A 284,924-nucleotide genomic window follows, 5' to 3' on the forward strand; every position below is an offset into this window, starting at 1 on the left:
CCAACCAACGGTATTTTCAACCTAGGATCCTGCTCAGGTCTCCTACCGACTGCCGTCACCAGACACGGGTGACCCTCAGCAGCAAATGGCAGTGGGAAACACAGGAGGAGAAGGGCAAGTCTGGGAGGTAGCTTGACAGGTGGAGGGGAAATGTGAAAATTGCAACAAGCTGCCTGAAAATCTCATTGTGATAATTTTTGTTAAGTATTCACACATGCACACATGCACATGCACAACAGTATTTCACAGTGTCAATGTTAGCAAGTGCCTTTTCCCTTGTTACATGTTCTCCCCGTGAAGCTGAATTTCGCCATTAAGACTCATATATCATAGCAGTACATCTGATACCCATGAAATAAATATGTTAAAGTCACTTCAGTGACTCTGCCCTCCACTGGAGCATGCTCCAGTGGCATTTACAACCAAAGTACTTTACAGGAACTTGGTTCCTCGTGCTCCCAGGAGAGCCTGAGGGATGCAGAAAATCGCAGTGTTTTATGGGTTATTTCTATTTTAGGTCCAGTCTTCCATTAGTCTTACACAGCCAAATACAGACAGATGTCACAGCGATGCCTGGTATAAACAGATGGGAATGTGTTACTTTTAGTACCAACACCATGTAATTTTTGGTCAGAAGAAGAGACAAGGATGTGCTTTCTCTGTCCTGCAGACAGCTGCCGCGGCTTTGGCGAGTTGTGGCACTGAGCTTGGTATGGTCCCATCCTTCACAGTGGGTTGGGTCTGGTAGGTAGATGTGTATAATGCTAGCCAGCAAGGAGATTCAGTGCATTAAGACAAAATGTCTCCAAATGAAGAAGACCTGAAGTGCCCTTCCAAGCCCTGTCTAATAATGACTGGCTCTGAAGGGATGCTGCCTGTCGATTGCTCCTCCTTAGTGTCTGCAGGAAGGTAAGGGATGGCAAAGAACAGTCAAGAATTGTCTGGGAAAGACAACTGAAGGGCATCATGTGCCACTTCCACATGGCTGCCCCACAGGAATTTGCTGGTGAATTTTCTAGAGAGACAGCTCTCCTTGCAAAGCTCCCTTGTCCATAAAGTAGCCGGTTGGCTGTGGCTAGACAACTTGGCACAGCACTGTGCTTGCCTCACCCTGGACTGCCACCAAACAGCTTCAGACATGCCTTTGGGAAAGACTGACAACCGTTCCTTGTTAAAATACAGCAGCTACAGTGTGAGATGGAGACACACCACGGGAGCAGTTCTCACTACTGCTCCGCGCTTCTACAGGACAGAGTTCACGGAGAAGCTTCGTTCCCCTGTGTGCCCTGTGCAAGCACTTCGTGTGGTTTAGTCGACACCATCGATTTCTGCATGCTGCTCTTTAAAAGTTGAGTCCATTTTCAGGAGCAGTGCTTTTTAAATGCAAGGGCGTTAAGAGCATCCCATTGCTAGATACACAGGTTACAACAGGCTGGATATAGGACAGAAAGCTGATTACGTCCAGGCAGTACCTGCATGCAACAAGCCTATAGTCCACTCACCCCTCACTCTCTCTACATCATATTTGAAAGAGATGCGGGGCAATGGCATCACTGTCAGAGAGGATGCAGTGGGGACAACGAGTGCAGAATATGTCCCTGTTTACCCAGCACACACCTGCTACTGATGTTCACACAACTACAGATGCACTTTCGGATGCAAGAACAGGGAAGTACTATATGCAAATGAAAATACAATCCTGCATTAGAGATTTCAGATGAATAGGGGCTGGAGGGAAAATTCCTCCAGTTAAGGCCCCTGCTGCTGAAGCTGTGCACCAAACACTGGGACAGTGCAAGAGCTAAGCAGAGAAGTAACTCTCACTTGTGGGGAACGGTCTGCTGCCACTCTTAAGTGCTTCGTTGCTGGATCTGGCCTACAAGTGGAAAATGCTAGGTATTTGATAAATGACCTCACATTTTACAAGCAGTATTGGGAGATGATGTCTGGCCACAAGAGGTCTAGACAGCTTGCGAGTTTTACCCACAGCAGACACACTTCCTCTTGGATTCAGCTCCTGCGAAATGCAGCAAACCGGGTCCCAATGAACACGCCTTCAACACTGCATGCTGCTGAAAACGAGTGGAGGACCCTACGAATGACATGGCGATGTCAGACAAGGGCGTATAAACACAAGTTATGCTAGCCATGGCCAGGAGATGTGTGGAGATATGCCACACGTGGCCAGAGGTGGGTGGTGGTAGGCATGTTTAAAAGGTGGTGCTGAACAGGGAGAACAAGCCCAATTCTCATTTGTACCCCCCTGCGCTTGGTTGGTGGTATTTACACATACCGAAGACCTGGTCAGTAACTAAAGTATTTATTTGAGTTATTTATAAATCCACTGATTGACCATTCAACTTCAACCACAGCATTCTGCCCCCGGAGACCCGGGCTACCAGATCAGAGTTTTTGCCTTTGCTGTCCCAGGCTCTCCTTGAGGCGACTGGCTGAGACTGAAGCTGGCTCAGAGCCCCCACGTGTCGTCTAACGAAGGGACTGGGTCCCCAAAGTGCACGGAGCACATCTGCGGAGTTTGGTTACTGTAGTGAACCATCCACAACCTGGCAGCTAACACAATTCAGACTCCAAGAAACCACGTGCTGCAAGCTCCTCTTAGAGGACCAGGCTTACGCTGCCTTTCAGTGGTACATGCACCAATCTGACACCTTCCTAAGCAGTCAGGTATTTCCAAAGGGCTCTGACAGCCAGCTGTGGAGTCATCATCCCCCACCACAACCCATCTGCCCCACCGTCTTTCCCTCCCCCCTGCAACCCTCCCCTCCCTGGCAAACCCTCTGTGATGCTGCTCACCCTTGCACCAGCAACCCTGAATTGAGCAGGTGGTCCTTTCATCTCGGAGAACAACTAGAAACCCAACAGTTAGGAACATCTGTCAGGCCATGACAAATTGCAAAATAACAACCAACCAAAAGGGAGGAAATGTGCATATAAAAAAATTTTTCTCCTGGCACATTGTCAATAAGCTGCAATTTTTCCTTCCACAGGGAAGGGATTTAAGTTCTTGAGTGATATGATGCTTGGAGATGTCATTTCTTTTTCATTATAAAAAAAAAACAACCAACCAAAAATTTCCAACCCCAAACTCACAAACTGGTGTTAACAAAACAAGGCAAAAGGACAAATCTCCCAACAATGACAACCGAAAAATAAAGGTACACGTCAGCATTTGTAATCAAAAACTACTACATACTGTACTTGGGAAGTCTTCTGGGAAAAGATCATTGGCATCTAGTGTGGCCATCACTAAAAGTCTTGTGCATATGATATGTATGAGACAATGATGCCATTGGAGGGTGGATGGACGGACCCTTGGGAAACTGTCACTCACAAAACTGTTCCATGACAAAAGAAAATAAGAGATGTAAAAAGGATTGTTTTTCCCCATCCCCACCCCCCCCCAAGCGTTACAGATTCCTTCTCATTTGTCGGAAACAGCCTCTTCTAGTCTCAGTTTATTTATTTAAAAAAAAAAAGAGTCTTCAGTTTTTGAAGAAGTCCATCAATTTCTGAGATGCACTTGGTTCCACAGCACCAAAGAGCTTCAGCTCTCTCTCCCCCTTGATTTGCTAACAGAGGCTTTCAGGAAGGACTGCTGGCTGCAGGACATTCCCAGAGCCACCATCCCACGTGAGAAAGAGAAGTGCTTTTTGTGACCTTTCTTTGCATTCATCTTCTTGAAAAAGTCTCATTGCTCCAGCGGTGTCTGGGCCCATCTGCAGCATCCTTGTGCAAGAGGAAATAGATTAAGCTGCTCTTTTCTCTTCCTTTGGAGACTCCCATTGGTCTTGGAGCCCTTTTCAAGAATGCAATTGCTTTATTATTATTTAAAAATATTTCATAGTTGTTTATTTTAAAATAGTTGTCTTTTTTTTGTTCCCTTTTTCCATTGCTTAAATTCTAGAAGCTCTTGGCGACTTCTCATTATTGATGACAGGGCATTTCTTCCTGTTGCCATGATCCTCAGAGCAGCTGCCGGTCTCTGGTCCATGCAGAACACTCAAGACCTAGAGCTCGGACATACAGGGCAAAGGGGAGCAGGGCCTCAAGGAAGAGGAGTAGGAGGACATGTAGCTATCAAACCTCCACAGACTGAATTTGGTTCATCTGTGCTCTCATCACCTGGATACTGTTCAGAATTTTCTTCTGATGTCCTGCTAAAGTGACCCCAACTCGCAGAATGTCCCTTTGGGAGGAAAAGAAACAAACATTGCATAAATATCAGAAGACATTTTCTGACAAGCCCATGTATGAGGGTGGTGTGTAGGGAGCTGAAGTTTCCATAGATTTATTCCATGAATGCAACAAATGCATGCAAACCTGGTGAAACCTCTGTTCTTTCTCTTTGACTCTTCCTTGTTTATCCTCCCAGCCTTTGCATTTGTTACCTACCTGCAGCACCCCCAGAGTACAGGAAGCCTCAACAGAGAGCGTGAAACCAATTACCACAGGCTCTGCTCACTGCTTGTAAGTGAATTTTTTTTGTAAAGCCTTAGGTTTTCTCCTCTTGTATCATTTTGTTTCTTTCTTCACACGTTTGGATTCTCTCTCTCATTCTGTGACACAGTAACCCATTTTTTCCATCCCTGGAGACATATGAACAGGATGTGCTGCACCCTCATCAGTGTGAATATCATTCCCCCTGTGCAGATGATGGCTGTTCTTGCTACTTCTGCTTTGATCTGATGAGGCCATGAAGTGATAAACTTATGCTACTTAGAAACATCGAATCATAGGATCAATAGTTTGGGTCAGAAGGGACCTTTAAAGGCTATCTAATCTACCCTCCCCTGCTATAAGCAGGGACATTTTCAACTAGATCAGGTTGCCCAGAGACCCATCCAACCTGACCTTGAATGTTTCCAGGGATGGCACATCATAGAATCATAGAATTAGTGAGGTTGGAAGGGACCTTTAAGATCATCAAGTCCAACCGTTAACCTACCCTGATAAAAACACCACCACTTCTATCTAAACCATGTCCCTAAGCACCTCATCTACCCTTTTCTTAAACACCTCCAGGGATGGTGAATCCACCACCTCTCTGGGCAGCCTATTCCAATGTTTAATAACCCTTTCAGTGAAAAAATGCTTCCTAATATCCAATCTAAACCTGCCCTGACATAACTTGAACCCATTTCCTCTTGTCCTATCACTTGTCACCAGGGAAAAGAGGTCAGCTCCCATCTCTCTAAAACCTCCTTTCAGGTAGTTGTAGAGGGTGATAAGGTCTCCCCTCAGCCTCCTATTCTCCAGGCTAAACAACCCCAGATCCCTCAGTCGTTCCTCATAAGGTTTGTCTTCCAGACCCTTCACCAGCTTTGTAGCCCTTCTCTGGACACGCTCCAACACCTCAATGTCCTTCTTGCAGTGAGGGGCCCAAAACTGAACACAGTACTCGAGGTGAGGCCTCACCAGTGCTGAGTACAGGGGGATGATTACTTCCCTAGTCCGGCTCACCACACTATTCCTGATGCAGGCCAGGATGGTGTTGGCCTTCTTGGCTGCCTGGGCACACTGCTGGCTTGTGTTTCACCACCGTCATCGTAAACAATTTCTTCTTTATATCTAGTCTAAAATTTTAGTTTAAAACCATTGCTCCTTGTGCTATTGCTACAGGCCCCGCTAAAAAGTCCTTCCCCAGCTCTCCTGTAGACCCCCTTTAATACTGAAAGGCCACAATAAGGTGTCCCCGGAGCCTTCTCTTCTCCAGGCTGAACAACCCCAACTCTCTCAGCCTGTACTCAGAGGAGAGGTGCTCCATCCCTCGGAGCATCTCCGTGGCCTCCTCTGGCCCCACTCCAACAGGTCCATGTCCTTCTTATGTTGGGGGCCCCAGAGCTGAATGCAGTACTCCAGGTGGGGTCTCACGAGAGCGGAGTACAGGGGCAGAATCACCTCCCTTGACCTGCTGGCCATGATGTTTTTGATGCAGCCCAGGATACCATTGGCTTTCTGGGCTGCAAGTGTGTATTGCTGGCTCATGTCCAGCTTTTTATCCACCAGTACCCCCAAGTCCTTCTCCCCAGGGTTGCTCTCAATACCTTCATTCCCCAGCCTGTACTGATACTGGGGATTGCCCCAGTCCATGTGCGTGACCTTGCACTTGGCCTTATTGAACCTTGTAAGGTTCACACAGGCCCACTTCTTGAGCTTGTCCAGGTCCCTCTGGATGGCATCCCATCCCTCGGGTGTGTTAACTGCACCACTCAGCTTGCTGTTGCTGACGGTGCCCTTGATCTCACTGTCTATGTCATTGATGAAGATATTGAACAGTACTGGTCCAAATACAGACACCACTTATCACCGATCTTCATCTGGACATTGAGCCATTGACCACTATCCTCTGGATGGGAACATCCAATTGATTCCTCATCCACCTAACAGTCCACCCATCAAATCCATATCTCTCCAATTTAGAGAGAAAGGTGTTGTGGGGGACCGTGTCAAAGGCCTTACAGAAGTCCAGACAGACAACATTCATAGCTCTTCCCTTGTCCACTGATGGAGTCACTCCATCACAGAAGGCCACTAGGTTGGTCAGTCCCATAGACTTCTGTATGTTCAGGTTCCTCAGGTGGTTATGAACCTGATCTTCTCTCACGGTGGTACTTTGCTCACCCAGTCCCTGTCTTGTGGCCCATCCACTTAAGAGGTGTGGGGAGAGAGGCTGCCAGTGAAGGGTGAGGCAAAAAAGTTGTTGGGTACCTCAGCCTTCTCCTAGTCCGTTGTTACCAGTTTGCCAGTCTTGCTCTTTAGGCAGGGTACGCTTTCTTTGACCTTCCTTTTCTGGCTGACATACCTGAAACCCTTCTTATTATTCTTTGGGCCCGTGTCAAGTTCAGGTCCAGCCGCACCTTGGCCTTCCTGACCCCATCATTATAGAACCGGACAGTGTACCTATACTCTTCCCAGGATACCTGTCCCTGCTTCCACTGCCTGTGCATCTCCTGCTTGCCCTTTAGTTTGACCAGCAGGTCTCGACTCAGCCACGCTGGTCTCTTGCCTTTCTTTCCTGATTTCTTACACCCGGGGATTGAGAGCTCTTGTGCTCTATGGAAAGCATCCTTTAAGATCTGCCAGCTCTGTTCTGCTCCCTTGTCCCTAAGGGCAGTTTCCCTTTGCTAAATTATGGGAATCTAATTTTTGCACTGCTGCTATTTTTTATAGATATTAGGCATCTGGGAAAAATAAGGTCATGCCAAAAGCATGACTGTGACTCTGCGTTGGTCCTATCTGCGGTCACTCCAGCTGAGTTTGCCACTCATCTCCCTCTTGGTGGACACATCTCAGTCATGAATTCTTCTGATCAGGGAATGGCATTCATGAGATGTGTCCCGTACCTGACTCTAAGGATTTTCAGTTGCCTTTTCTACTTAGGCAATAGAAATGTTAGGAATAGACTTTTAAGGGGAAGAGTGGCAAAACCCTTGCCTGTTTTGGAGTAAAAGTCAATGGGCAAAGAAGGGTGAACAGCAGCTCCAAGGAAAGGTGGAAGAAAATCCTCTAGCGTGAAAGGCACTTAAGCTTGTATGTTTGCTTTACAGTTTGCTTAAACCTTCGTCTCTTTGGTCAAACAAAAGGAGGATGAAGAAAGAAAGCTGGGAGTGGGCGTGCCACAGATTTACACATTCTGGCTGGTGGTAACCAATTGGAGACCACCACTGGAGCATGCTTCAGCCCATGCCCTCTGAGATCAGTGTGACAGTGAACATCCAAGGCACAGCTTTGCTGCCACCCACGCTCCTTCTCAGCAAAGCAACTGGAAACCTGCTAGCACACGACACATCTCTGGCACTCAGGATAGTGCCCTTCACAGTGACTCCTTTTCCTGCCTCAGAGGCTTTCCACTCCCTCCTCTGCCCCAGCCAGATATGCCGAGCCAGGGAATTTTCATCCTTGGACGAGTTTGGCACTTTGACTTTTGCTTTTGTTCTGATTGGTAACAAACCCCAAAGTCTTCACTCATGTCTGTAAACCAGAATAATACTGTGGCTCTGCACAGCCCTATGCTTTCTAAGCTTTCCACCCTGGGCATAGATCTTTTGGTGGCCCAAGTGTCCCAGCCTGCAGACAATACAGTGAGAAACCTTTCAAGTAGGTCAGTGTTGAAAACATGTGGATTTGGTGAACTGAAGCAGTCTTCAGCGAACATTTATACTTTGCTGGCTATCCGAATTTGAAGAAAACAGTGTCTTGTGGCAATTCAGCTCCGCTTACATGATTATCTACTTCTGCAAAGACCAGGGGACATTAGAAGGTGGTTTCAAGTAACGTTGCAGCATGATTTCCCAAGGAAAAAGGACTTGGAGTCTCCTTCTTTCACTTATTATGTCCAACCAAACAGGTGAGAAACGTGGAAGGGAGCTTTGTGAAAACTGGTGGGGACATGAGCTGAGGATACCCTTGTGGCTGTGATGAAGGCACTCGGAGAGGACTTAGCAGATATTGTGAGGGACGTAGTGGGGAGCTGGGAAAAGTGGCATTTAAGAGACACTGAGCACATCTGTGAAAAAACAGACTGCTGGGGGGAACTGCCTGCAGAACTGTTTGCTGTTACAGATACTGCAAATAGCACAGCCTAGGAAGGGTTGGGTTGTGGTGCGGGTGTGATGTCCCAGTTTGGTCAAAGCTATTCTTCCTATCCTTCTGATTTTATGGACCCTCTGTTTCTTGTATGAACACAGCCTATAGTGTGCCAAAATCATCCCCAGGGCCTTGGGGTTGTACCGCAGATGTACTGAAACAGCCAGAATTGCCGTGTGAATTTCCTGGCAGCAAATAGCAACAAAAAGCCAGAAAAGGTCAGTTGGGCTGTTTGCGTGAATGGATTCTGATTCATCGGTAGATTTAAAGTGTGGAATTAGGCATCAAATCCAAAAATCTTCCTGGTTACCAGGCACTGAGACATCGTAGTACTTACAGATGGCTTTAACGCTTGGTGCTTTCTTAGGCAGGGTTTCTAAAGCTAACTGCAACCAACCACAAATCTTTCACCAGAGGCATCAAAGCCCCAGCTAGCCCCAAGGGCTTTCAAAAACGACCACGAATGGGTTTCAGCTGCCTGCTTTCTCTGAAGAACTTGCTAAAATTTTGCCACTGAGGGATGTTTTTAGTGGATGCGGGACAATTCAGAACAAATCTGAAACCATCTGGACTTTCAGAGGCCTTTCTTAGGCAGAAATTTGTTTGCAGCAAGCTTGTCTCCATCGTCAATAAACCATACATCCAAGAGGACTGTGGAGTCTACAGGTGCTCTTGAGTGGCTTGAGAATTGCCTGATGCTGGCCTGAAACCTTCATTTGTTCCATGCTGGGGTTTTGGAGACCCTCATGGGGGGTTTTCATTTTCACAGTGAGGGCATGCAGCCTGATAGCGTGGAAATGAATTCTGCAGATACAGAGTGACAGACAGACACAGTCTGGAGACAAGATAGAGCCTGCAGGACAGAGTAGTTCTGCAGGAACTGAACAGACTAGAAGCGGGTCCACAAAGCGACAAATTCTATAAAATTAAAACTACATCACGTGAAAATAAAAACTAATTCAATAACAACCAATTGCTGTTAAACTACTGAGACTTTTCCTTGTGCTTTGGGACTAGAAGCCTGGGCACTTACTCTACAGTCATCTGAGATACTACGTCAAAGGTGGTGAACCCAGCACTGGCAAAACTCTCCTTGTACTGGCTCATCTTGATGGCATCCAGCCACTCATCCACAGTGTTGAAGCTGGTATAATCTGGGATTGTGCGGTCAAGTAAGGGGAGGTTCATCCTGAAACACAGAAATGGGGAATGAGCAGAACAAGCAGCGGCAAGCATGTGCATTTCTGCAACCTGCATCAGCTGGAGGTACCTGGACCAGCATCATTCACAGTGCCTGCACCACACCCTATTAAGAAGTACCACCCAGAAAGCACTCTATTCAACTGAGTGTAGAGCATCAGAGAAGTCTTTCTGGATCAGTTTGTACAGAAGAGGTAGGAGCCATCAAAGATGATGGGATGCAGCTCAAATTCTGGCTGCACAAGGGGAGAAAGTACATTCTCATAATGAGGCCAGTGCTTCCCACAAGTTGGTGTATCCCCACCCAGTCCAGGGAAACACCATTCTGCCTGATGAGGCTTTATCTGCCTCCACTGAGTGTGTGATTGGACTACCAAAGCAACCACACCCATCCAGCAATCATGTGTACATGAAACCAAGATGCTCTTCCAACTGTGCAGGACACACTGTCCAACCCAATGTACTGTCTGTGTTCACCAGATCTAACTTGTCCAAGGAGAAGGACCAGAGTGACCATGGCATCTTTTAATGCGCTTCCTATAAAGGACCAAACAACACAGGCCAAGCTGCCTTTAAAATAGCTAGCCTAGAGAGATGCAAGGATGGTGCCCACCAGGAGGCAAAGGACAGCAGATCCGCAAATAGAAGCCAGAGGACAAGAGGAAGACCAAGATACATACCCAGAGGAAAGAGGTGCCATGGCTTTCAGGCTGTTAGGATTTCGGATCATTTTATCCAAGGTGTTGACAATTTGCCCAAATTTGGGTCTGTGGTTTCGATCCTTCTGCCAACAGTCAAGCATTAGCTGGTGCAGGGCATTTGGACAATCCATAGGCGGTGGCAACCGATAGTCCTGCTCGATAGCATTTATCACCTGCAAGAGGAGAAAAAGAGATCGATACAGTGGCAATAAAACCTATTTAATTCATAGTGTTCCTTTTCTTGGATCCTGAGGGTGACTGGGTCAACCATACTGCAGTGGGGCTGCTCTGCCCACACTTAACTGCTGCCCTTCATCTCAGCCACCTATTCTTGCAGCAACGCACTGCTCTCTAACCCCCAGCCCTCTGCACGTCATGTCATCCTGTAAGGTGATGCCAGCCTGGCTCAGCCCACACGCAGCCTTGCTGACTCCTTGTGATGAGCTACGCCCATCAGTCTCCTAATCTGGGAAAAGAGAGCATCCCGGCTACCTTGACAAGGATGTGTGAGCTCCAGACATGAGAAAGGTGAGTCAGAGAGAAGGGTTCATATTTTCAGATGGGTACACAGTGCAGAGCAACAGCTTACTGGGAGGAGAACATCCCCACACAGTGAAGGGTCTGCTCACGAGTTACAGACAGGGGAAGCTTCCCCTGTGTTTTCCTTCCTCCAGTAGTCCTTTCGACTCCTGCCAACAACCCAGCCCTTCCAGGCGACAGCGTCATGGCACGGGACGGGGCTGGGTGCGCCGAGCCAGCAGTCAGAGCTGCATATCCCCTCAGTCCGGTGTACGCGCAAACTGAAGCACACAGTGGGGAGCACCAAGACCTTGGTCAGCAGAGCCAGGCACAGGAGAACTTTGCTACAGCATGCAGAGAAGGGTTGCATCACGCCTTGCCTAAACCACGCTGCGGCTCTGTGGGCCAATGCGAGAAGGCTTTGGCTGCTGCCTGTTTGATCTCTCCTTACTGCGCCACACGACCTAGGAAAATGCCCGGTCTTGCAATGTTCAGTGGCAACAGCACATGCACAAGGGCTAGAAGATCTTCTTCAAGGGGAACCCCAACTGCCTGTCACTCTGCACCTGTAGCCCTCCGTCCTCTCCTGGGTAATCAAGGAGGATGGAGCTGCACAGCTTCTTCGGGGGGTATATTTTCCTCTGACAGAGGCATGTGACAGGCAGGCTTCTCCTACCTTCTCAGCCTTATGCATCCTATGGTCATACACACAGCACGGGCAATGAAAGGCGAGCAGGAGGAGCCATGCACACTAGAAACAGGCTTGTGCATGGCAATGAATAACAGAAGTGAGGATAAGAGCGGAACTGAGGATACTGTAGTAACCGAAATCATAGAATCATAGAATGGTTTAGGTTGGAAAGGACCTTGAAGATCATCCAGTTCCAACCCCCCTGCCGTAGGCAGGGACACCTCCCACTAGACCAGGTTGCCCAAGACCACATCCAGCCTGGCCTTGAACACCTCCAGGGATGGGGCCTCAACAACTTCTCTGGGCAACCTGTTCCAGTGCCTCACCACCCTCAAATCAGGAGTGGCATTTTGAAATAACCAACTCTCCACAGTGATCATAAAAAAGGGGAGGGAGATTGACAGAACCTCCTTCAGGGATCCAGAGGAAGGACCTCGATGCCTCTGGTTACTCTCACCATGTGATTAAGGCTGCCGTGGTTTTGTCCAGCATGTCTTGCATACTTTCAAGGACAGAAATCTGTCTGATGAGCAACCCCATGGCTGTACCACCCTCTGGGGAAGGACTAGCCATACCCATACAGCAGCATGATGAATACATTGTTGAGCAGGAAGGCTTCAGAGAGAAAATCAAGGGCAGTTGGGACTATGACAGCAGCAGGGAAGAGTTGTTAGAGGTGACACTGGAGGCGCTGCGGCAGTAGAAGGCTGCTGCTCCAAGAGAGGGTAGGTGGCAGATCCATGACAAGCAATCCAGGGTGTGAGGTGGGGCATCTGCCAGGGTTTAAGACAGACTGTGGCTTCAGGCAGAGAATGGATTGGGAGAGTGGTCCAGACACTGATGTGTGTGGCCAAGGTGCTGGGCAGGCTGACCCGAGACAGATGGGGGCTGGTACCGCTGCTGCCAAAATGTGCCAGATGGAGAGTCCTCCCTCCCCTCTACCCCCCTGGATGGACAAGACCATGGCCCACTGGGCCTGTGAAGGTCCGACCTGAGGCATCGCTGGTGTGCTTTGTGCAGCTCTCGGCTCCCGTTCAGGGCTTCTCCCAAGAGGTGCAAGCTCTAGCCTCTCCCAGCTCTCCGGAGGGCAGACCTACCCGAGACGGAGGGGAAGCACGGGGGGAGCAGGGCTGGGGAGGATCATCACGCAAGCATCAAGCGCTTGTCTCTGGCATGGACCGAATGATTTCCCACCAAGCCGCCCGCCTTGCTGCCAGCAGATGCATCCAATGAGGGGGCAGAGGCTGCACTCTCCATCTCCTCTCCCTCCCAGCCTCCCCAGGCGCTCACACCCCGGGGTCAGGAGGCTAATCTGCAGCGAATATCCACCACGCGCTCATTCGCAAGGAGGACCAGCTGCAATTAAGTGGTGACAGCTTCTGGGGCGCAATGTCCTACGGCAAAAGGAGAGGGAGAAGAGGCTGGGGCCAGGTGCCACGCAGCAGGCTGCGCCGAGGAGACCGGCACGGGCTCTGCCATCCCTGTCGGCTGAAACAGCGCTGCCACAGCACAGGGGTTGCGGCAGGAGAAACCATTGAGGGAAGAGGTCCAGAGGAGAACAAGGGAGGGGGACAGCAGAGGGCTGTGTGTGCAGAGGGATGATGAGGCAGGGAGAAGGGCAGTGACGCCTGGCTGCAGGAAATGCTTGAAACTGCAGGGGATAATGAAGCCTTAACGGGAAGGGAATTGTCCTTTCTGAGAAGGGCATACTCCTAACTCCTTTCCCTTTGGCTCAAACAATTAATGCAAAGACTTTTCTGGTAGGCCAGGAGGTGGGGGAAGGCCATGAGCCGCCAAACGTGCTAAGATATCGTTCTTCTGCTCCAGGTGTTGGGGACTCACTTAAATTTATAAATTCCTCACCAGGCACTATGGAGGAAATTGTCCCACTCTGGAGAATCCTGAAATGGCACAGATGGAGTTATATTGACTTGAAAAGGGTCTGATTTGCCATTGGGGCATGAGGAGTTGCAGGAGACAGGTGGGAGCTTGGCTCTCACTCTCCTCTTGTAAAATGGATGTGGCAGTCTGAAGGCTTCCAATGGTCTGTCCAGAGGCAGCTCTGAAACAAGCTGGAAGCCAGGCAGATGCAGTTAACATGCAGGTTTGCAAGACCCAGGCCTGCAGCAGAGGGGGAGGACAAGCTTTCTGAGCACCTGCTGCCCTGGACCTTTGTGTTAGATCCTGTGGGTTCATGAGGTGAAGACCGCATGAAGAAGGGCAGCTCTTCAGACAGACAATGTTACAAGAGACCTGGGAGCCCCACACCACAGGGGTCTTCTGGACACACATGTGCAGTTGTAGCACTCTGCATGGCACTCACTGCCACTGGACGGATGGGCTTTGACCACCCAGGTATCAGGTCAAGAAAAATAAGCAGAATGGCATTGTTATGGTAAAGGTGTGGACTGCAGACACAGGTGATCCTTGCATGGAGACAAGGGCTCATGGAAACTGCCTGGGTCCCAGGGAGCAAGGAGTGGACACAACAGTTCCACCTGAATTAGAGTAATAAAGTATTTCAAATTAAGCACATTCTGAAATACCTTGTGGTTTTGGCTTCTAGCTGTGTACAAGCTGCTTGGCTTCTTACACATCACAGTCCAAGCTAGCCATGGGAGATTTAATGACCGTCTAGTGGAAGATGTCCTTGACCATGGCAGGGGGTTTGGACTAGATGATCTTTAAAGGTCCCTTCCAACCTAAACCATTCTATGACTTTATAACAGACTTTCACCAAATGCCTGTGATCTGCCTGCTGCTCCAGGAGCTTTCAGGTCAGTGGCAGCATTTCATTTTCCACCTGCCTGCTCCCTTTCCTCCTGGGCATCTCTCTACCACTACTGAGGGCACTCACATTAACCCTGTCCTACTGCAGTGGGTGTTGGACAGTCCCTATGTTCACACAATGAAGCAGACCAGAACAAAAGCCAAAGTTATGCCCATTACTTCTCCCAAAGGTGTTGACCTTGGAGACGTCACCCACAAGAGAGAAGGCTCCAGACATGCCACAGGCCAGGTCTAGCTGTAGCCATGCTTTGGCCTTGCAATGCTCCAAATTTCAGTGTTTCTGCTCCTTGTTTCTTAAAAACTCACATCTTGATTGGTCATATCCCAGTAAGGCCGCTCGCCATACGACATCACCTCCCACATGACTATTCCATAGCTCCACACATCACTGGCAGAAGTGAATTTTCGGTACTGAATTGCCTCAGGTGCTGTCCACCGTATTGGGATCTTCCCACCCTGCAGGAAAAAAAAGCGCAAAGTAACAGAAAGAGCAAGAGTAACTGAAAAAGATGAGTGTCCCAAATCTTTGCCTCCAATATGCTGGTAAAATCCTAGAAGGAAAGGACCACGGGACTATCAGGCTTGTCTAGCCAAGTCTGGGAAACCTTCAAGGATGATGATTCCCCCCATTTGTCTGGTGAATTGTCCCAGGGCTGCACCACCCTCTTGGAGAAGAAGCTTTTCCTTTTATTCACCTTGAACGTCCCAAGCCATGGTTTTGTCTATTGCCCCTTATTATATCATCTGGTACCACTGCAAAGAGCTTGGTTCTGTCTTCTTTGTAACTGCCCTTCAAGTACTGCAGGTCACTTGCAGGTGTCCCCTCAGGCTCCTCTTCATCATATTAAACAAGCCCGCTCTTCCACCTGCCTACTGCTATAGCCATTTCGGCAAGACAAAATGCCCTTTGTGCTAGTAAGGCCTTTTGTAGAAAAATGAATGGCTATGAATGTAAAAAAATCCAAACTGATCCCCTTTGAATCTCCCTCCATCCTTTTGCTGTCACCTAGCTATTTCCAGAGCTGAATAAAAGGAATTAGAACACCATCCTCTTCGGCTTTCTACATCTGTAGACTCTTTGAAGTCATCATCCTCTTGAGCTGACGTCCTCCTGTGTCAGTCTGTATGTTGATATATACATGATCCAGCAGTTTTTGAACCTGCCTGTTTCTGGAGACAGGCAGGGTGAACATCTTATTTAGAATGGCATGCTTGGTCACTGGTGGAAAATGGGATGGACTGAGTGGGCACTAGGGTCTTCCGTGACCCTGCTGGGCAACAGCAGCTCGGTAAAAATCAGGACTCACCGCTCCCATAGAAGAGTTATGCACAAAAGTGCTCAAGAGTGGCATACGCAGCATGGGACCACAGGGATTGCAATGCTCTGCTTAAGCCTTTGCAGCCTCCTGATTTTCCACCAGGGTCTTTGGACTTGAGCCATGCACAACTCAAGGGACCTTCTGAAGGGAAAATCTTCCCCTGTGCTGAAAAATAAGCAAAATTGTCTGTGTTTTGTGGCTGTGAGAAGATTAAGGAACATTATATTTTGTCAATGAATAGCTACCATGTCTTATTAAGGGTCTCCTAGGACTTAATGGGACTCAGGCACTATACATGCTAGAATAATGAAAAAAAGATAAAGTTCCTTAATCTTCTCACAGCCACAAACCTCAGACAAAGTATTTTGTTTTCCACAAGAGGGGGAGACCAAGCATTCCATACCAAACATGATGACTTCTCCATCAGGCATACTCTTAACAGACCTCCTGACAAGCAGGGGATTTAAAAAATGGCTAAAAAAGTAGAAATTAGACTGGGTATATTTGAGGGATCCCTGTGGGAACTCACTTCAGTGAGAGATCCCACCTCTCTGGTGATCTGACCTAGAGCTTCACCACCCTGTCGGAGAAGGAGAGTTTCCTAAGGTCCAGCATGAACCTCCCAAGCCAAAGTTTGTGACTGTTGCCCATCCATGGACACAGGTCTCTGGGATAATCATAGTAAGAAAGCCAGTCACGCATCTTGCGATGTTTGAGGACGGTGCATTTTGAAGAGGAAGATACTATTACTTCTGGTACTCTGTTACAGTGAGTGCACATTCTATCATTATAGATAATATATGTCCTGCTACAGTGCCCACAGTTCAAGAAGAAGAAATTAGAGATGACAGGGAGAAAAGCTACAGGCACAATAACAGGAATAGAAAACAGCAGTAAACATCAGAGGCTCCCAAGTGTTTAGCTTAACAACGGGAGAATTAATTGGATGTGAGGATCATGTTGTGAGAAATAAAAGTTGCTAATGTTTCTAAAAGACATAGGATGACCGTATAAGATCGAATGGTTGATGTTTGAAGCTAGAGAACTTCAGATTAGAATAAAAGTGCACATTTTTAAGTGTTTGTTAGGTATTCAACTACTGTTACAATTCACTAAGAGCTATGCCAGACATCTCATCACTGGCAGCTTCAAAAGATCTGGGAGAGATGATTTCCTACAGTTCATGCCCCAGCTCTATCAACACTTATTTCTAAGTCCTGTCATAGGCATTGTATTTAGGCATTGATCCTGGAGCATCATTGTGGAGCGACACTACGCCGTTGCAAACAATGGTATTTATGAGCACTCCTGGTTGTAATTGTACTGAACAACAACCAAGTCTTCAAATTATCCTTTGGTCCCGATGCACGTTCTGTAGCCTGAGACAGGCCATGAGTCCTTGGTGGCACTTGTGTCACTGGCACCGTGGTATTCCTGGGAAGCTGTTACATCATCAGGAAGCCATTTCTGGGAATGTTTCTCCATCTAATTCAGAAAGACTCTGGAAGATCAGTATGTAGTACCACAGGGCTTCACCCAGCACGCATCCACACTTCAGTCTGTCATTCCTGGGACTGAGCCAGTGACATGAGATCAAAAAGGATCACGGCCTCCCAGACAGCAGGGCAACACAACTGGACAGGGACGGTTAAAAAAAAAAAAAGATCGAGACTTGCTGCTCTGGTAACAAATCTGCTGAGGAAGCGTCCCTTGGCCAGTCCATGCTGGACGGATATAATGCGTCATCCCAACTAAGGGGACATGTATATGTTTGCAGACATGTTTGGAAGAGGCTCAGCTATCCACAGCAATGACCATAGGGCCTATCAACAGCTGCTGGACAACTGGACCAGACCTTGCAAGAGAAAATCTTCCTTGGTTCATTCCACTGGTCTTTCCCATCAGGCTCCTTATTTCCATTGTTGGCACCCTGATATAGTGCTCCCCACGTCAAGGGAGGATCTCCCCCTCTCCCTCTTTCTTTCCTTCACCACCCATTCCTCCCCCTCTGGAAGAGCAGCTTTACCAATGCGCTGGTGTAGGTGGGATCAGAGGTGTCGTCCTCCAGAAAACGGGAGAGGCCGAAGTCGGACACTTTGCAGACCAGGTTGCTGTTCACCAGGATGTTGCGGGCAGCCAGGTCCCGGTGCACGTAGTTCATATCGGCCAGGTACTTCATGCCTGCCGCGATGCCCCGCAACATGCCCACCAGCTGGATCACTGTGAACTGCCCGTCGTTTTGCTTAGGGGAAGAGAGGGGAAAAGTCCACATGAGAGGAGCAAATTCACAGCCCGCCATGGTCCAACAAACAGCCAGTAGCCTCTTTCTACACCGCATGTCAAGACACAGCTATGCCACGAGTAAGTTCCCTCTCAAAGGAAGAGGATGGAGAGTGGAGAGCTCACAGGGGCTAGAAGTCACCCTCAAACACCCTATGGGCATCACTACCAATGGCTGCTGTCATCCAAAAGTAGCAGATCTGCCACGTCTTGCACAGGAGGGTTCAGAAGGGGCAATCTATCCCTATTAAGCAGGCTATTTCCCACAGTCAATTAACCATTTCAAACTCAGACCTATAAATATTTAGACAGAGCAGCTGGAGGTGAAGTCTTGCTGTGTTAAAGCTACGTCAGACTGTTCCTCCATCTCCACAGAGACAGAGGTTGTAAATGCATCTGTGTGCAGGCGTACCAGTAGGCACAGCCTTTTGCTAGCATGAGCGGACAGACACACGTAAGAGATGACAGCTTTGGTGCCACCTCCACCTTTGTTCCTGAGACACAGACCTCCGGATTATGCAGCAGCTACCCCAGTGGCAGGGGACACTGAGCAGTGGAGGGCACTGTTACACTGGCACAGTCCTCCTCTGGCCCAAAACAATGTCTGGGTCTGCATGCTCCTGGGATCTCATACCCGCAAGAAGGAGTCCAGTGAGCCATTCTCCATGAACTCAGTAATGATCATGACCGGTGAACTCTTGGTCACCACTCCCTCCAGGTGGATGACGTTGGGGTGATCGAACTGCCCCATGATGCTGGCTTCGCTCAGGAAGTCCCTTCTCTGCTTCTCCGTGTAACCAGACTTCAAGGTCTTGATGGCCACAAAGATCTCTCTTTTGCCAGGAAGCTTGAGATGCCCACTGCACACCTCACCAAACTCCCCTGTGAAGAGAGGGAGGGAACCAGTCAGGGCTTGTCAGCCTCCCAGACCTCTGTCTTTCTCCCCAAGGGACCCTGCTCCCATAGGCTCCAGCCGTGCCCTCCCTGCATGCCCCTGAGCAGACCACCCACCGCCTATCTGCTCTGTGCTTCCTCCCTCACTCCACACCAAAGACCTCCTTTCAGGTAGACTCATCATTGGCGAGGAGCACTGGACGCTGGACACAATGGGGCACATGGGAATTCCTTGTCTCCAGCATTGGATGCGCTTGCTCCTCCAGCACTGGACCAGCTTGCTCCTGCTAGTCTAGGCTGGGGCTAAGTGTAAGACCTTACTGACACTATTCTTCCCCATACGTGTAAGGCTAAATCGTCACCAAAACCTGAAACCGCAAAGGAGACTGCGGCTGAGGGTCAGCCAGGTATTCACGATTCACCTACCTGCCCCAATCACCTGCTCGATTTTGACACAAGAGATATCAATTTCTTTTGCAAATTCTCTGACAGCCTCATTGGGATCTTCGTAGGTGAACGGATCGATATAAATCTTCATCCCTGGAGTCACTGCATAAAGGTGAGGGAGAGAGTCAGACAGACAGATGTAAATGGAACACCTGATGGCCGGCACCGAGGAAAAGAGAAGCCAATTTGTGTGAGGGTCTTTTTGACCTCAGCAAGTCGCATAATCAAGGGCATGAGGCAGACACAGCAAAGCAGTTTGAGAAAGAACATGCAGACCCATGTTTGCACAGGAATATTAAAGCTGGATTATAATGAATATTGGCCCATAAGTCATTGCTGGGGCAGTGGAGGGCTACATCATTAGCTAGGACTGCAAACAGTGACCACAGAGAACCACACATCCTCTGCAGCAGGATTCAGCTTTAGCAGATCCAGAGGACAAGAAAGAGAAGCATTTGCTTTTGTGAGATGGGGCATAGGCACGTCAATGTCACACCACGCTCTCCATGCTGCAATACTGCAAGAGGACCATCTGCTCCATGGGCCTCCTCTGCGTGCTGCTTCCTCAACACACCATCCCACCAGAGGCATGGTGGAGGAGGAGACCTGGGCTCAGCGCTCAAGACAGGAGGTGGTGAAGGTCTGCCTTGGGATGTAAACTGAGGCACATGCTGCTTTTGGTTGTCTACATAGAGATCTGTAGGGGAGGCAGCTCTAGGTGCTCGGCACTACTGACACACCAACCAAGCCAGATTGACTCCTCCACGGGGGTGCCTGTCCCTCTGCCAGGGGCAGTGCAAGCAGGACGGACAGGCCACTCTGCCCCCCCGTTCTCCTGACAGATAACCCTTGTGTGAGGATGGGTTCCCTCATGGTAGCTTCAACACGGCCAAGACAAGCTGTAGGGCACACTGGGGAAATTGCAAAAGCCAAGCTCTTCCTGCGAGGCGGACCAGAAGACACGGTGATATGCTTACGTGAAAGGCAGTGGCCATGAGACCTGGTGAGGTGGGACTGCTGATGCCACATCACACGCTACCTACACCGCGGGACAGCTCTTACCTGCAGTCCTGCAGTTCTCCCCTTTCTATACTCGTTTTGCTGGCCTCCAGCTTGCTCCAAAATTGGGGATATTTGGAGAGCAGAGCTCCCAGCTCACTAAATAAGGAGCCCAACACAGAACCAGAGGCACAACTCCCAGCTCCACCTGCAGGACGCTGGTAGGATTCAGGGGAGACGCTGCAATGCCTTCAGGCTCCCTGAGCCTTGGCAATTTGCTAACCATAAGCTGTAGCCTCTCCACAGCAAGCACTGCTGGGGAGCTGAGCAGGGACTGTGCCTTGGACCGGTGTCCTGAGTGACGGCGTGGCTAAAAGGCACCCCAGGCCCGTTATCAGTTCATCTGCACCCGGTGGCATCGAGCCTGTTCCAACAGTTGTGAAGGCACAGCTATTAATGCCATCCCAGCCTGAAGCTGTCATGTTCTGCACCAGACCCCAGGAGAAAGTGTGAATGTATGTTTACACATGCAGCACGGACTGACAAACAACCGAGAGCTGCATTTACATAATCTTTCTTGAAGAGTGTCATTTTTTCCTGGGAAGTTAAAGCAACGCAGCCGACACGCTGCTGCTCCGGCACAGGGCTGTAGCTGAGTGCCCTGCCTTTTGGGAAATGTTCTCCAGGTAAATGCAAAAGCAACAGTGAGTCCTGTGCTGAAACCCTACCAATGTCCAGTTCTGGACCCCCCAGTTGAAGAAAGACAAGGAACTACTGGAGAGTCCAGCGGAGGCTGTGGAGATGCTCAGGGCACTGGAGCATCTCCCTGATGAGGGAAGGCTGAGAGCCCCGGGGCTGTTCAGCCTGGAGAGGAGAAGGCTGAGAGGGGATCTCATCAACGCTTATCAATATCTAAAGGGCGGGTGTCAAGAGGATGGGGCCACTCTTTTCTGTGGCGCCCAGCGACAGGACATGGGGCAATGGGCACAAACTGGAACATGGGAGATTCCATCTCAACAAGAGGAAAAACTTCTTTCCTGTGAGGGTGGCAGAGCACTGGCATGGGCTGCCCAGAGAGGTGGTGGAGTCTCCTTCTCTGGAGATATTCCAAACCTGCCTCGATGCATTCCTGCTCTGGGTGACCCTGCTCTGGCAGGGGGTTGGACAGGGTGAGCTCCAGAGGTCCCTTCCAACCCCCGCCATTCTGTGATTATGTGATTCTATGATGTTTTCCATTTTCTGAGCAAGAACCAGGTCTGTACAGGAGCAAGGTAGAAAAAGGACGGAAATCCTGAAGCTGCAAGTGTAACACGAGGTAAATAACAACTGAGATTCGAACAAAGCAGGATTATAGCGACAGGTCTCTGGTGAGGGAGGAGAAAGGCGTTGCAGAGGGCACGCGGCCAGGGGTTAAGGAGGGGAAGGAGGATGCACTGGGCTGAGGCAGGGTGTGCAGGGAGGTCTTGAGCAGGAATGCTGGATGTGAGGGAGTGCCTTGCAGTACACAAGGATGTTGGAAGAAGGGAGGCTGCAAGAGAGGGCATGTTATGTATTGTATTATACACCTATATATAGATATATATCATATCTACTAGGATAACTGGGAGCACTGGGATGGGCTCCAGCCAAGGCACCATGAGGCATGTGGGTTCCTGCAGAAGGACAGCACTCCGGCTGGGCAGAGCTCAGGAATCGGAGCAGCGAGACAAGGTGTGGTGGCAGGGGCTGCACGGCAGAAGAGGGTGAGGCTTCGGGGTCAGGTGGAGGGATGTGTGTTGGATGTCGCAGGGGTCTGTAGGGCACGCACAGGTGGTCACCGCATGGTTTGCACCCAGGGTCTGGAGAGCATGGACTCTACGAGGCAGGGCAGGGGTCTGGATCATAGGGGACTGGTGGGGGATCTAGACAGCATGGAGGTCCTCCTGTCTACACATGCACACGTCTGCCCGGCTAGGTGGACTGAGCCCTCCCCGCACACCACAAGGAATGAGTGAACAGGAACACAAACCGAAGAGCGAGCGGACCCCCAGGCCTGGTGGGGGGCCGCGGTACGTACTGTGGCCACTGGTATAATGCTGCAGCTTGTCGGTGTACTCAGAGTCAGCACGCTCAAAGCCCCGTCTTCTGGAAAGAAAGGGAGTCCTGAGCACCAGCACGGGTCCACTGGGGCTGAGAGACACACTGCAGGGGCATCTCCTTCCCCCTTCACCTTCCCGTCCCCATCCTCCCTGGCCCTCCCCTACCCCTGCCACCCTCCGCCTCCAGTCGCCATCCCCTTGCATGGCCCCAGCCCTGGGTCCTGCACTCAGACCTACCTGTTGCACACAATAACGATGACGACTACAGCAATGAGGAACACCAGTCCTGCCGCGGAGGAGCCGATGATGAGTGGCAACTTCTCCTGGACACTGGTCTGGTACTCAGCTGGCACACAAGGAAGAGGGAACAAGTTACTGAGGCACAGGATGGGTCTACACTAAGTGCATCGAGGTCAGAGCATGGCCCTGAGCACTGCCCACATCTGCATGGCCATTGCTAACGGGCTTCCTGGCAGGGTTTAGGTTCAGGACAGCTAGTGCTGTCCCAGGAATGGCTCATGTTGGCTATGACAGGGGATCTGCCCCAGCAGGAAGGTTGGATGTGGCTACCCCTTTTTGGGTGGGAAAGTTTAGTCCCATGGATGCAAGCTGTGCCTTGCTGCTTGGCCTCAGGGCCAGAAAACTGGCTTGGCCTGTTTCATCTAGCAGCACAAATTTTGAAAATAGACACCCAGGTCTGCATTTGTCATCCACAGCTGTGCACGTGCAAATCCTAAATTTCACTTGCTCTAAATCCAACTGAGTGGACACATCCCCGTGCCAGAAAAGCTTGGTAGAAATTGGCCTGGATTATGTGATTCCCTGCGTGGACCACCAAGTGTCCACGTCTCTCTCCAGGTCTTGCCAGGTTGAATAACGTGTGTGACTTGTCAATGCACCCTTGAAGGGACTAACAGCAAGGGGACCAGCACTGCTGCCAGCGCGTCTCCATCTTGTTCAAATCTCTCTAGACCCTGTGTCACCTTTATACAGAGGCAGCTGAAGACTCACCTTCAGTCATGGTCTGGAAATACATCTTGCCACTATACCGGCCATACCCGGCCACAGTACGTGCTCGCACCTGGAAGACGTAGATGGTGCCAGCTTTGAGGTTTTGCACTGCCACAGTGTTGGTGGGGCTCTTCACTGTTGTCGAATTTAACTCGCTCAGATCCTGCCAAGAAAATACAAATCTGTCATCAGAAAAATGAGTCCACAATCAGGTGCTGCATTTCCAGAAGAAGGAAGTGCAGGAGACCAAGGTAGCATGGATGGAGAGACCATCATGGGGTGACCATGGGCCCGAACAAACAGGTCATTCCTCCGAGCCTGCCTCCCAGCAGGGAGACACAGGAGAAGGAATGGGAGTACAGATATCCCCGGGCTACCCACCACCTCTCAGGAAAGGCTCTGATGAAGGTGTTTGCTAGAAATCTCAGATTGATTCTCCAAGCCTTGAGCTCAATGGGGATGTGAACTGCTTCCCTCTTCTGTGCCCACTTTCTCTCAGCACTATCCTTCTTCCTCACTTCCTTCTCCTGTGCCTGGTCCAGCCTCAGCACCCTCTCCATTTGCTATTCCCCATCTCCCTTTGTGCTGGAGGTACAGCCCACCTGAACACAGGGTTTTGCACCTCGGGAGAAGTACTGCTACCATCTCCCCGCCCAGGGCCTGCTTCACCAGGGACCATGGCTAGGTTTCCAAAGCTGGGGAACCGAAGACAATATTTAAAAGTGACAATGAGACTACTTCCAAATTTCTGTCCCACCCCTTGTGTGCAGTTTTTCTAGCTGAGGACTTGAGCAGCCATATCATAACAGTATAGAGGGTATTGCACTTGCGTAGGTAATGGATCCATCATTGCCCTTAGTAATTATGCCCTTAGCTGAGCATCCAGAAGCACTAGTGGATGGGCCAGGGTCTCCTTGTGCCAGCCACTGTTCAAGAGACCAGACAGTCCCTGTCGCCCCCCAGGGACATGGAGAAAATAGGTCAACAGAGGAGGATGGAAGATCGTACTGCATGTAGTGCTTCCTATGATCAAGGCAAGGTGGCCAGGTGCCAGGCAGCCATGAAGTCCTGAAAGTCAGTGCAAAAGAGCAATATATGCAAATAGCACGATGCTTCTGGAAAACGGAAGAATCTTAGGAAAGCCAAGCTGGGAGTATGAGCCCCCATAAAAGGAGGCACAGGCACTGATTTTTTAATCAAATTTCTGTAGTTACATTGAAGGTGCTCATCTTTTCTGGTAACACCTCCGATCTGGCAGGTCAGGCTGCCTTGGCAGGATCACTGGTTGGAACAGATCAGCTGACAGCTCAAAATCTGAGCTGGCAAGTTTACAAGCAAGTCCCTGAGATCTGCTAACTTCAACTCACTACAAAGGGCTCAGCAAGCCCAAGAACTCCCACCCCACACAGACTCACCAGAGAGGTGAGATAACCTCACAAGAAGTAGGCAGGGACTGTCAGAAGGAAGAAGTGAGTTTGTGCAATACCATCAAGTGGGACTGAAGGTGTCATCAAGGGACTGGGCTTTTGTCTCAGCTGTGAAACTCCACTGGGTGGGCATGGAGGGATTTCTTGTCCATGCTACCATTAGATCAGAGTTGAAACTCCCAGCGAGGAGTAAAGCATCCACTCCTCCTCACCAACTTCTTTTCACTATGAGGGTGGTGAGGCACTGTAACAAGTTGCCCAAGGAAGTTGGGGAGGCACCATCTCTGGAAGTGTCAAGGCCAGGTTGGATGGGGCTTTGAGCAACCTGGTGTAGTGGAAGGTGTCCCTGCCCATGGCAGGGCAGTTGGAACTAGATGATCTTTAAGGTCCCTTCCAACCTACAACATTCTATGAGTCTATGATTCTGTGATTCTGCAGTGGACTCCTGAAGGACAGAGAGTATCAAAGAGGCAATCAGGCAGAAGGTTCCATCTTCTGATGAACCAAGGTTTCCTCACACTAAGGTGTGAGTTTTCCAGGCTGTTGCTCTCTTGTGCTGCTTTGGCTGCCTGCAGGCAACACTGAAGTAGAAGTCAACGGAGAGTCTTGCACCCAACTTTGCACACCCTTTGCCCAGAGGGGGCTGTGTCCTCAGCCTCCTCAGCTGCTGGACCACAGGTTGAGTCAGAGGTTGTCTTGCCCACCAATAAATGATGGAGTTTGCCTTTGGGGTCTGCTGGTCTCCTTTCTTTTCCACTCTGCACGTTGCTAGCCATCCTGTGACTTTGTTTTCATGTTCATTCACGTCTGAGAACAGCACTGGTGCCTTCACTCAGAGGATCTTCTGCGCAGCCAGAAGCTGTGGTATCAGCAACATTAGAGGTCCATGAAGAACAGTCATTCACTGTGGGGCTCCATACAGCAGACCACGTTGAACCAATGTTCTCCTCATGTCCCTGGGACAGCCCGGTGCTTTCTCAATTAGTCATCACGCTGGAGCAGAACTGCAAGTGCACTGGCATTTGCAAGATGGATTTTACTCATGACCCGGGTTTGTGCAGACCGCATTACAGCTGCAAAACAGCTGAAAGACAACATCCATGGAGTTCATTTCTTCTGGTATTAAGCTTTTGATTGAGCAGTGCTCTGGTGTGGACAGCTGGTAAGAGAGTGGTCTGGCAGGAATGTGTTTCTCCAAGAGTGTAGTCAAACTCAGAGGCTCGGAAATGCCAATGGCACATCATTCTGCAGGGTAATGCAGAGCAGCTCCACAAACGTCTGGGAGACCTTCACTATTAACAGTGTTCAGGAACAGTTTTCTCTTCTAAAAACTACAGCATTGGTTTTATCCATCTGGACCTGGCGCTGAAGGTGCCTGGGTATCCCCGGGGTGTTTGGGAATTAGACTAATGACAGTGAAAAGCCCTAGTATGGAAACACAGACAATAAAGATCAAGAAAAGATGAGCACGCAGAAAACTGATTGCCTTGTTTGCCTGATCAGGCCTCAGCACTCCCTTGGACCTTTCCCAGGCAGGCTAGGAGAGAAATAGGTCAGGAAAAGTTTACAGTTTTAGTACTCAAGGGCTCGGATGAGTCCTCCCAGGCCCTTGGATGGCACTAACACCGCAGTTGTTTTAAAATCATTGGTCCAACTGTTTGAGGGAACTTCATCTCTGCTCCTGGAGGACTTTAAATTGTATGCAGTGGGCATGCTTACAAGACAGGTTATAGCCTGGGAAATTGATGTCTGTCTGTCTCAGAAAGGTGTGCTGGTGCGGGTGCTCTCCTTTAATCCCAGACCGCAAGGAAAGAGCATTTACACCTCTCCACCCTCCCTTATCAGACCTATTCTTTCCCCTTGGCACATTGCTCAGCCATCACCTCTCCAGCAATTCACTTCAAACACTTCTCCCCTTTCACCCCTCTGGACTTCTCCAGCAGGTCCAGGGCATCCCAGGTGATCTGAAGTCCAAACCCCTTTGCTGTTTTCCCCAGCTTGATTTTTTGCAGAGGTTTGGTGGTTGATTTGAGTTTGGAAATCCTAATTCAAAATAACACACTTCTTATTTCCTCATAGGTTTGAGTTTGAGTCCTCATCTGGTTCCTCTTCCCCGAGCCAAATTTACACTGAAACTGAAGTCTGATCAACAAAGAGTTTCTTGAAACATGGATAGTCTGTGAAATGCTTGAAGGATTCACAAAAATTGTTTCTAAAAAATCATGTTTTATCAGCCAAAAAAAAAAAAAAAAGCCAAAGAAAAATGTGAACTGACTTAACTTGGCAGACAGCTTCCCCATGTGTCTGCACAGCGGCAATCTGCTGTGGCTCCTGAAGCAGAGCCACACATACAAGCTAGTCCAAGGCTGTGGGCCAAATCATCACACGCACCTGAGGTGATTAAGTACGTTAGGAGGGATGATCAGATGTGGTAACAGGGTCCTGCCAGCCACTCTGTGGGTGGATCCGTGGGGTCCACAGCTCCCAGACTCTCAGGGGATCACCACTTATGAGGACACCTCCAGAACATGTGCCCTCCCAGCCAGGTATCTGATCAAGTGCATTGTGGTAAGAGTGTCTGGATGCCTCTCACAAGAAAACTGAGCCCTGGACAGAAGCAGCATGGACCCTGGGCAGGGACTGGGACTGCAGGGAAGCTAACACAGGGCTCCCTGGCAAGGTTTCCTCTTAATCTTCTTGATCTCTCAGTTTCCCACAGACAGAGCCCCCTGCAAGGGTTTGGGAAGCACTGGGAGAAGGGGCATCCCAGCTCTTGCTCCATCCCGGGGACTGGTGGGAAACACCAGGCAGCAGCCGTGGCCCCACGCTCAGGGATGCTGGTGTCCGACACTGCAGGCTGGAGACCAGGGAAGTCTTCTGAGCAGGAGACCGGGAGCAGTGCTTCCAGCCGTCCTTGGTACGAGCCCTGGTGACACCCAGTTCTGGGGATGCTGGGCTCCTGCCAGAAGCTCCTGGGCACCACGAAGGCTACAGCCAGCTCTACTCCCATCTCCACCTCCACCATCAGCTGCCTCTCCCCCAGTCTTCAGGCCCCCAGCCAACCCATGCCCTTTCACCAGCATTGGTTGGAGACATCAAAGGGCTCCTGAGCCTCCTAAACATTTGCATTGGTGACCAAACTGGGCACAAGGAATGGGCTGAATGTCTTCAAACAATTACAAAATGGGTGACTTAAGGTATACCCTAAGACCAATAATTTTGCATAGCAAGGAGAGCTAATTATTCTTTGCAGTGCTTGACACTGCAGTGGGTCTCCAGTTCCCACACTCAGGGATGAATTTGGCAACTTTGGACAAAAACTACTACACCCTTTCCAAATGAAGACAACACTCACTTTTTTTAATAAGACAAACATTGCCTGGTGCCTCTTGGAGGTTGAAAAAAAATACATTAAGGAGAGGACCATAGAAAGCAGACATGTCCTTCAGTGTTTGCGTAACAATCGGCATTGATTTGCTCTAACTACGTGTGAAAGAAAACCATCACGTTGCCTCTGTACAGGCATTTTTAATAGCATCTAATAATAGAAATGTTATAAATAATCTGTGAAATGGAAACAAAAATATACCTTTGTTTCAGGCATTGCGAACAGCTCTTCTGTTAACGCTAAAACACTTATTGCAATTTTTTTTTTAATTTGTGTCTTTAGATAGAAGAGAATCAATTCAAAATGAAGGGCCAAAACACTTTTTATACAAGATGCATATGCTGCTATTCTTATATTTGAACTGTTTTCACGCTAATAAAATATAATTTTCTACTGAGGAAAAAAAAAAATCCACTAGAAACAACTTAACTAGCTCCCAAAGATATTTTCTGAACATTCAGGAGCACACGGCACAGGTTGCAATGAAACACTTTGGAAGAGCATCACCTCTGTACAGACTGGCAGTCGCGTGAGAACACACCCGGGATGTGTCACACACCCCATCCAAATTGCAGTACTGGTGGGAAGCAGGGGAAGAGCACGGGGAAGAGTCCCAAAGCTGTGCATTTTGGGATTGTTCCCAAGGATTGAGTAAATGGTTTCCCATTGCAAAACTCAGCACTGCAGTGGCTAGACCAACACGAGATTCAGCTTTGCCAAACAGGCAGAAAAGGACATGGTGGCACTCCACTGTTGAAAATGCAGAGGGCTCTTAACTGACCAGTGGAATAATATGAAGACCTTGGCTTGACTACTGATGGATCAGACCTTGAGTGTGCAGCTGGGACATTGGAGTAATGGCTAACACACGCAGAGGAGTTTGGGGACGGACAAATCCACTGTCATTGGCCAGGCCCTGCCTGTAGCTCTTGGTTGTTCAACTTCTGTTTTAACCTGTTTCCAAATCTCTGAGGTTTGCTTGCTGTGGGACTAAGCTTTGACCCAATGATCGCTTTCTGAGAATGACATACATCTTCATTGGGGAGGAGATAAAGACATGCCTTTCTTCTTCAACCAAAGGACCAACAAAAAAATATACCCAGAGGTTCAAATGATTCTGCCCCTCTCTTCTGCTCTGGTGAGACCCCATCCGGAGTACTGCATCCAGCTCTGGAGTCCTCAGCACAGGAAAGACACGGACCTGTTGGAGCATGTCCAGGGGAGGCCACTGAAATGATCAGAGGGCTGGAGCACCTCTGCTGTGAAGAGCTGGGATTGTTCAGCCTGGAGAAGAGAAGGTTCCTGGGAGATCTTACTGCAGCCTTTCAGTACTTAAAGGGGGCTTATAAGAAAGATGGGGACAGACATTTTAGCAGGGCCTGTCGCAATAGGACAACAGGTAATGGCTTTAAATTAAAGGAGGGTAGATTTAGACTAGATATAAGGAAGAAATTTTTCACACTGAGGGTGGTGAAACACTGGCCCAGGTTGCCCAAAGAGGTGGTGGATGCCCCATTCCTGGAAACATTCCAGGTCAGGTTGGACGAGGCTCTGAGCAACCTGATCTAGTTGAAGATGCCCCTGCTTATTGCAAGGGGGTGGACTAGATGGCTTTCCAACCTAAACCATTCTATGATCCCTTTCTGAGAATGACATACATCTTGGTTGAAAAGGAGATCAAGACTTGCCTTTCTTCTTCAACCAAAGCACCAGCAAAAAAATATACCAAGACTTTCAAATACTAGGACAGAGAGCACCTCAGCACCAGCACGTGGGGCCTCTTGCGTTGTCCTCCCTGCTGGGGCTAGTCCTCCACCTCAGAGCTTGCTACCATTAAAAGCATTGCCTAAGCGTGGCTTGGGCCACTTGTCCCCATGATCAGGGATACACTGTGCCCTAAGCTCTGATGATGGGGCAAGCAGATGCTCACCTTGTGGTTGGCCATGAAGACTGGCCACGAACAGAAGCTTCCCCTTGAGACAAAAATTCCCTTTATTTACAGGCTCCCCCAGAAACCGGAGGGGAGGGGGAAGAAATGAAGAGGGGGAGAGATTAAGAGAAAGTAAGAGGAGGAGAATGAACTCCCTGAGATCTTCTGTCTCTACTTCAAGGGTCCCCGGGGAAAGGACCCCTCTTGCTTTCCAGATCTGTCTTGTTACCTACTCATCCATCTTGCCACATATTCTGGGATCATTTCCAAGGGTCAAATAAATGGCTGTGATTTATGCAATATAGGTCAGGACCTATTTAACAGCTTACAAAGAAGCTCCCCCCGTCCCCGTTCTCCCTCTGGCTCTTGGTGATGAGAAAATAGGTCACAGGCAGGCAGTGGGGGGGATTAATCATTTCTTCCGGCAGCTGCTGGGAAAAATATTTTCAGTTCCATTTAATCATAAAGCTTTTTAATTAGTTAGTTTGCAATTTTTAATGTATAGTTTATAAGCTCTTGTGTAAGGGGGCAGATTTCTGGAAGGAGAAATCTCCTGCTCGCCACCTCCCCCGGGTGGCACAGATGAAGTTCACCAGCCAGGCAGAGCTTGGCAGGTCCTGGGACCAACATCAACATGGTGTTCAGGTCTCTCAGCAGCCACACAGCTCCAGCCCCATGGGATGGACACCCTGGCACAGCCCTGCCTGGCTTGCAGTCCCTCTGCTTGCCTGGGCAGGGGGGAGGTGGAAGGGGCACGTTCCTCAGGGATGAGGTACCCCTTCACATCAGCCTCCTCCGAGTCCACAGTGCAGTATGTACCCTCCATGGGAGTATGGGACAGCTTCCCCCTGGTACAACAGCCAGGCAAAGGTGTTCAGGCTGCTGCACACAGACACCAAACTCACCTTCGGTGTAAATGCACTGACGGACAGCACTACACAAAATCTCAGCGACTGGACACTCAGCTAATGTGGTCCAGCCTGGGACTAGATGCACTGTGACATCCCTACCATCCCCACTCCCCACTAATGCCCCCACAGGGGAAAGGGAAAAATTATACTCTGGGCCCTGGCTACCCATCTCTCCCGGCAGTGGGTCCACCTGTCACAAGTGCTGGAGAGGTGAAGGGAGGAGAAGCTCCTCCTGAAAGACCAGCAGATTTTACACAATTGCCGTGTCTACGCAGGGTCACTGGGCTCCAACGGGCTGACAGCCATTGCCATTGCCACCCATATGGCCAACTGCAGCAAGAGGAGTAACCTACTGATCAACCAACTGCTGTAGCTGGTGTTATGCCCTTACATGAAGCTCTGCACCACCTCCTCTCCCAAAAACCTGCGGCTGAACCCTGCCAAGGTCCCGCGGTACCTTCTCGTAATATTGCAGCTCATAATCCAGGATGACTCCATTGGGTTGGTCGGGCTGAGACCATGAGAGGGTAATGCTGTCCACGGTGCGGCTGACCTGGTGCATGATGGACACAGCTGAAGGAGCTGGAAGAGAGAGCAAGAGAGAGGCCTCAGTCAGATGCCTGCAGGGGCAGGACCCACGTCCCCCGGCTGGAGGCAGGCAGGTGTATTATTGCTATTTGGAGCTACTGAATTCGCTCCCAGCAGCGGCAGGGCTGCCCAGGGGTCAGGAGATCCTGGCTTTTGCTGTTCGTAGAGAGCGGTAAGGGGAGAAAAAAAAATGCTTCCACTGCTCACTAAGAGTTTGTAATTAGAAGCCACGTAGGGCAGCATCTCAGGCAGGGAAACAGATCATTCCCAGGCAAAACGAGCCCAGGGTTGGAGCAAACACAGCCTGGAAAAAGCACTGCCAGCCCAGCAACATGCGATCCTCCCTGCTCGCCATGGGGAAATAGGGGGTTTTGTACTTTGATATTTGCATAGAGAAGCTTTATAAGGCATAGGCAGACGCAGGAAGCAAGCGGCTCCTCTCTGCCTTGGTGTGCTGGGTCTGCAAGTTGCAAATGCCAATCAAGGGAGGTGCATACAGCAGCCTGAGCATGCAACGCAAACCTGACCTGACATGCTGACAATGGTGAGTCGCCCGCCTCGTCAGAGTGCCCTGGAAATAGCACACCCACAGACGCCACTTGTCCCACTGAGCACAATAGGACCTTCCAGCAGCTCCTCAGACAACCCAGCCAGCTGTCCACCCCTTGCACTTGCCTGCGTTGCCTACGTGGCTTGACACATGGCCAGGTAGGAACAGTGCAGTCTCGGATGGTGCCACGCCGTGGGAAAACTGTCCTCCAGGGACCTGTGCTAACAAGTCCACGGGGCAGGGACCACAGCGGGGAGCTGCCACCTCCCTGGGAAACTCTGACCAGCTCTGATCCCGCTTGCTGTGGAGCGGGGCAGGTGAGCAAGCAGCCTGGACTGCTTTCAACCAACCCCGTTGGCTCAGGTATTGATAGCAGAGATGCCACAGCATCGCAGGTATCAGCCTACAGCCCCCCACCCTTGCTGGAGGGGCTGACACACACAGACGCCCCTGCTGCCTCCTCTTCACTGCCTCCGAAGAGCAGTGAGCAGAGCGTGTCCCCTTGCCCAGCCTGCGCCCAGCCTGCTGACAGCACTGCCAACACTGCCTCCGCGGACGTCAGTCCGGAGGCCATCCCAGACCTCACCCAGTGCCAGCCCAGCCTTGGAGAGTGCTAACCCCAGCATTAGCCCTGGCGCTCCTGCCAGCGCAGACTCACTGCTTCAGCAGCTTCAGGGCAGAGGGGAAGCCTCAGGGGTGGGAGAGGACTGGAAAGCGGTAGCGAGAAAGCTTCTCCATCACTTGCATGCCAGGCCTGGATGCAGAGAAGCTTGCACTCAGAAGGGCTTTTACCAGGTCCAACCCTTTCAATATTTCATGCAAGAACAACTCATGTGACAGCTCTGAGAAACAGGTTGGAGGAGCGGCACACAAAGCAAAGCACCTCTCGCCCATCTCCAGTCTGGTTTCCCTTGGCATCACAAGCAGCGACAGAAACCGTGCCAGCTGAGGACTGCAGACACAGCAGTGGTAGGACTGCGCGACTTGGACCAGCATGGCTGCAGCGCGTTCCTGCACATCACTGTAATGAATTACAGCTGAGCAACTCCTCTCAAAACATACCAGCAAAAGCCATTTTTCTAATGCTTCTTCACTACCGGCTTTCTGGATGCAAAGCACTGTAGCTCCTGGCACGTTCAATGCCTCTGTGCCAAGAACAGTAGAGGTCGGGCACGGGTAAAGCAAAATCTGCCATCACAGTGCCGCACCATTTCCCTTCATCTCCCTGGGTTTCCCCACCCTTGAAGGAAGGTGCAATGAGGGTTAGCCTCAGCAAAGTGTTGGCAATCTCTGGTTTTGCCCAACAGTTACTAAAACTGAACAAGGGCAGAGAACTCCCGTCATTGAAGTGTTCAAGGTCAGTCTGGATGGGGCTGTGAGCAACCTGATCTAGTGAAAGATGTCCCTGTTCACAATGGTGGGTTGGACTAGATGATCTTTAAAGGTATCTTCTGACCCAAACCATTCTATGATTCTAACAGATTCTGAGACCAAAGCCTCACCTCCTCCCAAATGCCAATCCCTCCATCCATTTCTGGTTAAGCCAAACCTCATTACCACCAGTCTGAAACTCTCTTCTTCATCATCTCAGACTTTCCCTTGCTCCATGGCATACAGCACTGACTCCCTCCTGCCTCAGTGTCCCAGTCCCACTGCTTCAGGGCCCGTATTTACAAACTCCTGGGGTTAATTTCTCATGCTGGTGTTAAGATAAAACACAAGTAACATTTCTGGAGCCTGTCAGCTCTTGCCAGAGCTTGTTGCTTCCTCCTCGACAGAGTTTTCATAGGACACCAGCAATCTCCAAGACAAATAGAAAGGCCTTGGAAGGAAGATATGACCAAGCTACAGACGGCCCTGCAACAAGGATTCGGACTAGACTGAGATGAGTACACAGCCCATGGTGTCTGTGGAACGTCTGAGCTGCACACACTCTGGTAACTGACCCCACACTCATATAGGCTATTCCAGGACAGGGGCTGCATACACCCAGTCCAATCCCACCACAAAACCAGGAGGTGGCAACGTCCCATGATTTATACACAGGTTCAATGGCCGACCTTGCAGCTGGAGAAGCTCCTCAGCTCCAGGTCCCTCCAGGTAGGAGTGAGGTCCCTGGGATGCTCTTCTCCCACTTCCATGCACATGTGAATCATTTCTCACTAGCCATGGCCCAGGCAGCTGTGTACCTGGTGAACCTGCTCTCGTCTGGCTCAGAAAAAAGAACCAAATGGATGAGGCGGGGCTCATCTAATGAGACTTAATGATGCAAATACGCTGCATGTTGGGGAGGAGGCAGGTGAGATGAATGACTATAGCAACTTCAGCGCTTTTTCTTACACCTGGAGCAAAGGAGTGTCTCTGGATAGGCAGGAACCTCCACCATTGCATCTTCTCAGTAACTGCTCTTGTTATCACAGACATCAGGGAAATGTACAATAATACAATTGCAGAAAGCTTTAGGTTAGAAGTGACCTCTGGAGGTTTCCGGTCCAACTGGCTTGCAGAGTAATTTCAAAGTCAGATCACTTTGCTCAGGACAACATCCAGTTGAGATCTCAATATGTCCAGGGATGGGGATCCCACAGGCTCTCAGAGCACGAGTCCCCAGCTGCCTCGCCCTTGTGGGGAAGAAGCTTTTCCTCACATCCCATCGGAACTTGCCTCATTGCACCTTGTGGTCATTACTACTGTCCTCTCACTGTGCACCTCTGGGAAGAATTTGGCTCTGCCTTCTCTTTAAACTCCCTTTTGAAGTGGAAGACTGCAGCTAGATGCCCCTCAGCTTCCTCCTCTCCAGGCTGTACAAATTCAGCTCTGTCAGATATCCTCATATGTCCTGTGCTCCAGCCCCTGGCCCATCCTAATGATCCTCCTGCCAGGCCTGCTCCAGTTCGTTGATGTCTCTGTAGCACTGGGGAGCCCCAAAGTGGACAGAGGAGCCCTGATGTGATCTCATGAGTGCCAAGCAGATGGGAACAATCACTCCCCTCAGTTTTTTGCCTGTACTGTTGCTAACAGAGCGCAGCACACTGCAGTGCTACAAAACACGGTCCTCACCACACATCTTCACCACAGGTGAGGGCAACAGCTTGTGCAGAGAGAGGCTCCCAACTCAGTGAATAAGGGATGGGCTGGGAGTGAATGTCTGAGTTTGAAAGCAGCTTAGCGGAGTCAGCCAGACCTCAGAGTGACTTTCTGAAACCTAGTCAGAAGGAAAAGCTTCTAGCCAGATAGCGCCACAAACGCTCAGGCAGCTGGTATCTGACAGCTCTTGTACGCCGGAGCAAACGGTTCCTTCAGTCAGCTGCAAAGTTAGAGGACATCCATGAATTTCTGACTCTTCACCACTTCCAAGGCTGGAAGGTCCTGGTTACAGTTCTCTGCTCTGCCCCTAAGCCCACATGGGAGACCTTGTACCTCCACATTATCCCCCTGAGCTGTCATTTTCTACCTGGAAAATGAGGCAAGCCATCCTGTCTCTTTTTAACTCCCTGCCTGTCTTATCTAATTTTACTGAGCATTTTCAGAGGCAGAGGCTGTGCTTAGGACCTTGGTCCCCCAGCTGTATTTAATGCATGTGATATAATAGCTAAAAAGGAAGGAGATGAAAACAGTTAAAGTGAACACAAAGAGCATCCAATCTGGGATAGTGCTACTTGGTGATACTCTCATCACAAGGTACGCTCCAGCTCTGACAGAAGCATCAAGCACTTTGTGACCAGCCTGAACTATGATATAGAAAGAGCTTTTCCACCACGGGACATGGTGAAGTGACAAACACAACAGAAAAGACTGTGAAAGATATACACTTTCTGACAAGTGATGAACTCAGCTGAGAAAAGATGGTAAAAGTCTCGAAATATCTAAGCTGACTTTCCTGAACTGTTGTTTCTGAACAATCTATGCATAGGTACCCTCCACTGGGTTTCTGAGTATTTCAAAGGAAAGATTTAACAAACTGCAAAAATGACCAAAATGGGGAAAAGAAAAAGAAAAAAAAAAAAGAGAGAGAGAAAAAAAAAAAAGGTCTTTGTTCTTTCAGCCTGCTTTGTGCCAAGCCCTTTCCTGGACTGCCCAGAGTACACCTGGGCCGCTAATGCCAAAGATTTGTCAGCAGCATTTAACCCGGCCCTGTGGGATTGGTCACCTTTATTCACAAACTGTGGCTCCTCTTTGTTCCTTTGTGACAAAAGAAATAGACCATTATGAACCATTTCCAGGTTGGAAAATTGGTCTTTTTTTCATTCCCAGGTTGGAAACGGACACTAAACCGGTGACAATTGCCCAATGGCACAAATTGCCCAGTGCCAAAGACACTCCCTCACCCGTTGGCTCACCTGGTTGTCTCTTACTCATGGAAGGTGTTCGAATTACTGTGCACAGGGAAAACAGATGCTGGAAAAGGGACCTGCCCCGTGACACATGTAAGGGATCAGATTTGGAGCATCCCAGCTTTCAGAGCCACTATCGCTTTGAGATGTCACCCCCATCAATGTGTAAGCAGAGGCAGATTTATCCTCATGGTGTCTCCAGGTGCATGTGTGCGGCAACGATGCAAAAAAATAAACAGAACTTCATTTCTACAGCAGACAGAAACTTACTTTTCATGACGGAGACCCTTGAGCCCCACGTCATTTGGAGGAGAAATGAATCATTTGAGTCCCTGAAAAGCACTTTTCTACATCCTCTTTATCTGGGATGGCCTCAGATTCTTCAGATTCCTCTTAGTGGAGCCCTGTGGCTTCTCCAAATTGCTGGAGAAATAAACCCAGCCAAAACCACCACTGGAGTGTAAAACAAGCTTAATGAAAATCCACTGATGTAAAAAGGCAGATGACTTGTCCCCTGCTGCAACAAAATCTGCAGTGCACGGGGAGGGGAGGCAGCCGACATCTCTCACGTGATGACCCCTCTGGGGCAGAAGCACCGGGGGTATGCAAAGGATGCTTCCATGGTCATCACCCCAATCCTCCACATGGCCACACAACACTGATCACAGCCAGAGCCTTGTCTAGGCCGGCACTTGGGCCTTCAGCAGTTTACCTTAATCCACCAGGAGCTTAAGCAGACTTCCCTGGCTTGGGGGCAGCTCTGCAGGATAAATCTCTGGGGATGTCGACAGCTCATCTTGTCCAGCTTTTCTGCAGCCCACACAGGGTGCAAGAAGCTGCCCGAGCTCAGCTACTGGAGACACATGGGAAGGACGGGGCTCAAGATGTACCCCATCCTCAGGTCTTGCCAGCAGAGACGCATACCCATAAGCTCCCCAAAGGACACACAGGTATAACCACTGAGTTTTGCCAAGGCTGTGATGACAGCTAAAACAGCAGTGTCATAGAATCATAGAATTGCTGAGGTTGGAAGGGATCTTTAAGGTCATCAAGTCCAACCATTAACCTAACCTAACAAAACCCACTTCTAAACCGTGCCCCCAAGTACCACATCTACCCTTTTTTTAAACACCTTCAGGGATGGTGAATCCACCCCCTCCCTGGGCAGCCTATTCCGATGTTTAATAACGCTTTTAGTGAAAAAATGTTTCCTAATATCCAAGCTACACCTCCCCTGATGTAACTTGAACCCATTTCCTCTCGTCCTATCACTTGTCACCAGGGAGAAGAGATCAGCCCCCACCTCTCTACAGCCTCCTTTCAAGTAGTTGTAGAGGGTGATAAGGTCTCCCCTCAGCCTCCTCTTCTCCAGGCTAAACAACTCCAGTTCCCTCAGTCATTCCTCATAAGATTTTTCCTCCAGACCCCTCACACCAGCTTTGTAGCCCTTTTCTGGACACGCTCCAACACCTCAATGTCCTTCTTGTAGCGAGGGGCCCAAAACTGAACACAGTACTCAAGGTGGGGCCTCACCAGTGCTGAGTACAGGGGGATGTTCACTCCCCTAGTCCTGCTCACCACACCATTCCTGATGCAGGCCAGGATGCCATTGGCCTTCTTGGCCACCTGGGCACACTGCCCGGCTCATATTCAGCCGGGCATCCACCAACACCCCCAGGTCCTTTTCTGCCGCGCATCTTTCCAGCCACTCCGCCCCAAGCCTGTAGCGCTGCATGGGGTTGTTGTGACCCAAGTGCAGGACCCGGCACTTGGCCTGGTTGAACCTCATACCATTGGCCTCGGCCCATCGGTCCAGCCTGTCCAGATCACTCTGCAGAGCCATCCTACCCTCAACCAGGTCAACACGCCCACCTAGCTTAGTGTCACCCGCGAACTTACTGAGGGTGTATTAGATCCCCTCATCCATATCATTGATAAAGATATTAAAGAGAACAGGCCCCATCACCGAGCCCTGGGGGACACCACATGTGTCCTCACAAACCATGCTGGCTCAATGCCACAGGGTGGGCATGTCCAGGCAAGTAGGTCTCAAATCCCACCGCACAGCATATTCAGATGAATTCATGGAAAGATCGGGATCTAACATCCTGCTTAATTGATTGTCACCCAGGAAAACTCAAACATCTACTGGGGCAGAAACATAAAGTTACAACCAGGTTTGGTAAGAGAGGAACCAGAGCCACAAGGCTTTTCAGCCCATTGAGTATTTAACCTTCCCAAAAACAGTGCAGCATCTTCAACAGCATAGAGAACAATGCTTCACACATACCCCGAGGTTGATCTTGCCAGTGTCGAGGCGGCAAGATAGACATCCTGAACGAATGCTCTAATCTAGCAAAAGGGTAATGGGCAAGAAAAGGCATCCTGTCTTCTTCTGGCTGTGCATTGTACCAGAGCCATGTTGTGGACTAAGTCTACCAGTGAGACAGACATAACCTAGGTCAGACATAACCATGGTGCTCTGGACTCTCCCAAGTCAGTGTTTCTGGCCTAGTAACTAGCCTCGACGCCTCATTCATGTCTAGCTGAAGCTCAAGGGCCCGTGCTGGGGAAAGGGATGAACCAAGAGGCTCCGGTGCCTCCACACTGAGCACAGAGTGGAGCCATGAAGGCTGACAGGGGAGACATTCACCTGCTGATTGATCCCTTTTCTCCCACTGCACACTTCAGTTCCAATAGCAGCAAATCCCAGAAGTGCTGGTGGGATGGGACCCTTGGAGTCTCTGGTCCAATCCATCTGCCCCACGATGATCCCCAACACCAGACTAGGGAAGGTGGAGCTTTGTTAGCCGAATCTTTAAACCTCCAAGGACAAAGCTTTCCTAGTTATCAGCCTCTCTGTATTAGAACCCTTTAGTCCTTTTTTGATTAGCTCCAGAAATAAAATGACAATTTTTGGCCATAAAGCATAATCTTTCTCTGCCACATTACCGTAAAGGACCCCACCATGTCCTGTCTCCCAGACACTCTAGCTGAGGCACATTCAGCATTTTAAAAAGCACACCTTCTAAAGAAAAACAAACAAACAAACAAACAAACAAACAAAAACAAACAAAAAAAAAAAAAAAAAAAAAAACAAAAAGAGACCAAATCTTTCGGTCTGGGTTCTGATTACGAAACTGAAGTCACCCCAGCTTTTGCTAATGAACCCTAACACGCACACCAGCAGAGCCCCCCTGTCTTACAGAACAGCATATGGAGTGCGTTGGCTCTGGAGCGCGTTGGTTCTGTTTACCGACCTGCAGCTACTGCTGATGGACGTGTGAACTGGGGAAAAATCTCCGTGCCACCCCCTGAGGACGGTGAGCGGTGCAGAGCATCTCTCACAGCTCTGCACCAAGTGCACAGCCGGGTGGATGGAGGCAGGGCAGCTACTCCCAAGGACAAGAGGGGACAGCTTCTCATAGCTCAGCGTGTACTTCCAGATAATTAAGAAATGATGATTTGTTCAGGAAAGAGATCCTATTTTAACCTACTTGTGACTGTGAATCTCTCTTTACAGGCTTAGATCCTTGTCTGAAAGCATGTCCAGGTTTCCCTCTGACAGAGCTGCCCCGTGAGGATGCTGTGATGTGCAGGCTGATACCTCTGTGGGCAAGGAACCAGAGAGCTCCATGCCCACCAGCCTCAAGGGCTACTTAAGCAGTCTCCACTAAGAGAAACTGAAACCCCAGGTGGCATAGATCCATCACAGCAGAGGCAGCTTAACCATTACTGATCCCTCCACAAGAGGCTTTGGATTCTTTAACTAAAGATTTCATTGATGTCAGGTATGGACAAAGGGACACGTTGGTAGCATTCCTAAGCTTCAGGCTTGCCATAGACAGTATTTTACTTCCATACCAAATAGTTACCTCTTTTTTAGCTTGCCTGCTTAAAATGATAAAAAAGATTAAGGGAAAGAAGGAAAGGGAAAAACACAAGAAGGATAGAAATCTGAGTTTTCCAAGAGAAATAGGCACTTTCTAATTGCAGCAATATCTGAAAAAAAGGTCATACCGACCGCAAATCTGGGGCAGCTTGATGAGACAGCGCAAGAACATGTCGATTTTGCAGAAAATTGGGAAAAGCTACTGTAACAACCAGGTCTGAACATCTGCATGAGACTGGCAACAGAACCCAGGCAGTGAGTTAAATATAGCTGACACGCTTGTGGTTGACCCTGTGCATATGTTATAGACAGACATCCACTTTTCTTTGAGGACTGCAAATTATGACGAGCCCACTGTGCCTCTTGGGAGGTTTTCCTCATGGTTACTTACTCTGTTCTAAAATGCACATACTATTTTCAGGTTGAAATTTACGGACTTCAGCTTCCAACTCCTGGAACTTTTCTGGTTTTGCTAGCTAAATTAAGGAGGAGTCTAGAAGCAGAATTTTGTCCTCGTGGAAGAACTGAAAGATGATGAAAACATTTTCTTTTCATCTTCTTTTCTATTATCTAAGTAGACTGAGTTTCTTGAGCACTTCACAGATTTATCAGCCCACATATCAATCCAATGACTCTCTTCTGAACCTTTTCCAATTTTTTGTTAACCTCCTTTTCAAGTATAAACCTCAAAACCGATCTCACTAAGCCAGTCACCGTCTCTCTTAACTACAGAGACAGCAACCACCTCCTCGCTCAAGTTTGATATTCCTCCAAGTGTGTCCAACATGACACTTTTCTGACTCAGCCCAGTCCTCAGACAGCTTCTGCAGAGCTCCTGTTCCCTCTCCCTTGTGCACCTTCACTGTTTTTTTTAAACTGTGCTCCCCAGCTCAGGGAAGGGAGGAGGTAACTCCTGCTTCCTTCACTCCTTGCACCTCCCTGCTGATGCAGGGTCGGACCAAACGCCTCGGGACCCAGGCTGTTTCTGCATTTCCTATAGCCCCTGTGTCCTGCTGGGAGCAGGGTGGGAGATCCTAGATGCCTCCAAAATTAGTGTAATCGGTGAAACTGCTATGTAAAGCTTAGGGCAATTAATTACGATAAAACCAACAAAAAGCAGCAGGGGGGCATCACAGAATGAAGAACTGGATTGGGTGAATGAGAAATAAATAGGCCCATTTTCCTCCTTGGTTTTATGTCTCTGAGTTGTACCATTTAGAGGCAGTCTAAGGAAGCTCATGTGTTTCCCTCCCCAACCTATCTTGACGACACCAAGTTTTCTCAATCTGGCCGAACAAGACCAGGAGTCCTCAGGACATCTGCTGGGGCACCCTCCTCTTTTATTCAGACAGCAAAAGCTTTCGCCTGAGAGCCGTTACCTTTCTCCCAGCCCTGCTTTTTCAATATCCTAAGGTGATGTCCCTCCTATCCCACCTCTACCTTTTCAGTACACAGAGACCAGGAATGAGAGTGTATCAGGACGCGCTTAACAGAAGAACAAGCAGGCACCTTCCTCGCAGACATTGAGCACGATAACCTGACACCCCGTGACACTGTCTGGTCCCTCATGCGCGTTGGCTCATCCCGTCCCAAGGGACCCATCAGGGCCACAAGCATCCCATTTCTAATAGGCTGTGATAGCAGAGGGCAATTTTCTGTGTCAGGTCCTGACTCCTGGGCCACCACAACTGCCAGGGGTGGCTGCTACCAGTTTTCAGTAGGTCTGACCCCCAGTGATGTTATGCTGTGAAACAAGCCCGCCTCCCGCTGCACACCCGATAATGTCCCCAGCACTTCAGGGCCACTTCAGAGACTCGAGAGCCTCCGTGCTGCTGTGAAGCCAGGGAAGGTCTCACGGCGCAGGCTGGGAAGTGCTGGACTGCTGATGTAAAGGGAATAAAATTGGACAAGACCACCAGCCAGAGCAACACTGCAGCGTTGCCAACTACGCCCGGGGTCTCGGACTCCCCCAGCAGCATCTTCTGCATTGCTCCCCAGCCATGGGATGGGAGCGTTTGGTAGGACTCTGTGGCTCCAGCCTCTGGACCGCCTGCCGGGGGACACCAGGATCTTTCCGCAGCTTCTCTTTCATGAACTTTATACCCATTTGAAACGCTACCGATTGCAATCGGGCCCCATTTTGCAGCTAGCCCCGCCGCCTCCTTCACCGGCCAGTCCTGCAAGGCCTTTCGCTCCTTGCCTGTCTGTGGGTCAGTGCTATTGAGATCCCGGTATAATCAAAGCATCCCCATTCCTCTGCCGGCTTAGCTGGAAGGGTCAGGTTACAGGCTGCAAACCCCCTATCTCTGATCACTTTAATACCCCTAACCCACGTCATGTCAGACAGAGTCAACATTTGCTCTGGAAAACACTCACGACACAGAGAGAGCAAAGTCAACCCAGCCCTGTGGCCTCTCCCCAGCAACGCTTTGAAATTACCCAGGGGGGAAAAAAAAGAAAAAAAAGAAAAAAAAAAAAAGTGGTGAACAGCTGGGAGTTTTCCAGCATCTCCTCGGAGCCCTCCTGACAGATTTTGGTCCCTGGAGCGTCAGGTTACCAGACAGGGGGGAAACTGCTTTTATTATAGGAGGGTCAGCAGGGAATTCTGGCATTTTCAATTACCCGCATGCAGAAGCGGCTGTGATCCGGGGTCAGGATTAACTGTGTGACCCCCGGCTGAAGACAGAGTGGCAGGGAAATGCACCATGATGCTGCAAGGCACCAGCTAGTCCAGAGGCCAGGGGACAGGGTAGTAAATAGGGAGATGTGAAGGAAAAAGTTGCTGACAGAGCATCTGGCAGTGGATGCCTGCGACTGCCCTGCAAACGTGGCAAAGAGAAAGACTTGGAAAACCTTGGGGTAAGCGGGCAAACTTTTCTCCCACTGCCTTCACCCAGAGACTCAGCTTCAGTGGGTGACCCAGGTAGCTCCAACACGTGGGAATTATGTGGGCAACAGGATCCCCCGCAACACCAGAGCGGGGCATTCCTCAGTACAGGGCTCCCAGGAGGCTCCAGAGCTCCTTCCGCACTTCAAGCCCTGCACACCACCAGCAGCTCGCTCTGGCAAGACTAAAGGGGGATGCTGTGCAGCGGCAAGGACAGTGCTGTAATCAGTCATAGAGCAAGGGCTTCCCCAACCTTGAAGCCACAGGACCTGGAGACATCTAGGCTGGGATCCAGGCTCCAGCAGCGCCCGAGAAACAGTGTTTGAAATGGCAGGAGCACGGAGTGCCTCCGTGCAAGGCTGCGGGCAGGCGGAATAGGCACGCAGGGCTTAGGGGACCTCTCTTTCTTAAGCGTGGGCAGAGTGCAAAGCCAGGACAACTCACTCTGCATTTCCCCACAGACCTGGATGTCTCACACCAGTATCTCACCCAAGCGGTGCCTAATCCAAACCAGCCCTCCCTTCTAGCTCCACGGCATCCCAGTCCCACACGGTGTCCAGCTGGTGACTGTCATTGTGCAACGGTCCAGCTGTTCCCAGTCCAGCTCCCATCACTGACCTCAAGGTCCCAGTTCTTCATGCTCTTACTCAGCCCAGAGTCCAAATGCATCTAGGTATCTAACTGAAAATTGGATTCTTTGGTTAAAACCGTCTCCATTTTTTGCTTCTCCAGGTAAAGCTCTCTCTTGCCATTTAAGCATCGCAGGCTTTCACACCACGGGCTCTCCTGGAGAATCGATTTGAATTTAGAATGCCATCTTCCAACACAAGCACTGAAAGCACCACAGTAAGGAATACTTGGATGAGGAAAGGAAGCTTTTCCTGACCTGCTCTCAGTGGTGACCCTGGTGACCCTGCTCTGCATGGGAGGTTGGGCTGGAGATCTCCAGCAGCCCCTCCACCAGCACCTCTGTGCGTGAGACTCTCCTGCTAAAAGGGTTCACTATTGCTTGGACTATTCAAGCATTTGTCCACCCAATTTCTTTCCCAATGTCTTCCCCTGTGATGGCATGTTCAGGAGCCACATAGTTTTGAAACCAATTACCTCCAGCAGAAGCTGAGGAAAACAACGCGATGTCACAGGGATGACAAGCACTCTTTAATAAACAATGTCCACTCTCAAACCAGCAAAAGCCACCGGTCTGGGATGTTCACCAGACCTGCTAGAGCTCTGGAAGGCTGGTATTTCACAGCCTGTGAGGTTTTTGTTTCCGAGGTTGCTGGCAAGGTAGCCCGATCAGGCTGGTACCCACACTGTTTGTGTGTGTCGAGTGTCTGGAAAACTTCCCAGTGGGCCCAGCCTCCAGCCCCTTGAGTTCGTAACTACAAACGCTGGAAAACCTTAAAAACACGGCAATGCAGTGCAAAGCTGGTCCTGGCTCCGGCCCCATTTGAATCAACGAAGGCTTTGGTGTAGATTACAGCCTTTAAAACAGTTCCTAATGCCACAAGCCCAGTGACTTGGCCCGGGCAGACGAAGGCTTTTGGCTGTCTTTATGCTCTTTGTTTAACTGAGTTTGCAGCCTTCATTTGCATGCTGCCATCCTGCCCGCAGAGGAGGGTAGGACTTTGTTCTCAGCGCTGAGAGGAGGTGCTCCAGAGGATCCCGGCATCCCGTCACGCAGCCCGCTGGAGCGGGTTTGGGGTTGCTCAGTGCCAAGGTCATCCCCACCTCCTAGCCTCCTCTCCGCCATGGAAACTTCATCTGCTCCAGATCAAGGCAATGTCATCAGTAAACGGCTGGAGGAAAGCAGGAACGCCGGCAGCAGCCAGCCTTCCGTCCCTCCAAATTGCCCCCAGATTTTCAATAAAATGGTACTTTCCCAGAAAGTGCCAATTAATTGCAACCAAAACTGTTCTCAGGAACATACTGATTTTGAAATTTCAGATGCAGAAAACTTAGACCAGAGAAATACTTCTTGAAAGAACGATGCCCGCTGAAGGGCATCGCCTTGGACCCACTGAGTCTTGCTAATTTGAGGCTGAACTTGTTCCCTTGCTCTCTTTCACGGTGGACTCCACCAGGCTGGCCTCCCGCTGCGTGGGGGGAATTTTTGGAAATAGTTTTTTTTTTTCTTGGAAAGAGCATCTCCCGCCCAGCCCTATCAGTGCGGCAGCCACCTGCACGCTGGCCCGTGGCAGTGATGAACATGGACTGGGCTGCGGTGAGACAGGCACGGTGAAGATCTTCCTGCCTGAACCGAGTCAGACAGATTTATCATTTTACACACGGATAGAGGGGACTACTAAATCACAGGGACTCCAAGATGGACTAAGGAACCACTGGCCAGCCGGCTGTATTAACCCGATTTGCTTACGACCATCTATTACGGTCCACATAAACGCACCGCTGAGCAGCACTGTCCCCCCCCAGTGTATGCTCAGCTGTTCAAGCACTGTGACCCTGAAACTGGCCTCCCGCGTGTCTGAAGCCTTGCCTACCTGCCTCCAGCATCTCCACCTGCCCGAGCGCTGGCACTCAGCGCCCCGTGCGCCAGCAAGGCAATTAGCACCGTGGGTTGTGTTTGCCAAGTGCAGCCATAAAGATAAATCACCCCTCCTGAACACGTAAGCAAAAGGTGAGCTCCCGAGCCGCTCCGTCGGCTCCCAGCACTCACAGGCAGCGGGGATGGCGGCACGTTGTGGGGAGAGGGGGAGGCGCTGGTTCACCAGAGGGGACTTTCCACCCCATCCATCACGGATGGGCCTTTGTTTTCTGCCCAAAGTCAGCTCCAGATGCTTTGGAACAGGTTTCTGAAGCCCCAGGCAGGTGTGGGAAAAATGATCCTCAAACTCAGGGAGTAATTTATGCAACAGGGAAGCCTGGGAGTCAGCAGGTGGAGGAGCCCGCAGAGCTGGTCGTGGGCGGAGAAGAGCATCTGCTAGGAAAGCTCCAGCAGTGCAGCCCATACCCTGCTCTGCCAACATCCCCCCAACTGCCCACCACAGGAGCGGGAAGAGGCGTCCTGAAGAGCCAGCAGCTGGCAAAGCTCCTACCATCTGGGAGCCCCGGCTGTGGATGGTCTCCAGTGGGCAGAGGAGAAGGGACCTGGGCATGGCGGGCACTCACTGCCGGCTGCTGCAACCCAGGGCGATGCAACGAGGGCAACAGGCTGGGCCACCGAGTGAGAGGAGGAGGGCAGCAAATGTCAAGCCACATCAGGTTTTGGTGGCAACGGCCCTGTGTATGAGGCAGCCAGGGTGAAGGTGGGAGCTGGGGATGACTGAAAGAGAAGAAGGGATGAAGAGAAGAGCCAGGATGGTTACATGGGTTACTACTGATGGTTACGTGGGTCCATGCGGAGGGTAAGCTCTGGCTGTTGATGCTGCGTAAGAGAGGCAGCCATGGGGATGTCAAGGTCTCAGGAGGTTCTGGAGCCTGGGAGCAGGCCAAATTCTCACAGAAACACATCCAGTGAAGTCTCCAAAAGAAGAAACATGGTATTTAAGGGACCTGAGGAATAGTGGCTCAGCAGACACGCTCCTGCTTGCTCTGTCACAAAGGCAAACAGGCTTTGCCCCGGCTCCTCCACATGGGAGATGGCTCCACAGCGCAGAAAATTTCTGCTTTTCCACCTAAATGCTATCACCAGCCTCTCTGTACCATTTGTTCTTCTCCTTCTGCTTTAATAACTCGTCTCCCTTTCTGGTGCCTCTCCAGCCCAGCCCATCATTACAAGCAGCAACTGAATCCCCTTCACCAAGGCTGACCTTTCTGGTCTCCCGTCTGCAACGCGGGCTCTCCTGGTTCTGCCTTATCAGCCTTTCTCTCTACCTGCTACAGTTCAGCTCTCTTGAATGTAGGTAACTAGGTGTACATGCAATGACCATACAAAGCTCCACTCAAGGTTTGTGCAATGGTAGTGAGACTTTGCTGCAGCTAATGAACATACTTTCCTTCATACAGTGCAGTCTTGCACGTGTTGTTTTTCCACACAGTTTTATACTGGAGAGTTGTCCCCTTCCCATGGTCTGCCACCAGGTCCTCCTCAGCTGCCTTCCATTGTTGAATTTCACCCTGATTCTGCTATTCCACCTCTCAGTGTCTTCCTGGAGATATCAGAGTCCTCCTCTGTCCTAACAATGTTTGTTTTAGTTTTCTGCCCAAGAAATACCCTAATAGATTTTGAAACATCAAAAAGTATGAGACTACTTCTCATGAACCTCCGTGAGTCACCTCATCCTTCCCCAGTCAGGTGGTAGTGGTCTCCCGTTTAGGCAGTTCCTGGACAGACTTCCAGCTTTACTAGTAGTTTTGCAAATCAAATGTTTTACTGGTGTCCAGACAGGCAGAATCTACTGCACTTCCTTAGAAAAGCAGTAATCTCATTGGAAAAAAAAAAGCAACAACAAGTTACACAGACTTGTGTACAAGGACTTGATGGGCCCTCTGTCTCTTGAAGTCTCAAGTCAAGACTGGTTGCCCTTCTGAAAGATGCTTTAGCCAAAGACAGGACTGAATGTGAGGAAAATTGATATGCAGGCTGATCCAAAAACATCTGTTGGCTTGAACCTTTGAAAGTTAGTGTAACGAAGAGCAATGGCCATAAATCATAGCGTGGGAGGTTCAGGTTAGACATTGGGAAAAGTTCCCTCACCGGAGGGGTGGTGCAGCTCTGGGACAAGTCACTGGAAATGTGGGGACATCTCTGACTTTGGGGATTACCAGTAATTGTCTACCCAAAGCCACGGCTGCTCTGATGTACTGCTGGCAGCAGTCCTGCGGTAGACAGGAGGTTGGATGAGAGATCCGAGATGTTGGGATGCTACAGTCTCCTGCCTTTTACTTTTATACTGGAAGGCAACAAGAAATAGACATTCGTAGCTTTTAAGGTCTGGAAAGCTCATTCCAGCTCTTCAAGGTGATTTCTGCATATCCTTTCCCAGGTCGTTGTTTCACAGACAAGTAATTCCTGACTGCAGCCAGCTCGGGGCAAGGCTGAGAGCAGCATGAGAGAGGACAAGAGATGCCGTGACTCCCTGCTTGTGTCCAGAGCAGTGCAGGTCACTGCTGCGCATCCCTCTGAAAGAAGAAGCCACCCAGATCTCCTTGATGCAAAATGAAAGTGAGAAGATAAAAGCAAGACTCCATGTGCCCCAGGCCACACAGTTCTCCTCTCCCTGTCTAGCCTGCAGCATAACTAATGTGACAAGCGAACAGCAACCTGGATGGGCAGTAAGGAGTGATAGTTCCTACCAACCTTATACCTTCACCGAGTCTCCCACCCTGCCTCCACCCCTCTCTCTCCTCACCCTTCCTCCCCTGCCCCCTCTGTGCTCCCTTTTGCATTTGGCAGTAAAGCTCATGGACCACGGCTGCAAGGGATTTTTTTCTTTGGTTGAAGATGAGGGAGAAATCCTCCCTTCTGGTGCTTTGCCATTCCCAGATCTGTCTCACCTGTGCTTCGTTACTCACGGCTGAAGTCCCCAGCCTAAGGAGCAAACCGGACCCAGTCCAGTCACAGGACATTCACACCAGAGCAGAGCCATGGCCCACGTGCTTGCTTTCACAACCTTGAGTTCACAGGCACCTCTGAGTCTTGCCAGGACAGCCCCGTCCAAAAGACACTGCCTGGCTGGGATGTAAGCGCCAGGGCTGCGATAGCCACCGCGACGCAGAAATTCAAATCCTAACGATGTCTGGCATGAACCTGGTGCACAGGCGTGAGCTGCACATCTCCCCAGCCAAAGGACCCACATCATGACATGCTGCTCTAAAACCGCCACCCAGAATAATAATGCAAATAATCATAACAAGTTATCTGGAGCCATAGAGAGGGAGAAATTGTGACAGTAAACCGCCGCTGCGGATTCTGCTCTCGGTGGGTTTATCAGGACAGTGTATCGGTTTCCTCTGTCACACACTAGCTGGTATTCACACTGTATTAGCTATTTATGGCTCTTTTTGGCTCTGCTTGCAGCCAAAAGCCTCTGACATCAGAGTTAATCCCCCTTCTTATGCCGTGTGACACGAGAGTCGCTCACAAAAGGGACACGCTCCCAAAAATGTGGACGTTCTCTTTCCCCCACCACTGGGAGGTCTTGCATTTGTCTCTGGGTACTCAGGGCTTTTCCCTCCCTTCTCAGATCATAGAACCCACTCCGTTATCAAGAGCTGCCTCTCCCATGGGCTATTTCAGTCATCCTTGCCAAGGAGCCCTTTCCCTCAGTGGCTTTCCCAGGGCACTCAGCCTGCCCACGGCGCAGACGAAGCCTGCAAATCCTCGCAGCACCAACACTCCTCATCCTCCCCGTTCCTCCCCAGAGAATGGCCACAAATCAGCAAGCACGGGCGGCGTGTTGTCACCAGCAAGGGGGTTGATGTCTGGCATGGCTCTCAATTAGTCAAGTGTCATTATCCCGAGCGCTGGGCCATGCTCAGCTCCTCGACCCCTGGCTTCCCTCCTGCGCCTTCCCTCTTGGGATGCTGGCATGGCTCTCAACCACCCTCTTGGCACAGATCTTTTGTTCTGGCATGGCTGAGAAAAGGCTTTTGGTGGCATCCGGTCTCTGCGCGGTGGGCTTGTTCGCTTTGGCCACCTCACAGTCCCTTAAGACAGGACTGGTTGTGTCAGATGGCAAGTCCTGGATCTCCCTCCTTGGAGAGCTGCTGAGCTTTGGGGGAGAGGTGCCACTGAGCTGCAGGGTGCGCTAGGCAGGCAAGCGGAGGGAGAGTTGGGATATGCACAGCATGGATCTGGAGGTCAAGAAGAAGCCCGCCGAGAAGAGCAGAGACAAAACAACCTGGCCTCAAAAGGGAAAGAAGATATTTCCTAGGAAGGCAGTGGGAATCACGCAGAGTTTGCTGGAAGGGGTAAATTCAAGTTGGCTGAAGACTGACCGAGGACCAAGGAGGTGGTGGGAAGGGGATGTTTACTTCAAGGGTTTTTTTATTTTTATTTTGCAGCTCCTGGTCCTTTCTAATTTTATGTACTTTGAAAAGGGAAGCATCACCTCTCCCGTTCTAACAAAACCTGCCTTTCTGGAGGTTGAACTCTTTTGGTCTTTTCAGGACACTCACTGCAAGAGAAAGGTCCAGGACACCACCTCCGAGCATGGGCTGGTGCTGGCCTTCTCACACACTCCCTTTCAACCAACCTTCTCCTAAGAAGAGAGGTGGCCTGTCCCTCGGGGCCCCGCTCTGCACCGCGGTGTCTAGACTGCTGGTCGCTTTGCTGGTGGGACTGAAAAGGTGACAACGTTACAGTGAAATGCAAAGGGTGAACCTGAGCAGTCTAAGGTCAGCTAACACAACCTCAACCTGGTCAATGAAGGACATGGGGCCATGGGTCCAGGAGAAACTGCAGAGGATCCAGCCACGGGTGACCGAGGCAGCCTGGGCACAGGGCTTATGAGACATGGACAGAGTTGGACTGGCTGAGCCTGATAATGAAGACATTAAGGGCGAATTCAATCGCAGCTATAACTGCTCGGATCACAGTTTTAAAAGGGTGGAAACTCACTCTTCCCAGCAGGGGTAGGTGATGCAACAAAGGGCCCTAGCCACAAATCAGGCTGAAAATTATGAAAACCACCTTCCCCAGGAGGGTGATGTAGTCCTGGGATGGGTTAGCAGAGAGGCGGAGTTTTCCAGGACTGAGCTAGAAAAAAACACAGCCTCCCAATTTGCTCTTGGTGATAGTCCTGCTGCAAATAGGAGGGTGAATCAGAGACACGAGATGTCCCTTTCGCAAGCCCTGATGGGATCTTATTGCCCAAATCAGGCATGGCAGCATGACTTTGTGGAAGTAGCTCTCGTCAAACTGTCTTGATTTTTTTCCTGAACTCAGGAGTTTAGCAGAGTGCACAGACTTAGTGTATGAGGCACTGGGCTCAGCATCAGCATCACCTGCAACACATGAAATTTGTTTCAAACAAAACTGGAACTCAATGGAGACTCACACTGTGTCCAGCACAGCGGAAGCAGCACCTGTCCTTAAAACTAGAAGAGATTTGGGAGATATAAAAACATTACTGGGAAACCATTCATAAAGCGTCGAAAATGGCAATGTTGGGAATGACAACTTCTCTGCAGAGCAATGATCATGGCTTGATGGCTGAGGCCATGAAAATGATTATAAGGTTATGCTTGGGTCTGGAAACCTAAATGCAGGTCTTGTTTGCAGAATGGGAGACTGCATCCAGGGAAGCAGCATCTGAAGGGACCAAGACAAGAAGCCACTGGGGAGGTAAGACCTGCCCCCACAGCTGAGTGAGGCAGCGCTGCACACTTGGATGTGTAAAGAGAACAGCGAGACCAGCAAGGAAAGTAGTTAATGTGCCGCAGTAAAGCTGCTACTGGGTACAGTATCTACTTTTAAAAATTATGATGAAGAATATAGAAGGTTTCCACATTCTGGAAAGCCACTTTATAGCAAGAAAGGATGATTCCGCTTGGTCTAACTACCTCTTATTTGTCCTTTTCCTACTGCCTGTGTCTACATGAGGAGGAATGTCCTACTACCACAGCACAACTGATGTAAAGGCGAATGTTAGTGAAATCCAGACCTTGGTGGAGAGGGGTACAACAGTAATGACCACAGCCGTCTTTCTCTGGGAGAACAAGAAGGTGGATGGTGTAACACCTTCTTCGATCTCGTGGTTCCCTTTTGTGATGATCGACACTATACCATGACACCCACCAGTGCCACTCCACCGGCCACGCTGAGTACCTGCCCTCTGGCTGCTCTACAGGGATTGTTTTTGCACAGCAGCTTTTGCCTGGGATGTTAAAGAATTTATGATACCTGAAGGTTAAAGATGCTGCTGGTGATGTGGCGGCTCTCCTCAGTCCCGAAAGCACCAAGCACAGGTGGTTCCCCCACCAACAGTGGTCCACTAATCCCTGGGTGAACCAAGGTGATTTTCCCTCGCTTTCTTTGGGGCTGGGAGGTCGCCGAAGGCCAGCGTAGAGGGTGCTTTGGAGGGAGGCCATTGTCCAACTGCGTCAGGAGCACAGCTCCACTCCGTCCCCTGCTCTGCCTGAGAAGGAGCCCCAGCTGGTTACTCAACCCAGAGTGAAGGCAGAGGGAGGCTGTAACCATCGGTTCCCGGGGCTTGTCTCTCTCCTCCCACTGCACACTCTCCTCTCTCTACACCACCCTCTTTTCTCCTGTCCCAGCTCTGCCTTTGTGTCTGCAGCTTCTGTTATCAACTGCTAATGATCTACATCAAGGCTGCCAGGCAGTGTGAGTGCAAGCAGAAGAATTCAGAGCCTCTAATTACAGAGGAATTAGCAAGCAGACAGTTACTGTTTAGTGCTAATGAATAGATACATTAAGAGAGACATCACACAGGCTGAGAAGTGTGAGCCCTGAAAATAAAGGAGCGTCAAATAAGGAAAACACAAGGAGGAGGATCCAGGGGACTGAAAAGGATTCGCCCGCACCTCAGCTCTCTGGTTGTGCTAAGGTGTAAGTAGCCACGGGCAGTACATGAAGGTAACAAACGCACCATATAACTGCAAAGTGCAAAATCCGAGTGTTAAATAACTCATCTATAGTGCAGGATGATGCTGGGGGCGTGCAGAGCCCCTCCCAGCCCCAGGTAGCATCGCACCCACCTCGTCTCCATCAGCCATCTCTGTAAAAGAAGCTGCAACAGGTCACCATCCCAGACCAGTTCCTCTCCTCATCATGTGCAGACACGTTCCTGCTCACGTTCAAACCACAGTTCAAGGCTATGCTGAATCTGCCTTCAAGGCTTCTGGTATGGCACTGAAAACACGGTGACCCTGCGGCTCCTGAGCCAACTGAAGACCAGAGGTCACTCTGCTGGTTCACGTGCGACCAAGACATTTTTGCAGGTTACCTCTGCCTCGGCGCTATGGCTGCCCCAACCAAGTGATGCCCATCTGTACCACCGCTGCTTTAGCCCAGACCAAACACCTCCTGTCCCTGGCAGCCACCACGTGCCATGGTCTCCAGGCAATCCAGTGGAAATGCAATCATCCACAACTGCCAAATTCAGTCTTGAAGGTCACGTAGTGTCCAGGGCAGCCTGGGGCACGTTCACACAACCCCACACATTTGCTGCAGCGCTCAGGGGGGCCCACAGACACTCGCTTGCTCCCACGCATGCTTGTACCTTATTGGCACGCTTCCACCGTGCAATAGGATTAAGCAAAGCCCCAGCCTGTGCTCCGGCTCCAGATGGCTTCCAGGTGGGCTGGGGAGCGCAGCCCCCGACCAGCGGCTCTGCGGGGCATCCTGCCACCAGCACGGCTGCTGCCTGGGGGCTGCCGGTGAACCTCCCCGGAGCAGCACTACCTGACACATCCCTTCAGCAGAACCACCCCGCACAGGGGCAGCGTAGCAAACCCCCCCAGGCCAGCACAGAGCTGCAGACCCCGAATGAAACCCTTCCAGCTCTGCTGCTTGGTCTTCTTCACCAAGGTGACTCTGCAGTGGCACACGACCTGCAGAAGATTTCCAGATGGTCATCCCATGTATCCATCTCCCAGCCCCTCTTCTGAGCAGCTTCCCTTTGTTTTCACGGCCCGTCCTGGCTTTCTCTGCAGTCAGAGCAGAGATTGCAGCTTGTGTCAAAATGCTGGAGATAATCTTACCTTCCCTCCTCAGGAAGCAGGAGCAGCAGCAGGGCAGTGAGCACTGATGCTGTGTCTGCAGCACACCGACAGTGTGTGCAACTGATGCTCTGAGGCAACAACCTCAGAAACAGTCACACACCCAGCACCGGAGAGGGATGCTGAGCCATCAGGGGACCATGACATGAACTGTTCTGCTGTGGTGACGGGGAGGGCAGCTCTGCCTTGGGGCACACTCCAGCTTTTACACTGAAATGAGGGACATTTTTCACACGCAAGGCTTGGGATTCATCCGGGAATTGCCAGGCCCATGCGCTTGGGTCATCACCAGCGTTACGGAGCAAATGACACCATGCCACATCTCACCCCACCTCCTCTCCCCTCCCCTTCAAGCCCTGCTCACCCCACGGGGTTTCACCCAACACCTCTTGACCAGGAGATCTCTGCCCACCACCTCCCCTTCCTGGAGAGGTTGGCTGGGGGACACAGGTCCACATCTTACCAGCCTGGTTGGTGGTGATGTTCACTGATGCAAACTGCGGGGAGAAGGGGCTCTGGTCGGTGACGCCGTTCACCGCCTGGATCTCGAAGGTGTACTGGGTGTGGGCCAGCAGATCGCTGATGTAGATGCGGGGCTCTGTCAGGCCCAGCTGGCGGGGGGCAAACTGCACGTTGTCCCCACAGCGTGTGCATGCCCCGCGGCCAGAGCCACAGCTCTTGCAGATGATGTTGTAAACCAGGTCCTCCCGGCCACCCGTGTCCCTTGGCGGGGTCCACTCCAGCATCAGTGAGGTCTCGTTTACGCTGGAGATGACGGCCTGGGGGGCAGACGGGATGGCTGTAAAGGGAAGAGACAGAAAGGTGTAAGAGCCAGAGCCCTGCTCATCGCTACAGGACCAGCTGCACCCCATCCTTTTCCCCAACCCTGGACAGGACTCCGCAGCAGTCACGCACTGAGCCAGGTGCTTCTCTTGGTGTCAGGGATGTGCGGAGCAAGCTGGACAGCCAAAGGCAGGAGCGCGAAAAGAAAACTGTCCTCTTAACCCAGGCTTGTTGGATTACATAGCACCCCTGGCAAAATTCACCAGTTATTTTTCGTAGCGTTTCTGATTCCTGCCCTTTGCGCTAATCTCCCGCATGTCAACACACAGGTCTTCTCGCGCAGGTACAGCCCCAGAGTGAAGTCATCCCGCTGCCTGGAACAGCACAGAGCAAACCGAATTTCTGTCCTCTTTGCACATGCAACGCTTGCAAGCACAGGCTGGCCCGGGTAAGAAAGACCCACGCCTGCAAGGATGAGGTGCTCTGATCCCGCTGGCTTCCTCCAAAATCCCACTGAGACAGATGCCTTTGTTAAGCATCCCTCCGTGCTTTGACTGACGCGCGTCTCCCTTCCCAGCCGCACGCGGTCCCTCCCCAGTGGCCCAGAGCCCACATACTGGTGCACGGCATGTCGACAGGATCGGCATCTGCCCGGTAATATCCGTTTCGGCACACGCAGTTAGTGGCCCCTTCCGAAGTCGTCCGGCTGTTAATCGGGCAGTGGACGCATCCTTCATCCCCTTGGCTGGCTTTGAACGTCCCCGACGGGCAGCCTGGAAGAGAACCAAGAGCAGCGGTAAGTGGTGAGGACGGGGGCTGGCGGGGACGCCCGGAGCCTGGCAGAGCCGCCAGAAAACACCCTTCGGGGCTTTGCGGCATCTGAAGCCAAAACCTGACAATTTGAAGTAAACAAAGTGGAGAAGGAGCAGCTGGTTTGAAGGCTCTGAGGAGGCAGGCGCTGCCGCTCACGCTGCCTGTAGAGATGGGGTCCCCATGCAGACGTCTCTCTCCCCTGGTCCCCAACCATGAGTGCAGAACGGCATCCACTCAGGGAGTCTTACAGCTGCAAAGACGAATTTTAGCCACTGTCATGTAAGAAGCGGCTGTACCAACTCAGACCTAAGGTCCACCATCACCTGAATCCTCCCCGCAAACGGCAGCCGCCCAAGGAGCAGGGCACGAGCCAGGCAGAAGCATTGGCCCCAGCACCTTCCCACCCCCCAACGATTCACAGCTCAGGGAGTTTCTAAGAGGCAGGCTCTTTGCACTTAACATCCCCTGTGGGATGTTTCTTCCACTAAGTTGCCCAGTCATTTTTTTTTATTCCGTGCAAACGTTTTGCAGCCGTTTTATCCTGCAGCACAGAGCCCCACGGCGTAATTGCGTGCTGCATGAAGAAACTGCTGTCCTCTGCCTTGAAACTGCTGGCTGACATTTCGTCTGAGGCAATCTCACACTTGCATTGGCGATGGACACTCAATCGCCATCCTCCTTCTCCGTGACCTCTAGGGTTGCACAAAGCTCTGTCATGCCCCAAGCGAGTTGCATAACAACATTCATTATTTTATTCTCAACTCTTTTCCCATAATTAGCAATGTCCAAATTATTTTTTAGCCACCAACGTACCAAAAGGACTACCTGTCGTAGCCCCAAGGTAGCGTTCCTGAGACATCGGGCCAACTCGCAGCCTCTCTCTGGGCATGTCTGTGTGAAGTTGGGGTTGTTTTCTCCCATTTGCATCACCTCATGTCTATTGAATTCCAATTGACTTCTCATTCCCTGGTCATGCCATCTCATAAGGTCCTTTTGCAACCCTCCACAGCCAGGCCTTGTCTCCCCTACGCAGCATCATTACACAGAATCACAGGATGGTCAGGGTGGCATGGGCCCTCTGGAGCTCCCCCAGTCCCAACCCCCGCCAGAGCAGGGCCACCTCCAGCAGTTGCACAGGACACGTCCAGGCGGGTTTGGAATGGCTCCAGAGGGGGAGACTCCCCCCACCTCTCTGGGCAACCTGTGCCAGTGCAAATTTCATTAGCAAATTGTCGCTTCTGCCACAACCAGCAGCAGCTTGCTGGGGTCTACCTCCACTGGGGCTCGGACCTCTAAGCCACTCGCAGATGAAGAAAGTGCTCTGCTAGCAACAGCCACTCAAAAACAACGTGTGTTCAGCCAGGAACTGTGGGCGAGGGTGGCACGGGGGGTACACGGTGCTACAGCAGATGGGTAGTGAAGGCTGGACCACGGTGTGAAATACAGCATTAACAGATACGGCACAGGTGGCTAAAAATATCACTGCAAAGCTTTAAACACCAGAAAGCCCCTTCCGAGTCAGGGGATCACCAACGCCAAAGCAAAAGCTCGTCTATAAGCATTCAACGGCACGGCTCTCAGTGATTACTTTTGGTTGCGACTTTCCGCCGCTGCTAATTTCTTGTGCAGCACGAAGAGCCTGGGGGGTGGCAGGTGGTTTCTGCACTGAAACGAGTTAAACAAACTTCTACTTCAGTACGCTGCCAAGGCTTTCAGGAATGAGGTAGATCAGAAAAACAGCCTGGGAAAAACATACGCTCGGGGTTGCTGTAAGCAAGAGCTATTACGGAGAAGTATTTATTTTTTTCTTTTTTTTTTTTTTAAAAAGCACTCTTTTTTTCAGTTTTCACCTCCCTTCCTTCAAAATTATCTTGAGTTTCCAATGGGAAAGGCTCTGTAGAAAAATACCATCAGCCTTCCTGCTTGCAAGGTCCCTCCTGCCTCCTACAGTCAAAGGATCTGTTGAAAAACTGGCTTCTTCTCATGTTCCTGGATCTTTCCACCCTTGCTCTCCCCTATCCCCCACGTGTTTGACTCCACTTCTGACCCTATTTCCAGCGTGTCCCTCGGTACAACCCCCCTCAAAGGGTGTTAAGCTGTTGGGAGAGGTGATGGCTGTGTAGTTCTCCGTTACAGAGAAGTGATGGTGCTCTGTAGCTGAAACGATAACAGGGTCCCCGTATTAATGCCAATTTTTGAAACACAATAAGACCAACACACAAAATCGCTTTAGTCTGACATCCAGGGTGAAATATAGGGTCATTTGCTCAAAGACGTTTTAAGACATGGGCCTCTTTCACCTTCCCAAGGCTTATTTTAAAAATAACAACTTGCCTGTAAGGCTTCTTCTGCATCAAGATAGAGATACGTCAAAAAAAAAACCAAAAAAAAGCCTGTGCTGCTGAGATTTAGCGCCCGGCACCACGAGACAAAAAGCATTCCACAGGTTTGGCCTCGCACAGGCTGATGGCTGCAATTAATACTTCTGCGTGAGCTGCTGTTAGGGCAGGGCAAAAACTGGGGGCTGAATGGTTGTTCACCAAAAACGCTGAGCTGGGATGCTAAAACTCGTTGCATGTGCCATCAAAACGCGCCAGAAGTTTTGGCAACTTTCTTCCTCCGCAGGAGGTCCCGCACACCGACATGGGATAAAATAAACCTGGAAAATCAGAACGTCTCCAAAGATAAATGTTCTGAAATCATGCTGAAAGACAGGAAAATCACTGAAATTTGATGCAGAGTCCTTTTTTTTTTTTTTTTTTTCTCGAGTAATGACAACCTCCAGAAGCAAAATAAACGAACGCAGTGTTCAAAACTGTTTTGTTCCCTCCAGGTCTTCCTCTGGGTGAGAAAACAGCTTTTAATTTGGAAGCCACCCAATTTCTTGTTTCCAGAGTAAACAGCAAATCAAAACTGAAATCTTCACACAGGGGCTCAACCCCCTCCTGTTCGAACAGCGTGGATGTTCTCACCACTCGCTAGAAGACATGAGGACACCCCACTTTTCTGCCCTAGGTGGTGACAGCAGCTTTGGGACGTGCTGCTTCCCCTTAGGCTTGCAATGAGGGCAGGGGCAGAGCATCCCTAGAAACTCCTGCTTGGAAAGAGGGAATTGAAACAGTCAAAGCACAGAAATTTCGACTTTATCGGAGCGTACTTCACCCCGGGAGGGCGATTACTGTGACAGCAGCTCTGGCCCCACCACTGAAGCAGGGGTGGTTTGCAGCTTCCCACGTGGTGGGTTCCCGCATCTCCAGCACCAATCAGAGGATGCTAATAGTGGTTCACGGGGAACATATGGACCTTTAATTGCCTCACTGCTGCATGTAGGCATAGATGGCTGCCTCGCTAGGGTACGGCTCAGAGACAGCAGCGGCTTTGCTAACAGTACTGGCTGCAGCTCTCTTAAACAAGCTTGGGAAAGCCTGAGCAGCACAGGGTGTCCTCGTTTCCCATCCACTCATTCCCAGGGCACGGAAAGGTGGTTGTGCCTGGGAAGGCATGTGTTTTGGGAAGGGAATACCATGGAGAAGAGTATGATGGGTCCTGCCCTCCCCTGCTGGAGGAGCTGGGAGGGATCTGGGATCTAGGAGGGAAGGCCACTTCTGCAGCATCCTCTGCTCCAGCATCCTCTGCTGGAGGCAGAGCTGGCACGAGGCTTCCAGCCCTCCTGCCCCGGGCAGCTCAGCGGAGAAAGGCATGCCGTGGAAAGGAAAAGCCTTTGGGCAAAGGGCAGGAGGGGCTGCAGAGGGGTTCCCTGTATGCTGGCCCCGTGTCCCACTGCCTCTCTCTAACCAACTTTTTAATTAATCCAGTGTGATCTGAGCAAGCTCCAAAAAGGCTCCTCTGCATCAAAAACTGCCCTGGCCTTCAGAGCCCGCCCCAGACCACTTCTGCAAACAGCTCAGAGCCACCAGCTCTCTCTTGCAATAAAAGTTTCCAAAATGGCACCTTCGGTCTGTGCTAATGGCTCTGAGGACAGGTCCGCCTCGGCTCCCTTTGCCTGGCTTTGTTTCTCCTGGCAGCAAGGCTCCTTCCACTCGAGCAAGGCGTTTTTAACGGCTGATGGAAAACAGGCAGCCCTGGCTCTGTCAGTTAGGATCCGCCAAGAGTCTTAAATCCCTGGCCTTATCTCCCAGCTGCCTCTCTTCTCCCTCCGGGGCCAGAGACAGGGAGCAGGCAGGCTGGCTCTGCATCCCGATGTCGTCAGCATCCCTGGTGCTGTGGGACCCCAGAGCTGGTCGCCATGGCTGCATCCTACCTCTCGCCCTGCCCCGTGCTTTTGGGAGCCCTCTCCCACAGCTCTCCACGCTCCCGCTGGCATGCTAAATCGCCCCCAAAACCCTACACAAGCCTCTGACTCCCTCGGCCACACACCGTGGGACTGCCCCGACACCGACCCAGTGCCGAACGGGTGCCAGCAATTTGCTCTTACGGAGAATAAAGAAAACAATGTCCTCGGTCATGCCAGGAGGAGCGTGGCCAACACAATTGAGGGAGGTGGTTTTCCCTGCCGGGCACCGGGGACGCTGACGTGGACAGTTTGGGGTTGCCCAGTTCAAGGGCAACATGGAGAAACAGGAGAGTCCAGTGGAGGGACACCAAGATGGCCAGCCCCGGGACACAGGGCACACAAGGAGAGGTGGAAAGAGCTGGGATAGGTTAACTGGGGCAAGGGAGCAATCCAACTGCAGCTGCAGCTATTTGGGGGCAGCTGCAAAGAAGACAGACCCAAACACTTCTCAGGGTGCCAGGCTATGTAACAAGGGACAAGGACCACAAGTTCAGACTGGACATTACGAAAAACTCCTCCAAAGGATGGTACAGTCCTGGGACAGGTAACAGAGGGGTGGTGGATCTCCTTCCCTGGGGGAGATTCAGCTAAACACCGTGGCTGCCTTGAGCTAGCTGGTGGCAGTCCTGCTGCAAGTGGGAGGCTGGACGCCAGACCCAAGAGCCTCCTGCACCAGCACTTCTAGGTCTTTACTGCTCATGGTGTGTGTGGGGGGATATTTATGAAGTTGTCCCATGCAGAAGACCATTATGTCCAACGAGCTCTGAATTTACCCCTTTTTCCTTTCATCAACCATGCCCTTCTTGCAAGATGGGGTGGGTGTTGTAATGACCTTGTGACTTTTCCCATATTTTTCCCCGTTCTGCTCCTTGCACCTTGACCCTTGTTTTTAGCTCTGCATGCGAATGGGTCTCACATTGTTTCCCCTGCAAAAGTTGCCCATTCCCTGCTTGTTCCTGTCCCCAGGCCCTCACATGATGGTGCTTGTCACCTTAGCGAAAGGCTGGTCTTTGGACAACCCAAAGGAGCAACGCTGCCCATTGCCTTTGGATCTGCTTGCACTTCTGCTGTGGGCTCTCCAGCCCGAACATTTTAGTGCTGGAGGGAAGAGGACTCAATCCTGCCTTGCAGGAGGCAGGTGGTAATACCCAAGCCCCTTAGACTTGGCATTGGAGTTGGCTGCTAGCTCTGAAAGAGAGAGGATCTTGAACCTCTAGGTGCCAGCTTTCTGCACTCATCCTTCCTGCGGCTGCACAGGTCCTCCAGTTTCCCTCCTGATAAATTTAATTAGCAGCCTACACTGTTACCTCATACTTGAGATAAGCAATTAATCCCATTGCCAGGTGCTGTCACTGCCAATGACTCTGACAGCATTTGGAGAGCAGAAGATAGAAATACAGAAGGGAAAACAGGGTTAAATGGGATTAACTGAAGGGGAACGTGATGCTCAGCTGACTTCTGCGATGTGGATTAAAAAGTTGTCAATAAAGGAAGAAGTCACAATGCAAATGTTCCTGTTTAACCCCATCATTCTCCACAGGACAGAAATGGAAGCAGACAGCACAGTCTTGCAAAAGCATCCTCCCATTGATAGTGGCTTTTGAATAGGTCCCCATGACATTGACTGGACCAGCATCCTGCACCTCACCAGCAACTCAAGGAGGTCAACTGGGTCACATCATCTCCCCAGCACACAGGCACCGCTGCTCTAGACTCATAACTGGAGGTGCCAGGACTCCAAAATCCATGTCCCCTACACTATGGCTCCCCAGAGGTGCCCCCCAAGCCACCTCATCTGCCTCCCAGCTTCAGCCCAGGGCTCCTTCAGACACAACCCACCCTTGGAATTGCTCCTGGTGAGGATTTCCACACTGCACCATGCCTGTCTGCAGCTCAACACCGGCTGCTTGGTTTAAGAGGTTACTTCTTATTCTCACCACCATCCACCCTTTCACTTGGTCCACAAGCAGGCGCAGAGGGGCAGCAGTGGCTCAGCATGGGGTTGCGACAGCACCTTTGTACTGGGGTGTCACAGAGGTTTGGAGAGGACCAAGCAGGACAGAGTGATGCCCTGTTTCAGCAGCTTTCCAAAAGAGCACGCTGGAAAGTCTGGCAAGGGACAAAAAGTCCCTGACCTTCTAGCAAGGCTGTCCTCAGGCCAGCCCAACCAAGTTCCAAAAACCAGGAAAGCTGCATGGGCCTTTCGGACACCATGGGACAAACCAGTGCTGGTCATAGAATGGAATCATAGAATCATAGAATCATAGAATGGTTCAGGTTGGAAAGGACCTTGAAGATCATCCAGTTCCAACCCCCCTGCCATAGGCAGGGACACCTCCCACCAGACCAGGTTGCCCAAGGGACACCTCCCACCAGACCACGTGGCGTCCAGCCTGGCCTTGAACACCTCCAGGGATGGGGCCTCAACAACCTCTCTGGGCAACCTGTGCCAGTGCCTCACCACCCTCACAGTGAAAAATTTCTTCCTAATCTTCAATCTGAACCTGCCCTCTTCCAGTTTAAAGCCATTCCCCCTCGTCCTATCACTACATGCCCCAGTAAAAAGTCCTTCCCCAGCTCTCTTGTAGCCCTTTTAGGGACTGGAAGGCCGCAATAAGATCTCCCCGGAGCCTTCTCTTCTCAGGCTGAACAGCCCCAACTCTTTCAGCCTCTCCTCATAGGAGAGGGGCTCCAGCCCTCGGATCATCCTCATGGCTCTCCTCTGGACCCACTCCAGCAGGTCCATGTCCTTCTGATGTTGGGGGCTCCAGAGCTGGAGGCAGTACTCCAGGTGGGGTCTCATGAGAGTGGAGTAGAGGGGCAGAATCCTCTCCTTTGACCCGCTGGCCACACTCCTGATGCAGCCCAGGATATGACTGGCATCATACACCAACTCTGCAGCGCAGCCTGGGCCAAAGTCCCCTGCTCTCCTGCAAGAGCATCACCAGCCTGCTAGCCAGGATAACTTTAGGCAGGGAGCACCCTCATCCAAAACCTTGCAGCACTCTCCCAGTGCCCACGCACCAGCAGCTCTCGCCTGGGAGAGGCTTCGTGCCGGGGGCTTGCCAGCAAATCCCTCCTGCAGCTTCCATGGGGTTCGCGAGGTCATCTCCCCGCTAGCACCGCTCAGAAGTTCAAGCATCTGGCGAGACCGCCGCACCTGTGGGCACGCACACCTGCAAGCCCCCCCCCGCCGACCTGCTCTGGGCGGCACATCCATCAGCGGTGACGGGATTCGGCTGTCAGGGAGAAACGCCTGGAATTTCTTACCTGCCCGGTCAGCCTGGTTCAGCCTCCCCGAGCCGTCACGGGGCTCTTAAAGCGAAACGGAAAGCTTTCTGTCCCTGCCGGAGCATGTGGAGGCTCCCAGCATCCTTAGATTATGGACGGCGAGTACCATAATGCAGCACTTCTGCTAGAGCTGTTCGGTGGACACCTGAGGGGAGAGGGACTTCCCTATCCAAAGGCGACACGGAGCTGTATGTTCACCATGCTGCTGTGGACCACAGGCGACTGTAGCCTCAAAGGCATGGGTCACAGCACACTTCCAGAGGCCAGCGTCCCTGGGTGAAGCTGAAACCAGATGGCGAGTTTACAGGTCAGGAGCATAGCTCTGGTGGCAGCACGTGCTTTGGACCTCCTCAGTCCTGCAGACACCCAAAGAGCACTCCAGAATGTAGCTCCAAGTCAAGACCAAGCTCAGCAGCCAGCAGTGCTCTCCTGAAGCATGACATCCGCCACACTCGGGATGTTGGGCGCCGCGGGTCTAGGAGCAATCCCAGTCCCAGCACTTGGGGTGATGAGGACTCTGCCAGCACCTGCGCAGTTTCAACCCCAAAACCTTGTCTCAGCATCTCGGCACGCACGTAAGGGCCTAGAGCTTCAGGAGCTGGAAAAGAGCATTGCCCCGGGAGTGCTGGGGCGACTCACCTGCGGCGATGCCAGCCCGCGCCAGACGTGGTGCCGAGCCACGAGGCTGTTTCTGTGCAGTTACGTGCTAGCAGATACACCAAATGTCACGTTCTCTTTATTCAGCCTCTTGTTTTCTGCTGTTGCAGAGGATGGACTGGTGTGTATTCCAGCCTCTGACCGAAACACTGTAGGGTTCTTTTTGTTTCTGCTTTAGATTCCTTACAATATAATACTTTATTTTATTTTGATATTTTAAAAAATGCTTTTCAGGCAAGCAGCATGTCCTTTTTCAATAGATGTAAACACTGCAGCGCTTCATACTGAAAGAGCAGTTGTTTAAACGGTAAGCCAGCTTTCTCCAAGTGGTCTCCAGAAGAATTTAGGACTTTCACATTTTGTTACTTTGTTTGGTCTTGTTTAAATGTTTCCCAAAGCTTCTGCCTGGGAGAGCTCTGCCTCCGGAGCGTGGTATGTTAACCATTAGGGGAACGGCTCCCAACCTTTTAATGCAAGGAAAAAAGCAAACCAAGCAGGCGAGTGGTGACATCAAAGTTGCACTGATGGAAAACCCCTAATCCTATAAACCCTTCCTGCTTTAATTGGTGTTAAAACAAAGATAATCTTATCTCAGCCCTATAAAAAAAGGGATACGTTGTACTCTCTAAAAGCCTCTCTGAAAGCCCTCATAAACTTGACAAACATTCCATGTTTCGAGCCTGAAGAGAAAGGCTTTAATCCTAAAGGAAACACGAAAGTAAAAAGGAAGCTTTTCCTGGACAAGAGCCCTTCAAGTGGACAGTCTCCCCAGCCCTCTTGGTCCCGGTGCAAATCCGGAGTCATTCCTCCAGCACTGTGGGACTGCTGGGGACAGGCATGCACGTCCACCAACACCAGAGCCATGAGGGACCGGAGCAGCCAAGGACCATCCGACGCCTGCACGTCTGCAAGCGCGAGCAGAGCCAGGATCAGGCCCCCGAGCGGACTTGTGCCTCCACCTCCAGGGACTCCAAGTGCATCTGTGGCTGCTCAATGCTTTTATCTGTGAATCGCCTGCCTCTGCCCAACACCCTTACCCCAGATGTTGGAGGAGCAACTTTCAGGGTCAGGGGTACAGAGTGTGAGACCGGGTCTCTGAAGGACATCCCTACCTGACCTAGAGACCCCAACCCCTACACCCAGCCTGCAAAAGTGTTGATGGCAGTATTCCCAAATTGCCCTGCCTTGACTTCCCATAGCATGAGGACCAGTGCCCTCCCACCCCAGGCTCTCCTCTCCATCTCCAGCAGGCACTCTGCAGACCCCCTCTAGGTGCAGCTCCCAAGGGAGCCTTTCCGGGGCACAAGCAGCTTTTCCAGGTGGAGGAGGAGGTAGCCAGGAAAACTTGGAGTGGGCATGTTTAATCATTACATTTTAATGCTGCTTAGCACCCAGTTTAGACAAGTTTAAAACACGCCAGCTGGTTAAGTGCCAGCAGCCGCTTTCCAGATGACAACATTGTTCTTTGTCAGCACTAGGTGCTGAGTGGAGCTGGCATAAGGGCTGATTAAAAATGGTTAGTTATGGTGGTTTAAATCACTGGGGGTGTCGTTGCACAGTAACTTTCCTTCCCAGCCTGCAGTGAGTGGAGAAGCTGTAGGCAGGCAGCACGACATGGGAAGGGAGGTCACACAGCGCCCAGGGCAGTTGCACGCTGTCCACCTCCACTTTCCAAAACGCCCTTAAGTCTGCTTACATACTTACGAAGGGCAAAACCCAAGGAAAATCTGCCTTCCTCCAAAACAAGCTCCCAAGTGGAGCACTGTTCCAATTTGGGGTTCTCCAGTGCAAGGAAGACACTGGAGCTACTCCAGGGGAGGCCACCAGGATGGCTGGGGGCTGGAGCACACGGTGGGAGAGGAGAGGCAGAGGGTTGGACGTGAGTGTGGAGGAGAGTAGGCAAAGGAGAGACCTTACCGCTGCCTTCAGCGACCCAACAGGAGGGTATAAGGAAGATGGGGCCAGAGCCTCAGAGGTAGGCCGAGGCTCAAGGTGGCACATGGAAAATTCCAGCTTGACACAAGCAGAATGTTTTTCAACATGAGGGAGGTCAAGTATTGGAAGGAGGGCACAAGAAAGGTGCAGGGATCTACATCCTCGGAGACAGTCAAAGCCTCTCCCAAGGGATTGGCATGCATTCTGGTCACTTTAGCTGCCCATCACCAACAGAGCTTCCACCTCGAAATCTTTTGTAAGCCTAGCCGGCCCCCTGCTCAATGGACCGTCGCTTCCCGGCTGCGGGGATACACGCACAGCGAACGCAGTTACGCAAACACGCTGCTGGCCTGAAGGCAAAGAAGAGCCACTTACACCAGGAGCATAAAGTCAAGCAGTTGTTTCTAGGAGCAGCCCGGGGAAAAAAAAAAACCTCACTTTTTTTTACTTTGCTTAAATTCACCAACTTTGCTAAATCAATCACACTTGAAAGTGACAGCCCCCTTCCCCAAAGCAGAGTCACCATGCATGCCTCAAGGACCACAGTGCCAGCTTGCGACTCCAGCTCCGCTTTGGAAGCCCATCTGTCCCTGCCACCTCCGATTCACTCATGCCACTTCTGGCCTTTGAACATCTTCCTGAATGACCTGAGCTGAAGCAGCTTTGCCCGGCAACGAGCTGCCACAGCAACGTGAAGCGATGGACTTTGGAGCATCTTTCCTATGAGGAGAGGCAGAGAGAGTTGGGGCTGTTCAGCCTGGGGAAGAGAAGGCTCTGCGGAGACCTTATTGCGGCCTTCCAGTCCCTAAAGGGGCTCCAGGAGAGCTGGGGAAGGACTTTTTACTAGGGCACGTAGTGATAGGACGAGGGGGAATGGCTTTAAACTGGAAGAGGGCAGGTTCAGATTAAACATTAGGAAGAAGTTTGTCACTTTCAGGGTGGTAAGTCACTGGCACAGGTTGCCCAGAGAGGTTGTTGAGGCCCCATCCCTGGAGGTGTTCAAGGCCAGGCTGGACATGGCCTTGGGCAACCTGGTCTGGTGGGAGGTGTCCCTGCCTATGGCAGGGGGGTTGGAACTGGATGATCTTCAAAGTCCCTTCCAACCTAAACCATTCTATGATTCTATGACTTTGAACCGCCGGGTTTTGAGCCTGCAACGGAACTGCAAGAAGAAACCAAAATCGCTGCACCTCCAGCCAGCTGATCTGCTAAAAAGCTGGCGCTCCTTTGAAAGCCCCGGCTCCTGAGGAGAGGAGGACGTACAGCCAGCCTCTGAGACATCCATCCCTGGAGGAGTAACGTCAGCTTTAAGCCAGGGCTGGAGAACGCATGTCGGGAGAGCAAGGCTGACCATGAGCCACATCTCCTACTCTAGAGAGGCCGTAGCTAGAGCATTGGTGTCTGTCACCGCACCCATCCTCATTTATGTGGTCTGTCTGTCTGCAGCATTATTTAGGAGCAGTCAGCTTGCTACCTCAGCACTGCTGATAAAAGGAAACACAACGTATTGTAATCGGAAGGAATCGTGATGGGGAGAGAAGTTTTTTTTAAGCACATTGACCAGAGCACTAGAAATTTTGGAAATGGCAGCACTAAAGGCATTTGAGCAGCCCCCTCCCAACCCTCCCCAGCCCCCAAGCTTTCGTGCATGTGCGTGTGATCGCGGCGTTTGCAGTACGCAACCACGTGCCATTTTTTGCCCCCGCACATAGGCCAGATGGGACTTGGGAGCACGATGGCTTCTGCAGTCCCAGTACCCCCTGTACACACAGGGGCTACCACTGAGCGCACCATGAGCGGGACAGAGGCAAGAAGGAAGAAAGATAACAGCAAGGCAAACAAAACCTCTCTAGAAGAGCTCATCTTTCCCCTTATTTGACAAGATTTTTCTGGGTAATGTGGATGGCTGTGTGGTAGGGTCATCCCCTGCTGGCATTGCCGCCATGTTCAGGGTCCCTGGATGTCCAGGAACAGATCTGGACATCCAGACTGATGTACATTCACCACTTCATCTGGGGTCAACCTGTCCCATGGCATCACCAACTCAGGGGACAGTACGATCTTAACCCGACTCTGCTACGGCTTCACCCCAGACATGTTCAACCTTTCTTCCTACTGACACCAGCCAGGCGCTCAGAGGCTGGGCAGAGAGCACAGAAGTCCAAGGAAGGAAGCCACGGCTCTGTAATCAACACACGTACTTTTGATAAAGAGCAGAAAATATGAGGCAGGGGTGCACAATGAACTATGAGGACAGAAAACTACCAAAACCACCAACTCCTTCCAAACGGCAGGTCTGACTGTGCCGCACACTGAGATAAAGCCGTGTGGCTGTGCCGAGATCACCATGTGCCGGGGATGTCCACATAAGGAGAGTTAAAGTAGGGATTTTGCATATTATTTTCTAGGAAATCTGTTATAAAGCCTCCCTGTTTTGCAGAATTGTAACGACTTCTGCAATTTGTGGCTGAACAAATACCCAGGAGCAATTTCCACCGTCGGCATTCCCGCTACACTCAATGCGTCAATTTGGTAGTGGTGTTTGTGCAGTGTCGAGGGTTGCGAGGGATCAACATCAGAAGGAGAAAGTTGAACCCAAGGTCCCCTGGCTCTCATTTCACTGATAACTTTCTCCGAAAGGATGCTCTGCTAAGGGGAAAGCAGCAGCAAATAATTATCTGCCTATATCCATCCCGAGCAGTGTTGCATGGCAGGACCTGAGAGCGAAGCATGCACTGTCAGAAAACACAGATGGGAAAAGGCAATTTTCAACAGCTCGTAATTCTCCTTATTTGGGCGGGTTTTGCCTGCATCCATCAAAATGCACCTTCCACACCTGAAATCTTTCTTCCAGCAGATTTCATACTTCCATACTCCCAGGTTTTCATAGTCCCACTGGAAAGTAGAGAGGCCTTGGAAAGGTGTCGCAAGCAACTTGAGACGGAAAAAACGTGAGGTTGCTCAAACACAAGGTTGGGAGTACGCTAGCTGGTTTCAGCTGCATGAAAGTTGAACTTGGGTCCCGCCTCTGCACATTTAAAAGTAACTCTCAGTAAATCAGGGGTCTTCCCCAGCTTCCCAGATTGCCGGGGCTCTCCCACTGCGCTCCAGGGCTCGCTGCCAGTGCCGGGCATGCAGCATGAGCACTGAACAGGTTCCAAGAGATGCCAGCAAAGCCACCAAGGACAGAAAGTACAAATAAACCACCGTGAATAATAATCAAGATTGCCTCAAAAAAGTTGCTGTTGCCCCCGGGAAAATGCGATTCTTATTTTTTAATTAATTCTGGCCAAGAAATCACAGTGAAGGGGTAAAAATGCATCTTAAAAAGTCACAAACTGGCAGCAGTGGCTTTAAGTTAGTAAGCACAAAATACAAGCGGTTGAAAAGGGCAGCTAAACCGGGCAGTGGAAAAAACAGGGCCCATATGATTAACAGCAACAGGATGGAAATCAAGAATGCAAGAAAAATAAAACCATAGTAAAGATACGCGCCTGCCCCCAAAATATGGCAAAATTGCCCACTGTGACACAGAAAGAAAGGGATATATAATGATATAGTGTATGCATAGAGAAGGATTGTTTCATAACTGATACCTCCTTAAAATTTTCCATTCCCCCTGAAAGTCGGAAGAATATCAGCGATCGGTTCCCAACACCAGGCAGGATTAGATAACTTGTACCCAAGAGCTTTAAGAGTCGGCCAAAGAAAACTCTGCGATGTGAGTGCTGGTGTTTATGAAATCCGCCGTAGTGAGACTGTTCCAGGGGACCAGACACGCTGATAACACTGCGGCATATGATTTTCAAGGGTAAGAGATGCTTAGCTCTCTTGGCCAAGATGATGGCACCACTGCCGGGGCAAACAGTGGAACAAGTGACATCATATAAAGTCCCCTGATCCGTTTTCTTTGTGTTGTCGGGATTCATCTGGAGGAGGCTCAGTTTACTGGTCACTTTGCAGAGCGGGATTGGAGACACTCGGTGCGCTGCTGAGGTTGACCATCCTCCCAGCCCCATTCTGCAAAAAGTGTCCCTCAGCACCAGGTGCTGCATTGAAGAAAACAGGCTGGAAAGCAGAGAGGTCACTGCAGAGAATGGGCTGAGTGTTACAGCCCGGCATGAAGCTGCAGGAATGGATCCGTGGGATCCTCAGAGGAAGGAGGTAGAAAGTACCCAACACATTGGGTGAGGCTTGGAGTTGATGTGAAAACTATGCATGGGCAGCGTGGTACAACGAACAATTTCCTAGTCCCTTGGCAGCCGTATGATTTTTATAGATAGATTTGGACCTCTTAAACCACAGGCTGCCCAAGCACCGAGGTCATTTGGCTGCAAGGAGTCCCAAAAGTCCTTCTCCAGGGACCTTCAGCGCATTTTCCCCAAGGTTAGCCACTCCCGAAGCCCACAGCAAGGCCGTGGCTGATACAAGGATTTCCTCCGCCTGCAGAGGAGAGAGGGAAGGCAACCACACTTGCCTAGGTGGGAAGCAGCTGGGTTATTCGGAGCAGGGGCTGCAGTTGGAGAAGGGTTTTCTTCAAAGCACGAGGGGCCTGGAGCAGTTCCAGCCAGGGCTGGGAGCAGGACAGATGGCAGAGCCCCGCTAATCCAGACGGGCAAGCCAAGCCCGGGACTGCGCAGCTCCCTGGGACGCTGCCAAGCACGAACTCCCACTTTGAAGGCCCCACTTGCTCTTACAGATTAACACGGCCCCCTGAGAAGGTCCCGCGGGGAGATGCTCGTGTTTGAGAAGATTCGTAGCCTGTCTGATGAAGGATGCCGTACTGGAGCAGAGAGGGGAGAGCAGAGCCGGGATGGAGCACGGGGTGCATGTCCCAGCCTGCTCCTGCTGCAGTCTTCACTAATGGAGTGCAAAACCCCAAACTTCCCCACCCAGACAAATCTGCATCCTTCATCCTAGCAGGGTGCATGCTGCAGCGTAGGGATTTTAACAAGGAATTGCTGTATTATTAGGGCCGCATGAACAAAATTCAAGCTGCCATGCTCCCTGAGGTGACGTCTACGCCTTCTCCTCTCTCCGGCTCCTTTTGGCTCCATCTGCAATACAGAGCCTGGTTTTCCGCAGAAAGGCAATGTTGGGCGCAAGGACGTGCAGACTGACTGCAGTCGACATGCAAGGCAGAGCTCTGCTTGGCAGGACAAGGGCCGATAGGACAAGCTGCAAACAGCAACTCTGTCGGGACTAACTACAAACTCCTCATAGCATCTCTAGGATGCTAAGGGTCTTTCTGCCTGGTGACTCCTCCTCCTCCTCTCTCTCTGGGGTACCTCTCCCCGCTGCTTTTGTTCCTGTGATTTCATCTGCTCCCATGGGAAACCATCGTTAAGCGTCCCCCCGGCTTGTTCTCTGCCCATTCTCCCACACAAGGATCTCAGGAAGCCTCACACTCATCACAGTGGGACATGGAGCCTGCTCTCCTCCCATGCTGGTCCCCAGCGCTCTCCTGCTGGCCCTGCTGCCCAGCTCTCGGGTCTCCAGCTAATCTAATGCAAGGTGCAAGGGATGTTCCCTGCAGGAAGGAGGTACCAAAAAAATGCTCAGTTGCTGCTCTGCACCAGGAGCTCCTGGTACGGAAATGCCTGAAGCCAAATGAAGAGGTACTCAGTAGCATGAGGGCCATGGGCCCTCCAAACCTGTTGGCCAAGCAAGCAGCAGCGACCAGCTTCTTGTGTCCCTGTCTCAAGGAGACCTCACACAATGCAAGTGTGTGGACTCCCACAGGCAACAAACGGTAAACCCGAGCAGGCACAGACATCACGGGCAACTCCACGCTCTCCTGCTTCACCAAAACAGGGAAGGGAGGGCAGCTCGCTACGCCATAAAATATGGTTGATGCAGGCAAAGCAGCAGTAAGAAAGAGCATGGGGGCCGCTAATGACGTGACCCTCAGCTTGTCTGCGGTCCCCTGTCCAGCCAACACAGCCTGTCTTGGTGGTGACAACATGCCTGGGGACCAGTAGTGTTGGGGCCGTGCAGCCGTGGTTACACATCCCCAAGAAAGCACAAGCAGACAGTGCACAGCGGCCTTGCTTCTCCCCGTGCCAGGATGCCTGGCTGGCCACCACTGCCCTGCCAGTCCGTCCCAGTACAGACAGTGCCATAGTACTGGAACCCAGATGCTCACAGGACTGCTCTCTCTGGTCTAGAGCTGAAAATTAAATTAAAACCGCGACAGGGACAGTTAATTAAAGCAGATTAGTGCGAGACTAATTAGGGACGCTGACACTGCAACCATCAAGCCCTGCAATGTTAATTAGCTGTTCATTAATGTCAGCTCCCTGTTCACTACAGAAATATGAACTGCCTATCTCCTGGGCTTCGTGCATAGCAGAGCACACAGCACCACTCGGTCACCTCCTCCGAGGGTACACCCAGCCTCCCGTCACCTCCCAGCAGAGACACCATCACCACCAACAGTGAGATCCTCACCACCACCACCAGCAAGACCTTCACTACCACCAACAGCGAGATCCTCACCACCACCAACAGTGAGACCCTCACCACCACCAACAGTGAGATCTTCACTACAACCCAGCACAGAGACACAGCCACCACTGACAGCAAAATGCTGTCACTATCCTGAACTACTACAGCCACCAACAGCCCGGAGGTCCCCATCCCCACCCAGCAGTAAGACCATCATGAATAGCATGACACCCCAGCACCACCTGTGAGCATCTGCCATGTCCCTCATTACTGGACACTATCCTCTGTGACACCGTCAGAAAGCTGAGTGTTGTCCAGGACCCACCCCTAGAACTCCCTAAAACTGGAACCCACTGTCTTCCACATCCATAACGTGCCAAGGGACACGCAGGACCATCCTTGGTTTCTCTCACTCTTGGCCTTGAAAAGGTAGTAGGATGATGCTGCCTCATCCCACCGTCACGCCCATAGTTGGGTCACAAAAAAGAACTCTGGAGAACTCTGGAGAGACAAAAGCAAAAGAAAGGAAATCCACCAAGCTCCTTGGTTTGACTTTCCATCACCACGAGGACCTCCGTCCTGCCTGGTCTGGGAAATGCAAAGGAAAACCAAACAGCTGTTCCGCAGGAGGGTGAGCACACAGGGGTGTGTAGGGAGCACCCAGGGGTTGTAGGAAGCACACAGGGCTGTAGAGAGGACACACTGGCTGTTGGGACCACAAAAGGGCTGTAGGGAGAAGCACATGGGTGGTGGAAGCAGACATGAGGTTATATAGAGCACACACGGAGCTACATGGAGCACAAACAAAGGTTGCGGGGAGCACACACAGGGGCTGCAGGGTGCACACACCAGTTTAGGGAGCACACAGAGGGACGTTAGGGTGTACGCCACAGGGCTGCTGAGAGAATGGGAACGCACACGTGGGGCAGTTGGGAGAACACACAGGCTGTAGGACGCACACACCAGCTGTACGGACCACGCGTGGGGCTGAAGGCATCACAAGTGGTGCTCTAGGGAGCACAGACGGGCTGTGGGGAGCACAGACGGGCTGTGGGGAGTAAGTACAGGCTGCAGGGAGTACGCACCGGTTGTAAGGAGCACACACGGACTGTAGGGAGCACACGTGGGTGTTCCCATCACACGCCGTTGGGAGCAGAGGTAGGCTGTAGGGAACACTCACAGGGGCACAGGGAGACCACACTGGGCTGCAGCAGCGTACGTGGGGCTGTAGGCAGCACGCAGAAGCACAGGGAGCGCACACAGACTGTAGGGAGTAAATCCAGGCCGTAGGGAGCACAGAGGGGGCTGGAGGGAGCCCATCAGTGGCTCTGGGGCTGGTCCCACTCAGGACGGTGGCCTGAGCTGCGGGGACCGTGCCCGAGCCCCAGCTCCGTCCTCGGACAACGCTCACCCCAGCTCACATGCAGCTCTCCTGCAAGCCCTGCCGCCACCCGGGTTCAGCGCAGCCACAGGACCCACTTGCCCCGCACATCCCCCAGTGGGGCCCTGGGGACACCACAGTCCTCCCGTGTTTGGTGACAAGTCACAGCAGTGAGCACTGAGCCGTCACCCAGAGGAAAGGCTCCTGCAATGGAACATCTCCCAAACGCATCGCAGCTGCTAGGCTGAACCAGCCCCCCAAAAAACATGCATGCTCCTCAAACACGCCACATTTTCCACCACACAAGCCTGCACTGATTCCCTCCAGGACCAATCTATGTTTTCACATCCCACTTTGGAAAACCAGCAAGGATGCTCACACCTTCTCTTCTTTTTCGGGATCTTCTTTAAAAAAGAGTTTGGCCATTTCAGGATCCTTCCGTATCCTGCTCCAGCACTGCAAAAGCCTCTTTGTATGATGTATCCATCGCCTTCAGCCAGCTCTGGAGAAAGCAAGAGTCTCGTGTGTCTGGTGTAAACTGGTGATGGGGTGGGAGCTAAGTGAGGATGTCCTAATGGGAAGCAATCAGACTCCACTGCTTCTCCTCCTCCAGAGCATATTTAGAGCTTTCAGAAGGAAACAAAACTTGTTTATCTTAACGCTAATCAATTTATAGCAATCAAAATAAAACCCATTAGGAGCCATTCCCCATTTGAGTTTCAAAGAGGCTTCTGACCCCAGGAGGCTCTGAGCTGATTGATTAGAAATTTCTGACACTAATGTGTGTCTTCGAAGGGTCCAGTGTGGCTTTAATTCCTCTCTCCTGAGACACTGATCGTGTATTAACATCTGTCAGCCCCTTCCTGCACTTAGGGGAGGGGAAATTCATGAGCATACTGAGTTGCATGGCACAGCTGGGGAGAAGGCAGCATTTGCTGGCTTAAACAGCTTCCAGAAATCCCTTGGGGCAAATCATTTGCATGATCCTTTTCTCCTTGGGCAAAAGCTGGAGTGCACCAAGAAATCAAAAGCACTGATGCAGAGCGGAGGCAGCAGGTGGAGCGGTCAGAGCTCAGGGCTGGGGTTTTGGCTTTTCCGTCCCAATTTTGCCCCTGACTCCTCGTCTCGCTGGGCAAGCGCACTCGCCCCGCCAGGCAAGGGTAACAGCAAAGCACAAACGGCAAAGAAACATATAGGAAAGACAATTTTAAGTTGCAGTTGGAGACGGGTGTAGGGAGGAGCCTTCGTCCTTCAAGATGGAGCAAGTTTGGTCCATCAGTTTTGTATCACGGTGAAGACTACATCTGCCTCCAGTCGAGGTCAGAGTTAAAGCACAGGAACCACCGGTCCTGGCATGGGGTCCTGCAGGGTGGGGGGACAGGAGCTGCGTGGACAGGCACAGACCATGCCCTGTCAGACCTGCTGCCTCAAGGCCACCACCCCAGGTGACCACAGACCCATTTGCTGGAGCTGGACAGACAGCCGGGCAGGGAAGATGAAATAATTGACCCAGCAAGGGAGGGATTCTACCCATTTGCTGCCACATTTCTTTGTCTGATGCAAAAAAAGCTGAGGGGGGGCCATACATGTACGTAAAGGCTTAAAGGTACACATGCGGTCACATGCACCTTCACGGGGGCAATCGATGAGGGACCCATGTAATCCCTCGCACACTCTTCCATCTGTACAAAGAAATGGGGTGGAGAAGGGGTGGAAGGAGAGGCGTAAATCTGTCCGTGCAAAGGGGACACTGCAAAGACTGGCAGGCCACGGGCTCCCTGCAGCCTCCACCTCTCCCCCCGCAGCTTGCCCTCCCCAGTCACAGTCCCCTCTGCGACGTTCCCAAGCGGGACCAACTGCATCTCACTTTCGGCAGATTAAAGCAACCAATCTAGTTAATGAAAGCAAATCAGCCCAAATGAGTCGCTCTCCCCTGCAGCAGGGCGGTGGGTCACCGGGAGCGAAGCTCTCCATCCCTGCCCGCTGCCTGGAGCATCCTGGCGAGGATGCTGAGCTGCTGTTGCTGCAGGAACCTGGTGTGCAAGTCCAGGCCTTTCACCTCCCGGCGGGCGTGCAAGGTGAGCAGGCGCATAAGGGTGCGCCTGGGACTCAGCAGGAGCCTTCGGCCTCTGTCCCTACCTTCATCTCGGAGGCAATCAGCCAGGTTCACAGTATCACAGTATCACAGTATCACAGTATGCTAGGGATTGGAAGGGACCTCAAAAGATCATCTAGTCCAATCCCCCTGTCGGAGCAGGAACACCTAGATGAGGTTGCACAGGAAGGCGTCCAGGCGAGTTTTGAATGTCTCCAGAGAAGGAGACTCCACAGCCTCCCTGGGCAGCCTGTTCCAGTGCTCTGTTCGTCACGCCTGCCCTGGGTGCAGGATGGTGAACCTGCAGGATGTGGAAAATTGGTGCAGGGGGCAGCAGGGTCAGCTGGTGCGAAGCTCCCCGAAAGAGAGCGGGATGCAGCAGCAGGGATCGGTGGGGACAGTGACAGGTGTCTTGGGGTGCCCTTGTGGATGGTGTGGGCTTGGCTCGGGGCAATGCATTACAGACAGCACATCCAAAGGATGCTGAGCTGGAGATTTCATAGAATCATAGAAACATAGAATGGTTTGGGTTGGAAGGGACCTTAAAGATCATGTTCCAACCCCCCTGCCCTGGGCAGGGACACCTCCCACTAGACTAGGTTTTTCAGAGCCCCATCCAACCTGGCCTTGAACACCCCCAGGGATGGGGCAGCCACAGCTTCTCTGGGCAACCTGCGCCAGGGGCTTCTCTGGGCAACCTGCGCCAGGGGCTCACCACCCTCACAGGGAAAAATTTCTTCCTCATATCTACTCTAAATGTCCCCTCTTCCAGTTTGAAGCCATTGTCCCTCGTCCTATCCCTACATGCCCTTGTAAAAAGTCCCTCTCCAGCTTTCTTGTAGGCGCCCTTCAGATACTGGAAGAGGCTCTAAGGTCTCCCTGGAGCCTTCTCTTCTCCAGGCTGAACACCCCCAACTCTCTCAGCCTGTCGTCACAGCAGAGGGGCTCCAGTCCTCAGATCATCTTTGTGGGCCTCCTCTGGACTCACTCCAAAAGGCCCATGTCCTTGTGCCAAGGACTCCAAAGCTGGACACAATACGCCAGTACTGTTATCTTTCAGGTACTTCTGCAACCCAGGAGGCAGGGTAAGAGGAGTATCTCTGCTGCCGACACCGGAGAGAGGAACCGCTGCCTGCCAATCTGCTGGACTCAGTCATTGCACAGGTTTCAAGCCTCTTTGAACATATCCCTCTTTCCCTACCAGTATCTCCTGATGGGCAGCCCAGTGCCCACAGCTTTGGCATCCAATGCCCGTGACAATGACACGGGACGGGAGGCAGAGGAAGGGCTGCTGGCAATGCCTGCATGACGGTCCCCGCGGTGGGTGCTGCCTGTCGGGACTGGGGTCCAGCCGCTGAGCTGACACTGCCCACCGCTCTCATGGGCACTGCTGGGTCTTCTCAGCCCCCGGGGCTGGCTGGTCCCTCCACAGCCTTGTACAGATTTGGGGGCTCTGCACCTTGGCGTCCTGCACTTTATCCAGGTGTCCTTTGCTGAGCCCAATGGCTGGTCCTCAGCTAAAGCCCAAGGCCCAGCAACAAACCGTCTTGTTTTACATATTCCCAAACGTGAAGAAGTCCCTCTTTTCTCATTAGCTTGCTCTAGTGGTTAATCTCTTAGAAACACATGCCTAATTTTTTCATTTGTCTAGCTTCAGTTTAACCCTACCACTTCTTGTTATCCCTTTCTCTGCCAGATTAAAAAGCCCTTTAGAGGCTGGTGTTTCCTCTTGGTAATCATCTCACCTCTTAATCTTCTTTTGGAGAAGATAAGCGTATGGAGCTCTTTTAGTCCCTCGTGGAAGGGCATTTTCCATGGCCCTTGGCACCATGTTTGTGTTTCTCTGCAGCACCCTCCAGATTTATTTCTCATATCCATTTTGAACTGTGGAGAGCAGGGCAGCTGCCACAGCCTGCAGCAGCCAGGTGTCCCCACACTGGATGCCACCCCCCTTTCCTAGGTCTGCTCACATGGAGGCATTTTTCTGACCTCAGTCCACAGGACATGCAAATTTTGCATTTAACTTCTTCACATGAGATGTGACTTAGCACAACACCCCAGACCTCCTCACTTACCGCTTGTGTTTTCACAGGTTTTCTCAGCAGACATTTTCAGCTCCCTGCTAGATGCAGTTACAGCAGGTCTGGCTCTGAGCGCCGCTGACCCATGGTGGCGTCTCCTGTCCCCCCATGCCACACCACTACCTGAGGCATGTATTTAGACCTCCAGCACTGAACCAAGTTTTCTCTGTCCACCTCCAGTGCACAGGTGGTGCTCAGGTCAAGCTGGCTCCATGGTCCTGGCACATGATTTTTCATGGCATCCCAGGAGGACTGATAGGAAGAGACCTCTGGGATCTCCAGGCCTGTCTCAAGCTCATAGAAGGGCTGAGTCCAGCCCAGCCCAACGACTGAGTCCAGCACTAAATCAGGGGAGCTGTGGCTGCGTGCAGCCAAGCCTTGGAAACCCCTGAGGATGGTGATGCTCAACCTCTCTCAGGAACTGTCTCAGCTTTTCCAAAGCCCATCCTGGGCTTGTGGTGTGGTGTCCCTTCCTATGCGACATGGCACCACAGATGGGGGCTTGGCTCCATCCTCTTTTAGTTGACCTGCAGAGACCTGTAGCTGTGCTTAAATCCCTTCTCGGGTTCTTCACCAGGTTCCCTCCACATCACTGAAATCTCCTTGTGCCAAGCTCCAGCCAAGGGCTGAGCAACCCAGCTAGTCCAAGCTGCATTCCTCCACCATTCTGCACAGTACGTGCTGCAACCTTCCTCTGACGGCTGCTCAGACTTTTGGAAAGAGCCTCCTGAGACAAAAGATAGAGTAGCTTTGCTAGCCTAATAATGGTTGAAGAAACCAGACTGAGATCTGGAAAAGAGCTCGACGTGTCCAAAAAACCACCACGCAGAAAGAAAACCCCAGCAACATGACGTGTTTCCCAGTGTTATCTAGAGTTCAGGCCCACCAAGGATGATCAGCCTCTGCCTAACGCATAAATAGCATTCCCACGAATGCACACATCCATGAAGATGCAGAGGATGTCGATCATCGTGGTGCCGGAACAAGGATCCAACCGGAGCACCCACCTGCAGGCTGGAGCAGGGGGTGACGAGTGACATGGCGTAGCCTCCTGACGTCCCCAAATTAGCTGGGTTTACCAGAGCTAAGGCCACTCAAGTGACAGCAAGATCTCAGGGTGCTGAGTGACTGGGCAATAACACAGCAAATGAAATTCAGTGGTGACAAAAGGAAACTAATGCACTTGGGGAAAAGAGCCCTAATTATACAAACACAATGATAGGCACTAAATTAGCTATTAACATGCAGGGAGGAGATCTCAGCAGCACTAGAGATAATGCTCTGAAAACATCAGTTCAAAGCTCATCCATCATCAAAAAAAATGAGAAAATGTAAGGAATTATTAAGAAAGGAACCCAGTGCGAAACAGGAATGTTATTAAGCCAATGCATGGAGCCGCATGGAGCCACATTTTGAATAGTGTTTGCAGTGGTGGTCAACCTTATACAAGGTCATGAGGTAGATGATAAAAATGATTAGGGATATAGAGCAGCTTCCATATGGAGAGTCAATCAACTCAGGACCTTCCATTTGAAAAGAGACCACTCAGGAAGGTGTATAAAAGCCATGAGGAATATAGCAGACATGAATGGGAATAGATTGCTTGCAATTTCTTACGGCATGCAAGGACATAATTTTTAACGTGGTGCATAATTAAACTGCATAACTTACTGCCACAAGGCACTGCGGGCACCAAAAATATGAACAGCATGCCAGAAGACAGGAGGAATCAGCACTCTATCCATCCCTTATTTCTCCTACTGCCTAGCCAGTACAGACATTTGCAAACCATTAAGCACCAAGGTGTTTCCAGAGAGGTCATTTTTTCCATCACCCACGCGGTCATGCTTAACACGTGGGAAACTCTCTCTCGGACACCTCCTGAAAGTGTTTCTGGGTCTGCCCAGACCAACTGGTCAGCACCCACGGGACTTCCAGCTACTGAGAGCTGCAGCCAACAGCTTCCTAAGGGACATGCCCTGGAGGATGTCCATTTCTAAAGCATGCTCCAGCCCCAGATACGTACCTTTCGGTAAGTTAACAACACCAACACCTGGAACAGAAGCTAGAGGGGCTGACAAAAGGAAGGTACCTTCTCCACCGAGCTGTCTGTGAGCAGAGTGCCCTAATCGATGGGCTAAGGACAGTCACAGTCTCCCATGAGAGCAGTAGGAACTGCAGCATGATGTTGCATGACGGACCATGGACTGTGTCCAAAGAGCCCCAGCATCCCATGATGTTGCACTGAGGACCATGGACTGTGTTCCCGAAGCCCCACCGTCTCACAGACATGAGCACTGCAGCCACAGGGTCTCTGCATTCCTGATTTTGCCCTCGCAGTGGGTGTCCAACCCTGCCCATCTGCCACCCATGCTAAATCCACAGCACAGCGCCTGCGTGTGCATTCAAACCTGTTCTAGGAGACTGCTCCAACTCTTCTGCTGGCCTCCAAGAGCCTTCTGTGGAATAAGAAACCACCCTAAACCAGATCAAAGATGTCCACAGAGAGGCTGTTTAAGGGGAAAGAGCTTCTGGGCTTCCCATTTGAGGGGTATGTTTCCCTTCATGCTCAGCCCAGTGATTAGTGCTCGCCAGGGAATCGGAGCTGCAAAATGAATTTGAGAAGACAGAGCAGTGTCAGGCTGTTAGTAGCTCAAAAAGGATCTTGGCTCCCCTGAGCCTGAAGTCTGAGCACTTACCATTCAGATTTAACAACCAAACGCTTCCAAGGCAGGCGGTGGCCTGCCTGCTAGCCTCCTCTGCCCCAACTCCTCCCCGAGGAGACCATTAGCACCTGAAAACGGAGAAGCCACGGCCTTGGCCGCAGCATCTGGGGTTGGCCGCAGCATTGCAGAGCGAGGCTGGATCCGCACGAGAGCCAGGGCTACGAGACAGCTTCACGCACCGCCGCTGCGCCGGGGCTCGTATTTTTGGAAACAGCATCCCAGAGGGCTGCATTGGATGCTGCTTGTTCTTGCGCCAGCCCTGACTGTTTTGGAAAGTTTGGTTAGGCTCCATTTGGCTGCCTCCGAGTTATTCAAGCACAGAAAGGGGGGGGTGTTATTGGTTACAGGAGGTTTCAGATTTTTTTCTGAGCATGGTTCGGTCGAGAAAGCACAGATTTGGCCTGCCTGGTGCAGCTCCTGCAGTGAGGTGAAGCGGCCTCTTCACACCAGGACGCAAAGTCACCACTCTTGGTGGGCATTGTTTAAAAGGATGTATCCAGAGTCTGCAGCCCGGGCCTTCTCGGTCCCGTCTCTGCAGCCGGGGCAAAGAGCTACCTTCTCTGCAGCCCAAGTGCCTCCACCACCATTCGCTCCCCTTCGTTCCTCTTTACACCCACGGCAAAAGCCACTCTCCCCGGGCACCGTGCGCTGCCGCACCGCACAGAAGGTTCTTCAGGAAAGGCTGGAGATGGGCAGGCAGGGTTGCTCCGGGCTGCCCTGCAGAGTCTGCGCTGCACCTCGGAACACCCCGGGAGCCCGGGATGCCCCCTCCTCCTCCTCAGCTGCTCGCTAGCCGTAATGCTGGCAATAAAGAAACCTCTGTGCGTCTCCAGGGAAGCGGGACTCGGAGAGGGGCACAAAGACTCCCGCAGCTGTGTGTTTGCAAACAACCCAGCTGAGCTGTGAAGAGGGGCTGAAAGCAGTAATTGTCTTTAATTAAAGGAGGTTGGAGGCATCTCAAGCTTTGACAAAAGACATTTCCAGTCTGCTAGCAGCTCCAGCACTCATCGCTGCTGCAGCCGCAACCCGGCCCGCAGGTTCGAAGGCGGCGTGTGACAGCGGGGACGCGGGCACGCCAGCCCAAGGATGCGGATGCAGCGGTGCCAGAGCAATGCCACGCGCCCGCAGGGCACGAGAGACATACATGGCTGCACCTCAAGAAGGATCCAGCAGCTCAGCTCACAGCAGGACGAATACCCGGGACCCCTGCAAGCCTCGCACTTCGCACCGGGTCTGAGCCAGATGTGCCTATGGCAGGACCCAGCAGATGTCCGAAGGCGTCCCACCGTCCTGCTCAACACGTCCACATGTGTTTCTGCCCAGGGATGTCACCTCCACCCTGGCTGGTGTCTCGTCCCTGTGCCCATCTGCCCTCGTCACCCTCCCGCAGTGGTACCCGCACCGCAGAGCCGTGGTGCACACAGAGGTGATGCACAAAGGCAGAGCCTACAGGCCGAACACCAAGAGCGCTATTGCTGCAGCTCCTCCTGGGCTAAATTAATTAATCCTGCTCGTTAGTGAGCTACCCGGGCTGGCGTGGAGCTCTGTCATGACGCAGCATCCTTGCAAGCTCACCTTGGGCTAAGCAGCCCTCGCCAGAGCAGGAGCACGGACCTCACCGAACACCCGTACATATGGACGCTGCCCCTTCGGAGGCCTCTGCCTGGGCCCCTGTTTCCAGCCACACTCTGAGCTGCACGGAGGCAGCAAGCAAGCTCCGGGTACCGAAATGTCCCCCTTCCCTCCTCTCCTCCACACTCAGGGATTAAGGGCTCCAGGGAGGTCTTATTTGCCCACTGTACACTGCTTCTTCCCTCCCACCCACGTTTGCTTTTGGCCTTCCAGCACATCAGTGTTGCAGGAAATCACGGCTCTGGTTTCCATGGAAACCCCATCCCGAGGGCCCCCTCCCAGGCGTATGCAACACGGTCAGGCTGGTGCAGCAGCAGTGGTCCCACGTGTCCTGCTACCCCATACCCAGATCGGGAACCTCCTCCTGGTTTCCACCAAGGCCTTTCTGACCCCCTCTCATGGCAGTGGCCAAGGCAGTGCTGGTGTCAGGCAGCCTGGGGCAGAGGGAGGTACTGGGGCCAGTTCTCTTTCATATCTTTATCAACCACCTGGATGAGGGGATCGAGCGCACCCTCAGTAAGTTCGCAGATGACCCCAAATTGGGTGGGAGTGTTGACCTGGTTGAGGGTAGGATGGCTCTACAGAGGGATCTGGACAGGCTGGACCGATGGGCTGAGGCCAATGGTGTGAGGTTCAACCAGGCCAAGTGCCGGGTCCTGCACTTGGGTCACAACAACCCCATGCAGCACTACAGGATTGGGAAAGAGTGGCTGGAAAGATGCCCAGCAGAAAAGGACCTGGGGGTGCTGGTCGAAAGACGGCTGAATATGAGCCAGCAGTGTGCCCAGGTGGCCAAGAAGGCCAACGGCATCCTGGCCTGTATCAGGAATAGTGGTGTGGCGAGCAGGACTAGGGGAGTGGTCATCCCCCTGTACTCGGCACTGGTGAGGCCCCACCTCGAGTACTGCTTTCAGTTTTGGGCCCCTCACTACAAGAAGGACATTGAGGTGTTGGAGCGTGTCCAGAGAAGGGCAATGAAGTTGGTGAGGGGTCTGGAGAACAAATCTTATGAGGAGTGGCTGAGGGAACTGGGGGTGTTCACCTGGAGAAAAGGAGGCTGAGGGGACACCTCGCTCTCTACAGCTCCCTGAAAGAAGGGTGTAGCAAGGGGTGGTCGGTCTCTGCTCCCAGGTAACATGCAATAGGACAAGAGGAAACGGCCTCAAGTTGCACCACGGGAGGTTTAGATTGGATATTAGGAAAAATTTCTTCACCAAAAGGGTTATCAAACATTGGAAGAGGCTGCCCAGGGCAGTGGTGGAGTCGCCGTCCCTGGAGGTATTTAAAAGCCGGGCAGACGTGGTGCTGAGTGACATGGGTTAGTGGTGGTTTTTGGCAGCGTTAGGTTGATGGTTGGACTTGATGACCTTAAAGGTCCCTTCCAACCTAGTCGATTCTGTGATTCTGCTGCCAGAGAGATGTGTCATGCTAACCACTCTTCTTTAGGCAGGACTGAGCAGCAAAACAGCACTTGCATCCAGTCCCTCTGCTCAGCTTTCCATGTTATGCTCTGACTGCTTTCCTACGCGTAACCCCCTCTTCCCACACTCCGCTCAGTATCTGCCTTGCAGCTGGAAGCACCAGAAAACCGTCCCTCGCGCACGGGCAAATCCCTGCCATGGCCCCTGCAAAGGTGCAGAGAGCCAAACGCAGCCAAAATCGTTAAAGCTGTTGAGCACGCACAGGCTGCATGTGACGCACGTGCACTGGGCTCAGCATGTCCTAGAGGAACCACCGTGTATGTTGGGCAGGTCCCCATGCGCATATTTTTGCCTGGGAAATCCTGGAAAGAGCAGCCGCGCTCTAATTCAAGAGAAACAAAAACAAACTGGGATCGCTTCCATCTGAGCCAGACAGCGAAAACCTTTCCAGAAGCAAAAAAAAAAAGACCAGTTCTAATTATAGGGTATCCTGAAGATACACATGCTTAGATTTGTCACTCTATTTGCAAATTAACGATACTCAGGGTGGCAACGCAAGTAAGCAGTGGGCACGATGAAGCTCCTCTTCTGGCCTCCCAATCCTCTTTAGAAAGCAGAACAACCAGCAGCGCAAACAGTAACCGGGGGTGAACCGGTGCACCCCACCATTTCCAGCACCGCAGACCTTTTGCAGGTCCTAAGGCGAGGATTTGCTCGGCCGCAGCTGGAAGACGGAGCTCGAGAAAGCCTGGAGATTATTTTTCCTGTAACAGCTACCCCATCTCTTATTCTTCAGTCGGTGCCACAGGTCCACTCCTAGGGTGAAAATTGAGAGTAAAACACCAACATTATTGCTTGGATCAATGTCCGAGCTGACGTCGGTGATGGTGATGGCATAACCACTGTACTTGTGAAGGTGACTGAAAATTACAGCATCGCTCGCCTCCTCCAAACGAGAGGAAGGCTGGTGAGGCACCGCGCGCTGGGAAGCGCGCTGTGGACTGCAGGTAGCAATGCAATGGCAAATACAGGCAATTTTTAATCCATCACCGGGGTGCACAGCAGGGAAAGGTGAACAAGAAGCTTCTCTGGGTGTGAGTCATTCCCCGAGTGTTTCTTCTAATCCTGTTTTCCCCGCTCTTACTCTTTCTGTTTTATTAACGAGGGCCGCGCACATACACTGAAAGGCTCGGAATTAATTTTGCGTGCCATGTTGCAAGGAAAGGCCGGCAGCAGTAGCATTTCCGCTGCGGTAAACCCTCCTGAGCTTCACCCCTTCAGCTACAGGAATCCTCCGGGCGATGGCTGGCATGAGAGAGCAGCTCCAGCATCCGCTGCCTGGGCAGCCCGAGGCATCGCCTCCTCCTCCTGCCTCGTCACAGCTCACTGCAAGCCAAACACGGTGCTGTAGGACCCTGAGCCACCCAGGCAGGGATGAATGGGGAGGTTATCTGCCAAAAGAATGCTCTTGATCATGGTTCCAGCAATACGGTCATCTGGAGAATTGACACCAGCACACGAGACTGGAAGGATAAGGATAAAGGGAGGGGAGAGAAAGGGGCAGCAGAAGGCTCATGGAAAAACAGTTGGTTTCCACTGAAATGCCTCAAGAGCGAGAACAGCACCTTAGAAATCCCCAGTTAAGGGTCTGATGCCCAGCAACGTCCCGCATCCCGCCTGGCCCTTGATTCTCCATGCGTGTGGGCACCTCGGGCCGCTGCACGGGGCATCCGTCTGCTCTGCACGCCCCAGGAGGACGCAGACATTGTGCTCGGGAATGGCTTTCGCGAAGGGCAGGGAGAATCGTGGAACAGTGTGATGGAAACCACCTGCTGATGTCTGAGAGCAAACATGCCCCTGACGCTGCACAGACCCTTCCCGCGTCTCCGCAGAAACCCTCCTGGAGAGCCGATGCCGTAAAAAGGCAGATACTGTGCATTTAATGGAGTGTGCTGTTTGCCGTTTGACAAATATTATCTGTTACTACAGCCGCTTCAGAAGTCACTACGATCTTTTCAAAAGCCATCCAGGCTGGGAGAAATGCCATTTGGAGCAAAGCATCCGCGTTACTCTACTTTATGGGTTACACTTCAGGCTGCACTTTAATTCTTACTAATCTTGAGGGTTTGGGCATTTTGATAGTTGGAGATGAATAAAGCCTTTATCACGTGTCCGTTTATTGTTCACGCTGCTCCTGTCTGCTGTCACAGCTGCAGGTGTAACCGTGGTACTCCTGGGATCATAATGTTTCGAAAGGAAATTCCTAGCTTTGGTTTCAGACTTAAAAATTGTCTTCTCGAACACAGGGTCTCCGTGAGCTCTGAATGTGACAACAGTCTGAAAGTGCAAAAAAGACTTTGCAAGTAGGAGCTTGTCATCCCTGAAAATTGTCAGCACCCAAATACTGAAGAAGCAGATATTCCCTCAAAACACATTTTGAACTTGCCCCATTAGCCACAGGAGTTATTTCAAGCCATTGCTCACCAAACCCTGTGGACCTCCGATGGGACCCTCACCTCGTGATCCAGGCATGCCCATCACCCTCCCGGCTGCCTCTGCAGCATCACTGCGGTACCCACAGCCCACTGCAGAGGGGTGAGCCAGCCCAATGGCTTGGCATGTGCTTGAGTGCAGGACCATACACTCAAGCGTCAAGAGCCCCATTGGCCAACAGAACCCATGAGAGGGGTTTTTGCAAAGGTGTCACAAGAAGCAAAGCCACTATCTCCAGTATACCTCCAAGGACTCCAGGAAGATGCTGACACCTTAGCAGGTGACATTTCAACATCGAAGAGAAGAAGCGCTCTCTGTCTTTGAAGACCTTGCTTCAGAGACCTGGAAAGGCTTCACAGGAGTCACCTGCCTGCAGAACACATTGTGTTCACACAGGTTCCCCTTTCAGGTGCCTTTCATAAAAAAGGATGCAGGAAGAGTAATGCACTGAGTTGGCAGCTCCAGGTCTCAGAAGGACTTTTTTCTGTCTCCCCTTTACAGGGTGCTTTCCAAGATCCAGTGACTTATAGTTTCCTGCTCATGCTACACCTTGTTCCTCATTTTCCAGCCTGTAAGACCTTCCATTCCGCAAATTACTAGTTTCTCATGTACTACAACCAGTTTCCCCACTTCTTGGGCAGATGCTGGACTCCAGCAAAGGCATCCGAGCTCAGCGGGCACGGGGCTGCCGCTCACTTGGAGGAAGACTCCTGCTGAAGCTCGCTGGTAGGAAGTCAAGGATGCTGGTTCAGAGCCTCTTCTGTTTGTAAAAGTATTTCCAGTGCGGTCACAGCCCACCCAAACCACGGCAGCGCTCTCCAGCCCTGCCTGAAACCAGCTGCTGGCCAAATCCCACAGCCTGCTGGGCCGTGCCCCTTATTCCATGTCTCTTCTCTTTTTAATATTTAACAACGTTTTGGGGTTGTTTTTTTATTTTCTTTTCTTAGACACCAGTTCCCCAAGTACCGAGAACTGAAGGTGATGAGGGGATGCTGTGGTACTCACCGTGCTTCTGCCTGGTTTTGCTCCACACCCTTCAGGCAACTCCTCCCTTACGGTGTTGAAGTTACAACACCCGCCCACACAAGCACCGGGTATTGCGGATCGGTGTCGCCGAACTTAAGGCCTCCTTCAAAATGTGAAAATGTTGTGTATTTTACTTGGCCAAACCTAATTTAACATTGTTTGAAGTTTGGGCTATGTAAACACAGCCATTGTGTGAGCTATGAAACACTTTGATTCCATTTCCTAACCTTTATGGGGACTTTTATGTATACTTTCCAGTGATATACTATGTTTCTAAGGCATATGGTGAACAATAAAGAGTTTCCCTGGAGCTAATTAAGCTAATCATGGCTTCTAGATTAATTTTTCTGTAAGCTTTTTACCTTGTATTGCTAAAATAAAATAACTGTGCTCTTATAGAGTGATCATCTGACATCAGACTAACTTTAAATTGGCGTCTCTCTCTGCAGAGAATTGTCTGAGGGTATTTCCCAAAATTAAACGTTCAAAATAATACCTCGGGTTTGGCCCCATTCACAGAAAGATCTCAAATGAAAAAAAAAAAAAAAAATCCTCAAAAGCAGCATTTTCGCCAATTTTCCTCAAGTTACATACGATGAAGAATATTCTCCTCTTGCCCCGCAAAGATTCAGCACTATGCTGGATTCAGGGAAAAACCCTCCTCGCCCCCCAGATCTCTGAGCACTTTGATTCAAAGGAAAAACTAATGGTAAAAAACACATTCCCTTCATTTTATGGCAATAATGAGTTAAAATCCTGGAAGCCTGGGCCTGGATCCGAGCTATTCATTCCAGTTCCTATTAATGTTTACCACTTTTCTCAGGAACAAAAAAAAAAAAAAGGAAAAAAAAAAAACAGGGAGGCCTATGAAGGAGAGAGAGGAAAAGCAGGAATAAATGCTGCTCTCCTGCCGGCGTCAGCACGGGATGCTGCCAGAGCCTCTATTCCCCGCTCACATGGGCGTAGCAAGACCAGGAATGTGGTATTTGATCCAAAATGCTGTTTCATCTGTAAAAATAAGTCAGGGGGAGCTTTTCTTATCGGTACGGATGTCAGCTCCACAAAAGCACCCGTGTTACAACGGGGCTCCCGTCGTCGCAGCCCAGGCACAGTCAGTGCTCCTGAAGGGTCAGAGGGGACATCGCTCTTTCTCTGGCGGAGACCCTCCGGCTCTGCTCTCACCCACCTCCTCGCTGATCCCAGCACAATGAAACGCCTGTTGGGTAAGGATGCGGGGAGCGACCTGTCCCAAAGGGCTTCTTCCTGCAGCTCAGCGGGGGAAGAGCTTGAGCAGAGAGAAGAAAGGGCTCCTGCAAAGGGACTGGGAAGCACCAGCTATGGCAATGCAAAACCTCACCGTGTCTCTCTGAGAAATCCTGGGGATGGCCATCATTTCCCTCGGGAAACTCCCAATGGGTTTTGCTGGACCTGAGATCTCCATCCCTTCCTCCAGCCTAAGGGACTCATGACCTGCCCATACTAATAAATGAGAATATGCTGTTCCCCTTTCAGTGGTCTGCTCTCAAGTGATCTTCTGGAGCCCGCTGGGGTCTTTCCTACACCTTCACAACAGGGCTGGGAGCCCTCTGCAACGCTCCTGCTGTTCAAAAATCACACTCCTGTCCTGGAAAACCTCATCTCCTCCCTTTCTCTATAGAGAAAAGACTTTAGTGAAAGGTCTCAGCCCAACCCTTGTCCTGAAAGCAGTTCTCATTTCCTTCGCTTGCTTTTGGCCGCAAAGGTCTAGTCCCTCAGAAGCAGCACTTCCTATTCTGAGGTGAGTCGTCCATCTCCCCCCTTCAGAAGCAGATGTCTTACCCCATTCCTGGACCACCTCTGAGCCTCCTTGCGAGGTCAGCATCTCTTAGGGCTTCGGACTGCCAGGAAATAAATGCTTCAACCCCCACATCTGACACCCCCTTGCTCTGCTAGGCTCCCCCTGCTCCTACTCCAACCTTCTGAAGCCCAAACACTACCCAGCAACGTGCAGAGGACAAGCTGGCATCTCCTCTGACTCCAGGGTGCACCAAGCAGGCTTGGAGCAGTTAATACCCAGCAGCTGCAATCCCCACCACAGCCCTAATTGGATTCGCAACATGGAGAGGTCAGCAAGAAGCAGGAGGGAGAAGAATCAAAGCAATGGAAAGAAAGACACTGTATTCTTGCTTCCCAGACGGAGAGGGAGGAGAGGGAGAAGCCCAAAGAGCAGTATCCACAATGACATGGAGCTACGGCCGGCTGGGAGCATTCAAATTGTCAACAACCCTGTAGAAAAGGCAGACAAATTCCTGTTTTGTACTTGGGAAGAAGCCAGGTGATGTAATCATGGTATAGGATGATGGTGAAATACTTTCCATTCCAGCAGTAACTCAAGATGTTAAATAGCAGCTACTAAAGTTAAACATAGTTAAATCAGTATGTCAGGATAGCATCTACTGAAGAGGTTTTAAAGAGATGGCTGATGAACCAGTGGACAGTTAATGTTCACTTTCCACACGCCGTGAAGTGGTAGGATGTTTCAGAGATGTAGGAAAAAGCTATTTGTTAAATGAGGCAGTCTTGGCTATTTTAGGACTGCCACTGCAACGTCAGTACCAGTCAAATAAGGATGTGCCAGCTACAGGATTTAGTCGGCGAAGGATTAAGGGAAGGTAGTAATAGTAGTGCCAACCTATGTACATTTATGGAAAACAGAGAAAGGCAAATTAGCCTCGTACGGGTTTTTGATGCAATTAGAAGATTGGCTGGGAGAGGTAACAGCGTTAATGCAATGCACCCGAACTTCTGCAGAGCGTTTCCCTCAGTAACACATGATATTTTGATTCAGAAATTAGAGGGTCCACCGACACTGCGGGACATATTCAATGCATTAAAACTTGGCGAGCTGATGCTGCTATGGTCTGAGATCTAAGCAGGGAATGTGCAGAGAGCAGGTCTGTTTCTACTAGAGCCAACAAATTTGGTTCATGCCTCTGGGCTATTTAACATTTTTATCACTGACCCAGGAGAAAGCCCAAAGCGTTCCCAATAAAGTTAGCTGATGACATGGAAGTTGTAGCGTGGTAAATACTGGAGATGATGGGTACCTGATACGCAGCAATCCCGTTGCCTCAGCTAGCTGGGCACAAGCAAGGAATGTGCAAACACGCGTCCGATCACACCCCCAGGGACAAGGACGCAGGCCACAGCGGTTATCTGCTCCCAGCCCCACCAGGAAGGACAAGGATCCTCCAAAAGCACCCAGAGAAATGCCATTGCCAAAATGGTTAAAGCAAAGGGGGGATGTAGGAAAAGGGAAATCTCAGCATCTCTTCTGGCACTCAGCTACGAGCGTCCTGCACGTGGGACAGTGGATCTGCCAACAGAAAGGCTAAAGCAGCGCCAAGGGCCGGGAAGAGCCAAAAAATCTGGCCGAAAACCTTACCAGCGGACCTGGGGCCAAGGATTACTCTTAAACAGGCACACAGAGAGCTGAAGTGTGGTGCTGGACAAAGATCACCAAGGTCCGAGTGCCAGGCGCAGCCAGGGGTAAGAAGGCAGGAGCGACCGCTGGAAGTGGTTAACGGGCAATTCTCCATCTCTGGAAACGTTTACATCATGATTGGCTGTATCTGCTCCAGCTCAACCAGGAATGCTTCCTGTAAGAACTTAATTACCCCTAGGGCCTTACAATTTATTGGCTGGGTCCAGCATTATCAGTGGAGGCCCAGACCCGAAACAGGCAGGGAGCCACAAATAGCCTCTTATCTTCAAAACATCATGTACTTATGGGACGTGACTGTAAGACAGCTAGGACATACCCTTCTCCAGCACATCAGAAAGCTGCAGGCCCCTCCAAGCCCTTAGCACATACTTGCTCCCCTCCGAAACCCAAGCACAGCACAGCCGGGACAGACCCCCACTGCTTCCCATGCCCGCGTGATGGAGGAACAGCTCTGGGTCCTCAACACGCGTGTACGTGCGCATCACTGCCCCTGCAGCCGCCGTCCCCAGCACACAGTGGGGTGGCGGCGGATCTGCTGCGTTGGACCTCAGAATAAGGCAATCGTAGGCAGGGAAGCCCATCATGAAGCCCACCTGCAGGATACACATCTTCAAGGGCACAACCCTACCGAGACCAACCAGCCAGCCCCAAACTGGGATACCGCAGGTACCAGCCCGCTACAGCAATGACCCCGCCGGCCACGCTCCTCCCTTTAGAGCTGGACTTGGGCTGGGTCAGTGCTGGAGCTCACCTGGGAGTACCCAGCTGGGTCAGCGGTGGAACCAGGCTGTGGTGTTTGGTGGGGCTGGACAGGTATGGCACCAGGCTGGATGCTGGAGCCGGGTCAGGACCCTCACAACCTCCCTGCTGGCTCTGCCCCCCAGGGAAGGAGCAGAAGGAAGGCAGTGCAGGCTCCGAAGGGGACGTACCATTGATCCCTCAGGCTCCCCGCAGGGGTGGCCCAGCTCCACTTTGAGCTGGAGAAGACAGGTGGCAGCCCGGATCTTCTACAGACCACCTAGGCAACCAGGTTTCTCCTCTTACCAGCATGTCACCAGCTCCTCTCCTCCTCAGAAACGCCTGTGACCCCAAGGGATGACGCCGCGTGTCTGTGGTAGCAAGAGAGTGTCACCACCAGCTTCTGCAGGGCAAAACCATCCCTTGTTACCACGGCAAGACCGGGACTCCCCATGCTCGGCGCTGTACGAGTGCAACAGAGAGGAGGCCACCCGCTGTGATCAGACACATGGGCAGATGTCCTCCAAAGACGGAGAGGAGCTGGGGATGGATGCAGGGTTCAAGAGCTAGGACCACCAGCCAGCGGCTGCCGTCCCTGAGCAGGCAGAGACCCTTGCAGGCAGCGTTCGCCTACTGTCCAGTCCAAACAGGGAGAGCAGGCAGCACAATAGCTCTGCCTCCGCCGTTGCAGAGGGGAGCCAATGAATAAGGGAGGCAGAGAGAGAAATGCGCTTAATATGCTGCATGGGAGGGACAGGCGGGGGAGAAGGGGGGAGGCGGCAGACAAAGAACAGGGAGATGGAGAAAAAAGACGCAGGCAGGGAGCAGGAGAAGGTGAAGCGGGGAGGACGGGGCTGGGCGTACGGGGCTGGGAGGTGGGGGGGGGAAGGCGGCGCGGGGAGGCGCGTGCGGGGAGACGCCGGCCGGCGCGGCGGAAAGGAGCCGGGAAGCGAGCGGAGGAGAAGAGCGAAGAGGAGCGGGCAGCCAGCCCCTCGCCGGGCCCTGCGGGATTGGCGAGCAAGGCCCAGCAAAATGAAAATCTCTTAACCACACAGAATTGTTAACTGCCCCCAAATCCTTTTGTGCTGGGGCTGCAAGCTTAGAAGGGCTTAAGCTGTTAGATGCGTGAACTTCCTCCATAAATATCCCTCGTGTACGCTGCCGTGAGCAGGCTTGCGCTGTATTAGCCAGCTGAAAAGCCCAGCGGAGAAAATGAGCAACTCTTTCCAGCGCCTTGCAGCTGCGGCGGGGAGGGGGGCGTCCACTGCTTGGGATGCCCTTTGCCACCAGGACCCCTTGGTTGGGGCCATGTCCCCCACGCTTCTCCGCCACGTCCCGCTTGGGCGACCGAGCCGTGTGTGAGAGCGGTTCGCCCCGAACGCCAGCTCGGATTTGCTTTTGTTTTGCTTCTGGAAAGGGGCCCAGATTCCCTCCCACCCCTCGAAACGCGAGAAAACCTGCCGGCCACATGTACGAGCGAGTCCCCCAAACAAGGCGGCTCGTACGCTGCCTCTGCGGGGACCAGGAGCGAGGACGTGATGGGAGATGGGCAGGGATGCAACCTGCAGATCCTCCCCGAGCTGAACTGGGGAGGAGAGCCCTTTCTCTGCCCGACCGAGTCGGGGTGACCAGCCCCTTCCCCAGTCCTCTGTGGGGCTCACTTGGGGGGGGGGGGGGGGCTGGGAGAGGATGGGGATGCCATGGCTGTCCTGCCAACTCCATGGCTGACTCTCCTGAGTCCCCACTCTTCTTCTGGGGGCTGCTGGGGGAAAAATGGGGGGTGTATCCCAGTCTGGCACAACCCTGGGGTCCATCCAGCCCTGACTGCACAGCCCCACATGGGAAGGGGAAGGGAAAAGGGGAAGGGGAAGGGGAAAGGAAGGGGAAAGGGAAGGGGAAGGGGAAGGGGAAGGGGAAGGGGAAGGGGAAGGGGAAGGGGAAGGGGAAGGGGAAGGGGAAGGGGGAAGGGAAGGGGAAGGGGAAGGGGAAGGGGAAGGGGAAGGGGAAGGGGAAGGGGAAGGGGAAGGGGAAGGGGAAGGGAAAAGGGGAAGGGGAAGGGGAAGGGGAAGGGGAAGGGGAAGGGGAAGGGGAAGGGGAAGGGGAAGGGGAAGGGGAAGGGGAGGGGGAAGAGGAAGGGGAAGGGGAAGGGGGAAGGGAAAAGGGGAAGGGGAAGGGGAAGGGAAAAGGGGAAGGGGAAGGGGAAGGGGAAGGGGAAGGGGGAAGGGAAGGGGAAGGGGAAGGGGAAGGGGAAGGGGAAGGGGAAGGGAAAAGGGGAAGGGGAAGGGGAAGGGGAAGGGGAAGGGGAAGGGGAAGGGGAAGGGGAAGGGGAAGGGGAAGGGAAAGGGGAAGGGGAAGGGGAAGGGGGAAGGGAAAAGGGGAAGGGGAAGGGGAAGGGGAAGGGGAAGGGGAAGGGGAAGGGGAAGGGGAAGGGAAAGGGGAAGGGGAAGGGGAAGGGGGAAGGGAAAAGGGGAAGGGGAAGGGGAAGGGGAAGGGGAAGGGGAAGGGGAAGGGGAAGGGGAAGGGGAAGGGGAAGGGGAAGGGGAAGGGGAAGGGGAAGGGGAAGGCAGCCCCAGAGCCAGCTGCCCCACAGAGACGGCGGGCTGCTGGCCACCGCATGATTAATGACGGTGGGGAGCGCGGGGCCGGGCGCACGCCAGCACCGGCTGGAGAAACAGCTGCTGAGGTACCGGACCTCCCAAAATCTTGCTGCTGCGCAGACAAAGAGGAGACTCGGCCTCTCCCTCCCGCCTTCTCTGCCTCCCCTCCCAGCCCCACTGGGCCAGGCTGCAGGCACAGGGCTCTGCATAAGGAGTCCTGGGAGCCGCAGGGCATGTAAAGGGACCGTCCCTTGGCCAGGCAGCAGGACTGGGAGCCCCAAGACACCGTCCCGTAAAGCGCTGGGCAGGGCTGGGTCTGCTCGGGGAAAACAAACGAACAAAAAAAAAAAAAAACAAAAAAAAAAAGAAAAGGCTGAGATGGAAAAGCTGACATGAATCATTCTGGCTTTCTGGTGTTGCTAAGAATGCTTCACTTGGGCGTCGTAAAACACCCGTCTTCCCTTCGAGGCTGGGATTAGCCAGGCTCCCTTTCCGTACCGCGTTGCAGCAGTACTTCAATGCTGTCCCCGTCCCCAGCACCGTCCCTGCTACAGCTGGAGGAGACTTGATCACCCCGAGCTCAGTGGGAAGAGATGTTCCGTGGTTCAGGGAGGAGCAGCTCAAAGCACAGACATTAAATAACACCCTCAGCACATCAGGATGTTTGACACGTGAGCAGCCCAGCCCCCAGCAAAAGACGCGGTGCCCTCTCCAAGGGGACTATCCAACCTGCAGTCCCAACTAAACACGGTCAGAGACTGGCCATCCCCCTCTCTGGTGTGTCCCTCTCCCCACATACCAGCACCTTCCCCGTGCTTGCTCAGTCCTACCCGGCCACTCCTTCCCACAGCAAGAAGAGAGGAGACCTCTCCTTCCGTCTGCTCTTTGACACCCACCAACATATCTATAATTGATCTCAAGAGAAACCCCAGCTCTGCTCGGAGTGCGTCGATGCTATCGAAACTGTAATGGGATTTTGACGTCCAGCCAGGACACGGGGGACAACAGTCCATTTGCCAAATGCCATGGTTTGCTCTGTGCATGATACAGCCGCAGGTGCCCATTAAACATGCAGTTCTCAAGTCCCCATCTCTCTCCCGATAAGCCCAGCAGCTCCTTTCTCTCCCTCCCCAAGCCCACGTGTGACTGGAGAGGGCATGGAGATGGGTTTGGGCATGGTGCTTCCAGCAAGGGTGGTGCAGAGCCTCTCGCTTATCCGGGACCACGCTGGCTCCATGGTGCTCAGCTGAGGTGAGCAGGGGTTCCTGGAGTTTGTTCTGAACATCTACAGGGGCAGGAGAACATCTACAGGGCAGGAGAACCCTGGCTGCTGAGGAAGCTCAGGGGCCAGGCTCAGAGGTGCCCAGGCTGGAGATGTCGGCCTGGCCCTGAACAGCCCGTGACCATGTCCCACCCTGGGCCATTTGCACCTCACCAGGAAAATGCTGCAGACAACTTGCTCATTCCCACCACATCGCCTTTGGGTTCCCACACTCCTGCTCCCCTCACCCCAGAAGTGTTTCAGCCCATGTCCAGGCACAGGACGCAAACCAAAGTGAAAACAGCCCCAGTATTTTGGGAGATGACTGCAGATTGGTGGCATGCAGCATGGCTACGCACACGTGCCCCTCCAAGACCTGGAGAACATGAAGGGCATCAACAACAGGACGCAACCCCTAGACCCAGTGGTCTGAGGTAACGCAGAGCCTCTGCAATGGATGGACGAGCCCAGGGCAGGAGTTGAGGAGGTGGTGAAGGCATCAGCGTCGACACACATACCCCTCTCCCAGGTCCCCATGTTCTCCTCTTCCAGCTCCCTGTGTGCTCCTCTCCCACCCCCACCCGAGGAGGTCTCTCCCAGGCGACTCATGCTGCAAATCCCGACTGCCACCACCGGCACAGCCCACCGGCAGTGAGGCAAGTGTGTGGAGCAAGACCGAAGGCAAGCAGTTACCTCTGCAGACGGTCCCGTTTTCCACCGACTCGTAGCCCGCCCTGCACATGCAGCGGCCGATAGGCACCAGCCACTCGCCATCCCCGTTGCAGTACAGCTTGATCGGCACATCCACCTCCTCCGCGTTGGTGATGCACGTCCCCCGGGCTGCCACCAGAGAGGTGCTCTCCGCTCCCGAGAGGGTTTCTTGGAAGACAGCGCCATTCTGGATCACGCGGGGACACTTGCGGTAGAAGACACGGACGGCAATCAAGGACATGCAGCCTCCATAGTCCTGGAAGGCCAGGTAGAAACCATTCTTGGACACAGGCCCAAAACTGCGCACCTCAGTGTTTATCTTCATCACCCGTCCACCTAGGTCCACCTGCGAGAAACTCTCATCAGCAGCAATCGTGTCCACCTTCATCCAAGGATTCTCCATCCAGTTAGGAAAAGTCTTGGTGGCCGAGTCAAAGTCTGACTCGAAATAGTAGAGGTTAAAAGTCTCCTTACAGGAGCCTGGTACATTAGGGATGCTGCTGCAGTCCCGGACAGAAAATTTCATCTCCACATGGATGCGGTGCGCTCCTCGCCTCCGTATGTACTTGGTCCGGAGCCAGTTGTTTTGGCTGGATTCAAAGACGTTGCACACCTGGTAGGTGCGAATCGTGTTCATGTTCTCGTCGTACCCGCTCACCTCTTCCCACTGCAGACAGGACATGGAAAGTGAACCAATGTTCCCCACCCATGTTGCCTCTTCCCAACCCCACCACGTGCCAAGAGGGCAAGCCGTCCCAGTACCAGCCGCCCCACGCCGTGCCCACCCCATCACACAGGCAGCCCCATCGGTGCCCAGCACCTCTCCCCAGCACAGCTCCAGCATCCCCCTGCAACCACCCCATACCTACACGCCTCCATCCTGCTTCAGCAGGGTTTGACCCACCCGGCACGCCAGGCAGGCTCCGCTCCGTGGGGACAAGGTGGCCCAAGCCCTCAGCAGAGCTCGAGGCCAGCTCGCTGCCAGCAGCACCGTGCTCTGTGCCCGAATTTATGGTAAAGCATCTTTGCCGGGTGGCAGGGCATGGTGGGGCCGTGCACCTCCTCTGCAGGCGGTAATGTCTTTAGCAGGGGCTCCTGCCCGTGGGCTGCGCTCTACGGCAGAGCCTCCCGGCAAAGTAACACGATGCCTTTAGCAGATGTGTTCCCACCAGTGCCGCTACGGTTACAGACATGGCAGACAGGACCCGCTTCCTCAGGAGTGCGTAACGCGGCCGTAAAACCTCCTCGCCGGCTGCAGCCCCAGCACCGGTGCGGGCGGCTGGCTGTGCGATGGGCCAGTAGCCAGCAGCCTCTCCCCAGAGTCAGGAGAGAAGGTTTATAGGGGCCTGGCTGACCCCGCTGTGTACCCAGAAAGGGAGATGCTGGGCTAGATCCTGCTGGTAGCCCTCATCCCTGCCCCTTCCAGGGCCAACACGCTTTGGGGTCCCTCCTGCAGGTGTGTGCAGGTCCCAGCCCTAGATGTCCTAAACTGGATGTATGGGACGTCCTGTGAGCCGTGGCACAGCAGTAACATCCTTCTTAGCAAGACAGCTTGGAGCTGACGTATTTCCCCATGGGAAGCTCAGCCCAGCTCCCCCCCAGCTGACTAACAGCTGACTGCCAACTCTGGAGGAGCCTCTGCCGAGCTGGGGGCTGCTGTGACACCTCCTGGCCCTGTCCAGCTCCCTGCCCTTTCCCCAGGCTATTTTTTTTTTTTCCAAATCCGTCAATGCTTGTTGTCTCCATCCTTTGTAGGACGGGGAGACTTCAGGGTGGGTGATGCACCAGGCAAGGGCAGAGCTGCAGCCTATAACCAGCCACTACTCCTCTGCAGTAAGCACAGACGGGGAAGGGTCCTTGTGGGAGGAGAACCTTTCACCCAGCTCATGAGAGCATCTCCCCCAGCCCAGAACTTTCTGGAAGGCAGAGCATCTCCCCATGCTGCCCCCTCCCCACCCGCAGCACCCTCGTGATGCTGGCAGTAGGGACCGGGGTCCAGCTAGCGCATGACGCAGCCCCAGCCAGCTGGAACGGCTTCTCATGAACTTGTTCATAAACCTGCTCAAGTGGAAGCCGAGCTGTTTCCCATGGACGCGAAACCCTGAGCACAACCCTGCCCTGGATGTGGGACAGCACAGTCCGGATCCAGCACCAGTGCCAGGACCGAGGTCCGCAGGGAAAACGCTGCGGGAGCAGAGCACCCTCAGCCTGCGGACGGCCTCACAGGGGCATCCAGGACTGCAGAGGGAGGCTCACAAGATGGGAGACAGCTTGCTCCTCACACACCAAGGCTAACAACCCAACAGAAGGCTGTCAGGGAAGATCCCCCAACAGCTCCGATCACTTCTGATTGGCAGTGGCTGCAAATCTGCTGCCATCGCTGGGGGAGGAGGAGAGCATCCTTGCAAAATGCAGGGGGAGCATTTGCTTTATTTTCCAGAAATAAATTTGCCCTGGTAGTGGAAGATTGCAGGACCTTCCCATTTTTTAGGTCATCAGTTGGGAGGGGGGTGAAGGAATCAAGGAACAAGCCACAGGGAAGCAGTTCCTTCCCCTGCCCTGCCTCTGACGTGGCTCTCCCTCTCCTGGAGCACTCCTGACCCCGACTCCACAACAACGTGTCAGCCACCGAGACCCAGGGGTGCCCAGTACGTCCCCATCCACACCTGCATGGCGCCCAGGGAGGGCTCAGGACACAAACCTGAAGAGCTCAGCCTGGCCAGGCAGGAGCAACACGTGGTGCAAGGAGATTCTCTCCAGCTTGGGGATGAACGGTAGACAGTGGAGGCAGGACAGGGGGACACCTAGGAGTGACGTGGGATCTCCCCAGCCAGGGGAAAAGCAACTGTTTGGGCTTTCAGCTCCCCAAAGAGGCAACAAACAGGAGAAGCACCCAGTAGCTTTTGTCTTCCAGGTGATGCTGGTTGCACCCAACCTTGCCAGTCACCCACGGGCAGGATGCCCTGCCTTGTCCTGCCAGTGGGCACCAGGCTGCACTGGGAGAGGCCATGAAGGTGCCACAGCGTCACCACCCACCATGTGCACGGTGCAGGGCACGACATGCCCCACACGCCCCCCAGGGACCTGCCCGGAGGTGGGGACAGGAGGTGATCCCACCAGCAACACCCGAACTGCGCTGGACTTCCCAGATGGGCATCTCCATCCCACCGGGGACGGGGGACCTGGGAGCACGCCGGGGGCCAGGCTGAGGACCCCCAGCATCCTCCTACATCCCTACAGCAGCGAGCGGGGGGCTCTTGAGCTCCCTTTTCTCAGCTGGGAGAGAAAGTCACCCCCGCGCACCAGCCCCTGAGCTTCCTCAATGCTTAATTAGAAGCCTCTCCCTTTCTCCTCGCTCTCTAATTAACATGCCGGGAGCTCAAAAGAAGAAGGCAGCACAATAATACGGGGAGACGGCTTCCAGCAGGCCCAGGCCTCATTACCGCGGGGCTGGGGAGCCGGGAGCAAGGCGTGCTTTACATATGGAAACACCGCAAACAAGAAAGGCTGGGCGAGGAGAGAAAAAGACTTGACCTCTGCTCCCGCCTATTGTGCGCCCGTCATCCCCCTTCGGCGGCCGGGCCGGCGCTGGCGAGGCGGCCGGGCTCGCGGGCGGGCGCGAGGCTTTATCATGGTGATGGGGCACCGGTGCCGGCAGCACCCGCACCCCAGCGCGGCAGGGCAGCCGTGCTGCTCGGGAGCCGGGTTTAATCTCCCCGACGGCGGCTTTTCTTGGCCGTTTCTTTTCTTCTGCCAAGTCGGCTCGGGGAGGGGGCTTGCTGTCAGCCCCAGGGTACGGTCCACCGAAACGTCTTCATCCAGCCCCGGCGGAGGGTGGGTGGAGGGCAGGATGGAGCCTCTCTGCGCATGGGGGTGGGAAGCATCTCCAGGCTTTGGCCGGGCTGGACTGGGACACCCAAGCTGAAGGGAGCCAGGTTGGGGGTGTCGGGCACTGGGGCTCCACATCGGCCACCGCAGCCAGAGCAGGGCGGGATGGTTTGAAGCACCTGAATACCCCACACAAACCCTGCGGGACACGGAGGCGGCTGGGGCCACTCCGGTTTTGTGTCCTGAGTGGAAGAGTGCAGAGATGCATTGCCTTGTCCAGGCTCTTCTTTAAAGCAGTTTGTTCTGGGTGGTCTTGGGATGTGGCTCAGGGGACGCTTGGCACCAGTAAAGCGGAGAGACAGGAACTGCTGAGCCAGCAAATGTCCCTCCATGAGATGTCAGGGATGATGGACAGTCATTTCAGGACTTTATCAAATGGCTGTTGTGGGTGCAACCTCACAGGCCAATGCCCTCATCCTTTTCTGCTACAAGTGCCAGGCCATGGGATAACAAGTGAGCTACTGGGGACAAATGACAGCGGCCTTGGCATTTCATCTCTCTCTCTCTCTGTGATTTTTAACTGGCTGCAGGCCAGCTTTACAAAACGTATGATTCCTCCAACCTCATGTTGGCCTGATGCTGTAGGGTAAGAATTGCACTCCTCCAGCACTGGGGTAGTTTTTTGAACCATCACCTCCTAGAAAACTACTGGAAACCTCAACTGCCAACCTCTTTAGTGCTCTTCCCACTAGATCTTTTGCACTTTGCTTCAGCAGGTGGCTTTTATTGAGCCATCCCACCCACGTCCACGTGCAGCAGGTGACCCCAGACTGGGCTCCGGGCTCCCACAAAGTGACCGGATAACTTACCCCCGAAGGAGGATGCACCGTCCAGCCCAGCTCTGCCGTTGCCGTTGTGGAGTCCATCAGCGTCTCTGCAGGAGGAAGGTGAAACAAGGAGTCAGTGGCCGTCTGGTGAATGGCCTGAGGCTGGCAAAGGGCAAAGAGGTGGAGAGGAGCCAGCCCAGGACTGCAGCCATCGAGCCCAGCCTGTGCCAAGCGCTCTGGCCAGCTCTCAGCTGGGGAGGAGCCCAGCATCGGTCCCTCCACCCATTTGCTTCCCCATCCGTGGCCCATTGCTCCTTTGCCCCTCATCTCCTGCAACACATGGGGGGGATGTGCTCTTCCACCCACCAGCCCAGCTGGACTTTACTCCTCAAAATCCAGGATGAGGGTACCACAGCCCCAGAGCAGCTCTGCTGTGGCAGACGAGGAGCTCAGCCTGAATGAGTTTCCTCCATCAACTTGCAGTTTCTCTTGCAAAAGTGGGATATTTTTTCCTCAGCGTTCTGCATGGTAGGCAGAATCCTGTGGCGATGTGGTAGCACACGGGAAGGAACAGCACTTTTAGGACTTAAAAGTACTAAAAAATTAAACCAATGTTAAAGCTGGTTTTCCAGGCGATTTGGATTGAAATAGGTCAGGCGATGCTACCGCTGATCAGCACAGAGGAGAAGTCTCCCTAAGCCATGTGGGCAGCAAAGCCTCCTCATCCTCTCTACAGCTCATCACGCTTTCAGCACTGAAGTCTTTTTCCACCCCAAATAGTTATGGGTTGGCCTAACCACACCACACTAATGGCATGAGAAGGGATGCTCGGCTTATGGTCCCCCAATAGTTGGGCTAATGTGTGTAGGTGTTCCCCATCCAGCACAGGAACAGGCCAGACGGCCCCATCAGAAATACACTGGACAACTGCTCAACCAATATAGTCAAGATCTCTGGCCACCATCCTATAACCCAACAAATGGTGCCAGTTCCCATGGCCACAACAGGGATGGAGAGTGTCCTGTTGTTGCTCCTCACCACCAAAAAAACAAGCATCCTGCCACGAATCATAAAATCATGGAATTGCTGAGGTTGAAAGGGACCTTTTAAGGTCATCAAGTCCAACCATTAATCTCTCCTGACAAAACCACTTCTAAACAATGTCCCCAAGTACCACATCTACCCGCTTTTTAAACACCTCCAGGGATGGTGAATCCACCTCCTCCTTGGGCAGCCTATTCCAATGTTTAATAACAATTTCAGTGAAAAAGTGTTTCCTAATATTCAGTCTAAACCTCTCCTGAAATAAATTAAACCCATTTCCTCTCGTCCTATCACTTGTCACCAGGGAGAAGAGGTCAGCCCCCACCTCTCTACAACCTCCTTTCAAGTAGTTGTAGAGGGTGACAAGGTCTCCCCTCAGCCTCCTCTTCTCCAGGCTAAACACCCCCAGTTCCCTCAGTCGTTCCTCATAAGATTTGTCATCCAGATCCCTCACCATCATCATCTCCACCTTCTCCACTTTCACTGTGTTGAACAAAAACGAATGAAGAAAAGCTCAACCTTGAGCAGACCCATCATTTAAGAGATGAGCCTGGATGCAGAAATGGCTGTTTGCAGCCTGCCCAGCAGTGCACGTGAACTCCCCTTTTCCCATCGGCAAGCCAAAAAGCGCCTCGGCACAGATATGCTCCTTGCACCTACTTCTGGCAGTAAATCATTTTCAGACTGTGGGTTGTTCGTTACTCCTGGTTAGAGCCAGCGGTTTCCAGTTCACAGGAAACCAGGATTCCAAAATTTGGTTTTATTCCAAGAGTAAAAAGCAAAAATAGTTCTTTTTCAAATTTTCCCACTAGGAAGAGTTCTGGAAAACAGCTAGTCCAGAAATGTTGTCATTCAGATTTATGAAATTTCTTTTTAAACTTAATATTTGTTTATACAGTTCAATAATAGTGTTTATTTTATCAGAGTATCTGGCTTTTTCATTAAAACACCAGTGGCACTTTGATCTAAAAGGAAAACAACATTTTTCACCCAGTGCTAGCTAGAAGCTGCATTACTTTAAAAAACACTTAAATGTTATTTTATCTTAACTATCAATGACAGTGGTGCATAGTAAGTACATTAATAGCAGTGACTATAATGTAAAAGAAGATATGCTCTAAACCAGTATAAGTCATTCCCCAAATAAAAACAATATTTTGGAGCATTTTGCATTTTTAAAAGCCTTTTATTTAAGGAAAACTCAGTGCAAGGGAAACGTTGTGCCGGGTGCATTACTGCAGAGCACCGCTGCCCACAGCCCTCGCCGCTGCCCCTTATCCTCAGCTGCAGAATTGCCCATCTCCTTGGAGCTCTGCATCTACCTCAGCTGGCCCAAGGAGGCAAGTGACCCTGCTCTGGCAGGGAGGGGGTTGGATGAGATGACCTCGGGAGGTCCCTTCCAACCCTGACTGTTCTGTGCTTCTGTGAAGGACATCTTGGGAGGAGTAGAAATTCGCAGGTTTTAAGCAGGTTTTTTCCAATGGTCAATTATCTTCTCATAAAAAAAAAAAAAAAAAAAGATCTTCCGTTAATTTTAGTCTGAATTTACACTGTTCGGCTGCCAGCTATTAGATTAACTTGTGCAAAGACTCTGCTATCCAAAACCTCCTTTCCCTCTTGTGGTGCTTAAAGGTGGCAAATGAATCATCTCCAAGATAACTAAATTAGCTGAGCTTCCTTATTCTTCCACCCTAAAACAGGTTCCTTTCTTTGAGGCTCCTGTTTATCAACCTTCTTTGTGTGGGGTGGGCCCCAAGACTGTGATCCCCATTGCACACAGCTGTGACATCCCTTTTCGCACAGCTTTTCTACCGATTTGCTGCCCTGTCTGAAGTCCATTTGGAGATGGGTTGGCACGTTAGCGCTGCACAGTAGTTGCCTAAATGAGAGAAAATTGTGAATAGGTGCTCCCCATGAATGAGAGCGAACCTGGTTAGACACACTGACTGCGCAAGTGGATGTGAAGCCAGGACAGGTTTCAATGGTGGTGGTGGGTTTGCTCCATCATCCAATTGATGGTTGACTTCAAAATAACTTATTGCCCAAATAACGGCCTGCCACAGTTATCTTGCCTGTATACCTCGCCAGGAGCGCCCCTCACCATCCACCTGAGATCAAGGAGGCCATGTGGTCCTGCAGGGAAGTTCACTGTCTCATCCCTGAGAAGTTTCTTACTTCCAAAGGAAGCACATTAATTCATTTCTCCAGAAGAAGTTGAGGGGGGACCTGATCCATGCTTATAAATACTTAAAGGGTGGGTGCCAGGAGGATGGGGCCAGGCTCTTTTCGGTGGTGCCCAGTGACAGGACAAGAGGTAACGGGCACAAACTTGAGTATAGGAAGTTCCACCTAAACATGAGGAGGAACTTCTTTACCTTGAGGGTGGTAGAACACTGGAACAGGCTGCCCAGGGAGGTGGTGGAGTCTCCATCTCTGGAGACATTCAAAACCCACCTGGTCCTGTGCAACCTGCTCTAAGGTGTCCCTGCTCTGGCAGGGGGGTTGGACTAGATGATCTCCAGAGGTCCCTTCCAACCCTATGATTCTATGATTCTATAAGCAATGTCCGATGAATCAACATATTCCTCATCTACAGGGGTGTCTCTCTGCATCTTTCCCAGGCTCAGACCTGCTCAGATCTCCACAGCAAGAGGCGGTGGTGGGCAGGCTGCGGTGGGAGGAAGGCCCCACGAACACGCAGCCAAGCCCTGTTGCACCTCCCATCCTGAAGGTGCTGGCACACAGTCCTAAGTAGCAACCAATAAACCAGGAAGGTTTAAGAAAGCAAGACAAGGCCTTACCACCCACCTCAGCCGTGCAAGAGAAAAGCTGAAATTCCCCCGGGTTCTATTCGTCCTTCAACTGGATGGGTTTTTATCGCAGTAGGGGGACTGCATAAGCTCATGAAAGAGTTTGCAAGATGATTGATTGTGGTCCACAAGGATCTACATAGGGAGAAAGTAGCAGCAAACAGCTCCGTAGCCCATGAGGGAAATTTCAGCTACAGCTTTGCCTGGGAGCTGACCCCAGTAAGACACAAGAGAAAACAAGATTCAATTTTACCAGGGAAGGTAATCACCCCTGGAGAGTAACTGCAAAGAGATGTAGATCTTGCACTGTTTGCATCCTCCCCCATCCCAGGTGAGCCAGGAGCTGGAGGAACACATGTTGCAGGAGCACACACTGGGCAGAAGGTCACCTTGATCCCTTCTGGCCGTCAAGGTATGATAACCAAGGAGATGCATCTGCTTGGAGATGGACATGTCTGAGCGAATGGGTGACTCTACGCACCAAGACATCAGTCATAGAGAGTTCTGCTACAGGTCAAGCCCCACATGAGGTGTGATAAGCCCCAAGGTATGGGAACTGACCATCATCCAGAGGCAGCTCCTCCACCCACAGAAGTCCCAAGGGGGCTGCTCTTCTGTGTTGACAGGGACCCATGGTGGGCTGCCATGGCCACGTCTCACCCAGCAGGCCTCCTGATCCTACCTGTGGGCTGCCCCATGCTCATACCCTGCTGCAGGCACCCAAAAGGACCAACTCCTGGGCTGGGGACAACAAAGACGAACCAATTTCTGGATGGGCAACCCCAAGCCCAACTGTTAGCTCCCTGCCAACCATGGAGAGAAGGTGCCTGCTTCAACCAGCAAACTCGGCAGCTTCACTCGCTGTCACAGCCAACTCTTGCACGGTGCCATCCTGCCAGTTTGGCAGCACCAAATAACAGGGTGAGGGGCCGGTGCCTCGGCAGCCCCATAAAGACCCCCCTGGCATCCAGGACAGAGCAGCTCCCCAGCAATGACGGTGACAACACGGAGCAAAGCCGCGTGGGAGCAGCAGGGGTGGGTGTCTGGCCCCTGGCCCATCTCTGGTGGCTGGCGATAGCTGCAGCTCAGTGAAATGCTCTCTCTGGAGCAGCATTTTCTCAATATTGTTGTTTGTGTTCTTCCCTCCCGCGTGTTTATCTGCAGATTCACATGCTACCCACGGCATTATAAATAAATCTGCAGCTGCTCGAAACCAGCAGACGCAACTCTGGCCCGCTTCCCACCAGAAACCGCGCTGCTCCCCACGGGACAGTTAGGAGATAAGTGCCTGTCCTTTTCACTTTGAAGATGCTTTCAATAAGCAACTTTCTGCCAGCGCTGGGGCCCGTCACCAGCACGGCTGCTTGCTACGAGGGCACGCCAGGGCTCCAGCTCGAGCACTCTGCATCTAAAGATGCGTCATCACCACCATACCACCACCTCCAGATGCTCAACAGTTACGCTAAGATGCTGTCAAGCTGATGATCCACTATGCCAGTGGCCTGGGTGGTGGGCTCCTGTGCTTCTGCATGGTCTTCTTGCTGCTCAGCCACAAGTGAGATGAGTGTGGGCATCTCAGCTACATCAGCTTTTCCTTCTGGCCAGGTCAGGACTGACTGAGAGGGGAGGCCAAGACTGGGGTGACGCTGGGTGCTGGCGGTGACCGAGGACACCAGCACGGGATGGCCAGGACTGGGGATGGAGAGTGACAGGACCAAGGGACAGTGGCAGAGAGGCTGGAGGGGCAAGGGATTAACAGAGGAGCTGTGCACATTGCAGACACACTTCTCTGTGTCCGGAAAAATAACTTCCATGGAGTTCTGCCAATTTAGACCAATTTAGAGCATCTGGCCCCAAGGTTCTCAGAAGTCCTGGCAAATCCTTCACATTCACAGGCTCCAAACTCATCCAGATAAAGAAACAGCTGGACAAATAAATAGCCCCACAGATAGCCGGAGCCTCCACCCTAATTTTTCCACCCACAACGTTTTTCCCTTCCCCTTCCACTTCTCACGCCAGCTCCTCCCTCAGGGTAGGAAAGCTGCCAGCATTTTAATCCTGGTACAATATTATTAACACGGGGAGCGAGCTTTCAGGTTGACCCAGGATGGCACGAGCTGTGGCCAGTGCTGGCCGTGCAAAGCAGGCAAGAAGTTGCCCAGACCTCTCCGATGGGCTGGGAGCAAAGTCATCCCAAGGCAGGCACGGGAGGGGAGACCGTGCCTCCTCACCATCTCCCAGACGTTGCCCTGGAAGCCCACCTAACGCACCTCGTCAGATCAGTGCAGGCCGGAGGGATGCTGCAGAGAAGGCTGAGTGCCGGGGTCCGGCTGGGTGGAGCAAGACCAGGATCCGCACTGGAGATGCCGTAGCTCAGGACAAACTCCTCCACGCAGGCACACATGCTCCCGAAACCGCGTTTCCAGCCCGGCCTCAGGCACAGCCACCTCATCCCCACACAGGGCGGGGGGGGGGGGGGGGGTGGCTAATGAGAAACCCGTCTGTCCCCCGCCCCGAGGAGCCCTTGCCGCAGATCCGTTTACCCTTCCAGAAGTTGAAAGGCCCCTCTCTGCCTCCTGTGCTTTACTGGAACCTTATTATAATATTTTTGCCAGCGAGAGCTGAGAGGGGCTGAGCAAACCCAGTGGCCCTTCTCTGCAGCCCCGAGCTTTGCTTTGCCTGGCCGATGGCCAGCGGAACAAACTGAAACCCAATCCCCCCCCGGCCGACCCGCTGGCGCGGGAACAGCACGCTGCATTGTGAGCCGGCGGCTACAGGATATTTTGGATACTTCACTCGGGGATCCACTTAAACTCCAAGAGGGAGAGTGATTGATAGGGAGCGAGAAGAAGCAGTTGACTGAGCTGGGATGGGGACCGCAGGCATCCCGCCCCGTGCCCCAAGGGCAGCTGTACCCGGTCACACCAGTGGTCCTGGTGCTGCAAGAAACCCAGCAGACAGCTACCTGGTTGTTCAACCCCTTTTCACGGAAAATTAGGTCCAGCCAGACTCAGAGACCTAAGAATAAGGGTGATGTCCAGCATCTCCATCATCCTCAGTGCCTCTGACCTGCTGATGGTCCTGGGGGCTAGCAAGGCATGGAGCAGGGAGGCCTGACCCCAGCGATACTGCACAGAGCTGGCAAGGGAAAGATGTCACCACTTTTGGGGAGCCATGGAGCCTTCCTGGCCCCTCAGTTCACCAGGACATTCATGCACGCCTGCCTGCAAGCCTTGTGAAACAGGAGCCAGCCCCAGAGCAGGCAGGGGAGCAGGGAACCGTGCTGGGACGCACCGGGTGGTCATCTACTGGGTGATGCTCAGCTGCTTGTGACACTCAGGAGACAGGACCAGCGTCAAACGAGACGTCCCCCAGACACCCTGCCCTTAGCACAGCGGTTCTGCAGCCCCACTGGAAACTCCCCCTGCATTTTTCCGCACCTTGCCAAGGGGGCTGCCATCAGCTGGGCTATGCTTTCCCCATCCCCACCTTGATCCCTCCTTTCCCCTGATCCCCCATGCCTCATCTGACCGTATGCAGCACTGGACCCATCCTCAGGGGACCAAACCGGGAGGTGATGCTGATGTGCAGAAAGGAGGGGGACACCGAGGCTCCCAGCCCTTGCTAGACTGGGAAATAAGGAAAGCAGGGCTGGGAGCAGAGCGGCACGCAGCCAGCGGGCATACGGCACGCCATGGGGTGAAGCAGGAGCCGGGGCCAAGCGTTGCCGTGAGCCAAAGCCAGCAGCTTCACAACTCCTCTTCCCAGCCCCTCTTCTCCCTCCTCTCAAGCCATCGGCCACCACAGGCGTTGCCCAGTACGGTGCTGTCTGCTCCACCGCTGGAAAGCTCAAAACCAAGGGGAAAGCCTAACTCAACAGCCCCAGGGGTCCCGCGAGTCATGCAAGCACGTGTCCTGCTTTCTAAGCACCCAGCTGACCATCAGCCCGTCCAGACACCATCACTGCCAGGCAGACAACCGCTAAGGATTGTCCCTCTCGTCTGCCCGGCTGGGAGGAGTATGGCCCAGTTCTGGCTCTCGGCTGAGAGGAACCAGGTCTGAGAACTCAGATTCTGTGATCTTTCAGCCTCTGCCGAAGAAGCAGGTTAGGCTGGACGCAAGGGAGGACCACGCTCCGTCCAGCTGCCACATCGCCCCCAGCCATCACGGCGGACGCATCCTCTCCGGCCCCAGTCTCCCGATGCCGTTTGCCCCAGAGGTCAGCAGAAACCTGATAACCCCACCAGAGACCCCCAAAAGCTGCTCCAGCAGCACCAGGGACCCGCGGTCCTTGCTGGCAGCATCTGCCCCAAAAAGGAGCTGGGACTTGTAGGTGGTCCGAGTTCAGCCGAGGGCAGGCTGCCGGGAAGAGACAATGCAGATGCTAAATGCCAGCGAGCAGGGGCCCTCCTGCTGCTGCCGGGAATGCGGTAGCCACACAGAGGAGACACAGATGCAGACGTTTAACAGCCACTGCTACTGTCAGCGCTAATGACTCGGTCCCTGCAGTGGCACCGACCCCACCGTCTGCGAGACACCTTACGGGACACAATGCCAGTGTTAAGCGAGCGCGGTCCTCCCCCGCACCCCGCCTCATCCATCCCACCAGGACAGCCCAGCAAAGACTAAATTCCCCGCTGAGCCATCTCCCAGGGGGATGGAGTGGGGCCATGGCCCTCCCGACTGCCTCTGGGTCACTCTTCCTCTCTAGGGGGGCCACAGGGGCACTCCGGGAGGTTGGAGACCCTATGTCCATGAGCTCCTTCTCAGATGCTCCAGCCCCAAAGGAGCCAGCAGCCTCTGCCACACGCTGCTCCAGTCCAGCTGTTAGCATGGCACAGCCACCATACGGGGCTGACCCCGCAGCACCGACGGACATATGGTTGTCACTGCTGGAGCCCAGACATGGATCCACTACCACTGGTGTGCAGCAGCGGATGGCCCGAATGGCATCTGGCTGCAGCATCCGGAGGAAAGTTGATTTATAATATAATAACCCGCTCCCACCATCATGCCCCAGGGCCAACTGGTACAAGGTGCTGCACCACCTAGTCCCCTTCAGCACCCCAGACCCACCCTCCTGTATCCCGGATACAGCGTCTTGTAACCCCAGACCCACTCTCCTGTATCCCCGGGCACAAGGGCGAGGCGACTGCAGGAGATTTGGGATGCAGCAGGAAGCCCGGAGGCTGCAGAGCATCACCGGGTAAGGAGCAAGTGCTTGGCTTGGATCATCCATCCCTTGTCCCCACTAACCCCTGCCCGTCATCCGATGCGATGAGCGCTGAGGGGACCAGGAGGAGCAATGTGAGCCCAGGGCATGGGGGTTTCGGCCAGCTCTGTCTCCCTTTCCCCCTGGGGCCAGCGCCACTGGCCACCCCCCCCAGAGCTGGGACGGTGTGCGCCGTGATCCCCCGTCGCACCTCCCAGCACCGCTGGCACTAAATGAGGTTTTGTCACCCTGCTTGGTGGCGCGGGCTGCAAGCAAGTTGTTCCCAGCAGGCTCCGGAGCCCTGCTCAGCATCCCAATTGAGCTATCCTTAATGGGCTTCAATTTTAATTTGCTTTTATTGGAAAACACAGATGGTGACCTCCCTCCCCCCCCTCCTCCTTCCCCCCACCCGAACATATACAGGGTAATAACATTTACGGGGGAAAGATATTATCTCCAAACACAGCCAAAGCTCCAGCAAAAGCCCCACCACCACGCGGCGACGCGCAGCTGCGCCGCACAGCCCTGAGCCTGGCTCGTAAAGGCAGGGCCACACAGAGCCGCCGGCGCGGCGGGAGCGAGGGGAGGCAGGACCAGGGTCCAGCAAAGGAGAACTGGAGAACAGGACAAGTCCCTGGCGCGGCCAAGCAAACCCGGCAGATTAACCTGGTTAACTTCTCCCGCGACCGGTTCTTTGCAAAGCAACGTGGGGAGCAGCCCGGAGAGGAGGGATGCCCAAAGCTGCTGCCGCGGGGTTAAGGGCTGCGCTGGTGGATGCCCCCCAACCACAGCCAGCCCTTACCCACAGCCCGGATGGCTGCCCTGAGCATCCCTGCCTCCAGCCGGTCCCCTGCAACAAGTTCATGTCAGAGATCGGGGCGGCTTCAGGAAAGTGACGGCAGCGCAGGGACAGGCAGGGACAGGCAGGCAGGCAGCTTACACCGGCCCCAGCGAGCTGGGCTGGGGAGTCCCCCAGCAAACAACGAGCACCGAGCAGCCCTTGACTTGCGCCGCATGCACCCGGGGACCCAAACGCCAGTGCCGGCGGATGCTCCCGCTCCGTCGGCACTGCCTCTGCCTCCTCTCACACTCCTCTGCCGCCAATCAGGCAGGGGATGCCACACGCGTCTGGCTCTGCGCATCTACCTGACAGCCAAGTATTCCTGCTTTTCACTGTTTTTACTGACAGGCTGTAAATTTGCTTCTGGTTGGCAGCTCCAAGTGGGAACGGCTTGGGAGGAACCACAGGGCCAGCTGCAGGCTTATTTTTGCCAAGCCGCGGAGGGATGCCCCATGCCCTGGGCTGGCCGTGGCAGCGGGGGGGCTCCGGATCAGACTCCCGGCCACAGGAAGCCTCTCCCCAGGACAGATGCAGGAAACCCCCCAAATCCCTACAAGGAGCTTAGCATCCTTCTAGCAGTTCCCGAGGCCAGAGCATCTCTCTGCCGCCATCCGTTCGGTATCTCCGGGGCTTTGCTCGCAGCCACGCCAGGAACGCAAACCCTGCATCTCCTCCAGCCCCGCTGCTGCAGATAAAACCACAGCAGAGCTGGCAGGTGTGGGCAGTGGGTATTTTTAGCGAGCTGCAAACATTTCCTTCCTTGGGAAAACCCCATCTTCAATGCCACACCACGGAGAGGGCTTCCTCTTTCACGCCCAGGTAATTCATTACACACTAATACAACCTCCCCAGGCAGCGGGTTGAACCAAGGGGATGCTCCACCGGTGGATGCTCCTGGTGGCCCTGCCCCGGAGAGGGATGTGCTCCATCCATCCACCATAGCGATTCCCATCAAGCAGGGGCCACCCAGATGCCCTCCATCGGTAAAGAGCATCCCCAAAGCAGGCAGGAGATGGGCTGTGGGACCACTAGGAGAGAGAAGCCCCTCCAGGGCTGAAATCTCAGGTACGACTTGCATCTGTGCCACAGCAACAGCTGCCATCACCCGCAAGAGCTGCATCGAGGAACTGGGAGACCAGGGACCAGCACGGGAGTGGGGAACGTCCACGCCAGGATGTGTCTGCAGGTCTGCAGACCAGCCTGGGAAAGGTGGCAGAAGCTTATGAATCAGCCCTGCTGCTCGCAGGGCTGGAGGAGAACACCCGCTGGGGTCCAGGCTGCCACTGGGATGGGGTCCTGGAGACCCCAACGCTTGCGGGGAGGCGTTTACATCGCAAAACTAACACGATCGATGTGGGTAATGGCAGAGCAAAGCTTGTTTTGTCAGCTGAAGGCGAGGGCATCAATGAAGCAAGGATGAGCAGTTGCGTAGGTACAGCCAACCATAACCCGGCTATACGCATGTGGGAAGAGATTTTTGCACCCACCAAAAAGAAACACACCCGGAGGTGGAAAAGGGGCAATTTCCAAAAGTTGAAAGGGATTATTAGCAAAAATTGATTAGGAGGGAAATGTAAACAAAAACAATGAAGAGTAATTACAGCTAGCTTAAGAAGGCTTTGCCAAAATCTCATAAATCTGCGATCATAAAAGAAGGCGTCTTTAGCTAAAAATTATCTTGGCTTTCAATAAAAGAAAAAAATTGCAGTAAAAATAAACATATTGTATAAATTAAAACCGGGGGAAGCTGGCAGCAGTAAATTAGCAGTTATAAGATGCAGACAGTTGCGAAAGGATGTATCAATGAAAAAACTGACTGCCAGCAAACATAAAGGAGAGAAAGAGCAGAATTTTTAAATACACCAAAAGCAAACGCAAGCAGAGCTGTGGAAAGGCGAGTCCATGGGGACGCTCAAGTGTGAAGGCAGGCGGCAAAGGCAGATGCCCCAATGCACCGAGTGAAAACAAGAGCAAAGCCAGGAGGGACGAGCAGACGTGGCGGCTCCAGGCTGGGGACCAGCAGTGACCAGGGGATGCTGAGAGCCACGGACCCCCCCGGAGACCCCTCGCTGGCAGCATCGCACCACCCCGGGGCAGCTGCTCACCCTGTCCCATCCAGGAGCGAGGAATGTGTGGTGTCGGGGCCACGTTAACAACTTTAGAGTTGTTTCCTGAGAGCTGCAGCATCCCCAAGACAACTATTTGCTCTCAAGCAGCTCCTTGGTGCAGTCAGCAGAGCCCCTACAGACCTGCGGGGCGACGGCAGCCCCAGGACCGACAGCTCTCCTCTCCCCTTCCAATACTTTTTACCCAGCACCAAGCAGGGACGGTGCAGCCTGAGGACGGGGAATGACTTCGTAGCATCCCACAGGGCTCGGGTGGAAAGGAGCTCAGGGATCTCGGTCCAGCCCCATCCTCACCACGAGACCGGGGCAGGCAGGGCTTTGCCTAGCTGGGCCTGGGGGAGTTCCAGGGATGGAGATGTCCCAGCGCCCTGGGGAACCCGCTGCAAAGTGATGCAGAGATTTCCAGCTGCTCAGCAAACCCTTCCCAGACCAGCAGGATGCCTAAAGCACATGGTCCAGGTGATGTTTGCAGAGAGGCCACAGTGGCTTTACAAGTACTGCTGCAGGATCCGTCCCAGCTCCCCCCCGCCCCGGCATGATCACCAAACCCCAGCAGAAGAAACAATCCGTCAGCTCTGCAAAAGCCACGGCAGTCGCCCAGACGACTCAGCCAACATCTTGGCAGGAGTCAAACCAGAGAGATGCCCGGGGCGTTAGCTGCGCAGCCGGGATGTAGGACAACACGGCGAGAGCATCGGGGAGGGCGGATCCTGCGCCGAGAGCTTTCCAGGCCAAAACCCAGGCAGTTCTGCCCCACGCTGCGCTGTTACGTCCTTGCTCTGCACCTCGGGTGCATCTTGCATCCTTCCATCCTTCCTCTGCATCCCTCTGCAGGGCCGCTGCCAGCCCCGGCCAGCGCAGACGCTGCACCGCGGGACGGTCGAGCACAAGCCATCAGAAGTGCCCTACAGGCAGAAGCAGAGGTGGGGAAGGACAGACAGCTGCCACCGTGCTTCTGCAGCGTGGAAGGTCCCTGTTTCACTGTCTTTTCTCACTGTGGGTAAAAGCCTCTTGCACATCTAGGAGCAACGCCCAGCTCGTCCGTGCAAGGAGGAGGTAACGCTCTCCTCCGGTGGCTGGCAGGGAAACTGAGGCAGGGAGCCCTCCCCACCATCTGCCCCAGGAGAGGCCGGGGAAATCAGTGAGGATGGAGCGCCTTGTCCCCTCGCAGTGCACAGTTTTGGCTTGGCACCGACCAGCACCCCCGGACCCCTCCAGCACGTGACACCGAAGTGACACCACGGCGCTTGGCACTGCCCGTGCAAAGCCAGAGACACGCAGCCGGCAGCAAACTCGCCCACAGGCACCCGTGGACCCTGCGGGGATGATGCGCCCTCGGGACCTGCGGCGCCCACACCCTCGCCCCAGCACCCCAGACCTCTGGCGCTCTTCGCGTGGGCACACGTCGGGGACCGTGGAAGGACCCACCGGCTGCATCCCTGCTGCAAAACCACCCGGCCACGAAGAGAGCCGCCCTGCGTCCCCCCAGCACCAAAGGATACGCAGACAAACACCTACAGCTTTGCGGCATTTTAGGGCTTGCTGCCTGAACCTCATAAAAGTACCACGCTTCCAAAATTTAGTGTCCAGGGTGACCGAGGCGCTACCTGACAGCCTCCTCAGCCTTGACATGGGAAATCGGGCGAAAAGCCTTTTGCAGGGAATGCACCATCCCCCAAATTCCCTACTCAGCATGAAGCAGCCTTTATAAATCAATGTCTGCAGGAGGAAAACACGTGAGGGAGCAGCGAGTTCATCCTCCTCTCGCTGCTGCACTCCTGATGATCCCTGAATCCCACAAGTGTGATGAGAAGGGATCTCTGGAGGGCTCAAGTCCCACCGCCTGCTCAGGGAGGGACTCTGACCTACGGGATGCGCTTGAGCACCCGGGGATGCGCCCCAGGGCACTAAAAGAAGAGGGCTCTGCTCTTCTCCCCCATCCCAACACTGTGCTCGGTCCTCTGCCATCGCAGCACCCCTCTCCTCACCCACCTGGAAAGCTCTTTCAGGAGACACAGCCCCCTGGGAGCATCCCGGCAGGTCTTGTTGCCACCACACAAGACTCTGGACCAGCCAGCAGCCACCGCGGCCGAGCCATGGCAAACCACCGGTACCACCACCACCACTGTCGGTGACGCTGGAGCAGATGGGCTGCTGGCTCTGGGATGCACAGGGCGTTTATGGTGGGCAACACATCTCAGCGGGCACGTGTGTAGCTTGGGCTGAGGGTGGTCACACAGATGTCCTCAGGACCAGACTCATCTTGCCAGGCAGAGCGCGAGCCTGCACGCACAGCTTTGCATGTGGCCAGTGCGTCTCCTCCAGAGCACCTGGGACCACCGCGCGCTTAACGAGTAGCTTAACGAGCTACTGGGGCCGTGAAGATTGCCCAGAGGTTGAGATGCCACCGCAGCCCAGAGGTGACCCTCCGGACGCCTCTCCCCAGGGTAGGATGCTTTCAAGCAGGGGGTGAGCACTGCCCAGGGCTCAGCAGCCTCACCGCTCCTCTGAATGGGGAAGCCGGAGCAAATCTAGCTGATTTGATCTCGGTGGATGCAGAGCCTGCCTGCGGGAGAGGTGTCCGACGTCTCTCCCCATCCACAGGGCAGCGAGGCTGATGCAGCAGGAGCAACAGTCCCATGGGCGACAGGGCTGCCACCACAGGCAGCCTCACAGGGCACCAGGGCTCTTCCCATCCCGCTGGAAACCCTCCCCTGCAAACACCGCCGGGCTTTGCTGGCTTCAGTAAGTCCCTCTTGCCATAACACATAACCTGGCTGCTCACCGAGAGCGCCTGGAGCACGAACGCTGCCCTCCGAGCTGCTCATCCCAAATGCACGAGGCAAGTCTCCCCAAAACCCGCATCCCGATGGGCAGCGAAGGGGGAGACGGGCCACACTGCACCCCAGCCGCCCAGGCAGTGGAAAACATCTCCTTGGAGTGAAAAATACCTCCTTGATTTACAGGAGGTACCTCTCCCGCCCGCGGAGGATGCAGCACTCCTCCGCGTCTCCTGATTTATCCAGCCCGGAGAGCAGAGGCGCCGGGGCCGGCTGCCTCGGCACAGCCGCCCCCGGCAGAGACGCCGGTGGGATGCACAGGGCTGCCGGCCCCATCTATCCGCTCCCACTGCCGGGGATTTATAGGTAAATAAAAACCCGTTGGCTGAACCTTTGTTTACACCACCTCGGAGAAAATAATTAACTCTTGACGCAGTTCTGACTCACGGGACGCGGATTTAAAGAACTTGGTCAAAACATCCCTAAAGCTGCCCCGCTCCAAGAACGGGCAAAAATAAATGATAATATTCCCTGTATCACGCCAGGGCAGCGCTGAGCCTGATCTTGCTGGCTCCGCACACCCCTTTGTCCCCCTGCCATGATGTCCCCAGGCTGGGAGTGATCCCCAGCGAGAGTCCACAAGGAGCAAAGGGAGCACCGGGGAGACCGGGAAAGAAGTCCCGGAGGGATGGGAGAGACAGGGGACAGGAGGGAGCATCCCTGCAGGGACCAGCCGCGCCAGCCGGGGAGGTGGCAGCTGCTGATACCCAGCTGGTTTCCACCACAGAGGAGCTGGGCAAGTGTGAAACAAGACGATCGGACCTTCAGTGCCTTTTATCTCTGATAACTTTTCTTCCTTCAGACACCACGCATTTGTCGGTGGGGTCACTCATGTGTCAGCACCCACAAACCAAATGCACGAACTAAATGGCTTCGACCCCTTTTTGCTGCAGGAGAGGGGGCAGCGAAGCTCCCTGGGTGCTGACACCCTCCCCCAGCCTGGGGGCAGAGGGGACACCCCCCCCTCCGCCCCGAGCCCTGCGGCCGCCGCTGTCTGCCACGGGGCGGGTTGTCGAGGCCGTGGCAGCGGGTGTCCAACCGCAAGGACAGGCGAACAAAGGCCAGTTCACGGCTCCATCGATCCAGAGGTCAGACGGGTGAAGCGCGAACACCTGGTCCAACACTCTGCCCAGCACCAGCCGAAGGGCTTCCCCGGGTTTATTTAGACAAGGGCGAACCTTTCAGAAGGAAGCACCCAATATTCCTTTTAAATTTCCCAAGACGAAAAGACCTCCCCAGCCCCGTGTCTGCCCGTGGGGAGGGACCTTGAGCAGCACAGGGTAAGCGCCCGTCGATGCCACAGCGGCCACGTGCAAGCAGGGTAACCCGGATCAGCAGCTTGTGTTCAGGCACCTTTGCATTTATTAGCATATTCCTTGAAACCGAGGCTTGCACACGATGTGTGTTAGAATCATAGAATCATAGAATGGTTTAGGTTGGAAAGGACCTTGAAGATCATCTCGTTCCAACCCCCCTGCCATAGGAAGGGATACCTCCCACCAGACCAGGTTGCCCAAGGCCACGTCCAGCCTGGCCTTGAACACCTCCAGGGATGGGGCCTCAACAGCCTCTCTGGGCAACCTGTGCCAGTGCCTCACCACCCTCACAGTGACAAACTTCTTCCTAATGTTCAATCTGAACCTGCCCTCTTCCAGTTTAAAGCCATTCCCCCTCGTCCTATTCGCTACGTGCCCCAGTAAAAAGCCCTTCCCCAGCTCTCCTGTAGGCCCCCTGTAGGTACTGGAAAGCCGCAATAATACGCGGATACGGTTGGCCGCCTGGGCTGTGATAACACACTGCTGCCTCTTGTTGAGCTTTTCATCAATCAGCACCCCCAGGTCCTTCTCCTCAGGGCTGCTCTCCAGCCATTCCCCGCCCAGCCTGGAGTTTTGTTTGGGATTGCCCCGACCCAGATGTAAGACCTTGCACTTGGCCTTGTTGAACTGCATGAGGTTGGCTTGGGCCCACCTCTCCAGCCTGTCCAGGTCCCTCTGGATGGGAACCCTCTCCTCCAGCGTGTCTACCTCGCCAAAGAGCTTGGTGTCATCGGCAAACTTACTGAGGGTGCACTCGACCCCACTGTCCATGTCACCAACAAAGATGTTCAACAGCACGGGTCCCAGTACTGACCCCTGAGGAACGTATTATCAGGGAGATGTTCGCTCTGTGGTACCCAGGGAGGATGGGGTGAGCAGAGCCAGCCCAGCGCGCTCCCGCATCCGGCAGTGGGAGCGGGGCTTTAGCAGGAGGCATTGGCATCCGAACGGGAGTTCACACATTTCTAAGCCAGCAAACAGCCTGGCCGGGCTGGCTGGCCATCCCTCCAGCCCTGCATGTGCCCGAGGATGGCTGGAGACAGAGAGGTATTAGCTGGAGGGAAGAGCCCCAGGGGTCAAAACCGGTTTATGAGAAATCAGTCACCTTTGATCTACAGATTACAAGCAATAGCGAATCGACTACATCCCTGGGTGAGCTGCTGTACAGTTAATTAGACACGTTATTAAAAACATGCTCCTCTACCAGTCTGAATTAGTCCAGCTTCCAAGCCACAGAGTCCTGCCCTGCTAAATTAAACAGACCTTCCCGATTAACAAACCTTCCTCCAGGCCGGCACGAGCAGACGAGGCAGAAGACACTCCTTAGACTGCTGGATAAAGTGAACACCAGCCAGGTTCTCCACACCTTGAGTCATGACTGGAGCTGGTTTATTTTTATTTTGATTCTCCTTGGGCTGCGGACACCAGAAACGGACCCGGCATCCAGGACCCATCATCACAAGGAAAGGATAAACTGGTACATCCTGGCTCACCAAGCAAAGACCCGATTAGCTCTTTCTCTCCAGGGAGATGCATTTCAAAGGTGGTTTTCAGGGCCAGAGATTTCCCGGTTAGCATCTCCTGTCCCATAGCCGTGGATGGCACTTTCTGCTCCCAGATACACCGTGGCCATACTCAGACCCACTTTCGGTCCCGTGATGCACCAAATCGTGTCCGCTATAACCAGCCCACCCTCTCCAGTCTTTATTACTCTCCCAACACTGGCACTTGCTGCAGACGGGGATCTCGTTAGCAATGCTGCCCCAAAAGTGGCGACCACCCACTTAGAGTATTTTTCTATTACCAGCCAATTTTAAGTCCCTTCAGCACACGCCTGTAAATCCACTTCTTGCTGGAGCGCCGTGCGAACCCCCCCATACTCCTAATGCTGCTGAATTGCACATAAATGGCTGGAAACCCCTGGTTACCTCTGCAACAACTTTTAGGGTGACTCATCCATTCCCTAGTTTGAAAGCACCAAGTGCTGCCCACGTGCTTTTCTCCATGCTAAAGCACTGCGTAGCACACACCCCCATGATCTGCCCATCGCTCCAGCCAGCCTAAGCAAGAGGGTACGTCCTCAGGGGTAGCTTTGTGCCCCACGGTAATGCAAAGCAACTCCTGCTGCTGCCCTGTTCCCCCGAACCCCACACCTCCACCCCACATCTCCACTGGCAGAGCAGAGAATGGACAACCCCCGTTGAAGAGTACCCATCGCTGTGAGCTCATGTTTTTCCTCGCTGCGCATCCTCCCTGGAGGATGCCATCTCTTACAAGAGCCATCCCGGCTGCCCATGAGCCTTGTGGGGACCACGCACGCCGGCTGCGGGACCCAGCCCTCCCCACCAGCCTGATCCCCGCCAGCAGGCAAGCCTTCGCCTCACTCCCGGAGGCTTTTATTAGAAACACACAGTCACGAAACGTTGCAAGTGGAATCCATTACACAGCATTTAATACGTATCATTTGTATTTCACAGCTGGCAATCTTTCTGATTTCACAGGGAAACGGCTATTAAAAACCCCCACTGCGGCCGACGGGAAGGGACCGGTGCGCCAGGCGGGAGCGGGGATGGAGGGAGCATTTCCAGGTCCGGGATGGACACGCTCCCACGTCTGGACATCCGTCACAGCCACAGCCTCTCCTGCCTCACCCTCCACTTGCGAGGTGCTTCTGGCGCGCAGGAGAAGGCAGCTCTGCTGTCCGCAAATAATTCACCCCCGTCTGACTCAGGTGCTTTTTCAAGCTGGGATACGATTGCAAATTATTACTGCAAGGAAAAAGAAACTCTGAAGCACTCCAGTGTTGAGTTTAGCGTGTTCCTGCAAGGTATTGTGGATGTCCGCAGACATTTCTAGTTTGTGCACAGCAGAAATGTTACGAGCCATGCCTTAGAGATAAATCGACTCATGGATTAGCTCCTCTCCCACCTTCTCCTAGGTGCTTTGACCCCCAAACCCCCGGGACAGGGTCTCTGGGGCAGTAGGGATCCATGGCCAAATGGGTTCATCACCACTGGGGCAATGCTATTCATGTAGTACCAACATTTGGGGCAGAGTAAGAAGAGAACAAAAAACAAAGACACAGTTTAAACCCTGAATCTGGCCATTCCCAGAAAGATGCAATTTGCTCAAGAAAAGGCGGAAAGGAATGAAGGGAAAACACAGCTTTCACCCATGCCCAGGTAAGCAAAAAGGATCTCATCCAAAACAAGGACAGTGACTGAACTCATCCCATAAGACGAGAACAGCGAGTGACTTCAGAATGGGCAGCTCAACCCAGAAGAGACCTTTTCAAAATAAAAATTGTGACTTTGGGAGGTTCAAGTCAGATATTAAAAGATCAGTTAGGATATCGCTTCCTCAGGAGGGCCACACAGCCTTGAGGCAGGCCACCAGGGAGGTAGGGGATCTCCAGCGCTGGGGGTTTCCAGTACTTGACTGGGCAAATCCACAGCCACCCCGATCACTGCTATGACTGGGGCAGGGGGACCTCAGGGACAGGGACAGCAGAGCTAGACATCTACTCTGCTCAAAGATGGAGATGTCTTGTTTTACTGATGCAGTTGAAAAATCTTATTCTCCCAGAAGGTGAACAAACATGGGCAGGATCCCAATTCACTTCCCCAGTACAACTTCTCCTACGTAATGACTCAAGTCGCTGTCTCACCCAGACCTCCGTTTGCCACCCCAAAGTTCCCTTCTTCTGGCAAGTGGAGCTACAACACGCAGCTCTGAATTTTGCCCACAGGAAGACTGGCTGGAAACAGTCATCCAGACCCACCTCCACATTAACCATCCAGGGAAGTAGGAGCTCCCTGACAGCACAACCCCTTCTGCCCACTCCAGGATGCCCATCTGTTTAGCATTATAACTTATTTGGTGGGGGAGAAAAGCAGCATTGCTTTCTCTTTATTGTGTTTTGGAGCAAAAATCCAGCAGATGCACAAAGACAGCGAGGCGTGAGTAAGGCAGGGTCTCCCTGCTCTAACAGCAGGTGATATGGGTGAGTCTCTGCTCTTTGGCATCCATCCTGCAAATTCAGAGGCTCATCCACCCTCCAACGGATGCCAAAAGGACTCTTCTTCCTTAACCAGCAGTAATGCATCAAGTTAGCCGAACTTGCACAGCCCCAAACCAACAGAGATGTCTAGAAGGAGCCACCTTCTCAAGTGAAAGCTGGTTTTGTCAGGGCAGCAGGTCCTTCTCCATCAGCAAAGCAGGGCACGTCTACTCACAAAGGCTATTGCCGTTGCATGTCCTCTCAAATCCAGCCGTCAATGGTCTTTCTTCAGTCCTAAAACATCCCATTCAACTCACTTGACACTATGCCTAACCAGAGGCTGAGGGAGTCTTGGACTCCCATCTCCATTTCAGCAGGAAATCTGCCCAGGGGTCCAGAGGAGGAAGACAGTGAGGACCACGGAGAGGCGAGTGCAAGGTGTCCAGCATGCCCGAACCGAGCTGACACAGCAGACTCCACTGTCAACTCCCCAAACCATGTCTCCTCTAGCTCCTGGCTTGTCTACAAAGGAGGGGGTCCAACCAAGCCATCATTGGTGTGTCGATCCACCAGAGCTGGGACTAGGACGAGTCTACGCCGTAAACTCATCACAGGGCAGTTAGGCTAAAGAGGATGCAGAAGAAGAGACTGCAGTTTGCACCAGTTCTGCTGAGCCATCACTGCACTGATATAAATCAGAAACCTGCTCGGGATACAAAATGGTGCAACGACACATGTGATGGAAAGCCACCATGCGATGGACACAGAGCCAACGACCCAGCTCTCACCACCAGATTTCTGCTTCTCACACTGTCTGGAAACACTGGTGCCTTGTACCTGTCAATATCTGTCATCGTTACACTATGTCATACCCTGCGATCGGTGAGAACAGGCTCGTTACATAATTTTAATGCACAAAGTGCATTAAAGACCCCGAGGTCTACAATTTTGGACCTCATAATGACACAGAAAGAGGGCTGAACCACTGGACTGGAAACATGTAATTGCCCCGGCACTGATGATCACAGCCTGTGTAGGCCAAAGGGAGGACTGGCCAAATCTGAAATGGCTTTGCCCGTTGCTCCAAGCGCATTAATTTCCCAAATCTCAGAAAATTCTCAAGCAGAGTCAAGCAGGAAACAGGAGCGAAAAGTACAAATGAAAACCAGAGGCATTTTGGACTAGATGATGGACCCTTGGAAGGTTGGTCCCTTCCAACCCAAACCATTCTATAATTCTATGACACAAAGAAAAGTTTAAACAACTTCTTTTTTTTTTTTTAAAGGCTACAGTTTGACTATCTAGGAAGACAACAATTTCCACCAAAACCAACCTCAGCGTAACACAGTGCTTGTGAGGACTGCACATACAAAGGCATTAAATTAGAAATGGAATGAGCCTAAGTGGGCAACTCATATTTTGTTGTGACTGGCATGAAGTGAAGCCAATTAATAAGGGAACCTACGGAAAAGCCATCTCTGGCATGGCTGAAGGCAGGAAAGAGTTATGGAGGTGGCGTTCTTTTAAGCACATAGACAAAATGCTAAGTAAAAATGTTAAATTCACAGAAACATAAAAAAAAAAAAGCACTGACAACACGAAGGAATGGAGCTATGGAGATCCTGTCACCTTTCTGAGTCCTGCTTCACTGCTGCACCACTTTCAGGGCAATTCTGATTTGTTTGGGGTTTTTTTTTATTATTTTTTTTTTTGCCCTACCTGCAATCAGAGCCTCCCTTGCGGCAGTTCTTTGTAACCGTTTGTGAAGGATGGCCGCGGTCAGCCAGTCTGTGTCTCTATTAGGGAAGTAGGATGTTATTTCCATAGCCCTCAGGAGGACAGGGCTGCTTCCTCCCCTTAGTAATGCAGGATTCCTTAGCTCATACATAACTAACGACCCAGGGACTGTCTGGCTGTAATTCTCTTAAAAATCACACACACCGTCTGCAGGCGCCTAGCAAATAACGAAGACTTTGGCCACAGCTGGAACGGATGCGTCAAGACCACACGGTGACCAAACAACTCAACTCTTTTCTGCACGGGCAATGGCCTCGTGGAGGTGGGAGAAGTCACGGCCATCGTTTGTCTTCATTTCCGGGCTTTTCAGTTATGACACTTTCATAAGCAAGCCCAAGGAACCATGGCCACATGAAATTCCTGTACAACACCTCCACAATAGGTTGAAAGATCAAATCCTGGGACTAGCCATTAACAACAGATTGGAAGAAAACCACAAGAAAGCTCCACAGGCCGGTTCCAGTACTGGGCAATGTTTGTACGAATAACTGGGCAGTGGAGCAAACCTATGCAGCTCTTTCCAGCACTGTGTCGCCAGAGAGCATCCCCATCCCCTTTGCCAAGAGAGGGGAGAGATGAGGGCAGAAGCACTTCGGAAGTCAGGAACAGACTTCAGAAAGATCTTTACCACTTGCAACAGCAGCCTGAGGAAAAGATGGTGCAGGTCCATGAGCCCCACCAGCCAGCAGGGACCACGAGGCAGGGGACAACTCCTGACTGAGAAGTATCAGAGCTCATAATGCTTCTGGGACTGGGATGGGGAGAGGGAGAACTAAGAAAATCAAACACGTTTCACAGCGACAGACTCAACAGACTTCAAGAATTAGCAAGCAAGAGCCCGCACGGGGACGCCTGGGAGAAGAAGAAAGATGGTAAGTCCTTGAAGACACTCGTGCAGAAGCATCTCAGTGCAGAAGAAGGATCAAGTTTAGTAGATGCACTAGGATCATAATGCGATGAAATGGTAGGCGCTCAAGGTCTCACTCAGTCTGAAATCACTTTTGGGAAAATAAAGAAAATGCTGATGTAATTCAAATCATAAAGAATTAAAGAACAGGAGCATAATTAGCACCAGTCAACATACTTCTACAGGAAACAGGTCTTGTCAAACAAATCTGATTTCATTCTTCACTGAGATTACAAGTTTGATTGGGGAGAGTAACCGCGTACAAGGCAGGAGGCTTCTGCCTACCGAAACCAAGAGGCGTGACGGCAGCATGGGGGAGCAGAGCCAGCCGTGCCAGCAACGGCCGAGCCGTTGCCCGGGTGTACAACTCCCTATCGCCAAAAACATGCTGAAGGGATTAAGGGCTGATTAGCGGGCAGGTTCCAAGTAATAGTTCCCAGCGCTGGACCTCAGTGGGCTCTGCAGGAAGCAGCCCCACATTCATTTTTGTCCTACATGATGGAGAGGGACGGTGAGAAGTCCGGAGAACAAGTCTTATGAGGAGCAGCTGAGGGAACTGGGGGTCTTCACCTGGAGAAAAGGAGGCTGAGGGGAGACCTTATCACTCTCTACAACTACCTGAAAGGAAGTTGTAGAGAGGTGGGGGCTGACCTCTTCTCCCTGGTGACAAGTGATAGGACGAGAGGAAATGGGTTTAAGTTACATCAGGGGAGGTTTAGATTGGATATTAGGAAAAATTTCTTCACCAAAAGGGTTATCAAACATTGGAACAGGCTGCCCAGGGAAGTGGTGGAGTCGCCATCCCTGGAGGTATTTAAAAAATGGGTAGACGTGGTGCTGAGGGACATGGGTTAGCAGTGGTTTTGGCAGCGTTAGGTTGATAGTTGGATGCGATGATCTTAAAGGTCCCTTCCAACCTAAACAATTCTATGATTCTATGAAGGAAAACGATGAAGGAAACCTAAAGCTCTTCCAGGCTCACAAACCATCCTCAGGTAAAGGATGTGGGATTCACCGCCCTTGGCATTTGCCATATGAAAAAATAATGCTTCCACTTTAATGCAGTTGTTAATTTTCTACAGATAGTAATGACAGAGAGAAAAGGGCCTCCAAGGACAAACCAGATGATCTAAAACAGCCATCGCAGGCAGGTGGACTGAATTGCCCTCTGCAGGCTACTAAGGGAGGGGGGTTATGCCAACAGCTTCTGTTAGAACCCCCACTTCTGTGCTGGTGATTAAACTGACGAAACCACCTTCATAGGAAAATTGCGGGGGGGAGGGCCACAATCCTTAAAATGAACTAAACTCTGTTGGGAAAAGCACTGGAAAGTGTGGTGTCCTTCAGCAAACGTCCCTCGAGCTGGTGTTGCTCAGCAGATGTAAGCATCAGCCAGCAAAAACTCCAGATGGTCCCAGTGCCACGGTGGCACTGATCGGGGACAGCCCCCTGCACCGCAGCACGGACGCTGTTCCCACCCGACAGACGTTCGCTGTGTGTGAAACAACAGGACGGCTTCAGTCCTTTTCCAAGCAGGCAGGTGTCACCAACAGGACTGCCGTCACAGCTGGGGACCTCCGCGGGGGCCAGGAGGATTAGCGCTAAGTCTGGGCGTGCAGATGAATGTCAATTTTGCTCTTCCTTCCCCTCCATTGCTAGGAGAGCAGGAGCGTAACCATGGTTTTAAGGTTTCCAGGAGAGATAACGTGCTTGTCCCAGGCAGGAACATCTACAAGGTCCCATAGATGAGCTGCCACAAGACACAACCGAGGTGTGCACAGACCTGCCTCAAGGGTGCAGCAGCCGAGACAGGGAACATCCTCAGCACCACCCGCATCCATCCGTCCATTCCCTGGCTCAACAACAAAGGGTGAATGACAAAACTCAAAGCACCCCGAGAAAGTTCTACAGATAGTATTAAACCAGGGGCTCTTCCACAGCAGGCATCACATGGAGGCGAAGGTGAAGGTGAGGGTGAGGGTGAAGGTGGAGGTGAAAGTGAAGGTGGGAGCACACTCACAGCTAGAAAAAGACCACTTGGTGCCCAGCCCGAGCTTTAGGATTTTCAACAGCTTTTGGGAACTTGCTCAAGCTGCAGCAGAGACAAGAGAGGCGTGAGATGTGCTGGGAGATGGAAGAGGCAGATTCCCAGGTCCTTGCCCGTCCCAAGGTTAGAGAAAACTCTCCAATGCGGCAGCAAACGGCAAATCCATACGGAAAAAGCCCTCCGCAATGGGGAGGGAGCAGCTGCTGTTGTCAGTGCCTTCTGGGCTTGTCACGGCTGCCTCTTACCCCCTGCCTCCCCAGCCAGATCCTCTGACATCCAACACCGCCTCTGCCAAGTCAGCCCAGTTGGGTTCCCCCACTAATGCAAGCAGAAAAGCCATCCTTTGGGGGCTCCTTTAAAGTGGTGTCGCCCCCCTCCCCCCCCCAAAAAAGACTTAGTCAAAGCAAATGCCAGACCCATTAAGAGCAAAGGACCTCACAGCCAACAGAGGAATGCTTGGGCTTGATGGACTGTTTATAGAGTCTTTTATAGGAAGGATGGGTAACCTAATCCCAACTACAACATTTTTTATGCTGCTCTATGAGGGTTCAGCTGTGATTAAACCGTTGGCACCGTCCCATGGCACATAAAACCATGGAGACCAGCAAGTCTCATCCCCGTCGGAGCCCTGCAAATGCAAGCGGCAAAACTATTCCAAGCATTAAAGGCCGGTGAGCCCCACGGCGGGTCGTCCCCGCTCGCACCTCCAACGGGCCTCGCTGTCTTAAGAGACCAAAATAAAAGGGCCTGGGTAGTCGCTGTGCTGATCTCTGGTGAATATTTACCCCTGCTGCCATCCAGAGCAGGGCAAAGGAGGGCCACCCCTGCAGGACTTGTTTTGGGTCCCAGAAGGTGGGTGCGGGAGATGCAACTGCTCCTGCAAAAATGTGCTCTCAGCAGTGGGCTTCAACGTCCTTTTCTCCCAGGACCAGCACGGGGCCCTCCACCACCCTCCCAAGACGCCGGATAAAATCCCATAGCAACATTTTCTGAGCAGTTAAAACACTTGATTTTGAGCCAACCTCACTAAACCGAGATGATCAGAGCTGTGTGTCCCAACTGTCTCCACCAGGCTGCCACTCCACGGCTGAAGCAGAGACCATAGCCCCCAGCATGGGCAAAGTCCTCCCAGGAGCCAGCTCCTGGGGAGAGGACATCTGAACACCTCCACTCAGCTCAGGCAGACGTTGACCCAGCAAACCATACCCACCTGGGACAAACCACCCCCAGGGTGCTCTCATTTGACTGAGAAGGAGATAAAGATTTGGAAGGGGAGAGGTTGGAAGAGCGGGTACCTCCAAGCCCATGCTTGGCACAGGGTCCACCAAACCCATGCTGGAGGACAGGCTGGTGCAGCGAAGCAAAGCCCCATCCTCCAGACCCTCAGCTTGGCTGGAAAGGGAAAAAGAGTGGGGGGACACTCGGGGCAGAAACCCCCTCTGCTGCAATGCATCGACGGGGACTGTACATGGGATGTGCATCCTCGGAGCAGGACTGCTCAACGTCAGACCGACAGGGTCTCCCTCGGCGCGGCTGGTGGGTGGGATTTCTTCAGGCAATTTGAACACGATGTTTGTTTCATTTTATTGTTATAGAATTGGAACAGAACCAAGGCTTTTTTTTTTTTTTTTTTTTGCTTTTTTTTTGGCTTTGTTGACTCATCCATCAATTTGTCTGGTCGCTCTCAGGATACTCCCTAGCATGATGGGGCCACCATTCCAGGTGGGCTCTCAACACTCACATTAGCCCACGGCCACATGAGGTGACCTCTCTGAGAGGACGCTCTGGAGCACGCTGAGCACAAGAGGCTACCATCAATTTCGAACCCTTCTTCTGCATCAAACAAAAGACACCACCACCTCAGACACCCTGCCTTGAGCACCCTCAGCTGGGGTAGCCAGAAGCAGGAGTAGCCAGGAGCGGGACATGTCCATCAGTGCACAGCCAAGCCGTTTATTTGGGGTGGGACGGGACCTTGCCAGGAGTGTTATTTTACCCCTGCACAGGAGTACAGCACATTCCGCAGCAATTTCGGATGCTACCACCTGAGCCTGGGTACCCATGGAGTTTCTGCCCCTCTACTCCACTCTTGTGAGACGCCACCTGGACTACTGCCTCCAGCTCTGGAGCCCCCAACATCAGAAAGACATTGACCTGCTGGAGCGTGTCCAGAGGAGAGCCACGAGGATGATCCGAGGGTGGAGCACCTCTCCTATGAGGAGAGGCTGAAAGAGTTGGGGCTGTTCAGCCTGCAGAACGGAGATCTTATTGCAGCCTTCCAGTCCCTGAAGGGGGCCTACAGGAGAGCTGGGGAAGGGCTTTTTACTGGGGCATGTAGCAATAGGACGAGGGGGAATGGCTTTAAACTGGAAGAGGGCAGGTTCAGATTGAACATTAGGAAGAAATTTTTCACTGTGAGGGTGATGAGGCACTGGCACAGGTTGCCCAGAGAGGTTGTTGAGGCCCCATCCCTGGAGGTGTTCAAGGCCAGGCTGGACGCGGCCTTGGGCAACCTGGTCTGGTGGGAGGTGTCCCTGACATAGGCTTGGAACTGGATGATCTTCAAGGTCCTTTCCAACCTAAACCATTCTATGATTCTATGATTCTCCTTCCAGCACACATGGCACAGACCCCGATGCACCATGCGCAAGGTGATGGGCACCTCAATGGAAACACAATGGGGTGGGCTCGCCACCATGGCTCGATGAGCCGCCGGCATCCCCAGGAGACCCACAACGGGGGCCAAGCCCTTCTCCACCCCTCTGGCCACCGAGCAATTCGCAGCTGATGGATGACACACCCAGGGCTGACCTCACAAATCCTTTTTTTTTTTTTTTTCCCTTTTCCCTCTGTAGCCCACACACCGAGGACCTCCCAAACGCATGGTAAAACGCTGGGTCAGCTTTCCAGGGGCTCAGCACCCACAAGTGGGATCTCAGGTCATATTTAGGCCACCCAAATTACAGGGCAAAACTCCTCCTTGAGGGTGACCTGCCTGGCTTGCCCCAGCACGAGGCCACGTGGGCAGCCCCTGCCACCCCATCCGGCACACCACGGGGACGCGCGTGGGTTCCTCCTGTTGGTCCCCAACCAAACGTACCACTCCCAAACCTACCGCAGCCCCTGGCAGTGTCCCCTACCCACCCTTTACTTTCCAGTCCAAAATTCAAGCCCCCCTTCCCTGTGCAGTCCTTACGCAGAGACACATGGAAACATGGAGCAGCAAAGCAGCGCCACGGGACCCAGCCTGGAGAGGTTGTACTTCGCCCTCAGCCCCGCAGATAAGCAGGGCTGGGTTCCTGCAAGGCCGGGGGATGAAAGCAAACGCCGGGGATGAGCTGGCTCCCTCAGCTGTTGGCACATGCCCTTGAGCCGTGTCCCACCAGGATGGGGACAGCCACTTGCTCAACCCCAGTGCTCGGCCCAGAGGGACCAGCCTGGATGTGCTCACCAGCAAAGCCGTACTCGCCTGGCTCTGCACCCCCTGCCTGCCCCATGGCTCGCCAAGAGCCCGGGAGACCTCCCCAGCCACCCCTCAACCCAAGGAGGAGCATCAGCAACCTCCCGGAGCAGTGCAAGGTTTAGCTAAACCCAGGGAACAAAGACCAGACGACAAATGGGAGCAGCTGCCAGTAAATTCAGCGTTTCCAGAGGATCTGTGTTCATCAAAAGCTGTCGCTCTCCAGCCAGAACAGGTGTCAGTCACAGCAAAATCTCGTGGCAGCTATTCAATCTGAAGGCACAAGAGTTTGACATCAGACGCCCCCCTCCCCAAAAAAAAAGTTCATCATTAGCAACTTCTCCGCTCGTCATCTCACCTACAGCCGTAGAAAAAGAAAGGTGAAAAGCCAAAAGGAGGGGAAAACCAGGTGTATCAGGCACTGGCTCTGTGCGGCAGCGGCGCAGCCACCCCAAGCAGACATCTCCCCATCACTAGGGGATGCTCAGAGCAGATCCGTCCCCTACACCCCGTGACACAGCCACATCACCTACCACCGCCCGGCTGCCACGGGCGGACCCAAAGCAGCACCCACCTACCCCGGGGCGGCTCCATCGCACACCCGAGCTGGCCTCATCCCTCCCGCAGACCCGCTAGCTGCCCGCTGCCTGTAGATGTACACCGAGCACGACACAGAGCCAGACCCTGCGCTGCCTGTTCGACACTTCCCCCTCGCCAGGCACCAACCCCTACTAATGCTGCCAACCGCCTAATTAGCACCTTCGCCGTGCCTGCCCTGCTGCCGACTGCTCTGCATCTGTCCGAGGGCTCTCTCTGAGGTTCCCCGATGGTAGAGCAGACGAAGCAGGAGAAGTCCCAGCGGCGCTCGGCACCCCTTCCCCTCCCCAGCAGCTGGCACAGCCGGGGCCCTCGCCGGCGCCCCGCTGCTCTGCTGTGTGTCTGCTGTCGAGGGATTTCCACACCGCATCATGCACACCTCTGTGTTTATCCTCGCCGAGGCTCCCGAGCGGGGCTAACATGCGCCAAGGACGGGAGAAGCCCAGGAGGGTCCTCGTGGCACGGGGACTATCCAGCCCTCTGCGTTGGTGGGTGAGAGGAGTGAGGCTTTGTCCCAGTTTCGGCACGGACAGGGCGGCTCCAGGCTCTGCCCGGGGAATGCATTTGCCCAGTCTGGCTGGAAACTGTCCCTCAGTGGGGCTGCTCTGCTCTGCCTGCCTCCATCCATCCACCCCCTCGCTGCCACAGCATCGTGCCCCGCGCCAGGCAGCGGCAAGCTCAGAGGGGCAGACATCTCCATCCCACCACACTCCAGCACCGGGCAATGAAGACCCTGACGCCAGCCATTCCCCACGTCCCCGCCGGCCACTCTCTGCTCCTTAGGGAAAAAGAACAAAACCTTGTGGGGTCGAGTGCACCCTCAGTAAGTTTGCCAATGACACCAAGCTCTTTGGCGAGGTAGACATGCTGGAGGAGAGGGATCCCATCCAGAGGGACCTGGACAGGCTGGAGAGGTGGGCCCAAGCCAACCTCATGCAGTTCAACAAGGCCAAGTGCAAGGTCTTACATCTGGGTCGGGGCAATCCCAAGCACAACTCCAGGCTGGGCGGGGAATGGCTGAAGAGCAGCCCTGAGGAGAAGGACCTGGGGGTGCTGACTGACGAGAAGCTCAACATGAGCCAGCAGTGTGTGATCACAGCCCAGGCGGCCAACCGTATCCTGGGCTGCATCAGGAGTGTGGCCAGCAGGTCAAGGGAGGGGATTCTGCCCCTCTACTCCACTCTTGTGAGACCCCACCTGGACTACTGCCTCCAGCTCTGGAGCTCCCAACATCAGAAGGACATGGACCTGCTGGAGCGTGTCCAGAGGAGGACCACGAGGATGATCCAAGGGTGGAGCACCTCTCCTATGAGGAGAGGCTGAAAGAGTTGGGGCTGTTCAGTCTGGAGAAGAGAAGGCTCCGGGGAGATCTTATTGTGGCCTTCCAGTACCTAAAGGAGGCCTACAGGAGAGCTGGGGAAGGGCTTTTTACTGGGGCATGTAGCGATAGGACGAGGGGGAATGGCTTTAAACTGGAAGAGGGCAGGTTCAGATTGAACATTAGGAAGAAGTTTTTCACTGTGAGGGTGATGAGGCACTGGCACAGGTCGCCCAGAGAGGCTGTTGAGGCTCCATCCCTGGAGGTGTTCAAGGCCAGGCTGGACGTGGCCTTGGGCAACCTGGTCTGGTGGGAGGTGTCCCTGCCTATGGCAGAGGGGTAGAAACTGGATGATCTTCAAGGTCCTTTCCAACTCTAAACCATTCTATAATTCTCCGATTCTATCAACCGGCTTGCGTTCCCTCCCGGAGCCGTGCCCGTTTCTAGGCCAGCGCAGCGAGGGAGCCACGTGCCTGCCCGCGTTTAACGCGCAAGTGCTCTCCGGGCGCGCAGGCAGGCAGCGCGTGTGCCGGAGTGCGCGTGCGTGCATACGACGGCCGGGGGACGAGCACACCCACCAGCGCCCAGCCACCTGCGAGGGCGCTCCGCAAGCAACCTTGGAGGTGCCGGGGATCCTGCAGGACAGATCCGCGGGAAATGCTTTTCCCCAAATCCGGCATGCCGCGATGAACTCCCTGCAGCCTGGCCAACCCCTCTCTGCAAGCACAGCACTCCAGCCCGCTCATACACCTTGTTTTATTTCATCCTCGCTGCCCCCGGTTCATGCCTTTCTCCCGCTGGCTTTGTCCCCTGATACCAGCCAGGCTTAAAAGTAAAACAAGGCAAAGATTTATTAAGTGAGGCTCACCGTAAAGGTTTCCGAGTTGCAGCCGTGGAGCCTGGAAACAGGATTACAAGCAAAGCAAATCATGAAACGCGACCGTAACCTCTGCACGGCGAGACGTGACCCCTCACGTGCTCCAGCCCATCTCACACCCAAGCATGTGGCGTGCACCGGCCGGGACGGCTGCCTGGCCAGCTCGCGGCCACTCAGCCACCACTCGAACCTCTCTCCGTGATGGTCCGGGGCTTCTTCAACCTCCCCTATGCTGCACCCACCCCGTTTAACTGGCCTAAACCTGACCTTCAGCAGACTTTATACAATCACAAAATAGTTCAGGTTGGACGGGACCTTTAAAGGCCATCTAGTCCAACCCTCTGCCATGGTCAGGGACATCTTCAACTAGATCAGGTTGCTTACAGCCCCATCCAACCTGACCTGGAATGCTTCCAGGGATGGGGCATCCACCACCTCTCTGGGCAACCTGGGCCAGGGGCTCACCACCCTCAGCGTAAAACATTTCTTCCTTATTTCTAGTCTAAATGTCCCCTCTTTCAGTTTAAAACTATTCTCATTCGTCCCATCGCTCCCCTCCCTGATCCAGAGTCCCTCCCCAGTTCTCCTGGAGCCTCTTTAGGCACTGGAAGGGGCTCTGAGGTCTCCCCGGAGCCTTCTCTTCTCCAGGCTGACCCCCCCCACCTCTCCCAGCCCGTCCTCCCAGCAGAGGGGCTCCAGCCCTCCCAGCACCTCTGAGGCCCCCTCTGGCCCCGCTCCAACAGCTCCGTGTCCTTCTGCTGTGGGACCCCCCGAGCCGGAGGCAGCACTGTGGGGGGGTCTCCCCAGAGCAGAGCGCAGCAGAGGGGCACAATCTCCCCCTGGCCCTGCTGGCCACGCTGCGGGGGATGCAGCCCGGGGTGCCAGGGGCTTTCTGGGCTATGAGCGCATGTTGCCGGCTCATGTCCAGCTTTTCATCCACTAGTGCCCCCAAGTCCTTCTCAGCAGAGCTGCTCTCGATCCCTCCATCCTCCAGCCTGTATTGATACCGAGGGTTGCCCCAACTTTCTGCCCTACCTTGCCTCAAACTCGCTGTACATGTATTTGTCAGACCAGAGCACTCCTAGCTCTTATTCAAGATCACAAACAGCTTCTTCAGACACATCCTCAGAATAGGTGGCAGATAAAGGCATCGTCCCCATGCATGTCCTGGGACCAAGCCTTCCTCCTTGGTCAGAGTGATGAGTCCCATCATCCCTATACAACAGGTCAAGCGCTGGCCGTACAAAAAGCTGAGCTTGCAAGAAGGAGATGCATCTCATGAGAGAAAGGCTTGAAGCCAAACTCCAGGAGACAGCACCTTGTCCATACTTGGGAAGAACAAGCTGCAGAGTCATGGGAGCCAGCGGCAGAGAAGGATGCTGCCAGCCCCCTCCAGGAGTACCAGCCATGGCCACTGGGCCTGTGCCTGCAGGGAGTGGAGAAGCATGGATGCATGCAGATACGGATCCTGGTAGGACACCCACACCAGCCTCTTGGGTGAAAGCAACCACACACCTGGAGACTTCTGTACAGCCTGTTCCTGCCCAGTTTGTCCTCAGACAAACCTGCCCAGCCCTGTAGTCTCAGCAAGCAACCCAAGAATCACTTGGGTTCTGTGGCCACCCCATATAAATAAGCAGCCTCCTGGGAGGCTCAAAAAAGCAGGATCTCCTCTGGAGACCAAACAGCATCCAAGGACTCCCCTGGCCCCTACTCCAAGACAGACTGCTCCAATCGTTCCTCCCTTGCCCTGAGAGACTCTGGGATAGGAAGAACCTGCACTGCCACACCACGGTGCATGTGATGCTTCTCATCGACAGCCTCCCACAACCCCCGTGCCCCAGGGCTGTGGAGGATGGAGATGCCTTCTCTCTCCTGCATCCTTCTGCTGAAGTTCTCTGCTGAAGTTCTCCAGGCTCACAGAGGGTCTGGATGGTCCAGCCCCTGTTTGACCCTCCTCACCTTCCCTGGCTCTCCCCATCCCCTGCCTCGCAGCAGCAGAGCAGCGCTGCACCAGCCCTCCAACAAGGGGAGGGAGCCATGGCGAGAACGCGCAACCAGAGCTCACCATACCCCGGCCAGGGCCCACTGCAATTTGGGGACATGTTTTGAGAGTTGGGATGACACTTCCCACCGAGCAGGACTCATTTCAGCCCACTGCCAGGCAGAAGGACCCCAAAGAAGCCCAGCCCGGCTGGGCACCAGCAGCAAGCTGCTTGGCGCGGGACAACCCTCACCTGGGATACGGTTTGTCCTTCGGTCCGCTGCGGACCAGGTGTCCCCATCACCCCCAAAGCCTGGGTGGGAGCAGAGGGGAACCAAGCCCTTTCGCGGCCAGCCCGACCGCCTCCCCCTCCTCTCCCATGCCGGGGGCTCCAGGAGCCCAGCCGCGGAGCCCATTGTTCCCTTTGTCTGGCCTTTTGAGCACCAGCCCGCGCGGCTCAAGGCGTCCCCTCCACAGCGGGGACGTTCACACGCTCGGCCGCCCTCGCCACCCCCCGACCCGCACCTCCCCTAAACCCAGCCGTCACCCCCCCGCCAGATGAAGCCGGGGCTGAGGGCAGCTCCTCTCCTCCCCCCCGGCTCCAGCCAGATGCTCTCACCCTCCGAAACGCCAAAGAGGGCAAAGGTGAGCACCGACGGGCATTTCCCAGGGAACCTTACCCTGGCCCCGCCACCCTGCCAAAATCAAGAGCCGGCGTAAGGCTGGAAGGCGTTCCCGCACCTGCAGGGTCCACCATCACGGCCAAGGTGATGAGCACCCGCAGCGCCAGGGACCCCTCCCGGTACTTTGCCTCGGAAGCTGCAGATGGTCTTGAAAGCCAAGCTGGGAGCTGGGGGGCGATGGGGTCCCCACCAACCACGGGCATCCAGCATTCGAGCCTGGAGAAGACACCTTTCCCATTGGGACAGACCTCAAATACCGCAACCGCCACGGCAGGCTGAGCCAAAGGGATTCCTGGTTTCCCTCCCACCTCCGGCAGTGCACCTGGGGGGGGGGGGGGGGAGGGATGCTTAGGGAGGAGGTGCAGAAAGCACCCCCACTTTTCAGCATCAAGGGCTTCCTGATGCCCCTGGGACCCAGGACAGGCAGGGGTGGGCTTCACCCTGCCCGACGCACTCCTGCCTCCACCGCTCCTGGTTTTAAACCCGCTGCTTGAGAGCTCAAGAGCGAGCGAAAAAAAAAAATATAAAAGAACGAATCACCACCCCTTCGTCACCCTCTTCTTCACACCTCCCACGGCCCAGCACACCTCGGTGTTCCCCCCAAGCTGCATCTTTCCTGACCCCCACCCCCCTGTCCCTGTACCTCTCCTGTACAAGCATCTTCACCCTCCTTTCCCAGCCTTTCCCGGTTCTGAGTTGATGCTTTCAAAGAGCCATCCACAATGACTTTAAGATCTCTTTCTTAAAATGCTAATAAGTAATTTAAAGACTGCCACTGTGCATGCATGGGTTTAGGGTAATTTTTTCCATGTGAATCCCTTTTCATTCATCACCGACTACATTTAATCTGCCACTTTATAGCCTGGTTATCCAGTGTCATGAGATCCTTTTACAATATTTTAAAGACAACTGTTGTTTTTATCGTCCTGAATAATTTTGTATAATCTGCAAACTTTCTCGCCTTCGAGTTCCCACCCCCTTCTAGTGCGTTTATAAATACGTCGCACAGCACAAGCCTCACGCTGACCCCCATCCAGTGGGAAAACTGACTCTTTGTTTCCCCCTCTTTAAGTAGATTTTAATCCATAAGAGAGCCCTTCCTCTAAAATTACTGGTCCAGAGTCTTCTGGATCACCCAGGGAGATCTTCTTAAAGCACGCTTGTCCCATTTGCTCTGGCCCCAATATTCATTTTACCAATTTATTCTAAAATATAAGCTCTTCTGCCATCACTCCGTGGCAGTCTCTCAGCCCTGCTCGGGGAAGGAAGGCTCCTTGGCAGGACTCCCCTTGGCCACAGCCGTTTGGGGGGACACTGAAACTGTTCCTCATCTCCCCAAGTGCTCCATCCTGGTCGGTTTTAACCTCCTGATTCTCATGAGTTTGGTGGAGTGGGGGGGATCTAGGGAGGGGGCTAATTCATTACTTCTCACAAGTTATTTTTCAAACTCCTCTCAGGCTGCCATATATGGTTTTGCGTTCACCACGCCACCATTTCTGATTTTTTTTTTTTTTTTCCCTATTTTCCCCTTTTAGACACCACTTCCACTTTCTGAAGAACAACTTTTTACCTCCGGTGACCTCCTTCAATTTATCATTTAATCAAGACTTATTTTCTTTTTTAAAAACTCGTACATTAAATGGCTGCATGCATTTATCCTGAGCTTTAACATCATTTGCCACGTCATGTGCAAGTACTTTTCCTACTTTAGCTGCTCCCTTCGGCTAGCTCCTTCATTTTCCCCAGACTTACAAAATGTTATTGCGTAGTATTTTTAAGTGCTGGTCATTTTACGGATGGTCCACCTCCAAGAGAGGTAAGGTAGAAAGAACATCATTTATTAGACCAAGTGATAAAGCTTCACCAACTTCTGGAGCTCATCAGCCCCTTCTCGTGCCCGCCGGGAGACTGGACCTGCTCCCCCAGAGCCGGCCCCATGCCTTGCACGGCATCTCGCGTGATGCTCATGTCTAAATCAAGAGATCCTCCTCTCGTGGGCTCTCCGAAGAGCCGCGATTATCCACATTCACTAACACTGTAATATCTGAATAACGCCCCTTTGTGACATTTACGGCGGCAAGGACCATCCGCATTTATACGTGTGTTTTCTGCCCTCGTGGCCCATTTCATCCCCCTTCACGTTTGGCAATCGGTGCCGCGGGTCAGGGCAGAGGGGGAGCAGAGACCTAACGCTGCTCCCTTCGCCCCCGAGCATGGAAATTCAGAGCGGGGCGGATGCCACGGCATGATCCTCACTTACCCCATCGCCTCCATCCTGCTTTGCTCGGGGATGGGGGGGGGGGGAGGGGAGGGAAAGGAGCAGCGCACCCCCATGCCGCACCCTGGCACAACCTGCCATCAACCCAGCACGTTCCTGAGACACCCTATTACTGATGTAAAGTCAGTATCAATATATCCCTGCACACCACCTTTTGCAGCACCTCTCCTTCCTCGCACCCTCCGAGCTGCCACCTCCAGCATCCCCAGCGATACCCCGCCATGCTGCCTGCATCCCTGGGTACCAGCCAGGGCAGAGCCCTCTCCTGCCCCCCCCCCCCCGCCCCGGAGCACAGCCTCTCCCTCCCGCCCGCTCAGTGCCTTATCGCAGGAGGCCCCGTCCTTACCCCCTTATCTAACGGCTGAACTTTTGCCTCCGAGGATCTCCCCGCCACCCCCATCCCGACGCGCTCCAACGGGCAGACGGGCTTCGCTCCGGCGGCTCTGCAAACCCGCAGCCAGGTTTCGGGAGGGATTGCAAACCAGGGTGGGAGGCAACGGAGGAGGGGGGCTTTCTCGGTAAAATAGGACTTTCTGCAGGATCCGCTCCCGGAGAGACCCGCGCGCGCCCGAGCACCCATCTCAGAAGGGTCGGGCTGGTGGGAGCGGGTGCGTGTTGGGGCAGGAGCGGTGGGCTCAGACTCTCGTTTATGGCTCGCACGAAAGCACTGGGGGCCTCGGGAGGTCTCTCGGCATCCAGTATTTACCCACCTCCCCAGGCAGGTTTCCAGCCCCGCTGGTGCCAAGCCCTCTGCACAGCACACAAACGGCCACCGACCAGCGCAGGCAGATGCTCAGCCCATCTGCAAAGGGGACCGCTGCTCCCATCCTCGGGGAAAAAAGCCCCAAAACTCCTTGGCAGCATCCACAAGGCACAGCCACGTCCCCTTCGCGCACCCAGATCCCTCTGTAGGGTGTCCCGAGGAGCTGAGGGACATCGGTGGCCACTCCAGCCCCCAGCCCTCGTCCCCAACAGCCCTGTCCCCTCGGCATCTCCCTCCAGCATCCGCTCCCTCGGCTTTTCTCACCCAGAAAAGCTGGAAATACAGCAGGGATTGGGAGCAAGTGCTGCTCCCGCCCGGGAAAAGCGGAGGAGCGGAGCTGCAATGGCAGCTACATGTTTAAATCGGGCACCTATTTGGTCTCCAAAAGGAGATTTCTCCCTCGGTTGCTGCCCCGGTAATGCAAAGGGCAGGTGGGTGCAAGGAATGCACCTCGTCAAAAATTAACCCAGGAAACAGGGCCGGGGAGGGGAGGCAGCGGCAGGGAGACGGGCAGCACAGGACCAACCCGAAACCATGGTCTCCGCTCCGCGCCTCGGTCCCATTTGACAAAAATTTGCTTCCAGCCTGGGTTCAGGACAGCGTTTGCAGATCTGGAGTTCAAACATGCAGGATGGATCGGCTTCTTGACAGATCCTGTGTTCTTCCCTGGACCTGCCGCATCCCTCCGGAGCATGCTGGGCTCACCGGGATGCTCCTGTGGTCCTGGTACACCCCACGCACACGCCACCTCCCTGGAGCACTGAGGTCAAAGCAACCGCCCTGGTGTGACCCGTAACTCAAAGAGATGGCTAAAGCCTTCCTCCACCGAGACCACAAAGCCAGACACGACTCGGCACTGACCGAGCCCTGTGTTCGCCGGCATCCCCCCCCGCATCGCCCTGGGCCTGGAGGAGGCTGCGGAGGCGCTCAGCAGTGTCACGATCACGTGTACAAGAGAAATGACCATATTTTAACAAGAAAATATGTTCTAGCACACATAAAGTACTACATACTGGATATATACGTGACATAATAAATGCATAATGTATATTATTAACATTAATATTATTAATGTAAGACCACAAAGGTCCTGCCTCCAGCTTGCTCGGAGGATGGGCATGGGTGTTGGTGTCCAGCACCTCAGCCACGGCATGCCCCAGGGTTGTCCACCCCGGGAAAGGATACAGCCCTCCCGCTCCAGCATCACTCTCCGAGCCCAAGGGCAGGCTGGGGATCACGACCGCCCAGCAGAGAAGGATGCTCAACCTCGAGTCCCCTCGCCCGCCCGCGATGCTGTTTGCTGCCCAGCAAAATTCGCGCCAGGCGCTTCTCCCTCGCCCCTCGGAGCCCGCCGCTGCCTCCCCGCCGCCCGCTCCCCGCCTGCCTGCACCCTCGCAGATATTAGGGCCATCTCGTTTCTCCTTTCGCATTTTTTGGCACACGGCTGGCTTCTCTCCAGCCCTCGGGAAACTTGCCAGCGCCGCAAGGTTTATGAAAAGTTAACTCCAACGGGGTGAAGAGCGCCTTCGGGTTTTTTTTTTTTTTCCCTCCCCCTCCCCTCACACACGAGTTGGCCGGGCTGTTGATTTTAAAATACCTAAGTGCCCTTCCCAGCTCCCCCCAAAAATACCTCGGAAGTATCAGTACTCCAGATACGCGTGCAGCATACGCCAGCAGGAATACAAAGAGGAGCCGTTAGTGATAGCGGCACTGTTACCAACCGGTGTGGGATCCAGACCCTTCCAGGACTCCTTTGTTCTTGACTTTCTGGTTGGGTTTTTTTTTAAAAAAAAAAAAAACAAACAAAAAACGCACCAAAAAAACTTTCCTTTTACAAGCCTCAACTTTCTCAGCTGCAGATATGTTACCTTGCAACTGCCTTTACAACTGTACGCAATTCTTAACCCTCTGCTTTATGTACATTGTCATCCACCTCCCTGTTTTCCGTATTGATTTATGTTTTACGTTCTTTTCACATTTCCTTTTAAGAGAGCCGGTTTTAACCAAACAGCCTTTCCTCCCGAGCCCGAGACACGCATTCTGCTGGCCAGTGAGTAATCAACTTCCAATTTTCATGCACACTCCTGTTTATATTTCCTTCCCTATCGGCTTTGTTTCTAATTAAGGTTTGTTAAACGCAAGTGAATATATAGCGTACGGAGAAATATAAAGCATGTAGATAAATAAACACCCCACACACGCGCGCACTGACTAAGACTGCGCTTTCAACCACGGATCCCAAAGCACTTTGTCATGTTCATTAACAAAACCTCGCGGCTCCCTTGGGAAAGACGCTTGCATTATTTTACGCCTTGTAATTAGGAAAACTGAGGCACAGAGGAGACAAGTGAAATTACCAGCATTACAGCAAAGCTCTGTAGCAGAGCTGAAAACAGGACTCAAGAGGCAGGATCCCCGGGCAAATAACCAGAATGCGTTTTTCCCTTAAACGAGCCTTTTTTTGCCCCCAGTTTTGGCCCTGGGAATTTGCCGGAGCCAGGAATTTAATGGCGGCACGGAGGGTATCGCCACGGTGGAGTTGCCCCGTGGCTGGGGGGGGGGGGATGCGGTGGGCTCCAGCCACCGCCTGCTGTTGGGTCAGTCTGTCCGCACCAAGGGGGCCCAGAGCACCCAGAGATGCAGACAGACACTGTGTCCCGACACCCCGGGGAATCCTGGGAAGATGCAGCTCCCAAAGAGGAGGAAGGAGCAGAGGTGCGCCCGGGGAGCTGCGTCCCACACGCTTTCGCCTCGCCAGCTCTCCAGAAGCCTTTGCAAGGAGGGAAAGGCTGGGACACGGTAGCTGGTTGCCACCCACTGCGAGCCACCATCGCAAGCCCACAACGCGCGCGCACAAGGCAGGAGGCAACAGCGGGGCTGTGGAGGAGACCCCGCCGAACCCAAATCAGTGTGTTCAGCCCCAGACGGGCACAGTCGCTGGAAGCACGGTGCAGGGCCCTGTTGACCATCTCCCCAGGAACATCTCCATCCCTGGAGGAGCACACCTTAGGGCGATCATCTCAGGCGGGTGAAGCTCCCTGCCAGCACCAGCCGCCGCCTCGTCCCCAGAGCCGTATTCCCCATCCCTTGGGATGAGCCCAGGCGCTCGTGCGTCCAGTCCCCGCTACTCCTGCCACGGCGGAGGGAAGGTCACCCGCGTCTTCAAGCAACCACACAAGACCCTCGGGAGCTGGTCACCGACCCCACGGCATCGCCCAGCAGATCCTCTGGGCCTGCAGGAAGGGCAGGGCAGGGTGGAGGTGTCACCCCGTCCCTGCACAAGGCGCCTGGCTCCCTCCCCTGCCGCAGTCAGCAGCGTCGGCTCCGCACGGCCAAGCCCGCTCGGGCCCCGCCGGCCAAGCACAAACCCCGCTGGAAGTGTCAGCGCCGCCGGCTGCTCGGGCCAGACATCCCACGTGGACACGTATGCTCCCACAAACACGCTCATCACCCCAACCCTCTCTCTTCCCCCCCCCCCTAATTAAAACCATACTGGGCTCATTTGAATAGCATAGCTGGCTAGCGCTCTCCACTGCAACGTAAATAGTCCTATTTATGCCAAGCTCCCATATTGTAAATATCACGATGTATAGCTGGCCAACCCATGAGTCATCTCCCAAAACTCCAACTTAATAAATGGTGCCTCATCCACGTTCCAGACAAACACCGTCCGTGCAGCTCCCACCGCCCGGCGCCTCCACGCCCAAGGCCAGCGTTGGCCGCCCGGCCAACGCGGCGACGACGCTGGGGGGACAGCGGAGCCACCCAGCCCCTGGCCACTGGGCCACGGCCCTCCCGTGATGGGCAGATACCCCGTGGACGGTGCTGCAGCGGGATGACGAGCCGGTGTGCGGCCCGACACCTTGCTCTCACCCCATCCAGCCCGGTTCTCCGGCGCTTCCCGGGGCGCCCATGCAGCGGGCGGGCTGGAAGCAGGCAGGCAGTGCTGCGGAGGGCGCGGGAGCGGGAAGACGAGTCCCCCCCTCGCCCCAGACCCCATCACCGGGCTCCCGCCCAGCCCCTTCCCCGAACACCCACCCCACCGGAGCTCGCTGCTTTGTCTGAGCACCGGGGCGGGGGTGGGGTGGGGGGGACTCGGCGGGGAGCCCAGCTCCTCCCGGGCCCGCCGGGAAAGCCACACCGCCAACGGGGAGCCGGCCATGAGCTGGGGGATGCCGGCAAGGCCTTGTTGAGGTGCGCTCCGTGAGCCTCTCCCGGGCGGCAGCAGCGGGCGCGGCGCGGCGCAGCCCGGGCATCCCTTGGAGAGAGGCGGCGGTGGTACCCAACCGGTACCCGGGACCCGCGGCGGGGGATGCCCACCGCGGCGAAGGGATGACGAAGGGCGCCGGGATCGGAGGGAGGGTCTGGGGACGGACGGGGTGTGGGACACCCACAAACACACACACACACACACACGAGGCTCCCCCGCCCCAGCTCCACACCGCGCTCCGCCGGCAACACCTCCAGGTAGGGGCAGCACTTCCCCAAAACTTCGCCTCCCCTCCAGCGCTGCGGAAGGGGGGTGCGGCGGGGAAGGGGTGGGGGTGGCACTTCGTCTCCTGCCTCCCACCCCCCCCCCAAAAAAAAAAAAAAAAAAAAAAAAGAAACAAACCAAATTTAACAGGGACAAAACCCCCAAGGGGAGGCTCGCCCTGCCCCCGCCGCCCCCCCCTTCCACGCTTACCTTCCACGGCGGCGAGCAGGGGCAGGAGGGCGAGGGGCAGGCAGCAGAGCCACAGCCGCCCCATGGTGCGCGCCGGGCCGGGCATCAGAGGCGGCGCGGCCGGCGCTCCATGGAGGCGGCGGCGGCGGCGGCGGCGGCGGCGCGGGAGGGGGGAACGGCGGGGGAGCGGCGGAGCGCAGAGCCGAGCCCCCCTCGCTGGGGCCGCCGCCGGCGCGGGCACGGCCGCGGGCAGGGAGCGCACCGCCGGCCCCGCCGCCGCCGCCGGGCCGAGCCACCGCCGCCGCCGCGCGGGGGAGAGCCCCGCGCCGCCCGCCCCGCCCCGGGGCGCCGCGCTGCCGGCGGGGGCGGCGGCGGAGGGGAGAGGGGGGGGAGACCGGCGGGGCGGTGGGGCGGGCGGGGCGGGAGGGGGGGGCGCGGGGTGGGGGGGGGGCCGGCGGGGCGGCGAGCGGGCGGTGGGGAGGGCGGCTCTCCCTCCACCCCCCTCCACCCCCCCCGCCGATGGTTTCTCCCGGAGCTGTCGATCACTCGGAGAAAAGCCGTGATTTCAGCCCAAATCTGCCTCGCCGGGGTTGACGGCGCGCCGCAAAAAAAAAAAAAAAAAAAAAAAAGAAAAGAAAAAAACAACAAAAAAAAAGAAAAGCCGGGGAGGGCGGGGGGGTTCCCGGAGGGATGCCCCCGCCTCCGTCTTCCCCCCCCGCCCGCAGCCCCGCTCCCGGCTGAGCATCCCCCGCCGTCCGGCCCTCGTCCCCCGCCGCTGCCCACCGGGCGTCCCCGGGTGGGGTGGGGGGGTGAAGGCTGGGGCCGGCCGGCAGGAGGAAGGGATGTGTTCAGCGGGGCCAAAAAAAAAAAACTAAATAAAAAATAATAATAAAAAAAAAAGGAGTTGTCAAAATAGGTGGGTTGTTGCTGGCAGGTTCTGGGCAGCCCTGACACACACACACACACACCCGCCCCCCCCCCCCCCCCCCCCGGATCCCCGGGAGTCAACCCACGGGGAGAGCAGGAGTTTCCTCCTTTCCCGTGTGGAGCAATTGTGAGTTCACACCAGACGGGGTCAAGCGGGACTTTCCCGAGAAGGTGCAAGCGGAGACCGAGCTCCACCTCTGCCTCACACCACCCAACAGCCCCGGCTTTCCCACAGACCTGCCCTTCGGGCACCTCATGAGCGTCTTCAGGACATGTGTGACTGTCACCGGGACTGTTTGCCCTCAAGACGTCCCCTCTGCCGCTACCCTGACATCTCCTCCTCACCCCTTCCAGCCTGCTTTGTACCCGCAGAGCGCCTCTGCTCACCTCCCACAGCAGTGCCCGTGTTCCTTCTGCCCAGGAGCGGGGTCAAACGCATCCCACAGCAAGCACGCATGTGTCCCGGAGGATCTTCCCAGGGAAGGTCACACCCTGCACATGGAGCTCTATAGGAGCTGTGCAAGGTTCATAGGCCAAGGGCTGAAGAGCCACTGGACCGCTGGGATGGATCCCTGCCCCTCAACTCACCAAAGTGTCTAAAGACACTGAAAAAACAGTCTGGGCTCACTGAGCTCTTCCTTGTCCCACTGCTGCACCAGCAGCTCGAACATCTTGGGTTCCCTGCCTTGACCCATTGCAAGTGACTCATCTCTTGCCAGCCGCAGGTGTGTTTGGAGGAGGTCAAGGCTCCTTGATGGTGTTGGCCATCCACATGAGCCAAATTGGCTTCCCCAACTCAGTGTGGCCAACTGCATGCTCTGACCCAGCTTTGGGAGCTCCTGTCTCTGCAGATGTTACAGGATAGCCCCACGCTCAGTGCAGCAGCCTCCGGAGGATCCTGGGGCCCAGCTCCATAGTGCGTGGAGAAGCTTTCATCTTTAGTGCCTCGTTAGGCACTCAAGTGAAGTTAGGCGCTAAAGTTCACTCTTGCATGGAGACCGCTCAATTCATTACAGAAGGAGGCAGAAGGGCCAGGGACAGCCCGTGGTCTTGCTGCCCCTGACTCCAGACATGTTCCTCTGCAGGGCGAGGAGCATCCCCTGCGGTTACCCACGATCCCAGCACTCTCCCAGGGCTCCCCCATTTCCCAGGCTCTGCGATGGTCCCCTCACTCCCTGTTGCTCTGGAGCACCCAGCATTTCCCATCAGATGTTAGAAAGCACTCATCATTTCCAAACTCCTCAAAGTGTAATTTCAGTCCTTCCGGATGCCAGGTCTGTTGTCGAGTCCTGCAATTCCCTAGGCAGATGTGTCCCAGAGGATCCACCCAGTTTTCCAAAGCAAGAACATAGAGTCCAAGAGTAAGCAGCAGCCCTCTCTGTTTGCCAGAGTCCACCCAGATCCTCAGGATTGTCTTGCATCTCTCCAGGACTGTGCTGCCAGACGCGGTGGGAATTTTGTCCCAAGGGAACAGTCACTGGAGACCTTCTCTCTTCTTCAGATCCTTTGAGGTCTATCCCTTCAGATCCTCCTTTGAGGTCTATCCCTTAGGTCTATCCTAGCCTATCCCTTAGGCTATAGCTGCTGAAGATGGCACCTTGGACTGCACAGACTTATTGCCTGACTGCTGCAGTGTCTTTGAAGAACTTACATACTCCTTGGTGTCCAGTTTGTCCCTGAAGATGCTCGTCAGAGTCAGTCATGAAATGTGAGCTCCGGTCCCACCTCACACTTTCACTCTGCTCCCTGGAAGGGCTTTCGATGACTTTCACATCCCTTCAGCATCCACGGGAAGGTCTGCCGAGGCCCCACGGCTACCCTCACAAGCTTGCTGTTGTCAGTGTAGGGGGTGCCACCAGCCTCCACCTTCTGTCCTGAAGCTCACAAGCTTCTCTGGTCACCAAGCCAGCAGCTCCGAGCAGATTAGCACGTGCCGCAAACCACCACACCATGGTGAGGGATGCCAGGCCTCCTCCAATGGCCTTCTCTGCACCTTCCTCTCATTCTGCACCAGAATTAGTGGCCTCCGTGGAGGACGGTGGTGGACCAGGGAGCGCTGCACATCCTCATTGCTGTCCTCAGCCAGCCACGACAGCGTGAGCTGATGCTCTCCTTGCTGCCATCTGGTGACAAGTGACCGCAGCACTATGTCACATGGACCTGACCACCATCGGGCAGCTGGTCCCACCTTGGGAGGCAAGGTATATTGGTTATACTGGTAGTTGCTGCCCATATCTAACTCTTGGGCAGCACCGTCGTAGGATGACTTAAATCCTGCTGCAAGGAACATTAGACAAAGCCTTGTGTGGGAAAAGTGGCAGCGCTGGGGTTACGAAAACGGGACAGCCCCCACTTCAGTTGCACCTACGTGGTAGTTTACATCAAAAGATGGTTCCCAGGCAGACAGAGCCAAGAGAGATGACATCTAGGGGACATTAAAATGGGTTTGATGGTGACACATTTAATGTAGCATTTTCAGTGCCCGGTGCAGGAAGAACAGGTTTCATTTGCACATGAAGCCCTTTTCTCATCATGCCTGGAGGAGGTGGCTTCCTCTCCCTCCCTGCGAGGTTAAAGAGATGCAGCGGGCGACAGCCAGGAGTCAAGGGAGACACAACGGCAAGCAGCATGAATGAAGCAGCATTCGTGCGATCGGGGATACAAGAGCTGTCCTGCGCAGACTCAAGGCTCAGTGCAGCCATCCCCGGGGCCAGGACCAAGAGGGAACATCACCCAGGGAGCCCCCGGCTACCAGGAGGATTCAGGAGAGGCTGCTGCTTCTTAGGGTCCAGGGAAGCTCCATACCCTGGAGCTACTTGATCAACCTCAGTCCCCCAGTTGAGGGAGAGGGCGGTTAATTTGGGATGGGAGGGATGGGGAGTGAGTCCCATGGGGGTACCTAGAGCAGTAAATCTGCCTGTAAAGACCCACGGAGAGCCAGCAGGCAGCTGGCCGGGGGCTGCGGAGAGGCGCCCGGTGGGAAATGGGCACCCTTGCTCACGGCTCTGCATGCAAAAGGAAAAGCTTTTCAGCTCCTGGCTGAATCCCTCAGGCTCCGAGGAGCCTCGAGCTTCCAGGGGCAGGTTGGGAGGAGGAAAGCACGAGCATATTTTTACAGAAATCGGAGTCTCCCTGCAGCAGCAAATCCCGTAAAAGCAAAACCCAAGCGAAAAGCAGCTTCAGCTGTTCTGGCTCTGGCGGTGACGGGCTTGGCCCCAGGCCAGTGAGTTAATTCTGCCTATTAACTAATAGTATAGTATTGTCGGCAAAGATTCATTGCTAAACTTATGTTTTTAAGATATCACTTATCATTTAAACACTTAACTCTTGATCCCCGAACATGTACAGGCACCATGTAGCCCTGCAGCCATGCTGCAGATAACCAAAGCCACTGCTGGTTGGGGAGGCCGGGCAGCGTTTAACCCTTTTCCCCCTCTTTGTCTGAATGATAGATTGTCTTGAGCAGCACTTTCCAAAGGAGAGCAGACCCTCCTGCTCAGGGACCGCTTATTATCACCTACTTAATGTTCCTGAGCTCAGCAGGGATGGAGGAACTGGTCCCAATAGTGGGTTTTTCTAACCTCGGCGAAGGGTGTGTGAACAGCAAGAGACCCCGTGGATATATGTGATTGCAGCCTGTCACCAGGAACAGCCTCCCTCTGTCCTTCCTTGCCTGTCCCCATCACCGCAAATGCTCTGCAGTCGGGTGGGGAAGCAGGTCTGGTCCTTCCGCGAGAAGGGTGGGAGCAGCAGGGGCTCCCCACGCGCCAGGGCTGAGCCCTGGGTGCTGCCCAGTGCCTCGCAGCTCAAGAACCCCAGTCCCCCACCTGTAGAGTAAAGAGACATTTTGGGGGGGACCTCAGACCTCTCCCCCCATCCCATCCCCCTTCCCAGAGCGGACCAGCATCTTTACCGGTTGCACCGGTCTCTCGCACCACCATCCAAGCAGGCGTTGGCTGCAACCCACTGCCCTCCCCACCCCACTGCGGACATGGCGGTGAGGTTTTTCTGTGCAGTTAAACCAAGATAAGGCTTTTACATCCCTTTGTGAGGGTACCTGGCCCTTGGATGGCTTGTGCTGAAACGTGACACTGGAGAGCCGTCCTCACTCAACCTGTTTAGCTTGTTGCAGGGTCCTGCCCCGGGAGGGGGGGGAGCTAACGGAGGAACCAGCAGCTCCCTCTCCCCTTCAGTTCTTTCCTCCAGCTTTTCTGAGCTCATCTATTCCTGGGTGAAAGATTCACGCACCTTATGAACTCTGACGTTACCTGGTACCAGAAGCGGGGGTGAGACAGAGAGGAGAGGAGGAGAGGAGGAAGGTACGAAGGTGGCAGGGGTCAACCGAGCATTGTCCTGTGCTGGGAGCCCCGGGAACGCAGCAGAGCCCCAGAGAAGCTTCAGGTGAGGATTTAGTCTCCTTGAGGAGACAAGGGTCGCTGCAGAGGAGATCAAGGAGTTGAAGGTCTTGCTATTGCAATGTCGGAAATCTTAGATTTTAGAGCCTTCAGCTAAATTAGGAAGCAGAAGTCAACTCGTAGATCGCATTAAAGATTTGAAGAGTATCGCCCTCCCAAAATGAATGAAACTTTTGAATGGTAGCCATGGGAACAAATTAAAGAGAAGAGGCACTTTTGAAGCATTTAAAATAGATTTAGAACTGGAAAATTGAGCAGAAAATTTTGGATGTTTTCTTCAACAGCTAATTTGAGCCCAGCTTATGATGACAGTCAGAAACAAACTCAGGCAGGTAAAACTTAGATTAGATACTGCGGAATTTATCTGCTCATGGCTGTATGTTAACTGGCTGTGGAGCTAAAAGAGACTTTTGGAAAAGTAAAGTTTATAAATGTGTCTCCTTCTGGACTGCAAACATGTCGGGTCTTCTTGAAAAAGTTTATATAATTACACAGGACCTTATAGAGGTAGAGAGAAAAAAAAAATAGATAAAGAGGAGGCAAATTTAAATAAAAGCATGTAAGTAACAAGGAACTCCCAATTTCCCAGAACGTGGAGAAATGCAGCAATCAAGAATGTAAGTTATTACTCTATATTTTAAAAAATACATAAAGAAAAAAAAAGGGGGTTAAATATGCAGCAAAGAATAGGTGGAACCATCATCAGAATATCATGTTATGCATGTAAGTCTACTCCAGAAGACTTTACAACCATGAGACATGACAGGCAGAAGGTAGGTTTTGTATTCTGGAAAATATTTTCATTTTAGTCCTTGCGTATTTTACATTTAGCCAGAAAGAGCAATGTTAGAGAATAAAACTGCCTAGTAGGTAACCTCTGATGAAAAACTGCCAGGCATTACATACTGACAGAGGTAATGACATAAAAGGATGCACAATTTAATTGCTGCCATTTGTAAAGATTTGTAAAAGAAAAGGATGTAACACAAGCTATTTTGTGGCGGGGCATCCACAGTCCAGAATTCTTCTGGAAAATAGTTTTAAAATTGTTCAAAGGAAACTAGAAAAGCTGAAAAGTCAAACTCAGGTCTCTATTTAATACTACAAAATTACAAGGTGGCATCCTTGAAATCGAGAATGCCAAAATGGCATTTAAGAGGGAACTGGGGAGAAACCTACCTGTTTTTTGTCATGGGTCATGTTAAAAATAGTTTTGCAAATGCTTATGAACACTGAAAAAAATGCAATATTATTTGTTACGTTCAAAGCACTCATGAGAAAAATCCTCCAGCGCCCCGAGATGGCACAGCTTTACGAGAAGGCAAATACAGGATCAAAGGCAACGCCATGATGTGAAATTGCTCTTTTCTTCTAAGAGGTGATTACTATAAAAAGGCCGACCTGAAGGAGGCAACTGCATCTCCTTCCACAGCAGAAGGATGGAAAAGAGACAGGTTGTCTGGGTCTTTCCAAAGAGGAACAAGCTCAGGGAAATGTGGTGGCGGGGAGAAAGCGGAGTGGGTGTGCAGACAAAAACCCTCCAAGGTCTGGAGATAAAAGGTCAGGAGTCAGCGGGAACAGTGCCGCACGTTGTATGATCGGCATTTCACATTTTCTCTTTGGGTGTGGGGATATGCGCTCCGTTAAGGTTTTGGCTAAAATGTGACTGAGCTGGAACAAGTCCCGCCAAGTGAGAGCGCTGCTGGATGATGGCAAGTGCCTGCACGAGCTCTTCATGCGAGTATTTACTTACTTACTCTTTTTTTTTTTTTTTTTTTTTAATTGAAGATTCATCAAAGTAATAAGCTCTAGCACTGAGTTATCCCCACCTGCCTGGGGACGGCTGGGTGACGAACAGGGGGTGTGCGCCCGGGGAAGCGCACAGAGTGCAGAGGCAGGAGAGCGGCGGGATGGGACGGGGCAGCATTAACGACGCACAGGGACCGTGGAGGTGGTGGGCAGACAGAGCACATCTTTGAGGAAGGAGCTCGCACAGAAAACGTGAGCAGGGATGGATGATGTGGGGAGGGGGGGGTCATTTTGGGGGCTGGGCAGAGGGAGAGGAGGCTTGAGGAGTGCTGGCCACGGTGCAGGAGCAGAGACCTGCTCTGTGTTTGTCTGCCAGCGGGACGTGGGTCTGGCAGGGAGCGGGAGGAAACGCTGCCCAATTAGCCAAGACGGACAGAGTGCGGCTGCCCCTGCAACAGCATGTCCATCTGCTCTTTGGGTTGCTGCCCCGGCGACACGAGGGACCTGCCAGCAAAAAAGCGCTCAGGTGATGCCCGTCCCCTTGATACGCTGCCACGGCACGGCCGGGGCGAAGCAGAGCTGGTAGAGAGGCTGTTGCACAGGTCCCCGCCACGCACACCAAGCACAGCGGGGCGCAGTGGTCAGAAAGGTCATGGTTTCAACCTTCCATCAAGACCTTCAGCATAGCCGATGGAGGCATCTTGGCATCTTTGCATTTTTCCGTGCAAGACTTGGTCCTTGCAGCTACGGGGACACTCTCAGCCCATTGACATCAACATCCTGGCTGGTCTCCGAGGAACTTCTTCTCCAGTGCTTCTTCAGGGGACTCTCATGAGGGCCTGGGACTGCTGATTCCTCCTGCACCCACAGGAGGTGTCCGTGTTCCTGCACTGCCACAGTGTGAGGGCTAAGCCCCTTGCCACCCTTTCCTGGCGCCAGGAGGGGACCGTGTAGACACATGGGTACTGTGGTGGCCAACGGGACACCAGGCTGTATGAATAGTCCCAGGAAGACACAGAGAATCAGAGAATCATAGAATTGCTGAGGTTGGAAGGGACCTTTAAGATCATCAAGTCCAACCATTAACCTACCCTGACAAAAACCACTTCTAAACCATGTCCCCAAGTACCACATCTACCCTCTTTTTAAACACCTCCAGGGATGGTGAATCCACCTCCTCCTCGGGCAGCCTATTCCGATGTTTAATAACAATTTCAGTGAAAAAGTGTTTCCTAATATCCAATCTAAACCTCCCCTGACATAACTTAAACCCATTTCCTCTCATCCTATCACTTGTCACCAGGGAGAAGAGGTCAGCCCCCACCTCTCTACAACCTCCTTTCAGGTAGTTGTAAAGGGTGATAAGGTCTCCCCTCAGCCTCCTCTTCTCCAGGCTAAACACCCCCAGTTCCCTCAGTCGTTCCTCATAAGGTTTGTCCTCCAGACCCCTCACCAGCTCTGTAACCCTTCTCTGGACACGCTCCAACACCTCAATGTCCTTCTTGCAGTGAGGGGCCCAAAACTGAACGCAGTACTCGAGGTGGGGAGAACTGTGGGGCTGCAGCCTGATGCTGTTTCTACAAGGCAGAGGGTGTATTAGCGGACGGAGTTAAAGACTCCTGGGTAAGTGCTGTCTGCTAGGGGAGAGTCCATGGGGCTTCTGCAAAAGGGGAGTTCTGCTCCGCAACCCCTTGGAGCCCTTCAGAGCGGCCAAACACACGCGGATCAGCGCAATCTGTTCGTGTCATCTGCTGGGTTTTCCAAAGGATTTCCATTAAATCCCTTGCCAAAAGATTTTTAAGGAGTGCAAGCAGCCAGGGAGTGCAAGAGAATTTCCTTGTCTTTCTAATTGCTTAAGAGATGGTAGCAGAGAAGAGTAAGCAGCAGGCACTGTGTGCAGAGGGAGGTCACCAGTCAGTCCTGCAGAGTCTCTCCAACAGACCCAGAAGTGGCAGGAATAGGGACAAGCAGGAAGGCGACAGAGGATGAGAAACGCACGTGGGGAAAACAACCATAACTTCACATGCCCAGCAACAAACCGGCTGCTCTCTGTCCTTTCCCATAAACGAGTTGAGGCCGTCGAATGAAACTTGTGTGAGGTTCAGGGCCAGGTTCAAAAAGATTGGAGTTCAGGTGTAAAGGACATGATTCTTCACAGGGATGGGAGATGAACTGTGGAGCTCCTCAGCAGAGCTGTGGATACACAAAACTCAGGGGGATTCAAGTGGAGACTGGACAAGTTCTTGGAAGAGATATCCAGGAATATATAACACATGGGGAAACCCATGAAAATGAACTTAGTTGGGAAGTCTTCAACACAGATCTTTCTGGGCTCATGCAGCCCCCAGCCTGTCTCCTTTCTGCCATTAAAACCCTTCCTGGGCGCACAGGAGCAGTTGTGGATGATGGAGGTTTGCCCCACAGGCTACCTCTGGGTACTGCAGATGCTCCTTGGCACTGGTGCATGGATGAGGACCTCTGGCACATCCTGGCTGACCAGCTGCCAGCCCTATTCACACCAAGCTCAGCTCCTGAGACAAAGGCTGCCATATCCCCTTTACTCATCTCCAGGCTGCTATCACAGTGGTCTTTAATTTGGCTTTAATTAAAACAACTCTTTGCTTTTTCCTCTCTCGAGATGCCCATTGTTCTGTCTGGAACGCTGGGAGTGCCAAGAGCCAAAGGTGCTGCATCAGTGCTGGGCTGGGGACTTTGGCAGGAGACTTAGTACAGGGCACTGGAGCAAGGGAGCTGAAGGAGGGGAGCAGCAGACAGCCCTAAGGGGACCATGGGTGCTCCATCCCCTGGAGGTACAGCAATCAGAGGCCTCCAGCATCGGGATATGGGAGGCAGGGATGTGTCAGTCTGGCTCTGTGCTGAATACACTGCTCAGTAGGCATACTGGAGAGGAAATAAATCAGCCCCTGATTTACCTGGAAGGACAGATTCTTCTTCACCACTGTTTTTTAATTCAGAGTCAATTTCCAGGACCAATTTTCAGATGTCTCTGAATTAAGTGATCTGTGTTGCTGGAGTCAAACAGGATTTTCCTTCTTTTCAGAACAGCAAAACTGTGCTCTGTAAGTGGATGTTCCAGCTAATGAGGTGTTAAGTGTAGAGAGAATCACAAGTACTTGAGGGCAGATCCAGCTGCTAGTAAAACCAACAGCCAACACCAAGATTGCCCTCAACTTCGAGGAACAACTTCAGACAAAGAAACTATCCTAGGGGCAGGATCAATAAAACCCGGGGAAATACAACCACAAAAATATGGCCGTATGTCATGCCACAGCTGCATTATGTGGCTACACATGTTCCCTTTCCTCAGGCCAACAGAGGAGTCTGATGACAAGGGGCAATCTTGGAACAAACATAAACAGTGGCTTTTAGCTTGCAGAGCACGAGGGACCTACTGGGAACAGCCTCCAGAGACCTGAAATACCATAACTTGCTGAAGAAATGACCACAGAAGATATAGTGGGTTATGCCAGGGAGGTTTAGCACAGGGATCTGCTCCCCAGGGAGAAGAGACGCTGCTTGGGCTTGAGCTATGTACCTCGCTTGGTCATCAACCAGTGTCTGCAATGCTGCAGAGGAACAGCTTCAGGGCTAGCCTTGAAGCCAAATCTATCATCTGCCCACTTTGTTTGCCTTTGGAGCTACCCAAAAGCCCAGCTGAGCCTGCGTTCGATAGCGCGGCACTCTGTCCCTCAGTAGCGGAGCGCCCAGCAACCTCCATCTGTCCTCTCCACGTGGCAGCAGCGCTGCCTGTTTGCCTCTGTGCAGAGCAGGCAGCCCAGGAGCGGCAGGACCTGGCACCACCAGGCACAAGGACAGAGGGGATGCACAGGCAAGGGGAATGCAAATGCGACATGCTGGACTTTGCGGTGACCTGATTGTCAGGACACTTCCAGATCACAGAATCAAAAAAGCACAAGGGTATTTTCTGAAAGGGACTTCCTTAGTCTTACACCGTGGACACAGGCTCAGCTGGCACATCAGCTGGACATTAAGGTTAGGAAGAAAACCCCATGAGGAGGCTGAAGAAGACCAGATGGGGCAAAGCAGTGTGGATGTCCTACAAATGCGCTATCGGGACACAGGCATGTCTTAGCATGGGACCCAAGCACGGCTGATGGAGGATCAGAAACATGTAGGAAAAACACAGCTGGTGCCCTCAAAACAACAACCTTTGGCAGATATCCTGCTGGCTGGACATCACCAAGTGATGCTTAGAGCACCGCAGTCCTCAGGGCAGATGTTAGGACACCATCAGCTCCAAGACTCACACAAGGGCTGCAGCAATATAAGGAAACCTAGGGTTGCAGGAAATCCCCCGGAGGGCTTCCAGGACTTGGCCACACACCACCATGTCAGCGCTGATCTAGTGTTGATGACAGTCCTGCTGCAAGCGGGAGGCTGGACCAGAGGCCCCGCGTGGGTTCCCACCACCACCTCAAGGATTTAAGTGTATCTGATAAGCTGACCTTCTCTGGGACCCAGAAGTTGGGTTTGCAGCAGGAAAGGGAACAGTTACTCTCACGGCACCTGAAGCTATTGCTGTCCCACTGCTGCAGGTGAATAAGGACGTTTACCTCCAGCGGGGCATCGCCCCAGGCAGCAGCGATACCACAGCTGGGAGAAGGGCTCCAGCAGCCGGACCCTCTGTGCCATCGCAGCATGGGAGAGCACTTGGCATCGGCTGAGAGAGGTCAGTGGCGGACGGAGCCCTGGAAGTAACACAACACTGGCAGAAAGCCAGTCTCTTGCAGCACCGGGCTTTATCTTTAAAAATAATGACAGCAGCCCAACTTTGCTAGAAAATACCTGCCCAGTGCTGGCATCCTGCACCCTTAGGTGCCTAACCGACAGAACCGGGCACCCTTCAGGAGCTGAGGTGTGTTATCTAACGAAGGGGGATTATGCTGTGAAAACTGCTTGTTGGGGATTGTATATTAACAGGATACGCTCGGCTAGTTGACAGGAAGCAATAAAGTAATTTGAAGGAGACTGGGAGAGAGTGTGTGAGTTCCTGCGTCTGTGTTAAATCACGGCACTAGATAAGCAAACAGCGCAGCCCCGGAGCGGGGAGGAACGCTGCCAAGAGGGAGTTGGCTGGTGCCAGAAGTCTCCAGGAGCTGCCGCGAGTCCAGCTTGAACGTAGTGTGGAAACCAGTGGGATTGCAACTGCAACCCTCCCAGCCCCTGCTCGGGGCTCCGGTCTGGCATCAGGCAGGTTGGTGGGTCCTTGTCGCTCGTCACCCCAGCTCTGCACCCGTGCCTGAGTGGAAAGAGAGCATCACTCAGCAGCCGAAAGACCCCAGGGCTTGCTTGCAGGAGCGCAGCCCACCGGCCGTTCAGGGGCTCGGGGAAGGAGCTGCTCCTCCCAGCAGATCCCAGCCTGGAGGAGGAAGGGGAGGAGAGCCAGGACAAGAAATACGTGCGACTGCAAGAAACGAGGCTGCGAGAGCTGCCGAGCGAAGGGCGAGCCAGAGACTGCCTGCAACAACCAGGGGAGCAAGGGGGGCTGTCGGAAAACATCAGGCACTTCACGGTCAGCAGCTGGCGCAGCGTTCAGCGCCCTGCTCGGGTCCTGCCCGGGGGAAGCGGTGCCTGCCGCCCATGTGTCAGCCAGCACAGCACCTGGCACGCCGTCCCTTGCTCAGCCTCCCACGTCCTGCTGGAATCAAACCCAGCAAAAAATCAGCAGCATTTTTTCACTCTCCTAGAGGCTTTGCTGGCCTCCAGGAGGGAACATTTGGAGGCCTTCTGATGCGATCTCTGATCCTTTTCGTCAGGGATGTACTTTTGCACCCTGCGTGATCGCCCAGAGAGCTTGTTGTCACGGGATATGAGCTTCGCAGGATCTACAGAAGCGTGTCTGTGTTTGGTGGAGGCTGAAGATACTCAAAGTGCTCTCTTCAGAATAACGCAAGTAAAAAACCCCCATGTGCTGCCTTCCACCATAGGCAAAAAAAAGCCAACCCTGACTCTTGATGATTGTTGAACCTTTTCTCCCATGTGTTCAGGGCTCCTACCTCAGCTGATGGTCAGGAAACTTCCCTTGACAACAGATTGTGCCAAAAACTGTATCTCGCTCTAAAGCATCTAACTCTGCCCTTCTCAAAAGGGGCCTCCTGGTGCATAGAGCACCAGTCCACTGTGCCTCAGGCACTCCTGCATCTCATCAACATGTTCTTCAGGAGTCGAGCTCCAGTGAAGTACTCAGTCCTGCAGCTCAGCTATGGAAGCTGAGGGCATGATGCAGGTGGACACCTACACGCACTGGAACATGTCCCTGACAGCACTTTTCATGAGCATGTTGGCTGCATTTCATGAGGCATCACAAGTCCTCCCTGCTGAGGAGGCAGTGGTGAAGGGAAGAAGGGTGGTAGATCACCGGAGGCATAAATGGGCAGACACAGTGAGGTAGGGCCATGTCCACACATTCCTCTTCTGCTTTTTTCAACATTCCCTCCCTGATCAATGCTTGTCCCCATCTGGTCCAGTAGACAGTCAGCACCTTCACGTGAACCTGGCCCTGGGCAGTGGTCACAAGTGTTGGCATTTGTGAGCTCCCAGGACGGTGCAGCTGCTGCCTGTGGAGCTGGCTTCCTCATTTTGAGCCTAAATCTTGAGGAAATGCAAATTGTCTCTTGTGTTCAGTGATCTCCAGCAGCTCTGGACCTCAAAGGAGAGCTCCTGCCTGAGAGTGAGGCTAAGCGCCATGCAAATCAGCAGGTCAAGGTGGTCTGGAGATGTTACTGCCTAAATGTTCTTGAATTTAGTCAAGTGCAGGCTCAGTAGGTGGGTGGAGAAAATGTCTCCAGTACTGGCCAGGGGATCAGGAGAAGTGGTTGTAAGTACAGAGGAAAGCCCAGGGGCTGGATGGCAGCAGTGGGGCAGGCGAAGGAGTGGAGAGCTGTGGGGTGGTCAATGCTGACCTGTCTTGAACTCTGATGAGCTCTCTGTCTGACCATCAAGGGTGTCAGTGCAGCCCAGCAGCTCATTAACATCAGAGCTGGGTGCTCTGGTGTGTGTACACAGAGGGCTCTAAAGCCACTTGTTGGCACTTAAATGGCAGCTGTGTGATATCCAGAGCTCAGTCCTCCTCAGTCCACCAGTACGGTTCTCCACTCACATAACCCACCCGAGCTTCAGCAGAGCGATGGTCATGCAAAAGACTCGGAGGGCAGCAGAGGTGGTGGAGTCTTTCCCTCCCTGCTCATCCCCCAGGACTCCTCGTTCAACGGACATTTATCTGCTAGGTCTCTCTCATCTTTGCTGAGGACTGGAAAAGAGAAAACACTTCTTCTCTCTGTCTCCAGCTCTTAGTGACCTTGTTATGGTTGAACACATCGGTCGTAGCACCCCCCTGTCTGCACATCTCTCCATGGGAGAGAGCAGAACGGGGTGTCTGCATGGCAGGGGGAGGAACGCAGCAAAGCCGCCTCTCGGCGAGGAGGTGCTGTGCTGTATGACTGGGGGAGCACTCTTCCACTGCCAGAAGACAAGCTCCTCTGCAGGAGGAATGAAATGCACGGGAAGTTAAGCGAGTGGAGCTGAAGTGAAACAGCTTATGTGTCTCTCAGCTTTACAGGCTTTTGGGCCACCTGTAGGGAGAAAGGAGGTCTGGGACCATAGGTACAGCCCTCGCTGGCTTGCAAAGTGCAGGTTTAGCTGGGGCAAGAGGAACTGCCTAGGGCTAAGTCAGCTCCTTTCTCTGAGAGCAATGGTGGGGGAGCAAGACCGGTGGCTCTAGCCTCTTCCTTCAGATGAGGGGTGTTGTCGCTCATTCAGACAGCACCCCCAGCCCTGAAGTGGAAAGCAGGGCTGACACCTCCTCCTGTGATGGGTACTGGCATAGAAGAGCTCTCAGGGTTGATAGACAGCAAAGAGACAGGCGGACATCTTCCACAGGTCGTGTTCGGTGCGTGGGGAGGAGGCACTGCGCACAAGCTGAGGGTTTTGCTCTCTGACTTCACTCACCTCACTTCACTGGTCCCATTGCACTGACGCTGGATTCCCAGTAGACAGAGTCACCAATGATGTTCTTGTACCCCTCCTTACTCCCACGCGCCTCACACAATTTTTGGAATAGCCAAGCGGGACAAACACAACTTGTTCTCCTGCCTGTGGAAGAACTGCTCCAGCTGGCTCTTCAAAACGCATCCAGGCCAGCCACAGCTCAAAGTTATCTGATGGTCATGTTCAGCAGCTAAATTGAGCCTACCTGTGAGTCTTTCTCACAGACCTTTCCTTCCACAAATTGAATGGACCAGCCTGGGCTGGTGAATGAGCTGGCTAGTTGGATGGATACAAGGGTAGTCCCCAGAGTCTGAGAAATCACACTACAAGCTCAGGGTATGCATTGTGCAGCCCTTTGTGTCAGCATCACTCATCAGACCGGTGTGGGTGGCATGTGGTGCCCTCCAGAGAGGCTGTTTATCCTTCATCTTCCTTATCTCCTTCAGTCCGTCGCTGTTTGTGTCTCGCACTGTCTCACCCCGGAAAGCCATGCACAGACTGTCTGACCTTCATCACCAGCTTGGCACTAGGAGTTACCCAACCTGCTCATGAGTCATTTCTGCATGCAGTAGAGAACAGCATCCTCCAGATAATGGACGTACCTATTGCTATCCACCTCTGAGCACAGGGCTTTGGAACTCCCCAGGTGGGAAGGAGCTGCCACCTCTTCACCCCCTGCACGCTTTCCTCAGTCACATGCTTGAAAGCCTCAGGGACCTTGACAGGACTTCCCAAAGCAGCCACATCCCAACCTCAACCCCACTCCTGCTCATGTCTTTCTGCTCCAATACCTCCCAAAGAGACCTAACACAGCCTGGGTCACCCTAATCCTCTTTGCTTCTCCAACATTTTGTCCTTCTCTGACATCCCCACCCAGCTGCAGGAAAGAGATGTTCTCCCAGTGCATGACCCAACCACATCACAGCAGAATTGGAAGGGCTCCTGGAGCACTGGCTCCAGGCCACCAGAGAGGAAGGACCACTCCCTGGACTGGATTGGCGCCAGGCTAGAAAGAGACACAAGCTGCCTTAGCTGCAGTAATTAAATCCTCAGCCCATACGAGGGAGAACATCACGTCTTCCCCACTCTCTCCATACTGCTGCAGTATGTGCAAGTCACTGCCATCACTAGACAAGCTCATTAGTCCTCTGCAAGAGAGGCTGAAGACTTAGACTGGGCTGAGATCACTTGGGCTGCGTTCCCTGCTGTATCCAAACCTAGGCAGGGCTCCCAGCTCCTTTGGGTGGGCTTTCCAAAAGCACTCACATTGGCCTAACCTTCCTGATGTGCTCACCCATGTCTGAGTACTGCGGAGTGGCTGCTCTGAGCCTGGGGAAGCAGAGAGCAAACCCCTGATGTAGACTGACTCAGCTTAGACACATTCCTGTACTCACCAATGCACAATGCAACGGGAGTAGTGGCTGCAGGATGGGCAGGAAACAGAAGAGGTCCAATAAGTGCAAACCCATAGAAGATAGGACGTTTGCTGTCCTGCAGCACCTAGAAGTGGTATCAATGTGTGTTATTTATTGTCACCTTCATCGTCTGCTTCTAGGGAAGGACAGATGGTTTTTCCAGACCAGACTAAAAGTATCCCTGGTTTTCCCTTGTTTTGGGAAGAAAGTCAAGTCCTGTTAGCTTTGCTTGGTCTCCGTAGGAGATGAAAGCCCCAGTGAACTAAAACACTTCCTTGATAGACACAGGGATCTCCTTCCCCTGCCTCAGTGCCTGGCTCCAGGCTCTGGGAAGCTGTGGTGGCCCCGCACACGGTTCCTCTGGTCCTGGCAAGTGCTGGCTTCGAAGAAGTGACAGGCAGCTGCTCTCACTCTGATGGTAGGATGGCGGATAGGAAACTCTTCTTCTGGCCTCATCCACATGAAACGTGCCATTACTCTGGCTTCTGAGGGCTCTGTGGTGCTGGATGCCCGTGAGCCTGCCCAAAGCCCCACAAGGCTCCCTAATCTCCCAGGAGTTGTGCGGCAGGGCTACGACGACCCAGCATGGCTCAGCTCATGTGGGATCCAGCACCATCATGAGCACACTGGCTTCCCAGAGGGCCAGGTCACCTCCAGCCTCCTGCACACCCACCAGTTCCCTTCAGGTCCCCACCAGTCAAAGTGCCATGGATGGTGTTGCTCTATGCCTGGGGAGCCAACATCACTCATGCCCCGAGGCACCAGACTCTCCCCCCCCCCCCCCCCCCATCCACCTCGCTCCCTGGGGAAGGCTCCCTCCCCATTCCTGTCTCATCCCTGGGGGCCAAGGAGGGGGCCAGCACTCACACAGCCCCCGCCAAAGCTGCCTCTCCCTTCCCCCCATAAGCGAGACCCCCTCCCCACAGCGTCGGCAGCGCTGCATTTACCGCCAGGCTCTGCACCGGCGTGGCACGGCCTTTCTTCCTTTTCATCCCTTTCTCACTCCCTGAATGCGCTTTGCTTGCTTTGGCGGCGCGGGGCAGGGAGAGCCCCTCTCCCCCTCCCCGCTCCCGGGGATCCCCCCCGGCAGATGGGGCCGGGATATGAATGTGCACACAGCGAAGCCCCTAAGAGGATTTGCTGGCGCCCCTTTCATTGCAAGCCTTTGTGTGCTGCTCTGCTGCGGTGGGACGCCCCCGAGTTCTCCCCCGGCTTCTCTCCTTTCCACTCCAGAAGAAAAGAAAGTGCCTATAAAGGCCTTGTTTGTCCGACTTGTTTGAGGGGACCATATTGCTGTAGGTGCCGCGGGTCCCGGCGTGACAGCGTCGCCCCTTTGAGAAAGGGTGACGTGCGGCTCCCTCCTGGGAGGGTCCGAGCGGGCGGCTTAGCCAGGCGCTGGGAAAAAAGGTTTCAGTTGCATTTCAATGTCCATTGAACCCTGAATCCCCGGCAATGGTTTTTCCAGGGGCTCTGCAGACAGACAAAGCCCTGCAAGGGCCACCGAGGCGGAGGCTGGGAAGATGCTGCGTGTCCGGCGGCGGGAGGAGGACCTGCTAGCCCCCCAAAATCCCATTCCGGAGAGCCGAACAGGGCTGGCAATGTTGCTTTTCCTATGACATCTAGTGGTAAAGCCAGGGAAGGAGGAAAATGTCGGCTGGGTTTTCCTGGCTGGAGCACGGCCGTCTCCTGCTGTGGCATTTTGCCCTTTGTATTGCAGCAGACAGTCCTCAGTTGAGAGGGAAGCAAAAACAAGCGGCACAATAGCCTCAGCAGCTCCGAGATGTCAAACAGTCCACCCCGAAACGTGCGCTTGCCCCTGCGCCTTGTCTTGGATTTTCAGGGCAAACAACAGGGCCCCGAAGCATACGCCTGGGCTGGAAATGGAGGAACGCACAAGCATACCTATCGCCCTTCTCACTCTGGCCCGTGTTCCAACACGTCCCCTTCTTTGCTTGCCAGCTGCTCAAAGGCAGTTGTATGACATATATGTCAGGCCCGGGAAAATTTCCAGTACAAAAGTGTAGCGCATGCACTGTGTCTCACAGGCAAACGTTTGAGGCAGCCAGAGGTGAAGTGACCGCGCACCTCGAAACGTGGCTCTAAGGATGCTTGCAGGGCGTCTCGCCCCAGCTAAGGTGTCCTCCGAGCTTGCGCGGTCCCGTCAGGGGGGCGACGGGCTGGCTGGGGCTCAGTAACAGCCTGGGTTGCTCACCGTTTAACCAAATTGTATAAAGGTGTCGGCAAGAGCTTCAATACCTTACCAGACACTGGAAAATCCACTTTGGAAAGCACATACTGAAGAGGTTAATCATTAATGTCTCCACTACAGGGTTTCAGTGCAATTTCAGACTGCTTACTACACACCAGAGCATCCACATTGCTGGACCGTGAGCTGCCAATAGGTGATGGATATTCTACCAGGACAAAAGGGACCACTGACCACCCCTTTTTGCACAGCCTATCTCCCGCCGCAGCTCACCTTGACTCGGCTAACAGGGCATGCAGGAGGGATGCGCCTGCAGATGCATCAGAGTGTGAGAGCTTGAGGACCACACTGAGGGTGAGACTTTGAGACCAGAAGTAAGGATGAAGAAGGGCGCTTTGGTGGTCCGGTACAGAGGCAGAGCAGCTGTAACCTCCCCTGAAGCTCACAGGCTGCGCCGAGAAGCTGTGCCAAGTGTCTGTGCCACACTGCGAGCAGCCAAACATGCAGCTGAACCTGGCTCGTTGGGCTGAAGGTTGATCTTCCAGAGCTGAAAATCACTAGAGGAAACCTGGTGGGACACTGCCTGTCTCCTGCGACATTTATTTCAGTCCCTCTGAGCACTCCTAGACATAAGCGATGTTGCAGCAAAACCATGGTCAAGGAAAAAACTTGGACACTAAATTAGAAATGCAACTTAGGGAAACGGTGGTTATTTGACAGCAGCCACATTTTAATGCTGGTAGGAAAAAAATGAGCAAAGCCCAGAACAACACAAGCTGCCTTTAAAAATTAAATACATAATTGAATCCAGAATTGGAAACCAAAATGTGTTAAAAAGAAATGGGTGATGCTTCTGTCTGCCTGGGCTCAGGGTGCTCAGATGCTCTAGCAGAGCTCCTTGGGGTCATGAAGGCACAATATTCGGCCACATCTGATGTTCCTGTAATATGTTTTACTAGGGGGAAAAATAAGGGGGGGAAAGACCGAAAATGGAGAATGAACCACAGAAAACCCTGATGGGAGCCACAGGATGAAGAGGAAGACTGTCTGAAGGAGGAGGACAAGCCCCCTGGATAACTCCCAACCCACCTTTCCATTCTCAGTCTTGGTCTGCATCTTCCCCTGAGGTCCTAGCCTGGCAAATGACAGGAGCATCTGCCTCCATTGCCTTTTGAGACAATCGTTGGTGGCTGTATGTTGGGGCTGTGAAGGCAGAAGGGTGCTACACCGTTTCACAAACTCCCCCGGCATTCGTTTCTCCTTAAAAAGGCCTTTCTTTCCCCTCTTTCTCTGCACAGTGAGGATGCAGGCCCTCCTCTGAATCAAAACAAAATAGGCATGAAATGCTGTTAGCAAAACACTGTTTGGCCTATAACTTGAGCTCCTAGGACTTGCTTTTCAGCAAGCCTGAGGGACAAAGCATGGTGGAGGTGGAGACTAAAGGACCAAAGCACTCATACGGAGCCTGGGGACAGAGTTGGAGCGGTTGTGGTGGATCCACATGAAGTTAGAAAGAGAGAACCAGAAGGAGACCATCTTGAGCTGGGAAGGGACAGCTGATCCGTGCCTTTCTCCAGGGAGGCTCTTCTATGTGCAGGACCGGCACCCAGAGTGGGGAGGGAGCACCCAGCACTGCACCCAGAGGGGACCACCCTCTCCCCCTGCATCTGGAGGGACCATGCTCCACCGCAGGCAGCTGGTGGCACCGGCGGCACCACCCAGAGCCAGGCAGAGCTCAAGTATCAAGCAGAGTCCAGGTCTCAGTGGATGCTGGAGGCTTCTCACTGCTGGTGTTTGGTACTGTTAGCTCGGGGGGGTCTCCAGGACCCAAAACTCTGCGCAAAACACGCTTATTTCTGGGGCATCCTGAGCCTGTTCCCCCATGGGCATCCCTGGGCTGCCGGGTTGGATCCATGACACAGGGTCACCTTGCACGGTGGAGGACACCAGGCTGTGCAGCCCACGGTGGGTGTACATCTCCAGCCCAGCACTGCTGGCAGGACCTGCTGGCTTGGGGATGTGCAGGGCTGTCCGGCTCCCTCCCAGCTTGTCTGGAAGTGCCGCTGATGACCCGCTGCTGTTCCCGTCTCCTTGGTGACCGCACATGCCAGCATCCCCAGACAAAAGCTCTCCTGGCACATAATGGGAACAGAAGGGAGCACTGGGCAGCAGCATTCAGCCTTTGGGGGCTGCTTTCCGAGCCCTCACCCTAGGGCTCCAGCCCCGGCTCTCTCCCGAGTCAGCCAGGACTGCAGACTCACAGATAATCCCCATTCAAAAACCAGATGGGTATTTCAGGTATGTGTGTCCGTGCGTGTTGCACGCATTTCCCCGGGAACCCTTCTGCGGCGCAGCAGCCCTCGCGAGGCTGCACATGGCCGCGTCTCGCTGCGCTGTGGGCTCCTAGCTGTCTTACTTACCTTTTTTTTTTTTTTCTCCTTTGCGAGATTTAGGGCAGCGAGAGGCTGTCAAGAGGAATCCGGGACTCTTCCACGCCGTGCTGACTGCCCAGCCTGCTCGCACATTGCTCTCGTGCTGCACGCTGAAAGTGTGTTGTGTTTTGCATGGTGTTTGTGTGGTTTGCATTTGGTGCGTATGCCTGCTACGTGCCCTGTGTATTAATTCACACGAGCCCCTGACTCGTGTCATGTGAGGCACATGGCTACATATGTGACAAGGATGGGGCTTGGGGCTTGTCTCACAGCCTCACATAGGCTGAGATCACGGCTCATCTTCCTGGCGTGTGCTGCAAAGCGAGGGCTGAAACCCACATGCCTCTCCAGCGAGGCTGGTAGGACAGGGTATGGACACAGCAGGGTCTGTTCCTTCCTGTGGGGAAACTGAGGCATTTGGGGGGGATCACCTATTTGTCCCCAGATGCTCCCAGGAGCCAGTATTGGAAGAAAAAAAATAACAAAAGGTCTGCCTTTCCTTTTTCTTGTGAAACGCAGAAAACCTCCGCAGAGGAGAGCAGGGCTATGTGGGGCTCTCCCAGACCCACGTTGTCACATCGCCAATGCTGGTTTGGGGATTTCACCAACAGCCATGGCAGAGACGGCCGCCAGCATGGCACCCCGTCTCACCGCTCCGGGACCACGGGGCGAGCCTGCGTGTACAGGGTGAGGGGGCCAAACCCGAGCTCATTGAGATGCATCCCCCAAGGGGTTAAGGACATGCCCTGGGACAAGGAGCACCAAGTCACGCTCCCACCAGGCTCTCCTGCATCCCCTTCTGCTGCTGCTCTGAGCACGGGCGGAGGACGGGGGGAGATGCTGCTCGGCTGCAGACAGGCGCTGGGCAGCAGGAGGGCGGGAGGCAGTGGGAAGCGGAGCGGAAAGAGCTGAGCCCGACGTCGAGGCGAGCTGCGCCTGGAGCTGAACGCTGGCCAGGCTCCCCATCCCCGCACATCCCCATGGAAACCTCGGCCCTGCCACCCTGCCTTGCACCCGCGCTGGATTATAGGTCAGCAATGGCCGCCCTGGTCCAAGCGGCCTCCCATGGAGGTGAAACGGCTCTCTGCCACCCAGGACCATGAGCCGGGGCTGCAAAAGCTGCAAAGGGGTGAGGCATTGAGCCTTTCCCACCCCCCTGCCCGCACGCACCTCACGCCGCAGGATTAGGGATGCCCGAGCATCCTCTCCCCTGGCAGCATCCCTACCTCCTCCACCCAGCCCCAGGGTTGCGTGGGGTGCCCCGACACGGGGTGCTGCCACAGCAGGATCACACCACCCCACAACCCGGCTCTGCTGGTCCTTCCCCTCCTGCACTCCCTTCCCAGCACGAGTCCCCTGAATGCTCCATTTGAAGCTAATTCCGGCTGAAATCTGGTTTGCTTTCCAACGTTGCTGCTTTAAATTGGAGAGATTGACCTTGTAGCAGGAGGTGACATGCAGATGCACATCAGCAGCCCGTCAGAGCGGGCGGCGGGGGCTGGGGGGGTTGCGGAGCCGCCTCGGGGACAGGCCAACTATTTTATGAGTAATTTAATATCTGGAACACAGACTTTTCATTCCCAGAGATCTGCTGGGGAAAGAAAGAGCCTTTCTGCAGCCCCGCAAAGGCTGTTCCTCATAAGGAGGCAGAGCAGAAAAAAAAAAAAAGGGCTGGGACTTAACCCCTTGGTGCCCAGCCCAGAGCAGAGCCTCCGCAGCTCCCAGTCCCTGCAGAGGGGCCAGGAGGAGCAAGAATTCCCTGTGCAGCTCACAGTGGGAGACAAGCCAGCCTGTGTTGCTCCAGGCAAAAGAAGCAATTGCTCCTTCCCATTCAAATTCAAATCCAAGCCTGAGCGAGGATGGGGGGAACAGGCTTAGCAGAAGCCCTGAGGTTAGATTTGGGACAGGAGGTGTTGTCTGAACTCCCTTCCCTGTCTCAGACTGGTTCCGGCTGTATCAAACTCTACATGAGTCCCACTGAGGTTGCAACCAGTCCCACCCTCCAGTGGAGCCGGTAGGCCCGGGGGGATCCATGTGGGGAGCTCCTGCCCTGCCGACAACGAAGTGATGCAGGTGGCCTCAGTCTCCACCTAAGCTGAGTTGGTTCTGCTGTGTCCCATCGGTGTCTGCAACCCTCAGAGCAAGCACAGTCCGGTGCAGTGCCCCAATAACACCTCCACCCGGAACACACCAGCATCGTGGCGCAGCACTGAACCCATGCAGGGGTTTCCATACACCTTCTGCTTACAGTTTGGGGAAGAGAAGGGAAGGAAGGACACCAAAAAAATGCAACATCTCACTACGCAGCCCTGCCCAAGGGCAGAGGAGAAGGTGGAGAGCAGCCACCATCTTGGCAGCAGCGACTGTGCCTTGGTGCTGGGAGGCTGAAGGGAAGGAAATGCTGGCGAGCTGTTCAGGAGGGAGCTGCTGGCAGGGGAAAAGCATCCCTGCATCTAGGAGCAACGTCATGAGCTACATGGGAGACTGGCTGTTAGGCTTGCGTGGGAGGCTGCACTAAGTGGCCTCTAGAAGATGTGCCAGGCAGTGTGGCTGTGGCTGTACCATGTTGGCAGCGAGCACTGAGTCCAGCCAAGGATGGTTTAGGAAGGTCTCTTCCTTGGGTAGCAGGTACTGACCAGGCTCAGAGCAAACTGACCAACACCTTTGCAAGTGTCAAGGTGTTTGCTAGTGATGTTAGACCCAACCATGGGACCAACACCCCTGGCTTAATCTTACTGACAAACTGCATGACCCACCTTTGGTCTCTCCAGATCAGCTTCACTTTCCATGAATATTGATAGGCACCCAGCATGCTCCACCACATCAGATCCTGCCAGAGTCCTGCTTATGGCTGGACTGTAGCTTCAGCCCAGAGAACCCCCCCACAAACTCCAACTAGATGATGCAGGGGAAACCTCCATGTGATATTCTTGCTGACCCCTGTTGCTACATGGCTTGAAATAGGAAGATTTTATTTTAAAATCCTGACAGGTCTCTACCAGTGTCTTTGCACATGAGTGGATTTGCTCCAATTAAGCTTTGGACCAATCCAGTGCCTGGTTCGGGGAGTCCCGAGAAAGTGACCTTAACACATGCTGCTTTCTGGTGTCACTGGACATCTCCATCTCATACGTGATGGAACAGGTGACTGGGTGACATGGCTGTACTCCGGGTTAGCTCTCTGTCCCGCTCAGCTCACCGAGCCTGTGCGACCTCCAGCACCGGGAGATGAAAGCTGGTTAGAGACCACGGCTGCTTAGCTGCAGCTTGGCAAAACGCTGACAGCCCTAAGGCTCCTCATCTGAAGTCACCTCGAAACACCACCCGCCTCAACTTCAACCAGAGCATCTGCTGAGCATCTGGTGGCCTCTGTCTGGTCACATCCCAGACCTTGGCGGAGGCTCAACTCCGCAGCCGAGAGTCACAGCACCACCTGGTGAAGCCCTACGGCTTCTCTGGGTTGACCACGAGGAGGTGCTGCTGCTCCAGTTTCACCTGTGGGGCCGTTAAAATGAAAAAAAGAAAAATCAGAAGGGAGAGAAGAGGAGCAGAACACGCGTGTCACAGCGTGGGCTGAGCGTGGGGCGAGAGTGCACCCAGAGCGGCGAGTGCACACGCGGAGCGGGGTGAGCTCGCGCGTGTGCGGAGCGTGAGCGTGCACAGGCTGGTGTGGGTGAGCACAAGGGCAGCGCACGCAGGGCAGAGCGAGCACGCACAGAGCACTGGGACACTGGTAAAGCATTAATTAATGATGCAAATTGGTCCTTTCCCTGAGAGACAGTGAATACGGAGCTTCTCCTATCTGGTGTCCTCACCACCAGGCTGCACCTGATCCTGCAATAGGTTTCTCTCCAACTCTCCTGTTAATGGTTGTGTTGTTCCAAGGTTGCTTTGTTTTGCCTGGAATAATTAATTACGCAGCGCTGTGTGGGGTGAGGGAGGTTTGAGAGCAGGGTTGTAACAGTCCTACACCAAGCAGGCAACGTGTGACAGGCAGCACTGCACCTAGCTATCCTTTCTTGCTGCGGTCCTGAGCACCACTGAGGACCTTGCAGAGGGTTTCTCCCACAGGGCAGCAGTCCAGGCTCCTGCTGTGGATGGTCCCATGGGAGGGGGCACCTGCATTTCAGTTCCAGCCCCAATGAGCACAGTAATAACTTGGGAGGAGGAGGTCCTCTCCAGCTGCCCTGGGGTGGTGCCTCTTTCTTTGAGGGCTTGGGGCTTTAGGGCTTCCTTCAGGCTCAGAAACCCACCACCCACACTGAGCGGCCCTGGAAGAACTGAACGGTGACGTTGCATGGACCACCACCCACCCCAGCCACTCATGGCCCCCTGGACCCCTTTTCTCATCCATTTTGGATACCTGAGGGGTGTGCTGCTCCATGGCCTGTGCAGTGGCAGCTTCAAGGGAGCAGACAGCTGCTGTCCCATGGAGCTAATGTCTGAGGTGGCATTGCTGGGCCATTGCTGGCTGAGACCCACAGGAGGAAGCAATGCCCTGTGCACCTCTGTTTTCTGGCTGCGTAAGCACAGTGAGCTGCACTTTAGAGGCAGTTGGTACCTGCACTGCCCTCTGGCCCTCTCCAGGTACAGCCAAGGCCCTAGAAACCCTTTGGCTGGTGCTGGTGTTAGGTCAGACATTAGCTTTAAAAATAAAAACAGCTCCACTCCAAAAGAGGTCCTGACAAAGAGCTTTTATAAAGTTCAAAATGATTACATCAGTTACTCAGAAAGGCAGAAAGCTTCAACTCGCTGTCCTGTCCACCAGCATCCCAGATCCCATCCTGCAAAGCTTCCTCCTGCCCCCCATCTGTCCTACTGCGTGGGGTTATCCCATGCCGGAGGAAGGACTTTGCATTTGTCTCTGTTAAATGTCAGTGGGTTCCTTCCAGCTCATTCCTCCAGCTTGTCAAGGCTCTTTGAACAGCAGCCCTGTCCTCCAGCGTATTGACTGCTCATTTTTTTGGTGTCTCTTGCAGACCCACTGAGGGTTCAGGAGAATTAGCTGGTGTATGGTGACCAGCCTCTGTTTTGGGGGTCAAATACTTACTCTTTCCTCCACCTGCCCTGCTGACCCAGTTTTATTTGGGATGCTGCATCTCCAGCTGCAAAATGGCATGAAAGTTGCAGCTGCATTTTCAAAGCAGCTCAGTGGTCCTGCACAGGGAGAGCTTTGGGATGCAACATCGAATATCTCCGCCCCGACTTTCTGACAGGAGGTAGAGGTCTGGGGACATCAAGTGGCTGCACTCCTGTGGACAAGAGCCACAGATTTTGTAGGGTGAAGGACCAAGTGGCGAGGTGGCAAGGACAAAACATCAGCACAGGACTGCAAAAGGCGGCACTAATCCTGCCCGGTGCCTCCTCCCAGACGTTTTGGGCAAGGCAGAGTTGAGCCTCACACTTCTGCCCGGTCCCTGCAAGCTTTGCCCTCCCCGCCTGTGGGATGGGGACGGTGAGGAGAGAGCTGATCCGGTCTCCAGTGCCACCTGCCGGCAAATCATACCGGACAGATGCTGGAGCCTTCAAGCTGGCCGCACCAGTGCCAGGCACTGTCGTGCTGGGGCAGGGAGATACCTGTGCAGCCCAGAGCTGTGGGGCCCTGGACCACTAAGGAGGCCCCGAGAGCTCAGTAATGATGCTTCATTAATGCCAGCCCATATCCTACTCCCCCCTTTTATCACGGCCTCCTTCAGCCAGCCCCTTTCAAATCCCAGATCCCCACAAAAACCTCCTGCTCCTACAACCTGAACACCCCGTGTACACTCTCACAGCTTCACACCCCACAGCTCTTGGTACCGCCTGCCACGGCTGGCCTGGGGGCTGTAGGCAAACCCCCACCCAGGTGCAATGCTTGATTGTCACCTGCCCCAGGGATGGGGACATCCTTGGGGTCCTCAGTTTTTACTCATCTGGAGGTCCTTGGATCTCCAAGGGGGCTTGGCTGTGCTGTAGGACTTGCACGTCGGTCCTCTGCTGGGGTTACGGGGCTGCTCTGGACCCTGCCCACCTGCACCAGGGGATAGCCACGTGCCCCACACCTCTTCCATCATGGCATCAAGCTGTGGCTTCCCCACGTACATCTGGCTCATGTTTTCACAAGCTTTGTCAAGCTTCTGTGGATATTATTGTCATCACCACTCCAAAAAAAAAAAAAAAGAAAGTCTGAGAGGTTGGCTTCCACCAGCCCCAGGGTTCTCCAGTAGAGCACCTTCTCCAGCATCTCTTCATCTACCACCAGTACCCAGTGGCCCCAATTTCCCATTATATTGTGTGTCCCGCCCCCCCAACTAGAGACCAGGCTCTGCATTTTCCTAACCCTGGGCTGGGACCTTCTGTGGGTGGCTCTGCAAGGAGATACTCAGCGTGGGCTGCAGCAGGAACTGCATGAATTGCTGGGCTCTGCTTGGTGGTAATGAGATACTAATGAGCCCAGACTGCACCCAGGGGTGCGGGAGTCAATGCCCTGGGTATCTGAGCATTATTTGGGGGGAAAGAGGCAAATCCTAGGCAGGAAGGAACCAGCAGCACAAGGAGCTGTCATTTAATGTGCAAGATAAGCAGCAACAGGCTTAGGGCACCGAATCTGGAGGAAAGAGTCATTTCCAGGGGAGTCCCCAGCCCTACAGGGGCCAGCCAGCAGCAGGGGAAGGGCTGCAGAGAGACACCATCAGCAGATTAAGCCTCAGGGAAGATCAGGAAGCCAGAGAAGATGCTGTCAGACCCTTCAATCCCCACCAGAGAGTTCTTCTCTGTTGGCTCCAACCAGACAGACTCATTCACTTCCATCTTGAGGACCACACCACCCGTGGTGACCTGGTAGCTGCTGTGCACATAGTCACAGAAGGTCACCACCTTCTCGCCCTTGCTGCCACCCCGGCCCTTTTTCACACTGAGGCACAGGTTGCTCCTGGAGGTGACGTGGTAGGTGAAGTAGTAGATGCCTGGGACTCGGCAGTTGAAGCGGCCATACCGGTTCTCATAGTGGCCCTTCTCATTGGTGATGATGCGGTCAAAGCGGACAGGGTGGTCCCGGCGTGGGTAGGAGCCGATGGTCCTGGCAGCAGAAAAGGCAGACTTGAGGGTGGCCTTGTAGTCACCAGAGTCTCCCTGAGGGCCGGGGAGTCCCATGGGACCTGGTAATCCCTTTGAACCTGGGGGGCCCCTGGGGCCAATCTTCCCAGGGTGCCCCGGCTCTCCTGGGTCTCCCGTCTCCCCCACGTCTCCTTCGTGCTCCACCTGGCCAGGGGGACCTAGAAAGTAGGATGAAGTCATTGTGATTGCAATCGAGCACCACAGATCTGCAGAGGGGGCACTGGGAAGGAAACTGCTGTGCTGGGGTGCGGATCAATGAAGACCCCTGCCCACCCAGCAGTTGTGACACCCTTTTCTCTTGTGCACCCTCCATCCCCAAGTTCCTTGAGGTTCTTCAGTCTGTCCAGCCCCTTCTGTCTCCAAGCATCATCCCCACCTGATAATACCCAAAGGGACTGGTGGAAAACAGATTGCTTTCCCAGGACCATGTGCCTGGCATTGCCTTTTCCTGCTCTTGGTACTCACAAAATTACAATTTACACACCTGCAGCCTCCTCCTTACCTCGTGCGCCCTTTTGGCCATTCTCCCCGTCTCTGCCATTGCTGCCAGGCTGTCCTGGTGACCCTGGGATGCCTGGGATGGATCCATAGGTCTTGCAGAGTGTGGCACTTGAAAGCTGCCCACCAGCCAGGCAGATCAGCATCACCCACGTGGTCTGCATCTGCTGGAGCACAGAAGATTGTTGAGGGGCTTGTCTTGGGCAGTGGGAGGGATGGGGAAGGCACTCTGTGCTGCTCTGGAAGACGATGACTAGAAGCACTTCTGGGTAATACCATCAGGGAAGGAAAACATCCTACTGCCAAAATCTGAGCCAAATCTGATCTCCTGATGGCCTCGGAGGGACCAGCTCCATTTGGGCACAAGAGGGCTTGTCACTCTCTTGTCACTCTTAAATTACTAGTTTACAAATGCCCACAGCCACATGAATATCTGGGAACAGGTTAACCTGTCCCAGAGGTATGATGTCCAGCCTGGCTGTGCTGTTGCCACGGGCATGCTCTGCAGGTCCCTACTGCTCTGAGTTCCCACTGCTGCCTCAGAGGAGAAATTCTCCATCCCACCTTAGGACCACACCTGCAGGGTAAAATCCTTCCCCAGGCCAGAGCAGTTTCATCATCTGCAAGAAGATAGCTCTTGCTTTCCACCAGCACACCCGAGGGACAGCTTTGGTCCTTGAGGACGGCAATGAAATCTCCAAATCTGCCTTCCTAACCGCTGCGGGATCCCATTGTGCCCTGCCACACGCCTGCTTCATCCTAGAAGCATTTCTGCATCTAACTAGCCTTATTGGGACAGTTGTCTGGGCTTCCAGTCCCTGGGGTCCCATCTTCCATCTGCCCTCCCTGCATCCCACAGCTCAGCTCCTCCTCCCAGCTCCTGGTGCAGGTGCATGTGTGGTAAGCACTGGGCATTTGGGGGCTGCATCTGCACATCGCATCACCCCATCCACACTCTCTGGCCTCAGGTGGACTTTCCCAGCACTGAAACTCTGGTGCCAGCAGGAAAATAAGACAATAAGTTGGATCCTTCAGCCACAGAAGCTCTGATTTGGATGCAGGACCAATCACAGGCTCCCAGCCAGGGCCCAGGCAGACGACAAGAGTATCTCAGCACAGGAGAGCACTCCCAGGGAACCTTTCAGACTGATGCTCAGTCCCTGATCACCCCTCTGGTCCTTTGCCATCTCCCCTTTCCATCTCCGTCTTCCCCCAGGTGGAGCAGGAGGGGTCAGGGTTCCATCAGAGATCTCCACCATCCCCAGACAAGCAGCCCCCTTTCTCTTCTGCCCCAAGCCACAGTGAAGTGCCAGTCAGGCAGGGGGTGACTGTCACCCTGGTGCTCCCAGGTTCCCTGTGTGCTTCTACCTAGAGGGGAGAACTGGGGCTTAGGCTTGCTGATGTCGTGCTCTTACCTTGAGCTTCTTGTTGCACGGGCGGAGAGACGGACCAGGACACACCAGCGTCCTGCTTGGAAATGACCATGAGGAGAAGCAGAAGTTTGCTGCAAGGGTTATTGTGAAAGGATCTGGGCCACATCCCTTTTTTATCTTTAGCTTTTGCCCTTTCTTCAGTGGCACTTTCATATCCGCCACCAATGCTGTCCGTCAGCTCAGCAGGACATGCTGTCCCCAAACAGCATCCTGGGGCCCCTCAGGCATACAGCTCTGGCCCTGGGGAGCAGAGGTGTGTTTGCTTTGCCCTGCATGGTCCCTGGGTCCTGCTCAGGTGTGCTTGCTCTGGGGAATGCTGCCGGGAACTCCAGACAAGTTTGGGGTAACCCATCAGGACTGCAGAAATGTGCATGTGCTTACATAGCATCCCTCAGGCTTCTCCACACATGCTCAGCTCTGCTGGGTGGTACCAGCAGGCCCAAAAGATGCTACAAGGTCTCAGCATCCATCATCTTGAATCTGTACCCCAGGATCTCCTAAATGTTGCGGATGGGAAGTGATTTCACCCTGTGGTAAAAGCATTTCCAGTCCTGCTTTCTGCTGATACCTTGTGGAATTGAAGCACAGGATGTTCAGGGGAGATGACCTCCTTTTCTACTGTATGATGTGTGCCACCAGGAGGAATCTCCATTGGGTTTTGATGGGTTCTGTAGCCTCCACAGCCATGAGCTCCTTTAGTCTGGCTCAGGGAAGCCAGTGCTTCCCCTGCCGTGTCCCTGGTGAGACTGGGACCCTGAGAGTCCCAGCAACCAGAGGCATGGCTATGGGGTTTGTTGTGTGGTCTGTGGCCCTCTGCAACTGAATTGCATCCACTTGGAGGAGAAGGGAAGTACCAGGACCCTCGCCTGGGGTAGTCTTGGTCCTCCCTTGTGGGGGGGCTGTGTGCACAGGCATAGGAACTGTCCCCTCCCTGCAGCCAGTGCACCTGGGGGTCCTACCCTTCTGAGCAAAGCCAGGGTGGAGAATGGTGTGTAATGAGCATGGGTGCTGAGCACGGCCAAGCCAGCGAGGGCTCAGAGATGTTCTGATGCCGCCCGGACATCCAGGCGTCATGCACACACGCACACCACATCTGTCCGGCCACACGTGGGGTCCACCTGCAAGGTACTAAGTCACAGAGGAAAAAAGATGCTGGGCCAGGAGCACTGGGGAAGGATTTATTGAGACTTTCCACAGCCAGATCACAGCAAAGGTGCTGTTGCAAGCCTGTTCCAGGACACCTGGCTGTCCCTGGTGCAAACTAGGTGGGAAGGGGAAAGGCACAGAGAGACCTCTGGCTCCAGCAGAAGGTAATGTGGGGTTATCAGGGTGGATGCACATGGCAGTGCCAACAGGACCCCAGGGGCTTGGCATGGTCACTCTGGGTGCAGATGCATCCAGACGTGCCTGTTGCCCCCGTTCAGCAACTGCCTGTCCTTAGTCCCCAGGCAAGGGCTTTGCGGCTGGAAGCTAGGGCCGATCCCCTCACTGGGGCTTCCCACCCAGCAGAGAAACCTGGAGCATTGGCAACAGCCTGGAGGTAAGCAGCAGCATTTGCAGGACAGGGAGAAGAGGCTGGTGTGCTGGGGTGGGCTCTGGTGGTCCTCTAGTCTGGGAAGAGCAGGAACCCCGAGAAGATGCTGTCAGAGTTGCTGATGCCCACCATGCCACTGTAGTCATTCACCGCCAGCCAGACCTGGTTCCCAGCACCCAGGTGGAGGAGGATTCCACCAGAGCTGACTTGCATGGTGTTGGTCTTGTGGTCACAAAAGCTGGCCATCTTGATCTCATTCTTGTACAGGATGACGCAGAGGTTGGCTGTCTGTGAGGCATGGAAGACAAAGTAGTAGAGACCAGGGATCTTGCAGGTGAACTTGCCCGTGGTGGTGTTGTAGTCGTGGTTGGTGTTGGTGATAACGTGGTTGAACACCACAGGGACATTCTTCAAGGGGTGCTCGCTGGTCTGCCTTGTCACTGAAAATGCTGATTGGTGCTTCTGCTTGTAGCTACCCGGCATACCTGGCTCTCCAGCCATGCCCATCATCCCAGGGTCTCCAGGAGGACCAGGGGGACCCATGGGGCCAGTCTTGCCTGGCAAGCCAGGGCTGCCTGGTTCCCCTTTCTTGCCCTTGGGCCCTTGTGTTGCAGGAGAAGCCGGGATGCCTGTGGGGTGGTGGGGAGTGAAAGAGAGTCAGTGTCAATGCCAGGGTGCAGGAAGAGATTCCTCCAGCCTCTTCCTTTGGGCAGGAGAGGCTTGTTGCCTCTCTCCAGCCTCCTCTCCTCCTGCCCTGTCCACAGAGGTTTCTCTCCACGGTCTGCAAACCCAGGCAGACCAGCCATGGAGGACTCAATGGCCCCCCTTTAACAGCCTGCGTGGTTCCCCGCCTTGCTCACTCACCTGGCTCGCCTTTGGCTCCCTTCAGCCCATCCCGGCCATCCTTGCCTGGTACACCTGGCATGCCTGGCAAGCCTGGAATCCCATAGCAGCTGTGAGGGGCATCTCCAGTCACAGACCCCAGATTCAGGAGCAGGAGGATGAGGGCCAGATGGAGCTGCACCCAGAAGCTCTGCCCCATTTTGGTGCTCTGGAGTATGGAAAGGGAAAGAAGGTACTGGGGTGAGGGATCACAGCGGGATGGTTTCCAGGCCATGGTGGCAAAGTAGGTACTGTGCTATGAGGCTGACTGCACCAGGAGCATCTGGCTGTTATAGCTGTGCCCTCAGTGTCCCACCCCATACCAATTGCCAGGCGGTGGGGAGATGGATATGTGGAGAAGGACCCTGGGCTCATTACCACCCCCAGGGCAGCCCCTGATGGCACAAGGAGGGGTTGGACTTTCAGTCTGGTTGGAGTCATGGGTGTTGCAATACCCATAGCCAGCTCCAGGTGATCCTGGTCCAGTGTCCCAAACCGCCTGCAGATGCATGTGCCCCTGAAGATCGTTGCACCATGCTGCACTGAGGCTGGAGCTCCCTGGGCCCAGCCGATCTCACCCCTCCCCCAGCAACAGCCTGACCTTCCCGGCTCTGCCCATCAGGATCAAGGCTGTAAAACTCCTGGGACAGTGCCTGGCCCAGGGGACTGGGCCTTCCCCCAGCAAGGACGAGCGTGCATCCCCCGCCACGGCATGTGTGCAGCCTGGCAGTCTCTCTGTCACCTTCTCCTCCTCTCACACAGCCCAGCACTCTGCCATGCTGCTGGACCACCAGTCCCCATGCAGACCGCCCCAAAGAGATGGACCCTACAGCACCTCTTACCTCTGGAGAGGGAAGCAGGGCACGGGATCCTGCGCTGCTGAGCCCTCTGGCTGTTGTGAGCACTGCCTGCCGGCACAGCACGGCGTGGGTGACTCTCCGTGACACCCTCCTGGAGGAAGTCACAGAGTTAGGAAAGAGCCCTTGGGGACCCAGGATGCCCAGCTGCCCCCCAGCTGAGTTTCACATCCTTCTGCCTGATTGTTTCCTCTGAGCAAGCACTTTCCTGGCTGTCCAGCGAGACCCGCGCTTGTGCCACTGCAGCAGCAGGGGCTGGAAGGACAGAGGTGGGATGAGCCTCTGCCAAGGGATGTGCCACAATCCCCCCAGAGCCACCGCGGGGACTAGCCCTCCACAAATCACCTGCCTTTCACCCATCCTTAACTCATTTCTGAGCAGAAGGGCAGTGCACGGATGGGGAGCAGAGTCTCATGTCAGGTCCGTGGAGCCAGAGCTGCCTGTGCAAGGAAGGGCTGGTGCAAAGTCATTGCCTGGCTCTGATGGGAGAAGATGCACCCCTAGGCAATGGGACTGAAGGATATTTCTCCTGTAGGTTTTCTCCTGTAGGTTTCTGACCTACAGGTTGGTTGTCCTCTCTGCACCTTGCCCTAGGCTCCACCAGCTCTGCTGGGTGCTGCATTCACCAGGGCCCCAGCATCCCTGGTCAGGGTGTTGATCCTCGCAGGTGACCTTGCCTCCTCCTCAGTGCTGCAGGAACGGAGACATTTGGCTGCCTGGTGTGTATGGAGCAGCTCCTCTGAGCAGCAGCCCCAGGGTACGGCACCTGTGTGACTTCCCTGATGCTTTCTGCCTGCCCAATGCCTGCCCTACTTCCCACTAGTCTTACCTCAAGCCAAAGAAAGAAGAGCATCACCCCACAACCCCATCAGTCCCCCTCATGTCCGTGTCCCTCCTGGCCGTGAGGCTGGAGGACTACAGCTGCCTTTCCCCTTCCTGGGAGAGTTTGGGTACCAAGAGAGGACCGTGCAGGTGAGGTGCATGATCTGCTGCCTGTACTTATCCTTGTACAGGACAGCTAGCGTGGACTCGTCAGAGAAAGGACACACATAGGCTGATCCCAGAGATTTCCCATTCCTCCCTGTAAGTGCCAGCTCTGTTTGTACACTAAGTTCCCTCCTGTCCTTCTGCCTTTGCAGTTGGGGTCTGTGCTTGGCCCGGGGCAAGCTGGGATCGCTTATTTGCCTGGGCAGCTTGGGAATGGGCCCAGGACATTTGGGGAAGACACATGAATAGGAACGAAAACCCAAGTGACTGTCATGAAAGAAAGGTTTATTTATACTGATAGGAAAGATGTTAGAGGCAGTAGTGGCCCAGTGCCAGATAGGCGTTTGCAATGGTTAGTGTAGCAGCAGTGGCACGCAGTTGATTTCCCACTCGGGAGCAAAGAGCCAAAGCTGGTGAATGGCCCCAGTGACAATGGGACACCTCCGGTGTGGGATCCCAGGAGGAGACAGGGCTGCTGGAACCAGGAGTCCTCTGCCTCCAGGATGGAGCATGCAGGCTCAATGCCTGGCCACTTTGTGACACTGGTGTAAGCACAGGATCCAGCTGGTGGCTCCTGCGTTGTCCCCATTTGCTGCGATATAAGACCACCCTAGGGTGAAAACACATGCAGACATGCACACCGCGTTGCTCTGGTGCTAAGCAGGTCTGGACTGGTGGTCCATCAGCCCGTCTGCGGGAAGAGCATGAAGCCGCTGAAGACGCTGTCTGCCTCGGAGCCGCTGTAAATCATGCTGCCCCTGGCAGGGTCAGTGCTTATGGAGACCTGGTCGCCCACAGCCAGGCTGAGCACGCTGCTGCCTGAGTTCACCTGCAGGAGGTCACGGCTGTTGTAGTCACAGAAGCTGACCACACGCTCCCTGTTCTTGGTGATGCTCAGGCAGAGGTCCCCGCTGGAGACCACTTGGTAGGCGAAGTAGTAGAGCCCAGGGATGCGGCAGGTGAACTCCCCGGTCTGGGGGCTGTAGGAGCTCTCCTGGTTGGTGATGATGTTGTCGAACACTACCGTCCTGCCCATGGATGGTGGGGACTTCCGCGAGGCAGAGAAGGCAGGACGTGGTTGATCCAGGATATTGCCAACTTTCCCCTTGACCCCCATCGGCCCTGGCTGGCCTGGGAGTCCGGGGGGGCCAGGTGGGCCGTGGTAGCCCTGGTTCCCTGGGACGCCAGGAGGTCCTGGCTCGCCTGTATCCCCTTTGAGTCCCCGGATGCCTGTCCTCTGTGCTGATTTCCCTGGGGAGACGTGGTGAGGAGGAGCAGTTCATGCACATCTGGCATCTCCCGAGCTGCTCCCACAGCCCATGATGCTTCTACCAAGAAGCCTAAGGCTCCCAGGCCACCCACACCACACATCCCTGGCTCCTCCTTACCTGGTTCTCCCATGTCACCCTTCTGCCCTGGCCTCCCATCAAGGCCAGGGATTCCTGGGAAGCCATCCTTGCCAGCCGGTGCCCAACACAAACCATCCTCGGGCAGGACCATGCCCAGCACTGCTGCCAGAGTGGTGGTCGCCAGCCAAAGCCCAATTTGCATCCTGCCTGCAAGCACAGGAGTGGAGGGATCAGGGATGGAGGCAAGCACGCAACAAACACATAGGCACACCTTGGACACAGACACACAAGCACTCTCATCAGATGCATGCACAGATCTACCACACCACCCATGTGTTGTCCAATAAAGATAGCTGGACACCATATGCAATGGTGAAAATAGCTTCATGGAAGGATTTTGAGGCAGTTTCCTTGCGTGATCTGAAATCATGGATGTTACTGAAAATCTCTGACATGTGCCTATGGTGGGGCTGCGGGATTGGAAAGCCGTGTGGTGCACAGCACAAATCCTTTGGTGCATGCCCTGGGGATATGTGGTTGCATGTCAGATGCATGCAGAGGGTGCTTCTTCTAGTGTTGGGGGAGCAAGCACTGATGTACAGAGCAGTGGTCCCATGGGATGGAGAGCACAAGTGAGGAAGGGGTGCAGAGGCTTGAGAGAGGAGGGATAAACAGGAAAGGGATAAACAGGCAAAAGGGATCCAGATCTCCAACACACAGAGCTGGGAGAAAGAAGGGATGTCCTGAGCATGCAGACCTACCCCAAAACCTGGAGTACTAGCCTGGGACAAGCCTTCAGAGCCCAGTGATGTCCACAACCACATGGAGCAAGGACAGATTCCGGCAGTCCCCTCCCTCCCCCACATCATCTTCTCCCCCTTTTCCTACTTTAAACCCCTGTGGAGGGGGGAATTGAAGAAAGGAGGGGGACAGGGAACAAGGACTGGAGAGCGGTGGCAGAGGTGGTTTGTGTCCCTAGCTGCTCGGGGTGACTTACCTCCTTGCTGGGGCTGAAGACAGACCAGTCTGAGCAGCAGCTCTGTTTGCTGGAAACTCTTCCTTGGGAGCAGGGAGGAAGAGGAGCAGGGTGGGGGGATGTACTTGCATGCCCGCTGGTTTGCCTGGTTGGGAAAGAGAAGTACAAAGTTTCACTTTCTCTGCATGAGAGAGAAACTTGTTCCCCTTTCCGTGCTTGACCCTGGTTGTGCTGGTCACGCTCAGGGAACAGCTTGGTCAGCATAAGTGCAGGACCACAGGGCTCCCAGGCTGGCCCAGTAGCACAGTCCCTGCTGCAGGGACCAGTGGTGACTGGGCACGAAGCAACAAAAAGGTGGGGGGTGCCCAAAGGCATGCCCCAGCTCTGTCACTGCAGGAGGGGACAGCTGCTGTGAGCACTTGGTAGCACGGCCGCTTGGCAGGGTCCAGGGATCACTCTTGATGGCTCCCAGTCTGGGCGATGGGCAGAGCATGGCTGTCACTGGTACGCAGCCTTGTCATCACTGCTGTTGGGGGCTGACCCCTCCAGATGCCCACCTTGGTGCCACACCCTGACAGAGCAGGGCTCCAGCAAAGGGACCGTCAGTGTCTGCGCACCTCAGCAGGGCCTCGAGCATCCTTCATGAGACATCTCCTTCTGACTACCCTCACTTCAGTAGTTTGGGAACCTTGTCTCTGTAGCAAAGCAGAAGATGGGGGTCTCTGGCACCCAGGTCACTCCTGGTCCCCTTTGAGTGGCTGTGCCTTGCACCAGCCAGATCTGGGCAACCCCAGGACCTGTGTGTGGCCTGACCCAGCCCTGTAAAATTAAAAAGCCAGAGGCTCTTACCACCGAGCCCAGGGAAGGTGCCCAGGGATGTGCTTTCAGCTCTGCCACATAGAGGCCCAAAATGCCACCAGTATCCAAGCCCCACCGTGGCAGGGAGCAGAGAGATGAGATGTGCCGCAATGACCCCAGCAGGTGAACATCCTTGAGACCCTGGAGACCAGCCAGGCCACCCCAAGAGGGATGCAGTGGACAGCTAGGAGGGGCTTTCTGTTCCATATTGACCTTTCAGTCCTGTGGCAGCTGCACTGACCTTCATGAGACAACAGTAATGGGGTCCCCAGAGCAAACACAGCAGCAGCTGGAGCTCAGGGGAGGGTGTTCAAGGAAAGATGATGGTGTGCAGGCCTGGGACCAAGGTGGTGCCAAAGCCAAGGGAGGCTGGCAAACCATCAGTTCCTTTCCCCCTGCCTGGCACCTCTAGCGGTCCCATGGATGGTGTTGCAGTGTTTCCAAAAGAGCTGAAAAGGGGAATGACTAGTGTGAGACCAAAAATCCACCGCAGAGACCCTTGCTGGACAAAACTTCACTCATCAGTGCATCTCCATTAATAATTACCTTTGGAGATCTGTCACTGAGCTCGTCTTTAATTCATTGAATATATGCCCTCTTAATGCAATATAATACACATTTTTAATCAAAATGTCACCCCATAATAAATCAGATGCCCAGAAGAAATGCAATTTTATTTTATCAGCAGAGTTCCCCTATCAACCAGGCCTGTAATTGTGTCAAGAAAAGATGACAGGTGAGTTTGAAAAGACCCACCTTCCACAAAACGGTGTTTCTGGACATTAATTGTATTTCTGCCCTATTGCCCTTTGTTAATACACAGCCAAAATGAGACCACTCCATCATTTCATCCAGGATTGATCGATGGCTGTGTCCTGGTGCTCCTATGTCCTTTGTCCCTGCCTGTCCCCTTAACCCCACTTAAATGCTGAATTACAGGGAGCTGGTTACAGGTTTCCAGCATCTCCTGGAAGCTGGTGTTGGTCCAGGTGGCACCTCCTCCAGGTCCTTGAGACTCCTTATCAGCGCTTAGACCCACTCGCTTGACTTTGAGTGTTGCGGTATTCAAGCCAAGCCTTCCTTTCCCACCCTCTGAGCATCTTCCTCCTCCTGATCTGCAGCTGGGACATCTGCAGCTCCAGAGGACGGCTGGCTGTGGGGACCCGTGGATGAGCACCACACGACGCCATCCGGGAGGCTTGTGCAGATCATGACTGCCGGCACAAAAACACCTCCAACCCGGCACACCCCTCCTTCCCCTTCCCACCAGCGTGTCCGTGGGACCACGGAGAGGGCCGTGGCACCGGCAGCGAGGTGACACGCCACGAGGTGGCAGCGCTGCCTCAGCCATGCTCGGTGTCCCCTGCCCATCGGGGCTCCTCTTCCTCCTCCACAAGCATGGGCGGAGGAGACCCCTTGCGAGGACCCCCGTGTCCCCAGAGGCCGCGCCGCAGCGTGTCCAGCTGCAGGGCAGGCACAGGGACACCGTTGCCTCGGCACCCAGCAATGACGCGTCAGAAGCCCGAGTAACCCCGCTCCCTCTGCAAACAGCCCCAGTAGGGCCACGAGTGCCATTCCCCCAAGCTGGGAGTAGCCTGGCACCCCCTAAGACTGGGGGGGTGTAGAAGTGGTGTTTCCTCAGTGAGGACCCAGCCTTGGTGGAAGGTGTGAGGGGTCGCAAAGACCTGGCAGGTTATCCCTGTTGATATTGGCCCAGCTGCGTCCCACTCGCAACACCACCATCAGGTTCCGGCATGGAGAAGGGGCAAGGATGATGGAGGGGACCCCCAGATGACATGAAATAGGGCCAAGCCCAAGGCAGAGGGGAAGGCGGGTGATGCTGGAGTAGCCAGAGGATGTAAGATCTCTGCCGAGCCCCAGGCGGGACACAAAACCAGCCCTAAAGAGGGCACCCCTGGGCCTGAGGAGACCTGACCACTCTGGTGAGCATCTAGATCGTTAAGGTGCCTGCCACTGCCTCCTGGTCCTGTTGAAGACCCAAGACCAGCCTTGCTCCAGACAGATTGTACCCTGATCAGCTCTCCTCCTTTCAGGATGGGCCATGGAGCACCTCTGTCTCCTTGCTGCCCTCCCACCTGGCGGGGCCAGGCAAGATCTGTCAGTGTTATCCCAGCCTTGCACCCCTTGATGGAAGAAAAGTGACCCCTGCAAAGCCTCCTGCCTGCCTCCTCAGTGCCTGCAGGCACACACGAGCTGCTTGACAGCAGACAACAGGGAGAGATGCTCCTCTGCCGCCTTCCCTGCTGGGCATCCCCTGGGGTGCTGAGCGGTGACAGGCAGGAGCTGCCAGAGGAGGATAAATCAGGTGGCTAGCACCTAGCTGTCACTGTGCAGGAGACAGCGACAAAGGCAGGTGGTGGGAGATCAGCAGTACTGGCAGGTACCGCACACATCTCTGCTGCCAGTCACCAGCATCCCAGTCTGCCACCCGCACCCACCAGGACGTCAGGACATCTCAGAGCATCCATGTTTCTGCAGTCCCTGGTGGCTTAACGATGCCCCAGTAACCGAGCCCGTTTCACTGGCAACCTGTGATCTCGCCCCTGTTGAGCTAGCCTGTCCCAAAATGCTCAACCCGTGCTGCAGACCAGCAGATGAACTTCCTCTGCAACGCAATGGTGTTTGCATGAATTCTGGTGTCTCCCATGTTTCGATCAATGAAACAAAAAGCCGGGATGGTTCAGGTGCCCTGGGAGGATTTCCTGAGATGTCAGCTGAAAATCAGGCTGCCAGGTCACTTGCCATGCGATGTCTAAAATGTTTTAATTGCTGTCCCCGGGGATGTGTTATTCCTATGACAGTTGCTTACAGAGAGCAGGTGCGAGAAGCAAAGACAGGTATGGGTTTTAAAAGCCAGGATTTCACAGTGCAGCCCTTGCTCACTGTCTCCTGGCAATTGATGCACATCCCTGTTGGCTCACAGGATGAGACGAGATAGATGAGCGCTGAACAGCCCTGGGCAATGCTGGGAAAGCTTGTCCCATCCCTCCTACTCTTGTTCTTAGTTAAGGATGTCAGGGCTTGTCGTTATTCAACATCTATTGGTTAATTTGGCTGATTGTTTCCCATTCTTTAATGTATCCGTTATTTATTTATTCGCTTGTGTAACAAGCAGTTCCGGATTGATCACTTTGGCATGTAAATGAGCTGCTGTAGTGCTTGTCACCGACATTTGTAGATTGGGAGAGTTTGCAATCAAACACAGCCAGAATCTAAATTACAACATTTCAGGCAATAATAGTAGGAAGAAGACAGGAAGAATGTGCCATAAATAAGATGGGATCAGAGCAGGGTGCCCAGAGCTATGCTGACAACACGCCAGGAGCACCAAGGCATGCAACAGGAGTCCCTGCTTTGCGGTGCCGAGGTGGGCCTGACAGGGTTGGCCTTGCTCTGTGGCTGCTTCCCCCAGGGAAAAAGGATAAACAGAGAAAGGAAAAGGCTTTTGGGGAATGGTAGGATCTGGCCCGTGGCCCAGGGCTACTTGCACTCCTCTCTGAAGAGGGCTGGTTAGCCGAGCATGGTGAAAAGTATGCAGACACAGGATTATGGGCTGCAAGGACCATCTGGCCTGTTGCACAGCATACTGATTTGCTTGCCACCATGGCTCATGTTTGGCTTCCTCCCACCATTCAGCACTGTCAAAAGTCAATGGAAGCATCTAGGACACAATCTCAAGGTCAGTAAGAGAGATCACTCAAGACAAGTAAAAGAGATCAAAGTGCCATAAGTTTTCCTGCAGGCAACGGGCACTGCAGCTGGGCTGAGCAGCAGGGAGCCAACCAGGACCTCTGCAAAGCTAGGGGACAAGCGCCTGTACCACTCTGTAGAAGGGCATCCCCGGACTGAAGTCCAGCCAGGAGAAAAGCGATGTTCAGCAGGCACAGTGCTGAGAATCCCTGCAGGGCTGGTGAAAGGACCTCTGGGACCTCCTGTCCAGCTGCTTCCTCATGGCAGAACTATTCCCAACACTAGATCAGGTTGACTGCGGCTTTGTATACCTATGTCTTGAAACCCCACAAGGACAGAGATCTCCTACTGCTCTGGGGACCTGAGTCAGGACTGCACCACACTCAGGTGAAGAAGCCTTTCCTAATGTCCATCCTGAATCTTTAAGGTCTAATGTAATGCCCATTGTTAGATGATTTGGTTCTAGTGAGATGTGTTTGGCTCTATCTTCCTTGCAATTGGTCCCAAGTAGCTGCAGCTGTGATTAGATTCCACCTTACCCTCCTCTTCACCTGTCTAACCACATCCCAGCAGGGTGGTCTTCCTGCTCTTGATTGTAAGGATGAATAATTTTCCTTGTCCTCGGCCACAATCCCCCTAATGTAACCCGAGGCGCAGTTTATCTTATCTGTGGTTTGCTCACATCCAGCCTGGTGTCCACCACTCACCACCCTAACCCTTTCCCTACTCCAATAAGTCCCCAGCCTATTCACCATGTGCAGAAGGCAATGCTTCTTGTAGACTGAGAGGAGAGAGTCCACAGTATCTCCTAAACATCCTCAAAGGTTTAAAAAATGGCTTGAAAACTGCAAGGCAGCTGAAAAAAAGACAAATCCTGATCCTTCCTTCCTTCACCTCTTGACTGTATGCTATGGGCCCAGGAGACAATGCTCTGACAGACACCTTAGACAGCATAAGATTCCCTTCCAAATACAAAGTGATGGCCATACTGGAGGACACAAGGTCCTCATCTCTGGGCTTTGTTTTGCCTCCTCAGTCCTGGGTTTACAAGGTTTGCACTCTTTGGGGACATGAGACCATGGCAAGACCATCACAAATCCCTCCACCAGACAGGGATGTGCTCATCCGAGCGGAGCAAGGACCGCTGTACACCCATTTGTAGTGATGTTATGCTTTCCACTGGGCTGAGATGACCAGCCCAGACCCTTCCTGCACCATACCACTCCCTGTGCATGGGCAGATCCTGATGGCTGCCAGAGCATCGCGTGTCCTTCTCATGCTGCTCTCCATCCTATGGTCTGGTTTTCCTGACATAACACCTCAAAAACAGAGTGGAAGTTTTCTGTAGGCAAACATTAGTGTTAACTGGGTCAGCAGCAGCTGGAGGTCTATGCCGGCTGGAGACTATTACGACTTATTTCTATTACAACTTGCTTTCCACAGTGGTTTCTCCGGGAACTCGGCTTCCCTCTAACTGACCTTGGCTGCCGGATCGATCCAAAGTTGCAAACCACTTCTCACGTCCGCGCAATTTGGAGGGCGTCTGATTGCTGCCTTCGGAGGCTTTGATTGCCTTTGCTTCTGGCCGGCGGGACCCCAGCGGGTGCCTCACAGGCACCATTAGCCAAGCTCCGGCTTAGAGGATTTGCCAAGGAATATCCCAGCCCAGCTGCAGCCACACGGTGCAGACCCAGGCCTGGTGTTTTCAAGGCAGGGATGTATTCAGCCTGTGGTAGGCTGGAGGTCACGGTGCTTCTTTGTCCCTCTCCTGGTGCTTGAGCTTGTTTAGCAGCAGAATCGGCTCTCTGGGCTCTGGTTCCCCAGGCGGGCAAAGGGCAGCAGCACCGGTATCCTCAGCACTCGTGTGGTCCACACATGTGCAGCATCTTCTCAGGTGCTTTCATTAGCTCGACAGCTTGCTACCCTCTGTGGGCAGATCACAACCTCTCTGCTCTGCTGTGCTCCCTCTGAGTTTACCCTCCTCTTCTCAACCCCCTCCATTGCTTTCCAATGAGGAGACAGCCCCTTCCTAGCTCAGGTGGACACTTTTCCACTTGCAGTGGCTTAAACTGCTCAGGATCCCCTCCCGCAGGCACCGCCTGAAGTCCTATCCCTCCTCTCCGCAGGTGGAGGTCAAACCCATGTCCTTGCTGCCAACCCAAAAGCGAATCGATCAATATCTGGGAGGCAATGGCAGTCCTCGGCGACTCTGTGTGTGTGGGGGGCAATCGCATGGCAGCCCCAGCACCGACTCCCTACCCTGGAAGCTATTCTTCACTCGGACTCTTAATTTTAGAGCTGCACTGGGGGATGGGAAGACTCCCAGCTTCTAATTAATTACTGAGTTCCCTGTAATTGGTGCAATTTACTGCCAGTGTATCTGTTTTATTGCACTGTGGAGAAGGTCATTCTGTAATGCTATTTTCTCAAACACCCTAGTGAGTGGCCATAAACCATACCCTGAAGTTCATCTACAAACTCCAAATCTAGGGGGGAGGTTTGCACCAGGAGGCAGGAGAGGACTGTAGTCCTCTGCCCTGCACCTGTCACCGGAGATGTTCACCCAGGACATCTCTGGAGAACTACACATGGCACCAGAAGAGCACAACATGGTGGAAGGTGGCTGCCTGTGGACAGTGGGTTCTGGTCCTCTGGATCTGGGTCTGGTGCGCACAGACCTGCTAGCACGAGGACGAGCACAAGCTGACACACACAGGACCCTACAGCTGGGCTTCATACGGCCTTTCACGTTACACAGACTGGGCGTTTTTATTTCCACTTCAGATTCATCCTGTAATGAACTATATTTGTTTACATTACTCTTCATGAGGAGGTTTCTGGAGCCTTGGGAGGGACAGATCAGGCAGTTGGATTTCTAGGGAGCTCTAATCCTTCCAGTAATCCCCGAGCTTTTCAAATTAATTTATTTGGGGAAGGCAAATGGAGCCTCTCATTTTCCGCAACGGTACAAGAAGATTAGCAGGTTGTGTCTCCTGTTCTCAGTCCTGAGCTGGACGGACCTCCCTAATCCCCCAAAAGCCTGTATTGGTGGGACCGTGCGCCTGTGTCTCTTCTCAAGTGTCACCTATCCTGCTCTGATGTAGCATCCCCTGGGTAGGGCCATATCCTTCCACTTAGAGCCATGCTGATGTTCCTCTCTGGGGCTTAAGAGGGGATTTTACTGAGCCCTTCAAATTGTCTCACTCACTAATTAATGACCGGGTTTCAGTTTCAGAACATGCACTTAGATAAACTGCAAAGACGCATTTCATTAATCTTAATTAATGATTTAAATACTCAGAAGCCTCTGCTAAGGCTCTGTGATTGATGGCAGCTAGCTGGTTGTATCACCGTGCTTTGGTCCCTCAGCATCCTTGACTGTAGAGTGGGGATACAGGCGCTGACCCTCCTCGCTTCCCCCTTGCCTGCTGCCTTTAGATCCAGGCCGGTCATCTTTCTGGAAGGTTTCAGCTAGGTGCTTGATCAGAAAGTGAATGAGTGGCAATTCATACCTGGTGCTCGACAGGACGTCTTTCCTGAATTTAAACTCTGCGTGTGTCTGTGTGTGCAGCCACAGCAGCAGTGCATGCCAATAGCTAGGGCTGGTGGAAAACAGGCTTTGCAGACCACCGAAGGGAAGAGCTGGGCAAACCAGGCAAGAAATTACACTTCAGGCGACTGCAAAACAACATACTCACCCCTGCAGGGCTTGGACAGCCCATGGGGCACAAAGCATGTTGTGTGCCATCCTACTGGATGCGGCACCAAGGGCATTTCCCAGTGCTGAGACGCTTCCATTAGATGCACAAATACAGCTGTGAAATTGCTCACAAACATGAAATAAAGGGGGGTAAGGACCCTCCTGCACTGCCAAAAACCTGCTGCTGAGCCTGAACTTGGAAACCTGCACCCTGGACCTGCACCCTGCCTGCACTCCGCATGCCAGAAGGGCTCTGCCCAAGGTGGTTCCTCCCACACTCCTGGCTCCAGGAGGGGTAGAGGTATCTGTCACACTTAAAGATGAGAGTATGTGATAAAAGTCCATCTGCATACCCACAAGGGAGTACAAAGAGACAATGGCAGGAGAGGGAACACAAACAATACCCTGGGCATAGTCCCAAGCTCATCACTGAACAACCATCAGCCCATCAAAGGCCAATCTCCACAAGCCCAGAGGAGCACAGGGACACAGTGCCAGGTAGGAACCCAGATTACAGACTCCCGAGGAACAGCCTCCAGGGTTCCTTCCAGAGCTGTCTCAGCAGAGCCATCAGCTCCAGTGTTGAGGTGTGAAACCTATCACCATGAATCACTAGAGGCAGCTCCCCAAGTCACCTTCTGGACCAAGGGTGTTGCTGCCTAGGGCTGCGAGACCCATCATGGGATGCAGGGGAAGAGCATTTTTGCATTTGTTATGGGCAAACTGGGTGTCTGAGCCTAGCTGCTGGAGAGATCCACATTGTACATATGCATGTGTATATACATGGAGAATATATATACACATATATTCTCACTACTAGACCTCCATCCTGCTCAGCCAGAGAGGGGAGCAGGATGAGGCTGTTGGTGCTGTCGATGTTCATGTGGGTACTCTGAGTGTCCGTCTATGACCTGTGTGGCCAGCCAGGTATATAGGTATATAAGTATATAAGAAGTGCATGTCTGCTTTGCACGTGTGTGCGTGCTGGGAACACGCATCTGCAGCCTCACTGTCGGTTGGACCTGGGGACATGGATCCGCAGCAGCTTCACCCCTCTCGGCTATTGGATCCAGCATAATGTATTTCCCACTAACGATAAATACTGAAACCAACAATTTCACAATGAAGAGATTGGGAATCAGCATAGGAATCACCTGCACTTGTGTCTGCTGTGGTTACAGGGATCCCACTGCAGACCCCGAGTGCTGTATCCACTGGATATACAGACAAGGAGAGAAAAATCCCCTTTTTGGAGAGAGAAGGCCAAGAGACTCAGCCCACAATGTTGTTCTTCCAGGAGATGAGCATCCTCCTGCTCCTCTGGGATCTTGCTAGCTCAGTGCATGACACGCAAAGCCTTTCTTTCAGCACCCCAGTTACGTTGTGGTTTGGATCTGGAGGTGAGAGACTGTTGTCTGCAGCCCTGTGATGGTATCTGCTTGAAATTTCATTGAGACCTGGCTCCTCAACAGCAAAATCATTGTTGCCTCTCTGGCGATGCCCTTCTCTCATAGAAGAATCAGGAAGGGATACTCGCTTTCTTTCAGATCCTCTGATAAAGTTGTATTTTTTAAAGCTTCACTTCCTAGAGTCATGAGATTAAGCATAAAACTCAGTTTCCACCTAAAACAAGCACACTTTTGCCCACCTGGTGATGGAAGGGCCCCAAAATATTATCAAAAGGCTGCTGTTAGTTTGGACATCAAAAAGTGAAGATGAGAATACAAAATCAATAAAGGTTTTTAAGCCAGGCCTGATTTGGAGGTCCAGAATAGATTCAGGGCTGAGCAGCCCCAGGGTGACACTGAGGAGCATTTCTAAATTTCTGTGACGCTTAGAGGCATAGGCTATAGATATCACTTGGGGTGGCAGCATTTCCCCTGTGCCTCTGAGGTCCAGACGTGCGCTGAGCGACAGCTATGACCTTCTGTATGTCCTGTGTGCCCGAGGATGTGCCTGGGGATGGGGAGCCTTCCCTCATAGAATCGTCTGGGTTGGAAGACACCTTCAAGATCATTGAGTCCAACCATTAACTTAACACTACCGAAACCACCACTAAACCATATCCCTCAGCACCACGTCTGCCCATCTTTTAAATACCTCCAGGGATGGAGATTCCACCGCTTCCCTGAGCAGCCTGTTCTACTTCTCAGGTCTCAGGGCTGCAGAGCTGACAGCCTGGCCCTTGGGCTGCGCTGCATCTCCTCACCCTTTATTAAATATCACACTTTCCTTTGGATGCTGCTTAATTTCTAATCAAACCTGTTTGCCAGTGGTCACCTCCAAGTCCCCAGGGCTGTACTACTGAGGGCTCCTGTGTTTCTGGCATCTCCGAGGCAGCATTTCTCCTGTGCCTTTCTGCCTCAGAGTACTCACAGCAGAGCCAATCCCGCTGCTATCTCATCCACCTCTGCAGGATCTTTGCAGAGGAGGAACAGCCGGAAACCACCAGCAGGACATCCACCCCGAGGGAAAGCTGGCAGGACTGCAAGCTGGAGACATGTACTCCGGGGCATCCGTCTTAACCAGACATCTCTCTCTTCAGGAGTGCTAGTGATAAATTTGCACTTTTGTACTTCACCGTGCCCTCTGATGGCTCAGCCCTGCTGTCTGGGCAAGCCCAGACACCTGCAGGGATGCTGTGGTTTGCAACTAGTCCTCAAAGGTCCTTCATGGGGTGACCCCTGTGAGTGCAAACTCTCACTCCAGTGACCTAAAAACCAGACTGTGGAAGGAGGAGCTGTTGCTGTCTGATTGTGCTTAGCAGGGTGTTATTTAGATCGGACTGAGTACAGATAAATAATCTGCATGCAAAGTGCTTTCCTCATGCACAGCTGGCTCACATGACAGGTACAGGAATCAGGGAGCCGGGGAAGGTTTATTATACCTGGGATTAAGAAGTGTCTGACAACTGCTTACGGTAAGCTGTCCAGAAGTAAAGGATGCGCTGCATTTTGATGAGACCCCCGCATGAGTGAGCAGCAGCAGCAGCCAGAGAAAGGCACCGCTGGGACTTGTTTTCCTTGTGGAGCCCACGGCTTGACAGCATCAAGGGGCCAGCCTGTGCTGGGTGGACAGGGAAGAGCACGGGAGGTCGCTGGAGGATGAGGATGGTGCCTGCACACGTCTGGATGGGCTATGCTGGGGATGCCTTTTGGAGACACGGTCGACATAGCTGTGTCCCCTGTCTGCACCTGAGGGTGGTGAGCCCCTGGCCCAGGTTGCCCAGAGAAGCTGTGGCTGCCCCATCCCTGGAGGTGTTCAAGGCCAGGTTGGACGGGGCTTGGAGCAACCTGGGCTGGGGAGAGGTGTCCCTGCTCAGGGCAGGGGATGGGCGGAATGAGATGAATTTTAAGGTCCCTTCTAACCCAAACGATTCAATGATTCTATGAACACCAAGGCACCTAGCTGCAGTCTCTTTTTTGGCTGTCCCACACCTTCTCAGCACTGAGGAGCCTGCACTCCTCCCTGCCTCATTTCTTTGTGCAGCAACCCTCCTGCGACAGATGCCGATGCATCCTCTGCGGTGACAACAGACAGGGAGGAGAGCCAGCTCCAGCTGGGTGGAGGAGCTGGAAATAGCCTTTTGTGAACCATTTTTAGCAGTTCGTTTGGAGTTGTGTTTTGCCAGCAAAACTTCCGCATGCTGTCTCTCTCTCTTAGCGGAAGGCTGTTATTATTGCAAAATGAAGCAGCATGTATGCGGTTCCTCGGCAGCACAGAGCCGGTCATGCAGCAGGAGGGATGCAGGCAAGCACGGAGAGCGGCTTCAAAGTGCCATTATTAATTCACGCTCACATTCATTGTAATAACACCTTGAATCGTGGCCAATTCGTCTGGTGTTAGCCACTCGGTGCAAGCAAGGGTCTTTCTAGGGGAAGAGGATTGTGCGAAGGAGCACACTGGCTCAGCAAAGTAAGAGTGGAATAGCACTGGTTTGACTCAGTCCCTGGTGGTGATGGTGGCTTTCCTTGTCCCACAGAGTTTCCAGTTATTGGGCACAGAGGTGGAATCATCGGGGATGGCCTATGGCCATGGATCTTCACTGAACGTCTCAGGCCACCTCTTCCAGCCTTGGAGCCCCAGTTCTCAGCTCAGGGATTGCATCAGAGGCATCGTTTTCTTTTTGGCAAGGAAGGGGTTATTTAACACACCAGTGCACTTCAGCTCAGCCCCGAATCCTGGGGAGGCTGCATGGAGATTTGCACTCCACAGGCAGGACCAACCCTGCTACCCGGTTTGCAGCACAGCATCCTCCAGCCAGTGATTTGTGGAGAAAGACCAATAGGTCCTGGTCCCGTGCTGACCCCAAACCCCTTGTGCCTTGACTAAGGGGTTAAAAGACACTAGCAATTTGAAAAGCAGGGAAAGTGAGAAAGCAGTGTTGTTTTTCAAGCTTTTAATAGACTTGTAAAGTCAACTCCCTACTCTGGACCTGGTGGGAGGACTGGTCCTGATGGCCAGGAGAATGAGCGCGGGAAGAGCTGCCTGCAAAGCACACGCGTGTGTGTTGTGCACACACACACAGGGTGCAGCAGGCTCTGTCACGCAGGGCACACGTCCACACATACAGAGGGAATCAAACACGGCACCCCCAGGCGTGAAGGGTTTGTACACTCTAAACACAAGTGCTGTCACCCACACTTGGGCACGGGGCACGGCTCGTACACCCTTGGTGTAGGGCACAGCGGGAAGGGTTGCACACACGTGCGCTGTGTGTGGGCACGTGTGTGATGGCAGGAGCTGTGGCGCGCAGACACACACGGGTGCACAAACATGCTTTATAAACACAGGTACAAGGAGAGTCACACAATCCCATGCACACACCCAGCACACACTTTTCTCTGTATCTATTTCACTGAGGCTTGTAACTCAAAACAGTGTTGTGTTTTGTTTTTTTTTTTTTAAAAAGTGTTACACCATTGGAAAATGCACCCGTGAGAGTGGGTGTGTTTGGCACAGGTATTTCTGCAGCTGACCTGTAGCTCGTTTTCCTGCCTGATTTCTGGCTGCTCTGCCAACAGGACAGGTTGAGGAGAGCAAGTCTTGATGGCTGCTGACAAGTCTTGGCGAGAAAATTTAATGGCAGTCCCGGGAGCCAGGCTTCCTGGCACTGGAAGCGTTTCTTGCCTGCTGCTGGGACAGGATTATGGATAGTAGCAGCGGGATGTTTATGCCCACCCTCTCCAGGCCAGCTGTGGAGGACACCTCTGATGCACACTTTGGTCTTTTCGCCTGGAGTATCACCCCAACAGCACTGGGGATGACCTGACCTACTGACCTGGTCTCCCATTGTCAGCAGCAACATCCATTGCAAATGGGAAGGGAGCAGTAGGAGATTTTCCAAACTGGTAGTGCCCAACAGGACCAGGATTGGCGATCTGACCAGAGCTGTCACAGGAAGGGACAGGGTGCTCAGGCCAGAAGAAGAGGGATGCAGCGTAGGAAAAGGGGAGGAGAAGGAGAGGGTGGGAAGCATCCCTGCGGTCCCCTGCGGGGTTAAACCTGCAGCCCCAACGACACAGTGGGTTAGGAGTATGCATGAGCCACCTTAGGGGGCTTTCAAAGGCAGGGGGAGCCGGACAGAGAGTCCCCCAGAAAGGCTCAGATGCGAGGCGGCAGCAAGGAGATGCTCTGCACTCGGCACAGCCAGGCAGCGACGGTAAATCCTTCTGAAAGCACTGGCTGATCGGAATATTTGCATTGTTTTTCTGGCCTTTTCTGATGTACTAATGAAGTGCTTTGAGGCATAGCAGGAGCGAATGTGTTTCCTCAGCACGGCTACTCTGGGCAATGTCTGTTAAAGGAAGCCGGCTCTGCATGCTTAGTTATTAAGATACATTATTTACAGGGAGACCGAGAGAAAGCAAGATGCGTGATCAGTAATGATGGTGTGATGCTGCATCCTGGCTAAGGCGGGCTCATTTCAGAAACATGCATTTTAACAAGGCCGGAGGCAAGGTCACACATCAAAGGCAGAGGAGGGTAGGTCACACTTATCAGGCAGGGGCTGCATCCTGGAAAGCAGCGTCCTTGAAAGAGGATTGGGGGTTGCAGCAGGCAAAGGCACTGTTAGCTGTGGCTAATGGGGCAAACGCAGGGCTTGTGTGAGCAAGGGGTGCCACAGAGGTAGATGTCCGCATGTCCAAGCCCTTGCAAAGACATGATGTGGCCACTGGCTCTTGCAGTGTCAAGGAGAGGGTGTTCATGGTCTGAGAGAGCAAGGTGATGCCTGTGTCGGGGTGCTATATACAGATGTGATGGTGAAGGTCAGGCATGACAGACTTTGTCAAGGGAAGGCAAAGACAAACCCTCCAGACCTGGGCAGATGCCCTGTATTGCCTGAAGCGTCCATTTGACACCAGGTCCACAGGGTCGTGATCTGAGACCCACTGACCCAGCACAGTCCCATCATAACCGTCACTTCATCCCACAGCACAACCGGAGCATTTCTGTGTAAGGCAACGCAGATGCTCAACGATCAAAGTTGTAGCAAAAGGCAGTCAGGAAGAGGCACGAGGACCAGGAACGAAAATGTGCCCAGGGGAACAAAACACAGAATGCAAATATAGATATACCTACCTTTAGATACATTTGCTCATACTAGTGCTAGTGGGTGCTCGTCACCCACTGCCACAAGTGGATGTGCTCCTCTCCTCATCCCACCACTCCTGCTCCACACGCTGCCACCGTACCGGCTCAGCATCTTGCTCCAGGTCAAAGCGCAAGGTGGACAGGATGGGTGAGGGGAGGCCAAAGAGGCAGAAGCAGGGGCAGGGAATGAGGGCAGGGGACAGCATCACTTGATCCCCGTGGCTGGATAGATGCAGGAATGCAGGGAAGCTCCTTCCTAATCCCTTATCTTCCTTGTGCATGTGGAGGTCATGTGCTGTGCGGGGTGGGTGGAAGGGAAACCATCTGTGTGGCCATCTGAGCACAGAGCCAGCACTGAGCATCAGGATGGCCACCTCAAGGGGGATGTGGGTGATGCTGATCAGTGACCATGAAGCTCTGAATTGGCTTGGCCATTGGTTTTAGGCACCTGGAGCTGCAAGCACCTGTGGTGGAGTCCTTTGTCGGACACTAAGGAGGTTCTGTGTCCCTTCCCTCATGCAGTGTCCCCATGTAGGTCACTCCTCTTTCAGACCTCAGTTTCTCTCTGCACAAACTCTGTAGAGGTCCACATCTTGCTGTACAGTGAGGTGGCAGATCTCTGCTGTTGCACAAGTGCTGGCTTTCATGGCGACCTAATTCCGGAGTCACTAATTTAATGATGATTAATGACAGGTACACTACCCTTCCCTTCCTCCTTTTATCGATTCAGAAAAAAATCCCGGAGCGGAGCCGGAGATTAATTAATTCTCTCAAGTGGAGGGGAAAGTAATCAGACTGAAATCAGATCGAATTTAGGACTCACGGGTGAGCAGGAGGATGTGCTGAGTGACATGTAAATGAGAGATGCCCCGGCCTGTGTTGGGTCGGGAGGGACACAGCTGCGGAGCAGATTCCCCGGGAAGGGCTGGCAGAAGTGTTTGCAAATGCAGCAGGCAGGGCTGCAAGGGACATGGCATCCAGGCTGGACCTGCCTGCCTGGGGCACATGGCCAGGCCCCCACACCAGACCAGAGTGGGGATATCGGTAATTCGGTGCAAAGCCTGGCATTAGCTTAACCAGAGTGCTCAGGGCTTACCCTCTGCCCTGCCTCCACCTTGACTCCAAAGTTGTGTTTCTCTTTGCCACAGGCTGCATGGTGAGTATCACCAGAACTGGTTAAAAGCTGCCACAGAAAGTTGCATCCTGCAAATCTCTGTGACTGCAGATTGTTTTTTTCTGTTTTTCGTGTTTGCTTCACCTGGGAATCCCAATGTAGGGCTAATCAAGGCCGTGGAGGTTAAGCTGCCAGGTATCTAACTGAATTAAAACTGCATATCCTCCGAGAACATCTATTTCACCTTGAGAAAATATCTCCTCCCCTTTTTTTCCTGCAAATCTAGCAGGGCAGAATTGAATCTTAAAGCTCACTGAGGCTCAGGGCTCCAGCAATCTCCCAAGTATTTAAGTATGACTAATTGGCTTGTGCCTACCATACCCGGGATTTAAAACCTGTGTCCTATTCAGGTACTGGTCAGACCCACAACTGCTTAATTTCTAACAGCATGCACACTCAGCCATCCGCAAGTGAGTTATTCCAGAGAACCTTTCCCTTTGCAGTCCAGTGCAATGTCGCCTCGTATTAAGAATGGGACCATGAATCCTAAACCTGTGACCTCAGTGAAGCAGTCAGTGATACCGTGTCAAAATCTTTTGACATGTTGCTTCAAAAAAGAATCTTAAAGAAACCGGACTGCCATAAATAAATTCAAATAAACAGTCATTTTTCATCACGAAGAGAGGTTACCAAATGGGTCCATTCTGGCATGTGAGCAATCGATGTGTTTATAAAGGACTGGAGAAATTTTTCTGGTGACACAGAAATCTCCAGTTTGGTCAAGCCTATGTGGGTCAGGTCAGCCTGAGCCAGCAATGCACCCTTCAGTGATGAAGGTTGTCCTCAGATGGGCTACATTAGAAAAAACACACCCAGCACATCAAGGAAAGTCATTCCGTCTACTCAGCACTCAAGGAGCCACAGTGGAGCACTGTGCCCAGTTTTGGCCACCCTACTGCATGAGAGATGTTAAGCCCAGTGGAGCCTACCAAGATGGTCAGGAGCTGGAGCACAGGACGTACAAAAAGAGATCAAAGGAAACTACATCGGTTCAGCCTCAAGAAGGGAGAGATGGATGACATTTAACTGCTTTAAGTGGGGGGTTTCAAGAAAGTAGAGCAAGAGGTGTAGAGTGAAAGAGCAGGAAGACGCAAGGACAGCATCCAGCTCAATGGGACATAATAAAACATTTCTTCCGTATGAGAGTGGTGCAGCCTCAGGACAGGTGCTCAGGGAGCATCTGGGATCTCTGTCCTTAGAGGTTTTCAAAACTCAACCTGACAAGACCCTCAGCAATATGATCTGACTTTGACACTATCTAGGAGGCAATAACACTGACTGTACAGCCCCAAAGACCCTTGGAGTTAGTGGTTAGCAGGATATAGGTGACATGTAAATGAGAGGTGTAGGTGACATCTCCCGGACAACTCCAGCTCTGTGGGTGAGTGCAAAAGCAAACACTGTCTTGGGAAGTGTTGGAAAGAGAGGCATGCCAAATCAGCACTGTAATTAGTGCTCCTGCACGATCAGCAGAGACTCATTTACACACCCACTGCCTTAAATGCCCTGGAGACAAAGGTGTGAGGGTTCACTGGGAGTCTGTGGGGAGACCTTGAGGGCAGGACAGGGAGGGGGCAGGAGGCAGATGAGAGCACTTTCAGTAGGCAGGAGACAGGCACAGCATTTTGTAGGCTGGTATGGCTGAAAACTTGTCCAATCCAGACCCCTTTGTCACATCATTTGGTCTACCACCCTCAGAGTGCAACAAATTAACAAATTAACAAATCCTTTTCTCCAGATTTTGTGGAAAGAGCAGAGAGAGCGCAGCCTCTGAGTAAGACGTTGCTCTCCAGTCCCCAGACTGGCTCTGGGGGAAGCTCACCGCTGTGTGCCACGGGGGCAAAGGGCGGTAGAGAATTGCCACAGCATCCCTGACCTGCTCACTGCCGCTGACAGCGGAGCAGGAACCAGCTTTGAATTACAGCACTCTCTGAGAAGCCTCGCCGAGGTTGTGCTGTCTGCTAGTTGACTTCAGCCGTAGGGGTGCAGCGGGTGTCTCGAGGGGATGTGGACTGGCATTTCCCAGGCTGGACTCGGGCCAGGACATGCGGAGGAGGGAGCAGAGGGGAGGGTGGGATGAAGCTGGGCAGGTGGAGAGAAAGAAAGGAGGACCATCCCTGGTCCTTGCCTGACATCAAAGCCTCCTGTCGAGGGAAGGAGGCTGACGGAGCCGTGGAATTAAAGGGCAGAAGTAACAGCCCTCCTGGCTGCCTCCGTGCAGCCCTGGCCCGATTAGAGGCAACGCGTATCTTGGCAGGGCTAGCAGGTGGGATGTGTCCCTAAGGCTGCTTGAAACCCACCTCCGAGAGCTAGTCTAAACCCAGTTGCGACCAGTGAAGCTCTCTGAAGCTGGGCTGTTCCTCCCCAGCTAGCCTGCGCTGCTTCCTCTGCCCACAGCATCCGTCTTAGCACGCTGCGCTCTGCCTGTGCCATGGGCAGGCAGGGCTGCCTTCCACCCAAGGCTCAGGACAGGAACAGCAATGAGTTGTCCCCCGGCACCCAAAGAGTATCTCCTGCACGCAAGAGCTGCCAACCTGGTGGGGTGCAGGCAGAGCTGAGCAGCAGCTTCCAGGCTCCCGTCAGGAATGAGCGCTGCCCGTCCAAGCAGCCCAGATGCTCTGCTCCGAGGGCTCAGTTCCCTGGGGCTTGGCACGGGAGCCTTGGCCCTGCTCAGAAGGAGGGTGAGTTTATAATTTATTATTTATTGTCAAGAGTGGGGAGTGCCCTGCATGTCACGGAGGACGCAGGGAGGCACACTGTCTCTCCCAGTGTTTTTGCAGCAGTGCTGCTTTGTGATAAAAGTTTAATAAATTGAAAGACACAGTTTCTATTCCATTGGTAATTAACTTCTGCTGCTGTGTTCCCTCCTAATTGTCTCTATTACTCCAGATAAAACTGAGATCAATAGAAACCAAAGTCTGGAGGCTGGGAAAGTCACAATTAATTAATTATCTCTCTCTTGCATGCATTCTCCATCTGCTGGCAATCAAACAAGACTGGCTGGTCCTCACGCAGGTCCTGGGCCCTCCATGGCTGCTGGTGTCTTGTGGGGGGTTTGCAGTGGGCTGAGCAGTGTGTTTTGGATCGGGGAAGGCAAAGGGACAGCCCTTACTGTGTCACTGCATCCCTCCCAGGCGCTTTGCCTCTCCAGGATGGTACAGGCTGGATTCCACAATGGACCACTTCTACCAGGGTGATGGCTGTGTGTCCATCCCTCAGGCTCTGCAGTTCGTGCTGGGACACAAGCACTACGAAACACTTGGAAGGCAACAGTACTGACACATCTTCTGTCAAGGCTCACCACTGCCTCTGGGCTGTGACTGTGAACAAGGCTGACAAGAGCCAGAAAGTCTCTCTGCACGTAGCATCTGTGAGCCTCCATCGGTCTTTAGTGTGCTCCATGACACATGAAGTAAACGACCTTGTTGCCAGTCCCTGGAGTGAGCTGATCTCTGGATCCTCCTTAAAGTCTGGAACATTTCTCCCAATCCTGCTGCACGCAGAAAGCGCTTCTCCTGGATGCAGACAGCCCCACGCGATTCATGTCTGATCAGCTCTCCCAGCCAAAGCTGTGTCTACTTGGAAATGCCCTGCTGTGAGCGAGGCCAGCAGCAAGTCAGATCTGCAACCTGCAGAGCACTGACCCAGTGGTCAGGCTTCTCCTGTGGCCAGTGTCCGTTGAGGTTGTCACAGAAGGCAGCCTTGGAGACAGCCTGCTATTGACAATGGACACTTGGTAAGGATTTGCACTAATTTATACCAGTGTTCAGAGAAAATAATACCTTCCCCATGAAGAGGTGAACACCACAGAATTACAGAAGAGCCAAGCCATGGACACCATCCGTCAGCATGTGGCCAGTCACAAACAGATGGTGGGTCTTCATGACCCAGATCCCAGGTGGTGAGTCCTGTTACCCCACTGCCATGCACTCCTTGAAGGCTGGAGTATTTCTTCCCCTTATGTACTAGCAGATGCTGTCACGTTTGCAGACATCCAAGCAAACCTGAGCAGCTTTCTCCATGCTTTGAATTGCCTTTGGTTCAGGATGTACTGGCTCTGTGGGAGGGGTGATGCGTGGTTCCTTACCCCAACAGCCCATCTATATTCCCCTTACAGAACTGCTCTCTGCAGTTCTGATATCATTTGCTTGGATGTGGGTGCTGCTAAATTGAGAATTTAAAAAGAATCGCTCATGTGTGCTGTGCTGAATTTCAACACGTCTCCCTTTGCACCGTGTGCAAAGGACCTGCCTCAGCCCCCTCTCAGGACTTCTCCACCAGAGGCTTTTGTAGGATGTGGCTGGCACAAAGCTGCTTTAGATCATCTCCACGATGTCCTATGGGACATTTCCCAGCACAGGCACTCAATGCCTAGACCATACCCATGCATAAGGAGAAAGGTTCAGTGTTTCCCCGGCTTCCAGCAATCTCCATGGGCACAGTCTGTGGTCTTGTCTCATGCTTGGTGCAGACCCTCTTAGACAAAGAGAGTCTTTGTGTCACCTTAACCAAACACCAATCCAGGCTGGGCGGAGAATGGCTGGAAAGCAGCCCTGAGGAGAAGGACCTGGGGGTGCTGATTGACGAGAAGCTCAACATGAGCCAGCACTGTGCGATCGCAGCCCAACCAACCGTATCCTGGGCTGCATCAGAAGTGTGGCCAGCAGGTCAAAGGAGGGAATTCTTCCCCTCTACTCCACTCTTGTGAGACCCCACCTGGAGTACTGTGTCCAGCTCTGGAGCCCCCAACATCAGAAGGACATGGACCTGCTGGAGTGGGTCCAGAGGAGGGCCACGAGGATGATCCGAGGGCTGGAGCACCTCTCCAATGAGGAGAGGCTGAGAGAGTTGAGGTTGTTCAGCCTGGAGAAGAGAAGGCTCTGGGGAGATCTTATTGCAGCCTTCCAGTACCTAAAGGGGCTACAGGAGAGCTGGGGAAGGACTTTTTACTGGGGCATGTAGTGATAGGACAAGGGGGAATGGCTTTAAACTGGAAGAGGGCAGGTTCAGATCGAACATTAGGAAGAAGTTTGTCACCTTGAGGGTGGTGAAGCACTGGGACAGGTTGCCCAGAGAGGTTGTTGAGGCTCCATCCCTGGAGGTGTTCAAGGCCAGGCTGGACGTGGCCTTGGACAACCTGGTCTAGTGGGAGATGTCCCTGCCTATGGCAGGGGGGTAGGAACTTGATGATCTTCAAGGTCACTTCCAACCAGTGGTTTATTATTCTATGATTCTAGAATTCTATATATTTTTCCCTTGTCAAGGCTACCCCAGCAGTATCAAGGTGATCCTTTCTAGTCTTGTGCTTATTTTGGTGTCTAATGAAGATGTGGGATGCAGACAGGAGTTGGCTGGAATTTCAGCAAATTCCTGCACTTTTCAAGCTTCTTCTATGGCAACTTTCCTCTTCTTTAGGCCTTGAACACCTTCAACATCTTGGACTGTAGAATCTATCCCTAAGGACACTGGCTGCAGCTCCACCCTACACCATCTCCGGCTGTGACTTGTCCTATTTTTTTGTCCACCTATTCATCCCTGATTGCTTCATCCAGGTCCCCTAAAGTCATCCTTTGCCCTGTCAGCAGAAGACAATATACCTGGCTTAGGGGGTCAAGGAGAGACTGGACCTCCTGAGTCAAGCCAAGCTTCCCACAGTCATGGCAATCGGGGATATTGGCTCCAAAAGCACATTCACTGCACGTTCCCAAGTCTTGTAAAATATTAAGGCAAAGACAGGATATTTTTGCAATGCTGGGCAGGTATCAAGGAAGAGAACTGACAGCAGGCAATCTCTCTGGGGAAAATTCCAGCTAATCCTGGGAGAAAGTGGGCAAAACCTACAGTACAGAGGAAAAATAACAGTGTCTCTGTCTCTCTGGCTGGGGAAGCTTCCTTTCTGACCTCAGTTATGGAGACAGAGGTGTCCGGCCTGGCTGGTGTTATCCTGTACATTAGTCCAGCTGTTTCAGTGCTCCTGCAGGGATGAGAACCAAGAGACTGTGCTATGGGGGAAAAAAAAAATTACTAAGGAAAAATATTGTTTCTGGCCCTGCAGGTGGTGAGCAGGACCTGACAAAGAGATGCTCGCAGGCAGTGATGGACCATCCTTTTCGGCCTCTCTGGGGGATGCTGTTTTTCTGGCTGCATGAGTACTCGTGATGCAGACCTGCATTTCCAGGCTCAGGACCAGGCTCACTCCTGCCTTGATCCTTTGCTATGGTATTAATCCCAAACCTCTTTGTTCCCTTCTCCCTGCTTGGGAAACCATTTCCCTTTGTGTGTTTATGAATCTCTTAATTTTCCGTGTCAACGTGGTCACAGGCGGTTTATGCAGATTTTATGTGCTAACAGAATTGTCACTGAAATCGGATAATCCCTTTCCATATTTAAAAGATCGTGATCTCCTTTCTCGACCCTGGTTGCGTCAGGCCAAGGTCTCTGTGCTCCTCCGCTCCCCAAATCCTCCCAGCATTGCTGGCAACTGCCATAGCTGTAGATAATAATGTAAGTAAGATCTTAACACCGCCTTGTACGTCCCTGTCTCTGCTGCAAATGCTCTGTCTGGTGCATTGTGTGCCCGCATTAGCCACAGACTATTGGGAATCAAATTAGATTAGAGGAAAAAAGAGATATCAACTACCCTTGATCTCTGCGGTTTGAGACCAATTGTTTGTGACTAAGATCTCCACTAAGCCTGATTTGAGAGGCACATATAATTTGCCTGGAGTGAAACAAATTAATGGAAAAGCCTCTCAAATGAGGTAAATCCATTTTGGGGTCTTGGTCACGCTTGTTAGTCCATAACTGCCTCTGCTATCTTCCAATATGATAAACCATACTTTTAGGGCTACTACTAGGCTACTTTGCAAAAGCCTAAAAATGTAAGCAATGTTTAAAAATTTGTAAAACTTCTGCATTGCCATCAGCTGTATATTAAGGTGGAGAAACGCTCTTTTCAACACTGTGAATAGGATTGCTAGATCTTAAAAGGCTACTATGGTTAAACTGGAAAGTAAACCAGTGTCTTAGAAACAAAAGGAAAGGGATGTCCAAATGAGGAAAACAGAAATGTGCCCAGACCCTGGCAAATTAAGTGCCAAACCATAATGAATTAAATATTTTTAAGAGCAACTTGTTAGTAGCTTAAAAGCTAAGAATGCAACTTTTCCTACACTTTAGGAGGCCAGATCCTCAGGAAGCTGTCATCTCTCATAGATGACAATGTAGCAAAGGAGGAGAGGAAGAGCGCGTAGCTCCACAGAAAAATAAAATTAAACCTTTGCAGTGGTATTTTGCACATCTATGATCAAGAAGGTTCCCTTACCACAAGGGCTTTTCCAGGGGATAAACCTGAGAAATTGGCCAAAGAGAAGTGTCAGAGGCAGTGTTAGAGCAAAGCAAGTGCCTGAAGTGTTGCAAACCATGCAAACGACACGGCCAGGGCTGTGTGGGACTCAGACAAGACTTCCAGAAAAAAATCAGATCAGCTACAAATCCAACATGTAACCTCAAATTGGTGTGGAAAGGTGACAAGGCACAACACCAATCCATACAAAATCTCTGCGGCCATCTGGACAGCATATGTCCAGCAGGTCTGAATGCCACACCAAGCAATTGAGGCAAACTACAATGAGGAATGGGACTTAATAAACACCTGGATAAACATAATTCATTAAGAAAGAGCCCTAAGATTTTCTGTAAAGAGCAGTCAGGTCTCTCAGACCCTGGAGACATCTTTGAAGAGGTCAAAAAGGACATGGAGAAGGATGATTATGGCCAACATCATGTACTTAGATGTCAAAAGGCTGTGCCTAAGTTCCCTCAGCAAAGGCTCTTATAGATGCTAAGGTGCCTGTCCTGGTTTGAGGTAAAACAGAACCAATTTTGTTCAGTAACTTCGCTTCTTAGCTGGGCCTCTTCTAACTACTGAAATTAACAGCACATTGTGCAGACAGTGTTCACTCTCTCACAGTGATAAGACCAATTGTCTATAGCTGATGCCCGGGCATGGTATGCAGAGAGGTTCTGCTTATACTTGTTGCTATAACCCCCAAGGCCAACCAACTTTGTTATTTGCCCCGTTGGAGGGTCGGAAGTGGAAAAGCATAATGGGGTCCCACCTGCAGGGAGGAGCAGACAGGACAGGTGACCCAAAACTGACCAATGGGGTATTCCGTCCCATCTGCCTCATGCTCAGTATAAAAGCTGAGGGATCAAAGGGTCAGCGCTCTTCCTTCAATGGCCGATGTCTGAGGAGGACTCTGTTCTTCTGCCTGTGATCCCGATCCTGAATGCAGATCCGGAATCCAGTTCCCATCTGTCACTGCATCCAGCCTGGGACTGCCCCAGTGCCAGCCGGTGACGTGATTGTCATCTCGGGAGCTTGATATGGTTTTGTATATATTTCATTATTTCTTTTTATTTTATTATTAATATTTCATTAAATTAGTTTAGTTCCTTCTAAACTCATAAGTCTCTTTTTCCTCCTCTGCCTCTCCCTTTGAAGAGGGGTAGAGGGGAGCATCTGTCGGTCCCATCTGGGGTCCTTCAGGTCCCCAGTAGTGGATTTAGGCCTAAAGCACAACAGTGCCGTAGTTCAGTCCTATGGAGTGATAACCAGCTTAAAGGAGAGAAAACAAAAGCTAGGAGGAGATGTCCAGTTTTCACGATGGAAGAGGTTATCATCAGAGGCCCAGGGATTTAGAGAGAGTCCTAGGCTTGTTAGCATGCTTGTAACACTCAGAAGAGGTGGTGAAAACTGAGGCAGAGATGATAATCTATTCAAAATGTTCAGATTTGAAGTGACCATTTTGCAAAAAAAGACAAAATGGTGACTAGTTGGGAGATAAAATGGCACCTGAGTCAATGCCAAAAGACACACAGTAATTCAGATAGAAAAGAAACCCGAATTGTACGTGGCAATGGGCTCCAAATTAGCAATGACCACACAGAAAGGATCTTTCAGCCACATGGAGCTCCCTGATAGTACCTTGGAACTATGCCGAGCAGCAAAAAGAAAGGTAAATTTATTAGGAAAAGTATTGGGAACAACACAGACACTTTGAGTTCCCATGAGTTGAGCAGCATGGGCAGTTCTGGCCTTTGCACTCAAAAAATGCCTTACAACTAAAAATAGGGCCAAAGGAAAGGGGTGGGATGGTAGGAGAGACAGAACAGCTATATGAAGAGAGAATGAATGAATTAGGGCCGTTCAGCTGGGAAGATGAGAGTGAGAGGGATGCGATGGAGATGTGTGCTGGTTGTGGGATGCTGAAGGTCTGGGAGGTGGAAACAGGAAAGGATGTGTTTCTGGGGGACAGCTCTGCCAAAGGTGTTGGGCTGGCTCTGGTTGTCCATGTCCTGTGGATTGCCACGCTGCTGTGGGCTACCTGCAGTGTGCACTGCCAGTCCCTATGCCACACAGAGCTCTGTGCTGGTCCTGAGCTTAATCTGCCCTGCTACTTCATGCTAGACAGGTTGGGCACGCAGCTACAGCTTCTCAGATGCCCCATCATGAGTTGGAAAGGCACTAGGAAAACACATGCCATGAGCAGGCAACAGTCCAAGCCAAATCCATCCACTGAGTTTGCTAGAAAATTGTTTCCCTGAACTGCTCATGTGCTGCTGATAATGAAAATTAGAGAGGGGTTTAATTTGCTAATAAACTAGAAGAGAAGGTCTGAATGTTGATTTGATGGAGCTTTCCAAATCCACACAGCCAGCCTCCACTCCCCTCCGGGTAACTTTGGGGGTGCATTGGCATCAACATGGACTGGCGAATATGTTTGCAGGACTCCACATGAGAGTAGTCCAATCGAGGCTGTCACTGCTGACACAGGACAACTTCTCACAGGCTGGAGATAGGTCTGTCCGTGATCTCCTTCAGCATGTGGTTCCTGATCTCAACTGAGGCCAGGGCCCGTCCCACTGACATGCAAGCACAGATCCCCCAGGCCAGGGGGGAGAGGACACATCCTGTCACCGCTGCTCCCCCAGACCCTGGACTTCTCAGGGCAAAGTGCAAATGTAGCACAGTACGTGCTCCCAAACTTGGGAATCTCCAATGGTTTCAGCATGGTCTGTACAAACCTGCCCTCATCCTGCCCCTGTCTCTGGCTCTGTGCAGCCATGGGGACAGCAGCCCCAGCTAGGACGTGGAACTCACACATTTAAGGCACAGTTGCCAGCATTATTTTCTCTCCTAATTTGAAAGCTCATATCTTTTGTGCTCCTCATATCCATCATTTCTGCCAGCTGTACCCCATCACCACCCAGTCCCCCCTCTCTCCCGAATAGGGATGATAGGGATGCTACAGTGACTGGCTGTGCCCGTGACCCCTGGTTTGCATTATCCAACACCCCATCTCATCCCTGCAGACTTTGCCAGGTACTGGCGTTGCACAGCCCTCACCTCTGCTGAGACCGCACCTTCTCCAAGAAAGACAGTGCAGAAATTCATTATCGCAGCAATTCACAAGCCTGCTATGCCATACCTGTCTCCTCCTTTGCTGGTCCTCTAGCTCTTCTCTCCCTGCATTTGCACTAATCCCCTCCTGCCTGCCTGCTGCCAGACTGAATTCCTCCTTGTTCTCTGCTTCCTCTTCCCTTTTGGATGCTCCCCTCCTTTTGTCTCACACCTGAATCACAAACCCCTAATTACTCCCACTGTGATCCCTGCCTCTGATCTCTCTGTAAAATGCCCTACCCATGTCTTCTTCTCTTTCTTCCTAACATTTTTCTCCTTCTCTTCTTATACCCTTTCTCCCCACTGCCCCTGACAAATATTCCCTTCAGACCCTGGAGTTTTTGAAGGCTTTGCTTGGCCTTGACTCTCCCATCCTCTCCAGCTCCTGGCTATGCACATCTCTTTGGGGCCACCCTCCCTCCAGGCTGCCTTGTTAGTAATGGGACTGTTGCTCATTAAAAAAGCAGAGCTACAGTCCTGTCAAGAAATACTATGTAAAGTACCAGACAGCTGATCCACTGGCAAATGCACAGTGGATTTTGGAAACAGCAAAGCCCTTTGTTTTGTTTCAGTGCCATAAATTGATTCCAGTCAAGGGCGTCCTGTGCTGCACTCCCTTCTCCACCACCCAGCCGGCATCTCCCACAGGGCTCACCGCACTGGTGCGTGGAGTCCTGTAGAGTAACGTGACCACCAGCCTGTGCGGGGATGCCACAGCCTCCCATGAGGACCCTAGGCCATGGGGGCTTAGTGCTAGCTTAAAATGAAGTGATTAATTTTCACGGCTGAAAACCCTCCACATTTCATCTCATTTTGCAAAAAGTGCTGACAAAGCCACAAACTCCTCAAGGAAAAGGGTTATCTTGACAGTCAGCCTTATTCGCTCTCCTTCCAAGCAAACCTCCCCAGGTCTCGGGCAGGGCAGGGCACAAACATTTCAGCCCCGAAGATGCTGGGGACGTGTCCGTGGGAAGTGGGTGCCTGGTCCCACCGTGTCGCTGACGCCGTGATGACATTTCCCCTCGGTGCTGGGCAAGACGGGGGAACGGCAACTGCACCCAGCCCAGCCCTCCGGTGTTGACAGGGAGGATGAAACCTCTGCAGCAAAACCGGGGTTGTTTGTTCACAAATATCCTAACGGCCTCCTATTTTGCAAAGGAGCTGAGCAGGGGGTGGGGGTGGGAGTACTTGAAAAGCAAATGAACTTATGTTTTTTGCTTTTTAAGATGTCTAACAGAGTACAAAAGTTCATCTTTAATAGGAGGGCAACACAGAGTGCTTAGAGCTGCGGTTTGACACAGATACAGAGCTCAAATGCCTTTGAAGTATCTTCTGATTCCTCATTCTGCCTGAAGTAACTTTAGATTTATGCAGCAGATGGGAAATAGTCCCTCGTTACGTGGCTCTCTACTCCAGCGCTGACTCCGAGATAAGGCAGCCTCATTGCATCTGCACGCCTTAGAAGAGCTCTTAGACAGTGCTTTAGTCTTCAGGGGCCTGAGTCTGTAGTTTGCATATTTTTTTTCTGTTTTCCTCTAAAATTAGTCTTGATAAGTCCAGCATGTTGTGAGCATCTTCAAAGGAGAATGAGGGGGAGAAAAGTTTGTCTGTGGAGTAGAGGTGATTCATCTCAATCCGTTTGAAAACAGCTTTGTGTGTTTGGGGGAAGAGCTCGTGGAGAAGCGACAGGGAATGGCCTCGCTGTGACCCCAGCCTCAAACACGCCAGCTTTGAAGAAGTTGCTAAAAAAGCTTTCCTGGGACTCTCGCAACTGCAAACCCCACCCTCAGCCGCGCGGAGGTCCCTCCGAGGGGCTGCAAGGCGGGGGACACTCCCCAAGGGGGCTGCAGGGAGAGGCCAGCGTGTGCCGCACGTGCCGGCGCTGGGGATGGCTCGGGCAACCAGAGGAGATGATGCTTTCGGCTTCAATTAGCCACGTGCCTGGCTGCCAGCAGGCAGAGCCGCCCTGCCTGCACGCAGGGGCTGCTCGCACAGTAGCAGTGCCAAAATCCATCTGTCTCCTCTCCAAGGGCGGGTGGGGAGAAGCCGACATGCATCAGCCTTGTGGGCTTGATTTCTCCTCCTGGACCTGACACCAGCCTTTCCTCCGGGGGCTTCATCCCTCCCAGCAGCACATCTCTTCCTTGCAAGGTGAGACGAAGCACACTCCACGTGCTTGTCTCACCTGTTCGAACCCAGCCCCTAGAATGTTTTCGTGCACTGAAGCACATCTTGTTTCATCCAGCATGGCCAGGACAAGGCTGAGGAGTCCCAGGGGCTGGTCCATCCCCTTGCAACTGGTCCCAGGAAGGCACAAGCCAGCCTGACTCAGGGTCCCCCCCACCCCCATAGGGTGCTCACTCGTCCCAGAAACAGTTTGAGCCACTCCTGTGCTTCCCCAGGCTTGGATTGGATCGCGGCTGACGGGTGCTGTATGGGGCAGAGCGATGCTGCCGTGCTAAGTTGTCACCAGGAAACCTTGTATATTATATCACAAATTAACTGAAGTAATTGAGGTTGTGCAAACACAATTTATCCTAGCAGGATTCGCAGCTGTGATTGAATTGCCTTTGTTTTCAGCTTTGAAGTTTTCCCCACTGACCAGATGCTGAGGGTTGTGCTGGTTACCCTCCTGCAGAAAGGCATCGTTTTACAGGCAGCTTGGCATCTCTCTTTCTTGCAGGTTTCCCTGGAATACACTATGCTGGAGCATCACTCTCCTCACACCCTGCCCAAGGACTTTTGAAGCCTCCTAGCCCCTCACCTCTGCAGGTATGCATCCAGGCAGGTGAGTCCTGCTCCCCGAGATGGAGCTGCAGAAGCTCCTCAGCCTGGCCAGCTGAAGGTGCCTCACACCCTCCTGAGCTCCCAGGGCTGCTACCACTGCAGAGTGCAACTGGTGATGTTCGGGAAGAGGCACTGCTCCTCTGGGACATATACTGGCAGACCTCTCCCTGCCTTGCAAAAACTCCAGTGCATAAGACATGGCATTGTGCTCAGCTGCGTGACCTGGGCTACAGGATGGTCACTTTGCTTATTCCTTGCTGGCCTGTTCCTGCCAGACTGTCCCTGCCTTCTGCTGTTGAGTCTCGCGCTGGAGAGCTGCTCAGACCAGGTACCCCACAGGCATCCCTGAAATTGCCTGTGTGAGTGGGGAGAGGATGAGGGGGGCTCACATGATCGAAACAATCCTTATCTCAATCCATCTTCTGCGATGTTAATGCCTCACGCTTTGTCTCTGATGTTTAGAGCAAGCTGATAGCCACAGTATTAATAACTTGTTTGTACAATAATTGCTGCTTAAGATAAATGATTCATAAAGTCCTACTAGTCTTGGAAATGGTGTAAACAGGGAAAGCAGCTGGAGGACAGCAGTGGGGTGTTAATGAGGGACCACCGTGGGGAAGTAAATGTATGAAGACTGGGGAGGATGGGGGATTAATCCAATGCTGGAGAGCATCCTGCTTCCAGTGCTCACCTGCAGCACAGGGGCAGAGCCCAAGCTGTCCAGCCTAGCAGGGCATCAGTCCAGAAACAAGAGGTCTGCAAAAAAAAAAATAAAAAAAAAATGCAGCTGAGACACTGACAGAGCAAACAGTGAGGGAGTGAGGGTGACGCTGTGTTTAGCAGGGGGACAGTCCTGGACTGCTGCAGTCTACCGGACTGGGTCGGGAGGCCATCAGGGGTGAGAAGCCAAGGCGCCTCTTGATTGCAAAACAGATCTTGCAAACCTGACCAGGGGCTCAAGCTTGTACGCAATGCAAGAACTAAAGTAATTTAAACCTTTTCAGACTGATTCCCGTTTTTAAGGGCTCAGGCTGTTGGGCAAGTGGGTGCACGGGATTGCCAAGGCAGAGGAGAGGGGTGAAGCATGGGGCTGCGCTCCTGAACAGCTCTGGGACCTGGGCTGGGAGAGGCTGAGGCAAAGGCTCTTGCTTTTGGGGTGCTCTGCCCCATGCCCAGCTGAACACACAGGCCTCTGAGAGCACAACTGCTTGTTGCAGGCTGCATCCCCCTGCCAACATCAGCCTTCATGCCACCAGATGTAGTATTAGGAGAGGACAATTCGCCTGGAGATGAGAAGGCTCTGGGGAGACCATATAACCCCTTCCAGTATCTGAAGGGGCCTACAGAAAAGCTGGAGAGGGACTTTTTACAAGGGCATGTATTGATGGGATGAGGGATGATGGCTTCAAATTGGAAGAGGGGAGATATTAGGAAGAAATTATTCACTGTGAAGGTGGAGAGACACTGGCGCAGGTTGCCCCAAGAAGCTGTGGCTGCCCCATCCCTAGAGGTGTTCAAGGCCAGGATGGACGGGGCTTGGAGCAACCTGGGCTGGTGGGAGGTGTCCCAACCCAGGGCAGGGGCGTGGGACTGGATGATCTTTAAGGTCTCTTCCAACCGGTTCTATGATTCTATGACAAGAGGTGGCAGCAACCCTCACCACTGTGAGCATCCCTGCAGAAAGGCCAGGCAACCCAGTCCCAGTCTCTCCCAGCCCGCTCCAGCCCAGGGTAAAGGGGGGAGCCCGCTGAGAAGGGACACTCTACTAGGGGCTGCCTGATGCAGGCAGGCACGGAGGCAGCTTCATGTCCCTTTGCTTAGTGCAAGGTCTTCTTTTGAAGGACTGGAGATGATGCTGATCTGGAGGAACATCCGTCACCCTGTGGCAGCTCTGGCCTGCAAGTGCAGGACCTGGCTGGGCCTCCAGGGACCCAGAACACCCTGGGTCCTAGACAGCCACCAGGATTTGGCCCAAGGAGAAGGGACTAAGCATCATGCCTATCGTTGTCTCTGCTGAACCCCAGGAGCATTGAGACAAATGAAGAAAATGACAGACTAGAGGGAAATTAATAGAGCAGAAAATTTGAAATGATGTGGAAATAATTCCCCCAGCTTAAGGAAGTTCCTTGTATGCTTAATTTCAGAACACAACTGTTTTCGTGTTGCTAAATTACAGTATCAAAGTGAGGGGCCCTGACTGGAGCTTATGGGACATGGGGACATTTCCATGCATGAGGCAAGCTCTCCCATCTGGAACAAGGTAAGAACGGGGGTGACCTTAGTTCACCACAGGGTTGGGGGCATGGGGTGGTGGTGGCTGTCTTGGTAAAGCCAATGTGCTGCCTGTCACTTTCATGAAGATTTGTCCAATTAACTTTTCATCGCTGATTTGAGCCTTCCATAAGCATCTGTGGTGGAGGATAAGGGGATGGGGGTGTGTGTGCAAGGTGTCTGCTGGCCCCTTCCCCTCCTCCCCCCAAACTCTGTTTCCCCCTTTCCACAAGGATTTATATCCCCTCTGATGTGCCAAGTAAAGAGGCTGAGGCACAGATGGCGTGGGAACCAGATGAGCCAGGAGGGATGGAGGGAGCAGCCATGATGGGAAGGAACGAGAGGGACACTCCTCTTTCATAGAAAACTCCTGAATCCACCCACTGTGCCAGGTCTGGCCCCAGCTGAGGGGATGCTGCCGCCGATGACCTGACCTGGCTCTCCACCCTGGCATTTCCTTGGCTGGCACCTGAGACAGGTGAGGGCTGAGCTGGCCATGCAAAGATCATAGAATCATAGAATGGTTTAGGTTGGAAGGGACTTTAAGGATCATCTAAGTTCCAACCCCCCTGCTCTGGGCAGGGACACCTCCCACCAGACCAAATTGCTCCAAGCCCCGTCCAACCTGGCCTTGAACACCTCCAGGGATGGGGCAGCCACAGCTTCTCGGGGCAACCTGGGCCAGTGTCTCTCCACCATCATAGTGAAAAATTTCTGCCTAATATCTAATCTAAATCTCCCCTCTTAGTTTAAAACCATTACCCCTTGTTCTATCACTATAATCCCTGATCAAAAGTCTCTCCCCATCTTTCCTGTAAGCCCTGTAGGTAGTGGAAAGCTGCTATAAGGTCTCCCCAGAGCCTTCTCTTCTCCAGGCTGAACAACCTCAACTCTCTCAGCCTGTCCTCACAACAGAGGGGCTCCAGCTTTCTGATCATCTTCGTGGCCTCCTCTGGCCCCGCTCCAACAGGTCCACATCCTTCTTATGTTGGGGGCTCCAGAGCTGGATGCAATATTCCAGGTAGGGTCTCCCCAGAGCAGAGTAGAGGGTCAGAACCACCTCCTTTGACCTGCTGGCCACGCTTCTTTTGATGCAGCCCAGGATGCGGGTGGCTTTCTGGGCTGTGAGCGCACACTGCTGGCTCATGTTGAGCTTTCTCGTCAATCAGCACCCCCAAGTCCTTCTCCTCAGGGCTGCTCTCCATCCGTTCTCTGCCCAGCCTGGATGTGTGCTTGGGATTGCTCTGTCCCATGTGCAGGTGTCCCACCACTTGCAGCCATCTGCATGCTTGATCCTGTGCAGCTGAACCAAAGAGGGAGTGAGCACTGGACACTCAACTCCGCCCCTGTGCCAGGACCTGTAGGACTGGGATGACCCTCTCCCCGGTCACATTCCCTGTCCAGGGATATGAGGCCTCTTGGGAAGAGGCCACAGAGGGCAGAGTCTGCAACAACCTTGGGGAAAAACACACATCCATGAAAATGGTGCCCCTTGTACCCCAGCCCAGCCCAGCCCAGGGATCCCCTCCCCAGGGCTCGGTGGCAGAACAAAGGCATGCTCTGCCAGCGGGTGTCAGGGGAAGCAGACATAGAGAAGACGCCCTCTGAGATGCTGGAAATCTGTTGGGAAGTCCCCAAGGAGCCCCAGGGAGAGAGAAATCAGCTTCTTTCCTGACAAAAGAAGTTTTCAAGGTGTCCTTTAGGCTTCAGAGCGCACAGTGAGATTGATCTGTGCTCAGCCCCCCAGAGAAAATCACCAGTCTGTATTTTCTCTTTCCTCACACATAAATGGGCAGGAGCTGCCCACACATCCCTGCCAGCAGAGCCAGGAGCAGGCAGCCCCAGGCAGTCAGGAGAAGGGCAGATCCTGCACTGGGCATCAGAGCCCCATCCAGCCCTACCCCAAAGTGAGGGCTTGGTTTCCTCCTCTCCCTGCAGCAAACACGGCTGGCTACAGACTCCTGACGTGCAGGGTGTGCAGGGCATGGATGGGGAGAAGCACAGCCCTGGGATGAGGGTAGAGGGCGGAGGCATCCCATCCAGACACATGGCTCCACACTACCCAGGGAGAGTGCCAGGAAGAGGGAAAGCAGCTTCTGCTGCTAAAGCACTGCAGAACTGTCCTGCACATGCATCACTGTAGAACTGCTTCCCTGATGGGACACTCCCAGTTCGGAAATCGGACTGGCAGCTCCTCTGGTCCATGGTGCTGGGCATCCAGGAAGCACATCCACACAGAAAACTTTCAGGTATCACAGGGATGCTGCAGAAAGCCCTGACTCACAAGAGCGATGCTGGAAGGACCAGCTGGAGTGGCCTCTGTCCTCTTTCTGCCGAGCTAGACTGCTCCTGGCGTCCTTCCTAATCAAGCTGAGTGGAAGTTTCAGCCTTCCTGGGAAACACCCAAGCTTCCCAAGGCTGCATCCACAGCCCAGTTCATCCCTGCCTGCCCTAGTTTCGTCCTGCTCACTGCTGAGCACCGGCAGTGCCACACATTCCCTCAGCACAGGCAGCTTGACACAAGCCAGGGAAATTTCACTTTTATTACAGCAGATGGAGTCCAAAGCCTGAACTCTGGGAGAAGAGGAGGGCACCCACCAACCTCTGCAGCCACAGCCTGTGCGGAGCTCAGGAGCCACCCCACTGGAATGTGCCAGGGAACAGAGCATCTCTGGGCAGGGGACCATCCTTCTGCATTCCCCCAGGGTCAACATCTCTGCCCTGATAGCTTCACCATGGGCAACCAGAGGTGCCCCTAACCATCCTCCTGGACACATCAGTTATTTCCCTGTCGTTACACAAATCTCAGGAGCATGAGATAGTGGTTCTCCTTTGGTTAGGACATTCCCAGTTCCAAACCCCCTAAATTTCCAATCCAGACTGGATCGTCTGTGGCATCTCCTGTGCTTGGGTGGCCGCATTTGGCATTGCCTCAGCAGTGTGTCTGCTGTCCGTCCCTTCCAGTGCTTGTAGCATCTAGTGATAGTCCACTGGCAGAGTCACTCACTCTGCCTCCAAGGGCTCTCATCCGTCTTCACTGGAGCTCTGATCCCCAGATTAGGCTTGACCTGGCTGAGTGTGGTGCGTGGCCAACAAAACGGCAGATGAACTGCACCACAGACAAATGTGTAGAAGAAAAAACATATTGAACCCTCTGTGCACATAAATGGTCCCAAACTGAAGTGCAGGAGCTGGAGAAATGACCCAGGATTTAGGAACACCTGGAGGTGTTATCACCGCACCACGGTAGACATAGGGTCTGGTCACCCTCAGGCTGTGTATAGCAGAATGGGTGAGGGACCAGGAGGAGCTGCAGGGTGAGTGGGGACCTTCCAGGGGAGGACCACTGTAACTGATGCGGGAAGGGCCAGGATTTGCACCACTAAGTTTGGCCCATGGTAATGCCAAGCACTGTCAGCTGGAGCTGTAAGACTGAGACAGACCATGAAGCCTGGGCAAAAGAGCCAAGAATGATAAATTCAATTTGAAAAATAATCTATTAACCATGCTGCACTGATGGGGTGGCTAATTGCTTGCTATGGCTGGGATGGTCATCTCCCACCAGTGACTCCAGTTCAGTGGGTGTTGTAGGGGGAAAGCCATCCTCACCCCCACCAAGGCTTCATCGGTGACCTGAGGCAACAAGGCAGTGAGGACTGGAGGGGCAGAGGAAGGCAGAGCAAAAGGAGTGGAGGCAGGGTGATGAGCCTGCTCTGCTGCCATTCCCCTCGGCTCTGATGAGTCCAGACCACTCATGCTGCCAGAGCAGTGCCCGGTGGCTTTGGTATGATGGCTGGGAGAAGGACAAGCCTGGCAAGCTGCAGGGGAGAGCGTGTGTGTCAGAGAAACCCCTGGCTGCTCACTGTGTTGTGCCAGCAATAGCGTGTAAAGCACCGTCTGTGCGAGAGGAATCGCGTGTCAAGTGCTCCCCAGGGCCGAGGGATCGCTGCTCGCCGCTGCCTGTCTCCATCCCTGCCCTCCCCGCGCAGGAGGCAAAGGCAGAGCGGCGGAAAGCGTCTGGCAGCAGCATCCGAGCAGGCAGCCCACCCGCTGGGCAGGGAGGCAGCAAAGGCTGCTGCCAGGGAAGGGCTGCGTCCCTGGGTGATGTGCTCCCAAAACCAGATGCCCCAGGACAGGGGAGGTGGTGGGGATGGGGGCAAGAACTGGGTCAGTCCTTCCGAGGCTGAAGCACTGAAGTCAGTGCATTTAGGCTGCTTTACGGCATCTCAGCTCTTGGCCTGTCACTACTCCGTTTATGTTGGCAGACTGGCTCACACTTCTCATGCGTTGGAGGTCATTCCTGGTCTGTCACGTTGCCTTTCCTTGGAGCATGAGCAGAAGATCATGGAAACCTCTGTGCCCTTGGCTAAGGGCTAGTACAGGGGAGGCACGGAGAGCTGGTGTATGTGATCCACCCACACTAATGGTGCCACTAGCATTTCTCAAACTGCACCCAAGAAGTCACACCATGTGTGGGCAGACAGAAAAATTAGCTCTGGAGGTAATTGTGCCATCTCCTGAATTGCACCTGTTGAAGGTCAGTGAGTGTCTGGATGGGAACAGAGCTGGCGGTGCACAGCTGAGATTGAAATCCACATGTAAGAAAGGACAGAGCTTTTCCAGGGCAATGCAACACCAGAGAGTACAGACAGTATTGTTCCAACAGGGAAAGAGCAAAACACACAACCCAGAGGATCTGAAATGCCAGGGCTGTCATGAAACGAGGCTCAGCCAAAGATTTAGGTTTCAAGGGGTCTGTGGAGGTCCACAGTCTAGCCTTCAGCTCCAAGCATGGCTGACTTCAAAGTCAGATTAGGTTGCCCTTGTCCAACTGAGAGCTGGAAATCATAGAATTGTCTAGTTGGAAGGGACCTTTAAGATCATCAAGTTCAACCATTAACCCAACACTGCCAAAACCACCGCTAACCCATGTCCCTCAGCACCACATCTACCCATCTTTTAAATACCTCCAGGGATGGCAACTCCACCACTGCCCCAGGGCAGCCTGTTCCAATGTTTGATAACCTTTTTAGTGAAGAAATTTTTCCTGATATCCATCCTAAACCTCCCCTGGTGCAAATTGAAGCCATTTCCTCTTGTCCTGTTGCTTGTTACTTAGCAGAAGAGGTCAACACCCCCTTCGCTACACCCTCCTTTCAGGGAGCTGCAGAGACCGAGAAGGTCTCCCCTCAGCCTCCTTTTCTCCATGCTGAACACCCCCAGTTCCCTCAGCCGCACAGACGGAGGTATTTTGCCCCCCCAGTACTGCCTGGGAAATTTTATGCGTGCACATGATTAACAGCATGGATTCAGGGATGCAAAAGGCAGAAGGAAAGTTTTCAGCTGCAGAATTGTCCAGCCCCTTACAGACACTTCAAGCATTTAATTCTGTGCAAAGTTCTAGTGCCTTTGATGCCTTCTGCAGCTGCTCCTGTGGGAAAGAGACACCCAAGATCCTGCGGAGCATAAGCCACATGCTCGTGTGTGCGGATGGAGCCAGGGAGGAATGGCTGTTCTTGCACAAAGAAAGCTGAGGCACGTTGGGCTGCACAAAGTTTTAAAGCCGATGGCATATATAAGCTTCAAGGTTACCTTACAAAAACACAGGGACAGAGAGAGAGAGACAGATGCACTACGATCTTTGCTGTGTCCCCTTCTCCCTGCCCCACAGAGCAGCTCTGGGGAAGTCCGTTAGCGCTCACGTTGTCCCAGATAACTGAAAAATTTGAACAGTAGGAACGTCCTTGCTAGGTACAATTAGCTGCCTGAAATAACCCAGCTGAATTCTCAGGAGCCAGGCTTATTCTGCAGACCCGGTCATTAGGAAAATCATCAAGATCTTGCTGAAGAGGGAGCATTTATCAGCCTGTTTGGGAGCCGACCATGTGCCTCCAGAGCAGAAGCAGAAGCTGTGTTCTTCGTGTGGGAGGTACCTGGTTGCACACCTTGACCATTGGCCTCCACACTGGTCTAACCACCTCTTCCTTGAGCAGAGCTGCTCCATGCCTGGCCATACCGAGCCCCATCACATCATGAGAACAACTCCATCCTTGGTGGAGGAAGCGCTCGTGGCCAATGTCAGCCTAGGAAGAGGGAGAAGGCCAGATGTCGGCAGCAGCAGCAGTGAGAGCAGGCTGCAGGCAGCAGGGCTTGGTCCAGAGCAGCAGGAGGTGGCGGGGGACAGCGGCGGGCAGGGAGAGGGACAGGAGGGAGGCAGTGGACGGCCGGCAGGCAGGCAAGAGCAGCAGGCAGGAGCAGCGGCAGGCAGCGGGTGGTTAATCAGCCGTCTGCTTCCGTGACTGAGCTTGGTGTTCGCAGCAAAGAGCTCCGGAGAGGAGAAAGCTTCTAGCTCATGAAAGAAACATCAGTGCTAATCGAATCAGGGTCCAGCCCAGCAGCACGCGACAGGCCACGGCGGCTCATTCATATTTCATGCTTTGCTCCACTTCGGCAAGATAAAGCCCAGTGCAAAAGGTGGGGGAGCTCTGCCCGGTGTGAGTGGGAGCCCAGGACCACGGCAGGAGGCCAGGGGAGAGGGGCACCAAGGGTGCCACGGGCGCTTCCTCCACCAAGGATGGAGTTGTTCTCATGATGTGATGGGGCTCGGTATGGCCAGGCATGGAGCAGCTCTGCTCAAGGAAGAGGTGGTTAGACCAGCATTGAAGGGCTGCGCATGGGCTGCGGCAGGGGTGAAGGAGGGTGGCTAGGTGATGTCCTAGGTAAGCTCAGGTCAGTGCTCACCCGCTTTTGGGTTCTGGCCTCTGAAGATCAGCAAAGCAGTGGGTTGCACAGGGCTTTTCTCCATCTCTCCTGCTGCTGGAGGCTTTTCTTGGCAACCCTGGTTGTGGGGCAGTTTCTCCTCGATGCTGCTGGTGGTGGATGGGAGCCCAGCGAAGCCCAAGCTGGTCACGTCTGGCACGATGAGGAGAAGACAGCACCTATGGCAGACAGCAATTAGGCTTTGATTGACACAAAAAAGTATATCTTCAGGGGCTTTGCCTTGTCAGCAGGAGACTCCAAAACCCCTGCTGCTGGGGGATGGGAGTGTGGAGGGCAGACCCCATCAGCAGGCTGCAGAGAGCTCCTGCCGGTGTAGGAGAGGCAGATCGCAGACAGGCTCCTCAGCCTACGGCAGGAGCTGAACCAAAGTGTCTGCTGCAACAGTGAGGGGATGTGAGCAGCTGTGTGGGGTACTTTGCCACAAAGCTCCCAGCAGGGACAGTGGAGGGAGACGAGCAGGGAAGGGGAGGCTGACGGAGCCCACGATCAAGGCTGATAAGCAGGAAGAGCTAAAAACAGGATTAAAGGACAGGCAAGCTGAGAGTTAGACAAATGGACAAACAGCCATCTCCAGTCCCCTTGGAGCTCTGACAAAAGGGACAGAGGACCAAGACAGAAATTTCCTGGTTTAGCTCCGGAGACTTGGCCCTTTACTGGTGCCCATCCCCAGCATGCCCAGACTGGTATGCCAGCAGGCAGCAGCGGGTAAGCCGGTCGCTGGGGAGACCCTGCTGCCTTTCCCTTCCCTGCTGGGTTTCCATCTCTCAAAAGCACTCTCTGCTTTGGCCTTTCACATGGCTCGGGGACCCAGCAGGGAGAAGTAACTGCTTTTGGTGGAGATACCACTGGTGCTGGCTCAGAGCAACCTACGGGTGTCTGAAGGACACTCCATCCATCCCATCACCCTTCTCTCCCTACGTCGCTTCCACTCTTCCTCTTAGCCCATCAGTTTTGTCAAGAGCACATAAAATACTGGCAGTTCAGAGATTCATGCACGGTTCAGCAGCAGCTGGTGGGTCTTGCCCTTCATGAAGCATTACTTGGCTGCCAGCCAGTTGTCCTGACCCCCCCAAGGCTGCGCTCCAGGAGGGCACAGGCTGCCTGCTGCTGCCAGACCAGTGGTGCAGGCTCCAGGAGCAGCGTGCAGGCAGATGCCAGTGAAAAATCTGGGGGACCCTTGAACCCCTGCAGGCAGCAGACATGGCTGGCTCCCTGAGACTGCCTGCTTTCAGCAGGGACACCCTGGGACACCCTGCTTTCAGCCAGAAGTCATCTCCTGAACTCCCAAAACTTTTCACCTGAACCTGAGGAGACATTTCAGCATCACATAAAGAGGTCCGGAGGCGTTCCCAGACAGCCCACTCTCCCCCCAGCCCTACAGTGCCAGGAGGGTCACTGTCAGGGAAGACACCTCTACCTCAAAGCAGACCTGTCCTACCCTGGGAAGATGTGGAGGCAAGGAAATGGATAATCCAGGCTCAGGAAAAACTGAATAATGCAGAAGCAGAGCAATGCCACCATGGAGGAAGAGTAAAGGAGGGACTGGCAGCAGCAGTCGCTGAGGCTTAGACTGGTCAGGGACTGCCATGAGGCTGTGGCACCCCTCACCCTTCTCCCAGGGCCACAGAGGATGCTAAAAATGTCCTGGGCTAATGACTGAAAGGGTGAGACACTGATTGAAATCGAGAGGCTCTGGGTCTCCCACAGGGCTGGGGTGTAAGGTGGCATCCTGCATGCCTCAGCCTGCGCAGCTGTGTGCAGGTAGCAGGTCCCACGGTGGGACCTGTGCACAAGGAAGGGTCTGGACCTGGGGACCAGCATCGCCCCACGCAGCAAGGGGCTCACCTGAGCAGCAAAGCCAACCTCCTGGAGGTGACCCAGGGCAAGACATACCTGTCTTGGCCCCCGCAAGCTGCAGGTTTTCTTCCCCAGCCCTCCCCCCGAGGAATGATGCTGAAACCACAACAGGGAAAAGAAAGGTTTGGGGCAAACAAGCAAAAATGCTAGTAATTTCCTACACAGCACCTCCAGATGGAGCCTTGCCTGTGTCCTCTTACCGCCGAGTCTGTAAACTCACTATACATCTGCCTGGATCTGCTGTCTTGTCCTACACTTCAGCTTCCAGCACCTACACAAAGGCTCAGTGAGAGACAGCCACTTGGCAGAAGCGAGAGCTGTGGGCAGTCATCAAATGCCTCCCATGGACACTGAACATCCTTAAAAAATGGGGAATCTCACCCCAGCTGTACTGCTGGCCCATGAAAACCAGTCCCAGGTGCCAAACCTGTGTACCTCAAAGTGGCCTTTGCTGTTGTGTCCCTTTCATCAATTACTCTTAAATTCCCCACCTTGCAATGCACTGTGATTTTAGAGAGGCTTGAAAAGTAAATGTGAATATAGATATGGTAGTAGGCTTGGAAAATCAAGTGAGAACAAAAGGCTGCAGGACACTGGAGAGATGCAGCTTGCACAGGCTCACTCATCTTCCCAGGGGAGTTTCACCAGGCTGGTGGAGCACTAGGGGTGGACCAGGCACAGCTCATCCTCGAGCCACTTCATTTCACCACTAACAGTTTGTTCATCACCCCCAGCCCATCTCCCACAGTTATAGGCTGAGAGAATAAAGTTTTTTGCCAGGCTGCACCAGAACCCGGAGGATGCTCAACAAGAGCAGGGAAGACTCTGCCCCGAGGGACTGAGTCCCTGTGCCAAAGGAGCAGTGTTGGGGTCTTGGCTGATAAAAAGAGGATCTGTAAAAGCTGAAGAAGTGACTTTATCAGCGGTGGGAGCAGCCCTGGGAGAGGATCAAATTGAAGGCGCTGCTTTGCAATTGCAGAGAGTCGGCAGCCGTGGCTGTCAACACCGAAGCTGGAGGGCTTATCAAAGCGCAGAGAGCTCCCCACAGCCCACCACAGCATTGCTCAGCCCAGCCACGTCCATCTGTCCATCCTGTCCTCCCGGAGGTGGGCATCTCTGACAGGCACTCTGCAGAGAGAAAACAAAAACACAGGCTCCCCCCAGCTCAGTGCCCCTCCTGGCTCCCCAGGATGCATGTGCAGGGAATTTCAAAGAGGCTGCAACTCTGCTCTTCCCAGGAAGGAGATCTGTCTTGCCACCCTCTTGCAGACAACATGTTGACCCCATCGCAGCTGTCCTCCTTGGGCACTGCCTTGCTCAAAGGACATAGGCAGGGAGGTAAAACCTAGTGTAACCCGGGGTTATGAGCACTGCAAGATCCCCTCCCTACCAAGGATGCTTCACCGTGCTGCCCGTTGCCCTCAGCAGGCTGCAGGACCAGCTCAGGGGGATTTGGGAGGAAGGTGAAGGAGAGGTGGTGGGACGCTTTCAGGCAGCAGCTGAAGACACAATGTCAGGAGAAAAGGGGACAAGGGCAAAGTACAGAAAACCAGAGCACATGAGCTACAAGTAGTCCCAGGGGCACTTTCCTTCAGGATGGTGTTTCAGGGCTCATTGCAAGCTTGGAGCAGAGCTTTGCCTACAGGTCCCTCTTTCATGCCTTCTCCTGGACATATGTAGATGCAAGCTGAGGCTGCCACCGTCTTGTCTGTGTGGGCACTGCTACATCGCACGCTCTTTCTCTGGCTGTCATCTATCTCCATAAAGCCTGTAGAAACACGAGCTCCTCCGTGCTTGCTGTCTTCTGTCACGTTGGGGTAAAACCCAGCACTGCTCTGGGATGGGGAGAGAGATGCAGGACAGGCTGTGGGTGGATGCTGCCTACAACTTCATCCCTAAGCCCTTGCTTGTAAAAAAGGTGAAAGGCCTGGAAATGTCTTGGAAAGCTGCACTTAGTGCTTTATGTAGAACATTTATTGATGAGGTCTGCTGCTTAGATATTTAACTGCCTGGAAATCACGGAATCACGGAATTTTCAGAGTTGGAAGGGATCTCTAGAGATCATCTAGTCCAACTCCCCTGCCACAGCAGGATTGCCCAGAGCACATTACTCAGGACTGCATCCAGGCGGGTCTTGAAAATCTCCAGAGAAGGGGACTCCACAACCTCCCTGGGCAGCCTGTGCCAGTGCTCTGTCACCCTCACCGTAAAGAAGATTTTCCGTGTATTTGAACAGAACTTCCTGTGTTCTAACTTGTGCCCATTACCCCTCGTCCTGTTACTGGGAACCACTGAAAAGAGCCTGGCTCCATCCTCCTTCAACCCACCCTTTAGATACTTGTACGCCATAATAAGGTCTCCCCTCAGCTTTCTCTTCTCCAGGCTAAAGAGTCCCAGCTCTCTCAGCCTTTCCTCATAAGAGAGATGTTCCAATCCCTTAATCATCTTAGTTGCTCTTCGCTGGACTCGCTCCAGCAGTTCCCTGTCCCTCTTGAACTGGGGAGCCCAAAACTGGACACAGTATTCCAGTTGTGGCCTCACCAGTGCAGAGTAGAGGGGGAGAATGACCTCCCTCGACCTACTGGCCACACTCTTCCCTATACAACCCAGGATTCCGTTGGCCTTTTTGGCGACAAGGGCACATTGCTGGGCCATGGATAATTTACTGTCTACCACAACCCCCAGATCCTTCTCCTCAGAGCTACTTCCCAGCAGGTCCGCCCCTAACCTATACTGGTGCCTAGCATTCTTCCTCCCCAGGTGCAGGACCTTGCACGTGCTTTTGTTGAACCTCATTAGGTTCTGCTCTGCCCAGCTCTCCAGCCTGTCCAGGTCACGCTGGATGGCAGCACTGCCCTCTGGTGTATCAGCCACCCCACCCAGTTTGGTATCATCAGCAAACTTGCTGAGGATACACTCTGTCACACGATCCATCAGGGCTGGTGAAAGGGACCTCCAGGTTGTCCTGTCCAGCACCACATTCACGGTTGGGCTGTCACCTATCACAGGTCAGGCTGTCCCATAGCACCGTGTTCCCCTCAGACTCCTCCAGGGATGTGGCGTGTCCTTGCTGGGTATGGCTGGGATTCTGCCAGCCTCTCCTGATCACAGGCCCTTCTGCTGCCTCCCCTCCCACCAGCACTAGCCCCCAGGGCTCTCTGAACAGGTAATCCCAGGGCACTGCAAACACAGATATCTGGTGGCACCTGCACAGATATAGTGTGGGCAAAGGACCCGTAGGCTGGAAGGGTGAGCTCCGGGTTCAGGCATGGGAGCAGGACTCTGAAAGGACAAGGGAAACTGAGGCAGGGAACAGCACTGAGACTAATGCTTCACTCCAGACTGGATGTCTCTTATCCCAGCAAACCCTGAGAGAGGCTGTGCTGGGAACCACAAGCGGTGTCTGTGCCTATTCCCTTTAGTATCACAGTACTGATAAAGAAGTGAACTGAAATCAAAGTGCCTGGAAAAGTGAGAATGCAGGGAGGAAGGTCAGGCATTGATAGGAGAAAGGGATGGGGTTTTTTGCAAGGTGAGAACTTGCACAGATGTGCCTGTGGCCAGAGAAGGGGCCACACAAGCACCAGCAAGTCCCATCCTGTTTTCATCTCTCTGAGCAGAGAAGCCAAAGATTTTGCTAGAACATTTTTTTTCCTTTGCAAAGCTTATACTCAATAAGTCATTGCCTCTACCCATGAAAGTCCCTTTTCCACACCAGGCATGGCTTTCCTTTGCCTCTTATTTCAGCTCCCGCGCCGCTCAGACCTACCCTGGCTCCCCTGTGCTCTTTAGCTCATCCCAGTTCCTCCTCCTGCCTCAGCTCTTCCCAAGTCTCTCAGCCACATCCTAGTTGACCTAAATCTGTCCTAGTCAGCCTCCTTTTCCCACCACTCATCCCTCCATTCTCTCTTGAAGAGTCGCATCACTCACACAGGATGCTCCTGTATGATGCTAACGCCTCTTAGCAGGGCTCAGCAATGGAAAAGCATCGATGGAGCCAGTGGGACCCATCTTTCCTCTGGAGCATCTGGAGTCAAGTAGGCTGTTGCTCTGCTACCGAGACCCTGCAGAGCCCAGAGATTTCCAGCTGCCTGGGTTCACTGCTCCCCACACCCAGCAGAGAGTCACATCAAAGAGCACAGCCTTTTGTTTAGGCCCTGTTTGAAGTTTGCTGCTAATTTTTGGTATGCATGCAGCGGTGTTTGGCTCGTGCTCGTTCACAGAATAAATGCTCGTTGCATTGCTCTTAAATGATTGGAGACCTCCAATTTTAATCTTTTATTCATAATCTTCTTCCAGCTCAGACACAGAAAAAAACATGTAAATTCAAAACCTGTGAGAATTGAAAATTTCATAAGTGCTGCTGACCCTTCACTGGCAGCTCTGAATGTGAGAGAAATAAAGGAATTGTAATGAGGAACCTCATCTTTTGATAACAGGTTTAGAGGAGCCCAGAACTAAAAGGGGTTTCATCCCTCCCTGCTGTGTGTCCATGCAGGATGGAGTCAGTCCCGCTTGGCAGGGAGATGTAAGCCTGCTGCTCCTGCCTCTCCATCACCTGCTGCATCTCCATCTCCTCTCCTCTGCGCTGGGAGGTGTAAGCTCACATGGTGCCTTTGGAGCATGCCCTGCCTGTGTTGCAGCATACATCTGTCCCTGAGCTCATGCCCCATCATTGCACCAAGGCACGTACACCCAAACTGCCTCCATCACCCCATGCTCTCTCAGATCCTGTCCAGGCACAGAGACCACTGCTCACCATCACCTGCACCGCTTACCCTCACCTCTCCTCCTTGACACACCTGGTTAATTTGCACCCTTCTCTGTGTTTGGGAAGGACATCTCATGTGCTGTTATCTGCTGGGTGCTACCCCACCCACGCTCTCTGTCCCTCTGCCCGCTCCCTACAATGGCAACTTTTCAGGACAACTTTGTGAGGGGAGGGTGGGAAGGCAGGGAGGAAATGAAACATAAGATGAGTAATAAGAAATCTATATGACTGAAAGACTCTGGGGTCAGAAAGCCATCACTGAGTGCCTGGGAACAATTTCACCTTCTTTCAGCATCAGCAAAATGAAAATCTCTAAAGTGTTGTGGATGGGAGTCTCGATCAACAGGTTTCAAGGCCTTCACCCTTTTCACAAGTTTCCTACATGGTGTGCAACCCCTCAGTCTTTTCTAAATCAGTAAAAAAAATCTTGCTTTTTTTTACTTCCAAGAATAAACATCACGTTGCGTAAAGGAAGTTTTGCCAGCTTTGCATGCAGAAATCTTTCTGGCACCTGCAGGTGGTCTGCAATTCCCTTCTGGAAGGACCAGCATAAGCAGGAGATGTAGCAGCTGTGCACTGGGATTTCCCAAGACACAACTGCCAGGAGTTCTCATCCAGGAAATTTGGAAGGCTCTGTTGTTTGCCTGGATATTGTGTATATTTGATGTGCTGCACAGCAAAACCGCATATCCCAGGCTATGTAGGTGGTGGTGTGTGGGTCACGGGTCCCTGAGGAGCTGGGCTGTGTGTATTTGGGGATCTCCTGACACTCCCCTCTGACTGAGATACTTTGGGTTGCATCCCATGGACCAGTAGGACCACCCTGGAATCAGAGGTGGGATACGTGTCATGTAACTCATGGTAAGTCATTCTGATCGGTCCAGGTTCCCTTCTACACCCAACGGGGAGAGGAAGGCACCTTCACAAGGCAGGTGAAGTGCCGTCCATTTCTTTCTTTTCCCAACCAGTGTGGCAGGTGACTGCCCAGAGGGAGAACTCATAATCCAAGATCTGTGTTTCTGCTCTGAAGCCTGTCCCATGTTCCCAGCCCCTGCAGCAGAAGCCAGGGTTGCTGCAGTCCTGACTCATCCCTCCCAAAGCCCAGCTCACTCCAGGTGGGGAGACCCTGCCCTGATTGCAAAACAGGCACTTCTGTCAGCCTCTGTTCATCCTGGGACGAGCTGTGCTGCTATCTTGCTGCTTGGTGGTGGTTTCCAAGACATGACTTATGGGATACTTCAAAACCTATGCAGAACTTAACCTATAACCCTTCCAAGGGTTAAAACAGCAGCTGTGGATGATATTTCTATCTTACATCAGGTTATCCTGAGTAATTTGCTTGGACATGATGCTAAACGACTGTGCTAAAAGCAGAGAGAGAAGGTGGTTTGGGAATACAGCTTTCCTTGGCAGACTAAGCTGGTATGTGATCAGACAGGAATCATATCAGTAAATACGAAGCGGAGTTCACCATCTGTTAACACCATCCACGGAGTGCATCTGACCCCTGCAAACCTGCATAAAGTTGGCACAAACTGAGCGTGGGTGCAGAGCTAAGACGGGTGGCTTCATGCAGTGCTCTGCAGGTGCTCTGCAAGTCCAGACTGCCACCTCCAGGCACACAAAGCTCGCAGAGCCTCACTTGCTAATGACACAGCCAAATTTGGCCTGGACAGCTGTAAATGAAATGCTTCAGAGATGACTTATTGGTAGCTTGGGGTAATATTGGGTGTGACTAGAAAAGGAAAGCTGTTTTACCAAGGAAAGACCAACTCCCAGTGGTGCAAGTTGGAATAAAACTATCTTGGGGAACATTTAAGAAGGTGTGAAAATCCTGATGGTTATTTTGATACATGAAAGGGTTTATTTGCTGTCATACATAAGCCAGAGTTTCAATCGCTTCTTCTCGAATGGAGGAGTTTGCCTCTTGATCAGCTCCTTTCCCTGGATAGATTCCCCAAGCCCCCTCCACAAGGTTTTCAATCCTGAGCTGGTTCCCAGGATCCCTGGATGCCAGCCCTGTCCCCAGCCTGGCCAGACCGGACAGCCACTGCCTATGGTGGGGCTCAGCCTTGGGAACATGCAGCAATGCACGAGGTCTGGAAATGTGGCTCTGTGTCCTGGAGAGGAGTCCTCAATGGCTGACCCTTGCCAGGACTGCACTTTCATGGCAATTTCTTCCAGAAGGAGAAGAAATGACGTGCTAAAAAAGACACAACCCTGACTCATCTTCCTGGGGATTGTGAGCAAAGTGTTGCGCTGGGCATGGTCCTCACAGCCTCACAAGGTGATGCTGTGGTAGCTGTGGAGCAGCTCTGAATACGGGCCCCTACTCACACAGAGCAATGTACACCAGCCTACCCGCGTGTGTCCATCCCTGCCCGTACCTGGGGGAAGGAGCCAGGCACCAGCATCATCCAGCCTTCCATGGGTCAAGTGTTTGCTTTGGTACTGAGAAATGTAAGATGACTTTGTACATTTTGCACAATGTGGATGCTGGCTTTATTCATAACTGAAATTAGTTAGTGAAATGTGGGCCCTCATTGAACACTGACATGTCCCAGCATTCCCAGGCTGTCCCCAGCGCCCGCAGTGTACCATGAGTGAGGTGCGACATGGTTGCTGTCCCTGTCTGCGTGACGAGGTGAGGGTCTGAGCAGAACCTGCACAGCTGTGTGCACTGGATATGCACATGAAGGAGTGGGATGATGTCCCTCACAACCATATTTCATGAATTGTCTGGCACATAAAGGCTCCAGCAAACTAGAAAGGTGGAACATGATGTCCAAGCACGTGTTTAGGAGGTGGTGGGGAAAGGAGGTGGGTCTGGGACAGGACAGCAACAGGAGGAGCAACAGGCATCTTGCAGTCGTGATGTGGGCAGTAGTGCAGGAAATGCAAATACCAAAATGGGGCATGTAAAGGGGAACGCAGAGCACAGGGTTTGTGGGCTCAGCCCTCAGCACCGGCGAGACTGCCCAGGACCAGCTCGCCCAGCTTGGGCGCCAGTGCTTCGGGAAAGGGGGCACTGGCGTGGATGGTGGAAGGGGAGGCTGGGCTGAAGGATGCCCTGGACGGCAGGCTGGCCTTTCCCCCCAACCGGGCTGCACTGCCTGGGGACAGTTACCTCCATCCATGAAGGGCTGCAAAGGCTGAGGGCATGCAAGCGGGCAGTGACGTGGATAGAGTAAATCCCACCCTGTTCTGTGGTGCCCTTTTTGGTTTTATATGGCAAGAAAAAACATGCTTCTATCCTGCAAATGCTGGTGTTGTCTTTGTTCCTGCAACCCATATGCTGGTAAATCCTTCACTGGAGGGCAGCTGGGACCATTGCTAAATGGGGTTTTGCAAGCTCACTTATAAGATAATTCAGCTCAGACTTCAGGGGATGAGGTCTCAGGTTTTTAGATTTTTTTTTTCTTTAAAAAGATTTTAAAAAAGATCTTTCTGAATTTTCAGGAGAGGATAAGCCTGGGTCTGGGAGAACCTGCAAAAGACTCACGAGGTTCAGAGGAGCCTCAGCACCAAGATACCCTGTGCTTGCATGATCTCCTGCATGAGATGCTCCTACTCAGCAATGAAGCAATGACTTGGTGGTTTTGGGGAGGTTTCTCCCACGCCGCAGCACAGCAACTCCCTCCCCCCAGGGATGCTGCAACTGATCAGTCTCTTGGCCCTTCCCTGCACCTGTGGCCCACCCCACAGCCACTCCTGGTCCCCAAGGATGCACACTTCACGTGTGGGCGGCTTTCTGGAGCAGAGGAAGGTGGTGGCTAGGTGGGCATCTCAGTGCTGCCCCCCACCCGCCCTCCCCGTGCCTCTGAAGCAGCCGTGGAAGCCCCCATGCTCTCTGCAAGTGGTGAAACAGCTCTGTGCAGCGCAGTGACAATAACAGGCAAGGAGATGGCCTGTGGAAAGAAGGAGTTTTATTGCCCAGGAGGAGGTGCACACTCTGAACGTAAAAGGCAAACCCTGCCCCACCATCCCCACAGACGGGAGCAGCCCAATGACCCCACACTGCAGGATCTGACCCATGAACCACCTGGAAAGGGGCCATCTGGCAGCTCCCAACCTCAGATCCTGCAGCCCGCGTTACCAGGGTTGCCCAGCAAACCCCAGGGACACAAGTCTGTGGCACTGGCCTGACCTCTGCTCTCCCAGTTTGTCCATGATGGACTCACCCTCCGAGGGGTCCCAAATGTTGGGAAGAGAGGACACGGCCAGCACTCTTCATCCTGTGCTGCAGGGCTTGGAATGACCTCCATCACGATGGTGACCGCAGGGTGGCTGTGTGACAGGTCTGAGTGCGGGACACGGTGCCGGTGCAATACAAATTAAACAACACATTGCATCTGTCCCCCATTACAAAGAGCTTCCATAGGAAGAAGTAAAGTGCCCGCCACAGTCAGAGAATCCATCAGGATGTAAGCGCCCTGGATGGAAAGCTAAGCCAGCCCCAGAAAGGCCAGTTTAGCCAGGATTATTGCAGCTGAGAAATGGCTTTAAACCTCCCCCCACTCGCCTTGTACCCAAACAGCACTGGGAAGAACAGACCTCAGGCCAGATCCTACCAGTACCTGCATCTGCGTGATGCTGGATTTAGTGTGCCAGTGCCAAGGGCGGGATGCTGTGGGCCAGGCTGGTGCCTGGCAGTCAGCGTGGCTCCCCTCCAGCACTTCTCCTTCTCCAGCAACCCCCCCCCCCCCCCCCCAGCCACGCTCCCATAAGATTTTTTTTTGCAGTGAGTTCAGCCCCACAACTGAGGCTTCTGTGCTTTGAGACCATTTTTGTGTACGTAACATTGTATTTCAGTAAAATAGTTCCCAAACCCATAGAAAATTGTATTTACACCCAAGACAAACCTTCCCAGCCCACAGCCTGTCCCCCACCCCCGGCACATCTGCATCTCTGCAGCCAGCTCAGCCTTTCAGACCAGTTCCACAAGTCTTTGGAGGCCACTGCTCCACACCAGGTGAGCTCACCAAAAGAAATGCTCCTGTGGAGGAGAGGAGGAGCTGTGGAGGAAAGGCCAGCCACCTAGTCACCAGCTGAGTAGTGCTGAAGATCCTCTCTGCCCAGAGCCCCTGTCCACAGCCATAGGACTGTGTGATTGCAGCTGGAAATGTTGCTCATGACCCTTCCTCTGCAGATGACATGGCAGCCCTGGGCATAGGCAGGTGGTGTGGTAATGGGGCAGCTCTGAGGTTTCTCTAGGGCAATATAAGAGCAAACAACAGAGTCTGACAGAAGTCTCTCTGTCCCTCCATCATGTGAGATGGGAGCAGTTTCTCCCACTCTTCTTTCTTCTCTTACAGCTTTAGGGGAGGCCAGAGAATAGGAGATGCTTGGAGGATCTCAGGAGATGCCTGGGAGATGCCTGCTGGGGGAGAGACTTGAGTTTGTGGCTCTCAAAAACCTGCCTGGGCTGCTCTGGGATGCCCGTGCTGGTTATGGAGAGGAGCAGTGCTGGTGGGTTCAAGAGGGGGACAGTGTCTTGCAGCACCCTGGGGCTTCTTGACACTCCAGATAGCAGACCCTGGCCACCTCTCCTCCATGCTGGGGGGGTTCTCCTCTGCACACAGAGCCAGGCGTTCCTGGCACTGCCAGTTTGTACTCTGTCCCCTGCCCTCCTGGGTTTGGTAGAGGTGGACCATGAAGTCACCTGCAGGCTGGTGTGGTTCAGGAGGTCCAGGCTGGAGTACACTGGAACTGGGAAGTACTGGGAGCAAGGTTGTCTCTGCTGTGTGGCAGCCTGTGGGGCCCTCCTCAGTTCAACGATCCAACAAACTCCCCAGTTGTCAGATCCAAAGGAGCTGTGTGACATGGCAAGCCCAGTCCTAGTGCTCCTGGTATTGCTGTTGCATCTGATACCCCTCCATCTGCAGGTGCAGCTGGAGCCATCCCGCTGTGTGAAGGGGTTACCACCTGTCCTGCATAGTTGTTTGGGGACCCCCAGTCCCACAGGGACACAGTAGAGGATGGAGAGAGGCATGACATGTCCCTAGCCCACTTGGAAGGCTGCTCTCCCATTCAGATGGCGGAAGGAGGCAGCAGGACCATCGAGGTATCTGGAAAGCCACGTTTCCACTGACGCTGTAATCAAAGAGATACTGCGGCGCTCCAGGTCCTGGTCTGGTGCCCCTTTTCCTGCTCACCACCCTGCTGCCCCTTTGCCAGGGTAAGTGTTAAGGAATGCCCGATGTGGGTCTGCAAATCTGGTGATCAGAGATGCCTTCTGGGACCATTTGTGTTCAGCAGCTGGGACCGCATGGCCTGGATGCTGCTCAAGATCTTCTTCTGGTGGCCCATCATGGTGATGCCCAGACTCCGAACGTCCCTGGAGAACAATGACACTGTCAGACAGCCCATGGGCTGGACCTGTGCTGGGCCCCAGACAGACACTGCTCCTCCCCATGTGTGTACCCCATGGACCAGCCCACGACCTCATGCCTGACTCCTCTCTGCTTGCTCATCAGCACAAGGCTGCTGCTGCTGAGGGTCCATGGGCATCCTCCCAGGGACAGAGAGGCAGCCATTCAATTGGCAGATCCTCCTGACAGGGCTATGACAGCCCCGGGGGGAGCAGGAGCAGGACAGGGATCACTCCTGACAGGCTAGTAGGTGACAAGATCGATGCTCTGAAATTGGATTCAGTTTTAGCGAGATGCCCTCAGACAACCCAGTCAAAAAGACAGATGGATGATGAGCCTTCTCCACTCAAAAGCTTCCCCGATGTGCATGAGAAACAAGGCTCAGTATCAGCTCAATCGCACAGCAAAGGCCTCAAATGCAGCCCCCGATCAATGCACATGACAGGCCTCTGCCTGCGCCTCTCCGTCTTTACTTTCACTGGCTCTTTCTCTGTCTGCCCCATCTCGACCAAGGCGTGCACTGTCACATCTTCCCCAGTCATGGGAACTACTGTCTGACAGCCCCATGCCTTTTGACAGGGAACAAGTCCCCTCAGAGACAGAAGTGGCTGTTGCCAGTCCTGGCACTAATGCTAACAGCAAAGGGTTATCCCAGGGTAGGAGCAGGTATAGTTGCCATCTTTTCTGATACCACTTGGAGCATCCAGCCACCTTGAAGACTCCCTAAACAGGTGGCAGAGCAAGCTCCTTACAGTAGGAGGAGCATGGGTGGTGGGACACATCTTCCCCAGCTCTCCTTACTTAACCGAGCCTTAGTCACTTGGCTATGACCTTCTTCTTACACCAAGGCCCTAGATGGTGCCTCCCTGCCTAGCTGCAGTCCAATGTACTGGGGTCTGAAGAAGTTCTGAGGTGTCCCCCAGCTCCATTCGTTTGCCAATGATCCCAGAGAAGCTGCACAGTATGGTGCAGCCACATTCTAGTCCAGGCATGCCCTTTGCAGGGGAAACAAAGTACAAGGAGACAGCAACCTCATATCTGACTCTGCTTTGACAAGGAGGCTGGATTACATGACCTCTTGAAGCATCTTACAACCCAAATTACCCATGAACCTATGATGACATTGGAGAGCCACCACAGAGCACCAGAGGTGACTTGGTACTCACACCCTCTCAGTACAGCTCCCACACCTTCTCTCAAAGGTCAGCACAGCCTTGGACATTGTCCCAGGTCTCAACACCATTTCCTTAGGGGTGCGTCTCTGGCATGAGGGACCAACTAGATCAAGCAAACCAAGGCAGGACCGTCACTGTTCAGGGCTAGTGGGATGGTGCAGGGCAACCCAACTGGTGCTGTTTGTTCTCTGGTACTCACTCGATGTTCATGCGCATCACCATGCCCAGGGAGGAGTACCCTGCCATGGCAAAGTTGTCCCGGTAGTGCCCCAGCCGGATGGAGTCCAGCCAGTCCTCCACTGTCAGACAGCTGGCCAGGTCCAGGAGACCCCTGTTGAAGGGTGTTTGGGTGAACCTGGGAGCAGGACAGAAGGGGTTAGCCCAAGAGGTGATGGTCCTGGGTGTCCAGGCTGTGAGGTCCACCCCAAAGAGCTTGTCAACCTGCAGGGGAGGGCAGGACAGAGAGAGCCCTCACAGACTGGTAAAAGCAGGCACACCGCTGCATGGGCACTGCTGCACATGCTTGACCAGACCTTGGCATGGGGATGCCACGGTGGGATCAAGGCAGTGAAATACAGGATGCTTCCCACTGCCCACCACATGGGCCCTACGCATGTCCAAGGTTGCAGGGAAGCCACTGCTGCTAGAGTTGGACAGAAATATCCCTTATTTGCTGCAACCCACACGCTTTGCCCAGCATTAGCTGTCAGCCCCTGCTCACCGCGATGGCTCAAGGAGCCCTTACCGGTTCACGGTGGCTGTGCACTTCAAGTTGTCAGGGTTGCGGATGAGCTTGTCCAGGATGCCCACAATCTGGGAGAAGCGTGGCCTCTCGCTGCGGTCCTTCTGCCAGCAATCCAGCATGAGCTGGTGCAGAGCTGTGGGGCAGCCCATGGGGGCAGGCAGGCGGTAGCCTTCCTCCACCGAGTTAATGACCTGGAAGGAAGTCACACGTCGAGGTGGAGCTGCACTCCCACCCAACATGGAGCACCCCAAACAGCGGCACACAGGGAAGATCCCTGGTGTGTGCGCTGCTGGGGCCATCAGATGGGGAAGCAGAAGGTGTGCACAAGATTCATGCTAAATGACAAGTTCATTGCCAGCGAGCTGTGCGCAGTCTCTGTGGAGGGCTGGAAGCAGGCTGGGTACCATACACACACAAGAAACCACTGCTACGACAGCAGATTTATTAAGTGGTCCAACCGGCCTAAAATATTGCAGCTTCCCTCCAGCAGACAAGCTGCAAGAGCTGCGCTCCCATTCAGTTGTTCTACAAGCAGGGCTTGCTGCTGCACAGCAAGGCTGGAGGAAACCCTGCTCAAAGGAACTGTGCAGAGGAGGTAGTGTAAACCACTGCATCATTGCCCTGTTGTCACCAAGGCCACTTTCTAAAATAATAAAAACGCTAGGTAGAGAGGGGATTCTCAGGACTCCCAGAGCACGGAGAAAGCAGACAGGTTTATAGTCCCCGTAGGTAAAAAAAAAGGAGTCCTGTGGTTCTGCAGAGTCAAAATATTAATTTTATTGCCTCTTTTTGGAAATTTTCCTCCCAGGTTGTACTCAGGAACATAACCTACGTTTTCCTATATGTTTTATGCTACTCTTGACGTAAGGATGTCTCCCCCTAACTCTGACAAGCCCAAAGCCTACTGCCAGGTGGTGCAAGCCTGGGGCTCTCAGCAGCCTCATGTGGGCAGTAGAAGGGATGGGCCCCCAGCACTGGGTGCAGGAGGGACTGTCAGGCTAATGCAGTGGGGCTGCAGTGATCCTAGGGAAGCCCTGACTCCTACCAGGGAACGGGAAAGGTGGCACAAGACATGCTGAAGCTCTCCAGCCAGCAGAAAGGTTTGTACGGAGCAGCAGACAGGGATGGGGAGACACATAGTGCACACAACTAGGCGCAGCCAGGAGTCACAGTGCTGCAGGGTGCAATTATGGGCAACACACTGACGTCTCCACTGAGGGGACAAGCACACTGCGGGGATGTGAGGAGAGGCAAGGGCTGCTCTTTGGGTCCCTTGTCCCCAGCCCCCCCCACTAGGCTGGATTGGGTGAGGGCAGGAGGAGAGGCAGGGTTGCCACCACACTGCTCTGAATCCACTCACGTCCCGGTTGGTCATGTTCCAGTACGGGCGCTCGCCGTAGGCCAGCACCTCCCACATGACGATGCCATAGCTCCACACATCGCTGGCCGAGGAGAACTTGCGGTACGCGATGGCTTCCGGAGCCGTCCAGCGAATGGGGATCTTCCCCCCCTGAAAAAGTGAGCAACAGTGGAGACTCAGAGCGTGCAGTGCTCAGGCATCCCTACCTCTCTGCAGCTGGGACAGCAGATTAGACAAGCGATATGCTGGCATGGCATCTTCTGGAAAGGACTGAAGAGGCAATCTGCACACAATAAGCCTAGAGGCGTACCTGAAGGATGACTTCAAGGTATTTCCAATAGAGCAAGGAGAAAGCTGTGCTGTTTTACAAGGTCTTTTTCATGCACAGTTCTGGCCCTCAGTGTTCAAGAGAGACAAATTCAAAATGATGAGGTAGAGCCAAAGGCTACCAGAGCACAAAGGCATGGAGTTGACCATAAGCGCAGGCAGAGAGCCTGACTTGAGCAGACAAGGAGAGCTATGACATGTGCTCCCTGTCCATTACTGTTTTGGCAGGCAAGCACTGAAGGGGAGGACTTGTTGAATTAAAGGACCATGCTGACAAAAATCAGCAATAAATGGGCTAAGAACACATTTAAGCTGGAAATGTGGTTGCCAGCCATTTGAAGAGGAAAGCTGTGGCACTGGGAATATAGGGTGGGTTTCCCAGAGCAGCTGGAGCAGGTGTGATATGCCTGGGAACACCTTTCAGGTATCCCTGTTTAAGGAGAGTTGCTTCCACCCAACAGAGTCTATTCTGTGCCTACTCTGGCGCACTTTCTATGGGGACTGAAGATGAACGATGTGATGATTTGTGAGAGTCTCTTTTGGGAAGGCATCTCCTGAGCAGGTCAAGAGCAACAGAGGAGGAACACAGGATGCCATCTTATCACAAGTTTCTGAACAAGAAAGCATCATCATTTTCAGGATACCCTGACTGAGACCTCGCCAGAGATCTTGTGTTCCTGATCCTGTCACTGCATCCTTGTGGTTCAGCTCTATTCAAACAATGCACCTATTCTTCCTCCAGAGAAACCAAGTCTACTGAGTTTCACAGTGCCAAGATACCTTGAAACCTCAGCTTGCGACATGCCCAGTGGCTGCTCCATCCTCTGGTGACCTCCCTGTTGGCATTCACACTGGAGACATGAGGCAGTGTCCCTAGAAACGGGGCAGGACTGGAAATGGTTAGCAGGTAGGTCAGTACGTGAACTCTGGTCGCTCAGGTCACCTTCCTGGCCCAGTATGGCCACTGACATACTGTCTCTGGAAATGTTTTTGCAAGTGTTAAAATTACTGGAGGAAAGCTCACAGACTGGTTTGGTGGGAGGAAGACCAGGCTATGTTTGTGTCTGTAGGCCATGAACAAGAAGATGGGCTGCCTAGCTGATGCTGAGCCCCTTTTTACCCTTCCTCTTAGAATCCCAAAGCCAAGATGCAGAAGATTCTGTACTTGGACCAAGCAGCAGGAACCTTCCCCAAAATTAAAGGATCTGAAATATCAAGTTATTCCTCAAGAAACCAAAGGGAGCAGCTGAACCCAAAGACACACAGAGGACATCTCACTTCACCACTTGGCTGAAGCCAAGCCAAAAACATGAAGACCTTGTTCTCCAGGCTGTGTCACTGTGCACTCATCCCTCAGAGCTGCAACAGCTTTGGGCCCAGCTCTGCAGTACTGTGAACTATCCCAAACAAGCCTGAATCTCTTTCTATTTCTCTAGTCCCAGTCCTTCTGAAAAGTGATGCTCAAACTCCTCATCTGCAGCTCCAAACTGACCTCCGTTGAGAACTGACTATCAACATTTGCCCCACCAGAGTTGCGCCTGGGGGGCACACTAATTCTTTTCATGGTCAGAGAAGTGCAAAAAGAGCACATGCCCTTAATGTATTTCATTTCCCCTCTGATGGCCTCCAGTGGAGGAGTACATCAAGCTCCAGAGCTGTCAGGTTGGCCAGAAATCCTTAAAATGATTTCACAGACAAAATTTTCCTACTGTAAAACAAAATCATCTAGGTTGCAAAGCCAGTTCCCACCCTTTCACCCTCTGAATGAGGCAGAGTCACATGGAAAAGCTAGTGTGTGGCCACGCTACTGAAAAGTGTACCATAACAGTGACCAATGTCCCTAGGACAACCTGAAAGATTGGATGGAGCTACACAGTTGCCCTCGTTTCAGCTAGGACAGAGTTAATATTCCTAGTAGTCACTGTGTTTTGGATTTAGTACGAGAATAATGGTGATAACACATATTGTTTTAGTTGTCGCTAGGTAATGCTTATATTAAGTCAAGGACTTTTTCAGCTCCCCATAGAAGCTGAAAGGGAGCATAGACAGGACAAGCTGGCCAAAGGCATATTCCATGCCATAGACGTCATGTTCAGTATATAATTGGGGGTTGGCTGGCGGGGCAGGAGTCCGTGATTGCTGCTCAGGACAGGCTGGACAGTCAATCATCTTGTGGTGAACAATTGTATTGCATCACTCATTTTGTATACTCTTTTATCATTATTGTTATCTTCTCTTCCATTACTGTTCTATTAAACTGTCTTTAACTCAACACACAAGGTTTCTATTTTTTCTGATTCTCCTCCCCTATCCCACTGGGGGGAGGGCGGGGGGGTGAGTTAACAGCTTCATGGTCCTGGTTACCACTTGCGGTTAAACCATGACAGCAGTCTAGGGAATGACTCCAACAGGGACATGGGAGCATTTCTGTGCAGTGGACCGTGTGTGACCACAGGACCTGTTGGCTGGGGGAGGTTTAATCGGCTCCCTGCTCTCCCACCCTGCTTCTCTTTGTTCACTGCACACTTCAGTTCTGGGATGTCCCTGTATGAAGGACAATACATTAAGGCTCAGAAGTTCTTTGGGTTCATGTTTTTGGTCCAGATATCATTGGTGAGGTGCCTATCTCCACATCTGCCCTGCCTACCTTGACTTGAGAGTGTCTAACATTTCCATCTGTCAGTGGCCTGGGGCAATCACTGTGAGTAGGGATGAGAGAGACTGCAACGCTAGGAGCCACGCACCGTGGTGGTGTATGCAGCATCAGGGTCATCCTCCAGGATGCGGGAGAGGCCAAAGTCGGACACTTTGCAGACCAGGTTGCTGTTCACCAGGATGTTGCGGGCAGCCAGGTCCCGGTGCACGTAGCCCAGGTCAGACAGATACCTCATACCCGCTCCGATGCCACGCAACATGCCCACCAGTTGGATGATGGTGAACTGCCCATCATGTTTCTGGAGAGGAAATAACCCAGAGTTCATTATGATTTTCACCAGCATCTTACTGATGCTGCTTTTATTAAACTAAGCCCATAGTACATCTCATCTTTGGCTTAGTACCTCCTCTAACCCCAGTGCCTCCCTCTTGTCCCCCCAGCCAACCTCCTGCCCTCCCAGCACCTCTGACACACCACTGAGGCAGGTGGCCTGCCTTTGCAGTGCCACTCAGGGGAGCCGGCCATGATGCCCTGGAGCTGGTGTCTGCTGGAGAGGTGAGAGCCCAGAGCACACCACTGTCGTGCTGGAGTCACAGTGGCCGCAAGGCTGAGGAGCAGGAACCAGCCTCTCTTCCAGTCACTCAGCCCAGGGGGATGTGCAATGAATAAAAATACGAAAGAGCTCCTTACCCTGAGGAAGGTGTCTAGCGAGCCATTCTCCATGTATTCAGTAACAATCATTACCAATTTGCCTGCAGAAGACAAGGGAGGTCAAGTTAGCACAGACGCCACCTTCCTCCGGGAAGCCCAGTGCCAGGCTTTTACTGGGAGACATGAATCAAGCCAGCACATGGGTATCCTGCAGCCCCGTAGTGCAGTCTCACCCCTGCTCCACACAGGACCGGCACAACGGTGGGGATGTGGCAGTAACCCTGACACCTACCCCTCCCTCCAAGGTGCTATTGATGTGGCTAGGTCAGCTTCATTATCCTGCTGAAATTTGCATGCCATTACCATATCACTTTGCATCAGAATGTGCCTTTTTGAAGGAAGACTTCGAATTATGATTCAATACAGGCAGCCTTTAAAATAAATGCTAATGGATAGGACATCTCCTAAACCAATAACCCTGACCTGGGGCACACTGTGGAGCAAGGTGGAGAACTGTTGCAGGGAAAGTTTGTCCTGTAAGAGAAGGCAAGGGGGTGGGAAGGTAAATGGACATCTGACAAGCGAGCAACTGAGGCAGCTGAAGGATGGAGTGCATCCAAAGTGATCCCTGACCTCCATCTCCCAGGGTAACCACAGGAAGATACATCCCAGCTCTGCCCCACCACAGGGTCCCATCCCCACCAGCCACATACTCCTGGTCACCACCCCCTCCAGATGGATGATGTTGGGGTGATCGAACTGTGCCATGATGCTGGCTTCGCTCAGGAAGTCCCGCCTCTGCTTATCCGTGTAGCCCGCCTTCAGTGCCTTGATGGCCACAGGAATCTCTCTCTTCCCTGGCAGCTTCAGACGGCCGTAGCACACCTCTCCAGACTCCCCTGCAAGGCAAAGGAAGGTGAGGGCATGGGGACCTCCTCAGCTTCTTCCACCAACCCACCAGCACCACAGATCACCCAGTCTGCTGGCATGCTCACAGAATACTCCAGCCCCTCAGGGCTCCTTGGCTCTTTGTGCGTCGCTGCCACTGAGTACAGCAAGGATTGCCCACCTCCGGCTTCCAGTGCCACCTCTGGGCAGAAATATCAGAAAACACCTCTCTCTGATACCTTTCACTAAAGGCGATGGGCCAAGAGTAGTGATTACACTGGCACTTGCTTTACTACTTTTAATGAACAAATTTGGGAGTCTCTTAGATCATCAGGGATGTCTCTCAGCCAGGCTTCCTAATGCTGCTCTGGAGTAAGCCCTTGGGATCCTGCTGGTGAAGTTCAAGCTCTGTCTCTGCCCTGTGCTTCCCTGCAAGCCCCTATTCCTATGCAAAAATCCATTTTGTTCTGAAAACTTACCATTTTGCTTGCAGTTTCATTTGCGTTTTGTCACCCCAGATGCTTAGTCCAAGGTTTGAAAGCAGGGTGGCCACATTGGAGCACCCATGCAGGACAGTCTGAGCCATCTGCTGTGTCAGCCTGAGCCATTGGTGCCACAGCTGCTGAGCAGCAACCCTCTTCACCAGGTTGCCTTCAAAGAGTTTATTTCATGCCTGGGGACTCACCGGACCCAATGACCTTCTCGATCTTGATCCGGGATGCCTCGATTTCACGGGTGAACTCATGCACAGCTTGGCAGGGGTCCTCATACGTGTGGGGGTCCACATAGAACTTGGACTCGGGAAACTTCACTGCCAGGTTTCAAAGGGGAGAGAGGAGAGAAGCTCTTTCAGGCAGCCCTGCCAAGAAGTAGGGACACCCAGCAGCCAGGCAGAGGATGGGCAGTGGTTGGACTTCCTGGGTTGACATGCTGAGTACCCACAGAGGTTGCAGCCCCAAGAAAACCAAAGGCACTCTTTGACACAGTGGTGTCCCTCAGAGCAGTCCAGGACCTGGCTGCCCTCCATGTGATTGTCCCCCTGCATCAACCCCCTACTCCTCGCCCATTATGAGTTTTCCACTCTTCTAGCCTGCTGCTATCTGGGATGAACATGCTGCAGTCCCATCTCACACGGTGCAGCCCTTCAGCCCCATTTACCAGGATGCCCCTAGGATCAGAGCCCTCAGTCAGTTCTCCTAGGCACATCCCCAGAAGCAGTCAGTGGCCAAACTCCCTCTAAACAATGGCAGTGCCAGGGGATAATGGTCCAGCTCCCTGCCCATCCACAGGGCTGATGTCCTTCACACCCCAGGGGCAGCAGCAGGGAGGGTCCTACCTTGCCCGTTCTGATAATGCATCTTCTCCTCATCCGAGTCTTGGAAAGCCTTGCTGTACCCACAGTGCCTGCCACGGGGACACAAGTGTCAGATGAGGTGCTCCTGTCCCTCGCTCCCACAAGCAGCCCTAAGACAGGGTGGAAGGCAGTGCGTGCCAGGGCTGTAGGCAGCCCACGAGGAGCTGGAGCTAACATTTGGCCCTCCACCAGCTGCATCCCTGTATCTTGATGGACTCACACTTTGGCCTGGAGCAAGGTACTTTCCAGGTGCTCTCCAAGGCTTGGCAGTGTTAAAAGCTGCAGCCCTGGGCTGTGGCACGTGTGCTCCACAGGCCTGGCTCAACCATGCTGAGATGTAGCAGCACACAGTCCCCCTTAGATGTTTCTGCTGAAGAAGAGCTCTTTCGACTCCTGACCTACCCCCTAGCTCATCCAGTCAGCCCTCGTACTGGTAGTTGTACGGTATAGGTATTGCTGGATGGTGCTATTGCTGTTGCTATCGCTATTGCTATTGCTATCAATATTGATATTCAGCCTGCTGACATGAGGAGAAGGTCTGGAGACTGGCTCTGCCTCAGGGAAGGTGGAGGCATGGTGACTTCTAAATGAAGTCTCTTGTTGCTTATTAACCCCTGACCTATGGATGCTCTGGACAAACTGAGAGGCGAAAAGTTGTGCTCAAGTTCTCCCATCCCTCCTGTCCTTCTTGGTGACAAGCTGCACTGACCGCCAGAAAGCACTTACCTCTTCTTGCAGATCAGGACCACCAGCAACGCAACAAGGCCAGTGATGAGTGTCAGGCAGATCCAGACAATCGTCATTGTGTCATACCGGAGAGAGACTGGAAGAAGCAGGGTAAGAAGGAGGTGAACTAGACTGAGGAGCGCTCTGCTGTGCTCAGAAACTACCTACCTCACTGGGGTCATGTTCTTCAAAGGTAAAGCACCATTGCCCATCCAGCCCCAGCTATGGGGCTATCCCAATGACCATTTACACATGGGGAAACCAAGCACAGATATGGGAAAGCCATGGTGGTACAGCAAACCAGCACAGAGAAGAGTCTGGAGCCTCAGGACCCCACCAGGTCTTCTCTGCCCTAACTGCTATGTCCTTCCTCGGTATTCTTTCTAATGTATAAGCACATCTCAGGAGGGCTATCTCAAGCAAGCCCTGCAGGCTGAAACCCCAGGAGTGGCAGTGGACAAGGGAAGACCAACTGATGTCATCTACTTGGACTTGTGCAAAGCGTTTGACACTGTCCCACATGATATCCTGGTCTCTAAATTGAAGAGACATGGATTCGACAAATGGACCACTTGGTGGATAAAGAACTGGCTGGATGGTTGCACTCAAAGAGTTGCAGTCAACAGCTCAATGTCCAAGTGAAGAGCAGTGACGAGTGGCGTTCCTCAGGGGTCGGTACTGGGACCTGTACTGTTCAACATCTTTGTCAGCGACATGGACAATGGGGTTGAGTGCACCCTCAGCAAGTTTGCCAATGACACCAAGCTGTTTGGTGAGGTAGACACGCTGGAGGGGAGGGATGCCATCCAGAAGGACCTGGACAGGCTGGAGAGGTGGGCCCAAGCCAACCTCATGCAGTTCAACAAGACCAAGTGCAAGGTCTTACATCTAGGTCAGGGCAATCCCAAGCACAAATACAGGCTGGGCAGGGAATGGCTGGAGAGCAGCCCTGAGGAGAAGGACCTGGGGGTGCTGATTGACGAGAAGCTCAACATGAGCCAGCACTGTGTGATCGCATCCCAGAAGGCCAACCGTATCCTGGGCTGCATCAGAGAAGTGTGGCCAGCAGGTCAAAGGAGGGGATTCTGCCCCTCTACTCCACTCTCATGAGACCCCACCTGGAGTACTGCATCCAGATCTGGAGTCCCCAACATAAGAAGGACATGGACCTGCTGGAGCATGTCCAGAGGAGAGCCACGAGGATGATCCAAGGGCTGGAGCACCTCTCCTATGAGGAGAGGCTGAGAGAGTTGGGGCTGTTCAGCGAGAAGAGAAGGCTCTGGGGAGATCTTATTGCAGCCTTCCAGCACCTAACGGGGGCCTACAGGAGAGCTGGGGAGGGACTTTTTACTGGGGCATGTAGCGATAGGACGAGGGGGAATGGCTTTAAACTGGAAGAGGGCAGGTTCAGATTGAACATTAGGAAGAAGTTTGTCACTGTGAGGCTGGTGAGGCACTGGGACAGGTTGCCCAGAGAGGTTGTTGAGGCCCCATCCCTGGAGGTGTTCAAGGCCAGGCTGGACGTGGCCTTGGACAACCTGGTCTAGTGGGAGGTGTCCCTGCCTATGGCAGGGGGGTTGGAACTGGATGATCTTCAAGGTCCTTTCCAACCTAAACCATTCTATGATTCTATGAGATGTGCCTCCATCCTCCCTCCCCATGTGGCAGAGGAACAATGGACACAGACAAAGGCATCGCCATCCTTCATTCTTTCTGCCCCACACTTCCCACATCCCACAACTGCACATGCTCACCTGGCTTTCCTGTTTCCACCTCCACAGTCTGACTGAACCTCCCGCAGCCAGCCGAGGTGCGAGCCCGAACCTGGAAAATGTAGCGGGTTGCAGGCTTGAGCCCAGAAATGGTGGCAGTGGTGCTCTTGGATTTCAGAGTGGAATAGCTCTGCATTTCCTTGTCCTGGGGAGAAGCAACACCAAAAACCTTGCTGCATCAGCACAGCAACCACCAAGTCTTCCAAACTAGTCCTTTGTGCTGACTGATAGCAGTAATTGCAACAGCAGGATTTAAACTGAGCCATGCCCCTGTACAAATCCACCATGCTGGGATTGGTTTGCGGCAGCAAGCACAGCATTACCTTCTCGTAGTACTTGATCTCGTACTCCAGGATGATGCCGTTGGGCTGGTCTGGCTCTTGCCACAACAAGGTGACGCTGTTCTGGCCTGTGCTCTCCTGGTGGACCACCACCACCTGGGACGGGGCTGGGGATGCAGAGGGAAGGGTGTTAGGTGCCTGCTGGTGGGGGTCCTACATGGGTGAGAGCAGCAAGATACAGCAGCAGGGACGGGTGGAACCGGAGCCCCATGCAGGACCCTTGGTTTAAACCATGTTTCTGTTTTAATTAAAGCCATGTGGAGATGAGTGCTTTGAAGAATGGGAGAAGAGGCTTGCAAACGGGCTCTATTTCACTTCAGTTGCCTTGATCTCTTTCCCATGGAGTGAGCAGGCTCCAAGGACATGAAAGAGGAGAGCACTGTCCCAGCACAGGCAGGAGGGGACACTGGTGCTTCTCTGTAATCTGGAGCCAGAAAGGAGAAGGGGCTGTGGGGCTGGAGGTCATGGAGATCCCTGGCAGGACCCTGACCCCTCCTTCCCCACCTGGGGAAGGGGGAGAGGGAAAGGGGAAGAAGGTGGGATGATAAAGGCCCAGAGGGGTGATCAGGGACTGAGCATCAATGTATAGGTACCCTGGGGGTGCTCTCCTGTCCTGAGATACTTGTCATCTGCCAGGGCCTGGGTTGGGAGCCCATTAATTGGTCCTTGAACCTGCCAGGTACGAATTGGAGCTGCCATGGCTGGAAGAGCCAACTCACCGGTCTCTTTTCCTACTGGGAAAATCCACCCTGGAAGGATGCCAAAGAGTGCCAGCCATTGGGTCCAACTCATGGGAAGGGGTCAGGCACCCCTTATGACCCAAACTGCCAGAGGAAAGATGGGATGTGGCAGCTCTGGGGAAGATGGATCTGCTGTCTGCTGTGGCTGCAGCTCAGGAGACAGTTGGAGCAGCACAGAGACCAAAAGAGGTCACAGGGGTTGCAGCAGCAGTGGGGTACCCAGGGACTGAAAGGTAGCAGTTTTAGCTCACTTCATCTTCGGGCTGGCTCCTTGGAGAATCAGAAGTCACTGTTGGGACACAGAATCCCAGGGAGCTGGGACTGGATGGGACGGAGGAAATCAGCTAAACCCTGCAGGCATGTGCAACACCATATCTCCGAACAGCCCCAGGGCATCTCCGCCGCACCCACCCCTGCCTTGCTCAGCCACCCCAGGCTGGGCGGACAAGAGTGACCAGCATCCAGCATGGGCAAGCCACCCTGTGCAGTGCAGCAAGGGTCCCTCAGCCCCTCCTGGCGGGCAGGGATGCTCTGTGATGTGCAGCGGCTGAAGCACCAGGCCGGCACGGCAGCTAAACATCAATCACTACCACATTCCCAGCCCTCCTGCTTTCACAGCACCTGCTCAGTGTCCACTTTCCATCAGAGAAGTTGAAATGGTAATATTCGTCACTTCCCAAGAGCATCCCACTCTGAGCCATCACGCCAATGCTGCTCATCAGCACTTGGAGGGATTGTAAAGGAGCGAGCCGGCAGGACTGAGACATTTCCATGTGGGCTCGGCAGAGGGGTGAAGAAGTGATACGGGCAGGCATTAGTAACAAAAGGGCCTTGTTCTCGTGCCAGCCATGAGCTAACCCAGAGAGACTCCCCGGGTTTCTCCTGCTGGCACCACCGCCATGAGAGCAGAAGGGCTCAGCATCACGGGAAATTCCTGCGGGCTTGTTTCCAACTGGGAGGATTAAGAGGAAGGGTCAGTCCCTGCACTGTCCCCCCTGCCTACAGCGCGCTCCCTGTGCAAGGGGCTTAGATGGGCGCTGCTCTGGGGAGATGCCCAGGTCACCCTGGAGCAAGGTCCTGGCCCACCTGGGCTAGAGCATTGCTCAGAAGTATTTCCTGGGGAAAGAGCATTTCACAGCAAGGGATTTGCAGAAATGAGACATGCATGAGAGAGGTTTTTCCCAGCAAACATCTCTGTCACCTGCCAGGGCCTGGCATCGTTGTGAGCTAAGAGCAGAGCATGAACTGCTGCTTGGCCCTTTGGGAAGTGACAGAAGTGTGGAGGAACAAGCCTGAAAGTTCCATGCTCCACTTAGTGTTCCTGTCAATAAACAAGTGTTCTCTGTGCCCCTGACTCCTGTAGAAAAGGAACCTCCACCAGCGGCTGAAGTGGAGGGAAAGGAGGATGAAAAAGGATACCATGAACCAGAGAAGGGTAAGAGTTGCCTTGAGCAGCAGCTTGTCTCCAGCCCACCCTGGCTCTCTTAATGCACCTCCAGCAGCAGAAAGGATAGGGGTCCCATCTCCTGGGGCATGCCCGTCACCAAAACCAGCCCTTGGCTGCTAGTGCAGGTTCTGCCTCCCGCAGATACTGGCTGGGGCAACGTTGGAGCAACATCAGCATCACCCACATGGGCAAAGCCTGGGAGGGGGTGTGTCTGCTCCTCCTACCTGCCTGGTTTGTCGTGATATTGGCGACTGCAGCTCTCCTGGACTCCAGGCTGAGGTCAGAGACACCGTTGACAGCCTCCACCCAAAAGGAGTAGTTGGTGTGGGCCAGGAGGTTGGTCACCGTCAGCGCTCCCTGCACCAGGCTCATCTGCTGGGGCACGAAGCGGATCCCACTGCCGCACGCCTCGCACTGGCCAGCGTCCCCCATGCAGCGCCTGCAGACCACGTTGTACACGATGTCAGCGCGTCCCCCCTTGTCCAGGGGCGGGCCCCACTCCAGTGTCACCGAGGTGCCATTTACACTGGAGATCAGGTTCACAGGAGCAGAGGGGGGGCCTGGAAAAGAAGCAGAGGTACAGGCAGAGCCGGGGCTGCTGAAGTGTGTTGGGACTGGCAGAGCATGGGACCAACGGAGACATGCACCTGGGGCAGCATGTACCCGCACGTACAAATGATGCTACAGGGAATACAGAGCTGCCCAGAGCAGGGAATGCTCCAAATGGAAGACAGTGAAGACACAGACAGGTCTCAGGATGAAATGCCATGGGGGTAAGATGCTCTGTACCAGGATGCCAAATGCCAGGCAGGCAAGAGCTGATGTTTGTTCCGGGGGAAGCAGAAAGCAATGGGGATACATGAAGCTTTTGGAGGAAGAGCCAAGGAGTTGATGGACAGTGGAGAATAGGACCTGCTCCTCTAACAGGAAGGGTAAACTCACATTCCCTGTGGAGATTAACAATCTTGGGTGGATATCTCCTAGGGAAACACAAGTCAGATGTTGCTAACCTGCCTTTCACGCTGGCTTCAGCTAGCAGCCCCACACCTTTCTGCCCTCCTGGACCAATTACAGAGAGGACAACTCCCGGGATGTTCTTGTCCCCTTTTAATAGCACCAGGCCTCTCAAAGCAGGCTCTTGCAGAGAGCTGAGCTGAAACCATATGACAATGCCACTGTCCACCCACAGTGACGGAGAGCACAGAAACACTTGCGCTGCCCCGTGGCCTCCCAGGGGTCTGACCACCCTGGGCATTTCTGCAAAGGAAAGCACTCAGCAAGTGACTGGCATGTTGGCTGGTGCATGAGCAGGCAAGCTTGCCACCAGAGCCATGCTCCGAGGCAGGAGACAGCCCCAGGAGGGGAGCAGGCTGTGGCCGGGGATGCTTGAAGAGCAGCAGGATGAGAATGAGACAGAGGGCAGTGAGGGAGTGCAGCTAAAGGGGTCTCAGCTTGCGCGCTGAAGGGAGACCTGGGGTTGAAAAGTTGCTACGGTGCCCTGGGCAGCATGAACGGAGGGAAGGGTGCATGCTGAGCTCAGCCAGGGAGCATCCGCTGTGTCTGAGGACGTGACGCCTGCCCCGCCGCAGCACGGACGGGCGCCTGGGTAGCCAGGGTACTCACGTGTGCAGGCGGCCGAGGGGGGGTCCTGCACCGCCCTGTAGAAGCTACTGTCGCAGCGGCACACGCGGGCTGCCCGGCTCTCCGAATGGCTGTGCAAGGGGCACTTTGCACACAGCTGGTCCCCGGGGGCTGACTTGTAAAATCCCAGCTGGCAGGCTGAAGAGGAGGGAAGGGGCAGAGATCAGAGGGATGCGGCTGGACGAGGAGCATCCCACGACTTGGCAGATCCCACCAGCACAAAGCTGGACCCCGCTCTTACCCCTTCCCAGTGCGTGGGAAACCAGCCCTTCTCCCCAACACCCAGGTGAGTCTCCCTCCAGCTGTCCAGCTGGACACCGAGCTCTGTGAAAACTGCTTTAGTCTCTCCCACAGGCTGTACTTACTGCCACCCCGGTACCCGTTCCCCACTGTTTCACAAACAGGTTTGGATGCCTTTGTTTTTTTTGATCTGCCCACAAGGCTCAAGGTGCTCTCCTTGCACCCGTGCCGGCTGCCCAGAGCTCTCCTCGCTGCAGCCACCCTTCTGGGCCATCTCCTGGCCCCAGGGCTTGGAGCGCTGCAAAGACCAAACCAGGCAGCACTGGAAATCATCTTGTTAACTATTTTAAGAACCATCATTTATGGGGCAAATTTATGGCACAGTCCTCACTTCATGGTGGCTGCCACACTACTCATGTTGGGTGTGACCAGGTGCCCAAGAACATCCACGTGGGTGGTTTCCAGAAACAAAAGCGCTGCACCTGAGACATGGTGAACATCCCTCTGTGTCCTGCTATACGAAGCAACGTTTTCTTGCACAAAACAAAGGGAAAACACCCTCTCTTGTTTCACGTTGCAGCAAACCAGCAGTGCACACATGCTGCCTGCTCTCTGCAGAGGGACAGCAGGGCCAAATGAGCCAGCCTGAGTTTCTTCTGTCAACACGATCCACCTTCAGTTGTTCTGACTCCTCCTGGTGCTGGGGGCTGTGCAGCAGGAGCACATGCTCATCCCACGCTGAGGCTGGCATCGGTCTGCTCCATCCTACCCCCACCTCTCCCAGCAGCCCCTCGGGTGAATCATTTGTCACACAAACAAACAACTCGTATCTCATTAGGAAAATCGATTAGCTCGAGAGTGACATGTGGCATGTCAGGTATCTGTCTGGGGGTGGAAGGGTCTGTCCTCTCTTGCAGATTTCGATTCCAAGTAAGGAAAAAACAGGCTTTGTCTGTGTCCCTGTATTCATCAAGTATTTCTAGGACCAGTTCCAGTGATTCAAGTATTAATCCTGCCTCTGACTCATTTCTGTTTTTCCCTACTGAGGTAGTAATACCTTCATTTTCCCGTCTTTACCCCTGGTGGCCAGCTCTGCATACAGCCTCAATCTTTGCCTCCGAGCATGTAGAAGGGTTCTGTTTGCGATCCAGCATCCTCGGTGGTCCGGGTCCCTCTGTGCTGTCTGTTTGTTCTGCTTCTAGGTGCTGGTTTGTTTTCTTATTAATAACACTCCTTTCCTTGCCACGGATCTCCCTGGACTGATTGCCATCAACATATTTCACATATCACATGCTTCACAGCAGTAAAACGGCCTCTTTATAACTGAGCTATTTCCAGCAATGGCAGCTGAAGGCAGTGCTCCTGCCACACACATCCCTGGTGGCTTGCTGGTCCCTCTTCAGACTCTCTCACCAGCTTCTGTGGCAGTTTTGCACTGAATGCTACTTTAAAGATGGGGTAGCAATACCACCAGCAGGACATACACATGCTGCACGTGCCAGAGATGTTGGTATGGCAGGTTGGCATCACAGCTTGGTATCAATCTTGGTACAGCAGGCTGGAAAAAGCAGAGGCCAGCAGCTCCGGAGTTTGTTCCTAAATTCCTGCTCCTCCACTCCCCAAAGGGCATCAGAGCAAGGAGCAGAAATGCCCAAACTTTGGGGTGGAAGGGAAGGCAGATGTGACTCACAAGGAAATTGCAGCAGCTTGGGACTTGCTTTGCTCCCCAGTTCTCTCAACACCTTTCACCCCTTCAAGGGCATCAGAAGAGGAGCCAGGGACTGTGCCTTTACCAAACGCCCTCTGCCTGATGCTGAAACACCTGCTGGTCTGCAGCCCCTTGGTTTTGGGTGTAAGACTGAGATGAGTGCTGTTACAACCTGTTCTCAGGTGGGGAAAAATTTCGAAGGTAGCCAGCTGGGGAAAAGAAACAAACCCCAACCAACAAATGTCTCAGAAAGAAAAGTTTCCAGTTTTACTGTGTGGGAAAGGATGAAGACACGTCATGAGCACAGCCTACCAGATGGGAACCGAGCAATGAGACAGCCCCACAGTCCATTCAGGGCAGCGTGCATGTCAGGATTTGCTGCCTTCAACTTGTGTGAATCCCCCTTGGACCTGCAAGCCACCATCATCTCTACCCACGCAGCAACCAGCAACCAGGGACTCTTGACTCCAGAGGCACTAGAGTGGTTCCCTCCACCCCCTTAATTAAGGGCAGAGAAATCAGTGCTACATAAGGCATGGAGAGACAGGCCAGCAGGAAGGATGGGAACGTGAAGCACAGCAGATTTGCACCAAGCAATTGTAATCACTTAGTATTTAATACTGCACCAAAAAAAAAACAAACCCAAAACCCAAACTAACAAAAATACATTAATTACCTGTAGCAATGATTCACAATTATTTTAGATGCACTCAGGGGGAAAATTATCCTAAATGACAAATTACAGGTGGATTTTTGCACTAGGGCAGAGCTGTTGGGAGCCACCTCCTGGCACCTGGACAGGACAAGCATGCGAGGAGGCTGGAGAGCAACTGGGGCTGGGGCAGACACTGCTCTGGTTGGGACTGTGCACCTCTGCACGTCTCAGTGCTTGCTTTAGATGCAGGCAGGACACACGTGCAAAGCCTTTTGCAGGTACAGGAGAGGGAACCTACACAAGATATGAAATCCCTACAGTACAGGATGACAGAGACATGTCCTGCTCTGGATTGAGCTCTCTCATGCCAGGCCAGTGATACGTGGAAGAACAGGACCTCCCAGGTTAGCTCTGCTAAGAGAATTGGCCAGTGAGAAAAATTCAGTCAAATGCACCAGGTCTAAAATCTACAGTGCTCCACAGCCATGGTTGTAACACACACTGAAACTACCGAAATCTGAAGCCACCCACCAGGGAGGTGCAGAATGGATGTCCTGCAGTCTTCACTGCAACTAGCTACCTGCCAGGAATACCTTCCCAGGAGCCCTGCAGAAGGCAGGGATTTCTTTTTACATATTATTTTATGCAATTGATACCCTTGCTTTGTGCCTGAGGATCTCAGGTCCTGCCTCTTTGTGGACCACCAGAAGTCCTGCTACTGGTATCCTCCTTCTGTCCTCAGTGCCATTCCCCCTGCAAAACCCAGCCAAAGCTGCCTGTCCTCATGGTTTCATCTCACAATGTGGTTTTTGTGCACATGGGACAGGAGCAGACATTCACACACAGCCCAACTCAAGACTTGCATATCTACGCTGGGCTTGCAGCCCAGACACCTGGCTGGTCCCAGTGTCACAAGCAGAGCCTACAAAAACCAACACTAAACCTGTGCTTGGCAGAGCGCATCTCCAGCCCTCTGTTGCATAGGTGGGTTCCCAGTTATCACCCCAGCCTGCTGGGGTCAATACCATGGGGCTTCCACTGATCCCCCCACCCTACACAGCACATCTTGTCTGTTTTTCCCATCCCACCAGCCCCACTCTTTCATGCGTTGCCTGCCCAAAGGGCCTCAAAGCAGCAGGCTTGTCTCAGAAACAACGAGCTCTGCCAGCCGTCTGTAGTTCGGTCCATTTGTTTCCCTCCCTCGCTGTCCTCTGGGGACAGGACAACATCTGCTAATAAGCTGGCAGAGCTCGGGAGATGATAGATGAACCTGTCGAGGATACACTGGCCGGGAACAAGCCACTCTTCTCAGTCCAAAGTCACCGTCTGGGACTAGGGATGTGCAGGTGGCCCTGGTGGGACCACCAAGGGCTACTTCTCTGGGGCTGCAAAAGTGAGCATTGACCCCGTGTCACTCCCTCTCGGCTCCATCATCAGCCCAGGACATTTGGCCTGGGCAAGGGCACGGTAGGGAGGTTGCCATGGGGCAGCTCTGTGGCAGTGTTGTTCCTAATTGCCCCCTTCCCTGACCCTGCAACAAAGCTGTGCACCAGCAAGCACCAGAAGAGCAGCCGTGTACCTCCCTTTGGCAGCGCTGCAGAGAGATAGAGATGGAAATAAGGGTGTCACAGCCACTGTGACAGCCAGAGACAGGCACCAGTCCCAGAGCCCTCCAAGCTGCAGGAGAAGCTAACACACAAAATCCCAGCTCCTTTCAATCCAGTTTCAGCATGATGCCTCCAATCTCAGCTCCCACATGACACAGACACTGAAACAGAAGCATGTTATTCACAGTCATGTCTTAAAAAGAGGCATCCACCCCACTGCCCCAAACCTTGTGTTTTTGCAAGGCTGTGCTCCCCTTTCCCTGCAATCCCAGGTCAGCCCAGGCTCTGTCCCCAAGTTGGCCGGTGGTCTGGAGGGGTTTTTGGGGTCTGGCTTTCTCAGGCAAACTCTTGGTTCCCAGATCATGCATCGCCCCATGGCTGATGCTCTGTACATCCCTTGCGGACTGCTTTCCCCTACACTGCCTCACACCCCTGACCACTGCCTTACCTCCCACGCCTGAGCACCACCTTCCAGCCCTTCACACAGCCCAACTCCCACCTTGCAGCCCCTTTGTATGGCTCACAACCCTTCCCACCTCCAATGCTACCTGAACCCATCACATCACTCCACATGCCTGAAGTCATCTCATATCACCCCAGGCTCCACCTCCCTGCTGCTTGGCCCTTCTTCCCACAATTCAACCCAAATATTGCATGGTGGGAAACGGGGGGAATTTTGACCCAGAAAGATTTTGCAAAGCTAGCAAGATCCTACGCATCAGGCTGCAAGGAAATGGCACATGCAGCAAAGGGCACCCTGCATAGCTTCTTGCTCTATGCCCAGATTTCGTGGCTGCCAGGACAAATTGCTCTTCCAAGTGGAGTAATTCCACTTGTAGTGCTGGGCAAACTGGAACCACGGTGGTCCAGACTGGCTGCACCCCAAACTGGACTTCTGCATGGCATTGCCATAGAAAATTCAGCAGGTCTCACTTCTTCCCTTGAAATCAGTACTGTTGAAAGCACCCCTGACTCTGACCTGCTCTTCTTCCCTACATCTTTAAAAAAAAAAAAAAAACAAAAAACAACAAAAAAAAAACACAAACAACCCAAATCCCAGTTTGCTGCGAGTGCTGCTCTGCTGCCCGGCGCAGATGTCCTTCTGCAGGAGTGAAGTCGAGGTGACACTGTGCAGACTTATGTAGGTGAAACAGCCTGGCACGCTCTCAGAGCAGAGGCTTTTTTATAAAGCTTATCTGGGGAAAAGCTACAGCTTGCAGGAGTCGGATGGAAACAGACGGCCTAATGCTAGAATTAGAAAAAAGCTGTTTCTAAAACTCAGACTTGTCGAAGGGTTTTAGACAGAACTATCCAAAGCTTCTGAAAAAAATCACAGTTGTCACCAGACCAAAAACAAACCCAGGAAGGAGCGGGGCCGAACGGGGGCCACCTCTGCAGATGACAGTGCGGGAGGTAACCCTGCATCCCTGCTGCGAGGCTTCAGGGGGCAAAGATGCATAAATGAAGAAAGGACATACAAAACACCAAGAAGTTGATCCCAGCCCCTGTGGGATCCAGTGTGCAGCTTTGGAGGGTTTATGAGCCCTCTCACCACGTGCGTATATCTGTGGATATGTACAGGGGCTGAGCGTTAAAATAAGGGTGCCCAGCTCTCCTGCAGAAGCAAGTGAAGAGCATTGCAGGGGCCAGCGCAGCCCTCGCCCCCGCACAGCTGAGCACCACCAGCTTTTGGATCCCTTTCTCCTTCATAGGGAAGTGTCAGCAGCAGCATCTTGTTTTCAGGAAGGGGAAGAAGTCGGCACACAAGAAGCAGTGACATGGGTGGGATCTGGATCTCACGCCAAGTACAGAACAAATTTTTGGCACAGTCCTACAGCTCTGTGGGAATGAGGAGCATCTTCCCCATGCAAGGAGATCACACCAAGCCTTTGAATGTGCTGATAGTGAATTTAAGGTCCCCAGCCTCCCATTGCTTTGCACCACCTCCAGTGTAAGTACTGGTGCAAAATGCCAGGACTTTCCTGCAGACTTTTTCTAAACTCTCAAACAACAACTTCCCAGGCACCCGAACACTGTTGATCCAGAGCAACAACCTGTATTCATGGCCTGAACTTGGCCAAATTCTGTGGAAAAGAAGAGTTTAAACCAAAAAAAAAAAAACCAAACCCACATTCCAAAACTGGTGAAGGCCTTTGAATGCTGCCAGGTCCATCTATCACAGTCCAGTGCTCTTCGGCACTTCTTATAGGGACTACATAGATCTACCAAGCACAGATTAAATTTGTTCCATCCCCATCAATACCCTGAACTCCAGCCTAGCATCATTCTCACCCTTCATCTGCGTCAGCGGCTAAACACAGCAAACTCAGGGAAAAGTGGTAAACAAGAAAATATCCAGCGAGGGACAAAAAACATATCATTCTGTTGTTGGGGAAAGGGCAGCTCTGCAGTCATCACTGTCTTTTTCGTTCATTCCTAACCAGAAAAAAAAAAAAAAAAAAGGTTTTAGATGTTGGGGGGGCTGCTTTGCTTTGTTTTCCTAGTAAATGCAATTGGCCACTTGCTTAAGTTTTACAGGAGGGATTGAAGGCGCTGGAGATACTGGGATCACCTTGTCCTACACCCTGCCTTCTCCAGCATGCTCCCTGTGCTAAATTATCCATGTACACACAGCACATCATACTTGGGATCCAAACAGACTAATTAACAGCTAGGTCTGGGACTATAAGCTGGAAACCCTGGTACAAGGCCAGTGTGAATCCAAACATCCCATCCCAGGGCTGGATCCAGGGGAAACTTCCTCCAGGGGAAGAAGTTTTTCCTAATGTCCAGACCAAACCTCATAAGCATTTTGTGGCTTTGACACAGCTTCTTTGCAGTCTGTTCCCATTTGAAGTCTGATACCTGGATCCTGAACAGTCCTAGCTTATGTGGTTTGGAAAACAAACTGTTTTCTTTTTTTTTTTTTTTTTTTGTTTTTAGGCTGCGGGGCTTTGCATGGGATAAACAGAAGGCGATATAATCTTACCTGTGGGTATTGCCTGTGTTTTACAAAGCAGCTGACTGGCTTACAAACCAACAATGAAAATCTTGTAAGTCACTTAGTTCCTTCGGTTTTCTTGCCTGGCATCACTGAAAGGACGTTTGCATAACTCTCATAGCGCGTCTTCGAAACTATCACCGCTCCTGCCCTTGAATGGTTTATTTTGGTACGCTCGCGGGTAGAAGCCCTCTGTGATGGGCACCCAGGGCATTGGTGCAGTCTGGCTCTGGGTATGACAGCCTGGTACCCTGCCAGCAGGCACGGGAGACTCTGAGCAGGCGTCACTGAGGTGCGACACAGCCACCAAGCCTGCAGCTTGGAGCTGGCATGCGTGCGCTGGGACTTGCATGGAAAGTCTCCTTGAAATCCACGCTGATTTGCAAAGAAACACAAAGCATTCCAACATCTTTGTTTGGAGTTGCAATGACAGGGTGTTTTGACAAACGTTTATCTGGCGCCTTGATATATGGTACATACGCTTCCAGGCAGCACCTGAGGTAGTTGGAGCCCAGCCTGGTAATGGGTGCCCTGAAATCCCAGGTTTGCTAGTTGACAGAGGCACGTGTGACCCCGTGTAGCTCAGAGCCAAGAAAAAGGAGTCTTGAAGTCAGTCCAGCAAGACCAATGCCCCGTTTCCAACTGAGCAGCCTGTATTGGCTATTTCACATGAAGACACAACTCAAGCTCATGGTTGCTGTGTGACGTTCTTATACAGGTGGGAAAAAAATCACTGTTAGCTGAAAAAAGAGAGAGAAGCCTGAGGCTTCTCAGAGAATCTCTGACTTAGATAACGAGCTTGGAGTAAGACTCTGGCAGGCTTCCTTAACCCACTAGCATATCTTTCCTCCTGCCTGCATGCTTCTCCACCCTTTCTGCTTCGAAGGAAGGGAACACAAGTTGTGGTCTCCCTGGGTAGGTATCCAGGGGTGAGCAGCACACCCTCCTGCAGCGTGCCGGGCAAAGAGGTCCATCCCCTCGAAGCCAAGCCCAAGGAGAGCAGCTCATGTGCCTTCACCTTTCCTCCCCTTTCAACATGAGCACCTGGACCACATCTGTTCACACAGCTGCAAAAAGGTTTGCTGCTGTGGCCACAGGTCATTGCCCAGCCCAACCCAGTGGAGTCCATGTCTCTGACCTGGCTTGCCCTGCCAATGGCTTCACCTGTGTCATTGTGTCCCCTGGTGTTTCTAGGGTTTAGCCTGACCCTGTGTGGCCAGGGTTGTGCTCACCAGCACAGTACATGGGTGATGGGATGCAGCTAGATGGGATTTCCCCTCCTCTCACACCATAATAGCTCTGCTCCCCCCTTGTCCCACCAACTGGAAAGTCAGTCTCCACTGACTTTCTTCATAAAGGTCCATGGATGCAAAACTGTATTCACAAGCACATAATTACCAAGCTGGGTATTTTCGCCTCTTAATTAGCAATGCCATGGTGCTTTAATTGCTCGATTAAAGTTGCCCACGAGGAAGGTTTAAGCTACATTAAATTTGCTGATTGGTTCATCAGCATGAATCCCACCAACTGGAAAAAATTAACTGGCTTCCAGATTGCTAACCAGACTCTCCAAATCGATTTCCACCAGCCGCATGCACAGGAGGCACAAAAGAGCTCAGCAGCAGCGGGGTTTGTCCATGAGGGGCCAGCAGTCCTTCTCCTATTCCCATCCCTATTCCCATAGAGGAAAGGGCAGTGACAGCCTCCCTCTCTTCTGCTTGTCCAGAGGACACAAGCCATTTTTTCAGCTTAGGCAGAGGTAGGTAAAGTCTACGCCAGGGCCAGATCCTTGTTCAGCCACACACATCAGACCCCTGTTTGGTAGCTGTTCTCGCTCACCCCTGGCAGTCTACAAACACCCATCGTCATGTGCAAATGTTGGGCTGATGGAGCAGCAATTGCTTAATTGTTGCTCCCTTATCACTGTTTTTCAGCCAAAGGCACCAGTGAAGCTGTCCTGGTTTGAGGTAAAAAAGAACCAATTTTGTTCAGTAACTTTGCTTCTTAGCTGGGCCTCTTCTAACTACTGAAATTAACAGCACATTGTGCAGACAGTGTTCACTCTCCCAGAGAGATCAGACCAACTGTCTATAGCTGATGCCCGGGCATGGTATGCAGAGAGGTTCTGCTTATACTTGTTGCTATAACCCCCAAGGCCAACCAACTTTGTTATTTGCCCCGTTGGAGGGTTGGAAGTGGAAAAGCATAGTGGGGTCCCACCTGCAGGGAGGAGCGGACAGGACAGGTGACCCAAAACTGACAAACAGGGTATTCCGTCCCATCTGCCTCATGCTCAGTATAAAAGCTGAGGGATCAAAGGGTCAGCGCTCTTCCTTCAATGGCCAACGTCTGAGGAGGACTCTGTTCTTCTGCCTGTGATCCCGATCCTGAATGCAGATCCGGAATCCAGTTCCCGTCCGTCACTGCGTCCAGCCTGGGACTGCCCCAGTGCCGGCCGGTGACATGATTGTCATCTCGGGAGCTTGATACAGTTTTGTATATATATTTCATTATTTCTTTTTATTTTATTATTAATATTTCATTAAAGTAGTTTAGTTCCTTCTAAACTCATAAGTCTCTTTTCCCCTCCTCTGCCTCTCTCTGAGAGGAATGGTAGAGGGGAGCATCTGTCGGTCCCATCTGGGGTCCCCCAGGTCCCCAGTAGCCGATTTAGCCTAAATCAGAACACAAGCTGAAGCCCCCAAGCACCACAGAGGGAAAGCAGTCAGAGCAATCGGAACACCCAGAGGCTAAGATGCCTGGTCCCAAACAGCAAGTCCCACTCCTGAAACCCATGGATATACTGCAAAGATGCTCTTTGGGAACTGCATTTCTGCCAAAGGCTCATCCACCCGCTCTGACAGCAAGGGAAGGAGGCCTGTCCCCTCTGTTTTACCCTTTTTCATTTGCTTGTTAAAGAAAAAGCTTCCTGGGAGATTCTGTGCTCCTGGAGGTCTCCATGGCTGGTGGCTGGCTGGCTGGGTTTGTGTCAGCTCCCAGAGAGCAGCACCGTGATCTGTAGCTGTGGCACTGCTACCAATGGTCCAAAAGAACTCTCTGTGCCTGTACAACTCGCGATCAGCTAAACAGATTTTAGCCCATCTCCAATTTTGCACACTCATAGCCGGTGACAGGAACAGCCCAAGGAATAATTCAGATCAGCCCCAAAAGGCTGACCCCCATGCCAGGGCCACGGCTCCAAAGCCTTGGTGGCTCAGGAGCCTAGCAGCCCTCCTCAAAGAGGGTCTGTCCAGGGCTGGCGGGAGGGGTGTGGGTGAAGAGCCACTGTCCTCACCTGACCCTCCCTGTCCACCTCTCCATCCATCCACAGGATGTGGTACGCATGTCCCAGCTCTCAGCCTCACGGCTGTTTGAGGAGGCGGCTTGTGGGTTTCTTCCCTTCCCACAGAAGCAGACCCAGGGTCAAAGTCTTCCCCTTTCTCATTTCTCTAATTGCACCGATATTAGTGAAATGGATCTCTATTTGTCCTATACAGCAGCTGCATATAAACAAGGTGAATTATGCTGATTGTCTTCTTATCTGACAAATTGCTGGGACAGATCCTTTTCACTTATGCAATTGCTTATTCTGGTGTTTAGGCAGAGCAGTTGCCATTTGCTGCGTGTAAGAGATACCAACGTGTCTTGCTGTGGACTGATACATTTCAAGGAGGAAAGAGCAGCACATCCGAGGCTGGCTGTGGATGACAGAGGGTGAGGGAAGAAAAGTTCTTCAGAGCCTTGAAACCAGCGGTGAAAAGCGAGTGGGGCAGCAGGTCTGTGCTGCCCTGGGAGAGAGACCCCAAGGGGTTTCATCCTTGGGGTGGCTGTGGCAGAAGATGCCATGGGATTAGAAGGTGGGAATGTTAAAAGCCAGCAGACCCCAGGACCCCATCAGCAGCTGTGGCGACTCATGCCCAAACCTGGTTTCTGCCCAGTAAGGCATTGCAGCACTGATGTCAAGCCACAGCTGGAAAAGGGGGTCCTGTGCCTCTGAAGATAAATTGGGCAGATGCATGAGGCACAAAAGCAAGGGACAAATGCCTTGTGTGATGCAGGGCTATGACACATCTGATGCCAGGCTGGCTGACACCCTTAGCATGGTCCTGACCCCGGTGCCTCTGGGCTGAGATCTGGCCCTCCCGGACCCCATGGAAAGTGCGCCTCACATCCTTATGGCAAACACCAGGACATCCCCACAGGAGGAAACGTGTAGATCATGCCCAGGTAAGTGCAAGGGGTCAGAGATCCCCACCACCACCACCCTGCCCAAACAAAAGGGCATCCAAGGTGATAGCTGAGAGAGTAAAGGGGATGAGAGGCAGGGAAGTTCCCCAGGTTCCTACACATCCTCCACCACATCCCACCTCACCCCATCCTTCCCAGCTCTGTGGCATAGCCTCCCTTCTCCTCTGAAGGGCTGAGAACAGCTCTGGCCATGGTCTGGTTTCCTGAGCTGTCTTCCATCACTCTGGCAGGTCCTTAGAAAAATGAACGTTAAAGAGGAGGGGGAGAAGCCTCCACTGTTCAAACATCTTTAGCTTTGACAAATAAGGCGTCCGGCTGTGAAAGGCGAAAGGAAATTAATTTGGAATCACATTTTAAACACTGCCATAAAGGCAAAGTATCTTCTCTTTAATTTTTTTCCCCCCAAGCAAAAAATGAATTTCCCTGATATTTATAGAAAGATTATTAGGGCCACAAGGAGTGATTTATATCATCTCATCCCTGTGACGGAGAATGAAAAATTGCTGGGGCGACAGCCACTGGAATCCTGCTTTTGTCCGCCTGACAATTAAAACGGCTAATTTCCAACTCCGACAGATCCGCTGGGGTTATAAATCATTCCAGAAAGGCACTTTTCATTGTGAAAAATGAACTCTGCCCCAATCAAGCATGAGAAGCTTAGAGCAGAGATTTGCATCTGTTTGCTTTCGTGTGTAAATATATGTACTCCGGTTCCACATCCACCCACCAAAGGAGATGCGAGGAAGGAGGTGCTGCCCCTGCTCGCTTGATGCTGGGCCATCAAGCTCCCTGTGCTAGGAGCTGCTAGGGATAAATGGGACAGGGGAGGCAGGAGAGTGAGATGACACTGAGGTCGGAGAAAGTCCAGTGACATTTCTGTTCTGTTTCTGATGCCACAAGCCCTGGAGAGCTTCACCTGAGAACAGTGCTGGTTGAGCAGCAGAGGTTTGAGTCCATCTGCATGCAGAAGGGCCGGCCTCTGCCCACGTGCATCCCATCCAGGGAGGCAGGTTGGACCATGCTTCCTCCTGTGCCACACCTGTGAGTGGGGTGATCCCACCAGGAAAGGGCAAGGAGGGCAGAGAAGGAACCTTCCCACAGCTTCACTCCCAGGAGAGAGACAAACCTGTCCAAGGAAACACAGGAAAATGAGGCGGGCTGAGCACAACACGGACCCTGGGGCTTCCCTCTGTCTCCAGGCTTTGGGATGGTGATCTCCTGGGGCAGAGTCTGCTTATGGGGCTGCAGGAGAGGAATACAGAGAAGGGGTGTTTGGCTCTTCTGAACCAAACCTCCAACTCGCAGCTCCTTGCAGTCGTGGGGCTGGGACCCAGCTGACCAGGCGGCCCATGCCGGTGCCCTCTCCCACAATAGCACGTGCTTGGCCCCATGCACACTTTGTACCCACTCTTCAGCATGGGAGAAGAGGACACTTTCTGAATTTCCAGATTTATCTCAGGATGACTTTCAAATCAATGGTCACAGACAGGAGGAGTTTCAGAGAGAAGCATTTATTCTGCCCGTCCTTCCCACTCTGCATAGCTGGGGACCTGCTGGGGCTGGTGCAGGTCCCAGCAGCACCTGGATCCATTCCAGTCTGGCATCGGACGTCCTAACCTTGTGTCAAGTCTCCCTAAGATAAATGCTCCACTTGACGTTTCCACGAAACTCAAACAAAGGCCCCACACTCTTATTTGTGCTGCTCCCCTAAACACGTCCCATAAAGAAACCGAGAGCAAACAAATCTGTGCGGAAGGCTCTCACGGGGAGCCCTGAGCACCGTGCTCTGTACACACACGTCCCCGTGCCTGGTGCACGGCTGCTGCTGGTCACCCCGCTTCGTTATCACAGTTTGTACAGTTGACAGCTTGAAGTCTGCCCAGCGGCACAAAAGGGCCCCGGGGAAGGCTCTCTGCACCCCCAGACGACAGGGCTCTGCAGCAGCCCCAGGGAGGGGTGATGGATGGACGCAATAACCTTAAATAATAAAAAAACCCCAACCACCGGTGTTTTTATTTTTGCTTCCCTCACTTTCAAACCCTCTGCCAAAGGGAAGCAAGCAGCGGGGCATTTTGGAGAGGCCAAGTTTTGCTTTGCTGGTGTGCACCAGCAGAGATCTTGGTACCAACCAGAGCTGCTAGGGGCACCAGGCTGGGATCTCTGAGCCATGTGCTCCACAGCGGGGAAAGAGGGAGCCAGGGCAGCCCCTGTCCTGATGCCAGCCCCCATTGTAAAGCCAGTCCCCATCCCAATGCCATGCTCTGTGCACCAGGACCTGTCATGCTCAGGCTCACAGGAGCTCCCAAGGAGCTTGCTGGTGGTACCAGTGACACATTTTGGAAGCATGAAGCAGGCCAGCAAAGGCTTGGGCAGCCCTTGGCCTCCTCAGAGGCTGTCCAAGTTTTTGTGAGCCATCTTCTGTCCTCAGCCCTTCCCCAAAGAGGCAAGAGACCCTTGCAGCCATCCCTTCCCTTGCAGGCACCACTAGCAAGAAGCAGGGACTCACCCATGCAGGAATCCCGTTGCTCTTCATAGCCAGCACTGCACACGCACTTCCCGATGGGCACCAACCATTCTCCCTCAGCACTGCAGTACATTTTGGGAGTGTCCCTCTCCTCCGAATGGCCCACACACTCTCCTCGCACTTCCACCAAGGAGGACGAGTCCGCCCCAGTCACAGCCTCAGAGAAGGATGCCAAGTTCCTCACCATTGCCGGGCACTTCTTGTAGTACACCCGCACCGAAACAATGGCAATGCAAGCACCTATGTCCTGGAAGGCCAAGTAGAAACCCCTCTTGCTCAGTGGCCCCACGCCCCGCACCTCTGTGTTCAGCTTCAGGCGCCTCACCCCAAGGTCCACGTTGGTGAAGCTCTCATCAGCTGCGATGGTGTCGATCTTCATAAACTGGCTCTCCCGGGTGCTGGTGCCCAAGTCCCGGTCAGACTCCAGGTAGTAGAGGTTGAAAGTCTCCTTGCAGGTGCCCAGCACGCCCGGCATGCTGTTACAGTCCCTCAGCGTGAATTTAATCTCTGCATAGACCCGCCGCGCACCGTCCCGTTGCACCCAGTTGGTCCGTAGCCAGTTGTTCTGGTTGGGGGTCATGACATTACAGACCTGGTAGGTGTGGATGGGGCTGAAAAACTCATCCATTTCATTGATCGAATCCCACTGTGGGACAGAGAGAGAACAGGTCATTCCAGATGTCCCCAAACACTGGGTGAGCATGGGGCATGCTGGAGTCTGTGCCATCACCCACCCTGGGATGAACTCCCTCTGCTCCTGCAGCTGCGTCTGGATGAGAGATCCACAGGGCAAAGGAAAATGAGGATGAGCAGGCTTTACCCAGAACTAATTTGGGCAGTAACTCTCACAGCCCACCCTGATGCAGAGCTGGGTGAAGTGCCACCCCTATTTGCAGAAGGGAATGCTTGCAGTAGTCTGATGTGATGGCAGAAACTGATGGCAGTGTGTGTTTGGCAGACCTCCAAGCCCTCCAGACTATGTTTGCAAGTCCCTTTCCTTGGTGCTCAGCCTGCCATTCACAGCAGCAGCAGGAAGGCACCTGTGTGGTGCTCACCTCTGTCTCTTCTGGTTCATTCAATCTCCATGTATGAACTAAACAGGCTGCTTTCCAGCTGGAGAATGAGTTTCAGGGTGCATACCATGGGGTGAAGGGGAAGCAAGCAGTGAACACAGGACTTCCAGCAAGAAACAGAATCATCACAGAATCATACAATGGTTTAGGTTGGAAGGGGCCTTAGAGGTCATCTAGTCCCACCAGCCGAAGTTGCTCCAAGCCCCATCCAACCTGGCCTTGAACACCTCCAGAGATGGGGCAGTCACAGCTTCTCTGGGCAACCTGGGCCAGGGGCTCACCACCCTCACAGTAAAGAATTTCTTCCTAATATCTAATCTAAATCTCCCCTCTTTCAGTTTAAAACTATTCCCCTTCATCTTATGGCTCCAATCCCTCCTAAAGAGTCCCTCTCCAGCTTTCTTGTGGCTCCTTTAGTTACTGGAAGGGGCTTTAAGGTCTCCCCAGAGCCTTCTCTTCTCCAGGCTGAACACCCCCAACTCTCTCAGCCTGTTCTCACAACAGAGGGGCTCCAGCCCTCGGAGCATCTCTGTGGCCTCCTCTGGCCCCGGTCCAACAGGTCTATGTCCTTCTTATGTTGGTGGCCCCAGACCTGGAGGCAGCACTGCAGGGGGGTCTCCCCAAAGCGGAGCAGAGGGGCAGCATTACCTCCCTCACCCTGCTGGCCACGCTTGTTCTGATGCAGCCCAAGATGTTGTTGGATTTCTGGGCTGCGAGCGCACATTGCTGGCTCTTGTTGAGCTTCTCCTCTACCAACACCCCCAAGTTCTTCTCCATGGAGGCTCAGAGCCCCCTTTTTTCCCAGGCAAGGTGAGGTCAGCATGGTTCCTCGGTGTGAGCCCACAGTGCTCGACCCAGCTGAGAGGCTGGACTGGGGGCTGGCTCTGGGAACACAGGGGCTTACATCTTGACAGCTCTGGGGTTAAAATTCAGTGTAGCAGGGGCAGCAGGGTGACCTTGAGGTGGAGATGTTGGTCAAAAGCAGATTGTAGCAAGCAGGATTGCAATGGAGAGTGAGTTTGGGTGAGTTTGGAGGGACAGGGACATTTGTTTCATGCAAGGGAGGGATGTTAACTGGTTTTGACCAAAGTCAAAAGTGAGAAGTAGTGAGATTTCGTATACAAATAAGCTGCATAGCTGAGGGACAAGTTGACCTTAGTTGCTGGGGGCTACAGAACACTTCTAGGGGCTCACTCTTGCCTCACATGTCTCCCTTTCTACCCTCTCCAATCCCACCAACCCCTCACTGAGACCCACGGACCTTCCCTTCTCTGAGGGCTTCCCACTACCTCTTCAGCTCACATCCCTATCCAAACCAGGCACCACAATCACATTCCCCATGGACGGGTCTGGGAACCCTGAATTCTTCATATGGGAGGAGAAGGAGCAAGAGGAGCAGAGTAGAACTTCAAACCTTCTGACTTTTCCCTGGACTTAGCAACAGGTTTTGAAGCTGCCCGACTCCCACCACCATGTCCAAGTCTGGCTGGAGGGACAGCCTCAAACGCAGCCCTGCAGAAGGTGGGGAAGGTACTGGCACCCCTGCAGCACTTGTTGCTCTGCCTACCAAACCACCCCCCTGCCTGCACCTTCCTCGGGTCGCTGGCTCTGCCTGCACCGCCGAAGGCAGCCGATGGGGAGCAGCCCCCACCTCGGCGCTGTGCGTGTCTTGCCTGCCTGTGTGATGTCCAGGGGGGCTGGGAGAGCTCAGCAAAGCTCCAGCAGTGGTGCACAGAGAAGGAACACAAATCTTTTGAGCAGCATTGCAAGTATATTAAAATAAACCTCTGGGCTTGCTCTGATGGGGCAAAAACGGTGTTTTCTTATTGCGAGTGGTGACCCGTCGTTCATTACAGACACAAAACCAACAGCAGCCCAGAGAGAAGAAGTCTGATGCTCATCTCGGAGGAGGTGAGCCTGAAGACATCACTTTAGTGACTGTGGGAGATGGTGAGGGTGTAGATCTGCTGGGACAGGCACCTGACAGATTTGCTATGTGACTGCCAGCACTGCAGGGATAGGACATGGCTAGGGGAGGGCATCACACCTCCAGATAGTAAGAGATATTGGAAAGACATTATCAGTGATAAGACAGCCCGCTTCCTTCTCCCCTCTCAGATGGGAAAGTCCTTCCTCATTTAACCTCCTCGACCTGCAGCTCCTGGTGAGGAGGTGTTGCTGTGTCTTCCGCTAGCAGTAGGGTGATCAGAGCAGTCATTTCACTGATGTACATCTTCAAAAATCCCCCAGCATCTTTCATTTAGGAGAAAACTCTGCTTCTCACTCCCAAAGAGCTTAAAGCAACCTGGAAAAGGCAGCAGCTCCAGGTGCAAACTTCAACAAAAGCTCATTCAGAGGGGAATATGCTAGCAAAGGGTGTGAAAGTCAAGCTACTGTCAGGAGAGAAAAATATTTCTGGTTCTTTTAAAAAAAATTGCCTTCTGAATTCCAGAAGTGCCCAAGTTCATCCTAGGTCCTAGGATCACTGAAGACCTGCCCTGCACCCCAGCATTTAGGTAGACAACACGGAAAGGGGCCGGGCCACCAGCGTGCTTTGCTGGAAGGGTTGAGCGGCAGCACCCCTCTTATTATATGCCTCAGCTTCCCCAGCCACGGAGATGAGCCCATAGAAAGAGCTGTGACACCCTCCCTGCACACCCCTGCGCCAGGCTGGGCAGGAGCCAGCCAGCTCCCCACCCCTGCATCAACCTGTGCACGCACTGCAGCGATGCGGAGGGTGTGGAAGCCGTTGTCGAAATTAATTGAGCACAAATCAACACAACATCTGTTTCCTGTCTTTTCCCTGCTGAGTCCCCCCGGGGAGAAGTGAGGCAGAGCTGCGCGTGGGAGGAGACACGCGGGGCAAGGGCAGAGCTGAGGTTGGCTACCAGGGATGCTCCCACACTGCACAGCCAGCTCCCCTCTGCTACGTCTGTGTGGCTCGGGGCTCTGCAGGAGGGTCCAGCGAGGGAAATAAGAGGTTATTGTGTGCACCGAAATGCCTTGGCCTCCAGCTAGTGAGGCTGCTTTGGGGCTCCAGACATTCACTTTTCTCCCAAATCTGGCAGAGGAGACAGCGCTCATGGTGTTCCCACACCCCTGTGCCACTGCCAGAGCTGTCAGTGTCCTCACCGCCGGTAGAGAGCAGGGAGCTAAATGCCCATCTCCAGGCACTGGCAATGGTCACCATCAACCACAAGGGAGAACTTGGAGGGTTTGCATTTGTAGCATCACTCTTTCAAACTTGGTGTATTTTTGCACAGCAGCTGGACTGTCAGCTCTTTCCTCGTGTCGTATGCAGCACCTTGGGATCCCAGTCTGATCCCAAAACACCACCCCTGTACCACTGGCTTACAGGGCAAGTGCTCTACCATTGGTAGAAATGCATGGAGGGAAGGCAGACCACCTGAACTGGTGGCTCAGATGCCACAGGTACATCTTCCCAGTGTGCCAGAAGGCAACACAGAACCCCCGAGCTCTTCCAGGTCCCAGGACCTGCCGGGCATTTGGGATGGAGGGACCTGCTTCAGAAATCCCCATGACTTGAAAGGTTTTTCTGTTTCACCTTAATTACAGGCTCTTATGGCCAGGGAGAGAAGTCTCTGACACCGGTACCATCAGTTCAAGAGCGCAGGCAGCGTGCACGCACCCGGCCTCCCCGCACTGCCTGCTCTCAGCTGACGGTTTGAAGTAGCTTTTATTAAACGAAGCTCAGCCCGGCCCCCGTCATTGCGATAAGATCCCCTAGTGAGACGGAAATGAGGACATCATAATTAACGTGGTGAGTGCACGCACTGGGGGGGGAACATGATTGCATCTGTATTCAGGGGCTTGCCTAATAGTTTAAATTAAAGTCAACAGCAGTTATAAAAAAAAAAATTGCCAGATTATGAAAGGAGAAAGATGCAAACACCAGATATCTGGGCAGCTGAGCAAGGTCTTGGAAGTCTCCCAGGGCCTGTGCGACACAGCAGAGCGGGGAGAAGGAGGAGGAGCAGAGGGAGCAAGGAGAGACCACGTCCCCTTGGCGCTCAGCCTCCCACCATCCTTGTGGTGCCCACGGAGGGAGCCAAGGGACACGGTCTCCCCAGCCCCAGGACAGTTTCCAGGAGGGATGCCAGGTCTGCCTGGCACAGCAAAGCTTTTGTTGCCACTGGGACATCCAGCACTTTCCTTCCTCCCCAGACCAAGCACCAAGCTATGGCACCTCCCCAGGAGCTGCCAGGTCCCTCACACCATTGTTACTGAAAGAGAAAAAAAAAAAAGAGGACGTTACTGCAGCTATAAATCATTAGATGGGAGGCGTTAATGGAGATAATCCCCATGAAATCAGTCACTGCTGTGGCTAAGGAGGGATTTGTCAGGCAGTTAACTACCATGAGCTTCACTGCAGGTGATTAACTCCTGGTAGTGACCAGTGTCTGGGGAATTAGCAATAACCCAGCATTTACTGAACAAGCACTGGGAGGTGAGCTTTTATCTCAATTACTAGTCTAAATCTTTATTTTCCAATGTTCCATTCCTACCCATCTTTTTTCTTCAAAGAAAATGAGTTTCACCGCAGCTTGCCCTGCAACTTGCTGATATTCCTGGATCCAGGCAGAGGCTCAGATTGGAAGAGAAACCCAAGAAATGGCACAAGGACATCAACGTGACAGAGCACAGAAGACATGGCCTGGGCAGATGGGAGAGCCCAAACATCTTTTGGTGCTTCAAGGAGAAAGACATGACCCTGAAGGGGGTTGAAATGGCAACCCCGCAGCACAGCTCAGACTGGGGACAGGTTTTTAGCACAGTGGACTTGGGGCAAAGGGAGACCCTGCTCTGTAACAGGGCTGGCAGGTCAGATAGGGTCCATCCAAGCCATGAACTGGTTGTTGGCTGCAGGACCAGAGCCAGGCAAAACAAGTCCCCTGCTTTATAGGCTTTGCTCTGCAAACAGTTTGGTCCTGGGGCGTTTATAGCAGCTCTGCACACCAGCATGAGATCCCCATCCCTGGTGTACAAACGTTGCTGAGAGACCATGCAACGTGCAGGTACATGTTGTCTGTGCTCTCAGCTGGTCGTTTAAGCAAATCTGGTGCCTTTCTGCCAGTTTTCCCTCTGAGCTACTGCAAAACGAGGGAAAGGCACTCTTGGCTAATTGTGCCCAGGGGCTTCAGGATATGTCCCTTTACCAGGAGCGAAAGGACAGAGATGGGGAGGTGCAAACCACCTCTGAAAGCCTTTCATGGTGGTCCCACCAGCAAAGCCAACACAGAGCATGCCAGGCATCGGGGCAGCTGCCTGGGTGGAAGATGCCCACCACCTCTCCAGGCTGACCCCAGCCCGTGCAGCAAGGGGGATGCTGTGGGGCCAGACCACGGAGGTGCTGGTGGGGGGCAGAGAGGGAGGTCATGGGCAGCATGGGGGGGCCTTTCTCCAGCACTCAAGGTGCTTCCATTATAATTAGCTTTTGCAAGGCATCATTCAGGCTCCTTAGATACCCTGTGTCTGAATAAAATCATTTCCTGTTTGACTTTGTAAATCAAAGTAGACGATACAATAATTATTAATAATATGTTGACTTATCTCATCAGTGTTTTAATTAGTCAGTAGAAAAGCAATTTGCAAAGGGGCCGATCAGGCTCCCTCTGATCCAGTAGGTCACATGCCAAGCAAGGAGAGGGGAGAGAAGGGTACTGGGGCACTGGGGCATTTTGCCGGGGAGAGCTGGGAAACCGGAGGCAAAGGAGAAGGAGCAGCCTCTTTGACGGCACTGATAAGAGTTTAATTTTCAATGCAAAGGGAATTGTTCTGGGGACTGAGTGAGCTGCAAAGCTCCTGGGAGCCCTTTGATGTTATAATTGAGAGGAGCCGCAGCCTGCAGGACGGGGATGCTCTCCGTGACCCTTCCGCTTCCTGCATGTGTCTCCCGGGCAGAGGTGAGGGGGGGGACGCAATTAAACCCCTGAGCGGCAATTACGGCCAATTACCCCTCAGTTAATTGTCTGGCAAGAGGAAATGTCAAAACAGGCCACGCATGCCTCCCTGACGGCTTGACACTCCCCAGGGCCAGTGGGGTTTCTGACCCCCACTGTGCCCATTGCTCCCAGTGCCCTGCTCCTCCGCTCTTGCTGGCCACAGCAAATCCAGAGAGTCAAAAAAACCTTCCTGTGAGGCAAGTTCACCTTGCCCACAGGTGTGATGAAAACATCAGGACTTTGCAAGTGGCACTCTTCCAGTTTCTCACTGCTGATGCTTTGGACCATTGCCTTTGCCTACGTGGGCAGCTCTGAGATCCCCCAGTCCAGAAGAGGAAACTCTGAGGCTTCTGTCTTTCCTCTGGCATCCCCAGGAGCCCCAGACAGGTGGGACAGGACCTGCGGGTGCTGGAAAAGGAAGCTGTAGGGCACTAAGGACTGAGCTAGCGGACACAAGTCCCCTTCTTAAGCTTCTCAGGCTGGGGACTCGGGCTCTGAGCCATGCAGACAGAGCTACCCACCTCCCCACTGTCACCCATGCGGTGGCCCTGGGCTCACGCAGGGCAGGGGAATGGAGATGAGGATAAAGCAAAACCAACTGTGACTTCAGCTGAGGAGACAGGGTCAGCAACGTCGTCCCTTGACAGGAGGATACTGTGACGGATGTCTGCATGGATGGAGCAGAGACACTGTGGGGAAATTCTGCACCCTCCAGCACCCAGCAGCAGCTCAGGCAGGACAGCCAGCAGGCAACAAGGGAGCATAACACAGAGGGGGTACTGCCACCTTTTTTCCAGCAGGAGTATATGAATTAAGGAAACAGCAGCAAAAATAAGGGAACTCAAATAAAACGTGGTTTCAAAGTACACCACCTCCATACTACACCAGCAACTGGGCTCTACCCAGCCCAGGGCTGCCAGAGCACACTGCAGTGGGCAGGGACAGTCCCAAGGACACAAGCAGTACTCCTGAGACGGCAACCAGCAAACTCAGTCCCTTTCCCAGAGCAGAGATCACACCAGTCTTGGACCCACACGGACCCAAGCTACCAAGCCTGTGAGTCACCCAGCTTCTCTCCCACCTGAATCTGAACCCTGGTGTAGGGGCTGCTCAGGAGGCATCTTCTCAGTGCCAGATCATTGGCACTTGGAGTGAGTCCCTCACAGCAGCTTCTCTGAGACGCCAGCACCCCATCACATCTCCAATTCACTACCCAAAAAGCACCTGCAGCTGAAGAACTGGTGGGAGGGTAAAAGAATGAGATGCTCTTTCAGGATGAAGCAATGCAATGGCCCATGGAGAAAGAACCACAGTCCAGACAAGTGTTCAGAGGAGTTATTAAAACATCCAGCTGGAAAAAAAGATATGCAAAGTTGTTTGCACAAGAACATCATGTCAGAACCCAGGCACCCTCCTTGAAGGTGTTCAGGTCAGTTTGCACACAGCTGCATGGTTATCCTCTTGGTAACAAGGCCATGACTTAGGCAAAAGCACGGGGTAAGCAAAGAGTGGTGTAACCCCACGACTTACCTAAGACTTGTAGGAGGACACAGCAGCATAAGATGTGCAAGGAGTGGTTTTGGCATTAAGTGTTATACAAGTCTTTTTGTTTTTCTTTTCCTTTTTTTGGCATCCAGTATTAACTCTTCTTAATAAACATCTCCAATAAGGTGGAGACTTCAGACTTGTATTCGGGTTCAGGAGTTTCTGGGGTGCTGGTGAAGGGCTGCTGGGCATCTGCTGTTGTGCAAGAGAGCAGCACAGTGGTGGCTGCCCTGTGAACCAGCCCCAGCACCCCTCTGGTCACATAACACCTTACACCTGACAGCCCTAATGGGTCGGGACCCAGGATTCATCCCCTGGATTTGCACAGGATGCTTCACCTTAACTGGTCATGGAATTCCCTGATGTGGTGAGAAAGAGGCACCTGTAAGCTCAATCCCTTTTCTGCTTTGGGAGTGAAAGATCTTGCCCAGTCATGTCCATGTGCCCCCAGGACAGCCAGCTCAGGTGGATTCATGTTCATTCAAGTCATCTAGGTGATGTGATGGATCCCGTCTGCATGTCTGACAGCTAGAAATGGGCCTGGGGATGTGGTCACACAGGCATCTGGAGGGCTGGACTCATGGTGGAGAATCCAGAAGGAGGGTCTTGGACAGTGTGCAAGCAGTGAAGGGTCTGACTATGGGGAGGAATTGCTTAGGATGCAGTGAAGGGCGGAGCAGTGGAAGTGGACAAGGGAAAACAGCCTTCACTCCCAGAAACATCCCAGAAACATCCTCCCTCCCAGGGAAGCAGAGGAAGCCCTGGTCCCTGATCCCCTGAAGGTGCATCTGGCCCATCCAAGATGCCAGGATTTGGCAGCAGGGCTGGGATGAGATGGCAGCAGCAGGGTGACAGGACAGGGATCCACATCACTGAGGGCAGACTGTGCATGACCATGAAGAGGACAACATCTCCCTCATCCAGGCAATAGCAGAAGAGGGCTCAGTGGCTGGGAACTGAAGCCAGGCAAACCCATGTAGCGTTGGGTTTTTAACAACATCGCTACAGAACCCAAAGGATCTACCACCACTGGCAATTTTGTAGGGATGTTTTTTTCTAAAAGCTGGGCTTTTCTGAGATGGAAGTGAATTGACAGGTCTGAAGGCCTATATTTATGCAGGAGATCACATCACATTAGCTCTGCAGTCCCCTCTGACCTTGTACCTCTGAATCTATTACATTCCAGGATAGTCATCATTGCAACAGCTAACTGCTAAAATTAGAGCTGTGTTAATGATTTAATATATTTACATATATGATAATGTCTGATATAAATCTGATCATTGTTATTATTATGAATTCACTGTTCTGATCACTCCTGCTCAAACAGCGCAGGGACTGAAAGTCTCAAGCAACAGATCAATGAAAATTATTAGAGGCCTGGGAAGATTTCTGTAGGAGGTGGAATTGAAAAGATTAGGACGGTTTAGTTCAGAGAGGGGATGAAAAAGAGTGGATATGAAAAAACAACACAGCAGCAAAAGCCAGGTAGGCACCCTGATTTTGCACATCTTGTGCATGTAGCAAGCCCCACTGTGCCTTGTCGTTGGTCCTGTGTGTATTTATGGGATTGTTTCTGTTCACTAAATGGATGAGCAAAATCCTTACCGCCAAGTCACCACTGCCATCTGAAACTCACAATTTCCAGAAAGCTGCTGCAGCAGGAAAAAGTGGCCTTGGAAATGCAAGTGAAGGGAACATGCCCAGAGGATCCAGCCAGCAGAGATGGCAGGCTCGCTTGGGGGTCATCACCCCTCCATCCCTCCCAGCCACAACACAGGGCTATGCATTTAGAACCCCCATCCCCTGTAAGAAACCATCCACAAGGATGCCCCCTTGCCCCTCTCGCCCACAGCAAACTCCTCTGGTCACAGGAGGCTGAGAGCTTCCCAGTCATTTTGGGCTGTTCCTCCTGACGCTCCTCTGGTGGAAAGAGGAACAAAATGCTTCTCAGCGTAAATGCCCACAGGTGGCCCAGTTCTTGAATTCCCTCAAAGCTCAGGACCTGGTGACAACCTGGTCCCTACCAGGGGAAAGGAGCAGTTAAATGGCATTTCCAAACCAGGTGCATCCCACTGCTAGTCTTTGAGGCTGACATTTTCCCATGTCCATCCACCCTCCCCACAGGGACCTGTGGTGACTTGTCCCACTGAGGTCCCCCACATGCCAGCAGTTCATACTTACTCCGTGCGAGGGATAAGTCATCCAGCCCCAGTCCCCCAGGATTGTTGACGTGTCTAGCAAGTTCACTGGAAAACACAGGAACAAAATGTTGCGTTAGAAAGCTTGCTCCCCCTCCCCGAGGGGTGAGGAACCGAACCTCAGGTCACCCCTCCTCTCACCCCACTCACTTGATTGTCCCCTGTGCCCATCAATCCATGGGGCTGCTGCCACGGACCTGCCTGGCTGCAGCTGAGGCAGATATGGAGTGAGAGGATGGCAACAAGTGATGCTTCCCAGAGCTGTTGGTTCGGGGTATAGTCAGGGTGGGGTTGTATCAGTATCAGCCACAAGAATGAGAGCAACGTGTTCTTTTGGAGGAGAGGAGGCTGCAAACAACAGGTCAGAGGGGATGCAGAGTAGGTCAGAGGGGATGCAAAGCAAGGGGCATACAGGGAAACAAACTCCAAGCATCACATTGTACACCAGTCCTACCCTGGGCCAACACTGATGCAACAGAAGCATCATTTCTTGCTTGGACACTCCTCTTCCAGAGGCTCCGTGGAGCCCTTTAGACTCCCATCCCTCCCAGCATCACCGGTTTGAAGTCTGCACTCCAGCAGCCGTTGTAATTACACACTGCTGTGCCCGGCTCTGGCACAAAGTGACCCCCCATGGTCTTGGCTGACACCCTACGGGAGAGGCCAGACCATGGGGGACAGGCTGCATGAGGAGCCCCATCAAAGCCAACCCTTCAAAAGCCCTGCCACCACCGGGAGCCCAGCTTAACGAGGAGATGTGGGCAAATCTGCAAAAAGAGGGGAACAGCTTCTGCAGGGGGAGAGGTGAGGATGCCTTTGAATGTGCTCAGGAGCTTCCCGTGGAAATCTGTGCAGTGTCAGCAGGGAGGGGAAAGTGGGATGCCACAGCGTTGCTGCATGCGCAGGATGAGCCACCCCTGAGTGTCATCTGCTGCCCGTGAGCCCCACACCCAGGTCCCGCAGCATCAGGCAGAGAAAAACCTTGCCACTGCCTGATAACCCCCCGACTTGCTCAGCTCCTGGGGAAGGACCCCAAGCCCAAGCTCCAGAGTGCAGATCCACAGGGATGGAGGCTCAGGAGAGGATGCCAGCAAGGTGCCCTGACCCTTGGGAGTGAGTGCAGTGGGCACCGATGCCAGCACACCCATTCCTCGTCACCCCTCATCAGCACCAAACTCCCTCGGGGACCTCCAGTGCCTCCAGCTTTCCCCAGCACTCTTTGCCCCTGAGGCTGCATCCGTGATGGCTGCTTTTCCTCACCCTTCAGCAGTGCACCAAGCTGGACCTCGAGGCGACTTGGTGCAGCATCCCTGCTGCAGCACCAGGTCTCATCTGGTCCCCGGGCTCTAGAGGGATGGTGGTCTTGGCGCAAAGCACCGGCTTGTCACAGCGGGGACAGGGCACATCGGGACAGCGGCTCCAGCCGCGGCAGAGGCTGGGCTCAGCGTGATGCTGGACACAGCAGCCGGAGGAACGGGTGCCACTTTCATTTACTATTACCAGGCAGGGAAGGAGGAGAGGGGGGAGAGAGGAGCAGAGACGTGAGCTGGCTGTGAAACGCCCGGACGTCATGCTCCTGACAGAGCAGATTAGGAGGTTTTGAGGCATTTATTAATGTTAGCAGAACAATTTGAAAGAATTTCCAGGGTTTCTTGTGTGACGCCATTGGCCCAACAGCAGGCCAAGCCCCTCCACTCCCCGCACGGTGCTGCTCCCACTGCTAAAGAGGCCCCTTGCCCTCAGCACGGAGTAATTACCTCAGAGATCTCAAATCCATTTTTATTTGTTATTGTTAATCTGAAGATTTTCTGCCTATTTTCCCTGGGTAATTCGCCCAGCAGGAGCCCGGGCTCGGGAGTTTCCCTGCTCACAGTGCAGGAGCACGGTCCTGGTGACCCTCAGCAGGCAGGCTGCGGGGAGGGGACCACTTTCGCAAACCCTCTCTCCCCCCCGCCGTGGCCTCTGCACCTTCTTTCCCACGCTGAGATGCTCAGCGATGGACGCAGCTGCCTCTCGCTTCTTCCCAGGCAGCACAAGGAGCCTGGATGGACTGGGGTCCAGCTGGAGCATCACGCCATAGGGAATGATGCTGAGATTGGAGCAGCCATGGTGGGACGCACCCCAGGCTTGTCTGCACAGTGGTGTGTGGACCTGGAACCAGCTTGCTACACCCCCATCCCACCATGTGGATGATATGGTTGTGACCCAACCACGTATAGATGAAGCAGCCATCTCCTTGCGGATGCTTTGGTGCACAAATAACTAGATGAGCTTCCATTCTCTGCAACATGTTGTGGAGCAGGTTGCTTGTGCTTTTTTGCACCAAGAAGGCTAAGTTATTTATTTTATTCCTTAGCAAACATTTTAGCTGAGTGCATGCATGAGTCCTATGCATTAAGCCCACTGCAGTGGGCATTGCACAAATATAAAGGCATTGTGTGTCCAAGAGCTCTAGCGTTAACTCAAGGCACAGCACACATTTGCGGATATGAGCATCCATCTAGCAGCGTTATTACATGCTGTGCTCGGATATGGGGAGACCAACACTCTCCCGAAACCCAACCTTCCATTTCAGGGAAAGGCTACAGACCACCACTGAGGGCAACCCGACGCATCACATGCGACAAGTTCCCCGTCCAGCCCCTTGCAGGTGATCTCCCGTCTGCATCGCTTCTCCGGACGCGATGCTCAGAAAAAGCCCGCCCTTGATGCCGGAGGGTGAGCGAGACCGCCACAAAGGACCCCTTTCAGCTAAAAGGTTTCTCAGAAAACGTGCTGGTTTGGGAGACCTCTCTCCTACAGCTGGGCAATTCTGTTTGATGTTATGGACTGTCTGCACGTATCAGTCTCAAACTGCGAGCTCCATTTTGTATTCCTGAGCACCATTTTGTATTTTCCCTATTCTGTGCCTTGGCCTTGACTCGGCGTATTGAGCCAAAACACCAGGAGGTGTCAGGGGAAATTCTCGCACTGGTGGAAGGGCTGTCAAGCGTGATTGCCCGTTCAAATGGAAGCACCTAGGAGTGAGCAGGTCGCTTCCCCAGCGCCAACTGGGGTCTTGAGACGGAGTCTCATGCAAGGCAGACCTACTTGCTCCTTTGTAAAGGAGCATGTAAAGTTGTGCGACTAGGGCACGTTGCAATCTCATAGACGCAGACTATGCAGGAGTCAAAGATTAGGTGTATGTATATGATGTATATGTATATGATGTATACATATATGTATAATTTATTTATACATACATCTTTATTTTTATATCTATATCCCTATCCATATCCGTACCCGTATATTCATCCATATCTACCAAATTCTAAACGCCGCCTGGAATGAATGAGGAAAACGAAGCAGGGATTAGCTGGATGCTAGATGTGCATTTTGCCTGGTCCATATATCTCTTGCCATATATCTATTTCTATAAAGAGAGTGCTCAGAAACCCTTTTCAACACTTGCACTGGTGGCCGTGGCTCCTGCAGGAATATATTACATCTCTACAAACAGAGGTGCCGGCACCTTGGGGTCCCACATCCAAGCATCCCAGGCTCAGGAACAGTACCATGGGATCCATGGCTGCCCAGCCCAGGGGAGCCTACGGACCCTCAGCCGGCCCGGGTGTGCATGGTGGGGTGGTGGGACAAGCCCTGGGGTGACACACTGGGGGATGCGCTGAGCTCCAACCTCTAGAAGAGCAGTGGGGGACCAAAGGGGGTTCTGAGCTCCCTCGTTAATTGTTAACCCACTGCAGTCCTCACTCTAATTACTCTGCTGTCTCCCTCCCAGGCAGGGGCTTTGTAGCGCAGGCATGGGGAGGAAGGGTCAGTGGGAGCAGCCCTGTTCCCTTGGGCTTCAGTTCCTCTCCATCACAACTTCAAAGGCCTCCCAAGATTCACAGCAAGGCTCCCCCCCATGCAACAACGCCTTTTGCATCGATAATTAAACTCTTATCAGCACGGTTAGACGTTCCTGCTCCCCGCTACCCAAACACCGTCGGGCTCAGCCCCCGCAGCCCCACACAGGTCTGTATACCCCATGGTATATGTATATATGTATACCCCATGCACAAGCAGCCCCACGGCCCCACAGCCCACCCGGTGCCCCACAGCCCTCCAGGAACGACAATGGGGACAGTTATCTGCAACAAGAATAGAGAGTCGAGGTATGGGAAAGGGGCAGGGAGAAGCTCCCTGAGAGGAGGGGAACAAGAGCCATCGGCATTAATTTCCCATAAGCTCAGGCAGGACTTTGAAGGGGCAGGTGGGGCCGGGGTGGGTCAGCTATTTGTGTCCCACCATTTAATCCAGGGGTGTGCTGAATAGCCAGCCGCGACCTTTCCAACTCGGGAGGCAAAGCTGAGCAACAAAGCTGTGTCCTACCGGCCCCCGAGCATCGCGAGGGGACAAGATGTGATGCTTCACTTTCAGCTTCCCCCTCCCCGGGAGAGTATTTATCTTTAAAGAAAGAAAAACAGTCATTTATTCACCAACACACGAGGCCAACCATTGGGGCTTCGAGGTAAAAGCAGCAAGCCTGGAGGGTGGGTCAGCTCTTCCCATTCAGGAGCCGTGCGCAGGGGATGTGCCCCACGGATCCGGGTCGGCTCCACGGCAGTGGGGCGATGCACACCAGTGCTCCGCCGCACAAGCAGCCGGGTCCAGGCGAGCTTTGACAAGCAGCTGCTTGTCCACGAGGCTGCACGTACTAAGGACACAGCGGGGATGGTGCTCACATCGGCACCCGCTGGCCTCGGCTGCCCAGAGTGGAAATATAGGAAAGCATTGCGGGTAAATATAAAGGATGTCACAAAATCCAGCAGGAACGTGAGATTTTCACATTTCTGTAAATGCCAGAATCAGGCTAAAAAAAAAAAAAAAAATTAAAAAGAACAATTTTTAAACAATTGCCATGAAAAAGCAGTGCTGCTTTTCGGATGTGCCCTAGTTCCCATTTCAGGATTTCTCCTCAGACCTCTGGATTGTTGCTGTGAACTTTCTGTATTTAATTTTATATCATTTTGTAATGCATCAGGAGATGTAATACCCGTAAGGACAGCCCAGAGGGTCACCCCTTTTCAGTATACCAGGAGCAGGAGACACTTTGATGTAGGAAGAAAGATTGTTTGTTCAATCAGTGCTAACAAAAAGCCGCAGTTCACGTTTTAAAAATAAAATTATCAACCTGATCCTTCCAGACCCTGCATGATACCATGTAAGATAATGTGCAGTGCAAGAGCATAACCTGTGGTAAGGCTGAGATGTCATGAAATAAAGTAAAAAATGAAGCAAAACAAAACAAAACAAAACAAAACACCCTGAATAAAATATTTCCAGGGCTAAAAACCTTGAAATTACAGGGCAGGAAAAAAAAAAAAAAAAAAAAAAGAACACATCAAAAGCCAAACAACAAAAAAATGTTCCCTCTCAGAAATACAGGTGAGAAAATATGGATGTAAAATGCTCCTGTTTCCTACTCTGTTTGAGAATCCTGATGCCCATGAGCGGTGGGATAGCCAGGGCGAATTGTGCACGCCGGCTTAGGCAACCCAAATTGAAGCGCGCACACACTACCCACTGCCGGGCAGGGTGTTATAGTACCGGTGTGCATCTCCACATCGTGTCACACACAGGTTTCGGTGCAAACGGTGCACGGTCAGCTGGACGTAAATAACTGACTGGAAATGTTAAAAAAACCCGGGCTGTCCCAGGGCTCGAGGACGGGGTGTACGCAGCCAGACCCAATGCTCAGAGCAAGGGGTGAGCGCACATTTCCATGTCCCCGGTCCAGGAGCTCATGATGGTGGGAAAGGAGCTATTTCGGACTCAAGGGGCGGCTGACTTGTTGTAATTCAGGGCAGAAGCCAGAGGAGGAGGTGGGAAGGCTCTGGGGATGGAGGGGGGGGTAAGAAAGGTCAGGGAGGCAAGAAATTCCATGGAAACATCCGACGTGAGCAGGACCACGGCAAGGCTGGGGAGGGGACAGGCGCTGGGGAGTGGAGAGGGCAGCTGAAGGGTCCCTGCAGCCCTGAAGGAGGGGTCTGCAAACCTAGTGTCCCCAGGGCTGGATTTGACCATCTGGGAGTCATGCGAGTCCTTTCCTTTACAGTGTCCTCAGCCTAAGGGCCAGCGAGACGGCACAGACCCGTCCGTCAGCATCCTGCACCTCGCACAGCCACACCTTGGCATCTCGTTTGGCTAAAGCCCTGCGAGAGCTAATGGGTTCAACCCGCACACTGTCAAAGGACAGCTTCTTGCATCCCTGCCCAGTGTCCCCAAACCCAGAAGCCCTAAGAACAGCACCCAGACCAGGACTTCCCACCGAGCTGCAGTCCCAGGTTCTGGGACAGGCTGAATATCTCATGCAATATCGTGACCGTCTTTAAAAATTATTTTTAACAATTTAAAAATTGGGTTTTTTTACAAAAAAAGTACACCTCTTCTGCTTGCAGTAAGTGAAACCTGTGTGGTAAAGACTCGGGGAAACGGGAGCGCTCTCCAGAGGGGTTTGTGCCAGTGGCTCCTTTGGGGTTCTCTGGGTTGGTACTCACACCGGTCCTGACTCTTCTCTCACGCATGTTGGGTATAGCAAAATAGGCACAAATGTGTTTTCTGCTTCAGCCGCTGAGGTTTCTGACTTCTGCTGTGTTTTTTTGGGAGTTGAACTTCACGCTAAGCAAACCCCTAACGCCATCCCAGGTCCTTATCCCAAACCATCTCAGCGCTTCGACACCCTGTCTGAACAGCACACACCCGCTGCGTCTGCCTGTATGGGATTTTACAGGTTTCTTACCCAAAATCAGGACTTCCCGGTGTCTCTCCCAGCCTCTTCCAATGCCACCCACTGCAGACCCAGGCGGACCTGGTGCCGGAGACTTGTGCCTGTAGCAGAGCCCATGAGTCCATCAGCAGGACAAACTCTGCAGCACTCCGGAAAAGACACCCTGCCCTTCCCACTGACTCCTGCATCCCAGCCGTCCTGGCAAAGATTTGAGGTTTATCCTGGAGGATTCATTAGGGAGATGTGAATTTTCATAAATCTGCTCACATATCTGGATTATCTGAAGGGGCTTTGAATGGCAGTTTTTCAGGCTGTCGGATGTTTTTTCCCTAATGTCTCTGAGGACATCTTTTGCTCTCACACCAGTTGGCCACCCTAAACCATGCTTAGCTGTTTGTACCCCAGAGACATTTTTAAAGCAAGTTAATTTCTTTTAAAGGCAATTTCTTTGCTCTCTTAAAAACAGCTTTCTAAAGCAGAACATTTTTACAGACAAAAATACCAATACTAAAAACATTTGAAGGGACAGGCTGAATATCTCATGCCACCAGTAACGAAATATTGTAAGTCCTTAAAAATTGTGTGGGAGAATTTCCTAACACAAAAGGTATTGCAGCCAAGGAAGGATCCAGTGACTTGTGCACACCCTTGATGCTGGGATGGAGCTGGTCTATCCAGCTGCAGCCAGCACTGTTGTCACTCACTTACATAGTTAGAGCTAAATATGAGAAACTGGAGACAGAGAAGATGATACCACAGGCACAACCGTGATATCGGGGCTGGAGGGAAAAAAAAAAAACAAGAGAGAGGGGAACCTGCAGAGCCCGATCTGCTTGTGCCCACGAGGGGTGCAAGGCACCCGGTCACACTCAGTGTACCTTCACAGCAGAAAAATACAGGCTCTTTAATCTAGGAAGAAAAGCCTAACAAGAACAAATGACTGGAAGGTGAAGCCAGGCAAATGTGTATTAGGGAAAAGAGGGGTCTTATTTTTTAAGGTTGAGGCTGATGAACCAATGGAACAAATTATTAAAGTCAGGGACGGGTCTGTCTTTGCCGATGTCTTCCGATAAATGTTGAATACCTTTCTGGATGGTATCCCTGGGCCAAACACAGTTCATTAGGCTTTATTGGTGTGGCTGGACCTGATCTATAAAGGACTTGTATCCCTTTATTTATGACCTTAAGTGCCGCACACCTACACAGGCAGGACATGGGGGTATTTTGTTTCTTTTCGAAGGAAATAGGACTGCATGATCCCGCCACTCACTTTCAAACTACCAGGGCTGAAGGGGTTAATTGTTTCTCTGTGACAGAGGAATAATTTTGAGTGTTGGTCATGCAAACATGCTGGGGTTAGGAGAATGAACTATCAAAAACTGTCAGGGCATGAATAGAGTTATCATATGAATGGATTTGCCCCCGGAGATCAAGGCAGCACCGAAGGTTGCCAGCGAGGCGAGCAGGGGTGTACGAAACGCAGGACCCGACCGAAACAAAGAGCGGAGGTGTCAGGATGTCTTGATGAAACCGGTGCTCCCCGGAGTCTTGCCCATGGGGACCCGCATGCACCGATCCCAGCGGGATGCATGGGACGAGCCGCTCTCCCTCCCTCCCTGGCAGAGCATCTTTCGGGGCTGGGGTTCATTGTTTTGTTTTGTCCTGTCCTTTTTTTTTTTTTTTTCTTTTGGGTAAAATATTTTTCTAAGCATTTCTCAGCAATCGAAAAAATAGGGAATTTCTCCATCCCTGTAGTAATTCATCAGGTTTTCAGTTGTACTTAAATTTGGATTAATCAGATTTATTTCCACCTTCACCAAAATGGGTGCTCATTTATTGTCACTGTAAACAAACCCCTCGTGATATCAGGAAACAAGAATTCAAGGAGAATGAAAAGAAACTCACGGAGTAGGTGCATTTTGTGCTCCGCTGTGTTATTTTTCTGCAAATTTGGGGTTTGATTTTCCAGAAGTTTTATAAGCTATTAATACAAGAAGGATGGAAATGAAGATGAGAACAGAAACACATCCCCATGAACCTACCTAAAATCATGCAAGTATTTGTTTTATATCAGCATTTTGGGAGCAATCAAAAAATTACACACCCCAAAAATGATTATTTTTTTTATTTTGCAAACGAAACCCAAATCGACTCGCTGCTTTAAACTAATTCTTCTCCATCCCCCATCACCAAAAGTCTGTATACCTAAAACCTCTTGTTTCCTATTCTTACGAGGAACACGGCATCCTCGCAGCCTTTTTACAACTGAAAAAGCTATTTCCTCTCCCTTTCAGAGCTTTGCTTCTCCCGCAGCCCCGACTTCGGCATTGCTGCAGAAGGGGAAGAAAAGTAGCATTGAATAAAGGCACAGATGAGTTTTTATGTCTTTTTCTGTTTGAGCAGAGGGGCAATTAATGAGATTACAATCAGGAGATTAGTGGGGGAGATTGCCACACACCCTTCCTCTGGCCCCTGTTTCGGCGGCGCAGCAAGCTGCTGGGTTTTTCCAAGGACCCCGGTGCTCTCCTGCGTCCCATCCCTGTTGCAGAGCGGAACAAAATATCTCCATCACCGAGCCCGTGGTGCAGGGAAAAGGCGAGCGTGCCTGTGTCACCAGCTCTGCATCCTCCCCGGTATGCCCCCTGTACATCATCTTATCCCCATCACCCGCTATTTGCCTCGGCCATCCCTACGTGCCCTGAAATGCTGGGGGAGATGTCCCCAGGTGCCCCTTCCCTGCCGCACCATGTTCCCCACCAAGTTACCACCCAAGCTCAGCCGTGGGCCATGGGGGCTGTGCTGTGATGAGGAAGAGAGTCGCCCACCTCACGGACGGAAGGCAGAGCTGAGCATCACCTGGGAGGGAGCAGACCCCAGCAGCGGCATTTGAAGTGCAATTTTCTGGCAGAAAATACAATTTTGTCACCCCCCACCCAAGCTCCAAATGTGGTAATTTCCGCTCATCTGATTTTCTTTCAATACAACAAAGATATTTCATATTTGTTATTTAACTTCCATTTGTGGTGTCATATAAAATATCCACTTTAATATTTTTGCCTGTGCAATTCAGTGTGTAAGAGTGTAAATATTTTAGTCTATCACACTATCTTCATATTACTGAAAATAACTTTTCTACTTCCCTGCTCTAAAACAATTTAACAATTTCAGACAAAAATTTTTCAGTGCTCCAAATGAAAATCTTCCCCATCCTGCAAATTTTCACCCATCTAGAAAAACTCTCAGTTTGGGATTTCAATGCTTTTTGCAATGGCTGCTGCGCTGAAAAGTGGAGATTTCCCATGGAATGGTGATTCCCTTTTCCTTCCATTTCCAGAGCACCCATCGCATACAAGACTGAAAGGGTTCAAAAATATAAACTCAAAACTTCTTAGATCAAATTTTTCAGCAAACAGAAAAGCACTGGGAGCTCTTGGAAGGGGAAGAAAATCAGCCTGAAGCTTGTATTCAGGTTAATACATGTCTTTATATACCAATTGCCTCCCAATACGCACACACAGAGTGCGGCACACACCAGCCTTAAATTTGCTTTGCAGCTGTAATTTTCTACCTTGCAGCTCTTAAACGAGCATTGGGTTTGCTGGGTAGCATGGCCAGAGATGCATGGCAAGAAGCAGACTGTGGCTGTGGCAGCAGGCAGAAGTCATGGTCGGCAGCAGTGGGGCACCCTTGTGTGCCGTGGCTACACCCTCACATCATGCCTACACATACCACACACTGTAGAAATGGGGTAGCAAAGCCCAGCACAACCAGAGTTCAGGAGACACCAGGGCTGTGCTGTACTTCGCAGGACCTCTTCATGTTTATAGTCCCATCCTCAAGCCAGGGCGCTCAACGACCGGTGCCATGACCACCCCGGCACGGGTGCTGCCACCAGCCCATCCCAGCATCCTGAGACATCGGGTGTTGGCAGAAGCTTGCAGCCACATCCCCAAATCCACTGCCCATAATGTGGGGCCAGCTGGCACTGAGATGCCCCGTGCCACTGCAGAGCAGTGCCCCGGTACCCGCGGAAGTACGAGCATCCTCGGGGGTGGCGCATGGAACACCACCAGCTTTCTGCAGGTTCTCACCCTTTGTTCTGATGCCAGCCAGCACCTTCTGCCTGGTCTAACCCAGACCAAGGCTGCTTGGTCTTCCCCAGAGCCTGGCTCATCCCCAACCCCACAGATTCCCCTGACCAAGGCTATTATTGAGACTAACTTTCCTTTCCAAAAGGTCTTGCGGGAAACTTAGGTCTTTCCCAGCCAGGGACAGGCAGACAGCAATCCAGAGCCAGGCTGTCCATACAGATGCCATAAAGCCCACCCCAGCAGCCAGCGATCTCCTCCACAGAGGAAAGCAAAGAGGCCTCAGCTTCACTTGTCCATGCCCAGGGTTAGCGCAGTTCAGACAGGGCTGCAGCGCCGAGAGCCCTGGGCAGCGCGGGCAGCATCCTGCACTGCACTCTGCCCAGGGCTCAGGACATGGAGCGGCTGCTGCACCATGGAGCGGAGGGCGAGCAAGGGCTGGGGGTGTCAGGGTGCTGGGGTCTCATCCTGCACCCAGAGAGCCCGTCCCCAGCTGTGGGAACCCAATGCATCCCCCTGCAAGGGTAGGAAAGCCGGCAGGTAAAGGAGCGGGAGGAGTGCCAGGAAGCAGAGAGCTGGCAGAAAACAGGGCTAGGACGAGCAAACAGCTAGAAATGGGTGATACAGGTGAGGAAGACAGGCTGGGTGGGAGGGGAGGTGCGGGTGAGTGTTGGAAGATGGCAGAAGCCACAAGGACCCAGCCCGGTGGGGTGCCGTACAGCACACGAGGCATCATGGTGTCAGCCCATGGGCCTCGGCATGCCTGAAGGATGGCAGGGACACAGGGGCAGGACCAGGGAGGGATGCCATTGCCACCACCGGGTAGGGACACCGGCACCGGAGCTCGCTGCAGACGGCTGTGCCGTGCTGGCCGCGGCTCTCAGGCGTAGCAGAAGGGAGGAAGGATGCTGCTGCCTGTGCCAAGGACATGTTCGGGAGCGGGAACAACAGATCTCTGGGTGATGAAGATCAGCAGACCTGGGAAGCATCCGTGCCGTCAGCGCCAGCGCGGAAGGAGGCAGGCGAGCGGGTGGGTGGCAGGCGGCGGGAGCAGCGCTGCCGAAGCCGAGGGGGGCCCGACACACTGGACTGGGCTTGCACTGCCGACAAGGGCTGGGGATGAGTGCAGCCGGCAGCAGGGTAGAGTGGCCGGGCGGAGGGAGCAGGCCTGACGGGGCTGACACTGAGATGTCAGGAGAGGGTCCCTGTCTGCAGCCCTACTTTCCACTTCAGAACTTTCCAGCCCTTTCCCTCACGATGAGTTTCCCACCTGAGTGCCCTCCCAGCTCCCCGCATCCTCTGCACACCTTCGCGTTCTCACCCACTCACTCCATCACAGCCCACACCACCCGGCCAGTAAGCACGGCCCCGCGCTGCCGCCAGCTCTGGTGATGGGGATCACCGTGGCTGAGCTGGTGCCTGTGTCCCTGTCCCCTCTGCAGCCACCCCTGCATGCTGCAGCACAACCCTTACAGGGGAGGCCGGGCAGAGCTGGCAGGCGTTGCTGCAGAAATCAAGTCCTCCTGCCCAGCTCCAAAGTTTAGCCCCTGGTGCAAAAGCTCCAGGATCAGCAAACTCAGGCAGGCAGGAACCTGGAGCTGCGCTCCCGTGGGAGCAGGGAAAAGCTAAGCCCAGCAGAGCAAGCAAGCCCGTGCAGATGCATCCAAACAGCCGCAGCGATACTGCGGGTCCCCCCAAGGCTGCCCTGTCGCTTCAGGGCCACCCCAGTTCCTACCTTCGCTGGTTGTGGCGGAGAGGCAGGCAGCCAAAGCGATGACGATGGAGAGTGAGGATGTCAGATCCCCCTGTGCCCATGCCATGGTCCAGCGGGGCCACCAGGCACGGGACAGGGCCACCTCGGTCGTCCCAGCACCTCTGCGAGAGAGCGCCCAGAGCTACGGCGCACACCGGCTAATGCAAAGGCACTTTGCGCACATTGCTCACATCCACACAGGCGAGCGGCTCGGCAGGGAGGGAGCAGCCTGCCTGTCACCGCTCGCAAGCCAATGGGGTGGGTGGGCTCTGCAGCGAGCCCCCCTTCCCGCGCCACACGCGCACGCTGTACCCAGCCCCAGCATCCGGACGGCGGGCTCCTGCTCCCCCCTGCCACCCATCCTCCCTCCCTCGCGATGCTCGAGCAGCCCCCGCTGCTTCTCACGCTCCTCATCCCTCTTCACTGCTCTCGTCCAGCTGCTGTGAGAGTCAAACTTGCAGCCTGAGCTGTGGTCCGGTGGGGAGCTCCGTGCTCTGTCAGGCTCAGGTGTGAAGGGGACGGGGTTGCCCTTCAGTCCCGGTGTGCACAGAGAGGAAAAACCTTTGCACGTGCTCCCCTGGCATGTCTGGGGCCGGGGAAGAGAGGCAGAATCTCCCCCCCTTGATGCTTTCCATGCCACATTGTCCTGGGACAGACACCCTCCACTCGCCCTTGAGCTGGGGCAGCAGGAGCAAGGGGCAACACGGCCAGGGCTCACAACACCCAGCCTGTTTGCAGCCGCATTGGCCGCCTTAGACAGGGCCAACCCCTTGAAAAGCAGAGTTTGGGAGGACGCAGCAGTTGTCCCAGGGTGGGCAAGGCCAGGCGTCGGGCAAGGGGTCTGGGCTGACTCGGGAGCAGAGAACATTCTCCCCACGGCCCTGCCGAGGAAGCCTCTGCATCCCTCTTGCTTAGAGCCACCAGAATTGCCAAGCCGGCTGAGTACCTTGCTCAGCATTAAACACTCAGCATCTGTCAACGGACCCCCTACAGCGGCCACGACTGTTTCCCCATCTAAATGTTGAATGATCACTAATACCTGCCCATGGTAACCACAGATGCTGACTCCCACCTACGCCACATGTGGTGGGGTTATTTACTCTTCCATGCGCTCATGGACAGGGGATCTGTGTGTGATGGTAGCCCTCCCCTCTCCCCAGCAACTCACCCCATGAAAAGGCACGTGAGGGAGGATGGGCATCTCTCTCCGTCGACTGTCAGGACATCCCTTGGATAATGCTCACCCCAGACTTGCTCAGTGGGCTCGGGGTGGGGGAGCAGAGTGTCGCACACCCTCCATCCCACCCTGGATCCCAGTGGGTTCCCTGGAGATACTGAATCCCATGCTGGGGCACCCCACAGTGCTGCCAGCAGCTTCCTATGTGCTGCAGTGAGAGGGGCTCCCTGCCCGTCTCACAGCACATGGTGGCAAC

At 53.2% G+C, this 284,924-nt stretch overlaps 5 protein-coding genes across 7 annotated transcripts; all 5 read right to left on the bottom strand.

The window, feature by feature from the left end:
- Positions 1–3,994: 3,994 nt before the first annotated feature.
- On the bottom strand, positions 3,995–142,277 carry EPHB2 (EPH receptor B2; the record flags this gene model as incomplete). Of its 3 annotated transcripts, none has more annotated exons than XM_082493605.1 (16): positions 3,995–4,207; positions 9,641–9,796; positions 10,488–10,681; positions 14,815–14,964; positions 17,854–18,069; positions 18,742–18,989; positions 19,428–19,550; positions 22,504–22,571; positions 22,763–22,871; positions 23,537–23,699; positions 31,650–31,774; positions 54,551–54,886; positions 55,488–55,643; positions 95,936–96,620; positions 100,651–100,715; positions 142,193–142,277. In XM_082493605.1, 16 exons carry the CDS (start codon positions 142,275–142,277, stop codon positions 4,099–4,101), a joined length of 2,988 nt encoding a protein of 995 aa, XP_082349731.1. In that variant the 3' UTR covers positions 3,995–4,098. The 3 variants fall into 3 exon arrangements, with proteins under 3 accessions (XP_082349731.1, XP_082349730.1, XP_082349732.1); XM_082493604.1 differs by having other exon boundaries at positions 22,456–22,571; XM_082493606.1 differs by lacking the exon at positions 142,193–142,277 and having other exon boundaries at positions 22,504–22,616; positions 100,651–100,710.
- Positions 142,278–169,867: 27,590 nt separating this feature from the next.
- On the bottom strand, positions 169,868–171,100 carry C1QB (complement C1q B chain; the record flags this gene model as incomplete). Its single annotated transcript, XM_082493609.1, has 2 exons — positions 169,868–170,596; positions 170,941–171,100. 2 exons carry the CDS (start codon positions 171,098–171,100, stop codon positions 170,022–170,024), a joined length of 735 nt encoding a protein of 244 aa, XP_082349735.1. The 3' UTR covers positions 169,868–170,021.
- Positions 171,101–173,682: 2,582 nt separating this feature from the next.
- On the bottom strand, positions 173,683–175,735 carry C1QC (complement C1q C chain). Its single transcript, XM_082493608.1, has 3 exons — positions 175,628–175,735; positions 174,768–174,954; positions 173,683–174,532 (listed from the first exon to the last, which is right to left on the bottom strand). The coding sequence occupies exons 2-3, from the start codon at positions 174,943–174,945 to the stop codon at positions 173,976–173,978; spliced, it is 735 nt and encodes a 244-aa protein (XP_082349734.1). The 5' UTR covers positions 174,946–174,954; positions 175,628–175,735; the 3' UTR covers positions 173,683–173,975.
- Positions 175,736–176,908: 1,173 nt separating this feature from the next.
- C1QA (complement C1q A chain) lies at positions 176,909–179,018 on the bottom strand. The gene is made up of 3 exons (XM_082493610.1): positions 178,976–179,018; positions 178,018–178,185; positions 176,909–177,880 (listed from the first exon to the last, which is right to left on the bottom strand). The coding sequence occupies exons 2-3, from the start codon at positions 178,178–178,180 to the stop codon at positions 177,312–177,314; spliced, it is 732 nt and encodes a 243-aa protein (XP_082349736.1). The 5' UTR covers positions 178,181–178,185; positions 178,976–179,018; the 3' UTR covers positions 176,909–177,311.
- A 51,126-nt stretch (positions 179,019–230,144) lies between these two features.
- On the bottom strand, positions 230,145–283,558 carry EPHA8 (EPH receptor A8; the record flags this gene model as incomplete). The annotated part of the gene is made up of 17 exons (XM_082493607.1): positions 230,145–230,259; positions 231,668–231,823; positions 232,214–232,404; positions 233,574–233,723; positions 236,645–236,854; positions 237,247–237,308; positions 237,921–238,106; positions 238,781–238,906; positions 239,432–239,499; positions 240,176–240,272; positions 241,930–242,092; positions 242,271–242,395; positions 244,700–245,035; positions 246,099–246,254; positions 260,082–260,745; positions 270,865–270,929; positions 283,474–283,558. The coding sequence occupies 17 exons, from the start codon at positions 283,556–283,558 to the stop codon at positions 230,145–230,147; spliced, it is 2,955 nt and encodes a 984-aa protein (XP_082349733.1).
- Between the last annotated feature and the right edge of the window lie 1,366 nt (positions 283,559–284,924).

The sequence above is a fragment of the Vanellus vanellus genome (genome assembly GCF_965231255.1).
Source record: "Vanellus vanellus genome assembly, chromosome: 20".
NCBI lineage: Eukaryota > Metazoa > Chordata > Aves > Charadriiformes > Charadriidae > Vanellus > Vanellus vanellus.

Bases quoted from the DNA above. Each gene is read 5' to 3' on its own strand.
- C1QC (XM_082493608.1), bottom strand. From the start codon at position 174,945: ATGGGGCAGAGCTTCTGGGTGCAGCTCCATCTGGCCCTCATCCTCCTG. The intron at 174,533-174,767 runs GTGAGTGAGCAA...ACCACCCCACAG, and splicing joins GGGAGCCAAAGGCGAGCCAG to GCATCCCGGCTTCTCCTGCA.
- C1QA (XM_082493610.1), bottom strand. From the start codon at position 178,180: ATGCAAATTGGGCTTTGGCTGGCGACCACCACTCTGGCAGCAGTGCTG. The intron at 177,881-178,017 runs GTAAGGAGGAGC...ACGTCTCCCCAG, and splicing joins GGGTGACATGGGAGAACCAG to GGAAATCAGCACAGAGGACA.